Source organism: Microcaecilia unicolor, chromosome 9 (genome assembly GCF_901765095.1).
Source record: "Microcaecilia unicolor chromosome 9, aMicUni1.1, whole genome shotgun sequence".
Taxonomy (NCBI): domain Eukaryota; kingdom Metazoa; phylum Chordata; class Amphibia; order Gymnophiona; family Siphonopidae; genus Microcaecilia; species Microcaecilia unicolor.
The window spans coordinates 16,795,189-17,044,512 of NC_044039.1; the positions used below are offsets into that span (position 1 = coordinate 16,795,189).

Sequence of the window (249,324 nt, forward strand, 5' to 3'; positions counted from 1 at the left end):
GCATATGCAATGCCTACATCACTGGAACAATCCGTAACAATGAACCTTTATGGGTAATTATTTTCTGTGGTTGACCTAATATTTATTCCCTTCTTTTCTCAGACAGAATTGTATAAACATGTCAGACCTGATAGACCTACCACCCAGGAATGCTAAAAAATCATCTCGCACATTCCTTAATCTCCATTTCCCCAACTGTAAAGGTCTAAAATACAAATGAATGCACGCATCAACCTTTTCCTACATGAGCACGCAATTATGGAACGCGTTGACATGCAACCTAAAAGCGATCTATGATCTGACCAACTTCCGCAAACAATTGAAGACCCCTCTCTTTGACAAGATATACCACAAAGATCAACACGTGAAAAAATCCCCACAGATATCCAGAAATGTTTAATAATGCCTTCTGTTATATTACTATCATATATTCCACTACCATGTTACCCAACATTCTTCTGTAATACCAAATGATTATTCTCTTCTTATTTCCACTATCCATGATGTATTGTAAGCCACACTGAGCCTGCAAAGAGGTGGGAAAATGTGGGATACAAATGCAACAAATAAAAAATAAATAAACTATCTTCCCTAACAATATGGTGTTAAACATACCATGGGGGGGGGGGGGGGGGGGGAGGCCTTGGTAATATAAAGAGAGTTTATACAAACTAGTCTCTATTCTAAAGTGGAATTAATACTGATCGTGTTATAACAGTCTGTTGGCTAAGCTTTGAACCAGTGGCGTAGCCAAGGGTGGGCTGGGGTGGGCCCAGGCCCACCCACTTTAGGTTCAGGCCCACCAAGTAGCAGCACACCTATAATGTGGCTGGCAGGGACCCCAAGCCCCACCAGCCCAAAACTCCCAACAACTGTTTGCTGCCGTTGAAAATCTGCTATTTAAAAGGTATATGGGGGAGAGGGGATGTTTGAAAAGCCATATGGCATGCAGGCGAGAGAGGGAGAAACCAAATCACTTGTAGAACAAGGCGGAGTTCTGCCCACCCACCTTGGGTCCAGGCCCACCCAAACTTGGGTGTCTGGCTACGCCCCTGCTTTGAACTTAGTCAGATTCAACAAAAGATTAAAGCATCTCTTTTTTTTTCAAATTTTAACTGCGTGAAGAATAAAAGAGTAGTATAACAGAGAAAATAAGAGGCTAGTGTACCACATAAAAAAAAACCAAGTCAGAATCAAAGAGTGTGCACTGTTTGCCAGTATGGTTTGAAGGGTATTTTTAAAGGAAGTATTCCAGATAATAAGGAGTTTAAAAGCAGGTAATTTGTATTCTATGATTCGCAAAATTGTGTCTCACATTTCCAACACTTACCCCTCGTGCAGCCTGTCGGCGAAACATGTCAGGTCTCTAAGGGGTATGTCTACTAAGATGCTTCTAGTACCGCACAAACTTAGCGCATGCTAACACGCGACTTTCCCATGTGCTAAGTTCAATTCTAGCGCACCAGGATACAGGGCATTTTCAATTATTTTTTTTTTCAGGTCGTACACTAATGCTGGCGTTAGCACACGTAACCTGAAAAATATTGACGGAGGAGTACATACCATTGGCTCCCATTGGCGTGAGGTAATCAAAGGCCGTATCTTGCTAAAGATGTAAAAAGACTGGTAGCGGTGCAGAGAAAAGCTACAAAAATGGTATGAGATTTGCATTGCAAATCGTACGAGGATAGACTTGCTGACCTGAACATGTATACCTTAGAGGAAAGGAGAAACAGGAGTGACATGATACAGACGTTCACATATTTGAAAGGTATTAATCCGCAAACAAACCTTTTCCGGAGACAGGAAAGTGGTAGAACTAGAGGACATGGCTTGAGGTTGAAGGGGGGGCAGACTCAGAAGTAATGTCAGGAAGTATTATTTCACGGAAAGGGTGGTAGATATGTGGAATGCTCTCCCACGGGAGGTGGTGGAAATGAAAACGGTAATGGAATTCAAACGGGCATGGGATAAACACAAAGGAATTCTGTTTAGAAGGAACGGATCTACGGAATCTTAGCGGAGATTGGATGGCGATGCCAGTAATTGGGAAGCGAAACCAGTACCGGGCAGACTTCTACGGTCTACGCCCTGATCGTAACTGAATAGATAGGGATGAGCTTGAGTGTAAATTTTAAGGGGCTTCGACGTTAGCTTCAGAACTTAGTACAAGAACAGTGCTGGGCAGACTTTTACGGTCTGTGCCCTGAGAAAGGCAAGGACAAATCAAACTCGGGTATACATATAAAGTATCACATACCATATAAAATGAGTTTATCTTGTTGGGCAGACTGGATGGGCTGTACAGGTCTTTATCTGCCGTCATTTACTATGATAGAACGCGCCAGCTGGATCACACAGCCACGCCCATTCTCCTCCCCCGACACAATCCTTCCAGCAAATAAATATTTAAAAAAATGAGTTACAGCAAAATGCTTTAATGTGCTTTGTGGTGTTTTCACTTGTGCTACATATAAATTCTCTTTTATAACAAAACAGTATAAATTGCTATATAGAAATGTTTGGCCACAGATGCTTTATCCTGTTGACTTTACAAAATGTTTCATATATTGTAAGAATTGTTTATACTTTTATAGAAACTGTAGTTTTCTTCTTTACAAGTTTCAACAGGAACACAGTAAGTAGAAGCAGAAAAACCTGTAAAAAATTTGAGTTATTTAAAGTTCATTCTTGATTTAGAAGGTTCCTTTCACTTGTACAGTTTTCATAACATGTATTTTATATTAACTTGCACTGTTTATTACTTAGTTAAGCCACACAGAGCTGAATAATTGAATTTGGGTAATGTGGGCTACAAGTATCAAATAAATAAACTAATTGAATAAATTTAACTTTGCAAAAATATGATGTACAGTGCATAAATAACAGTGCATGGATATCTGTGCACTCTTTATAGAATTTGAGGGTTTATGAACAATTTGTTAAAGTGTAATATGCATGTTTTTATGGGCACGTTATACTGTTTACAGCAATCATTTCCACATGTACAATAGGGATAATTTCAACTTAGGTCTAGATCAGTGGTGTTCCTAGGGGGGGGGGGCCCGCCCCGGGTGCACGCCGCTGGGGGGGGGGGTGCCGCGCCCGCCTGTCCTCCGTTGGTCCATGCTTCTTCTCTGCCCCGGAACAGGTTACTTCCTGTTCCGGGGCAGAGAAGAAGCATGGACCAAAGGAGGGCAGGCTCGCACGGCACCCCCCCCCCCAGCGGCGTGCACCCAGCGGGGAGGGGGGGGGTTCCTTCGCGGGGGGGTCCTTTCACACGGGGGGGGGGGGGCGCGCTGCATCGGGGGGGGGGGGGCGCTGCACCCGGGGGCGGGGCGCATCGGCGATCCGCCCCGGGTGCCAGCCCCCCCCAGGAACGCCACTGGTCTACATTTCTATGATACAACAGAATTCATTCAAAAGTTTATACCTTCAATATAAATAGTCCACATTCTATACTGAGCAAAACGTACAAGTTTTTGAAGAACCAGTTTGTAACTACGCCTTCACAACCCTGTGGTAATGTAAAAGACATGGAAAGAAATGCAGCGTTATTTATGGTTCAAAATTTCATACCACAGTTTACCAAATAATAGGGGGTCTTTTACAAAGCCCAACGCGGGCTTACCGAATGCTAAATCAGGACTACCGCCATCTCCCCTGGAAATGGCTTATGTGACGCTAATCCGGTGGTAATCTGGCATTACCACGCACTGCCTGGTTACCACCGGGTTACCGCAGGAGCCCTTATTGCTACCTCAGTGGGTGGCAGTAAGGTTTCCCCGCCGCATGGTCACACAGTAAGAGTTCTCTTACTGCGTGGCCATGTTTGTCTTAGGGCTTTTTACCTGCTGCGGTAAAAAGACCCCTGGCAAGCGGAAAAATGCCCCCCCCGCACAGGGCCCTTTTCCCCGCAGCTTGCTAAAAGACTCCAATAGTTTCTAAAATGACAGAAGTTACATGATACCATGCACACAGTTGGTCTGTGTACAGGATCTTATGAAAACAAAAATATTTGAATGTGATTCTAGCAGTGGCGTTCCTGGGGGAGCTGACACCCAGGGCGGATTGCCGATGCGCCCCGCCCCCCGGGTGCAACGCCCCCCCCCCCCCGGAACAGCGCGAGGCCCCCCCCCCCGGTGAAAGAACCCCCCGGGTGCAGCACGATCCCCCGGTAAAAGAACCCCCTCCCCGGCTGCACACCGCTGGGGGGGGGGGGGGGGCGCGCGCCTGCCGGCTCTTCGTTTTCATGCTCCCTCTGCCCCGGAACAGGTTACTTCCTGTTCTGGGGCAAAGGGAGCATGAAAACGAAGAGCCGACAGGCACGCGGCACCCCCCCAGCGGCGTGCACCCGGGGCGGACTGCCCCCACCTTGGTACGTCACTGGATTCTAGAGCAGTTGAAAGTCAATGATGGCTTGCAAAGGGAGATAATGGTTGCATTTCAGAGACCTACATTGCCGCTTGGTAACTGTATTTTGTATAAACCAGAAGCATTTGACTGGAGAGAGGCACTGCCTAAACTAGTCGACTCTATTAAGGCATGGGGAATCAACTTAAGATCTTTTATTATCCAGCAATAAACGAAGAAGACAGATTTTCAGTACGAAGGATTTCACTGCTAGGCTGGACATGTGTGGTTGAAACTTTGCTGTTAGTAAAAAAAAATGAATGTGAGTGAGATCATGGTCTCCATTGAAGGAAATTCTGGCCTAGGAATCCAAGGGCCACAGTGTGATCAGTTTTCCTCCAGCTGAGCTGTAGAGCTTCTGACTTAGATGGATTAACAGCCTCTTTTATCAAGTCGTGCTAACGGTTCCCAGACGGCAACATAACGCAGCCCATTCAAAGTGAATGGGCTTTGTTGGCATTACCGCACCGGGAGCGTATGCTCAGTTCCACTAAAACCGAGCATGCACTCGAGGCGAGAGGAAGCAGGGCAGGCAATGTGCAGAGAACAGCGCTTGAAAAGGGGGGGGGGGACCCCCACCAGCCAAGGTATGTGGGGCTGTGGCAGGCCAAACTGTGCCCCCCCCCCCCACACACACACTTTGGACTCCAGACCCCCCAAACATTCGGGTCTGGCTACGTCTCTGCCACATGCCAATGCCACTGCGGGCCACCTTTCACTGCTGTTTGGTAAAAGAGCTCCTAAAAGCAGGTGCCATATTTTGTTTCCTTCCCCTAACCTACCCCTGCCTCAGCTTCACTCTTTTAGTACATAAGCATCGCCATGCTGGGACAGACCAAGGGTCCATCGAGCCCAGCACCCTGTCTCTGACAGCAGCTAGAAGAACAAACAATTTGTCCCGCCCATCCCAGAAATAGTGGATTATTCCCACGTCCATTTAATAACATTCTATGGCCTTTTCCTCCAGGAAGCTGTCCAACCCTTTTTTAAAGTCCGCTAAGTCAACCGCATTAACCACTTTTCCCGGCAATGAATTCCAGAGTCTAACTACGCGTTGAGTGAAAAAAAATTTCCTCCGATTCGTTTTACATTTACTACACTGCAGCTTCATTGCATGTCCTTGTCCTAGTATTTTTGGAAAGAGTAAACAGACGCTCCACATCAACCCGTTCCATTCCACTCATTATCTTATAGACCGCTATCATATCATAGAGGCATCATAACTACTACTACTGCTTATCACTTCTATAGCGCTACTCATTATCTTATAGACCTCTATCTCCCCTCAGCCGCCTTTTCTCCAAGCTGAAGAACCCCAGCCTCTTCAGCATTTCCTCATAGAGAAGTCGTCCCATCCTCTGTATCATCTTTGTCGCCCTTCTCTGCACCGTTTCTAATTCCACTATATCTTTTTTGAGGTGCGGCAACCAGAATTGAACACAATACTCGAGGTGCGGTCGCACCATGGAGCGATACAATGGCAGAATAATATCCTCATTTTTGTTTTCCATCCCTTTCCTAATAATACCCAACATTCTATTTGCTTTCCTAGCCGCAGCAGCACACTGAGCAGAAGATTTCAACGTATCATCAACGATGACACCTAGATCCCTTTCTTGTCTCGTGACTCCTAACGCTGAACCCTGTATGACGTAGTTATAGTTTGGTTTCCTCTTTCCCACATGCATCACTTTGCACTTGTTCACATTAAACGTCATCTGCCATTTAGACGCCCAGTCTCGTAAGGTCCTCTTGTAATTTTTCACATGGGAGCTTTTTAACAACAGAGGGGTGTGAGCATGAGTGGGAAAGCGCGGGGTACAAATGTAACAAAAATAAAATAGATACTATTGGAGATTCTACATGGAATGTTGCTACTATTGGAGATTCTACATGGAATGTTGCTATTCCACTAGCAACATTCCATGTAGAAGGCTGCGCAGGCTTCTGCTTCTGTGAGTCTGAGGTCCTCTTGTAATTTTTCACATGGGAGCTTTTTAACAACAGAGGGGTGTGAGCAATTTTACATGGGGAGGTTTACATGATTACCCATGTGAAACCTTTCAAAAATTTCCATCAATATTTTTAGACTAGAATTCTTTTTTTTTTTTTTGCATATTTGTTCTTTCTGACACATTTAAGGGGTTGTGGGCTATATATGTTGGTATTTTTATTTTTATCTTATCTACTCCGCTGTTTACTAAGCCACGCGGCAATGCTGACGTAGCCCATTCAAAATGAATGGGCTGTGTTGGCATCAGCCCACGGCAGCCACTAGTACGGCTTAGTAAACAGGGAGGATGATGTTTCCATCGTGGAGTTTAACTTTTAAAAACAAATGTCCTGCACAGTCATACCATTTTCTTGTGGAAACAGATGACCCACACATAAATCATCCACACTCTGCCCTCTTTACTAACTCCTTTTGAGAGTGGAGGAGTGGCCTAGTGGTTAGGGTGGTGGACTTTGGTCCTGGGGAACTGAGGAGCTGAGTCCGATTCCCACTTCAGGCACAGGCAGCTCCTTGTGACTCTGGGCAAGTCACTTAACCCTCCATTGCCCCATGTAAGCCGCATTGAGCCTGCCATGAGTGGGAAAGCACAGGGTACAAATGTAACAAAAATAAAATAGATACTATTGGAGATTCCACATGGAATGTTGCTACTATTGGAGATTCTACATGGAATGTTGCTATTCCACTAGCAACATTCCATGTAGAAGCCTGCGCGGCCACATTGCTGATCTGCAAGGGCCGACTTCTACATGGAATGTTGCTAGTGGAATAGCAACATTCCATGTAGAATCTCAAATAGTAGCAACAGTGGAGGAGTGGCCTAGTGGTTTGGGTGGTGGACTTTGGTCCTGGGGAACTGAGTTTGATTCCTGGCACAGGCAGCTCCTTGTGACTCTGGACAAGTCACTTAACCCTCCATTGCCCCATGTAAGCCGCATTGAGCCTGCCATGAGTGGGAAAGTGCGGGGTACAAATGTAACAAAAATAAAATAGATACTACATAAGTAGTGCCACACTGGGAAAGACCAAAGGTCCATCTAGCCCAGCATCCTGTCACCGACAGTGGCCAATCCAGGTCAAGGGCACCTGGCACGCTCCCCAAACGTAAAAACATTCCAGACAAGTTATACCTAAAAATGCGGAATTTTTCCAAGTCCATTTAATAGCGGTCTATGGACTTGTCCTTTAGGAATCTATCTAACCCCTTTTTAAACTCCGTCAAGCTAACCGCCCGTACCACGTTCTCCGGCAACGAATTCCAGAGTCTAATTACACGTTGGGTGAAGAAACATTTTCTCCAATTCGTTTTAAATTTACCACACTGTAGCTTCAACTCATGCCCTCTAGTCCTAGTATTTTTGGATAGCGTGAACAGTCGCTTCACATCCACCCGATCCATTCCACTCATTATTTTATACACTTCTATCATATCTCCCCTCAGCCGTCTCTTCTCCAAGCTGAAAAGCCCTAGCCTTCTCAGCCTCTCTTCGTAGGAAAGTCGTCCCATCCCCACTATCATTTTCGTCGCCCTTCGCTGTACCTTTTCCAATTCTACTATATCTTTTTTGAGATACGGAGACCAGTACTGAACACAATACTCCAGGTGCGGTCACACCATGGAGCGATACAACGGCATTATATATCCGCACACCTGGACTCCATACCCTTCCTAATAACACCCAACATTCTATTCGCTTTCCTAGCCGCAGCAGCACACTGAGCAGAAGGTTTCAGCGTATCATCGACGACGACACCCAGATCCCTTTCTTGATCCGTAACTCCTAACGCGGAACCTTGCAAGACGTAGCTATAATTCGGGTTCCTCTTACCCACATGCATCACTTTGCACTTGTCAACATTGAACTTCATCTGCCACTTGCACGCCCATTCTCCCAGTCTCGCAAGGTCCTCCTGTAATCGTTCACATTCCTCCTGCGACTTGACGACCCTGAATAATTTTGTGTCATCGGCGAATTTAATTACCTCACTAGTTATTCCCATCTCTAGGTCATTTATAAATACATTAAAAAGCAACGGACCCAGCACAGACCCCTGCGGGACCCCACTAACTACCCTCCTCCACTGAGAATACTGGCCACGCAATCCTACTCTCTGCTTCCTATCTTTAAACCAGTTCTTAATCCATAATAATACCCTACCTCCGATTCCATGACTCTGCAATTTCTTCAGGAGTCTTTCGTGCGGCACTTTGTCAAACGCCTTCTGAAAATCCAGATATACAATATCAACCGGCTCCCCATTGTCCACATGTTTGCTTACCCCCTCAAAAAAATGCATTAGATTGGTGAGGCAAGACTTTCCTTCACTAAATCCGTGCTGACTTTGTCTCATCAGTCCATGTTTTTGTATATGCTCTGCAATTTTATTCTTAATAATAGCCTCCACCATCTTGCCCGGCACCGGCGTCAGACTCACCGGTCTATAATTTCCCGGATCTCCTCTGGAACCCTTCTTAAAAATCGGAGTAACATTGGCTACCCTCCAGTCTTCCGGTACTACACTCGATTTTAGAGACAGATTGCATATTTCTAACAGTAGATCCGCAAGTTCATTTTTTAGTTCTATTAATACTCTGGGATGAATACCATCAGGTCCCGGTGATTTACTACTCTTCAGCTTGCTGAACTGACCCATTACATCCTCCAAGGTTACAGAGAATTTGTTTAGTTTCTCCGACTCCCCCGCTTCAAATATTCTTTCCGGCACCGGTGTCCCCCCCAAATCCTCCTCGGTGAAGACCGAAGCAAAGAATTCATTTAATTTCTCCGCTACGGCTTTGTCCTCCTTGATCGCCCCTTTAACACCATTTTCGTCCAGCGGCCCAACCGACTCTTTGGCCGGTTTCCTGCTTTTAATGTATCTAAAAAAATTTTTACTATGTATTTTTGCTTCCAACGCTAATTTCTTCTCAAAGTCCTTTTTTGCCCTCCTTATCTCCGCTTTGCATTTGGCTTGGCATTCCTTTTGATCTATCCTGTTACTTTCAGTTGGTTCTCTTCTCCACTTTCTGAAGGATTGTTTTTTGGCTCTAATGATTTCCTTTATCTTACTGTTTAGCCACGCCGGCTGACGTTTAGTCTTTTTTCCCTTTTTTCTAATACGTGGAATATATTTGTCCTGAACCTCCAGGATGGTGTTTTTAAACAGCATCCACGCCTGATGCAAGTTTTTTACTCTGCGAGCTGCTCCTTTCAGTCTTTTTTTCACCATTTTTCTCATTTTGTCGTAATCACCTTTTCTATAGTTAAACGCTAGCGTACTTGATTTCCTAGTTTCACTTCCTTCAATGCCAATATCAAAACCGATCATATTATGATCACTGTTATCAAGCGGCCCTCGTATCGTTACCCCCTGCACTAGATCATGAGCACCACTAAGGACTAAGTCTAGTATTTTTCCTTCTCTTGTCGGCTCCTGAACTAGCTGTTCCATGAAGCTGTCCTTGATTTCATCAAGAAATCTTATGTCCCTTGCGTGTACAGATGTTACATTAACCCAGTCTATATGCGGGTAATTGAAATCCCCCATTATTATTGTGTTGCCCAGTTTGTTTGCGTCCCTGATTTCCTTTAACATTTCCGCATCCGTCTGTTCGTCCTGGCCAGGCGGACGGTAGTACACTCCTATCACTATCCTTTTCCCCTTTGCACATGGAATTTCAATCCACAGTGATTCCAAGGAGTGTTTTGTTTCCTGCAGAATTTTCAATCTATTTGATTCAAGGCTCTCGTTAATATACAATGCTACCCCTCCACCAATCCGATTCACCCTATCACTACGATATAATTTGTACCCCGGTATGACAGTGTCCCACTAGTTATCCTCCTTCCACCAGGTCTCAGAGATGCCTATTATATCTAATTTTTCATTTAGTGCAATATATTCCAACTCCCCCATCTTATTTCTTAGGCTCCTGGCATTCGCATATAGACATTTCAAACTATGTTTGTTGTTCCTAAGTACATCATGCTTAGTACTTGACAGATACTATTGGAGATTCTACGTGGAATGTTGCTACTATTGGAGATTCTACATGGAATGTTGCTATTCCACTAGCAACATTCCATGTAGAAGGCTGCGCAGGACGTCAGACTCACAGAAGCAGAAGCCTGCACGGCCACATTGGTGATCTGCAAGGGCCGACTTCTACATGGAGTGTTGCTAGTGGAATAGCAACATTCCTTGTAGAATCTCCAAAAGTAGCAACATTCCATGTAGAATCTCAAATAGAAGCAACAGTGGAGGAGTGGCCTAGTGGTTAGGGTGGTGGACTTTGGTCCTGAGGAACTGAGTTTCATTCCCAGCACAGGCAGCTCCTTGTGACTCTGGGCAAATCACTTAACCCTCCATTGCCCCATGTAAGCCGCATTCAGCCTTCCATGAGTGGGAAAGCGCGGGGTACAAATGTAACAAAAATAAAATACAGGGCCAACAAATTAGTTGCAGATTAAACTCCTTTATTGTACGTGGCACTCCCAGGCCCTACATGAATTCTTACAGCCTACAAATGAATGCAGCAGTACCTTTTTTTAGTGGTTGATGCTGTTTTGTTACACTTATAAATATATATTATTTGTGCTGACTGTACAGGATACTACAGAAGCCAAGTAGATATCAAGATGTCACTTCTACCTCATTTGACCACAACACAATCTTGTATTTGTTATCAACCAAAATGGCAAACGCCTTTAAGGTACTTTGTAAGCCACATTGAGCCTGCAAATAGGTGGGAAAATGTGGGGTATAAAAGTAACAAATAAATAAATAAATATATTAGTACAGGGAGAAAATGAGGGGCCCTTTTACTAAGCCACGTAGGCAACTACGCGCACCAAACGCTCGCCAAATTGGAGTTACTGCTTGGTTACTGCATGGCCCTTGCGGTAATTTAAATTTTGGCATGTGTCCGCTACGTGCGTCTGAAAGATATTTTTTATTTTCTGACAAAGGGCAGCTATGCGCGTCAAGTGGAATTTGACACGCGTAGACCATTACCGCGTGAGACCTTACCGCTAGGTCAATGGCTTGCAATAAGGTCTCAGACCCATAATGGACACGTGGCAGTTTTCATTTTGCCACCCGTCCATTTTCGGCAAAAAAAGGCATTTTTTGTAGGTGCGTTAAAAAATAATTCTGCGTGCGCCCAAAACCCGCGTCTACACAGGCCATTTTTCAGCGCACCTTAGTAAAAGCACCCCTCATTATTAACATGATGTGCAATGTGGACATGGAGAAAATGAATGATTAACATGTTGTGCAATGTTCTAACACGGGGGGGGGGGGGGTAGTCAATCACGGTCCCTGAGGGCCACAACCCAGTTGGGTTTTTCAAGATTTCCACAATGAATATCTTCCATCTTAAGTAGAGAGGTGTGGTGGCCGTGTTAGTCCACTCTTAAAGGTTATCAATAGAAATCAAACAAAATAAAACACGGAAAAGAAAATAAGATGATACCTTTTTTATTGGACATAACTTAATACATTTCTTGATTAGCTTTCGAAGGTTGCCCTTCTTCCTCAGATCGGAAATAAGCAAATGTGCTAGCTGACAGTGTATATAAGTGAAAACATTCAAGCATTACTATGACAGTAAAATAGATACTATTGGAGATTCTACATGGAATGTTGCTACTATTGGAGATTCTACATGGAATGTTGCTATTCCACTAGCAACATTCCATGTAGAAGCCTGCGCGGCCACATTGGTGATCTGCAAGGGCCGACTTCTACATGGAATGTTGCTAGTGGAATAGCAACATTCCATGTAGAATCTATAGAAATCAAACAAAATAAAACATGGAAAAGAAAATAAGATGATACCTTTTTTATTGGACATAACTTAATACATTTCTTGATTAGCTTTCGAAGGTTGCCCTTCTTCGAAAGCTAATCAAGAAATGCATTATGTCCAATAAAAAAGGTATCATCTTATTTTCTTTTCCATGTTTTATTTTGTTTGATTTTTATTGATAACCACAATGAATATGTATGAGATTGGTCTGCATGTACTGCTTCCATTGTATGCAGATAGATTTTATGCATATTCATTGTGGAAACCTTCTAAACCAATTTGGGTTATGGACCTCGAGGATCATGGTTGCCCAGCCCTGCTCTAACAGATAAGGATGTCCTATCGCTCAATACCTTACAATCCAAGTGGGAAGAAAACAAATCATGCAAGATATATAAGGACTGGGACATTTGCAAATATAATAGTGCTATGGTGAAATAGAGAAGTAATGGTGGGCTTTATGGAGACAAGAATATCTCTGGGAATTTCAGGTAGTGAGAGGAGCAAAATGTCTATTTCAGGGGGGACTGAGGTTCACAGAGAGACAATGCCAAAGGAAAAAGCTGAGGGTGAAACTAAGCTGAAGAAGTAATGGAAGCTGGGTAGATAAAAGACAAGATACAGAGAACTCAATATACAGAAGAAGTTGTAATGAGAATGAGGAATAAAGGGGCAGAAGAATTCAAACCCTTAAAAGGGAGAAGGAGAAGCCTAAAATGAACACGAAAGCGTGAAGAAGCTGGGGGCTGATTTGCAGGTCATTAAAATGATGCCAATTGCTCCATTCAGATTGAACTATACAAAGCCACTATAGGTGATGGATTCGAGTGACTAGATCACAACTACCTTTTAGTTTAACCTGGTTGCTTACCGCAATAAATATTTGATAATATGACGGCTCACAGAACCATGTTGTTAAAGCAGAATCGGTGCACGAACATGGTATCTCCTCGTGTTCTGCAACATACGTATTCTTCTCCCAGTCACTTGAATTGCTTATTCCACAGCATGAATGCTACAGAAAAACAAAAGTCCTCATATTTTTCATCTCTCTGTTGGTGCAACGTATAATACACAGAGCACTATAATTTTCAGGATGATCAAAATAAACCATAGAATTGCTCACGGGACCAGGGTCCATCATTCATGTAATAGTTGTTGTTAATATAATAAAATTGACCTCACCTATGTAAAGGTAATATATCAGGTAGAGAAATAAACATAAGCATCGCCTGATTGGGGCTAACCTGCCTTCCAGGTGCTGTGGAGGACTTGCAGCCCATCTGCATATCCTCCCAGCCTTCTCTGGGGTGACTCCCTGGCGCACTCCGAACCACCCAGGGTCTCTGCTCCAGGTGCCTAGCACTTCCACCAGCTGCCTGCCAGAAATATTTTCTCCCTACAGGTTTTATTTTCTTTCTGCTATTTCCAATGATTCCAGTACAATTTATTTTCTTGACTAGCCGTTGAGCCCGTGAAAACGGGCTACTTTTGGAATGGGGGGGGGGTTCCGAGCCCCCCCCCCCCCGGAGTCGGCGGCGCCGCCGCCCCTCCACCCGGCCCGAGCAGCACTGTAAACTTACATCAGCAGGCACATCAGCAAAGCTGCCGTCGGGGCGGGCTTCCTTCTCTGCCTGTGTGTCCCGCCCTCGTGTGACGTAACGTCGGCGAGGGCGGGACAAAGGCAGAGAAGGAAGCCCCGATGGCAGCTTTGCTGATGTGCCTGCTGCTGCGTGGTGATGTAAGTTCACAGTGCTCGGGCCAGATGGAGGGGCGGCGGCAACTCCGGGGGAGGGGGAGCGGTTCCAACGTCTGCAGCATGCCAGTACAGACTTCCCTCTCTGTCCCGCCCCCGTCACACGTATTGAAGCGGGGCGGGGCAGAGAGGGAAGTCTCTACTGCGCATTTGCGAGTGAGTACGGTCACTCGCCCTTTATATGTTTGATACTGTCCCTTCCCAATCCCTTTCTCCATCTGAAACCACTGTATATTTCAGGACCACATTGCCCATTTTCTTCTTTCATCACCTCTTTTGATTTCTCCCTTCTTCTCAGCTCTAAAGCTTCAACATTTTTTCCCTTTCATTTAACCATCTCCATTCTGTCTGAGTGCATCTCATCTTCGTCACTGCCATTATGCCTTTCCTACTCTTCTCCGTACTCTCTTGCTCCTCCTGCTCTCTGCTGGGGATATCAATCCCAATCCTGGTCCTCCAAATCAACTCTCACCCTATTCATGCAGGTCACACTGCAATATCTCCAATCTCATTTCGGTTCTTCTCCTCTCCTCTTCTGACATTGCTGCCTGAATGTCTCACTGCTATCTGAAACTAAACATGTCCAAGACTGAGCTTATCATCTTTCCCCCCTAAACTCACCTCTGTTTCCCCATTCTCTATCATTGTGGATAACATGTCCATCCTCCCTCGCTCCTCAGTTCGTAACCTTGGGGTCATCTTTGACTCCTCTCTCTCTTTCTTGCACATATCCAACAGACTGCTATATCCTGTTGTTTCTTTCTCTATAACATCACCAAAATTTGTCTCTTCCTTTATGAGCACACTACCAACACCCTTATCCTCACTCTTATCACCTCTTGCTTAGACTAGTGCAACTTGCTTCTCACAGGTCTTTAAGAGGGGCATAAAGGAACATGGGCGGCCATCTCTAAGGGCGAACTAGGGAAGGGCCAAAACTGACCGTATTATCGAAAAAGATGGACGCCCATCTTTCGTTTCGATAATACGGTCCGGCCCGGCCAAATCCCAACATTTAGGTCGACATTAAAGATGGCCGAACTCGGTTTTCGCTGATAATGGAAACCGAGAGCGGCCATCTAAAAAACGGCCAAATCCAAGGACGTCAGTCAGGACTCACAGCATTGATCAGCGAATGCGCCGGAGACCGGCGCTGAAGAAGACTAAGGCTGGCTGGGGTTGGGGATCCCTGCCAGCAAAGGTACCTGGCGGCGGGGTTCAGAAGTGGCGGGGAAGGGTCGGCGGCGGCAGGGGGGTCCAAAAGTGGTGGGGGGTCGGCTGCTGGGGTAGGCGGGCTAAAATGTGCCTCCCACCTTGGGCTCTGGACCCCCCTCCCACCAAGGTCTGGCTACACCCCTGATTTATACATGCCAATTGTGAATCGGGCTTGTAAAATAGCCACTGCAGCTCTATTATCCATGGATTTTCAGGCCTTACAGGTGTAGTATCAGGCTAAAATATTATCACAGAGAACACCACCACACATCAATATATCCTTGACAATAAATGATATTAGATTTTGAAAATAATTCTTACAGTGTTCTGTACAACATTCAGAAGTTCCCAGGTATGCTTTTTTGCTTCATATAGACTGTAATTCCCATACTCGTTGATAAGTATCTTAAAGTTTGATATCATTTTTTTCTTGAACTGTAAATAATAAATCGTATTATGCAAATAAATAATAAACGTTTCTGCTACAATAGTTCTAAGATTGTGCAAAACCTATTTGCATTCTGTACTTCTCTTTTTAATTTCAGTAATTTTAAATAGACTTCGTTGTAATAATTACCAATGATATTGATATAAAAATCCTCCCAAAAGACAAAAAGGCATTTATGAATATAAAAAAACAAACCAAAAAAAGTAGGGTCGGACCAATGGTCATCTACAAAAGGAGCCAAATTCAGAGATCAAGGTGAACAAAATTTAAAGTTGGGAGTCTTTTACTAAGGTTCACTAGCGTTTTTAGCTCATGCTAAAAATCAGCTGGTGCTAAATGCTGAGATGCCCATCGTGGTTGTCTCAGCGTTTAGTGCCAGCTGATTTTTAGCGCACATTAGTAAAAGACCCCCTTATTGACCAGAAAAAAATCAGATATATTCAAACTCATTCCGACTTGACACGGAACTGTTGTTTCAGCAATCCAGTGCCTGCTTTAGGAGTCGGTATATCTGAAAACATACGAAAAAAATGACAAAGAAAAACAAAAAGACACAAAAAGACAATAAAACATCTGAATTATAATTAAAACAATATAAACAGATCGCCTCTAATTTAATATACAATAAAAACAGATATACAGCTGATATGACCAACAAGATAAATATCCCATCTTGTTAAAAGTATGAAAACACATAATCAAGGGAATGAAATAATATACAATAAATGTTAAGATATACGTATATAATCGGGCTAGTCTACACAAAACATTAACCTCCTGATTCTATAAATGTTGCCAAAAATTGCATGCAAAAATTTAGGCACGTTCCCGATTTGCTTGCACAATTTAGTACAATAACTAGCTGTTGAGCCCGTAAAAACGGGCTAGTAAAGGAAGGGGGGGGGGGTTGAAAGGCCCCCCCCCCCAGATAGGTCACCGCCGCCCCTCCCCCCCCGGAGTCCCCTCCGCCACCCGGGCCGGGTACCTGGCTTCACTATTGAAACCGCCGGAATGCAGCACACAGTTCATCTGAGCTGCCGTCGGCCTTCCTTCTTCTCTGCGTGTCTTCCGCCCTCGTGTGACGTAACGTCGGCGAGGGCGGGACACAGGCAGGTAAGGAAGGCCAACGGCAGCTCAGATGAGCTGTGTGCTGCGTTCCGGCGGTTTGAATAGTGAAGCCAGGTACCCGGGCCGGGTGGAGGGTGGGTGGCGGCGGCGACTCCGGGTGGGTGGGGGGAGCGGTAGCGGTAACCCTGGGAGGGGGGAGCGGTGGCGACGGCGGTTCCCTCACTCGCAGGTGCACAGGTTCCCTCTCTGTCACGCCCCCGTCATCATGTATTGACGCGGGGGCGGGACAGAGAGGGTCTCTACTGCGCATTTGCGAGCAAGTACGCCTCTTGCCATTTATATGTTTGATAAGCCAATTAGTGCTAATAATTGACTTTTTAACAAGCAATTATTTATTTATTTATTTTATTTGTATTCCACATTTTCCCACCTATTTGCAGGCTCAATGTGGCTTACATCGTACCAGAGGTGCGTTTGCAGTCTCCGGTGTTTACAAATACAGAGTGATGTTGAGATGAGATATCGTTCATGTGGGACAGCCACATAAGGTCATTGAACAGTGGGAGAGTTGCGTTTTGTGCATTTTGTATTCTAGTGTTATTGTGTTGCAGAGATCAAGCATTTGTTGGGTTGGTAGGATATGCCTTCTCCGGAAGTGTAGGTGGTCATATGAGGTTTTCATGGCTTTTGGTAATGCGTTCCACAATTGGGTGCTTATGCAGGAAAAGTTGGATGCGTAGGTTGATTTCTATTTGAGTCCTTTGCAGCTTGGGTAGTGCAGGTTTAGGTACGTTCGTGATGATTCGGATGTGTTTCTCGTAGGTAGGTCGATCAAGTCTGTCATGTATCCCGGGGTTTCACCGTAGATAATCTTGTGAACCATTGTGCACATTATTGGCACTAATTAGATTTAATTGGGACTTACCCACGTAAAGCTAGGTGCGGGATCGGGGCCTAAAATTTACACATGGCCCAAAAAAGGGGGTATGGAAATGGGAGGGTCTTGGGTTTCGGAGCTAGGTATGTAAATGTAGAATAATGGTGCTCTATGTATAAATTTATGCACGGGCATTTTCACCATGCTTTCATTGGTGCAAGTGGCCATGCCTAAATTTACGCATTCATTTTATAAACTGTGCAGAATTTTAGGTGCCATGGCTTTTTTTGGTGCCAATGTTTTAGGCACCATATAAAGAATCTAGCCCCAAGTAGAAATGGTAAGCCTTAATGGGCAAAACAAATCTATGGATATAAATACCAAGTGAAAGATTTGTGTGTCACATCTATGTTTCACATGTTTCCGGGCATGTACATCTATCTTCATGCAAAGTACAAAACAGGGGAATCCTCCACGACGACAAATCACAGCAGAAAAAAAGTAGAGGCTGACCAATACGATTCACCACTGGAGACTTGAATCCAACAGTCTTTATTGATATAAGTAAAAGAAGGACCCGACACGGGACGTGTTTCGGCACTTACAAGCGCCTACATCAGTGAGTATATCATTTGACCCCCTGATGTATGCGCTTGTAAGCGCCGAAACACGGCCCGTGTCGGGTCCTTCTTTACTTATATCAATAAAGACTGTTGGATTCAAGTCTCCAGTGGTGAATCGTCTTTGGTCAGCCTCATCTATCTTCATGCACATGCCCAGATGAGATGTATTAATCTGTTTTATATGGAACTAGTCGTTGAGCCCGTTAAAACGGGCTAGTGGGTCGCCGGTGCCCCCTCCCCCCGAGGTCGCCGCTGGCCCCTCCCCCCACCCCCAAGGTCGCCGGTGCCCCCCCCCCCCGAGTCGCCACCGCCACCACCCCTCCACCCGGCCCGTCTCTTCGCTATTCAACTTACATCTCCGCAGCAGGCAGATCAGCTGAGCTCCTGTCGGCCTTACTTCTCTGCCTGTGTCCCGCCCTCGTGTGACATAACGTTGGCGAGGGAGGGACACAGGCAGGGAAGGAAGGCCAATGGCAGCTCAGCTGATCTGCCCGCTGCGGAGATGTAAGTTGAATAGCGAAGAGACGGGCCGGGTGGAGGGGTGGCGGCAGCGGCGACTCCGGGGGGGTACTAGTGGCGGCGACCTCGGGGGGGAGGGAGGGGGAGCGGTGGCGACCTCGGCGGTTCCCTCCCCGTCGCGCAGTTTCCCTCTCTGTCCCGCTCCCCGTCATCACGTATTGACGCGGGGGCGGGACAGGGAGGGAAATCTCTACTGCGCATTTGCGAGTCGAGTATGGTCACTCGCCGTTTAAATGTTTGATATTTAAAGCTTTTTCCTTCTAAATCTGACATCAGAATTGCTTACCTGTAACCAATATTCTCTGAGAAGAGCAGAATGTAAGTCCTCACAAATGGACAATGTTATCTTATGAAGTCCAGTGCAATATACAAAGTAACTAGCTTCTAAAACTCTAAAGAGCTACTGTGCGTATACTGGTTCCTGCATTACCACCATCACATGAGACCACATCAGTTCTACACCAAGCTTGAGAACAGGATTTATTGACCTAACCTCCTATGAGAGCATTTCAAGGGAGTGCCATGCAATACTGAGGCCACATGGTCCAACATTGTTAACATGCACCACACTAATATCTGCTAACCTTTAAACGTTTCTTTCAACACGGACAATAAGTTGGTGATCTTTTCCTGTGGAAGGCAAGCTTTTTCTAGAGTCAAATATAACAGAGCTTCTGTAATTCCAACTGAGGTGTTGAACTCAAATGGGAAAATTTATAACAAATCCTAGTGACTTCAAAATTCAGGTAGTTCTGTTCATTGATCCTATATCGCCTTCCTGTATTGTGCTCATTGAGCCAGAGAAGCAACTGCACCCCTGATCTGTGTAAGTATGTCACTACCACGGCTAGGTATATTGGGCCAAATTCTATAAATAGCGCCCTTAAAAAATCGGCGGCGAAAAACCACGTGCTTAGCGGATTCTAAAAACTACACCCAAAGTTAAGTGTAGTTTATAGAATACGCTCATGTGCCGTTCTTGCGACTAAAATTTAGGCCACCTAAAACCAGGCCTAAATACCTGCATCTAACTTAGGTGCAGATCGGGTGTATTCCATAACAGTGCGCATAGTTTTTTAAAATGCTCACGACCCGCCCATTCCATACCCATGTTCACGCCCCCCTTCTCAGCTGCTTGCATAAGAATTTACACGCACCACGTTATAGAATATGACTAGAAAGTTGTGAGTGTATATTCTAATTAAAGCCAATGAGTGCCACTAATTGGTTGTTAAGTATCAATTATTGGTGCTAATAGGCTTCTTCATCAATTAATTTGTGCACACAATTTAGCCATGAGCATTTATAGAATTTGGGGGTTTGTGAAGACTTGTTTTGCTGATGTTAGGCCAAAGAGCAGGATTCAATGATAGGACTGATGTGGCCCAGTAGCATCATGCCACTGTTGCTCCATTTGCATGTTTTACATCTCATTACTATGCACCATGGATTAACCTACATATTATTAGGGCAGCAAAACCAGTGTTAAAGCCCTTTAAGAAATGTTAACGAGCAAGTAACGCAGAATGGTACCCTAACACAAATTGATAACTACTTTCCTTAGATTCATCTTTTAAAAAAATATCTCTTTCACTTCACACCAACCTTAAAAGTAACCCTTTAACTACACAAGCCATAATTTTATTCCACCAGGGTACTTTTATCATGAGGAATAAAGGGTTCTTTGTTGCATATGTATCAATATCTGGCCCCATGCACAAATTATTCCAGCTCTGTCCTAGTGTTCTTCCCACTGAAAATAGAGGCAAAAGTTTCATTATAATGTAAAAAAAAAAAAATGTTTGCACCAGGGCAGAACTTTGGTACATCTTCCTCTTATATATTCACATATACCAGCAGACCCAACTCTTCAGTATACAAAACAATATGAATAATACAATATATAAAGATTTACATACGTTATCTCTTTGTGAGAGCAGCAGAATAATTATTGAAAACTGTAAGATGGACATCAGAGCAATTATGACCATATACTAGAAAAAAGACAAGCAAACAAAAGCAAAAAAGATTAAAGATCAGATGTTTGTTTGAAACATTGCAGGATGAATGTTTCATGAGTTCTAGAAGTGGTATGTGTGGTTATGCATGAGCATAATGAAAAGACCACAAGGCCTTTCTGATGCACGTGCAGGATTTCTTGTGCTAAGGCAGCTTTGCAGTTTTGAAGAATTCCTATTTAACAAAGACATATAGGAATAGATTCTATATATCACACCTAAAAAAATGGCACAAAAAAAAACAACAATGCCTAGGTGTATTCTATAAAATACGCCTAAATTTAGGTGTACTTTATAGAATATGTCCAAATTTCCCCATGGTTTATACAATATGCTGAATGCCCATCTGTGCGGTTAAATTTAGTTGCGAGCAGTTATGCCAACTACACAGATCAGGTGTATTCTATAACAATGCGCATAGATTTTAGAAATGCCCATGACCTGCCCATTCCATACCCATGGCCCCTTTTGAACTATACATCTTAGAATTTATGTGCATCAGAATACGCTTAGCCAGTTGTGCACGTAAATTTTAATTAACGCCAATTATGTCAATAATTGCTTGCTAAGTGGCAATTATCGGCGTTGGTTAGTTAACTAATTAAGTTGCGTGCGCAAAACCGGAATACGATCAGATTTGTGCACGCAACTTAAGCAGCGCTATATACAATCCGGGAGATAGGGGGTAATTCTCAAAAGGTTGCGTTGACCCCCGCAGGCTTCCATCTGCCATGAACTGCCCTGGCTGACGTCATTGCCTGTTTCCTGTCTGGCAGAATGCTGCAGATGGAAGACTGTGGGGCTGGCGCAAGCAGCAAGAATGAATCGCTGCCTGCGCTGAGGATGCCTGTATTAACACTGAGGAGGGAAGGCGTTCAGAGACCAGAGTGCAGATGCCGGGACGCCGCAGAGGACAGGGGGGGAAGAGAGCAGTGTGGCACTGCAGCTGAGTGGGCCTGAGACAAGATTGGGTGGGCCTGTGCCCACCCACAGCTACGCCACTGGTACGCATCACTGTACACATTTTGGACAATATTCAGCCCGCAGGAAGCAGGCCGGCTATGATCGGCACTGAGCCTGGATATTCAATGCTGGGCCGTTTCCAGTGTCCAGCATCGATAGCCGGTTAAGTTTATAGCGACCGAAGATAGGACCGCTATGCACTGAATATTCACTGCTTGCCGGTTATATCACGCGATATAGCTGGTTAGCCGCTAATATTCAGCGGAGATAACCGTCTATCTCGTGTTGAACATTAGCGCTTAACCAGCTGAATGCTATTTAACTGGCCAGGAGCCATTCCTGGACAGTTAAAAGCACTGAATATCGTCCGGATTATATGCGGGTACTATACCTGTCCATAGTGGGCTCACAATACTTTTGTACCTAGGGCAATGAGGATATATGATAAATTCAATATAGCATACTCAAAATAGAGAGACAGGACACCAAACTTACTAGAATAAGTAAACATCTGGAATCCTTCATGACACCGAGGTATCCCACGAGAAAAGGGACAATAATGAAAACTCCATTGTACAGTAAAATGTAAGCTATATCCATTATTTCGTTATTCTTTGTGTCTGCATACACTAAAACAAAATGGCAAATGATTCAGTATAAACATTCTGTTTTGAGAATAGGAAACATGTCTACTAAGATGCTTAAAGAAGCTAATGCGGGTTTTACTGTGCATTAAACATTAGTGCGAACCTGTGCTAATGGTCAGTGCATGTTAAAACAGCCAGGGCGGTAAAAATCCTGCATTAGCTGGTAGGGGTGGAGAGCAGGCAGAACAGAGAAGTGGTCACTGGTGACAGTGCATGGGCCATGGCCAAGCACTAGCTGTCATGACTGCCCATAGTGTGGAGGCAGTAGGTAGGTACAATAGAGCTATTGGCAATTCAATAGTGCCAGCTCCTCTTTGTGGCCAGCCCCATCCATTCCCCACTATAATCTGCCCCCAACCGCATCAAGATCTCTCCAACACAATCCCCTTCCAAAAGTCGTCTCCTCAATCCCATTCCTAAAAGCAATTTCCCCCTCTCGATCCCCTTCCAAAAGTCAAGTTGCCTGATCCCCTTCCAAAAGTCCAGATCCCCAACTGGGCAGGCTTCCTTAATCTAAGCCCACTACCTAATTCCTACCTGACCCTGTCTTCCCTGAGTCTCCTTAGAACCCTTGGAACTTACCTGGGGACCATCCAGGTGTGCTAGTGGGGCTGAATGGGAGCAGTCCCCCTCCTCTCCTGCCCAGTCTGGTTCTGGGTCCAAAATGGTGGCTGTTGTCCCCTAGTGGCAGTCTTGTCGTACTATCCCTAGTCTGAACCCTTAGAAGCAGTGCTGAGAGACTATCACTAGGAGTCAGTGGTCGCCATTTTGAATCCGAAATCAGACTGGATGGGAACAATGGGGAACTGCTCCTGCCCGGCCCCACTGGCCCACCATGGATGGCCCCCTGGAAAGCTTCAAGGGTTCTGAGGGGTTCTGGGGGGGGGGGGGGGGGAATAGGGTCAGATAAGGATCGGGTACTGGGTTTAGCTGTGGGGGTGTGGGGGAGCCTTGCCCAGGTTGGGGAGATCTAGACTTTTAGAAAGAGATCAGGAGGGGGACTTACTTTTTTGGAAGGGGATCCGGGGGGGAGGAAATGCTTGAACCACTTGCTCCGTGGCCATTTCGGGGGGGCACTTACCACCACCCACTGAGGTGGCGGTAAGGGCTCCTGCGCTAACCCGGCAATAACTGGGCAGCGGGTGGAACACTGGCGCTACAAAAATAAAAATATTTTTGTACTGCTGGAAGGGGCGGGCACTGGGGGGTGGGAGCTACCACCGGGCTGATGCGGTAGCCCAGCAGTAGTTCTGGATTATTTATTTATTTATTTGTTGCATTTCTATCCCACATTTTCCCACCTATTTGCAGGCTCAATGTGGCTTACAATATTCCGCCCTGTCTATTGCTGATTAGAGAGCAGTAAGCCTGCACTGTGCTTACCCCCGCTTCGTAAAAGACCCCCAACCCCCCCTACCGTCTTTAGTGATTTGTTGAAAAATTCAGACAGAGGAAATCCTTAACTGAAGTGAATTCTACATAAATTTAACTTTGAAAATACTCAGTTTCACTATCAAAAAGGCTAGAAGTAAAATACTATCTGATAACATTATAATAACATACAAAAGCAAATATGTTTACTGAACTATAACTTGAAGTAGGTGTTCTATCACTGAAAGCTGTTGTAAATATCTGAAAATAAACTATCTGTGACTATTGCTGCTGAAATAAATCTAAGGGCTCCTTTAAAAAAACTGCGCTAGCGATTCCTGCGTGGCCAGTGAGAGGAAGCCCACTCAATTCCTATGGGCTTCCTTTCATTTGCCACGTGGGAATTGCTAGCTCAGCTTTGTAACAGAAGCCCTAAGATATCACAGTAACATAGTAGATGACGGCAGAAAAAGACCTGCACGGTCCATCCAGTCTGCCCAAGAAGATAAATTCATATGTGCTACTTTTTTTATTTGTACTGTCCTCTTCAGTGCACAGACCGTATAAGTCTGGCCAGCCCTATCCCCGCCTCCCAACCACCAACCCCGCCTCCCAACCACCATCTCTGGCACAGACCCTATAAGTCTGCCCAGCACTATCCCTGCCTTCCAACTACCAACCCCGCCTCCCAACCACCATCTCTGGCACAGACCCTATAAGTCTGCCCAGCACTATCCCCGCCTCCCAACTACCAACCCCACCTCCCAACCACCATCTCTGGCACAGACCCTATAAGTCTGCCCAGCACTATCCCTGCCTCCCACCACCAGCTCTGGCACAGACCGTATAAGTCTGCCCAGCACTATCCCCGCCGCCCAACCACCAGCCCCAGCACAGACCGTATAAGTCTGGCCAGCCCTATCCCCGCCTCCCAACCACCAACCCCGCCTCCCAACCACCAGTCTGGCACAGACCGTATAAGTCTGCCCAGCACTATCCCTGCCACCCACCACCGGCTCTGGCACAGACCGTATAAGTCTGCCCAGCACTATCCCCGCCTCCCAACCACCAGCTCTGGCACAGACCGTATAAGTCTGCCCAGCACTATCCCTGCCACCCACCACCGGCTCTGGCACAGACCGTATAAGTCTGCCCAGCACTAGTCCCCCCTCCCAACCACCAGCAAACATATAAACGGCAAGTGACCGTACTCACTTGCAAATGCGCAGTACAGACTTCCCTCTCTGTCCCTCCCTCGCGTCAAGACGTCATGACATCAGAGGGCGGAACAGAGAGGGAAACAGAGTCAAATTGTCGGACGCCGCTGCCTCCTGGAAAGGAACATCGCGCAAAACAACCTCCACCCTCCCCCCCATCTCCACCGTCGCTCCCGCCCCCCTCCGTATCGGGCCCCCTGCACTGACCTGACAGCGCCTCTCATCTCCGTGTGGAAGCGCTGCGCTCTGCTGCTGCCTGCAGCGCTTCCACATGGAGATGAGAGGCGCTTTCAGGTCAGTGCAGGGGGCCCGGCACGGAGGGGGGAGGGAGCGGCGGCGATGAGGGTAGCTGGACACGGGGGGAGGGCAGGGGGGAGAGGCCATGGTTGCTGGACTTGGGGTGAGAGCAGGGCACAGAGGAGGGTTGCTGGACATGGGGGGAGGGAGGAGGCCAAGGGAAAGAGGAGGGTCGCTGGATATGGGGGGGGGGGGGGGGGGATCGGTGGACGGGGTGAGACCAGGGGAGAGAGGAGGGCTGCAATACTCCCCTGTTTTTACGGGCTTAATGGTTAGTATATATATAAAATGAAGAACCATTAAGCACACTAATGCACTTCTATTTAAAAAATATTTGAGAACAGTTGTTTGTCTTGTTTATCCTGAATATTCAGTTTATCTTGCTACACACACTGTAACTTAGATCAGTTCCTTATCTCTTGCCTAACTATACAAAGAACTTGCCTTGAGTTTAGCTAACCATCAAATTATCCCAACTGACTCTGAACCACGCATCTTGTTCCCATCATATACCTGCTCTTGGTCCCTCAGCTATATGGCAAGCCGTATTGGAGAAAAGCTTTAGCATTATATCTATGTCAGTTGAATTTATTTATTTTATTTATTTGTGACATTTATATCCCACATTATCCCAAACAAGGTTGAGTTCAATGTGGCCTACAATAAACAGTATAGGATACATAACAAAGAATAATGCACAAGAAAGTAATTTTTTGTAAGAATCCAATTTTACAATACAGTATCATAAACATACTGGGATAGCCATGGATGTTTAACGTGTAGAAAATCTATTATGAAGGAGAAATTGTACATGAAGCAAAGAGAACGTTAATGGTAAATAGAGTAATAACCAATTCAAGTAATAATTAGTTGTTTGAGATATGGTTGTTCTTTGTGAGGGTTTGTTTGAATAGGAACGATTTGAAGATTTTGCGGAATCTAGTATATTCCTGTATATTTCTTATTTTGGATTATATCTCTGGTATTTGAATTCCAGTGCTGTTAAATGTGTATATTTTTGATACAATTTCATGGTAGTTCTATTATTAGGTTTCAATTTACTGTTTTCAATTTTACCTCATTTAGGAGTTCTTTTACTAAGGTGCGCCGAAAAATGGCCTGCGCTAGTGTAGGCGCATGTTTAGGTCACGCGCAGGTCCATTTTTCGCCGTGCCTACAGAAAAAGCCTTTTTTTGGCTGAAAATGCACATGCGGCAAAATACAAATCGGCGCGCATCCATTCTGGGTCTGAGACCTTACCGCCACCCATTGACTTAGCAGTAAGGTCTCACGCATTAACCGGGCGGTAATCGTCAGTGTGCGTACACTGCTGATTACTGCCCGGTTAGCGCCACGCAGCAGAAAATAACAAATTATTTCCGACGTGCATATTGGACACACGTAAAAATCAGAATTACCGCCCGGGGCACGCGGTAGCTGGGTGGCAGTTCTAATTTGGCGCGTGTTGTACACACTTAGGTGCATATGCGCCTTAGTAAAAGAGCCCCTTATTGTATTTATGTTCATTCTTGGTTATTTTACTATTGTTACGCTGTTAACACTTGAAAGTCAGATACATTCCACTACAAAGAAGATGTTCTGCTCGTTGTGGAAACTCAAACGGATTAAAACATTTTTCCCGAGAGAGGTATTTGGGCGTCTAATCCAGTCCATCGTATTATGTCACTTGGATTACTGCAATGGAGTCTATGCAGGATGTAAAGTACAACTTATTAAGAAACTCCAGACCGCCCAAAACACAGCGGCCAGATCAATCTACGGTAAATCTAAATTTGAAAGTGCTACACCCCTTCGAGAGAAATTGCATTGGTTTCCTGTCAAGGATCGTATCTCCTTTAAAATTTGCTCCCCAGTTCACAAAATTCTTTACGGTGATGTTCCAAGCAACATGATTAATCTAATCACCCTACCACCCAGGAATGCAATAAAACTATCTCGTTCTTACTTAAACCTTCATTGCCCAAGCTGTAACGGTCTCAAGTATAAATCCACATATGCTTCATCCTTCTCCTTCATCAGCTCCCAGCTCTGGAATGCCTTACCAAAAGCATTAAAATCCATCCCAAACCATCTAAATTTCAGGAAATCTCTCAAAACCTTCTTATTTGGAAGAGCCTACCACAAGGACTCAACCTGTGTCTCCACTTCTAGACACGCATCAATCTAATGACAATTCTGGGCTCACTCCTCCTTCCTTCTTTTCCCCTGGTTTTCCAGTTTCTTTTGTTCCTTCCCTGTCCTTTCCGCTATTTCTTATGTAGGTTATATCTTGCATTAGTTTAATTCACTGGATTGGCGTTTGCCATGACGATGTGATGTAAGCCACATTGAGCCTGACGCAGTTGGGAAAATGTGGGATATAAATGTGATAATAAATAATTAAATAAAAACAAATTGTAAGTTTTATGTGTACCTGCTGTACACCGCAATGGGTGAATCTCTTCATAAAGGCGCTTAATAAATTCCTCTAAATATATAAATACATACATACATTGCATACATATCTGCAATTAGCATGTTACTGAATAAACTACATATTTATGAATGAGTGCTATTTATATTTTTACAATCTAAAACTTATATAGATGCTTACCTAAAGCAGTAAAAAAGCTGTTTTTGTCATATAAAATCCATACGCCAAATCCCATTTGTAACAGACCTATGATCTGAAAGAAGGAAAATAACCAGTGTATTGCCGACTAATTACACAGTGTCATCCATCCACAAATCATGTATAGGTTCTTACCATGAAAAAGCCATTGAGGACGTAGAAAAAGTAGGTCAGTATATATATTTGGTCTTTTGTGTTCATTTTGTTTACAGTTGCTTTCCAGTGTTACACTTTTCTGAAAATGTGATTAAGAAAATGTTTATTAGGTCAAATAGTAAAGCTTTTCTTGAAAATCATAGTGCACAGCCATAGTAGATAGATTGGGCCAGGAGAAAGCCTGATTCTTTATGGACTATGATAATTTTTATTGGACTTTCTGTCAGTCAGGACTTTGGTGTAAACGTTCAGGTTCTAGATATTTGGATTATTACATTGGTCCAAGACAAAGTATCATATGCAACAAGAAACCAACTCTGATCTTATCAGCTTTATTCTTGTTTAAAGTTGTAGATAGATATAGATATCTACTATAATAAAACTCACCCTCAATGTTCTGAGGACACTGACGTCAGTGAAGCCAAGCCCTGACTTCCTTCAAAAAGGTTCGAAGGTTCGTGGTGGTGAAGCCACCAAAATCGCTCCGGGCCCCGCCCTCAAGGGCGGAGCAATGGCAGAACAACGAACGGGTTGGCAGGGAGGGAGGCAGGGAGGCGGAGGGGGGTGGGACATCGCTCCGGGTCCCGCCCTCACGTCAAACGTCATGACGTTGGGGGCGGAGCAATGGCAGAACAACGAAGGGGTTGGCCAGGGAGGGAGGGGGTGTTGGGGATGAAAACCTTGCTAGCGCCCGTTTCATTTGCTCTGAAACGGGCCTCTTTTACTAGTATTTCATATTTTAAAATAGAAAATATCCATATATATAACAGAGCACGGGTTCCGGAAATGAAAAGCACTTAACTTTAACTGAATCTCTTCAGGTCATATCCAGTATCTTTCCTTTATTTCATTCATATCCTCCGGTAATGTCAATGCAATCTGTCATTCTATCAACATCATGGACTCAATCGTCCCAATTCTTCATTTCTCTTTCTACTTTTTAATTGAAGAAAATTTGTTGGATTTTGTTTTTTGCACTAAAATAAAATATTTTGTTTTCCCTACCGACCTTTCACCACAGACTTTTCTCTCAGCTTGTTATGAGAGTTTTTCTCTGTGGTTGGTTTGGCTGGTGGTGGGGCCAATGATGATAGCCGTTTAACGGGTGTCCTATTAATATTTGGTACCCTTGGTTTATGAGGCCATTTATTAAAAATTGATAAATATTTTTTTGGTGCTGAGCAAAATATTTCTAACATATTAAGAAATATTATATGTTGAGTTTCTATTTTTATATTTGCTGATGCAGTTTTGAATTTTTGATATTTTAAAATAGCAATACACATTATACTATAAGAGGTATTATTCCATATAAGGAGATTTAAGGATGTCTCCTGGACCACTGCCAGAAACCCACAGGAAAGCCCCAGGAATATCAGGGGGTGGGGCAGGTTCTTGGTGCAGGACTTCTTTTTGAGGGTGGTATTTGTCGAAGTGATTGGAGGACTGGGTTTGTTACAAAGATGGGTTGGATTGGGAGGTGTGTAAGTATCTGATCCGGGGGGGGGGGGGGGGATCAGAAGTGTGGAGGGTGTCAGGCTGTATGTGTGTGTTGGGGGATTGGAAATGTTGAGCTGTGTGGGGAGGATTGGTGATGCCAGGCTGTGACATGGGTGGCGATGGGGATCAAAGGGGTTACACTGTGTTGGGAGGGGGGATAAGAGGTGTCGGGCTGTGTCGGAGGGGAACGGAGTGTTGGGTTGTGTCAGGGGGAATGGATAAGTCTTTGATGGGTAGTTGGGGAGAATCAGAATGCAAGATTATATGGGGTGGAGGACTGGATCCGGGGGCCTGGAGATCATGACTGGAAGATCAAGGGGTTGACTCGGGAGGACTGGAGACAAGTGATGACGCTCCAGGCAGCTGTTATTTTGACAGCACCAGTGCCACATTACATGCAAGGGCAAAAGCGCAGAAGGCCTGCACTATAGATCCAAGCATTTTACCTGGTGTTTGTGCACTCTGTGTGATAACTGCAGGGCAGATTCAAAGAACACCTCCAGCATTTACCACACAAGCTTTGCACTTATTACACATTATTATTGCTGTTAATATACAGTATGTGCAAAACGTACCGCAAAAGCCCCATAATTTTCAATGTTCAGTATTCAATTACAGTACAGAAAATCATAGCAGTTTCAAAAATAAGAAGAGAGAAATCAATGTAGACAAAGGAATAAAAGTAACAAAGGGAAATCATTATTAAAAAAACATAACATCACAGAAGAGTGAACCTGTAGAAGAATAAACATCAATATGTTTCCTAATATAAAGAGGACTAGTACCCCAAATGGCCTTATGAATAGTTATCAAACTGATTGGAATCCAATGCAATTCTATTACCTCCTCATTCTATAATAGTCTCATTAAATTGCCTTTAAAAAAAAAAAAAAAAAAAAAAATATATATATATATATATATATATATATATATATATATATATATATATATATATATATATATTGGAAGGTGAATAGTTACTGTTTTAACTTATTACCCAACTCATATAAATATTTGGCGTAGCCTGCAACACTTAAAAACTTGTGTTTTTTTTTTGTTTTTTTTTACATCATTCTCATACCCTCCAAGTCTTCAACAAGTTGCTTAAATGGCCAGCACGCGCTCACTTTAAAATCGTCCACCTCAAAAGCTTGACGACGAAAGAACAACGGTTCCCTGCGCAGACCTGCTGCAGCCCACATCAAAGATGGCCGCGGAAGCATCGGCTTCCTGCTGCCCTATGGAACGTCCTATTCATTCCCTCCCCTACACACACACTTCAGGCACGCACGCTCACGCACTGCACATGCTCAGGAAGGTCCTTTTGGCTTCAGGTACTCTGGGGTTGCTGCTACCTTACGCGGCGACTGACAGGCTAATGGAGGGCGAGCTGGCTCTTGAGGAAGAGATTGAGCTGGCGTTAGGTCAAGTGAGCGTTAACTCGCTGGAAGGGGAGAGCGAGGAGGAGGAAGGCCGCAGCTCTGCTGAGGCGGTAAGGCACGGCGCTGACAGGGGGGGGGGGGGGGGAGCAGGGAGGGCGCTGGTGCTCTTGCTTGTGCCTGAGAGTGTCTGTGTGTTGACGGTTGCTAGGTTACCACCTGCTATTCAAAGGAGGGAGCACTGCAAAGGCCAAGTAACAGCTTGAGTTGACACTTCCTGGTTGGGGGGGGGGGGGGGGGAGTTCGTTTTTTTTGGAGATGATGCTGCTCTTTGAAGTTTGCAGAGGGGAAAAAAAGAAACTTTTGCAGTTCTTAAAACTGAAGCATGCACTTGTGGGAGAGAAAAAAAATGCACAATTATTCTGCTGCAGAAATGTTGTGAGGATGAGCTCAAACATTGCTCTTCCTGACTTCATTCATTCATGCATTTTTCTTTTCCAAAAGATGCAGAATGGCAACAACATTTGATCAATTAGATTCCTCTATTTTTACTAATTGGATTACTACTAATAAGCTGTACTAGAGGCATTTCAGTTCAAAAATTCATATGTGAATACAATTTATTTATTTATTTGCTACATTTGTATCCCACATTTTCCCACCTATTTGCAGGCGCAATGTGGCTTACATTTTGTTGCAGTAGCAATCACATTAAAGGAATAAGAAGTTCAAAGTATATTACAAGTAAGGTGCATAAGAAAATCAGGTAAAAACTAGAAGTTGATAGATAATTCGTAACATAAATGAGAGTAATTCCTTTTTTTGTGTCTGAGTCTCTATCAGTTTATATACATACATACTGTACATACACACCCACACAAATACAGAAAAGGTGTGTGGGAGTCTGCTGCTTGTGTGCATGGGTATAACACTATGGAGGTTAGACTGTCTTGGGGCAGGCAGGTAGCCTAGGAGTCCTGCAGAATTTACTTGCTCCATGGAATTGAAATTGTGATATGGCTGTACCACTTCCCGCAGTACGACCGTCAGGAGCAGACTGCTGTGTACCTTAAAGGGAATATTATTTTGTGTGGAGAAGTGTTTCTTTATAGTTTGGGCTACATTTGTGGTGCACTTAACATCCTGTGCTTTTTAGGTTCCAGATGAGTTACCTGAATCCATTCTCTGCTGTTTACAACGTATAAAAAGCAGAACTGAACATGTGGAAAAGTTTATTTTGCAAGACTTGGATGATTCAGAAACCTGGTTAAGTAAGAAGTTACCTCTACAGATAAACATATATGTATGGAATTATGTTCCACTTTTTATTTTTGTTTGTTTACCAAGATATAATTTATAAATCATGCTTACCATTAAAGATTATTGCAGCAGAACTTTCACTGCTCACACATTTTGTGGTAATTTAGGATGGCTGACAACAAATTATAAAGATTAAGGAATCCATATTTATATATCATAGGGGCTATCAACAGAAATGATATGTATGTTTACAAATTGACACAAGCTTTTCAGTTGTAAGTGTCAACAGACAGTAATAATCTGATATAATTTTGTCCATTAATTTTAACCTCACAAATAACCGCATAGGAGGGGTAGAGAGGGACAGCACTAAGTCTTCTGAAAGGCATTAATGCAAGAAGATAGAAACAACCTCCTTTAACTGCTGTTATGAAATCTACTCACCATCATTGACAATATTTGTCAGAGAAATAGGGTTCCTATATATGCTGTAAGTTTTTGATGGTACGGAGAGATAGGGTATCCAGTTTGGGGGCAGTTCTCAATAGATTGCCTAAAGTTAGGTGTGGGGATGATGCGCAATAAGCATGCCCAATTACTGATTATAGAATACTTGTGTAACTCTACAGTTATACACCTAACTTTAGGTGTGAGCACTTACACTAGCCAGTTAGTTGTGTAACTGCAAGTATTCTATAGCCCCTGCGCACAACTGCCAGACACACCCATACACTTTCTAGGCTCATGCTCTTTTGCAGTTGTGCACTCTGGAATTTGCATGCTCAGTTTAGAGAATACTGACTAGGGGCAGTTACACACATAAGTTCTAATTACTGTCAATAGTCAGCAATTAACACCAGTTATAGCCAATAATTGGTCGTTAATGCCAACTAGCTTATTAGCTAATTAAGTTACGTGTGAATTTCCCTTATTCTACAACTTGTGTGCCTAACTTTGTGCACTGTAGCATAAAATTGGGCACGTTTACAGAATTAGGGGGTTCCCCCTAATGCTATCAAATTGGGCACCCGACTTTACGTTTAGCGGGCAAAATTGGGCACCCAATTTATAGACTAAGGTCAGTTGCGCGAGCATTGTAATTTAATGGATCCTAAGGAGCTTAGCCGAGATTGGGTGGCAGAGCCAGCCGGTGGTGGGAGGCGAGGATAGTGCTGGGCAGACTTATACGGTCTGTGCCAGAGCCAGTGGTGGGAGGCGGGGCTGGTGGTTGGGAGGCGGGGATAGTGCTGGACAGACTTATACAGTCTGTGCCCTGAAGAGGACAGGTACAAATCAAAGTAGGGTATACACAAAAAGTAGCACATATGAGTTTGTCTTGTTGGGCAGACTGGATGGACCATGCAGGTCTTTTTCTGCTGTCATTTACTATGTTACTATGTTTTACTATGTAATACTTGGTTGTTATTTGGAATTAACAGCCAATTATCGGCTTAAATTATTGTTAATTCTATTAATTGGAACCAATTGGCAGTTGCGCATGCAGCTGACCTTAGTTGCTGTTCTAGAAGCTGCACACTCAATTTCTGTCACACACAACTTCTAGGGGGTGTAGCTGTGGGAGGGGTATGGGCTGGTCAGGGGCATGCTTAGGAGTTAGGTGTGAAACCCTTTATGCCTTTGAGTTTGTTTTGTTAAGAGCATATTTGTCTCTGTTGCAGAGGCATAGCTAGGTGGGGGGCCAGGGGAGCAACCACTCCCTCAAACAGACTTCCGATGGCGCCAGTGCCTATTTTTCAGCAGTTTGTCATACCTAAATAGTGAATGCGCACACATACGCAGTCCACTGTCCGCTCCTCTTGGCGTCACAACTTGGCTACGCTTCTGCTCTGTTGATGAATATTTCAGAGGATGCAGTTCTGAGTTTCCCTGTTTGTGCAATATTGTTGAACCGTGTCATTCGATTCAAAGGGCCCTGTTTACTAAGGCGTGTTTGCGTTTTTAACGCACCTACAATTAGCGCGCGCGCATTGACTGTGTAGACGCCTACAGGGATGTTGTAGGCATGTACACGGTTAACACGCATAGGTGGTTAATGTGTGTTAAAGACGATAACGCGGCTTAGTAAACAGGGCCCAAAGTCAAGTCTCGCAGAGAGCCTTGAATTTGGGGTATATAGTTTTTTTTTCTTTTTTGTTTTTTGGAAAGTAGTTCCTTTGTGACACTGGTACCATTTAGCATGTAAAGAAAGGCCACACATGCGGAAGGAGGAAATAATATTTGTGAAATAAATTGTGGAACCAACTGGAAAACTGAGGCTATACCCATGAAATGAGTAGTATTGTCTTCATTGTTGAGCAGTGCAGTGTTTCCCATCTTTCTTATTTCAGTAATATTAGCTGGTTTACTTTTTGAGGAAGGAAATTCAGGTAGAGCCTTGTATGATATCAAAACCTTCGTGAAGATCTAAGTGTTTCTAATTTGAGTGAGATTAACGAGAGCGGATCCAGAACATCTTTTTTCTCTTACCCAGGTAATAGCTGTGTCAAAGATTCTTACCAAAAAACTGATCCCCTGGATGACCTGGCAGCAGAAAATAATGAAGACCCAGAAATATTCAAGAACAGGGTATGCTAAACTTATTAGTATGCAACTGAACACTGAAATTGTGTTCGATCTTAAAAATAAATTTCCTACATTGCTTCATGAATGTGACATTTCAGTTCAGAAATGAAAATCACATTAGTGAATGTAACAGGAAACATTGCCATTTCATATTAATTATGCTGCTCCAATAGGTTCCGTTGTTGTCATACTCTTGGTTGATGTAATTGAGGTCTGTTCAATAATATTTAGGTTGCCTGGTAAAGCTTAACGTATGGGCTAAAAATAGAGATGCATGCAGGAAAGCCTTATCTTGCATGTTACAGAAGTCAGAAAAAAAATGTTAGTTTGATTAGAAAAAATTTGCATGTTGTGCATGCAGATGAAGGAACATCTTATGCACATGTGGAATTATACTCCAAATATTGTTTAATATTTAATGTCTTGATATACTGCCTTTCAATAGGAATAATCAAAATGATATTCTTATCCTTCATTCTATTTAGTGAATGCTTACTGAACAGAGCTATTTAATATCTGTTAGGACTTGATATTGCACGTTACTTAATGAGGACAATCTAATTAACATGAGCATGCTAAATTGAGCATGCTCGTGACAAGACTCAGTTAAGCAGAAACAGAGACCCTGAAAAATTAAGGTCTTGGACATATGATACTTTACAACTTTACCCAGCAGCCCTGGGAAAGGTGTATATTTGACCACACTTCTGTTTACCAAAACAAAACACAGCTAACACACACTACTTCTAGAGGGAATTTTAACACAAATATATCTTCTCAAACAACTCATAGAGACTGTTCTAAGTATTACCCTCACAGTGTACAAGCTACAGAGGTTTCTTATTTGTAAAGGCTTCAAGATAATTTATTTTTATTTTATTTTATTTACGTCAATTTATATACCGTATCTTATTGCTACTGCAAGACAGAACGGTTTACAATTTATAAAAAGAAGCAATACAATAAGTACAAATTGGACAAACATTAGAACTTCAATCATTACAGGAAAGCACAGCAAACCCACAAACTAGCTACATAAGATGAAAAACAGTATAACTCATGATTAGTATACAGGAGAACACCGCAAATACAAAATTAAATACATAATATAATCTACACAGACAAATAATACAGTTTTGATTTAATATATATTACAGATGCCTATTTATAACCTTTCTTCCATTATTCTAAATTCTGTTCTACATACTCGATAAAGTAGAAGGTTTTCAAAAGTTTCCGAAAATGAAAGTAAGATTTCTCAAGTCTGATCTCTTTTGGAAGGCCATTCCAAAGAGAGGGAGACAAATAGAAAAAAGCCGAATTCCGTGTAGATTCCCATCTAGCCCTAGCGAGAGGAGGAATCACTAACCTGTTGTCTGTCAGGGATCTAAGGGTTCGTGTGGCAGTGTAAGGAATAGTTAGATTTGACAGATAGTCAGGATTTAGTGTATAATGGCATGATATTCATGGTTGTCACTACTGCAGGTGGAGGCATCTTTTTTAAGCACTTAGACTTAAAAAGTTCCACAGTAACCTATGGAACTTTGTAAGTCTGAGTGCTTTGAAAATGAGACCCCTTAGTCTGATGACCAAACATTGCAGGCAGTCAGATTCTTCATCTTGTTTACGAGGGGTCCAGTACTATCCCTTGCTAGAAATGGAGGAGAAAGAGAGAGAATATTATGGAGAGATGGAAGTAACAGAGGAGACACATTTGAACAGTTCAGAAAAAAATGTTGTCCTTTTCACAAGCTCAATCTATTCCCAAACAAAGCAATACCATAGGACAACAGTGTTTGCTGTTGATGTTAGCTCTGGCTAAAGGTGACCACAGTTGTTCAGAGGCTTCACACTGAAGAGCAGTCTTAAGCCTGAAAAGGTTTTTTCAGCTGACCATTTCTTTTGGTTTGTGTTCAGAGCTGGTTTCTGTAAGCTTTAAGGCTGTAGCAGACTGTGTGGTACAGCTATTTGCAGTATTCTACAGGATCATTGCTGACGTGGGGAGGGTCAGATTCCAGTGCATTTCTGAGACTGGGTGGCCAAGTTCCTCCATGGGTCTCTCCCTTACAGGCTCTTTTGTATGTGCAACCATGTCCTCACACCACATTTTGAAAATCTAGATAGAGCCCTGGGCATTCTTACAATAATTGATCTTTATAGATCTTGGGGGTCTTTCTCGTTTTTTCCCCCAAAATAATTTTGTGACTTTCTGAACAGTGCTTACAAGCAGAGCAACAGAGTTAGATTTCTCATGGGCATCCATATAATTGGATGTTATGTATGTAATGAGCTGAATTCTATATCTTTAATTATGTTATAAATGTCACAAATAAATACATGTTTGATGATTAAAGTTGTAATCAAATAAACATATGTGTACATATGTAATCGAGCATTTGTTCAGTCTATACAGCTTATGTTTGCATGTTTGTGTTTTGTTGATAGGCAATTTAGCTAATGCAAGGGTCATGCAATCTTTACTCTTATATGGTGGATTCTACTTGTGAGAAAAACTTACAAGGGATACGGAATATAGACAATAATATAACCCCCCCCCCCCCATAAATTCCTTTCCAATAAAAAGTGTCAAGTACTTTAAGCAATTATGGGGCTCATTTCAAAGCACTTAGACTTACAAAGTTCCATAGGTTGCATAGGGGCTCATTTTCGAAAGAGAAAAACATCCAAAAAGTTTCATAAAGCATCATTTGGATGGATTTCTCCTTGAAATGTCCAAATCAGTATTTTTGAAACCTGTTTTCCAGACGTTTTTCTATGTATTTTGTCTGCAGTATGTCCAAATCACAAGGGGGTGTGTTGGGGGGAGGCATTTCAAAGGCGAAGACGTGCCTATCATATGGATGTTTTACAGCCATAATGGAACAAAACAAAAACGTCTAGGGCAAGAACTTCAACATTTTGGTCTAGGCCTGTTTTCAGAATGAATAAGGCACAAAAGCGTGCCCTAAATGACCAGATGACCACTGAAGGGAATCGGGGATGACCCCTCCCACCCCCCCCAAAAATGTGAATAATAATAGTACTCACTAGCCTCTATGACACTCAGATGTTATAGCCAGGTCCAGTAGAGCAGCATGCAGGTCCCTTGAGGTAGTTTAGTGGTGTGTGCAGTGCACTGCAGAGAGGTGGATCCAGACCCATGCCTCCCCCTTACCTGTTACACTTGTGGTGGAAACTGTGAGCTCTCTAAAACTCACTAAAAATGCACTGTATCCACATAAAAGTGCCCCCTTCACCCTTAAGGGCTATTGTAGTGGTGTACAGTTGGGGGTAGTGGGTTTTGGAGGGCGCAGCAGACAAGATAAGGGAGCAACGGTGAGATGTGTACCTGGGAGCATTTATATGAAGTCCACAGCAGTACCCCCTAGGGTGCCCCATTGGTCTCCTGAGATGACTGGGGACCAGTCTGCTAAAAATGCTGGCCTCTCTTAGATCCCAGTAGCTTGATTTTCTACATTTTTATCTTGTGTAGTTTATTTTTTTTAAATGGCTTGAAAAGATAAACACACAAAGCACAAAATCCTTGTTACAAATGGTATTTTCGGAAAAAAAAGGCGTTTTACAGTTTTGAAAACAGTCATGTTTTCTATTTGGATTTTGGACGTTTAGGGCCAGATTCTATATATGGCACCTGAAAAATCCATGTGGAAAGAAAGTATGTCTAGGCTTATTCTGTAAAGCATGCCTAAATTTTATAGAATAGGCTTAAATTTCTGTGTGGTATGTAGACTACGCTGAGTGCCTCTCCACGCACCAAATTTGGTTGCGTCTATTTAGGCCATGTTTTACTTGGCATAAATCCTGACACCTAAATTAGCCGCAGAACGGGTGTATTCTATAATAATGTGCATAAATATTAGAAACGCCCACACCCGCCCATGGCCACACCCCCTTTTTAACTATGCGACTTAGAATTTACACTCAACTCGTTACAGAATACAATTAGCGAGTTGTGCACGTAAATCTTAATTTCCAATTAGTGCTGATAATTGCTTGTTAACACCCAGTTAACAGCACTGATTGGCTAGTTAACCAATTAAGTTACATTCATTGTTATAGAATGTGCTTCAATTTCCACGTGGAAATTAAGGCGCGATATGTAGAATTTGGGGGTTAGCGCAAAATGTCCAAAGTCCGACTTAGACGTTATATCAAAAATGCCCCTCCACATAACTTTGTAAGTCTAAATGTTTTGAAAATTTGCCTCTATATCTCTACAATTCCTTATAATGGGAGGAAAAAGACTAAGTCCCAGTCAACATGATTCCATCTAAATCAGTGACTTAGAAAGGACAATAACTTCATAGGTCAAAAAACCCCCTTATTTAAATACATACAATTTTCAAATGTCAAACTTTAAATGATTACTTTTATTAATAAGACATTTTAAAGAGCATATGTATTAACTCTGTGCTTCATAGGAGCTATAAAGATGGCTGCGGATCAGCAGGACACCTACCTTTTATATCCTGCAGGACATCACTTCCGTTTAATATGGTGTTCATATTCGCTTAGCTCTTTAAAAAAAATGGAGAACAGTCTAACGATTACTGAAGAAATCATGTTTGATCAGATTTGCTAATAAAAATGCTGCCATTCAGTTCTCAAATTTAAACAATTCATTGCTTCTGTATTTAACTCATATATCCAACGCTGTTCACGGCAGAGCAGACAAACTCTATGGTTGCCTCCCCTATTCAGTGGGGGAATATGGTCCACAGTGCAGCACCTGAAATCAGAAAAACGATGACCTTTCTCTAGACAATGTTGTACAATTAGCTCTTCAATCCTTTCACATTTTAGGTAACTTTTGTATTCACTTGTCCTTGATTTAAATTGCACGCTTGTCTGTCTAACATCCAAAAGTGGACAAGAACAGATAATCATATATACTACAAAATCTGTAGAACATGTAGTCAAATGATGTAGCTTAAATTGGCGCTGATTTATGGGATGGATGAAACATGTATCAATGTCGAAAGTAATGCCACCTGTGCAGCAATTCCCACGTTTCTTATGTGAGCCACTGTTAGATGGTGCAGGAATAACAATCGAGTCAGAAGGAAAAAGTATTTCCTTGAGGTTGTTACTCCTGAGTTGGATTCTTTATATGATGTCTGAAAAATCAGCGTCAAAAATATGACCTCCTAGGCGTATTCTGTAAAGCACATCTAGATTTAGGAGCGGCTTATAGAGTACGCCTAGCAGCCATCCTGCGCATAACTTGAAGCACGTCCATTTACTCCAAGTAAAACTTGATATAAATTCCAGTGCCTAAGTTAGGTGCTGAGCATGTGTGTTGTATAACCCTGCACGTAGTTATGTGGAACACTCATGGCCCTCCCGTTCCATGCCCGTGGCCACGCCCCCTTTTTGACAGCACACATTAGAATTTACATACAACACTTTATTTATTTATTTATTATATTTGTATCCCGCACTTTCCCACTAAAAGCAGGCTCAATGCGGCTTACATAGTAAGAATATTCTTAGCAAGTTGTGCATGTAAATTCTAATTAATTCCAATTAGTGTTAATAATTGCTTGTTAAGTGGCAATTACCAGCACTGATTGGCTTGTTAAGTAAATACATTGCACCACAAATCCAGAATGTGACCGGACTTGCAGGTGCAAATTTGGGTGTGCTGTATAGAATCTACCTCAAAATCCCCACTATCTTCTCTATCCCTGATGAGTATCTTAAAACACATGTTGGGGTCCATTCTTGTGAAGATACAGAACTATCAGTTAATAGAATATCTCTATCATCTACCGGCTCTAAAAAGAAACTTGCCTTATTCACAGTTCTTGAGGTATTGTTGGATTTGCTCGGATCATAATGATTGTAAAATTCAAGCCGGCAATTTACAAGTGCTTTTGTTGAACAGAGGTTATCCTCCTATGATTGCGAAGAATGTATACAAATATGCTAGATACTCTGATAGAGACAGTTTAGTGTTATTTGTGTGTAACTGTAAGCAACATACCCACACTGATTAACCAGTGCATTTTGGGGATTGTACCCAATGTAAAGGATGGTGAAGTGACTTGCCCAAGGTCACAAAGAGCATCCGTTGGAAAATTGTGATTCAGGCTCTGATTTTCCTGCTTCTTAATCCACTTCTTTAACCACTATACCACTAATCTGCTTCAGTCTAGAGATAAATTGTGTGTCAAAGTAAAAAGTTATGCAGTGAAAATATGCTATGATATACAACATGTCTAGCAGGCTTATTTTCGAAAGAGAAGGGCGCCCATCTTTCAACACAAATCGGGAGATGGGCGTCCTTCTCTCAGGGTCGCCCAAATCGGCATAATCGAAAGCCGATTTTGGGCATCCCCAACTGCTTCCCGTCGCGGGGACGACCAAAGTTCCCTGGGGCGTGTCGGAGGCTTAGCGAAGGCGGGACTGGGGTGTGCCTAACAGATGGGCGTCCTCGAGGGATAATGGAAAAATGAAGGGCGTCCCTAACGAGCACTTGGCCGACTTAGTCTATTTTTTTTAACGACCAAGCCTCAGAAAGGTGCCCGTACTGACCAGATGACCACCGGAGGGAATCAGGGATGACCTCCCCTGACTCCCCCAGTGGTGACTAACCCCCTCCCACCCTGAAAAAAACAACTTAAAAAACTTTTTTGCCAGCCTCAGATATCATACTCAGGTCCATCGCAGCAGTATGCAGGTCCCTGGTGGGGGAGGGGGGGGGTGGAGATGTGTGTGTGTGTCAGCGGAGGCATAGCGAAGGCGTGGACGTCCTTCTTTCAAACATTTTGGACATCCTGAACTGCCCCCCCCCCACAGGGGGGGCCATATTTCAAGGGAGTGGCCTAGTGGTTAGAGCACTGGTCTTGCATTCCAGGAGACCTGTTTTTCCATGGTTAGAGCATTATCAATAAACACGCCTAACAATTTAATAACTGTAGAAAAGTCAAAGGTAACTTGGTTAATAGTGATAGATTTTGGAATATCTTCTGGATGCATGAGAGAAATTCATATGTACTATCTCCATTCTATGTAGATCTGTCCCTCGCATATTTACTGTGGATATCCTGAAAACCTCACAAGTTAGGAGTTTCTCGAGGACTGGGTTAAGAACCCCTGTTATAGAACAGCTCGTAGTGAATTTGCATTCGCCAGACGTGTATAACTACATTTTTCCTAGTTATAGAACTGTCCTTTAATAGTCTTGTTATAACATATTGTTATGTTGTCTCATTGAGAGAGTTAAGAAACAGGAATTTAATAATTTTATGATCATCTTACTTCTCATCCTAAATATATCTGAATAGATACTGGCTGAAATAGAAGAACAAGATGGCAAAGATCAAGTTATGCATTTAACTTCTGATGGACACGTTAAGAATTTCCATCCTGATGATCATATCAGGGCAGCGTTTGAGCAAAATTTATCAGGTACTGGTAATAGTTTCATAACTTTTAAAGACGTTGTCAGCCTTATTTTATCCTTAAACACAGAACACGTTGGATTTTCTTATGTCTTGTTAGAATCACCGTCTTTGCTGTTAGCATATGTCTGTCCAGCTTCATCAAAACTAATCAGTTTTCAAAATTACAGTTCTTTGCATCCCTGTTTTAATGTCTGCTGTTAAATTGTTTCTTATCTAGCCTTTTATGGATTTGATTCACCCAAACTGAGCACTTAGAACAATTTCCAGAAGAACAGTGTTTGTGGGTATTTATATTTGAACACAGTTGTATCCTGTGTTAGAAAAATGTGGCACAGAGGCTCCGTTTGTATCATGAAAACTGAGTTAAGCCAGTTTTTGTTTTAGTGTTTCCTACGTTCTCTCCATAGCCCCATTCCAGTGGTTCTCAACCCAGTTCTGGGCACACCCAGCCAGTCAGGTTTTCAGGATATCAATATGCATGAGAGAATTTCAATGCATTGCCTCATTGGTATGTCAGTGTATGTCATGTACAATTATCGATAGTCTGACTGGGTGGGTGTGCCCAAGGACTGGGTTGAGAAGCACTAGACTGTAAATGGTCTCTTGCCTGCTACTTGAAAAGAACTGAATTGTACAGAAAATCTACTCAACTTTTTAAATTTCAATCCCTATTGACCTGGTATGCCAGTTGTAAAAACGCCTTTCCATTACGTAGTTTCCCACCATTCCAGAACCTGTGGAATAGTTTGGTCCATCAACTAGCAGGTGGAGATAGAGAAATGAAAACTGATCTGAGACATATCTCTCTTGGAATCCAATCCATTCCAGCTGCTCAGTGTTTTCTATCTCCTGCTGGTGGATAGTGTCTACTTTCTGTCTTGCCTCTGAGACAGAAGTAACCTTCCGGAGGTTTCCTGGGGGGGGGGGGGGGGGGTGGACCCTCAAGTAAATATTTACTCCCCCAGTCAGAATTCCAGGCAAGAAAAACTCTGGCTACTAAATAAGTATTAGACATAATAAATGTTTATTCAAATTGTCAAAGAAGCCAATCAGAAATTATAGAAATAGTAACAAATAAAACTCCCAAATCAGTATAATATGTAGCAAATAAAAACAGAGTTTTCCCTGGGAGCTGCCAAGATGTGGACACACTGAGGCTCGCCATCCTCACTTCTGTTTCCTCTTAAATACTTTTTTCTTCCTTTCTTCATTATCTTAATTATAATTACCCTTCCTACCTAATGAATGTGCATCGTTCCAGAATATTCTGCTTCCTTTTATGATGAATCATGTTCCAACACGTTCCATCAAATTCTATCATTTATTCTCTTAAATTGACAGGGCCTGTCATGTAAGTTTTCATTAGATAATGTGTAAAATTACCCTGTTACTACCCCCACCCTCTTGCTAAGGCTATAATTTTACTCACACCCACTTACTTCTCCTTTTGATTGTTTATGTGGATACAGCAGATGTCCTTAGTCATAGGAGTCTCTGTCTTAGTTGCCGACCAGCAACTTATCACAAGTTAGCATAGAGCAAGTGTCAAAACCACAACCTTAGAAGGGTAGTTTTCAGAAAAAGCACATTTACAGCTGTCTTGCAACTCTTAAGTGTGCTCCCAGCTCAAGAAAAGCAAAATAGCTAAAATAAAAACTAGAAATATGTATGGTTTGCACCTTTACAATGGCCTCTATGATATACAATAGACACACTTTTCAGCCTCTGGTAAGACCTAATTTCTCCTTAGCTTCATGTATACTTATTTATTTGGATTTAGCCCACACCTTTTCCAGTAGTAGATCAAGGTGAGTTACATTTAGATGCATTAGGTATTTCCATGTCCTCAGAGGGTTTGCAATCAAAAATTTGTACCTGAGTCAACGGCAGGTTAAGTGACTTGCCCAAGATCTCAAGGAGCAGCACTGTGATTTTATCTGAGATTTGCTGGTTTTCAACCCAAGACATTAACAACTAGGCTACTTTTCCACTCCACTCCGTTCCATTACGAATAAGCTGGTGCTCCTCTCAGCTCCAAAGTGAAATCTCATCAAATTTGAGCTATTGCAGCAGCAGTGGTCCTCTTTTTTTTAAAGTTTGCCTTACTGAATACCAGCTGCTACATGATCTTCTCTTCATTCTTTTACTGAATATTATTGTTTGACCAAGATTCAGCACAGAACAGTTCTTTGGTCATGTGGTGCTGGCCAGTTTTCCTGAGTTGACAATTCTTTCAGTTAACTATCGGGGCTGCTTACTTGAACAGTATGAAACTAGAAGAGCTTGACTCAGTTCTGCTTGTCAGCAGAAAGAACATTGTTCCTCACCTGTAACAGATGTTTTGTATGGACTGCAGGATTGATAAGGCACACCATCCCTCCCACCTCCTCAATATGAAGGAAAACTTCCAGAATCCCCTTCCATCATTAAACTTGGACAATCATTCCAAGGAGTAGAAGGAACAGGTGAAAATACATCAGTACCAAAAAGGAAGGAAGCAACAGAATTTGCAAAGAAAGAGAAAAAAAACTCTTCAAGGAATTGGATCAGCAGGGGAGAAACAACATGTGGCAAATGCGTAAGTACAGTGGGAATTACAAATTGTTACTCCAGGAACCATTGTGGATCAACATCGGACACATGAATGGGTAAGGAGAGGTGAATTGAAACCTATGGATGAGCAACTGATAGCTGCAGCCCTGAAAAAACTGGTGCAACAGACATCTGTAGATTCTGTAAGAAAGAACTAGAAATCTCATGGCTGGCTGTGAAGTGCTAATGGCAGAAAATTTTTATACAGAAAGGCACAACAAGGTGTCATGTCTCAGTCATCGGAAACGCATTACAACATCAGTATACTGGAAAAACATCGGGATCATGACCCTAAGAAAATTGTGGAAAATGAAAGAGGTTATGATCACCTGAGACATCCCTATGCCGACTGATAAAAAGCAGGAGTGGAGGAGTGGCCTAGTGGTTAGAGCACTGGTCTTGCAATCCAGAGGTGGCTGGTTCAAATCCCACTGCTGCGTCTTGTGATCTTGGGCAAGTCACTTAACCCTCCATTGCCTCAGGTACAAACTTAGATTATGAGCCCTCCTGGGACAGAGAAATATCCAGAGTACCTGAATGTAACTCACCTTGAGCTACTACTGAAAAAGGTGTGAGCAAAATCTAAATAAATAAGCATGCCAGAAAACCAGAAGTAAAAGAGAAAACACCAGAATGGCATTGATTATAGAGGTGTTGGTCCGAAGTGATTACTCTGTAAATCGCATAGAGAAAAGATCCTTCAAGTACCAAGAAATTCTCTCAGAGACTAAGAAAATGTGGCAGAAAGATACAGGAATATTTCTAATTGCTTTGGGTGCCACAGGCTTGATTAACTTCCAAGCACACTTAGATAATTTGCCTATACATGTTACATCTTATAAACTCCAGAAGGAAGCTCTCTTTGGCACAATGTAAGTAGTATGGTGATTGATAGCAGTAAATTTGAGAGACTGAGATCATACTCCACATGCCCTGGCATAGGAGTGAGAGTCATGAGGTCATGGTGTGCGCAAAACTAACCCACTTGGAGAACTTACCTCTGAGAGTTGCTTGCATTGAGCTTTGACTTCAGCTGAGGAGCTGAGAGATCTGCGGCACATGGGAAGAGCCTCACATGCTTAGAACTTTGCACTAAGTTCCGAGCTGTGGGAAAGCAGTTCCATCTCAGTGCCGTCAGATGACCTTACCCACTCCTGTGCTTTATCAGTCCTGCTGTCTATGGAAAACACTTGTCACGTGAGCAACGTTGCTTTGCCCCATTAGCCATTCAAAATATGTAAAATACTTTTGTTGGTTAAATTTTCTTTAGAAAGAGGTGGTATTACCTTGAACTTGGATTATTTTGAGCTAGAAGAACTATGTCTGCATCAACTTCAGTTATGGGAGGAGAAACAAAAGAAGCTTGATGATGAGGAAAGATCGAAGCTGAAAACTGAGCAGGACAAGCTTGAGAAAGAGCAGGAAAGGAGACAACTTTGGCACACAGAATTTGAGAGCGAACAGAAGAGGCTAGAACTCATTCATTTGGTATAAAAAATGCACAATATTAAAAAACTATCTTTAAGAATTACTTAACTATCAATCTGTTTTATTCAAAGTTCTTTGAAATTATTTTTTCCTTTCTTTTTTTTAGTCTTTTAATTCTTGAAGCCAGCATATCTTTTTTTTCCATGTGGGGAATTATTAGTACATAAGTACATAAGTAATGCCATACTGGGAAAAGACCAAGGGTCCATCGAGCCCAGCATCCTGTCCACGACAGTGGCCAATCCAGGCCAAGGGCACCTGGCAAGCTTCCCAAACGTACAAACATTCTATACATGTTATTCCTGGAATTTTGGATTTTTCCAAGTCCGTTTAGTAGCGGTTTATGGACTTGTCCTTTAGGAAACCGTCCAATCCCTTTTTAAACTCTGCTAAGCTAACCGCCTTCACCATTTTCTCCGGCAACGAATTCCAGAGTTTAATTACACAGTATAGTAGCGTCCTCCTATCATGCTGTTTGCTTACTGGTCATTACTTATGGAAAATATGAAAACTCATCAGAGTGTGGTGAGCTATTGACAGATTATTTGAGGTCTGCCTTTACTGTCAACTCATGTTAAATTCCCAACTTTGAGGATCTTTAAAGAAATGCAGCTGTTATTTTTTTTTATACTTTTCTCAGCAGCTGATAGGAGTGTATACATAGGAGCTGATTTTCAGTGGAACTTAGCCTAACTTAGGGAGTTAGGAGTTTAGATCCTATGAAGGAAAAATATCCCCTCTTTTTTAATTTGGATGACCTTAGGATAGGTGGAGGGGCATTTTCGATATGACATCTCAGTCCGACTTTAGACTTTTTGCAAAAAACATCCAAAATCTGAATAGAAAAATAGTTCAGTTTCATAAAGAAAAACGTCTATCTTTTGTTTTCGAAAATACTGTTTCTAACAAGGTTTTGTGCTTTGAACATTTTGTTCTTTTGGTCCATTAAAAATAAATAAAAGTCCAAGTGAAAAACAGAGAAAATCAAGCTATTGGGATGTAGGAGGGGCAAGCATTTTTAGTAGACTGGTCTCCCAGACATCTCAGGAGATAAATGGGGCACCCTAGGGGGGCACTGCAGTGGACTTCAAAAACATGCTCCCAGGTACACATCTCACCGTTGCTCCCTTGTCTGCTGAGCCCCCCCAAACCCACCTAAAACCCACTGCCCACAACTGTACACCACTACATTAGCCTTTATGGGTGAAGGGGGCACCTATTTGTGGGTACAGTGGGTTTCTGGTGAGTTTTGGAGGGCTCACAGTTTGTCCCACAAATGTGACAGGTAGAGGAAGATAGGGACCAGAATCCCCCACTCCATGGTGCACTGCACTGACCACTACACTACTCCAGGGACCTGCATGCTGCTGTAATAGACCTGGCTCCAACATCTGAGGCTGTCATAGAGGCTGCTAAATCATATTTGTATTCACATTTGTGGAGGGTGGGAGGGGGGTCAGTGACCATTGGGGGATATTTGGGGGTCACCCCTGATTTCCTCCAGTGGGTCATCTGGTCGTTCGTCATAAAAACAGGTCTAGCTGAAAACATCATAGTTTTTACCGCCTATTTCGACTCGTGCTTGAAAGAGGCAGTATATCAAATGAATAGTTATAAACGATTTGATCTATGAAGTACGGAGTGAGTGTGAGTTGGTGCACAGAAAGGAGGGGGGAGATGAAGGAAGATAGAAAACCTGGGCAATCCAGAGCCATCCCTTCCACCTCATTCCCCCACTTCAGTCTGCCTAATCAAGCGAGTCACTGGCCACCAGTGATCACACTATTAATTATTTTTCTACAGCTGTTACTTCACACTTGGGTGTAATACATACCAAATTTCATCAGGCCTCCACTTCCATTTGTTCACCATTTACCTAATTATTAAGAATCTACTTAATTGCTAAAGACATTGAGATACCCACTAACTACTTGACTAAAGGGGGTTAAAGTCCCCACATTATCTTTGTAAACAAAAATTAGCAACAAAAAAATATTCAGCTCTGGGGCTTTTCTGTCTTTGCCCCCAGAGCTCGGGCAACCACCTCCCTTGCAGTGTTCCATAAACATTGCCAACCCACAGTTACCACAGAAAACAAAATGGTACAGTGTGGCTAGCCCTAAGCGCTGCCACCCCCAAAACAATTTAGGGACTTATCTCAGTATCCTTTGGGGTTAAAATATAAAGAGAAGTTTCCTCTTCACTCCGACTCACCGACCTCTGCAAGTTTCATGTGCTAGAGCCACATTCCTTTTTAGAGTGTCCTGGCACAGCCCTTACTTTGGGGTCCTTTCTTGCCCCGGGTTGGGTAGCCCATCTGCTCCTGGCTGGCTTTTCTTTTTGGGAGTCTTCTCCTTCTCTGGACTGGGGCTGTTTTCTTTTCCCTTTGTTAGTCCCCACCCTTCCTCAGGCTCTCTGGCAGCTGTAGTTCTGCAGCCCCTCCCTTCTAGGCTATAATTTTCTTTCATGGACTGCTGGAGATTGAGTGAATCTAGAAACTCCTCCCCTCAGGTAGGATCCTAGTTTCCTACAGAGCCCACACCCCTCCTCTGCTAACCCTTCCAGCAGGCTCTAGAACTCCCAGGTATTGCTGCTGGGAAAGGCAACTCTCTTCCAGTGGACTAGATTCCATTCCGAGTTTCTCTCTCCACCCGAAACTCCAAAACCCTCCTGAAGCTATTTACCAAAACTAAATGGAAGGAAGACCACTTCTGGGGCAGCGTGGTCACTTATACTTCACAATAAGTAATTCTAAAGGTAAAGTGCTCCATAAAAAATCAACTAGATAATGAAGAGAAGAGTTAAATAGCTGCTCAAATCTGATCAATCGAACTGCTGGAAAATGTAATAGCATTCGATCGTGACTTTTTCCGCTAATAGTCGAACTACCAAGCAAGAGCTGCACAATCGCTTATAGATACAATGGTACAACACCATAGATGATCCTAAACACAACTGTAAGTAATTTAAACCTTACCCTGGCCTCAGCTGGTAACCAATGCAACCTAACAAACAGAGGAGCAGCTGACGTAAACCTACCCACCCAGTATATCAGCTGTGCCGCCACAATTTGAATGAGTTGCAATCGTTTTCCAAGCATTTTTGAGCAGCCATTATAAATGATGTTACAATAATCTAATCTAGATAGAATTAGAGCCTGAATATACCTGGTTAGCTCTGGACAAGCAATTTAAATGGTCAGGAACCTCTATTTATTCTTTGCCTTCTTTATTTCTGTTTTCACTCTATTTCTACCACCATTTCTGTAAATCCACATTTCCTTGTACTGCTGAATGTGGTCCCTGGAATGACGTCTTGTTCTCCATCTTCCTTTCCAGTGCAGCAGGTGGAAGGATATTGGTTTCCTAAGTTTGAATTTACTATTCTGGTCTGGTTTGTTATATTATTTAAACATTTTAACATGCCTTGAGTGCCCTAATTTTACTGGAGAAGATGTAAGCATTTTAGTTTTACATATATGATAGACTTTTGTTTTGAACTATTTTGCGACCACTAAAACATATTAAAATGACTTTACAAGTTAATTTAGGTGTTTGTTTTTATAGCAACAGCAGGCCACCCTGGAGGAAGAGCTGAAAAAAGAACAAGAGATGTTTGAAAAAGAATTAAAAGAACATGAGGTAACATATTTTTCTGTGGTGACTGGCTGCTTAGCTGCAGTTTAGAAAATAGCTTATGGTGGTCATTTTAGAAGGCCTATTTGCATTTTGGATTCATAAACTGGCATTTAGGTGTATATATTGCGCACCAATGTCAATCAATTGAAGACCAGACAGTCACCAAAGAGGAAGCTTCACAAAAATTATTGTACCAGAAAACTTAGTATAAGTTAAAGCATAGGGTTGGCACGGAGGAAAAGGTCTTATAAATCACCTAATCAATTATCCATTAGTTTGAGGAGTGTGAGACTTTTGGTGATATATATAATCACTGACCAAAAATCTCCACCATATAAAACATATGCTGTGCACACAATGAGGGGCATTTTCGAACAGGGGCGCCCCCGCGAAGGGACGGGACATCCCGTATTATCGAAACAAGATGGGTGTCCATCTTTTGTTTTGCTAATACGGTCGGGGACGCCCAAATCTCAACATTTAGGGCGATCTTAGAGATAGTCGACCTTAGAGATGGGCGACCTCGGTTTTCGCCGATGGACGCACATCTCAAAAACGACCAGCATTCGTAGTGCACTGGTCCCCCTGACGTGCCAGGACACAAACCGGGCACCCTAGGGGGCACTGCAGTGGATTTCAGAAATCGCTCCCAGGTGCATAGCTCCCTTACCTTGGGTGCTGAGCCCCCCAACCTCCCCCAAAACCCACTCCCACAACTGTACACCACTACCATAGTCCTAAGGGGTGAAGGGGGGCACCTACATGTGGGTACAGTGGGTTTCGTGTGGATTTTGGAGGGCTCACATTTACCACTACAAGTGTAACAGGTAGGGGGGGGATGGGCCTGGGTCCGCCTGCCTGAAGTGCACTGCACCCACTAAAAACTGCTCCAGGGACCTGTATACTGCTGTGATGGAGCTGGGTATGACATTTGAGGCTGACATAGAGGCTGGATAAAATGTTTTTTAATTTTTTTTTTTTGGTAGGAGGGGGTTGGTGATCACTGGGGGAGTATGGGGAGGTCATCCCAGATTCCCTCCAGTGGTTATCTGGTCAGGTCGGGGATGGGCCTGGGTCTGCCTGCCTGAAGTGCACTGCACCCACTAAAAACTGCTCCAGGGACCTGTATACTGCTGTGATGGAGCTGGGTATGACATTTGAGGCTGGCATAGAGGCTGGAAAAATGTTTTTTAATTTGTTTTTTTGGGTGTGAGGGGGTTGGTGATCACTGGGGAGTATGGGGAGGTCATCCCCGATTCCCTCCAGTGGTCATCTGGTCAGGTCAGGCACCTTTTTGAGGCTTGGTCGTGAAAAAAATTGGACCAAGTAAAGTCAGCCAGATGCTCGTCAGGGACGCCCTTCTTTTTTCCATTATTGGCCGAGGACGCCCATCTCTTAAGCACGCCCCCGTCCCGCCTTTGGTACACTGCCGACATGCCCTTGTGAACTTTGGTCGTCCCTGGGACGGAAAGCAGTTGAGGATGCCCAAAATTGGCTTTCGATTATGCCGATTTGGGCGACCCTGAGAGAAGGACGCCCATCTCCCGATTTGTGTTGGAAGATGGACGTCCTTCTCTTTCAATTATGCCCCTGAATGTGAATTTTAACAAATGAAAAACTGTGTAGGAAAACTAGTGGTACTTAAAGATATAAGGCAATGTGGTACTTATCTCCACTAGTTTTCCTACACAGTTTTTCATTTGTTAAAATTCACATTGTGTGCACAGCTTATGGTTTAGGATGGTGGAGGTTTTTGGTCAGTGATTATATGTATCACCAAAACTCTCACAGAGTACTCCTCAAACTAATGGAGAATTGACTGGGTGATTTATGAGATCTTTTCCTCCGTGTCAACCCCATGCTTTAACTTACACTAAGTTTTCTGGAACAAGAATAAGTACATAAGTACATAAGTATTGCCCTACTGGGAAAGACCAAACATCGATCAATCCCAGCATCCTGTTTCCAACAGTGGCCAATCCAGGTCACAGATACCCGGCAAGATCTCAAAAATGTACAAAATATTTTATACTGCTTATCCCAGAAATAGCGGATTTTCCCCTAATCCATTTAATAATGGTCTATGGACTTTTCCTTTAGGAAGCCGTCCAAACCTTTTTTAAACTCCGCTAAGCCAACCACCTTTACCACATTCTCTGGCAACGAATTCCAGAGTTTAGTTACACGTTGAGTGAAGAAATATTTTCTCCGATTCGTTTTAAATTTACTACATTGTAGCTTCATTGGATGCTCCCTAGTCCTAGTATTTTTGGAAAGCGTGAGCAGACGCTTCACATCTACCCATTCAATTCCACTCATTATTTTATAGACCTCTATCATATCTCCCCTCAGCCGCCTTTTTCTCCAAGCTGAAGAGCCCTAGCCGCTTTAGCATTTCCTCATAGGGAAGTCGACCCATCCCCTTTATCATTTTTGTCGCCCTTCTCTGCACCTTTTCTAATTACACTATATCTTTTTTGAGATGTGGCTTTTGTGAAGCTTCCCATTTGGTGACTGATCTTCAATTGATTGACATTGGTTAGCCTTATCCAGACCAGGTTTACAAGTCTTTCAGTTATTTATAATATCAATAAATAAAATATACCCACCCTTCCCTCCACCCATATTACAAATCAGTAAATAAAACTACTGACCCTCCCCCCACCCACATTACAAAACAATAAAGAAAATGTATTCACCCTCCCCTCCAACACATTTCCCAACAGTAACCATCCCAAAGTCCATAACAGCTCCTCTTTACTCATAAATGCCTTACCTTAAAACCATGGATAATACCTCTCAAATTGCAGTTCCATTAGCAACGAATCCCATTACTTGCAGCCGAGTACCACAAACTGCCATGAGCAGGTAGTCTGTAACTTCACTGCTGAGATGAACACAGCCTCCTTGAGGGCTTGTACACCTGCAGTAACTCACGCAGGTGCAAAGGTCCATCCAAAGATAGAGCTTGAAATACCAACAAATCTTAAATTGAAGCCCATACTCTATAGGCAATCAGAGGAGTGTGTTTAAGACAGAAGAAATATGATCTTGGGACTTCTTGTTCATTAATAAACATGCAACTGATAATTCAGAAGCCCACAATTAAAATTACTGCAATAATCCTACTCTGTTGTAATAAACACATCTATAAATGTTGTCAAGTCCCTGTGGTCCAACAAATACACATTAAGCAACTGTAAACTCACAAATGAGGCCCTTACAACAGATGCAATCTGGTTGTTTAAGGACAGCTCTGGGTCCAACAGAACACCTAAACTTTTCACAACCTCTTTCCCACTCATAGAGAAAGCCACTTCTTTCAAGGGTCTTCTTACAAAGGTGTGGGGAAAAGTGGCCTTTGCACAGGGGTGTTTCTTGTGTGCCAAGGGGTCATTCTTCCAACAGCTAGAAAACAGCCAAATTCCCATTTTAGGTATTAATGGCCACACACTAATGTTAACATAAAACTGGGGTGAGAAATGGATGATGGCTCTTCAGAAACAAACCAAGGGACACCCAAATAACAGATAAACACTCTTTATTGATTGTAGCTTTAAACGACTCGACAAGGCACCAGTATTTTGGCTAAACGTGCCTGTCAAAGGAGCCTACTGTAGAAAACTGTATAAAAACACTTGATTGAGAAATTGCCACAACAAAAAAAGACCTATCAAGCACTTCAGAACAAATAAGTCAAATTAACTAAGACATTTCATCGCTTTGGTGACATTTCAACACTGGGTATTTCATTACTCAATGAAATTTCATCACTTGACACTTCATCACCAGGTGACATTCCATCACTGAGACTTTACTGGGATATTTCATCACTTGATGACATTTCATCATGGGGACATTTTATCACTTGGAGTCATGTCATCACTGGGATATTTCACCACTTGAGACACCATCACGGGACATTTCATCACGTGGGACACTTCATCACTGGGACATTTTATCACTTGAGACATATCATCGTTTGTGACATTTCATCACTTGAGACATCACTGGGACACTATCAGTGAGACATTTCATCCCTTGTGACATTTCATCGCTGGGACACATCATCACTTGTGACATTTAATGACTGGGACACTTCATCACTTGTGATGGGTATAACGAAAGAGAAAATGGTAATGCCATTCTCATTGGCCATATGTATAGCAGGAATGGTGGAGAGGCAGACCACAGTTTATATAGATATATGGCAAGAAAACATTTTTTGAACAGACTTGTAAATCACACTGAAATTTGTATCGGATTTAATTAGTATAGACCTACTGTTTGATTGTATAACTGTCTAACTTTCTGCCTCATGTATTCATGCCTTAATGAAAAATTCCTGTCACAATTATATTCTTTATTTTCAATAAGGAGCTGATTAACAGACTGCAGTTAACCATGCAAGAGGAAAGGAAAGCTTTCGAAGAACAAAAGAAAAGGGAAATGGAAATCTTAGAAGAACAGCAATGTAAAGCAGCAACCAAAATCCAAACAAAACTTAGAGCCTTTTTAGTGTTTAGAAAATATGCTCCCATCTTGAAAATGAGGATAGAGGAAATGAAGAAGAAGAGGGAGATACAGCAGAAATTGGAAAGAGAGAGGAAAGAGATGGAAGAAAAAATTAAACGAAAGCTGGCAGAGAATCGCCAAAGAGAAAAGGAGAAAAAGCTTAAAGCTGAGAAGGAAAAAAAGAAACAAGACCAGCAAGAAAGGCAGGAATGTCTAAAGCAAGAGATGAGGCGTATGGATTATGAAAAGAAGAAAGAGGAAGAACGGATGAGACTTGAAAGAGAAAAACAGCTTAAACTGAATGAACTAAAAAAGCAAAAAGAAGAAATGGAGAGGAATTTACAGCAAGACTATCGCCACAAACCAAAAAAAGTATCGGAAGAAAACAACCTCAAGAAAAAGAATGAGGAAGAAGGCAAAGTTGTTAAGGAACAGAAAGTATGTGATAGAAAGAAAAGAGAAGAGGAAACAAATGGTGAGAATGTTCAAAATGAAGGAAAACAACTAGACTTAATCACCCAAGAAACACTTGATATAGAGAATAAAGAAAAGATCAAATGGGCCCAAGCAAGCAATGAAGAGGAAATCAAACTTAATGCAGTACAAAATAAAAAAGTGTGCAGTGGTTCACAATCCACACCAAGAATATATTTGCAAAACATAACCATTAATAGTAAAATCAAAGAGAACGTTCTGAAAAGCAGTGAATCAATCATCAACTTTGGCACTGATAATCAAATACCAAAAAGAGAAGACAGCATAGGCGGCAGTTGTGATATTGTGGATGACCAGCCAAACAATATGGATATTTTGACAGTGAAAATGCAATCGGTAAAGCAAGAAAGTACAGAAGATAAGAGCAGGAATGCAAATCTGTTGCCTTTAAGTCAAACAAATGCTGAGTTTCTAATTAAGAAAGATCAGGAAAAAATTAGCAAGAACTGGGAAAACGTTGATGATGCATTTCAGCTTTCTGCAAGTCGGCTTACGCTTCCAGATCACATTGAAACAAAGAGACTAGCTTGGATGAAAAACTGTAATCCATGGTCTAAAACATTTAAGGAACACCAAAGAAAGAAAGTGATTAACCGAAGCAAGCCAAGGAGAAGCTCAGCAGCTAGCAGGATGCCTCCAATAAGTGCAGAAATCATTCTTCAGACTGGCCATTGGAATACGGTTCAGCAGGTAACTGCTAAAAACTTGTCAATATTGTATGTATGAGAGTGAGTGGCCTGTATATCAGGAGCGCACTTTCAATCGAAGCCCACCCAGAAATAATGCACCCCAGCCACCCATGGTCCAGCAGCCCTCGCTCCCTTCCTTCCTTTCTCCCATGGGTCCAACATTTTTCTCCCTTGCTTCCAGCCCCCTTCCATGGTCTGGCACTTTTCCCTCTTTTTTTCTCCTTCACCCTTGGCATGGTGCTTCCACCTTACATTATCGGTGTCGCCCAACAGCGATTCACACAGGCTGTGTCTTGTCCTCATGTAAACAGGAAGTTGCATCAGAGAGGGAAGGCCTCTGAGCCAGCCTGTGTGAATTATTCTTGGGTGGTGCTCATAATGTAAGGTGGAAGTTATGTGGTTGAGGTCAGGGAGGGAAAAAGATGTAAAAGTGCTGGACCATGGGGGAGTCCTCTGAGTTGGGACTTGATGGAAGGAAGTGCGGAGGAGGAGGAGAGATCTGGGGGGAAGAGAGAGAGATGCTGGACTGGAGGAAGGGAGAAGGGAGGGAGGGAGCTAGAAGGAAGAGGGGGAGGTGCTGGACCTGTGGAAAAGGGAGGGAAGGGAGAGATCCTGGGCCAAGGGGATGAAGGAAGAGGATGTCAAATGCTGAACCTACAGTGGGAAGGAGAAAGGGAGAGAGCATTGGCAAGCTAGACGCTGGAGGGGAGTGAAGGAAGAGAGAGGGAGAGAAGCTGGATGAATGGGGTCAGAGAGAAGAGAGACCACATTGGCATGGGAGAAGAAGAGAGGGGAAAAGATGGACACAGGGAGGTATACTGAAACAGGGGGGATGATGGACGTGGGGGGAGCATAGAGACAGGGTCACAAAGGGAAGATGCTGTATGGTGATGGTATCTGGGCTCAGAGGGGCAATGCCAGGTATGATGGATATGGGAACAGAGAGGCAATGCTGAACATACGGGGTGGTATATGGACACAGAGGGGAGATACTAGACATGGGAGAGAATAGGAGCACAGAAGGGAGATGTTGGACATGGGGGGGGGGGGGGACATAGGAACAGAGGGGTGATGCTAGACACAGGGGGAGGAGATAGAATGGTGATGATTGATTTGGAGATATGAGCACAGTGGGGATGCTGGACAGGGAAATAATAGAGACACACAGAAGGGAGATACTGAACATGAGGGAAGATAGGGACACAGAGATGGTGGAGAAGAAATGCCAAATGGACAGGAGAACCTGGTGGGTGAGTTAAGAGAAAACAGAGGGAAGCAGAAACCAGAGACTGGGACCAACATGATTGAAAAATAAAATAAAAACCAGAACACAGATCATTGAAATCTGTTACAGATACTCATCCAAGCCCAACCAGTGAAGAAAAATATTGCAAGGAGGAAAAAAGATCTCATACAACTGTGGCAGAAGAATTTTTAATTATTTGCCACAGTTGTATGAGATCTTTTTCCTCCTTGCAATATTTTTCTTCACTGGTTGGGCTTGGATGAGTATGTGAAAAAGAAAATAACCAGACAAAAGGTAGATAAAATAAATGTTATATTCTGTATTGTAATTTGTCAGATTTGGAATGTACACGTTGTCAAAACTGCTGTTATACATGGCTGGGGCCTAGAGCAGAAATTTAGGAAGAGACCCCAAAGCCCATTACCAGACTGCACCTTCTTCTGCTTCCTGCAGGCCTGGGTCTCTATTTGGCCAGGGGGCAAGGGCAATTGCCCTTGCCCTTCCCTAACATCATCTCTTTCCAATGCCCTCTTTATATTTCACACAGGAATATAGGTATCTCTTTCTCTTTTTCTGGTATTGTACTACATGCAAGATTTGGCTTCTTGGGGTTTTGTTTTTATTTATGTTTAAAGTTTGTAGTCACTTATTCTGCCCAAGACATTTGTGTTTTGTGTGTGTGACCGAAGTATTCTGTTTGCATTAATTTTTTATGTAGCACTCTGTAGTAATTTGCCTTGTTCAGTGTTCCCAGTAGGTGTATTGATATTTTAGAGCCCCACTGTAATATTTAGGGCATTACCTTTTCGTAGGCAGGATCCTTGTTTTGGAAGTTAGTGCTGGCATGGTAGATTTGCTTTAGGTTCTGAGTGACTTTTTGTTTTATAGATTTTTCTATTACTTTACAATAGGCCTGTTGTTGAGATTACACTAGAAACACAATTTTCTTTGTATAGTGAGTTTTATGGTGAAAATGTTCTAGCTTTGCTCTGAATCCATTGTTGGGTGAGGGCTAGGTTGTTCTATTGATGCAAAATGTATTTTTTACTTCAATATCACATGGAGGTAAGCATGTCTGTTTTAAGGAACTGTGGCTCAATGGACCTGCATAGCTTCAGAAGCCTATGCTGTTGTTACCCTCATTGAAATTATTGGGAGTGGGGCAGGGACAGGGTATGGGTGCATCAGGTGCTGGTTTTTTCTCTTTCAAAAAGTTGCAACCCTAGTGCCCACCCATCCAACCTGGTGGCCCACCCAAAAATTGACTTCTGGCTACACCACTGTTATATGTGTATGAGAGAAATGTAGGTCATATCTTAGTATGTGTATGAGAGAGATGTAGGTCATATTCTTAGTATGTGTATGAGAGAAATGTAGGTCATATTCTTAGTAATGTGTATGAGAGAAATGTAGGTCATATTCTTAGTATGTGTAGAGAGAGATGTAGGTCATATTCTTCGTATGTGTATGAGAGAGATGTAGGTCATATTCTTAGTATGTGTATGAGAGAAATGTAGGTCATATTCTTAGTATGTGTATGAGAGAATGTAGTCATATTCTTAGTATGTGTATGAGAGAAATGTAGGTCCATATTCTTAGTTCAGTCTTATCTTTCTTTACCTAGCTGATGTTGTTACTCCCTGTGCATTAACACTAGTTACAACCTATGTGAGGGTAAACCAATTATTGCTTTATTTGATGTCTAGACTTCAAGGGAAAAACCAAAGGTGGAAGGTAAGTATAGTTTCAAAAGAAGCAGGCAAGCTAGTAGTAAGAGATTCTAAAGTTTATTTGCAAAAAGCAAAAAAAAAATATCCACAATGTCGTAGAGAGGCAACCCAAGTTGACCCTATATGGGCCGAGTTTCGGCATCAACAGCCTTCCTCAGGAGTCGCTTTAGGTTAGATCAATGAACTTCACCTACTTGGGACAATATGGATCAGGGTCTGATAATTCTCTTTCATCACCTCCCTGTAAAGTTCCTTTTGCTCTTCATTATAACGCCACTCCTCTTGAGAGAAAAGAGTCAGCAATTTCCTCAATGTCACCGGTGCCTGAGTAGAAGCATCTTCAGGCATTTTCCTCAGGATTATGAAATGAATTTGGGACTCTCTTCTGGCTACCAGAGAAGAGCGGAGGGTTTGTCTTGTAGTGCAATAGAAGGAGAGAAGGTCAGAAATTGAGATTTGAGGCCAATAAACTTTTAAAAGCTCTTCCTACTAGTTTGCCTTCGTCTTTGGAACTATTCTTCCCTTCCATCTTTGGTTTGTGCTTTGTGTTTTCTGTGGAAGTTGTGCGGACCCTCCTTTGTTCTTGGACTGATGTCAAGACTTCATCCATAAAGTAGCAACGGAAGCACGGTGCTGTCTGTAAAAATACAGTAGAGTCCTACCGTCAGTCCAGTCTTATTCTGCGTGCTTGTTTGCATATTCTCCAAAGCCTCACCTATGGGTTCCACTAGAATCTGCACCTTTTTAGCAATTTGCTGGTGTAACTATTGCAGCTGCATCTTCCTTTCTTGATCGCATTTGACCACTATATTACTTTGCCCATATAGAAAAAAAGAGTATGAAAAATACTTGTACATATGATAACCTTAGCAATGATGCATGTTTTATAAAGAGGAGATTTATAGGTGGTGGTGACACAAACAATAGTGACTCAAAAAAGCGTAGCGCTCAGTGGCAGCACTTTTGAGCCACTGTCGCTGGCCATCGCGGGCATGCTCAGTTGTCACAATGAACTAAGCATATGTGAGAGCACTGACCATGCTGAGGTTCCAGTGTTGGTGACTCAGAATGCTGCTGCTGTCTGGTGCACTTTTCTGACAGGAAGGTGGTGTGCTCTGGGACGTTTCATGTGGCAGGACTTGGGGATCCACGACAACTGTACCAATGTTACGTTGCTGCTGGGTGGCCCTGAGATGAAAATGGATGGGTCTAGGCTGCCCGTGACTGTGCCTCTAGTATTATGTAGTGTCATATGCCAACAACAACACAATATTCCATCAAAACCTTGATGCTGAAGACTTGATAAAGAACTGGCGGGATGTGCAGGGTAGAACCTGCAAGAAGCAAACTATATGTCAATTCAAGAGTCTCAGTAGTGGCCTTACTCTTTATTACTCTGATGGCCATTCAAAGGGAGGTACTGGCCACCTGTGACCAGAATACCAATACCATAAATGCATGGGCACATACACACTACTACTACTACTTATTATTTCTATAGCGCTACAAAGCATACAGAGTGCTGCACACCATACACAAAAAGACAGTCCCTGCTCAAAGAGCTTACAATCTAGATAAGACAGGCAGACAGACAGAACAATTAAGGGTAAGGGAATAAAGAGGTGAGGATAAAAAGGACAGGGCAAGTGAGCAGTGGTTAGGAGTCAAAAGCTGTGGTAAAGAGACTTGGACTTGAAAACGGCCAAAGAGGGGGCTAGACGAACAGGCTCGGGAAGTTTATTCCAGGCGTGAGGTGCAGCAAGATAAAAGGAACAGAGTCTGGAATTAGCAGTAGATGAGAAGGGAACAGATAAGAGAGATTTATCAACAGAACGGACGTAGACCGAGGGGGGCGTAGGGAGAGACAAGAGTGGAGAGGTACTGGGAGCGGCAGAGTGAATGCACTTATAAGTCATAAGAGACACACAACACACAACACGAGTAGCAGAGGGACACACCCAGGTTGGACTAACACAGACACAACACACATACAGATAAAGAATGGCATATATAGATAGGAGCTGAAAGTGTGAGGATGGTTGAAGACAGACCTATGCACTGAGACACCAAATAGGAGCAACAGAAACTCGCCAACCAAAGCTCCATATTGAAAGAGACATCCTCTTTCCATTCTAGTTGGTATATATAGTATACAACATATGAGTGAGCACTTATGGTGATGTATATAGGTCCAACGCTCATGTAATATGTCATACTCAAGTGCTTTAGATCCTGCCAGTGCACACCTGTTCTCTGCCTCAACATGCTTCTTTTGATGTGTTTACTTGTGGTGCCCATAGTGTATTGTATATTCTTCCTTCTTTATATGAATGGTCTTAGTGCGATTCCTGTTGTTAGGTGAGCCTAGCTACTCATTCTAGGCATGTGCTTGGTGCCTGTCTTTTATATAGAAGTACCTCCTCTTTACCCATCTGACACTATCACCAAGGTTATGGCGCTGCACCTGTGCAGGGCTTTGAACATTTGTGCACGTTCAAGAGTCTGCACCAGCCCAGCGCCATAACCTTGGGTGTCGGTGTCAGCTGGAAGAAGAGGTAAGAAAAGTGATTTAGTCATGGCAGGGGGGGGGGGGGGGTGGAGATGTGGAGAGTGGAGAGACAATGCCGGTTACTCTGCGGGGAGGAGCTGGTGGAGGAGCGAAGTTTTCAAACGATGCCTGATGGATGAATTCTGGGGTGTGCAATTATTAGGTGAAACTAGAATTGGAGGATTTAGACTAAATTTATAGTGTTTTTTCGGTCCTGAGTGAGGCGGAGGGAGGTGATTATAAGAGGTGGGCTATTATTAGAAAGAGTAGGGTATTTACATCAAAGACAGAGTGTGGGAGACTAGAACAAAGACTAAAACTGGGGTACTATTAAACTTTAAGTCCATTGTAAGACCATTATGCTTATAAAATAGTTCTTGCCATCTAAATTATTGCATAGTAGAAGAGAAATGGAATCCAGTTGTATCCCCGGTTCAATGGGATACACACAAGAATTTGTTTAACTGTGTAATTGGGTCCTGATGAACAGGGGGAGGCGACGGCCCTGAGGCCTTCACTGTGTGGACTTTGGCAAAATACCTTCAATTCCACTCTGCTGAAAAACAAATGTCCCGTGCAAAGTGCGTTTTAAATAAAAAGTTCACCTTTATTGTGGTGAAATCCCCAATTTAGAGTCCACACACACACAAAAAAAAAAATTAACCATGCAAAAGGAAAGGAAAGCTGTCGAAGAACAGAAGAAAGGAGAAAAAGAAATCTTAGAAGAACAGCGATATGAAGCATTAACCAACATCCAAACAAAACTTAGAGCCTTCTTAGTGCTAAGAAAATATGCCCTTAAATTTAAAATGAGGGTAGAGGAAATGAAGAAGAAGAAGAGGGAGATACAGCAGAAACCGGAAAGAGAGAGGAAAGAGATGGAAGAAAAAAATTAAACGTAAGCTGGTAGAGAAACAGCAAAGAGAAAAGGAGAAAAAACTTAAAACTGAGGAGGAAAAAAAGAGGCGCAAAGAAAGGCAAGAATGTCTAAAGCAAGAGATGAGGCATATGGACCATGAAAAGAAGAAAGGATGAGACTTGGAAGAGAAAAACAACTTAAACTTAATGAACTAAAAAAGCAAAGAAAAGAAATGAAGAGGAATTTACAGGAATAATATTGCAACAAGCCAAAAGAAGTATCAGAAAAAAACAACCTCAAGGAAGAGAATGAGGAAGAAGGCAAAGCTGACAAGGAACCGAAAGAATGGGATTGAAAGAAAAAGCAGAGGAAATAATGGTGAGAATGTTTAAAATGGAGGAAAACAACTAGACATAATCAATCAAGAAACACTTGCTGTAGAGAATGAAGAAAAGATCAAATGGGCACAAGCAAGCAATGAAGAGGAAATCAATCTTAATGCAGTAACGAATTGAAAAGTGTACAGTGGTTCACAATCCACACGAAAAATATGCAAGAGTGGGGAGCTCGTGTTATTTTTTGTTAGTATTGAGGTCTATTGAAAGGGGGGGGGGGGAGAAAATTTGAATTTTGTTACCAGTTAGCTTCTTGGAACATCAGTTTCATTTTGTACAGGAGGGAATGAGAAATGTTACAATATTTGAATTAAGTATGAGTAGTATAAGGAGAGAGAAAATGTAAAAAATGTATGATGGTATATTTGCTATTCTGCTACTTACCAGTCTGTTTGGTTTTGTACTAGTATATTGAGAATGTTGACTGTACCATCAATATAAAAATATATTTGCAAAACATTTAAAGGAATCATTTAGTGGTAACTTAAGGCTCTTTTTTGTAAGTTTCTTTTCATACTTGGAAACCAGCTCGTGTTAGGTAGACCACGTCCTGTACCTCTCTGGGCCATTGGTCCTTCTCTCTTTTTTCCTTGGTGTGTGTTCTGAGCTGGTTCCCCCGATTTTTATTCTTTTTTATGAAAAACACTCATACATACTCTCCAAAAACAGCATCTTTCTGCTATTTGGTTTTTATATAGTGCCAATCTCAACATTCTTAGCGTTTTACAAAAGAAATACCGAGAAGTTACATTAAAATGACAACACAACAAATAAAAAATGGATAGCAACAATCATAAAATGATTCAACTAAAATAACAAGGAAACATTACACAATGCCATAATACAACAGGTCTTCCAAACCTACTGCATAACTTTTTGGGGAAAAAAGAACATTTATGTTTCCGTCTAAATTGTTTGTAGCATACTTATAGTAAGTATACCATTGTCCTGCTGATACATGGTAGATGCTCTAATGTTGAATTCCAGTCATAAGTATTGCCATACTGGGAAAGACCAAAGGTCCATGGAGCCCAGCATCCTGTTTCCAACAGTGGCCAATCCAGGTCACAAATACCTGGCAAGATCCCAAAAATGTACAAAACGTTTTATGCTTCTTATCCCAGAAATAGTGGATTTTCCCCAAGTCCATTTAATAACGGTCTATGGACTTTTCCGTTAGGAAGCCGTCCAAACCTTTTTTAAACTCCGCTAAGCTAATCGCCTTTACCGCATTCTCTGGCAACGAATTCCAGAGTTTAATTACACATTGAGTGAAGAAAAATTTTCTCCGATTCGTTTTAAATTTACTACGTTGTAGCTTCATCACATGCCCCTAGTCCTAGTATTTTTGGAAAGCGTGAACAGAGTGTTTACCCAGAAGGAACCCCTTATCAAGTCCCACCAAAAAAGCCTTCAGCCTGGTTAGTACAGGACTGTTTATAGTTGCCTTAAACTACAGAATGGGACCATCTTTATGCCATGATGGACACCCAGACCACCAACCCACCGTTACATCACCTTATGCATACAAGGGGGCTAGTAGCAATCTTCAGATTTTTTCCTTACAAAAATTTGGGGGGGGGGGGACAAGTTTGTGCCCTACTATACAGAAAAAGTAACCCCCCCCCCCAAAAAAGAAAAAACCTAATCGTGGCTATATAACCCCAATACTTCTTTGCTGTATTTTAAAATTCTACAGTGTGCTGGATTTAATACATTTTGTGCAGTTTACGTGGCAGTGCTTGGTGATATTATATTGCCATGATTACTTTACTTCATTCCTCATGGACGTGGTTGATTCAAATAAATGATTTAAGCAAATTTGAAATGTATTTTTGTAGGATTATTTTCTTGTTGAAAATCTTTATTCAATCATATTTAGTTCAAATTTTAATCCAGTTCTATTTAACTCAGATTTTATGTGGTGAGAGAGAATGCTAAATGTTCATTGTTAAGTCTGACATTAATTTAGAAACCTTAATGTTAACAGTATGCTTTTGTTGTTTGTATACAAAGAAAGAGCAGGAAATTGGATGATTTATGGCTTTTAATAAGTTCTGTAAAATGCATATACCAGTAATTTTTGTAACTTTTTGTAGTAAAAACACATGACATATTATTAAGGTAGAAGACTTCTTACAAGTGGAATGTTGATATTGGTATGGAGGTAGTAGAAAAGGATATGCTTGTAGCAGTTGTGTGTGTGTGTATTTGACTGTGTGACATGTGGGCTCATTTTCACAGGAGAAAAACATCACAAAAGTGGCATAACTCTGCGTTTTTCTCAGTACTACTTTCATTTTTCCTATTGCAGAAGGTTCCCTTTTTTCTGGCAAAAGGACATGATCTTGTTTTGAAAATTATAAAGAAAACTAATAAGCAACTTAAGGAGAGAGGCTCTAGACAGGACAGCAGATTATGAAAAGCTAGTTTTACATTTTTAAATGGGCATATAAGTATAAACTGCAAAATTAAAAAAGCTGCTACTTACACTTATATATGTGTGCAAGATGTATAGATTAGAAGGGGGCAGACTTTAAGTGAATTTTCCCATTTTACAAGGGAAATACACAACTTCAAAAATGTGCCCTGTTGGCATTTACACCTCTTCTAAATCAACCATATCTATCTGCTAACAGATTGGACCAGGAGTTTCAAAGAGTGAGCTTCTTTCTCTGGTTTTATAAACTACCTCCAAAAATTCAAAAATATGAGGTTGAGAACTTGGGACCTCTTTTACAAAGCTGTGCTAGTGATTCCTGTGTGATTTCTCGAAGAATATAGTGGGCTAGCCGGTTATATTGCCCGATATAACCGTCTATCTATGTATTTTTCACTGTGAGTTTGGCAGCCATATTTGGCTCTGTTTTGTGCTACTTGTTAATAAAAAAGATTAAAAAAAAAACTGCCAAAAATAAACCGGATATTTAATGCATGTCACTGGAAATGGCCTGAATACCTCCTGCGGTGTGAATATCGGTCCCATTGTTTTTGACATCCTTTTTCTAGCCTAGTGGGCTCATTTTCGAAAGAGAAGGACGTCCATTTTCGACATAAATCGGAAAATGGACGTCCTTCTCCCAGAGACGTCCAAATCGGTATACTTGAAACCCGAATTTGAACGTCTCCAACTGCAGTCCATCGCAAGGACTTCCAAATTTCAAGGGGGCGGGACTTGGTTGTGCCTAACACTTGGACGTTTTTGACCCATAATTGAAAAAAATAAGGACGTCCCTGACGAACACTTGGACATTTTTACCCGGACGTGTTTTTATCGTTTATTTATTTACTATACCATTTCTAATTGCATTCACAAAACAGAATGGTTTACATCTTAAAATAAAATATTATTTTTAAAAACATATAAGAAATCCATTGATTTGATAGAAAAACACAGCAAAAACTAAAACAACCATTCTAAAAGGTACTAATACCAATAGACATTGGACAACCATTCATAACATACTATATAAGCAAACATTATTTTTACTGCATATTCATTCTGCCTATTTTTCCCCTTTTTTTATCTCAGATTATTATCGAAAGTATTTTGAAACAGATATGTTTTCAAAAGTTTACGAAACTGGACATAGGACTCTTATTACAAATAAGGCACAAAAAGGTGCCTGAAATGACCAGATGACCACCGGAGGGAATCGGGGATGACCTCCCGTTACTCCCCAGTGGTCACTAACCCCTCCCACCCTCAAAAAACATCTTTAGAAACATTTCGTGCCAGCCTCAGATGTCATACTCAGAAGTCATACTCAGGTCCATGACAGCACATGCAGGTCCCAGGAGCAGTTTTAATGGATACTGCAGTGCACTTCAGACAGGCAGGCGGACCCAGGCCCTTACCCTCCTCTACCTGTTACATTTGTGGAGGAAACAACGAGCTCCCCAAACCCCGCTACAAACCCACTATACCCACATCTAGGTGCCTCCCTTCACCCGTAAGGGCTATGGTAGTGGTGTACAGTTTTGGGCAGTGGGGTTTGGGGGGCTCAGCACACAAGGTAAGGGAGCTATGTTCCTGGGAGCATTTTATGAAGTCCACTGCAGTGCCCCTTAGGGTGCCGGTTGGTGTCCTGGCATGTCAGGGGGACCAGTGCAGTACAAATGCTGGCTCCTCCCACGTCCAAATGGCTTGCATTAGGACGTTTTTGACATGGATGTCTTTGGTTTCGAAAATCGCCGAAAGTCAGAAACGTCCATGTCTCTGACGGTATTTTTGAAACGAAAGATGGACGTCCATCTTTTTTCGAAAATACGGGTTTCCCCGCCCATGGATCTTGCTATTTTGCAAGGACGTCCAAATCGCAACTTGGACTTTTCTTTTGAAAATGCCCCTCTAGATGCCTTGTACAAAAGCAGACTTTTAGATGGCAATTCTATAAAAATGCACCTAGTTTTAGGCACCAAGAAGGGGCCTATGCAGATACCATTCTATAAGAGAAAGTAGGTGTCTGTTTTCCTTTCTAGACTGATAGCACAACTACTCAAATAGATGTGTGTAATTTAAGATGCCAAAATTTACATTACCTTTGGAACTGAGCTAAATGCTCACACCTAGATTGCTGAAACATGTTTGTAAATAATAGTATTCTATAATTTAGGTGCATAGCTGTGGGCCTCACCCATTCTATGCAGAAGCAAAAAGTAAGAAGAGTTGGCTCTTCTTAAAAACCGGAGGACACATGATGAAGCTATTTTGACAATCTGGTGTTATTTTCCTGTTTAACTTCGGATTATATTTATACTAGCCGTTAAGCCCGTAAAAACGGGCGGGTATTGGAATGTTTTTTTCCCCAAGGCCCCCCTCCCGTTGCAGCTGCAAAGCCCCTGCCATCCTCCTTCCCTGCCAGCTCCAAGGCCCCCTCTGTCCCTCCCTCCCAGCTCCAAGGCTCCAGTCCTCCCCCCTTCCCAGCTGCAAGGCCCCCTGCCCTCCCTCCCTCCCAGTTCCAAGGCCCCAGGCCCTCCCCCCCAGCTCCCAAGGCCCCCTTCCCTCCCTCCCAGTTCCAAGGCCCCCTGCTCTCCCTCACAACTGTAAGGGGCCCATGCCTCACAACTGTAAGGGGCCCCCCTGCCCTCCCTCCCAGCTCCAGGCTCCAGTCCTCCCCCCTTCCCAGCTGCAAGGCCCCCTGCCTGCCCGCCCTCCCTCCCTCCAGTTTCCAAGGCCCAGGCCCTCCCCCCAGCTCCAAGCCCCCTGCCCTCCCTCCCTCCAGTTCCAAGGCCCCAGGCCCTCCCCCCCAGCTCCCAAGGCCCCTTCCCTCCCGCCCTCCCAGTTCCAAGGCCCCCTGCTCTCCCTCACAACTGTAACAGCCCCCCTGCCCTCCAGCTCCAAGGCTCCAGTCCTCCCCCCTTCCCAACTGCAAGGCCCCAGGCCCCCCCAGCTCCCAAGGCCCCCCCAGCTCCCAAGGCCCCCTTCCCTCCCTCCCTCCCTCCCAGCTCCAAGGCCCCCCTCCTTCTGAGACGTCCCATGTCCCCTCCCCCCCCCAAGGTAGCCGCTACCGCCCGCCCCCCCCACGCCGGAGTCGCCACCACCCCCCCCTTCACCCTGCCCGGGCCCTCTCTTCGTTATTCAACTTACAGCAGCGCCGAAACAGCAGCAAGCAGCAGCTCCCGTTGGCCTTCCTTCACTGCCTGTGCCTCGCCCTCGTGTGAACGTCACGTCGGCGAGGGCGGGGCACAGGCAGGGAAGGAAGCCGACGGGAGCTGAAGCTGAGCTGCTTGCTGCGTTTCGGCGCTGCTGTAAGTTCAATAACGAAGAGAGGCCCGGGGGCCTGGGTGAAGGGGGGTGGTGGCGACTCCGGGGGTGGGGGGGCGGTAGCGGCTACCTTGGGGGGGGGAGCGGTAGCGACGTCAGCGGTTCCTTCCCTCCCCTTCAGCGCAGTTTCCCTCTCTGTCCCGCCCCCCTTCCCCCGTCATCACGTCTTGACGCGGGGGCGGGACAGAGTAGGAAGTCTCTACTGCGCATTTGCAGGTGAGATCTGTCCACTTGCCATTTATAGGTTTGATTTGTGTCTATTGATTTAATAAAGACATCTTTTTTTCATAATCAGCTGTACATCATAAGACTCCTGAGGAAGGCGCTTGGGTGCCGAAACACGGCTGCTGTGTTGAGTTGTTTCTGGTTTTCTTGCAATAAAGATTTGATTTCCATCATCACGTCTCCTCCCATTTTTGAGAAGAGCCTACTCTTCCTACTTTTTGCTTCTGCATCCTTTGACGTAGTTTGGGTGGTTATCTTTGGATTCGCCCATGCTTTGCCCAGACTCCTCCCATGTGTACGCCTACCTCCAAACTACATCACATGACTTAAGCACCATTGTATAGAATTGCATGTAGATAGAATATTACACATATACACACATGCCAGTATTCTGGTCATTTACGTGCATTCTTGGTGCCCCCCTTATAGAATTACCTTCTTTGATGTGTACAGTTTTAGTTCCATATGTACTCATTTGTATGCAGCTAATATGTGCCAATATTGTACTTTGTTTATCTTAATAGATTGACCTCTGAGGGAGCAGGCTTTGGATGTTTGCTATGTAACCTACTTTTGAAGAGAACTTAAGTATTTGGCAGACCACTAGCTTATAATGGAATTGACAACTTTCAATATTCAGCTAGTCAAAAATAATATCTGGATTTTCAGTATCACTATTCAGGTAGCGGCAGGCGCTGAATATCTGGATAAGGTGGTCACTGTCAGAACTTATCCAGGTAATAGCAATATTCAGTCTGTAGTCTGTATAACTTATCCAGATAAATTCTGAGACTGCCATGGCTCCTCTCACCCTGGTACTATCCACATTCCAAAAAGGTCGGCCAAAGATAGACATGAAAGCACCGGGCGTTAAGGGCCAGATTCTATATAAGGTGCCTAAAATTGAATGGTAAACATTTCCCCCTAAGCCTATTGTATAAGTGGTGCCTAGATTTAGGCGCGGTATATAGAATACACTTAGTTGATATCCAGCACCCTCCATTTACACCAACAAAAATGTGGCGTGAATCCCTTCATATAGATTTACCGCGCACGGGGCCATATTCTATAAGTATGCGTGTAAAGTTGAGAATGCCTCCATGAAACACCCATTCTTCCCTGCCTGTAGCCACACCCCTTTTGAACTGTGTGCTTAGAGTATAGGCACAGTTTATAACAATACGCTTAGCAATTGTGTGTGTAAATTCTAATTATTGCTAATTAGTTGTCAGTCGTTAAGTGCTATTAAAAACACTGATTGGCTTGTTAATTCAATTAAGTTACGTGCATTGCAGAGGCGTAGCCAGCCTTGGTTATTTTGGATGGACCCTTCCACACGCTGTGCCTCTGCCGCTGCCTCCTCCCCCCCCCCCCCCCCCCCCCCCACCACAACACACATCTTCCTGGATATATTTTTAAAGCACACATATGTTTTTTCACCTACCCCGCATCTTCTCCCTCTCCTCCGAGGCATCTCGATATCTGCGCTCCTGTCTCTGAACCCCGTCCCTCCCAGTGTCGGTACAGGCGTCCCCAGTACCTGCAGCAATTCATTCTTGCTGCTTGTGCTAGCTCCACAGGCTTCCATCTGCCAGTGTCCCACCCTTGCTGACTTCATTACTTGTTTCCTCTGTGGCGGAATGCGGCAGATGGAATCCTGTGAGGCCGGTGCAAGCAGCGAAAATGAATCACTGTATCAACATCGGGGAGGGAAGGGGTTCAGAGACAGGAGCACAGATGCTGAGATACCATGGAGAAGAGGGGGGAAGACAGCAGTGTGGCGCTGCAAATGGGTGAGCCTGTGCCCACCCAGGCCCACCCGTAGCAACACCATGGGTGCATTATTATAGAATACACCTGGATTTCGGCACGGATCTCAAGGCATGCTATATAGAATTCGGCAGTAAGAGCAAATTTTATATCAGCAATTACACTTGTAATTTCTATTCTAGAATAGTAGCACAAACCCACACCCAGTGATTTTCATGTGTTCAGTTTTACAATGCAAACGTTTTTGAATACATGAAAATTGCTGGGTGGTCATGCTAAAAAAATCTGTAACTTCACCGTATTTAAAGATAATCTCATTCCACTCAGCACATAAACGTAGACAGTAACAACAAATAAAGCTGTAAAACTTCACGTTGCTGAGAAACCAGCCAAAAAACGCAAGGGGATTACTATATATCTGTGTGCCCAATTGCACCCTTAACGTTGGACACTATTTACAGAATTTGGGGAATAGGTCTGTAAAGTTATTCAGAGGCAGTATCTGGATAGTGCTTCTGAATATCCCAGTCTGCAGCAGTTATCTGGATAGCGGGTGCTCTTATCTGGATAAATACCTTTGAATACTGAGCCCTTTTAGTTTAAACTCTTATAGGAGTCAATCTGAGGTATCTAGTTGACCTGCGGGACTATTTCAAGCCCTGACTTATAATGGCATTCACTGATTCTGTGCCCTTGATTTAAAATTAGCCCCTTAGCAATTTTATTTCTTGATTATCCACACCGTGGCAGTATTGCTCCATCAGATGAGAGGAGACCTGGATTGTGATTGAGAAAATGTTGGATACTCCCAGCCAGATGCTGTAGTAAAGACTTTTGTTTAAACTTGTTAATACTTGGCCTAGCCAAGACTTTGTTATATTGTAAATATTAATAAATGCAATATTTTATTTCTTTTTCATTCATCTGCTTGACTAAATATCTTAAGGTTACAACAGTTACTCTTGTGGATCTGCCGGGCTGTAGCCTCTCAACATTATCAGAATGTACAAGACTTCAGTCGCTGAGCCTCAGAAGATGTGGACTGACTGCACTCGAAGGCCTGGGAAACTGCAAAGACCTAAAGTACATTGATGTGCAGGTGCCTACATAGTTTTTTTTTTTTTTTTTAGTGGTTGTTAGGTTTGGCATTTTTGCAATAGATATATTTTTTCAGGATTGAAAATGAACTATTCTGGTTTTAAATATTGTTCATTAATTTTATCTTCCAAGTTAAATTCGAATACAAATTCTGAGTAGCAAATAAACTTTTAACTCATTATCTCAAATCATGGATTCATTGCAGTGAGTTTAATTAGATGCATATTAGGTTACATTTGTACCATATGACCCTACCAAAAGAGATAGACAGGTTTCCCAATTAAATGCTTGTCAAATAGAAATGCTAAATATTGTGTACTCATCTTTGAGGTTATATCTGTGGGACTGTTATTAACACTTTGTAATATAATGGATGTTTTTACACATTTGCTCTGCTTCTGTACTTCAGGAAGCAGGTGAAAGCTTGGCTCTTCAACCAGGCCTTTAATGGAAGAAGCAACTAACTTGTTAGCAGTGGCGTACCAAGGGCGGGGCGGTAGGGGCGGTCTGCCCCAGGTGCATGCTGCTGGAGGGTGCAGAGAGCAGACACGCGCCTGTCGGCTCTCTTGGTTCCCTGCTCCCTCTGCCTCCAGCAGCCAAGAATGCACCCGGGGGGGGGGGGGGGGGCTTGATGCGCTGGGGAGGGGGTGTCATTGCGGCCGGGGGGGGGGGGGGTGTCATGCTGCAACCTGGGAGGACGGACGCCGCTGCACCCGGGGGCCTGCACAGTGGCGATCCGCCCTGGGTGCCAGCCGACCTAGGATCGCCACTGCGTATTAGTCTCACTCACACACGCAAGGATTGACTTGGGCTGCACATACTGCAACAGGACATGTTTATCCACTCCTACCCTAGCTGAGATAATATGTAACCATCTCTCTGACCTCCCGTGCAACTTTCTTCAAATCAATCACCTTACTTTCTAACTCCTTTTACTCTCTTACCTATCTATGGGCCCTGTTTACTAAGGTGCACTGGTGTAATTAGCACACGCTAAATATAAGTGCATACTAACACTAGAGACACCTATATATTGACAATTGGCACTGACACCGATTAGGATTTGTGCTTCCATCTGGTTGCGTGCTGTTCTATAATTTCGGGTGCCTAAATCCCATAGCGCATGACCTAAGAGGAAGCGTAGCCAGGAGGAGATGATGTTACTGTATATTTAAAACCACAATCCCAAGGGAGACCCATGTCACCCAATGCATCTTCCGCTGTTAATTCAATATTGGCTGTTAATTGGAGTTAAATTGCGCACGCAAGTGTCTTTATTCTATAAATGTTGTGCGCAGCTTTCTAGAATTAGGGGTTTTGTTGATGATGATGTTGTTGTTATTGTTTTGAGTGATTTTAATGGGGTGATTTTTTTAACTGCTTACACTGGTGCAATGTTAATGAGTACTTTCTACCTATGGACTTTGCACCTTTATTCACTGTGAAAGTATACCTGTAATTTCACTAATTTGAGTATTTTATTTTTATGGATTTCTTGATAACACCAATTTTTGTTCTATACTCTTTCGTAGAAAAGATGGTGATAGAGCTTTAATGTTTCTTTCTTTCTTTTTTAAAAGGAAAATAACATCCAGGCAGTAAACTGTGAGGATCTAGAAAATCTTTGCATTCTACTACTGGACAGCAATCAATTATCATCTATTCATGGTTTAAACAGCTGCCATAATTTAAGGAATCTGCAATTATCTCACAATAAAATAACTCGAATTGGTAAGAGTTCCATATTTGATGAATATAATATTAATGTCCTTAACATGGCACCACACCTCTTGTGATGCATATATATGGGGAGAGTGTTTCTGATGTCATAGCGGGTGAATGTCTGGAATCTAGTGATCTTCAGATGTATTAGGCCACAAATGGAGATTGTTCATTCAAAGGTAATGGTAGGAGAACTAAGGGGCCCTTTTTCTAAAGGGTGTTAAGCACATAGGACCAGATTCAGTAAATGGCGCCCCGGGATGAGCGCTCTTTCTAGAATAGTGTTGATTGCCAAATTCTATGCCCAACTCTGGGTTCAAGGGTTTATACCAAATGAAACCAGTTGTAAATCCTAGTGTGCAAGTTGGGCACACATCTGTGGTATTCTGTAATAGTGCATGCAATTTTCCAGAATGCCCCTGACTTGCCCATGCCCTTCCCATGGGAATGCCCCCTTTGCGGTTGCGTGCGGATACCTATGCGCTATCCTATAACTGCGTTTCTGCTCCCATCTGCCTTTTCAGCCTTGTTTCATAGCTTTACATTAGAGAATGACACTGTTACTGTTACCGTACAACTGGAGTAATTGTGAAAATATGTATACTGGTGCACCTAAGATTTTTAAAAAAACTTTTTTTTAGAAGTAGTTTATTGAAATCCTGTGTTTACAGACTAAAATAATATTTTTTAGGTGGTTTGGAATCTCTGAAATGTCTTCAGCGGTTAGTTGTGGATCACAATCAGTTAATAACAACCAAAGGGCTTGAGGCTACATCTACTCTCATGTACCTGGACTGCTCTTATAATCATCTGACTGAACTGGAAGGCGTTAGGAATTGTGGCTTGCTTCAGACTCTGAAACTACATGGAAATAACCTGAGTAAGGTGAATACCATCTGGCTATTGTTACTGCATGGCACTTTAGTTTCATTCTTAATGCAACGTGATATGTAGAGGACTCTAAGAGAAGGAAAATTATGCATGACTTTTTATAATTGTATGTCATCTTAAAAGAATGATATGATGCATGCTTATTAGGTGTATCATTAATATTATGCTAACATTGAATTATATCTCTGGTATTTGAATTCCAGTGCTGTCAAATGTGTATATTTTTGATACTGTTTCATGGTAGTTCTATTGTTAGGTTTCAATTTACTGTTTTCAAGTTTACCTCATTTATTGTATTTATATTGGTTATTTTACTATTGTTATGCTGTTAAATTTGTAAGTTTTATGTTAAACTGTACCTGCTGCAAACCACCTTGGGTGAGTCTCTTCATAAAGGCAGTCAAGTAGAGGAGTTTGGTAGCCATGTTAGTCCACTCTTAAGGTTATCAATAGAAATCAAACAAAATAAAACATGGAAAACAAAATAAGATGATACCTTTTTTATTGGACATAACTTAATAGTAGATGACGGCAGAAAAAGACCTACATAATACATTTCTTGATTAGCTTTCGAAGGTTGCCCTTTTTGGCAGATCGGAAATAATCACGTTTCCGATCTGACGAAGAAGGGCAACCTTCGAAAGCTAATCAAGAAATGTATTAAGTTATGTCCAATAAAAAAGGTATCATCTTATTTTCTTTTCCATGTTTTATTTTGTTTGATTTCTATTGATAACCTAAAGGCAGTCAATAAATCCCAGTCAATCAATAAATAAATGATTTCTTTGAGAAAGGAAGTCATATGGAATGCTGTGTTACTAAGCCCACTAATTTAATTTCTGCCGTGCTACTAAAGGAGTTGTTTTAGAAATCTTAATCAAACGTAAATAGTGATTTTACCAAGGGCTTGATTTCCACATGGGTGTTCATAATACATAGAAATTACAAGGTGGCATGTTGGAGATGTAGTTTAAGCATGGCCTAAGCGGGTCAAAAAGTTACATGCGTATTCCCCATTTCATAAAGTGAGTGCATGTGTATGATATAATATTTCCAAATGGAAATTTACAGCTGCTCTCTGGCATGCAGAGGTTTTTAAAGAGTGCTCATTTCAGCCAGACCTTTACAGAAGGGATTAAGGGTATTATCCTCTTTTAATCCCCCACTGTTTATGTCCCATTCCAACTGAAAATAAACAAAGATAGCAGCCTCTGTAGTTAATTAGCAGCATTCTCACACATTTAGGCTTTCAAATGGCTCACATACATGTATAAGTGCTAATAGTTTCACATGCATGTTGCCAAATAGCTACTTACATGTGTAGGTGTTGGCACTCACACATGTAACTTACTGTCTTTCCTCTGTTGCTTTTTCCCATGTATAGGCTTGCAAAGTGGCCGCTTCCCCTGCAAGTGTTGGCAAGCACACGTGTGCCCCTGCGTTAATTTTAGAAAATGCTCTATGTTGGCAAATCCTTTTTTTTTAATTTAAAATTTAAAATAAAGAATAAAACCATACAGTTTAAAAACAACCCCCTGAATCCCCACAACTGCTAAACTAGACATATTGTGTTTCTTCAGTACGTGACCAAATGTGTTTCTTCAGTACGTGACGAAATTATATATCAAATTAAATCCACACACACACACCCCACCTTACTTCCCCCCTATAAATTCTGCATGCTAAAGACAGAAAATAGAAGTTAAACAGTTCTCTACAAGGAGTAAGTCCTTGGGGTATAACTCTGAGGTATCAATGGACCTAAGACGGCATCTCGGAGCAGTCTGCCCAGGCTCTGTAGTCTGCCCATACATGCCGAAACTGAGCCAGCCTGTTCTTTTGCAGGGCAGTAAACTTAGACATTAGGTATATATAGGACACTTTAGCCTGCACCACCAACAGCCCTGGAGTAGCTGGTTGTTTCCATGCAGAAGCCAACACCAGATGTCCTGCTGCAAAGATGTGATGGGTCCATTTCCTCTTGCACACCAACAATTCTGAAGGCCCCAGATGAAGCAAACAGCCGGCTGTAGTCTTAGTGATGTGGCCTTCAGTGATATTCTGGAGCCAACCACCACAGAGTCCTCAAAGCTCTGCGCTCCTGGGCAAGACCACCATAGAAGAAGAAAAGTCCCTTGAGTTGGCAGATCCTTTTTTAAAGTACCACTGCAACTGAGCCTGTCTAGACCCGAAGATTTCTATTCCAACGTCTACCTTCTGTATTGCACATCCATACAACATAATTAGTCTTGTTTGAACAAATGCTAAACTGGCATTTGTCTGAGCCTCTTTTATTGTCCACTTATATAATGCACATAGGGGTCCTTTTACTAAACTGCAGTAAAAAGTGGCCTGTGGTAGTGTAGGTACGTATTTGGGCATGCGCCGGGCCAGTTTTTACTACATCTGCAAAAAAGGGCTTTTTTTAATAGGATGGGAAAAGGGCATGTGCTAAAACTGAAACCAGCGCATGCCTAAAACAGACCAGAGCCCTTAACCGCCACCCATTGATCTAGCGGTAAGGGCTCACGCACTACATGCACGGTGACCAGTTGGCGCACGCCAACTGCTATATACCATAAGTACATACTGTATCTTACTATATAAATGAAGAGTGACTGACGCGGCACGTCACAGATCACTCCCGCGCCGTCTGTCGTTTACAGGAGCTACCCCGATGAGCTGCGAGGGCGCTTCTTAACCCGGCTCCTGCTGTTTCCCCTCCCCTCATCTGGAGGCGGGGGGCTGCCCAGGGGAAACCCATGTCAAGCGGAAGCGGAGGAGTAACGAGGTGTGCGCAGACTGCAGCGTGCCCGGAGAGGCTGTAGGCAGCAGCAGTGGTTCTCTCTCCTTATACTTGCTCCTGTCAGCGCTCCGATTTCTGCCTGCAGCACTAAAGATGAAGTCGGAGGGCTGAGAGGAGCAGGTATAAGAAGAGAGAGAGAACGTGGACTGGGGGGGGGGGGAGGAGTGAGGGCTCAGGAGTTAACAGAGAGAGAGAAAGGGGACCACGGGGATGGGTAAGGGCTTCAGGAGAGCAGGAAAAATTACTGGTAGAAGGCGGGCAGAGAGAGAGATGTTTGAAAGGGACAGATGCTGGGAATAGGGGATGAAAAAAAACAAGGGAGACTGCAGTGCCGTAGCGAGGGTGTCTGACACCCGGGGCGGGTCGCCACTGCGCACCCCCCCCCCCAGGTGTAGGGCATGGCGCCCCCCCCTCCTGAGCGCACCCCCCCGAAACGCACCCTACCTTTCAGCGGGGGGGCAGGCGGGAGGGCCGATCCGCCCACAGTGCACATCACTGGGAGCTGCATCGGCTCTGCTGCTTCCCTGCTTTCTCTGCCCCAGAACAGGAAGTAACCTGTTCTGGGGCAGAAAGAGCAGGGAACCAGCGAGCCAACACCCCCCCAGCGCGTGCACCCGGGGCGGACCGCCCCCCCTTCCTACGCCACTGGGAGACTGTGGTCATGGAGTGGAAGGGAGAAATGGTGATCATGGAGGGCAGGGGATAGCTGGTGCCAATGGAGGGGAAGTAAAGGGAAAAGAGGAGAAAACAGGAGGAGACTGTGATCGGGAAGGGGAGAAATGGTGCCCATGGAGGGGAAGGGACCTGGAGAGAAGAGAGCCAGGAGGAGATGGTCATACACACTCACACTCTCTCTCTCTCTCAACTCACTCTCACACAGACAAAATATTACAACAATAAGGGAATTACATTTCACAAATAAAAAATGCTGCCCATTTTAATGGCTAAATGCTTGTAAGTACATAAGTAATGCCACACTGGGAAAAGACCAAGGGTCCATTGAGCCCAGCATCCTGTCCACGACAGCGGCCAATTCAGGCCAAGGGCACCTTGCAAGCTTCCTATGCCACCAGAAAGGACGCGCGTTTGAGGAAATAAATAATCCAGGCATTATGGGCGCACGGCAAATCTGAAATAACCACCAGGAGGATGTGGTAGCCTGGCGGTAGTCTCATTTTGGCGTGTGCTGCACACGCGTAGAGCCTAACGCACCTTTGTAAAAGGGCCCATTAGTTCTTGTAGTCTGAAGCATTTATGAGACAAGTTTTAGAAAGTTTACTTAACCCCCAAATTCTATAAATGGTGCTAACAATTGCACACACACATTTGTGTACGCACCCAATTTAAATGAAAAATAAGCCCTGACAATCAATTATCGGTGCAAATTGGCATGAATTTAGATAGACACGCACATATATGTGCGCCTGGATCCACGAGTAAATTTTATGCACAGCTGCAAAAAGAGGGCACGGTCATGGGAGGGTCATGGGTGGATCGGGGATGTTTCCTCAGTTCTGAACAGAACTGTTCAGAAGGTCATACCCCACCATACGAGCCAACTTTTCAAAATTATTGGGGGTGCTAAGCCCAATGGAAATCCTTTGAAGACAAAGCCCGTCCAGCTTTGCTGCAGTGTTTACTTTCTGCTGTACGAGTTACAGTGCAAATGAGGTAGGCAAGTTTCTGTTGCTAATTGCCAGCAGCCCTAAGTTCATCTTATTTTATTATTTTAAATTCTCATAGTTTAAGATGTAGACAGCCAGCAGTGGTTAGAATATCATATAAATAGAATGAGTGAACCTACTAAGAGGAAACAAATGAGAACAAACCATGTCTACTCATGTATTTGGAACACTTTCCAGTTTTGACCCTATTGAAAATGACCTTACCCTTTTTGGATCATGATCCATCTTCTTGCTTCTCCCCCTCCCCTCCCAATTGCGCCCCACTTAGTTCACCATCAGGCTAGTCACCATTCCTCTGGATGGATGGATTTAATTGGTCATTAAACTGATTCCAGCTTTTTGTTGAAAATTACTGAAATGAGGAAATTTTGTGGTTCACCAACTTGAAATGCCTCTTTAAGGTCCATAAAACAGCAATGGTTAATATTCTTAATACTATTTGTATGCAGCCCCCCAACTTGGAGAATCAGGTTCTGCTGAGAGAGTTACACCTGGATGATAACAGCGTCTCGTCACTGGAAATACTTTCTTCATGCTGGCTACCTTTATTGCAGATTCTTTCTGCATCTCAGAACAGGTACATTCAAAAATATTTTGCAATTAAGCTTATAAGCGTAGAAATTTATGATTGGGTAAGAACAGACTTTAAATTCATCTCATTTACTTATATCACATAGCTAAGGTTCTGCTTATATTGCAGTGGAACAATAACTAGGCACATAAACCACTTGAATAGTGAAGCGAGTTCACAATCAATCCGAATCCGTTCTCAATATACTCAACTTCACAACGTATACATCCTTATTTATATTATTTGTTGCTTTTTCACAAACATTCTTATCCTTAATCTTCAAGTTAGTACTTAGCTTTTTGGCTACAGTTGACGATACATGATGGAGACCCATTGTCACAAAACTGATGCTTGTAGGACGCAGCTACGCACCTACGCGGCTTAGTAAAAGGGCCCCCCAAATGTCTCTATCATATCTCCCCTTTCCTGCCTTTCTTCCAAAGTATACATATTAAGATTTTAAGTCTGTCTCCAAGACTAGTTTGACACATAACAAACTAGCCTTGGGTACCTTCATCCTAGATTGTGGAGAGGATCTTCTGTTCGCATATTCTTCCATACTCCTCATAGCAGTGGCTTCCCCATGTCTGTCTCAATAGTAGACTATGGACGTTTCCTCCAGGAACTTGTCCAAACCTTTTTTAAACCCAGATATTCTAACCACTGTTACCACATCCTCCAGGAATGAGTTCCAGAGCTGAACTATTCTTTGAGTGAAAAAATATTTCCTTCTATTAGTTTTAAAAATATTTCTATGTAATTTCATTGCGTGTCCCCTGGTCTTTGTACTTTTGAAAGAGTGAGAAATTGATTTACTTTTACCCATTCTACACTACTCAGGACTTTAGAGACCTCAATTATAGCCCCCCTCAGCCATCTCTTTTCCAAAGTGAAGAGCCCTAACCTCTTTAGCCTTTAGTGGAGGGGTAGCCTAGTGGTTAATGCAGATCCTGGGGAACTGAGTTCAATTCCCACTGCAGTTCCTTGTGACTCTGGGCAAGTCACTTAACCCTCCATTGCCCCTGGTACAAAATAAGTACCTGAATATATGTAAACCGCTTTGAGTGTAGTTGCAAAAACCTCAGAAAGGCGGTATATCAAGTCCCATTTCCATTTCCCTTTCTTCATATGGGAGGAGTTTCATTACCTTTATCATTTTGGTTGCTTTTCTTTTTTGAGATATAGTGACTAGAACTGAATGGAATGCTCAAGGTGAGGTCAACCCTGGTGGCCAAATTACACCCAGATATTTTGTGCTGGACCATGTATCCAGGGTAAGCTGGACTTGGAAGTTACGCAGGTGTTGGCCGATATTCAGTATTGATACCTGCATACCTAACCAGGCAAGAATAGGGTTTCTCTCTGTGTGGTCCTGTGTGCCCAGTTAGGTATGTGGACACCAGCACTTAATATGACAAGTGCCCGCTTATTCTGCCAGCTCTGCCCACAGATTGCCATGGTACTAACCGGACAGTGCCGCAGTGGTCAGAGGAGATATTCAGTGACACTGTCTGGTTTAGCACTGCTAAATATCTCTTCTGAGTCCGCTGAACGGGGTTTAAGTTGCAGGAGCCTCTCCAGACTCCTTTGAATATCTATCTACTCCTTGTGTTTTTTTGACATGTATATCCCACTTCCTTCCTCCTTTGAATGAGTAATGAATTAATAATTACAGTAGCCGATAATCCACTTTCTGTTATAACTTTCGCAACTTCTTAGTTTTACTTTGCAGTCGTGCAATATGTTGCCGTATTTACCTATACTGTATTTTTACTTCCAGGCTGACTCAGCTTGCACCCTTATGTGCATTTGTATCTCTGGAAAAAGTGGATATGAGTAACAACTGCTTGTCAGGTGAGGTGTGAAAAAGAAATCTCTGCAGTATGTTGAAACGTGTTTGAAGCACTGCTATTGGTCTCTTTTATTTTTACAGCATGAACAGATCTTAAAATGGAAGTAGAGGCTTGGCCTTATGACTCAGTGATAGCAGGGGCGTAGCTAGGTGGGGCCACGAGGGCATGGGCCCCCACAGATTTAACCCTGGCCCCCTCTACTTTCGACCCACCCCCCTTCCGCCGCCGCTAGGTACCTTTACTGATGGGGGTCCACAACCCCCACCAGCCGAAGTTCTCTTCAGCGCCGGTCTCCGGCGCGTTCGCTGATCTGTTTCTGTGAGTCGACTCCTGACGTCCTGCACGTAGCGTGCAAAGGTACCTGGCAGCGGTGGGGGAGGGTTGGCAGAAGCGGCGGTGGGGGGGGGTCGAAAGTGGCAGGGGGGGGTCGGCGGTGCTGGGGGGGGGGATAAAATGTGCCCCCTCACCTCAGGCTGTGGACCCCATTCCCACCGAGGTCTGCCTACGCCCCTGAGTGATAGTGGCATGCTGAAGGGCACTGGTTTGATCCCTGTGTTGGGTCTTCTGTTCCTTGGTTTGGCTGGAAATTGGGAAGCCGTAAAAGCAGCATTTACATCCCCATCCTATCGCTGCCATTCCCTCACCATCATCACAGTTTTCTTTCCCATCCCGTCCCGTGCACAACCCAAATTTTGAAACATTTGTAAATTCAAGAACATGAAATGTGTCCTAAAACGTGTGAAAGTTTAATACAAAACAATAAATATGCAAGAAATCCATATTCTTCTTATTATCATTGTTTTCTTAAATATCAAAGTTGGTGACATAAAGTAGGGGAAAAGTCCTTGTGGAATAAAGGCTCGTACTTCTAGATCCCAGCACCAATGGAAGAGAATGAACAGGATGAAACTGCTAGGTCCCAAAAAAATGCTGAGCAAATATTTTAGGAAATTCATGCTTTGTTCTATTAATGCTATTGAAATAAATAGTTCATAGTGATCATGCAGTTGTTAGCTATTAGCAGGGAATTCAATTACTGCTTAAATATGTCTATTTCTATGTTACCAGAAAAGGAGTTATCTGATTTATCAGTACATAAACTTACATCTCAGCAGAACTAGTAATAGGTTTTTACGGTTTGGGGTAAAAGTAGTCACATCCTTTGTCTCCAGTGTCCTGCTTGAAAGGCTGACTGGTTTTGGGGTCACTGTAACAAGTCTAGATTTAGGCGCCGATTATAGAATAAGCTTAGATGATATTTCAGTGCCGATAATCTGTGCGCATCCATTTACGCCAGTGAAAACCTGGTGTAAATCTCAGCGCGTAGATTTAGGCGCACTGGGCCATATTCTATAACTAGGCACCTACATTTTGGAATGCCCATGTCCCCACCTATAACCTCGCCCCTTTTTGCCTACACATGTTAGAAGTTCGGCGCACATTGTTACAGAATATGCTTAGCGAGTTGTGCGCATAAATTCTAATCAGTACCAATTAGTGCTCATTATTGCTTGTTAAGTGCTGTTATCAGTGCTCATTAGCTTGTTAAGCCAATTAAGTTCTGCCGATTTCAGCACCTAAATCTAAGCGCACTATCCTGCTTATTTTTGAACGAGAAGGCCGACCATCTTCCGACACAAATTGGGAGATGGCCGGCCATCTCCTGAACCTGGCCAAATCGGTATAATCGAAATCCGATTTTGGCCGGCTTCAACTGCATTCCGTCGTGGAGCCGGCCAAAGTTAAAGGGGGCGTTTCGGCAGGATACGGAAGGCGGGACTGGGGCGTGGTTACGAGATGGCCGGCTTCGGTCGATAATGGAAAAAAGAAGGCTGGCTCTGACGCGCACTTGGCCGGCTTCACTTGGTCCATTTATTTTTAGGACCAAGTCTCAAAAAAGTGCTCCAACTGACCAGATGACCACCGGAGGGAATAGGGGATCACCTCCCCTTACTCCCCCAGTGGTCACCAACCCCCTCCCACACAAAAAAAAACATTTTTTTGCCAGCCTCTATGCCAGCCTCAAATGTCATACCCAGCTCTATGACAGCAGTATGCAGGTCCCTGGAGCAGTTTTTAGTGGATGCAGTTCACTTCAGGCAGGTGGACCCAGGCACATACCCCCCCTACCCAACCCCCCCCCAAACCGACTGTACCCACATGTAGGTGCCCCCTTCATCCCTAAGGGCTATGGTAGTGGTGTAGAGTTGTGGGTAGTGGGTTTTGGGGGGGGGGGGGGTTGGGGGGCTCAGCACCCAAGGTAAGGGAGCTATGCACCTGTGAACAATTAATGACGTCCACTGCAGTGCCCCCTAGGGTGCCCGGTTGGTGTCCTGGCATGTCAGGGGGACCAGTGCACTACAAATGCTGGCCCCTTCCATGACCAAGTGCCTTGGATTTGTCCGGGTTTGAGATGGCGGCATTAGTTTTCATTATTGGCGAAAAACGATGCCGGCTATCTCTGACATTTGGCCGGCCCCAACCGTATTATCAAAACGAAAGATGGCCGGTCATCTTTTTCGATAATACGGTTCGGGACCGTTGTTTGCAGCGCCGGCCATATAGATGGCCGGCGCTGTTCGATTATGCCTCTCTATATAGAATCGTGGGGGTGTATGCCTATGTGAAGTCCTCAGCTGTATATCAAATGCGCTAAATAAAAAATATCTGTTTTTCCTTTAATATTTATCACTATCCAACATAGATCTTAAGAATGCTGCCATGTGTTTTGATGGCTGCTGGAGTCTGAGTGAATTATCACTGACTGGAAATCCATTTCTGCAAGAAGAAGGCTGGCGGTCAGTAATCAGTTTGTAAAGGAAAGCAAAAAAAAAGTGTTAATGATATATTTAAACTGGTTGAGCATGAGAAAATTTGCCACTTTTAAATGTATTTAATATCGTTTTAGTTTGGGTATTTGAATGGTGTTCATACTGATAGGTTACATAGTAACATAGTAACATAGTAGATGACGGCAGAAAAAGACCTGCACGGTCCATCCAGTCTGCCCAACAAGATAACTCATATTTGCTGCTTTTTGTGTATACCCTACTTTGATTTGTACCTATGCTCTTCAGGGCACAAACCGTATAAGTCTGCCCCGCACTATCCCCGCCTCCCAACCACCAGCCCCACCTCCCAACCACAGGCACAGACCGTATAAGTCTGCCCAGCACTATCCTCACCTCCCCAGCCCTGTCTCCCAGCCCCGGCTCTGGCACAGACCATACAAGTCTGTCCAGCACTATCCCCGCCTCCCAACCACCAGTCCCGCTTCCCACCACCGGCTCTGGCACAGACCGTATAAGTCTGCCCAGCCCTATCCCCACCTCCCAACCTCCAGCCCCGCCTCCCGATCTTGACTAAGCTCCTGAGGATCCATTCCTTTGGCACAGGATTCCTTTATGCTTATCCCACGCATGTTTGAATTCCGTTACCGTTTTCATTTCCACCACCTCCCGCGGGAGGGCATTCCAAGCCCAGGTTGTAATTGAAAATCATGTTTATTTATTAGGATTTATTGACTGCCTTTTTGAAAGAATTCACTCAATGCGGTGTACAGTAAGAATAGATCAAACATGAGCAGGAGGCAATTAGAGCAGTAAAAATATTCGAACAACAATACAAAGTATGGCATAGTATACTACTTACAATATCAACACAATACGTAATAGAACATTTTAATTGACAGTGAAGGGTATAAGCAAAGATGGAACTTAGAGATAGGTAAGAGAGTAAGAGGAGTTAGAAAGTAAGGTGACTGATTTAAAGAAAGTTGCACATGAGGTCAGAGAGATGGTTAAATATGATCTCAGCTAGGGTAGGAGTGGATAAACATGTCCTGCTGCAGTATGTGCAGCCCGAGTCACTCCTTATGTGTGCATGTGAGTGAGACTAACAAGTTAGTTACTTCTTTCACCTGCTTCCTGAAATACAGATAGTCTTGTGTTAAGTGGAGCCTTTCAAGCAGCGTATTCCAGAGTGTGGGGGCTACTCCGGAGAAGGCTCGCTTGCGGATATCACATTGTGTTATGTCTTTTAGACAGGGTGTAGTTAGTGTAAGTCCTTGGGAAGACCTTAGTGTGTGTCCTTGGTGGTGTGTGGAGGATCATCCTATTCTTCAGATACTCGGAGCCATTTCCTTTCAGGGCCTTGAAGATCAGACAGAGAATTTTAAATTTAGCCCTGTATTGTACTGGTAGCCAATGAAGTTTTTGCAAAAATGGTGTGATGTGGTCACGACGCCTGCAACCTTCTATGAGTCTTGTTGCTATATTCTGAATCAACTGGAGCTGGTGCAGGCCCTTTGTAGTCAGACCATTGTATAGTGCATTACAGTAATCCAGTAATGTTAAGCTTCAAAACGACTTCAGATGTTTCTAGAACAGAAAACATATGTGGAGATTCTATATATGACGCCTAACGTTACTTGCTACTTCCATTGCGGAAAAGTATTCTAACAGATTCAAGGCACCGAAATGGAGCAGGTACGGCAGACCCATGTGAAAACCCACTTACGCGCCCACACAGTATTCTAGAATAGTGCGGATTTGCGCCCAACTTGAGCGCCAGGATTTACACCTGTTTTCAGAAACATAGAGGGGCATAATCGAATGGGGGCAGCCATCTCTAATGACGGCCCCGTCAAGCGACGTACCCGACTGTATTATCGAAACAAGATAGCCGGCCATTTTTCATTTCGATAATACGGTCGGGGCCGGCCAAATCTCAACATTTGGGCCACCCTTAGAGATCGCCGGCGTTAGAGATGGCCGCCATTGGTTTTCGCCGATAATGGAAACAAATGGCGGCCATCTCAAACCCGGCCAAATCCAAACCATTTAGTCGTGGGAGGAGCCAGCATTTGTAGTGCACTGGTACCCCTGACATGCCAGGACACCAACCGGACACCCTAGGGGGTACTGCAGTGGACTTCACAAATTGCTCCCAGGTGCATAGCTCCTTTACCTTGTGTGCTGAGCCCCCCAAGCCCCCCCCCCCAAGAAAACCCACTACCCACAACTGTACAACACTACCATAGCCCTTAAAGGGTAAAGGGGGGCAGCTAGATGTGGGTACAGTGGGTTTCGGGTGGGTTTTGGAGGGCTCACATTTACCACCACAAGTGTAACAGGTAAGGGGGGATGGGCCTGGGTCCACCTACCTGAAGTCTACTGCACCCACTAAAAACTGCTTCAGGGACCTGCATACTGCTGTGATGGAGCTGGGTATGACATTTGAGGCTGGCAAAAAAAATGATTTTTTTTTTTGGGTGGGAGTGAGTTGGTGACCATTGGGGAGTAAGGGGAGGTGATCTCCAATTCCCTCCGGTGGTCATCTGCTCAGTTGGAGCACTTTTTTGAGGTTTGGGCCTAAAAATAAATGGACCAAGTGAAACCGGTGAAGTGCTCGTCAGAGCTGGCCTTTTTTCCATTATCGGCCGAAGCCGGCCATCTTGTAACCACGCCCCATCCTGCCTTCCATACGCTGCCAAAACGCCCCCTTCAAGTTTGACCAGCCCTGCAACGGAAAGCAGTTGAAGCCGGTGAAAATCGGCTTTCGATTATACCGATTTCACTTGCTTCAGGAGATGGCCGGCCATCTCCCGATTTGTGGCGGAAGATTGCCGGCCTTCTCGTTCGAAAATAAGCTGGAAAGTTTCCTACGTTAACTGAGTAGTAATGGTCTACGCGCGCACAATGCCAATTATCACCCGGTTAGTGCCACGCGCTGGAAAGTTTCCAGCGCGCTTAGTGGATGTACGTAAAAAGTGAAATTACTGCCCGGGTCATGTGGTAGCTGGGCGATAGTTCAAAAGCGATGTGTGTAGGACTAGCATACGCACCTACGCGGCTTATTAAAAGGGCCCCTTATTCACGTGCATGTTTTAACGTTTGAAGGATTTCTGATTTGTGACGGTCATATTTATTCCCCACTGTTGTGTTTTGTTTATTTGTTAAAACAGAAAGGGAACTTCTTGAGCCATTTTTTTGGGGGGGTATTTCATATCCAAAATTTGTCTTCATACGTTGATTAATTTTTTGGTAGTCTAGTAGAAGGTTCAGATGGAATTCCTGTAGAATCCTCTTCTTCTTTATCTGGAGAAGGTGTTTTAACGTCAAAGGGATGCAGGAGGCCTTCTTCATTAGGTGGGAGTGAGTCTGGAGGACGGAGGAAGTGAATGTACAAACTTGTGTTCAGACCCTGAGATGGATAACAGTAAGAAAATGGGATCTGAACAAGTTTCCCTCCTTCTGGGGTAAGGCCAGGAAAAAGGCTTTACGCACAAGAACTGTGGCAATAGGAGCTACCTTCCTATTGAAATTTCCTTGTGTATGCAGAATAGTGTTTCAATCTAAACAGTTTCAATTTTTTGACCCCAAACAGCTAGAGGAATTTCTAATCAGTAGGGAAGAGGTTAATGTAGTGGTTTAATCCCATATGTACACTGTTTAACAGCCTTGGAGTGAATCACTCGGGACGTGACGCTTCATTATTATAATTTACAAAAGTATGTTTATTTCCTTTAGATTATATTATTAATCTTACATCTTGGATTGATTTCTTATTCTTGTGGTCGATAACTATTTGAAACTTAAAAAATATTTGCTTGTCTATATAATTTATTTCTAAGTTGTGTATTATCATTCATAAATGTGAAATTATGTTTGTTAAAAAGCTTAATAAAGATAAAGTAAAAAAAAAAAAAAAAAAAAAGTACTCCAGAAGGCTCGGAGCCTCAGTAGTTGCCACATATGTAGTGGTTTCATTTAATAGATTGTTAAATAAACCAATTACTGCAGGTCAATAAACCATGCACCCATAAGTACACCAAAATGTTTTCCTTGTTTAGCATGATTTATTGTCCTAAGGCCTGGTCTATTTATTACCACAAGAGGGCATGTTGGCAGCATGAAACACAGGATTCCCCTTGTCCTGTGTTTGTCTTAGGCAAATAATTAGGAACCAGTACAGAAAGGGGTGCTGACAGTGTAAAATAGGAATGCTCTGTTTTTAATGGGCCCCATATTCAGAAAATGCTGAGCCCCTAAATTTACTTCTGTATATCCTGCTCTATGGTAGATTGACTGACTCGGAGTCTGTTGCTGTTATATTTTTATTAGGGGAAAGTCTCATAAATGGTCACAGGATGATCTCTTGCTCACTCACTCATGGAGCTTATTCTGTGCCTGTTTATAAACATCGACAAAACCCCCTTCCTCCTTATATCAATATTCGGTCACAAAGCAATGCTTACATTTTTTATCTTTTTATCAAACTTTTTTTTTTTTCTTCTTCTTCTTTTTTTATTGATTTGTCTTGTGCCGACATGTCTGTTACTGTTCACGGCAAGTAAAGTCGGCCAAATGCTCGTCAGGGACGCCCTTCTTTTTTCCATTATCGGCAGAGGCCGGCCATCTGTTAACCACGCCCCCGCCCCGCCTTCGGTACACTGCCAACACGCCCCCTTGAACTTTGGCCGGCCCTGCGACGGAAAGCAGTTGAAGCCGGCCAAAATCGGCTTTCGATTATACCGTTTTGGCCGGCTTTAGGAGAAGGCCGGCCATCTCCCGATTTGTGTCGGAAGATGGCCGGCCTTCTCCTTCGAAAATAAGCAGGATAGGCGCATACGTGACTTAGTGAAAGAGCCCCTTAATAATTATTTGCTAATTGGTTATAATCAGTGCTAATTGGCACTAATTAGCAGTTATGCAAGTAAATGCCCTTAATCGGGATTCTATAAATTGTACTCACAAAAATCAATCGTGTACAACTACAGTGGGAGAGTGATTGTGAGAGGGGCATGGGGGGATCAGGGGCTTGCCCAGCCGTTACGCTGACAATTGCGCGTGCAGTTGCCGTTTATAGAATTTGCACTTACTGTGGATCATCCTGATGTCTAACTTTAGGCAAATTATAGTGAGCAACCCCCTAATCATCATTCCCGCTCAGCTGGGCAAGAGTCCTCCAGCTCTATTGCTCCCAGTGGGAGGTGGTGCTTCAGTATTGTAGTTTCAGTCAGGGGCGTATCTGGACTCGGGCGGTAGGGGGGGCCAGAGCCAGAGGGAGGGGGCACATTTTAGCCCCCCCCCCCCCCCCCGGCGCCACTGATCCCCCCCCCCCCGCCATTTCCGGACCCCCCCCTCGCCACCAATGACACCCTCCCCCGCTGCTGTCACTTAACTTTGCTGGCGGGGGACCCCAACCCCCCGCCAGCCGAGGTCCTCTCTTCCATGCAGGCTGCGCCGCTGCAAGTTGCAATGCTTCCTGTTCTTCTGAGTCTGACGTCCTGCACGTACAACGCGCAGGACGTCAGACTGAATTCCAAATTCTGAGTCTGACGTTCTGCACGTTGTACGTGCAGGACGTCAGACTCAGAAGAACAGGAAGCGTTGCAACTTGCATCCTGCACGGAAGAAAGGACTTCGGCTGGCGGGGGCTTGGGGTCCCCTGCCAGCAAAGATCGGCGACGGGTTGGTGGCGGGCGGGAGGGTCTGTGGTAGGGGGGTCCAGGGCGAAATCTGCGGGGGCCCAGGCCCCTGTGGCCCCACGCAGATACGCCCCTGGTTTCAGTCACTGGGGACCGGCAGGTTCCCTGGAATCCTGCAGAGCTTGCCTGTCCCTCACTATTGAAACTATGATACTGAAACAGCACCACCCACTGGTAGGATTATAGGTGGAGGACTCTCGTTCAGCTTAGAGGGAACAGTGCCCCTAATAGTTAATTTTCTAATTAGCATAAGACAAATGGAAAAAAAAAGCATTGATTAAAAAAAAAATTATTAAAAACTATAGACGCTATACTGTGGAAATACATTGCCACAAGTACATATTTCTCACATTTAAAGCCTGAATCAAGCTCTTTTCTTATAAATGCAGAATGGGTAGAGAAGGCTCAGTGCATTATGCTCTTGTTCCTTCTGGATTCGCTCAGATACAAGAACATTGTATTGGTCATGGTGCTAACTTGAACCATAATGTAAACTATAATTTTATATTTAATGTATGAAAATCCATCTGTTTTGTAGTGCATTTTACTAGTCTCAAATGACCTTCTAATTATGGTTAAGGACCACATGACATTTACAGTCCATGTTCAAATTATTTTCAAGAGACTCTGTCGTCTGTGATTTGTAAACAAGTTCCTACTAATTTATTTGTCACTCTGTAGACTCATACATTAGGACAAATCAAAGCCATTCATGTTGACTTGTTTAGTGTAAACTTCTAAATCTAATCTTCTTACGGCCTTGGTTTGCCACACAAATGAAAACTGTGGCCAAAATAAATAGTTGGGCACCAAAACGTTTCAGTTGAGTATCATGCAGTCTGAAATAAATATATGTCGTCAAAGCAGTTGCTGACTGAAATATATCTCTTTTTAAAGACATTTTCCATACATACTATAAGGCACATTGTGACTGGTGTCTCTTAGTACGTGAAAATGTCAACATTTGATATTTACAGAGAGGAATACAGCGATCATGCAAAATACTGGTGCCAAAATATTGTGGGACTTTGTGCTTGATTTTAAAGTTCTAGTCATTGGTTGAAAATCACATGACAGATTGAGGGTAATTTTATAAGGGGACACTTATGTGAAGCCTATTTTCTCCGAGGACAAGCAGGCTGCTTGTTCTCACTGATGGGTGACGTCCACGGCAGCCCCTCCAATCGGAAACTTCACTAGCAAAGTCCTTTGCTAGCCCTCGCGCGCCCGCGCGCACCGCGCATGCGCGGCCGTCTTCCCGCCCGAAACCGGCTCGAGCCGGCCAGTCTTCTTTTGTCCGCACTCGGTACGGTCGTGTTTTCGCCGTGTCGAGCCCCGGAAAGTCGACCTCGCGCGTCCAATTTGTTTTGAACGTGTTTTTTTTCCTTCGGGAAAGCTTTGTCCTAGTCGGGAAGTGCTCCGGAAACCCCCCGCCGGGTTTCGTGTAAATCCTCCCCGTACTTCCAGCTTTTTTGCCCCGGTAAGTTTTCTTTCGTCGTCGGGGTAGGCCTCTTTTCGGCCTCGGTCGAGATTTTTTCTCCCTCTAAATTTGGTGCTTCAAATTTCGCCATTTCGGCTTTTGATTTCGCCGGCGTGATTTTTCCGCCCATGACATCGAAGCCTTCCAGCGGCTTCAAGAAGTGCACCCAGTGCGCCCGGGTTATCTCGCTCACTGATCGACACTCGTCGTGTCTTCAGTGTCTGGGGGCCGAGCACCGCCCTCAGAACTGCAGTCTGTGTTCCCTGCTTCAAAGGCGGACTCAGGTAGCGAGACTAGCCCAGTGGAACGTGTTGTTCTCGGGCTCTTCGTCGGCATCGGCACCGGGATCTTCGAGTGCATCGACGTCGTCAGCGTCCAGACCATCTTCCTCGGCCGCCCCTGCATCGAGTGCATCGAGGCATCGGGCCTCTGCATCGGCGCCGAGACATCGGATAGCTGCATCGACGTCGGTGGTACCAGGACCTCGTCTGCTGATGTCGTCGGACGGTGGTGCATCGGGTGGAGTGCAGGTGAGGGCTGTCCATTCCCCTGCTGGTGGCGGTGAGCCCTCGGGTGGGTCTCCGCCTACCCTGAGGGCTCCTGCGGTACAGCCCCCCGAGATCGACCTTCTTCAGTCTCGGCCCCGAGGAAGCGACGGATGGATTCGACGTCCTCCTCGTCGGTGCCGGGGAGCTCCGGTGACATGCTTCGGAAGAAATCGAAGAAGCATCGACACCGGTCTCCTCCCCGTGTCGGCACCGAGAGCTCTGGGTTGCCGAGGGATTCGGCACCCAGCAGGCATCGGCACCGAGAGGACCGCTCACCCTCTGTTCAGGAGGTGTCGATGCGCTCCGCTCTGGACAGCCCGGAACAGCCTCCACGCCCGGAACAGGTACTGACGTCGACGCCTGCATCGACCTCTCAGCCTTTCTCTGCAGCCGCTCTTAACGAGAGCCTCCGGGCCGTTCTCCCAGAGATTCTGGGAGAGCTGTTGCGCCCTACCCCTCCGGTACCGGCGGTGCTTGCGCCACCGGTACCGTCGAGCGTGGCGCCGGCTGGCCCATCGCCCAGGTTGAGGTCCCCGACGTCGGTACCGCGGCGGTACCGACCGCGGCCACCTCCCAGGAAGGCTCCCCGACTACGTCGGCGGAGGGAGCTTCGCCGATGCGGGCGAGGGAGTCTACCTCTCGACGCCCCCATCGTGGACGGGGTTCCACGGAGTCGAGCAGGGCGAGGTTGCAGACACAGGTCCGTGAACTTGTGTCTGACACCGAGGGTGAGGCCTCGTGGGAGGAAGAGGAAGATCCCAGATATTTCTCTGACGAGGAGTCTGAGGGTCTTCCGTCTGATCCCACTCCCTCTCCTGAGAGACAGCTTTCTCCTCCCGAGAGTCTGTCTTTTGCCTCCTTTGTCCGGGAGATGTCTACGGCCATCCCCTTCCCGGTGGTTGTGGAGGACGAGCCCAGGGCTGAAATGTTTGAGCTCCTGGACTATCCTTCTCCACCTAAGGAAGCGTCCACTGTTCCCTTGCACCATGTCCTGAAGAAGACATTGCTTGCGAACTGGACCAAGCCATTAACTAATCCCCACATTCCCAAGAAGATCGAGTCCCAGTACCGGATCCATGGGGACCCAGAGCTGATGCGCACTCAGTTGCCTCATGACTCTGGAGTTGTGGATTTGGCCCTAAAGAAGGCTAAGAGTTCTAGGGAACATGCTTCGGCGCCCCCGGGCAAGGACGCTAGAACCTTAGACTCCTTTGGGAGGAAGGCCTACCATTCCTCTATGCTCGTGTCCAAGATCCAGTCTTACCAGCTCTACACGAGCATACACATGCGGAATAATGTGCGGCAGTTGGCGGGCTTGGTTGATGCTCTTCCCCCTGAGCAAGCCAAGCCTTTTCAGGAGGTGGTCAGGCAGCTGAAGGCGTGCAGAAAATTCCTGGCCAGAGGAGTTTATGACACTTTTGATGTTGCGTCCAGGGCCGCTGCTCAAGGTGTGGTGATGCGCAGGCTCTCATGGCTGCGTGCCGCCGACCTGGAGAATAGAATCCAGCAGCGGATTGCGGACTCGCCTTGCCGTGCGGATAACATTTTTGGCGAAAAAGTCGAGCAGGTGGTAGAGTCTCTCCACCAGCGGGACACCGCATTCGACAAGTTCGCCCGCCGGCAGCCTTCAGCTTCTACCTCTACAGGTAGACGATTTTTCGGGGGAAGGAAGACTGTTCCCTATACTTCTGGCAAGCGTAGGTACAATCCTCCTTCCCGACAGCCTGCGGCCCAGGCTAAGCCCCAGCGCGCTCGCTCTCGTCAGCAGCGTGCGAATCAGCAAGGCCCCGCGGCTCCCCAGCAAAAGCAAGGGGCGAGCTTTTGACTGGCTCCAGCAGAGCATAGCCGACATCCAAGTGTCAGTGCCGGGCGACCTGCCTGTCGGAGGGAGGTTGAAAGCTTTTCACCAAAGGTGGCCTCTCATAACCTCCGATCAGTGGGTTCTCCAAATAGTCCGGCAAGGATACACCCTCAATTTGGCCTCACAACCTCCAAATTGTCCACCGGGAGCTCAGTCCTACAGCTTCCAGCACAAGCAGGTACTTGCAGAGGAACTCTCCGCCCTTCTCAGCGCCAATGCGGTCGAGCCCGTGCCATCCGGGCAAGAAGGGCTGGGGTTCTATTCCAGGTACTTCCTTGTGGAAAAGAAAACAGGGGGGATGCGTCCCATCCTAGACCTAAGGGCCCTGAACAAATATCTCGTAAAAGAAAAGTTCAGGATGCTTTCCCTGGGCACCCTTCTCCCCATGATTCAGCAAAACGATTGGCTATGCTCTCTGGACTTGAAGGAGGCCTACACACACATCCCGATACTGCCAGCTCACAGACAGTATCTGCGATTTCAGCTGGGCGCACGCCACTTCCAGTACTGTGTGCTACCCTTTGGGCTCGCCTCTGCGCCCAGGGTGTTCACAAAGTGCCTAGCTGTGGTAGCAGCGGCGCTTCGCAGGCTGGGGGTGCACGTGTTCCCATATCTCGACGATTGGCTGGTGAAGAACACATCCGAGGCAGGAGCCCTGCAGTCCATGCAGATGACTATTCGCCTCCTGGAGCTACTGGGGTTTGTGATAAATTACCCAAAGTCCCATCTTCTCCCAGTGCAGAAACTCGAATTCATCGGAGCCCTGCTGGATTCTCGGACGGCTCGCGCCTATCTCCCAGAGGCGAGGGCCAACAACTTGTTGTCCCTCGTCTCGCGGGTGCGAGCGTCCCAGCAGATCACAGCTCGGCAGATGTTGAGATTGCTGGGCCACATGGCTTCCACAGTTCATGTGACTCCCATGGCCCGCCTTCACATGAGATCTGCTCAATGGACCCTAGCCTCCCAGTGGTATCAGGCCGCCGGGGGTCTAGAGGACGTGATCCACCTGTCCACGAGTTTTCTCGAATCCCTGTATTGGTGGACGATTTGCTCCAATTTGACTCTGGGACGTCCCTTCCAAATTCCTCAGCCTCAAAAAGTGCTGACCACGGATGCGTCTCTCCTGGGATGGGGGAGCTCATGTCGATGGGCTTCACACCCAAGGAAGGTGGTCCCTCCAAGAAAGCGATCTACAGATCAATCTTCTGGAGTTGCGAGCGATCTGGAACGCTCTGAAGGCTTTCAGAGATCGGCTGTCCCACCAAATTATCCAAATTCAGACAGACAATCAGGTTGCCATGTACTATGTCAACAAGCAGGGGGGCACCGGATCTCGCCCCCTGTGTCAGGAAGCCGTCAGCATGTGGCTCTGGGCTCGCCGTCAAGGCATGGTGCTCCAAGCCACATATCTGGCAGGCGTAAACAACAGTCTGGCCGACAGGTTGAGCAGGATTATGCAACCTCACGAGTGGTCGCTCAATTCCCGTGTGGTGCGACAGATCTTCCAGGCGTGGGGCACCCCCCTGGTGGATCTCTTCGCATCTCAAGTGAACCACAAGGTCCCTCAGTTCTGTTCCAGGCTTCAGGCCCACGGCAGACTGGCGTCGGATGCCTTCCTCCTGGATTGGGGGGAAGGTCTGCTGTATGCTTATCCTCCCATTCCTCTGGTGGGGAAGACTTTGTTGAAACTCAAGCAAGACCGAGGCACCATGATTCTGATTGCTCCCTTTTGGCCGCGTCAGATCTGGTTCCCTCTTCTTCTGGAGTTATCCTCCGAAGAACCGTGGAGATTGGAGTGTTTTCCGACCCTCATCACGCAGGACGAAGGGGCTCTTCTGCATCCCAACCTCCAGTCCCTGGCTCTCACGGCCTGGATGTTGAGGGCGTAGACTTTGCCTCTTTGGGTCTGCCAGAGGGTGTCTCCCGCATCTTGCTTGCTTCCAGGAAAGACTCCACTAAGAGAAGTTACTTCTTTCATTGGAGGAGGTTTGCCGTCTGGTGTGACAGCAAGGCCCTAGATCCTCGCTCTTGTCCTACACAGACCCTGCTTGAATACCTTCTCCACTTGTCTGAGTCTGGTCTGAAGACCAACTCCGTAAGGGTTCACCTTAGTGCAATCAGTGCATACCATTACCAAGTGGAAGGTAAGCCGATCTCAGGACAGCCTTTAGTTGTTCGCTTCATGAGAGGTTTGCTTTTGTCAAAGCCCCCTGTCAAGCCTCCTACAGTGTCATGGGATCTCAATGTCGTTCTCACCCAGCTGATGAAACCTCCTTTCGAGCCACTGAATTCCTGCCATCCGAAGTACTTGACCTGGAAGGTCATTTTCTTGGTGGCAGTTACCTCGGCTCGTAGAGTCAGTGAGCTTCAGGCCCTGGTAGCCCAGGCCCCTTACACCAAATTTCATCACAACAGAGTAGTCCTCCGCACTCACCCTAAGTTTCTGCCAAAGGTTGTGTCGGAGTTCCATCTGAACCAGTCAATTGTCTTGCCAACATTCTTTCCCCGTCCTCATTCCTGCCCTGCTGAACGTCAGCTGCACACATTGGACTGCAAGAGAGCATTGGCCTTCTATCTGGAGCGGACACAGCCCCACAGACAGTCCGCCCAATTGTTTGTTTCTTTTGATCCCAACAAGAGGGGAGTGGCTGTAGGGAAACGCACCATATCCAATTGGCTAGCAGATTGCATTTCCTTCACTTACGCCCAGGCTGGGCTGGCTCTTGAGGGTCATGTCACGGCTCATAATGTTAGAGCCATGGCAGCGTCGGTAGCCCACTTGAAGTCAGCCACCATGGAGGAAATTTGCAAAGCTGCGACGTGGTCATCTGTCCACACATTCACATCTCATTACTGCCTGCAGCAGGATACCCGACGTGACAGTCGGTTCGGGCAGTCAGTTCTTCAGAACCTGTTTGGGCTTTAGGATCCAACTCCACCCCCCGAGGGCCCTGTTTGTTCTGTTCCAGGCTACACTCTCAGTTAGTTGGTAAATTTTTTAGGTCAATCTCAGTTATGTCCTCGCCGTTGCGAGGCCCAATTGACCAATGTTGTTGTTTTGAGTGAGCCTGGGGGCTAGGGATACCCCATCAGTGAGAACAAGCAGCCTGCTTGTCCTCGGAGAAAGCGAATGCTACATACCTGTAGAAGGTATTCTCCGAGGACAGCAGGCTGATTGTTCTCACAAACCCGCCCGCCTCCCCTTTGGAGTTGTGTCTTCCCTTGAAGTGTATTGTCTTGCTACATACTGGACTGGCCGGCTCGAGCCGGTTTCGGGCGGGAAGACGGCCGCGCATGCGCGGTGCGCGCGGGCGCGCGAGGGCTAGCAAAGGACTTTGCTAGTGAAGTTTCCGATTGGAGGGGCTGCCGTGGACGTCACCCATCAGTGAGAACAATCAGCCTGCTGTCCTCGGAGAATACCTTCTACAGGTATGTAGCATTCGCTTTACAAAGACAAGTAGACACCTACTTGTCTGTATAAAAAAACTAGCGTAAGCAGCAGGCGTAGACCATTGCGTCAGCCCTAGAGCTAGTGTAAATATGTATGCCAATACGTTCTTCCCGCGAGAAACATTCCGCAACTTGATACAATCAATGATACTAAGTCACGTGGAGGGGCATAATTGAACGCGAACGCCCATCTCCATGGGCCTCTATCTCCGAGAACGGGTACGTGAAGGGGCGGGACAAACCGTATTTTTGAAAAAAATGGGCGTCCGTCGTTTTTCCCGATAATACGGTTTGTGCCAGCCAAATGCATCGGATTTGTGCGGATTTGAGCTGGGCGGTATCGTTTTTCAGTGATAATAGAGAGGTGTGGTAGCCGTGTTAGTCCACTCTTAAAGGTTATCAATAGAAATCAAACATGTTTTATTTTGTTTGATTTCTATTGATAACCTCAGCGATAATAGAAACCGAAGGCGCCCAGCTCAAAAACGAACAAATCCAAGGCATTGGGTCGTGGGAGGGGCCAGGATTCGTAGTGCACTGGCCCCCCTCACATGCCAGGACACCAACTGGGCACCCTAGGGGGCACTTGTAACAATTAAAAAAAAAAGTAAAATACCTCTGAAGTCCATAGCTCCCTTCCCTTGGGTTATGAGCCCCCCAAATCTCCCCAAAACTCACTCCCCACCACTCTACACCATTACCATAGCACTTATGGCTGAAGGGGGGCACCTAGATGTGGGTAGAGTGGGTTTTGGGGGTGCCTTGGGGGGCTCCCAATTACCACGACAAGTGTAACAGGTAGGGGGGGATGGGCCTGGGTCCACCTGGCTGAAGTCCACTGCACCCACTAACAACTGCTCCAGGGACCTGCATACTGCTGTGATGCAGCTGGGTATGACATTTGAGACTGGCATACAGGCTGGAAAAAAAGTTTTTAAAGTTCTTTTTTTTTTTTGGTGGGAGGGGTTAGTGATCACTGGGGGAGTCAGGGCAGGTCATCCCCAATTCCCTCTGGTGGTCATCTGGGCAGTTGGGGCACTTTTTGGGGGACTTGTTCGTGAAAAAAAAGGGTCCAGAAAAAGTGACCCAAATTCTCGCTTCTGGCACCCTTCTTTTTTCCATTATTGGCCGAGTGTGCCCATCTCTCCTTGGCCGATAAACACGCCCCAGTCCCGCCTTCACCATGCCTCCGATACGCCCCCGTCAACTTTGTTCGTTCCCGCGACAGACTGCAGTTGGAGGCGCCCAAAATCGGCTTTCGATTATACCGATTTGGGCGCCCATGAGAGAAAGGCGCCCATCTCCCGATTTGGGTCGAAATATGGGCGTCTTTCTCTTTCAAAATAAGCTGGATAGTGCGTTAGTCACCTTCAATGAAAAACATCTCTGTGGCATACAATATAACAGTTTAACCACTGTTCCACTATATGCATCAACACTGTGTAAGTATTAGACTCAGGAGTATGTGAATTAATCTAGTCATTTTGTTTGATTAAATGATCAATGGTGCTTATTTCCAAAACCCGCTAAGTCCATATTAGTTGCATAGGACTTAGAGCATGGACTTAAGGTGTGGAGGAGTGGCCTAGTGGTTAGAGCATTGGTCTTGCAATCCAGAGGTGGCCAGTTCAAATCACACTGCTTCTCCTTGTGATCTTGGCCAAGTCACTTAACCCTCCATTGCCTCAGGTACAAACTTAGATTGTGAGCCCTCCTGGGACAGACAGAGCAGTGGCGTACCTAGGGTAGTTGACACCCGGGGCCGGTCATTTTTTAACACCCCCCCCCCCCCCAAATCCAGTACTAGGCATACCGAGAATACAAAACACTCAGTACCTATAGAGCAATTCTACCATACCATAAGCAGTAATTTGTACGAGTCACACAAGGAAAAGGAAAGCATCTTAAACACTACAGTGAGCACTAGAACATCAATTCACCTATTGTAAAACGAAAACAGACAGATTAGTACAGATCGTCGATTCTGCACAGTCAATGCCAACTGAAAGCCATGTCTTTTTCACAAACACAGATACACCCTAATTCACTATAGAATAAGTAATCATAAACTTTCTATTTAGACAAAAATTAAACTGAACCCCCGATGCCAGACTGCATACAATGCAACACCACAGAAACAGAAAATGTCCCCTAGTACTGTGCAAAGTATAAAGAGCAGATGTAAATTTGAAAAAACTAACAAATACCAATCACCACTTTACAAATTAACAAATAGAAATAAAACAAATACAGAAAATAAAATAATACCATTTTACTGGACTAATACATTTAGCTTCCAGAGGCCAAAATCTCCTTCCTCAGGTCAGTACAGTATAGTGCTGTTACAGTATCTTATCCTGACCTGAGGAAGGGGGTTTTGTTCTCTGAAAGTTAAGTCAAAATGTATTAAAATTAGTCCAATAAAAAGATTACCTTATTTACATGTTCTATTTATAAACAGCACAGCTACAATACTATATCCTAAAGCAAAATAATAAAAATATATATTTACAGTTTGTTGTCTCTGGTTTCTGCTTTCCTCATCTTCTTTTCACTGTCTTCCTTCCATCCAGGATCTGTCTTTGCTCTCTCTCTGCTATCCAGTGTCTGCCCTCTCTAATGTCCCTTCCATCCACTGTCTGCCCTCTCTCTCTGCCCCTTCCATCCACTGTCTGCCCTCTCTCCCCCTTCCACCCACCATCTGCCCTTTCTCTCTGCCCCTTCAATCTGTCTGCCCTCCCTCTCCCATCCATCCAGGGTCTGCCCTCCCTCACGCTCCCCACTTCCATCCAGGGTCTGTTGTCCCCTCTCTCTCTGTCCCCCCTTTTCAGCCCCCAGTTCCACTTGCCCCTAGTTCCAGCCCCAGCCCACATCTCCCACCTGCCCCCCCTTTTCAGCCCCACTATCCCACCAGTCCCCAGCCCTTTTCTCCCATCAGTCCTGAGCTTCAGCCCCCAGCCACTTCTCCCTGTCCCCTTTTCAGCCCCTAGTTTCAACCCCAGCCCTTTTCTCTCACCAGTCCTGAGCTTCAGCCCCAGCCAGTTTTCCTTGTCCCCTTTAAAGCCCCCAGTTTCAGCCCCTGCCCCCTTTCAGCCCCCAGTTCCAGCACTAGCCCCCTTATCCCAAATACCCTCCTTTTCAGCCCCCAGTTCCAGCCCCTTTCATCCACCACATGCTTTGCATCCCCCCTTTTCAGCCCCAGACCCATTCTCCCACCTGCCCCAGGCATGGACCCATTCTCCCTCCTGCCCCCTTGTCAGACCCCAGTTCCAGCTTCAGACCCCTTCTCCCCTCTGAGCACCCCACCCCTCCCCAATTCCCTTCTCCCCTCTGAGAACCCCTCTGAGCTCCCCCCACCCCTCCCCAGTTCCCTTCTCCCCTCTGAGAACCCCTCTGAGCTCCCCCCACCCCTCCCCAATTCCCTTCTCCCCTCTGAGAACCCCTCTGAGCTCCCCCACCCCTCCCCAGTTCCCTTCTCCCCTCTGAGAACCCCTCTGAGCTCCCCCCACCTCTCCCCAGTTCCCTTCTCCCCTCTGAGAACCCCTCTGAGCTCCCCCTACCCCTCCCCAGTTCCCTTCTCCCCTCTGAGAACCCCTCTGAGCTCCCCCACCCCTCCCCAGTTCCCTTCTCCCCTCTGAGAACCCCTCTGAGCTCCCCCACCCCTCCCCAGTTCCCTTCTCCCTTCTGAGAGCCCCTCCCCAATTCCCTTCTCCCCTCTGAGCTCCCCCACCTCCTTCTCCCATCTGAGCCCCCCCCCCTCCGTGGAGAGCGACAGAGCCCTCTTCTCCTGCCACCACCCTGCGTTTTTTTTTTAATCCATGCAGCGACGCAGGCAGCGCCTCATATCTGCCCTGCTGTGCTGTGTGCTGTGAAAAAAGAAAATCGCTTCGCTGGCGTCGGGCCTTCTCTCACTATGTCCCGCCCTCGAGGAAATAGGAAGTTACCTCAAAAGTGGGCGGGACATAGCGAGAGAAGGCCTGACGCCGAGCGAAGCGATTTTCTTTTTTCACAGCACACAGCAGGGCAGACACGAGGCGCTGCCTGCGTCGCTCGCTGAATGGATTTAAAAAAACGCAGGGTAGTGGCAGGAGACGACGGAGCACTCCCCCACCCGCCGACACCCGGGGCGGACCGCTCCCCCCTTGGTACGCCACTGAGACAGAGAAATATCCAGAGTACCTGAATGTTTAACTCCTAACCCTTATTCACTTGTTCAGAGCCCATATTTTATCATCCTCACTTTAATATTCCCTTATCTCTTATTTGTTCTGTTTGTCTGTCCTAATTAGATTGTAAGCTCTGTCGAGCAGGGACTGTCTCTTCGTGTTCAAGTGTACAGCGCTGCGTACGTCTAGTAGCGCTATAGAAATGATAAGTAGTAGTAGTAGTAGTAATGTAACTCATCTTGAGCTACTACTGAAAAAGGTGTGAGAAAAATCTAATTAAATAAATAAATAGATAGTTTTGGAAGTAAGCTCTTCAAAGATCTCCACTACTCCAGCTGCAAAGGACTAAAATATAAGACAACATATGCATCCAGCTTCTCTTATATAACCACGCAAATATGGAATGCACTTCCAAAAGTCATGAAAACAATGCACAACCTAACAAACTTCTGGAAATTGCTAAAAACCAACCTGTTCACAAAGGCATACCAGAATGATCCAACCTAAACACTTGAACCCTCCAACACAATTGAAACTACTACCAGAACCAGGGGCGTAGCCAGACACTCAAATTTGGGTGGGCCTGGGCCCAAGATGGGTGGGCAGTACTCCGCCTTGTCCCACAAGTGATTTGGTCTCTCCCTCCCTCTCTTGCCTGCATCCATATGGTCTCTCAAACATCCGCCCTTCCCTGAATACCTTTTAAATAGATTTTCACCAACAGCGAGCAGCAACTAATGCATACTGCTCATGCTGGCCCCACAGCCTTTCCTTTGATGCAACTTCCTGTTTCCGCATATGCGGGAATACATCAGAGGGAAGGCTTCGGGGTCTGTGCGAACAGTAGGTATCAGTCGCTGCTTGCTGCAGGCAAAGACCTGCTATTTAAAAGGTATGCAGGAGGGACAGTTGGGAGTTTTCGGCTGGTGGGGCTTGAGAATCCCTGCCAGCCACATTATATGCAGCTATTGGGTGGGCCTGAACCCAAAGTGAATGGGCCTGGGCCCACCCGAGCCCACCCTTGGCTATGCCACTGACCAGAACTGGACAAAATTTAACTCTCTTTCCTTGAATACTTAAGTAGAGGAGTGTGGTAGCTGTGTTAGTCCACTCTTAAGGTTATCAATAGAAATCAAACAAAATAAAACATGGAAAAGAAAATAAGATGCTACCTTTTTTATTGGACATAACTTAATACATTTCTTGATTAGCTTTCGAAGGTTGCCCTTCTTCGTCAGATCGGTGCTAGCTGACAGTGTATATAAGTGAAAACATTCAAGCATTACTATGACAGTCTGACAGGGTGGGATGAGGGGGGTGGGTAGGAAGTATGCATGGGGACATCAAAGCATATCATTGATATTCTAACAGGATGGGTGTGGATAGGTGAGGGGTGGGGTGATCAACAGAGAAATACAGCTTTATGGTTTATAATGGGCTAGGAACCCCAGATCCTTGTTAAGTCCTTTCTGTTGGGTGTTAAAATATTCAATCATTCTGACTTCAAAGGTCTTACGTTCTTGTATGGTTTTAAAGTTACCTTTCAGGATTCTCACTGTGAAGTCACTGGTACAGTGTCCTGGTCCTGTAAAATGTCATCTATGATCATTAAGACTTGACCATTCTGTATTCCTCTTACCGGAATTGGCGATCGCCATCACGGTACTATGTAAGCCACATTGAGCTTGCAAATAGGTGGGAAAATGTGGGATACAAATGCAACAAATAAATAATAATAATAATAATAATAAAATGTAGTGAGATGCCTCATGACCTTTCCGATCAGAAACCCTATGAATGCATATTACACAGGATTCTTGTGGTGAGCCAATCTTGCTTATCAGTGAGCATAAATTTTGGCAGTTCCTGATTGTATAGTGGGTACATTAACCCCCCTGCGGTCACCGTCTGCTAATGCCGAAACAACCCAGGTTGTAAGGGAAAGATTGGCTGAAATGGCATGTCAATAATTTACTTAGATACCTTACCAGTTCATGCCAGCAGATGTCACTGTACTCTTTTTAACAGGGCTAACACACACCCTTGCTTTGAAATTTTTCTGGCAATAGTAATAATTGTCTAATTTAGCTGTATATATAAGTGTTACACTATACTAGTTGTGCCACGTTAATATTTCCTTCTTTGGCTATCGTTAATTGCAATTATCCTATATAATAATTCTCACCTCTAACGTTCTGTTGGTCTTGCTGCCTGTGTTTGTGACTTCTTTGGAGTTGGTCTGCTAGGCTCCGTAACACAGGCTGACGTCACCGTGAAAAAAGGCGCCCATTGGTCACAGTGATGATGGACGAGCTGACATCACCGCGAAAAAAAGCGCCCGTTGGTCACGGTGATGATGGACGAGCAAGGGAAGAAGATGAGCGCAGTCAGCAGCAGCGAGTAGGGAGAAGTAGATGCGGATCACGGCGCCGCTGGGGATGGCGATGGGAAAGAGCAGGGCGGGCAGCAGCAGCCAGGCCGCGGCGATCAAGAGCCTCACACTGCTAATGCTTATCATTTTTCTTCTTCCACTCTTCTAGTTTGTTTACTTTCTAGTATGTATAGTAGATGACGGCAGAAAAAGACCTGCATGGTCCATCCAGTCTGCCCAACAAGATAAACTCACATGTGCTACTTTTTGTGTATACCTTACCTTGATTTGTACCTGTCCTTTTCAGGGCACAGACCATATAAGTCTGCCCAGCACTATCCCCGCCTCCCAACCACCAGCCCCTCCTCCCGCCACCGGCTCTGCCACCCAATCTCGGCTAAGCTCCTTAGGATCCATTCCTTCTGAACAGGATTCCTTTATGTTTATCCCACGCATGTTTGAATTCCGTTACCGTTTTCGTTTCCACCACCTCCCGCGGGAGGTCATTCAAAGCATCCACTACTCTCTCCGTGAAAAAATACTTCCTGACATTTTTCTTGAGTCTGCCCCCCTTCAATCTCAAATGTATACTTTGAATTAAATCTACATCTTGCAAGCACTTCTTTCTAATTGCTCAGACTTTTGCAGCACAGCTCAATTAAGTTGGCTTTAAAAGCTAGGTTAGCTGGAACTGCATTACATTGGAGGTCTAATGTAAAAACTGTTTTAGGGAAATTTAGTGTATTTATTCACGTAAATGGCTGGATAAATGACATAATTACATTTCGACTGTTGAATTCAGCAACTTTTGTTTTTGTATCTGAAAGTGTTATTCATACAAAAACAAATGCTTATGGTGATTTTGAACTATAAAATTTCCAAATCTGAAAACTCAAAGGGTTAAATATAATTTAAAACCAAAACTCTCCCTTGGACTTTTCAAAGCAGATGTGTTTCCTCATAAAGCAATATTTATTTTAATCAAACCTAATATCAAATATCGCCATAACAGGCGATATAATCCCAAACGTTTCTTCTTGTTAATTAACTAAAGACCTTTAGTGGAGGGTTTTTTTTTTTTTTGTGGGAATAAGTACCAAATGGCTTATTTTTCCCCCCAGTCTTCCTGAAGAATCGTCTTCTCTTTCCTTTTTTCTTTTAATGGATTACAAAAATATTCTGCCAGACCATAAATGTAGCTGTGATTCACTGCTTATAGCTCGGGAGTTAAGGCGAAATCCCTAAAGTGGAATGAGGTACAGTTCAGTACAGTAGCTTTTACTGAAAGAGCTTGTTAGGTCTGAGTAAATGTCTTCTTCACCATTCAGTTGTTATAGCTTTGTCTTTTGCCTTTCATCTTCTACCCATCCATAATAATTCATGGCAACTGTCCAACAGCATTTTCATTGCAATTCCTTCTCCAGAAACGCCAGGTTTTCCCATTGGCACCCAATGGAATTAGCAGCTTGCCCCGTAATATGTTTTTGATTTTTGTACTTAAGGCATTCTGACTTCAAAGGTCTTACGTTCTTGTGTGGTTTTAAAGTTACCTTTCAGGATTCTCACTGTGAAGTCACTGGTACAGTGTCCTGGTCCTGTAAAATGCTGACCAACAGGGAGTGGGAGCCCTACTGGCACCAGCATTGTTCATGTGATATCTATGTAAATTGAATCTTGTCTTAAGCATCTGGCCTGTTTCTCCAATATAGCATCCTTCGTTACATTTTTTACACTGAATGATATATACCACATTGGAAGATGAGCAAGTGAAAGATCCCTTTATGTTGAATATCTTTCCTTTGTGGATGACTGTGGGGTCCTGTGAAATGTTTTACCTCCTACCCACCTCCATCCTCCCACCCTGTCAGACTGTCATAGTAATGCTTGAATGTTTTCACTTATATACACTGTCAGCTAGCACATTTGCTTATTTCCAATCTGACGAAGAAGGGCAACCTTCGAAAGCTAATCAAGAAATGTATTAAGTTATGTCCAATAAAAAAGGTATCATCTTATTTTCTTTTCCATGTTTTATTTTGTTTGATTTCTATTGATAACCTTAAGAGTGGACTAACACGGCTACCACACTCCTGTACTTAAGGCAGAAAGCCTTATTAAAAGGGGCTCTTGATCCTCTGTGTTGTCCTCATCAGTGTGCATTGTGTACGTGTGGAGGGACAGAAAGAGAGTAGTAGAAGTAGAACGTGCTTAATGCTTGGTTATGATTCTTATACATGTGCATTGTATGAAATTTCAGTGGCTATATAAAGATGGATGGATAAATGACCATAGTTATTTATGCAAATATTGTGTGACATACCTGTATATCTTGCTGTTGCTAAAATATATGCAGATAAAAAAATATATGGATAACTTAGCAATATATCTCTGTTCCTTCTATTTCTGTGGTTAAGATATCTACTACTACTACTACTATTTCGCATTTCTATAGCGCTACAAGGCATACGCAGTGCTGCACAAACATAGAAGAAAGACAGTCCCTGCTCAAAGAGCTTACAATCTAATAGACAAAAAATAAATAAAGTAAGCAAATCAAATCAATTAATGTGGACGGGAAGGAAGAGAGGAGGGTAGGTGGAGGCGAGTGGTTACGAGTCAAAAGCAATGTTAAAGAGGTGGGCTTTCAGTCTAGATTTAAAGGTGGCCAAGGATGGGGCAAGACGTAGGGGCTCAGGAAGTTTATTCCAGGCGTAGGGTGCAGCAAGACAGAAGGCGCGAAGTATGGAGTTGGCAGTAGCGGAGAAAGGAACAGATAAGAAGGATTTATCCATGGAGCGGAGTGCACGGGAAGGGGTGTATGGAAGGACGAGTGTGGAGAGATACTGGGGAGCAGCAGAGTGAATACATTTATAGGTTACATTAATCTGTATAGCAGCTGAATAGTCTAACTGTACATTGAGGCTTTGCTCCTGGAATGCTCCTGTCCTGTCCTCAAGATATTTAGATTGTTTTTGACTTATATGGCTACAATTTATCCATATATTGGCCTGGTATTTAAAATCACACACACGCTGGACACCTGAGGCTCACTGTATAACTTATTTTCAGTATCAACTAGCCTATGTTTATAAAAAAGCATGTGAGTGCTACACCTAAAGGGATGAAGTCGCAATTTGCTGAGCCTAATTGGCTTCTTTATTAATAAATTGTATCAGAACTACTGTAGTTTAGCCCATGTTCACATTAAACTACAAGATATGAATGTTCTTTTTACGCATATATAATTTGAGGCAGTGGATAACCTATTCAAATGTGGCAAAACCGATTCAGCTGTGTGAACTGTATTGCTAATAGTTGTTTCTGCAAAGACACACCCCAGGGTATCATACGGAAATAACTATCCTGTGCACTCCATTCATTGGACTTGTTTGTGGGAGAATACAAGTGTTTTCATTTCAGAAATGCAATTCTAATTACCATTTAAGTCAGAAAGCTAGAAATGTACCTCCTTCTGGCTCTTAATTGCTTTGAAGACCAGCATTTAGAGAGGGTGTGCAAATTGGAATTGACCGATCAGGGTCAGGGAATGTCAGTTTCTGCTAGTATTTTAGAAAAGGATTGACTGACGGGGAGCCTTTTCATACGTGCAGGAGTGGTCGTGTTATGCTTTGGCCAAGTGCAGTAGCTGCACCCATTCTGCATTTGTCAACATCTAAAATATCAATGGACTGAACCCAGCAACATTCATCTGTATGTACCATAAGTACATAAGTATTGCTATACTGGGAAAGACCAAAGGTCCATCAAGCCCAGCATCCTGTTTCCAACAGTGGCCAATCCAGGTCACAAATACCCGGCAAGATCCCAAAAATGTACAAAACATTTTATACTGCTTATCCCAGAAATAGTGGATTTTCCCCGTCCATTTAATAACGGTCTATGGACTTTTCCTTTAGGAAGCTGTCCAAGCCTTTTTTAAAACTCTGCTAAGCTAACAGCCTTTACCACATTCTCTGCCAACAAATTCCAGAGTTTAATTATACATTGAGTGAAGAAACATTTTCTCCGATTCGTTTTAAATTTACTACTTTGTAGCTTCATCGCATGCCCCCTAGTCCTAGTATTTTTGGAAAGCGTAAACAGATGCTTCACATCTACCCGTTCAACTCCACTCATTATTTTATAGACCTCTATCATATCTCCCCTCAGCATATATACATGTATGTTGGTATTTCAGAACATACATGTATATGTGCTGGAGCATACATATAAAAATATATCTATTTCACCAAGCTGGCACAGAGCCTGATATCAATTGTGCCAGCATCACTTTCAGGGTAAACAAACAACACTGGGGATCAAGGGAAGGGTGCAGCCACCCCTAATTCCCTCAGTAGATCGCTACATAAAATGAGCAACTTTATCGACATCCCTGGGACCAGACATAAATCCCGATGTTGATCTTGGAAATGAGGAATGCACATGCATATTTTAGCTATGCCATGGCCCTGCCCAAAACACACCCCTTGCTATATGCACATATCTATAATTTAGACATACAATGTACATGTCTAAATTATTTATTTATTTATGAGTTTTTATATCCCACATTAGCCCAAACACGTTTGAGTTCAGTGTGGCTTACAATAAACCGTATTGGATACATAACCAAGAATAATGCATAAGAAAGTAATTTGTTGTAAGAATCCAATTTTACAATACAGTATCATAAACATACTGGGATAGCCATGGATGTTTAATGTGTAGAAAATCTATTATGAATGAGAAATTGTACATGAAGCAAAGAGAAAGTTAATGGTAAATAGAGTAATAACCAATTCAGGTAATAATTAATTGTTTGAGATATGGTCGTTCTTTGTGAGGGTTTGTTTGAATAGGAATGATTTGAGGATTTTGCGAAATCTAATATATTCCTGTATATTTCTTGTTTTGGGTGGTAAGGAGTTCCACCATTTGGTTCCTAAGTAAGTGAAGTCTGCAGAGTGGACAGTTTCGTAGATCACTTTTTTGCAATGTGGGAGGTGTAGTCTGAGATAGTTTCTTGCCTCATGTTTAGTGTTTCTTTGAGGTAAGTTTATTAATGGTACCATATAGTCTGGATCTGTGCTATTTAGTATTTAGTTCATAATTTGAAGGTGATTCTTGCTTTGCCAATTTAATCACATCAAAATCGCTAATTGGACAAAACCGAACTCTCTATACTTGACTGCTTCATTTACTTCGTCGCTAATGAACTTTAACGCAATACCACATTGTATTTTTCATTCCGGAAATGGCGATCGCCATTACGGAATAATGTAAGCCACATTGAACCTGCAAATAGGTGGGAAAATGTGGGATACAAATGCAACAAATAATAATAATAACCAGTCAAGTGGGGTAAGGTTGTGCAGTTACTTCTTATTACGTTCCAAACGATAACTGCAAAACCTCTGTTAAGTGTTGGAGGCATTTGCGGTATTTTGGGAAGGTTCGCCATGCAGTTAATCTAGAAAAAAAAGTCACTTATCACATGCTAACTGTTTGGCTGTTATGCATGGTGCAGTTAGCTGTATGTCTCATCGTGGTGGTATGGAGTTAGCACCTGTTAATTCATTGCTGTTAGTGTGCGGCGTTTCCAATTTTAAACAGATAACACAGCTTAGTAAATAGTCCTGGTATCTTTAATTGGAGCATAAATAAAAAACACAACCTAAATACCATGGAAGTTGTTTGAGTTATAATTAGCTTTTTTTGACTGGGCAAAAGATTGATTTATTTAAATGATTTTAAAGTGTTGGAATATTATAAAGTAAGATTTTTTTTTTTGGCTCTAACGTTGACTGTAACTTCAGGCAGTAAGTTCCAATGAACTTTATGTAACCTTTCAATACCAGCGAAAGAATTAGCTGTAAAAGTTCCCCTTCAGCTTCCTACTTTCATGTGCAGCCAGCGATAACACCGTCAAAAGTGAAGTACTAAAGAAATCACTTTTTAAAAAATTAAACCCCAGGATCAGTTTGAGCACTCGCAGGGGAATAATGTATTTCATTGCTGCAATGATTAATAGAGGCTCTTAAATGACGGAATATTCACCAGGAAGTTTTCACTAAATGAAATATTGATTCAGTGCTTCTCCAGGAGAAACCCAGCTGGAAAAACGGCTCTCAGATCACATAACTCCAAGATACTTTTCTTCCAGCATTAATCAACTGGATATGGCACCTTTTTAATTTATTGCTATTCAACACTCACTCTTGTAATTCTTTGCAATCCAGCTATATTGTCTGAACAAAGGTAAAGAGAAGCAGATTGTAATATTTTGAAAAAATTCAGTTAAATACGAATATTGGTTTAAGTTACTAATCAGCCTTTGTGATTGACTTCACCAGTGCACCTGGTTTTTCTTCTTGTCTTAACTCATTAAATTATCTTTTGGGGTTCTTCCTTTTGAAACATGAGTTAGATTATCTGTTATTTATTGTAAAACGGGTAATTGAATTGCTATAGTTCATTTTGTTGCTTCTTCTGAAGTTTGCGGAACTGTAGGCAGCAAAACTATAACCCTCGGGGTTTACTATTTAATACACAATCAAATACAGAAAACAGAATTTTCATTTCATAACTAATTGGAAGAATATAGTAATATACTTTATTGGATCCAAGTAACAACAAAAGATGAACATAATTGCATATCGGTCAGCAAAACCAATTAATCTTAGAGTGGGTTCTCGAGAACAAAAAGCTAGGGCTGAATATTAGTTTGTGAAGAATACTGAGAGAATTTCATGAAATTAGAAATTATTTGATGTATCTTAGAATTAGGCTGTAGTTGGAAAAGAGTAGCACTGATATTAAGGATAATACATTCATGTTCTTATTTATATTGTCTAACACTTAAAAGCATCACCGGTGTTTTCGTTTTTGATTTAATGTTATTACTTTTACAGATTGGTATTGTTCTGTTTGTGCTTATGTATCTGTGTTAAGCTATAAACCACCTTGGGTAGCCCTGGATTAGAAACATAATATAAAAGGCTAGAATTAAATAAAATACATTAACATATGACTGTTAAAAGGTAGGATAGCCTAGTGATGAGAATTCCATCTTTCATGTGTAATAATGAGCATTATAATTAATTTGTTTCTCGTTTTTATGTTAAATGTTCCTAATAGGGACTGTCTTTCTTCTATGTTTGTGCAGCGCTGCGTACACCTTGAAGCGCTATAGAAATGCTAAATAGTAGTAGTAGTAATTACAGAGTAGAGATGAGTGGGGGAGTAGGGAGAAAACGGGAGAGAATGAGATCAGAGTGTAGGGGAAAATGGGGATTGAGTAGACAAAAAGATCAGAAGAAGAGGCAGGGTAATGCTGGACAAAACACATGCAAAAGGAGAAAATTAAGGGGCATGAATAGTAAGGGCAGGAAAGCAGAATCGGAGAACAAAATGGAATTCTCATACTACATATACTGGAAAGATCAGATCACGGGAAAATACAGAAAACTTGCACAAGGTGTCATAAAGAAAGAAAAAAGTGGGAAAGGGAATTAAATGAAGAAGAAGAAAAGGAAAGAAAAGGTATCATAATTTAAAAATGTAAAATAAACAGAACAAAACCAGGTCTCTAGGAACATTCTTATTTTATTTTTGAGTGGATAAGATTATGAAGTTCAACTTGCAATATGTTAATGGAACTCACATATAAAGCACACTCAAACAAATGTGTTTGCATTAAGACCCCTATGTAGTAAAAGGCAGTAAAGCTTTGCATTTATCACATATAAATTTACAAAGTTAATGTGTGAAACAACAAACCTCTGTGTTAAATGTTGGGGGTGTTACCAGTATTTTTGGGAGTCTCCCATGCAGTTGATACAGAGATAAAACTGCTACCACAATGTTAACTATGTGGCAGATAATGCGTAATGTACTTAGCTGTAGCATTAACTGCTTTAACAGTACTATGTTTCTAATGATAACCACTTAAACTGTAAAGCGAGTCCCTGCACATTCTGCACCCAAAAAAATGGCATTTTCCATGTAGGTGCTTAATGGAGTATTTGTTAATGTGGGCCCACACTGTTTGTACAACATTATTCTTATGTAGAATGACTAACGCAACTTATCACATAGGCCCCTTTATTTCACATAATCACTTCCATATCATCAAGCTGATCAATCCATAGACTGGTGGGTTGTGTCCATCTACCAGCAGGTGGAGATAGAGAGCAAACTTTTGCCTCCCTATATGTGGTCATGTGCTGCCGGAAACTCCTCAGTATGTTCTCTATCTCAGCAGGTGGTGGTCACACACAGCAGCAGCTCTGGCTAGGCCTCCAAGCCTAATTTTTAGGTTTTGTTGAGTGCCTGGGGTTGAGGGCTCTTTTGAGCAAGTGCAAACCTGGTGGTGCCAGGTCCCTCCTTTTCTCCCCCCTCCCGCTGGCTCCATTAAAAAAAAAAAAAAAAAAAAAATTTTAAACGTTCTTAAAGGCGTTTATTTAAACGTTCATTGCAGCTACTCACTGGGACACCAGTTCGTTACAGCTCGGAGCGGACAGCAGGTAATTTTTACCTTTTTATAGCGGGCAGGGGGTTCCCCGATTCTTCTCCTCGTGGCATATGGCGTCGGAGGGCGAGGGCGCAAAGGGTCGCTCCCCGGATCGCTTGAGCGCTTCTAGAGGGGATGCGGGGGTCTTACAGCCTGATTCGCCCTTGTTGGGTGACAGTTTCGTGACCGATGAATGTCCCGGTCCTTCCTCCGGCGTGGCGGTTTTTCCCTCCATAAACGCCCGTCCCCCGCTCCTCGCCTCCGCCATCTTGGCCGGCCACGCGGCTCGGACGGCTTCTTCGTGGGCCGCCCTTGAGGTTGGAGACATTAATGCCATGAACGCCCTTAATTTGGGCGACGGCACAAAAGCGGCTAAAGTTAAGCGCCGTTCTTCCCGCGCGGCTCCTTCGCGGAGTGTCGCGCCGGACGCCATTTTGGATGCGCAGCATGTCTCTCCCCCGCTCTTGCGAGCGCCGGTTGAGGGTGCGTCTAGGGCTGTTGCCCAGGCTGCGGAAGTACACATTCTGGGGGGTTTCTCCCCCGAGTTTGTTTTGCTGCTGCATCAGGCTTTCCTCATGCAAAACGCTGCCCCTGCTCCCTCGTCTGGTAAAGAGGTTGAGGTTCCCAGAGGTAAACGCCCTCGGGTTGATTCCCAGGCCTTGGAGGACTTTGTCTCCTCCGATGTAGATGAGGGCAGCGTGTCTGAGGTCTCCCAACGGTCCTTTGCGGATTCCTTGGAGGAGACGGATCCCCGCTCGGATGGAGCGGATGACCCCTCTGCAGCGCGGCTTTTTAGCCCAGAGGATTTGCCCAACCTGTTGTTACAGGCCATGGACACTTTGAAGATTTCCTCTCCGGAGGACGTCTCTCCCTCAGCCCCTGTTGGCTCTGCCATTATGCTGGGGACGAAGCGCCCGCCTAGAACCTTCCACGTGCATGATGCCATGCACACCTTAATTTCGGCTCAATGGGATGTCCCGGAAGCGAGCCTTAAAGTGGCTAGGGCTATGTCCCGCCTCTATCCTTTGGCTGTGAGTGAACGTGAGGCCTATCTGTGGCCTACCGTGGATTCTTTAATCACTGTGGTGACTAAGAAAACGGCGTTGCCGGTGGAAGGTGGCACGGCCCTAAAGGACACCCAAGACAGAAGATTGGAGGCGGCCTTAAGGTCGTCCTTTGAGGCGGCTGCTTTAAGTTTGCAGGCCTCAGTTTGCGGCTCCTATGTGGCCAGGGCGTGCCTGACTATGGTGCAGCGGGCTTCCCCCTCGGATCATTCCTTGAGGGCTGATTGGCCGGCCCTGGAATCGGGCTTAGCCTATTTGGCAGACTTGCTGTATGATGTCTTGAGGGCCTCAGCTAAAGGCATGGCTCAGACAATCTCTGCGCGGCGGTGGCTTTGGCTGAAACATTGGTCTGCTGACCACGCCTCTAAATCCCGCCTGGCTAGATTGCCTTTTAAAGGCAAGCTGCTCTTTGGGGTCGAGCTGGACAAAATCGTGACCGATCTCGGCACGTCTAAGGGCAAGAAATTACCAGAGGTCAGGGCTCGGGCTAGTACTCGTCCCGGTACCTCCAGAGGACGGTTGCAGGAAGCCCGTCGGTACCGCCCGGGCAAGTCGGGTTCCTCTGCCCCCTCTTCCTTCAAGAGGAATTTCTCCCCCAAGCAGCATTCCTTTCGCAGAGACCGCCGTCCCGGAGGTGCTTCCTCCGGTCCTCCCCCAGGGTCTCGTACCCAATGACGGGGCCTTGGTCCACGCCCCAGTACAGATTGGAGGACGGCTGTCCTCGTTTCTGGGCGAGTGGACCACAATAACTTCAGACGCGTGGGTGCTGGAAGTCATCAGAGACGGCTACAAGCTAGAGTTCTGCCGACCCTTAAAAGACGGGTTTGTACTCTCTCCCTGCAAGTCTCCGGTCAAAGCTGTGGCAGGGCAGCAGACCTTGGACAATCTGATCCGCCTGGGCGCGGTCGTTCCTGTGCCAGAAAGTCAGCTTGGCAAGGGACGTTACTCCATTTACTTTGTGGTACCAAAGAAAGGAGGTTCTGTCCGGCCTATCCTCGACCTCAAAGGGGTCAATCGGGCCTTGAAAGTGCGGCACTTTCGCATGGAGACTGTCCGCTCTGTTATAGCGGCAGTGAAGGCAGGAGAGTTCTTGGCTTCCTTGGACATCAAGGAAGCGTACCTGCATATTCCCATCTGGCCTCCTCATCAACGCTTCCTGCGTTTTGCAGTCCTGGGACGACACTTCCAGTTCAGAGCCCTCCCATTCGGGTTGGCTACTGCTCCGCGGACCTTTTCCAAAGTAATGGTGGTCATCGCGGCCTTCCTACGAAAGGAAGGGATACAAGTCCATCCTTATCTGGACGACTGGTTGATCCGAGCCCCCTCTTATGCAGAGTGCGGCAAAGCTGTGGACCGGGTAGTTGCTCTTTTGAGCTCCCTGGGATGGATCATCAACTGGGAGAAGAGCCAGCTGCGCCCGACTCAGTCCCTGGAGTACCTGGGAGTTCGATTCGACACCCAAGTGGGCAGAGTGTTCCTGCCAGACAATCGGATTGTCAAACTTCAGGCTCAGGTGGACCAGTTCCTGGGAGCCTCTCCTCTTCGGGCTTGGGACTATGTGCAGCTGTTGGGCTCTATGACGGCCACGATGGAAGTAGTGCCCTGGGCCAGGGCTCATATGAGACCACTTCAACACTCCTTGCTGCAGCGCTGGACTCCGATGTCGGAGGATTATGCTGTGCGACTTCCCTTGGACCCAGCAGTGCGCAAGGCGCTGAGCTGGTGGATGCAGACAGACAAATTGTCTGCGGGAATGCCTCTGGTGACCCCAGAGTGGATTGTCGTCACGACGGACGCCTCTTTGTCGGGCTGGGGAGCCCACTGCTTGGGAAGGACAGCGCAGGGGCTCTGGTCTCCTGCAGAGGCAAAGTGGTCTATCAACCTCCTGGAACTCAGAGCCATTCGGTTGGCGCTTTTGGAGTTCATCCCGGTACTGGTGTGGAAGCCTGTACGGGTCCTGTCGGACAATGCCAAGGCTGTGGCCTATGTCAACCGCCAGGGAGGTACCAAGAGCGCCCCTCTAGCCAAGGAGGCTATGTATCTTTGCCAGTGGGCGGAAGCGAACCTGGAGCAGCTTTCAGCGGCCCACATTGCCGGAGTCATGAATGTCAAGGCGGACTTTCTCAGTCGCCATACCTTGGAGCCCGGAGAGTGGCAGCTATCTGCTCAGGCGTTCTTGGACATCACGAAGCGCTGGGGCCAGCCGAGCCTAGATCTGATGGCGTCATCGGCCAATTGCCAAGTGCCGCGCTTCTTCAGCAGAGGACGGGACCCTCGATCCCTGGGAGTAGATGCTCTTCTCCAACAGTGGCCGACACAAGAGCTCCTCTATGTGTTGCCGCCCTGGCCCATGTTGGGCAGGGTGCTAGACCGGGTGGCAAAGCATCCCGGCAGGGTAATCCTGGTGGGTCCGGATTGGCCCAGGCGTCCCTGGTATGCGGACTTGATCAGGCTCTCAGTGGACGATCCTCTGCGACTGCCAGTGGATCAGGGCCTGTTGCATCAGGGTCCCGTGGTGATGGAGGATCCCTCCCCCTTTGGTCTTACGGCCTGGCTATTGAGCGGCAGCGTCTGAGGAAGAAGGGCTTCTCAGACAAGGTCATCGCCACTATGCTGAGAGCGAGGAAGCGCTCTACTTCTACTGCTTACGCCAGGGTTTGGCGTATCTTTGCAGCGTGGTGTGAAGCAGGCTCTCTTTCTCCCTTCACTGCTCCAATTTCTTCAGTGTTGGCGTTCCTGCAAGAAGGTCTGGAGAAAGGCCTGTCGCTCAGTTCCCTTAAAGTCCAGGTAGCGGCTCTGGCTTGCTTCAGGGGCCGCCTGAAGGGTGCTTCCCTGGCTTCACAGCCAGATGTGGTGCGCTTTCTCAAGGGAGTTAATCACCTGCGCCCTCCTCTGCACTCAGTGGTGCCTGCATGGAATCTCAACCTGGTGCTAAGAGCATTGCAGAAGCCGCCTTTTGAACCCTTGTCGAGGGCATCTCTGAAAGACCTGACGTTGAAAGCAGTCTTTTTGGTGGCTATCACTTCAGCCAGAAGAGTTTCCGAGCTCCAGGCGCTCTCATGTCGAGAGCCTTTTCTGCAGTTCAGTGAGGCAGGAGTGACTATTCGCACAGTGCCTTCCTTTCTGCCCAAGATTGTTTCTCGCTTCCATGTGAATCAGCAGCTCTGTCTCCCTTCCTTTCGTAGGGAGGACTACCCAGAGGAGTACTCTGCTCTTAAATATCTGGATGTGAGACGAGTCATCATCAGATACTTGGAAGTGACCAATGATTTCCGGAAATCGGATCATCTGTTTGTCCTGTTTGCAGGTCCTCGTAAGGGTCTGCAGGCTGCTAAGCCTACAGTGGCAAGATGGGTCAAGGAAGCCATTGCAGCGGCTTATGTGGCCGCGGGGAAGGTGCCGCCTATCCAGCTGAAGGCTCACTCCACGAGAGCTCAGGCGGCCTCGATGGCAGAGGCCGGATCCGTCTCCTTGGAAGAGATATGCAAGGCGGCAACTTGGGCTTCGGCTCATACATTCTCCAAGCATTACCGGTTGACTGTGGCTGCACGGGCGGAGGCCCGGTTTGGAGCTTCAGTGTTGAGGTCAGGGATTTCTATGTCCCGCCCTGGGTGAGTACTGCTTCGGTACATCCCACCAGTCTATGGATTGATCAGCTTGATGATATGGAAGGTAAAATTATGTATAATCATACCTGATAATTTTCTTTCCATTAATCATAGCTGATCAATCCATAGCCCCTCCCAGATATCTGTACTGTTTTTATTCTGGTTGCATTTCAGGTTCAAGTTTAGTCTTCAGTTACTTCAGAAAGACTTCGTGTTCAAGTTCTTCCTTCACTTGGATTCTTCAAGAGTTGAGACGAGTTTGTGTTACAGTGAGCTGCTGCATTCCTCTCCCCTCCGTTTTACGGGGCTGGATTGAGATTTAAATTCTGCCGGCACTCCCTCCCGCTTCGTGCGGCTGTAGGGCAGCTTTGTACCCCTCCCGCTTCGGCGGTGTTAGGGTCAGTCAGCTCCTCCCGCGGTTGCGGTTGCAGGATAAGCCAGATCCCCCCGCATCGGCGGGTGTGGTGTCCCTCCCCCGCTCCGCGGGGATGAGCTGGACGGATTCCCCTCCCCCACTTGTGTGGGGATGAGCTGGGTTAATTCCCCTCCCCCGTTTCGGCGGTGGTGAGCTGGGCAGAGTGTCCCTTCGTGGGTGTAATTCTCTAAGTGCTGAGTCCTGCGGATGGAGCTTTGATATCGACATACTGAGGAGTTTCCGGCAGCACATGACCACATATAGGGAGGCAAAAGTTTGCTCTCTATCTCCACCTGCTGGTAGATGGACACAACCCACCAGTCTATGGATTGATCAGCTATGATTAATGGAAAGAAAATTATCAGGTATGATTATACATAATTTTACCATTTCTCTGTTTATATTGGATTACAGATGGACATTTTATAATATGTGAGCTAAATGATTTGTAAAAATGCACTTCAAAATAATAATTTTAAAAAGCTGTAGAAAACACTTGTCAAAGGGCCCTGTTTGCTAAGGTGCACTAGCATTTTTAGTGCCTGCTAAAAATTAGTGTGCGCCAGGGGCGTAGCTACGTGGGGCCACGGGGGCCTGGGCCCCTGTAGATTTGGTCCTGGACCCCCCTGCCGACGACCCTCTCAACCCCCCCCAGAAACAGAATGAAGCCTTGCAGATCAAGGCTTTGTTCTGTTTCAGTGAGTCTGACGTCCTGCACTTACAACGTGCAGGACGTCAGAAACAGAACGAAGCGGGAAGCAAGAGGACCTCAGCTGGCGGGGATTGGGGTCCTTCGCCAGCAAAGGTAGGCGACGACGGCGGCAGGGGAGGGTTGGTGGTGGGAGGGGGGGGTCTAGAGGGTCATCGGCAGGGGGGGCAAAGTTGGTGGGGGGGGGGGGTCGGCGGCGCTGGGGGGGCTAAAATATGCCCCCTCACCTGGGCTCTGGACCCCCCTCCCACCGAAGTCTGGCTATGCCCCTGGCGTGCGCTAATGCTAGAGACACCCATGGGAATATATGGGTGTCTCTAGCATTAGAGTGCGCTAAAAACACCAGTGTGCCTACAGCACGACTTAGTAAACAGGGCTCAAAGTTTGTAACTGAAAGTTTAACATTAATTACATTATTTTTTACAAATTTGAGTACAGTACCTACATTTTGATCTGTATTATGTAAAGAAACAGCAGATGCTAAACTATCTCAACTTAGTAGTATGTGAGATAAAATTGTTCAAAAGAACATGTGGAGAAGCATTTTTGATGTCTAAGTCCGACTTTGAACATTTTGCTCAAAACATCCAGAATCCGAATATGTCCATCTTTTTATTTTTTTTTTCCTAAAATGGCCACTTGCTAGATGTTTTTGTGCTCAGTGCATTTATCTTTTTGGTCCATTTTCAAAAAAAAAAAAAAAAGTCCAAGTAATAAATGCACAAAATCAAGGCATTGGGATGTAGGAGGAGCCAGCATTCTTAGTAGACTGGCCACAAAGACATCCCAGCAGAGCAGTGGGGCGCCCTAGGGGACACTGCAGTGGACATCACCTAAAAGCTCCTTGGTACACATCTCCCCGTTGTTCCCTTATTTTGTATATTGAGCCCTCCAAAACTCACTAAAACCCCACTGCACCCAACTGTACACCACTACAATAGCTTTTATGGCTGTAGGTGTCACCTGTATGCGGTACAGTATGCTTTTGGTGGGTTTTGGAGAGCTCACACTTCCCACCACAAGTGTAACAGTTAGAGTGGATTATGGGCCTGGGTTCCCTTCTCCATAGTGCACTGCACCAACCACTAGGCTACTCCAGGGACCTGCTTGCTGCTTTAATAGGACTGGCTATAACATCTGAAGCTGTCATAGAGGCTGGTATGTACTGTTTCTTGTACATCTTTGGGGAGTGGGTGGGTTGGAAGGGGATCAATGACCACTAGGGCAGTAAAGAGGGGGGGGGGGGGGTCATTCCTTTATTCCTCCAGTGGTCATCTGGTCATTTAGGGCACTTTTGTGTGACAGGTGTTATTAAAACAGGTGTGGCTCAAAATGCCTTAGCTTTTGTCCTGGACGTTTTTGTTCCGTGCAGATCTTAAGAATGCCCAAATCTCACCCTTAACATGCCCCCAACACACCACCTTGAGACTTGGATGCACTGCAGACGAACTATGTAGTAAAACGTCTGGAAAATGGATTTTGAAAATACCGATTTGGATGTTTGGGTGAGAAAAAACGTCCAAATGCTGCTTTATGCTACATTTTAGATGCTTTTCTTTTGAAAATGAGCCCCATAGTGGCCCTTTTACTAAGCATCTAACACAGGGTTTACTGCAAAGTAGTTTACTGGCATGCTTTCATAGAAGGAAGTTTCTGCTTATATGGAAGTATGCACCCCAGTGGTAATACTGTGAAACTAACACTAGAAGTCATAGGTGCCATTTTGGGGAAGGTGCTGACCCAGGTGACAGCAGAGGGTGAGTGCTGCCACCTGGGACCCACTGAACTACCAAAGATGCTCCCAGGTAAGTCCAGGGTGGGTGGAGGGGAAAGGTAGGGGTCTGACAGGATGGGCTTTTGCTGTCGGGGGATGGGGCTTATTGTGGATGGGATTGGAGGATAGGAGTGATTGTGTGGATGGCGTCCAGGGACAGTTTGAACGTTGGGGAAGGGATTGGAGGACAGTTTGGATGTTGGGAACGGGGTTGGAGGACAGTCTGGATGTTGGGGATGGGATTGGGGGGCAGAGGTGATGGTGGGGAAGTGACTGTTGGTTGTATTGCAGCTAGGAAAAGGGATGGGGGGGTAAATTGCTGCACCGCGTTTCATGCAGTGCCTGATAGCACAGGTGTTCCTGCATTATCAGGCACTGTATGTGCCATGCATGGTGTCTGTGCTGCGGTAAATGCAGGGAAGATGCAGGACACACCCCCTGCATTTATCACACGTTACTGTTTGCATTAAATGTGAGGTAAATGCAAAATGTACCACAGGTTAGTAAAAGGACCCCTGGCTTTGAAGGGTAGAATTTCATTCACTTCCTCCAGTGTTAATGAAAGCTACAATTTTTATTTGTTTATAAAGCCTGTAACGTAGTATTTATTTAGTAAAATAATTCTCTTTCTTTCTGATACTTTTCCTTTTAGTTGTTCTCTATATAAACTGTTACCCAAATTAAAAATCCTTAATGGTGAAAACTTGAGCTCCGAAGAGTGCTCTAAAGAAAGAATCCAATATAAGGGACCAGAAGATTTCCTGGCTTTCTGTCAAGCTCAGCTTAAAGATCATGACTTGTTACTCAAACGACGCGACAGTGAACTCGAGTAGGTATCTTTATGCATGCTATATACTAGAGAGAGGACTAACATGTTTTTCAAACATAAGCTATTTCATCCTATGCGATTTTATGCAGGTGAAACTGTATTATTTGTGCGAGTGTACAGGATGGTTGAGGGTTGTTTGAGTATGTAGTGTACTTGTGAAAAATATCATAGACACGAATCACTTCTGAGAATAATCTGTCCATATTGGTAGCACCATATTTGGTCTCTACTGGCAGCCTAGAATAAGGGACAATGTTGAGAAAACTTTGACGTTTATGTATTCAATTACAGAGCTTCCCTGTAGGCTCGGTTTTTCATTTTAGTTGCATGCTGCTGTGTAATACAACAAAGGAATTCTGGTGAGTTTAGAGAATGTATATTGCATTAATTAATTTAGATAGATTTATAATTGCATGCACACAATGATGTTCCTAGTGTTTCAAAATTATACTTCTTTTTAGACTTTAGTTGTGCCAGAGGAACCTTTTTCCAGTCTAGTCATGCTTTAATGTTTTTGAAACTTTTGGTGCATTGAATAGATGCATTAATTTGTATTGTCACATTCAACCGAATTTACAATTTTGTTTTTCTATTAATGGCCATGTGCTAATTTCCCCATTAGCAATGTGGCCATTAGCGTGTGAGCCCCTACCGGTAAAAGCTTACACGCTAACCACATGCTAATCAGCACACGGCAAAGTAGCTGCACTAACCGATTAGCATAGAACACACCTACTCTCTGCCCCCAGACCTGCCCCTGGAGCTAAAAAGGACGTCCTTGGTATTTTCAAAACGAAAGATGGACGTCCATCTTTTTTCGAAAATGACCTTCTCCCCACCTCCGAATTTGGACATCTTTGTAAAGTCCAAATTCCGACTTAGACGTTTCTTTCGAAAATGCCCCTCTTTGTGTACTTTTTACCCCTAGGCTTAGCACAGTATGAAAATATGTGTATAATTTCACTATTAAAAATTGCAACTGGAGCAAAGTATGTGTGGCCACTTGGATCCGCTTTTTCTGAAGGCAGAACCTTGCTAGAAATGCAATAAATATATGCATTCTACCTCCTGGGACCTATACCTGTCCCCGCTGAGGGAGGGCAGTCCTTAAAGAGCCACATTTGCAGATAATGTGGTTTTTACCTGCGTAAATCAGACCTAATTGTCATCTCTGTGTTCATCTTTCCAAAAATCTAAGCATCATTTTAAAATTTCATGGCCACACCTGTTAAATTCCTGGAGAATTATCATATTTTGCCAAGGCACTCTTTAGCTTCTAACCTTCACATTTTCAGTGTATCTGCCTTTTTATCTAATGCATTATAGTTTGATGGCTTTTTACTGCTCGTAACATGCATTGCCTCACAGTGTCCAGAAACCTGCTTTTTCCTTCCTTTTTCCTCTAGTGTGGAATGTAGTCGCAGTTCATTGCCTGAATTAGCACAGTTTACAACCATAATAGGGTTGTGACCATACTGACAGGGGATTCTGTAGGAGAGCGACTGTCCTTCCTTAGTCATGCAGTAATGAGAATGGTGTTGTAGAAATAGGAGTATAAAAAACAGAAGAGGGCTAGATGCACTAAACCTTAACAACCCTTTAAGGAAGGAAATTCCTAACCGTTGCATGCATTAAAGGCCTTTTTCCTACGAAGCAAGCAGCTAACGAAAACGGAATGCAAAGGAGAAACTACCATTGAAATGTGGACAATTCGGAATGCACTAACCATACCAATGATTGCAACGAATCATTTACCGTCAGAAATTTTACGTGTGCTCAGACCTGTCGTTAAGGCCTGAGCTATCATCTCCCCGCTGCCCCCTGCACCATAAAAATCCAAGCCAGCATGTTTTAAAAGAAAAGTGAGATACAAACACAAACACGTGGCTCTCCGCTTTCCCCTGCATCATTACAAAACAAAACATACTGCTTCTCCCTGCAGCTTAAAAATCCTGTCTCTCCCCTTCTACTACTACTACTACTTCTACTTAGCATTTCTATAGCTCCAACAGCTTTGAAAATTAACACCCTAAAGCCAATTTTCCCAGTACTGTAAACAAACTGCAAAGAGGTCTTTTGTTTCAAAAGGGGATTTACGAGGGTCGGTTGTTCTTTTTAGAGTTATCTTCAACTGCACTCTTCTGCTAGATCAGACAGCTAAATGGCTTGCAGGTCGGGATCCCCCCCTCGCACGCCCCAGTCTGACGTAAGCAACCTACGTAGGTTTAATACGTTTGTGGCTGCTCTGCGCATGCTTAAGGAGCAAATTAAGGACGGGGATAACGTACGCTTGATACATTGTACTTTTCAATACCGCACCGAACATTTCTGAGCTGTTTTTTTTTTGTGCATTCTTCGTTGTTTCAAATTCGTTAAGCACTTTTACGATTTAGATTTTTTAACGTTTGGTTGATGCATCTAGCCCAAAGGGAACAAAGTACAAACAAAAGTCCAAGCAGCAAAACAAAAAGTACCAGGAGCCTTCAAAAAAAAAAAAGAATAAAAGCTTGAATCAAATGTTTAGATGAAACAATCCTAGAGTGGACCCGACATGGTCCGTGTTTCGGCGCGCAGCGCCTGCGTCAGGGGTCGCAAAGTGTAGCACAGAGCGTTCTGATGTGGACTGGAAGCAATATGCTGTACCATCGTGCTATCCCTTTGTACAATATCAAGCGGAGAAATACTCTCACGAGTGAACTTAATTCTTTACTGATCTCGTGACCGGAATAAGTTCACTCGTGAGAGTATTTCTCCGCTTGATATTGTACAAAGGGATAGCACGATGGTACAGCATATTGCTTCCAGTCCACATCCGAGCGCTCTGTGCTACGCTTCGCGACCCCTGACGCATGCGCTGCGCGCCGAAACACGGACCGTGTCGGGTCCACTCTAGGATTGTTGTAGAAATAGGAACAGAAAGAGAAGCAAACCTTATGAAGAAAAGCAGTCTTTATTGGTTCATCAGTACTCCCAGAATTGACATACAAGTGCTCAACGTGGCCACATTTCACCAAAACTGGCTGCATCAAGGTAAAAAAACCAGCTGGTGTAAAACCTTAAACTTCACCAACACTTAACCTCCTTCTGGGTTAGTTTGAAACCAAGAAAGACTGCTTTTCTTTATGTTTCTCTTTCTGTTCCATGTAGGATCTAGTAGACCGTTTGCCTTTTTGTTTTCTCACTGTTGTACATGACAGTCAAGTGAAAGGCACTAATATTTACTCACCCATTGTGCATGTAAATGTTTAGAAAACTAGTGTATATATGTCAGCATGTTATATAATCAGGCCTATAGGGCTGAAAAAATATACTAAGGATTATGGGTCTCCTCAGGAAGAAGTGGGACCTGTGCAGAGTGCCCCATTCAACTCTGGCCGCCTTGTTGGCCAGATTGGATGGATCGTGCAAGTCTATCTGCCAACATTTACTGTGTTACTATGGGGCTTATTTTCAAAGCACATGAATGTTTCAAAATGGCAAAAAAAAAACCAAAACCAAAGAACTGTCCATCTGCCAAAAATGTCCAGATTGTGATGCAGAATTTGGATGTCTATAGTGTGGGTCATTCAAATAACAAGGAGGTATGTTTTGGGCAGGACTAATAGCAATAATCGAATGGGAAAAAAATGCCCAAGTCTCAAAAGATCCCGGAGATTTATATTTAGTCTTGTTTCAGTCAACTCCAGGGTACAAAAAGGTGCTCTGATTGAACAGTTGACCATTGGAGGGATTAAAGTATGACCCTTCATTAATCCTCCAACGGTTACTGTCCCCTGAAGTGAAACCAAAAAGAGTAGCAGGCATCAGGTATTATAGGCATTCTGGACAAAATAGAAAGCAGGTCTGAGGAATACCCTAGTGGTCAGTGCAGTGGACTGTAAACCAGGGAACCCAGGGTCAATTCCCACTTAAGCTCTCATTTCAAACAGAAAACCTTGATGTATTTCTTTTTTTGAAAATGGCTGTGAGATGGTGATTTTTTTTTTTTTATGTTATGGGCAGGATGTCCCAATTGAGACTTGGATGTTCTTTCAGAATATCTCTGCATGCATGTTGCCTAAGGGAGTCTTTTACATAGGCAAGTTGGCGTTTTTAGCACACTTTAAAAAATAGGCGCCGTCTGAAGATGCCCATAGGAATACATTGATGTCTTTAGCATTTAGCGCACACCTATTTTTAAAGCACGCGAAAAACGCCAGAGCGCCTACATAAAAGACTCCCTAAATGCATTCTGCAGATACCTGCTTAACTTCCATAGTGCGTATTTGCAAGGTGGATGTATACATGGATGGGGCTCCCAATTACATGCATAACAGATCCCTGAGGTACACCATCTGTCAGTTGGTGTACCTCAGGGATCTGTCCTGGGACCTCTTCTTTTCTCCATCTATACTTCTTCCTTTGGTACTCTGATCTCATCCCATGGTTTTCAGTATCATTACGCTGATGACTCCCAGATCTACCTCTCCACACCAGAAATCTCAGCCGAAATCCAGGCCAAAGTATCAGCCTGCCTGTCTGACATTGCTGCCTGGATGTCTCAGCGCCATCTGAAACTAAACATGACCAAGACTGAGCTTCTTATCTTTCCCCATAAACCAACCTCTCCTCCTCCCCCATTCTCTATTTCTGTGGATAACACTCTCATCCTTCCTGTCTCATCAGCTCATAACCTTGGGGTCATCTTCGACTCCTCCCTCTCCTTCTCTGCACATATTCAGCAGACTGCTAAAACCTGTCGTTTCTTTCTCTATAATATCAGCAAAATTCACCCTTTCCTTTCTGAGCACACTACCAGAACCCTCATCCACACTCTTATCACCTCTCGCTTAGACTATTGCAACTTGCTTTTCACAGGTCTCCCACTTAGCTATCTTGCTCCTCTTCAATCTGTTCAAAATTCTGCTGCACGACTAATATTCTGCCAGTGTCATTATGCTCGTATTAGCCCTCTCCTCAAGTCACTTCACTGGCTTCTTATCCGTTTTCGCATACAGTACAAACTCCTCTTATTGACCTATAAGTGCATTCACTCTGCAGCTCCTCAGTACCTCTCCACTCTCATCTCTCCCTACATTTTTCCCCGGGAACTCCGTTCACTGGGTAAATCTCTCTTATCTGCACCCTTCTCCTCCACTGCTAACTCCAGACTCCTTTCCTTTTATCTTGCTGCACCATATGCCTGGAATAGACTTCCTGAGCCGGTACGTCAAGCTCCATCTTTGGCCGTCTTCAAATCTAAGCTAAAACCCCACCTTTTTGATGCGCTTTTAACTCCTGACCCTTACTCACTTGTTCAGAACCCTTATTTTATCATCCTCACTTTAATATTCCCTTATCTCTTGTTTGTCCTGTTTGTCTGTCCTAATTAGATTGTAAGCTCTGTCGAGCAGGGACTGTCCCTTCATGTTCAAATGTACAGCGCTGTATACATCTAGTAGCGCTTTAGAAATGATAAGTAGTAGTATAACTTACAGAATATTGTAAGTTAGATGCGTCCCTGCCACTTCCACCTGATCTATAGCTGGGGTAAGTGCAGGCACCTGAATGTCAGGCACTCTTGATAGCAGATTACACTAGTATCCTATGATGGAACCTAATCACCCAGGTTCTGGTATGGTATAGGCTCCATACATGCACCCTCGGGGTGCCTAAATGGAGACATCCTTCGATACAAACAACTAATTATTACCTGAATTGGTTATTACTCTATGTACCATTAACTTTCTCTTTGTTTCATGTACAATTTCTCATTCATAATAGATTTTCTAAATGTTAAACATCCATAGTTATCCCAGTATGTTTATGATACTATATTGTAAAATTGGATTTTTACAACAAATTACTTTCTTATGCATTATTCTTGGTTATGCATCCTGTACTGTTTATTGTAAGCCACATTGGACTCAAACTTGTTTGGAATAATGTGGGATATAAATGTCACAAATAAATTAATATCATATTTCACCTTGGCCAAATATATTTTTTCCTCAAATCTGCTATGTCAGTTCGCTTACATATGTTGAGCATTTTTATTGTTTGCTGTGTATTTTATTTCATTATGGCAACATGGAATTAGATAATTGAAAACAAATTCAGGTTACTGAAGCATTATGTGTCATAATGCTGCTGAGCGAAGTGGTAGAGTTATTGAGTTCATCTTTATATCCGTGCAATATTAAGTAAATTGTATTTGCATTATTTTCCAAAGAGGCATAAATAGCCAGTTGGCAAACCGTGGCGCCTCGAATCTATGAGCTCATGTTCAAAATGTATGTTACAAACATTCTGCCAAATGTATAAATGCATAATTTCTATTTCCATGATAAGCTAATACTTAATTCTATATTAATATGGACTTTACCCAAACATGCTTTTTCCCTAAGCAGTTCTTACCAGATATTTTGCAGCTAACGGGATAACTAGATTTTCATTTCTTTGCCTTTGTTCTACTAGACCTTATAATATATTTTTTGGCTTGCAGGCTTTCTTCAAACATTTTTATGTATTAAATAATATATTGCCAAAGATAAAAGTCAGACTGCTTTAAAAGATTTTATTAAGATTGTAAAGCCCTCAGGAACTTTTCTATATTAATGTTTTGCTGATTTTTATAGGAACAGACTTGCATGAGTTCTGTTTGGTACATAAGCAGAATATTCCATTTTACAAATAACTGCAGTGCTTATTTTAACCTTTTTCAGTGTTATAAAACCTCCTGTGAAGGTTTACTCTCAGGATACCAAAAAGGGGAGATATTTCTACAGGGAGTAGAGCTTGTACAGAGCAAATAAATGTGACTTAGAGCCCTAAGGCAGCTTAATTACTTCCTCCCCCTAAAAGGCCAAATTTTATCCATAAAGAAGGGGCCCGCAACGGGGGTGCAGCAAAGGTGGAGCAATAGTCAGCTCCTAAACAGTCACAAACCTGTTCAAAAAGGCATACCCCACTGACCCAACATAAAAGCCTGAATACCTGCAACACAACGAAACCAAAGCTCGTAATGGACATAACTTAACTCTTCCTCTCTAAGATCCCCTAATGTGTCTGTCACACATGAACCTTATTCTACCACAGGATCGCCTTGTATTTGTTCATACCGGAATTGGCGAACACCGATACCAACCTGTTCACAAAGGCATACCAGAATGATCCCACCTGAACCCTCCAACACAATCGAAACTGCTACCAGAACTGGACAAAACTTAACTCTCTTTCCTTGAATACTTATATACTGTGTCGCCTATGATCATTAACACTTGACCATTCTGTATTTCTCTTACCGGAACTGGCGATCGCCATCACGGTACTATGTAAGCCACATTGAGCCTGCAAAAAGGTGGGAAAATGTGGGATACAAATGTAATAAACAAGTTAGGGGCATAGGAGCCAGCTCTGTGGCATCAATATTTGAGTAAACTCATTGAGACTGTGTCCAGGGAGGAGTAATTTCCATATGGTTTAGCACCCCCAAACATTTTGAAAAGTTGGCTCCCGTGGTTAGGGGTTTAAAATTAGGACTGTGATCCTAATTTTAAAGAGAGATTAGCAGTCAGAGAGAGATTCACTGGTGCTAGTTAAATGGACAGTGCTGCTGACTGTACGAATAAAGGGAAGTATTGGTTCCAGGCTTCCAGCATATATCTGTATATTATGACCAATGTTCTTATAGCACGTTATTTACCTACGTACTGGCTTCACAAGCTAGGCAGGGCTGCTGCAAAATTACACCTAAGGGGACCTACTCAGCATCTTTATTGAAGCAACCCACGGTGCAGGCAGGTACAGCTCTCAGCATAGTTTAAGCTGCCTCCCCAGTATACCAGCAAAGTCCATAAGAATCTAACAGGCAGAAACTGCAAGGGATGTGGCCAGCAAAGGGTGGAAAATGAAAGGATGCACCAGGTGGCTGTTATTTATTTATTTATGCACTAGTAGAAAAGTACCGTTTCAGACAGAAATGAAACGGACGCTAGCAAGGTCCCCCCCCTCCCCCAGTTCCAGACCCCCCCCCCCCCGTTCCAGACCCCCCTCGGAGTTCCAGACCCCTCCCTCCCGCTCCAAGTTCCAGACCCCCCATGTCGCGACCCTCTGGAGCCCCCCTTCCCGCCGCCAAACCTCCCCAGCCGCCGTCGCGTACCTGTGCTGGCGGGGGACCCCAACCCCCGCCAGCCCGTCTTCCCAAATTCTTTTAAAAAGGAAGCGGGGCACCGCAGGCAGCCATCGGCTGTCAGCTGTGCATCCGCTTCTCTTCTCACCTTTGACGTCACTGCCCCTGGTGAAGAACCCCGGAGGAGCGTACTGCGCAGCGACGTTAGAGAAGGAGTGGATGCACAGCTGACAGCCGATGGCTGCCTGCAGTGCCCCGCTTCCTTTTTAAAAGCATTTTTGCAGGGTTTTTTGTATCGGACAGAGGGGGGGGGGGGGTACCGGCGCTTAGCTGATGTAGGACAGAGGCGGGGGGGGGTTAGCAGCAGTGACCTGTTTGGGGGGGGATGGTGGAGCAGTGGCTGGGGAGGGTGGAGCAGTGGGTGTTGCGGCCTCGGGGTGGGGTGGAGGGGGGAGCGGTGGCAACATGTGGGTGGGGGTGGAGGGTGGTAGTGGTGGTAACTTTGGGGGGTTGGAGGGGTGAGGGGCGTTGACTTTGGGGGGGCATGAGCTGATGTTGGACAGAGGGGGGCTGGCTCTTAGTGGTGTAGATCGATGTCTGCCACGCCCTCGTGTCAAACGTGATGACATCGAGGGCGGAGCGATGCGATTGGTTGAGTGCCATTGCTCCGCCCTCGACGTCATCACGTTTGACGCGAGGGCGGGGCAAACACTCATGGGCAAATTTCGATCTACACCACCATAAATTTAGAACGTTGGGACTTGTGGAGGCTTCATTAGAACGTTGGGGTTGTGAATTATGTCTGGATGGGGTGTGGCTGAGGGCGGGTCTATGAGTGTGAGTGAGTGAGTGTGCTGACAGCCTAGCCTACCAACAGTACAGGGCTTCAGTGTTTCCCTACCACACAGTGAGCTTCAGAACGTTGGAGGTGAGAATTATTTATATAGATTCTTGTATCCCACTGTTATCCAGAAACAAGTTTCGGTTCAAAGTGGCTTACAATTTATATTTTGGTGGAGTTACAATAGTGTTGTGCTATAAGGAGAGGGTATCTATAGTTTGTGTGGTTATTCACAGCGTTTTTGAAGAGATAGATATGAAGTGGAAAAGGTAGTAGTAACTTTCGTGTTCAATTGTAGAGTTGTGTTCATATATAGTTTTTGAAGAGGTAGATTTGAAAGGAAGGCGACGATATCTTTGTGATGAGCTGTAGAATTTTTTTTGAAGCGGTAGGTTTTCATTTTCCCTGGGCGGTCACCAGAATTAACGATCCGTAACTGTCAATGGCAGTTTCTGTCTTACCAGTAGCAGTCTTGCAAGCCTCTGTCTTTTACTGCCCTTCAGTCTTGTTTCCTCACATTCTTCTACCTGCAGATCCCGTCCTTTTCCCTGATGGCTGTTTTTTTTAAATCTTGTAAAGTACTCTCTCCAATTTGGATTTTCTCATTCTGTGCTGAACTAGTTCTCCTATTGCAGATTGACATTCCGGGGGTCTTTTTAATTCTTCCTGTGATAGTTCCCCTCTAACAGTTGCATCTTCTACTATCCTCTATCTACCTCTATGTATTATTGCTTTCCAAATAATATATTCAAGTCTTTTCCTCTCCTTCACCCCCACACATTCTCTTGAGTGTCTTCAGGCCTCTTTTCTGGGTGTGCTTGCACTGCCCCTCCCCAACACATATCAAATGATCATCTTTCCAGGTAGCCTTCAAACTTTTCCTTCTCTGCTAGAATTTGTTTCCTTCTTTACCACTAATTTCTTTGATTATGAAAGGAACCTGGTTGTCGTCATTTTTCTGCAAACCCTGTTTTCTTTGTGCTTAGATTACTGTAACAGACGACTGACTGACTGACTGATTTATCTATTTCCTCTGATCCCATTCAGAATTCATTGTGGCTCCTCTATCAACTCCACTCATGGTTCTCGTACTTCATCTGTCCTCTCTAAATTGTATTGGTTACCAGTTAAATCCTATTGTCTCGTCACAGTTTTCTTCCTGGCCTGTAAAAGTGGTCTCTACATCTGCCAGGATTACTCTGGTTTCACTTCCTTTCCCAGCTCAATAATTAGATCCAGATTTCTTGCATGGCATTGTGTAGCTCTGCCACCGAGCCACCAAGATACTTACTTAGGAGCATTTTTACTAAAGTGCAGTAAAGTTTTGCACTTCCAGTGCACTCAGTGCAACATATTAACACATGGTACGTGCAAAGCCAGTTGTCGATGTTCCAAGCATGTTCTCCTATACAGAAAAGTTCTTTACCATACATTGTAGAAAATGCCACACAGTATTAGCCTATCCTATAATGGCATCAGGGCACCCAAATTCTGTTATAGAATATTAGCATAACCTGATATCAGCTCACCTTACATTTACGTTAACACAGTTAACCCATCCTTAGATCTGGCATAATTGTAGGTACCTAAATGCATCAGGAACAGGTATATCTTACTGTATTCTGTAAGTTGCGTACATAAATGGCAGCATGGCCCATGATCCGCCCATAAGAGCAACAAATGCATTTACAGGCTGTGCCATTGACACGTGCCTTTACAGAATAGTGCTTAGTCGCTTATGTATGGAAGTATACACTTGCCAAAAAAAGTGCAGGAGTTCTTTATATTTCATGGGATTTTACTGCATTGATTTGTTGGGCTTTTATTTTAATTTTATTATGTTACTATATATATTGATGTACCTTGAGTGTTGTTGTTTCTTTCTTATGGTTAGACAGACTCTAATAAACGATGAAGTACCCCTGTTGCCTGCACAAATCCAGTCGTATTCTGGATTTGTGCACATAATTAACTAGCCAATCAGCACCAATAATTGCCACTTAAGCAATTATTAACACTAATTGTCATTAATTCGAATTTACGCATAGGGCTGTCTAAGCATATTCTCTAACATGACTTGTGTACATTCTAAGTCATATAGTTCAAAAGAGGGCATGACCATGGGTGTGGAGTAGGGAGGTCGTGGTCATTTCTAAAATCTATGTGCATGGTTATAGAATAATTTAGGTTTCATCATTTACTCTAAGTTATACTTGGTGTAACTGCCCACGATTAAATTTAGTTACGTGGATGGGTACTTGGCGTTTTCTATAAAATGCACGGATATTTAGGCTTATTCTATAAAGTATGCCTAAATCTAGGCGTATTTCGTTGTGGTGCTGATTTTTTTTATGCGTGATATATAGAATCTAGTCTATAGTGCGTAAATGGCTGGGCTTATTTTCAAAAGAGAAGGGCGCCCATCTTTCAACACAAATCACAAATCGGGAGATGGGTGTCCTTCTCCCAGGGTTGCCCAAATCGGCATAATCGAAAGCCAATTTTGGGCGTCCTCAACTGCTTTCCGTCGCGGGAACGATCAAAGTTCATTGGGGCGTGTTGGAAGCATAGCGAAGGCAGGACTGGGGCGTGCTTAACACATGGGTGTCCTCGGTCGATAATGGAAAAAAGAAGGGCGTCCCTGATGGGCACTTGGCCAACTTTACATGGTCCATTTTTTCTTACGACCAAGCCTCAAAAAGGTGCCCAAACTGACCAGATGACCACCGGAAGGAATCGGGGATGACCTTCCCTTACTCCCCCAGTGATCACTAACCCCCTCCCACCCTAAAAAAAACTTGAAAAATATTTTTTTGCCAGCCTCAAATGTCATACCAAGCTCTCTGACAGCAGTATGCAGGTCCCTGGAGCAGTTTTAGTGGGTGCAGTGCACTTCAGGCAGGCGGACCCAGGCCCATTCCCCCCTACCTGTTACACTTGTGGTGGTTAATGTGAGCCCTTCAAAACCCACCAGAATCCCACTGTACCCACATCTAGGTGCCCCCCTTCACTCCTTAGGGCTATGGTAGTGTTGTACAGTTGTGGGTTTTGGGGGCTCAGCACCCAAGGTAAGGGAGCTATGCACCTGGGAGCAATTTCTGAAGTCCATTGCAGTGCCCCCTAGGGTGCCCAGTTGGTGTCCTGGAATGTGAGTGGGACCAGTACACTACGAACGCTGGCTCCTCCCATGACCTGGCTTGGATTTGGTCGCTTCTGAGATGGGCGTCCTCGGTTTCCATTATGGCCAAAAACCAGGGACGACCATCTCTAAGGTTGACCTAAATGATGAAATTTGGGCATCCCCAACCGTATTATCGAAACGAAAGATGGCCGCCCATCTTGTTTCTATAATACGGGTTTCCTAGCCCCTTCGCTGGGATGTCCTGCGAGGACGTGCTCAGGAAAACGTGGGTGACCCGTTCGATTATTTATTTATTTATTTATTATCTCATTTATACCCCACATTTTCCCAACTGTATCAGGCTCAATGTGGCTTACATTGCACCGCAGAGGCGAACGCCAATGCAGTAAATTAATCTAATACAATAATAAATCTACAATTGAAATTATAGGGAGGAAGGGGAAGGAATGAAAAGAACAGGGGAACCAGCAGGGACGCCCTTCTTTTTTCCATTATGCCCCTCTTGGGATACCCCATCCCTAATTAAGTACAGCCAGGGAGTGCTTTCTCCTAATAACATTAATTGCCATGTCTCTTTTATTAAAAACAAAGTCCCTGTAGTTTCCTGGCAATACCCAACTAACTTACTTTTTTTCTTAGAGATCCTTTTACTAAGGCGCGCTGAAAAATGGTTTGTGGTAGTGTAGGTGTGGGTTTTGGGCACGCACGCTGATCCATTTTTCAGCGCATCTGTAAAAAAGGCCTTTTAAAATTTTTTGACAAAAATGGACGTGCGGCAAAATCAAAATTGCAGCACATCCATTTTGGATCTGCGACCTTACCACCAGCCATTGGCCTAATGGTAAAGTCTCAAGCGGTAACCGAGTGGTAATGACCTACGTACATCAAATGCCACTTGGCGCACGTCCGATACGCGCGTCCGAAAATAAAAATTATTTTTCAGCTGCGCGTATCAGACGCGAGCCAAAAATGAAATTACCGCAAGAGCGACACGGTAACCGGGCGGTAACTCCATTTTGGCATTCGTTGGGCACGCAGAGATGCTTACGCGGCTTAGTAAAAGGGCCCTCTAGTATCTAATAATTATTATATTGCAAGCTGACAAGAGGTTCAATGAAATAACCAGTATATCCCTTCCCGTATCTATCTGCCCTCCCTATGCGCTGCTAGCACTGTCTCCGTCCCAAATCCTGCTTGAAATCCAGATCGGAATGGATGTATATTCCTACAATTGTCTAGTAACAGCTTTTTCTATTACTTTACTTAAAGACACTGGACAAAAGTTCCCCCAGTTTTCAGAATCTTAATTTAGGGATTTTCAACAGCTGCTCTCTTCAATAGTTCTGGTAGCTCAACCGCCTTCGATGAGGTATTTACGTGGTGGGTAATTATTGAATAAGGGCAGGGCTTTTTTTGAGGGGGTACTGAGTACCGGCACCTTTTCCATTGTCTACTAAAATTGACCCATGGTCCCCAAGTTTTAATGAAAGAGCTCAGACCCTACACGCCAATTCTGCCTTCTCATAGATTATATGACTGGTTGCAGGGGGCCTGGCTATTGTGGGGTGGGTTCCTCAGTGATTACCCCACCTCTGAAGGGTGGCCTGGCATTTGAGTACCGACACCTTTTTTGCTAGCAAAAACGCACAGAATAAGGGTATCAGCTGCCAATGTTGCACTTATTTCGTAAAGATAAGATTTGTGCTATTTGCTTTTATAAAATTGTCTCTGTCCACCTTCAAAAACTGCTGAACCAAGTTACACCTGCTCTGAGGCAGGAGTGAATCTATGCAAGTATTTATGATTAGAGATCAGTGCACATGCATGTATTTTATAAAATACATACGTAAGTGCAGATCCCACACTCACCCCACTTAGTCTCTTCCTCTGTCAACACCTATTTTTACCCATATGTACCCACAAGAAAATTTATAAGAGCTCACTTATGCGCATATTCTATGTAGTGTGCAGCTTGGTAGTGCGCATTAAATTGGACGTGCACTCTATTTACACGTGTGCCTTAATTGATGATGAGCCAATTAGTGTTGATAATTGACCGATAGCGACCAGTTATCACAACTAATTAGCAATAACTGGAATTTACATGCACTTTTTTTTAGGTGTATTCTATAAAGAGGCACACAAAAATTCCAAAGTGCGTAACTGAAAAGGGCGCGTGGCCATGGGAGGAGTGTGGACGTGTCAGTGGCATTATTCAAATTTACGTGCATTGTTATAGAATTCAGAAAACACGCCTACATTTAGGCGCAAGTATTTATGCCAGGTTTTCAGTGACGTAAATGACCACCCCTAAATGTTGGCGTCAGCCTAGGGGACGTGGCCATGGGAGGACTGTGGGCATGTCAGTGGCACTACTCAAATTTACGTGCATTGTTATAGAATTTGAATAACACACCTACCTTTAGTGGAGGAGTGGCCTAGTGGTTAGAGCACTGGTCTTGCAATCCAGAGGTGGCCGGTTGAAATCCCACTGCTGCTCCATGTGATCTTGGGCAAGTCAATTAACCCTCCATTGCCTCAGGTACAAACTTAGATTGTGAGCCCTCCAGGGACAGAGAAATATCCAGAGTACCTGAATGTAACTCACCTTGAGCTACTACTGAAAAAGCTGTGAGCAAATCCAAATAAACAATATTATAATACATTTAGGCACAGGTATTTACACCAGGTTTTCAGTGACGTATATGGCCATCCCTAAATATAGGCGTCTTCTCCCAGCCTATGCGCTATTCTATGAATCACATCTTACTGTAGACAGTTTGTAGAATAGGACTACATGCGTTATTCCAAAACGCCTACATTTTAGACACCATTTACTGAATTTGGCTCATAATGTTGCTCAGTGTCCTCGTGCCATTTATAAAAGTACCCCATATCTTCTTAAGCACCCATTTCATTCCTAGTTTCATAGCCCTCACTAAACCTGCTGTTTCTGGGTCCAGTGCTGTAGTTATTGCATTTACCAGAGCCATAACTAATAATATTCTCTTTTTTTTCCCATCCAACTCTCTAAATTACGTTAATGGATCTTCCAGCTGTCCTATAAATACAGCAGTGCATGCATCTATTAACACTTTAGAAAGGACAGGTTGAAATAGTATCAGTACTGCCTGAAGCAATATTTTAACTTTTTTTTTTGTTGCTATTAAATTGTTTATTCCTTTTGCATGGCATGGGACATAGCCGTGCAGTTTCCATCTTATTTTTAAAAACTAAAATAAGCTTTTGCAACCATTGGAGAAAAGGAAGAAAGGAGGAATCCGAAATCAATGCAAGGAAAAAGCATGCTATGCTCCCTCTCATGATATAAAAAATAAAACCATTCTTAAAAATAGTTTGCAGTTATACTCACTCTGCCATTTGTTCTCTCCAGAAGGGCCTGTTCGTTGGTAGATGCTTCACAGATTCACTGTCTGTATTTTGCGGCATCGATGAAACTTGCTCATGAACACAGATACGCACATGAATACGGAGACCTAAGCATCAATGCCAGAGCCGAACCAGAAGCTCAGAGGGATGATTTGAAGCCAGCACTCACCGACAGCCTTCAGCATAATAACTCCTTTATCACTGGTGTAAATGAAAATAAGCAGGATACTTCTGCAAGACAGATTACTGCTGGTCAAACGCAGTCTGTGCTCATTAACTCTTGCATTGATCCCGAAGAAAAGAAGCAACAGTACACAAAAGAGCAGATGGGTGTTAAATACAACATCAGTCACCACAGGGAAACTGAAAATAATATAACATTGAGGAACTGGCAGGAAACCAGAGGTACAACAGAAAACTGTGTTAGTAATGTGGAGCAGAAGTGTCAGCTTACTGAGAACAAATCAGAAAAGTAAGTTCTGAATACACAAATATATATGTGTATATTTTATTCAGTGATTTATTGTGTTTGTGAAGCATTATCATCTGAGAGACAAATTGTTTATTTTTTTTTCCAGAACACTGTGTCAACTTGCCATTGCTCAGGGCTTTTTTTTGAGGGGGTACTTGATGGTACTGAGTAGCGGCACCTTTTCCACATTCTGCTAAACTTGACCCATGGTTCTCGTATTTTAATGAAAGAGCTCAGGTTCTACATACAAATTCTGCCTTGTCATAGATTCTGTGACTGGTTGCAGGGGTCCTGGCTATTGTAGGGTGGGTCCCTCAATAATCACTCCACCCCTGAAGGGTGGTCTGGTATTTGAGTACCGGCACCTTTTTTGCTAGACAAAATGCAGTGCCATTGTTTATCGTACTTGCTGCATTTGTACCCCACAGTTTCCCACCTAGTTGCAGGCTCAATGTGGCTTACATTATGTTGCAAAGGCATCACTATTAACAGAGTAAGAAATTCAGTATAATGTTACAGATTCGTGTATAAGAATTCAGGTAAATAGGGTCAGTAGAATGATAATACATAACATATAATTGAGAGCAGGTTAAGATATAATGATCAATGATGATAATATGATTAAAATAGTCGAATTAGAGGGATCGGTCTTAGTTGGTTCTGGTATAGATTGGAATCAGGTCATTAAGGAGGATTCTTTTTGGAAGTCTCTTCGAACAGGTGCGTCTTCATTAACTTCCGGAAGGTAGTCAAGTCGTGTGCTTTTATTTTCTAGTCCAAACAACAAATAAGCAGTTCTGCACTCAGAGGCCCTTTTTCAAAGGCACCCTCAAAAATGGCCTGCGGTAATGTAGACGTGTGTTTTGGATGTGCGCAAAATCATTTTTAAGCGCACCTGTAAAAAAAAAAAACGTTTAAAAAATTTTTGCCGAAAATGGACGTGCGTCAAAATGAAAATTGAGGTGCATCCATTCTGAGTCTGAGACCTTACCGCCTAGCGGTAAGGTCTCATGCGGTAACCAGGCAGTAATGGTCTAAGCGCGTAAAATGATGATGGCCACCCGCGCGCCAGAAAATAAAAAAATATTTTCCGGCACGCGTAGCAGACGCGCGCCAAAACTGAAATTACCGCAAAGAGCCATGCGGTAGCCGGGCGGTAACTCAAAATTGACGCACATAGGCGCTTGCGTGGCTTAGTAAAAGGGCCCCTCAGTGGAGTAAAGGAAGGGTTTTTTTTGTATTTTTCTGTGTCTGGAGGGCTCACAATTAAAAAAAAAAATTACAGTCAGCTACAGTGGGATTTGAACCTGCAACCTCTGATTCTCTGCTGGTTCTCTAACCATTAAGATTCTGCTCCACATGGGCATCTGGTGGCCATTTTATAATATGGAAATTTCTCTGCTGCCCCAAAGATGTCCATGTCTCTTGTTTTATCCTCTTCCTAGTCTGGACGTTTCAGTTTGCAAAATGGATGTTGATGCTGGATGTAGCCAGCGCTTGGACACCCATTTTTCATGTATTTTAGAAAGGCTGTATGTGAGCAGATCGTGTTCTAAAATACATGAGAAATTGATGTCCATATCTGACTTGCAAACTTGGACTTCCTTTTGAAATTTCTGCTCTGAATCTGAATAACAGTGCATTTTTTTCTAGCAAAAAAGGTGCCGGTACTGAAATTGCAGGTCACCCTTCACACCCCACAATAGCCAGACCCCCTGCAACTAGTCACAGAATCTATGACAAGGAAGAATTGGTGTGTAGGGCCTGAGCTCTTTCATTAAAACTTGGGGATCATGGGTCAATTTTAGCAGACAATGGAAGACGTGCCGGTATTCAGTACCCCCAAGTACCTCTTCAAAAAAAGCCCTGCTTAATAAGCAGTAAGTACATAGCTTTCTCTGAATTAAAACAAGTTCAGCAGTCAGGTGACTATAGCTGACTCCAAACAGGCAAATAATATTCATAGCTTTCTCGTTATGTATGTGGCAGTTCTTACACTGCAGTGGTTCCTCTTAGTTTCCTTTTTCTCCACAGAAATCTCAGTTGTGTCTTTTTTTCTGCAGGAGCTGCATGATGTATGTGAGGAAAAATCCTTTATTTTCTCACTCTGATCAAATTCTTTTTCAGATAATAGTGCTCTTTATTTACATTTCTAAAGGGTTTTCAACATTTTATAAAGTGTCATTATTTTTAATTTACCTCTGCTGTAACAGCCTGTTTGCTTCAGTGTTGTCACACCAGTAGGACACCCTAATTTGTTCTCTCTCTTTTTATTTTTATTTTTTTGTACTTTCTACTGTCAACAGGAACATTTTTATAATTTGATTTTGCTGAAGAGAAGGGTAGCAGCTTTAAATTCTGTTCCAGTTGCATTGTAAAGATGCCTACTATTGACCATCACAAGATTTGATACAAGTATTTCAGACAAGGCCTTGATGACTTTAGCTGCAATATCTGTTCTAAGATGTTGCCCGTAGTGCTTTTGGCCTAGAACAGCGTTTTTCAACCGGTGTGCCACGGTGGAGAGCTGCATGAGAACAGGGTTTACAGGATTCCTTCGGAGTCCACAGGGACCCCGCAGGAATCCCCTCCAGGTCCGCAGGGATCCGGTGGGGATGGACTTAGTTCCTATACCAGGGTTCTCATGGGAGTGAGTGCCCTCTTCTGGCAGTCCGGAGCACAGTAGTCGCCACGGCAAAAGTGCAGTGGAGAAGAATCTAGGAAAGTTTACCTGCAGTTGGAGGTTGCAGTGGTGCAGGAGAAAGTCATTAAGGGAGCAGAAATATGACCAACTGCTGATGTAAGAGCTATGTTGTCGCTGGGGACAGTGGCCGAGTGATTGCCAGCTTAGGTTTTCATTTCTTAATGTCTGAAGTCAGTGTTACTCTTGCTGGTTCTGTTTGGAAAGTGCTGCTGGGTCGGCGGGGATCCCACTCCCTCAGTCTTCCTTCTTTCCTACTGAAGAAACGTGTTTAGTGCAGAGCTGAGGCAGCCCCCGCGAGATCTTGACTTCTAGCCCCTGCTCGCCATCCTTCTTGCCCGGGAGTCTTATATCTCTGCTGCTACGTGTGCAGGTTTCATTGCAGCCATGGAAAACGTTTTTCGGGACCAATATGGGGTGTAACATAAGCATGCAGGCTGTGGCTTAGATACAAGCAGGTACAGATAAGCAAACATCTGAGGCCAATTAGGGAGGTTATTGATGAACTCCAGAAAAGTTGAACTGTTTTATAGGGAGAATACTTTGAAGAGAAAACCAGAGAACTAGAATGCAGTGAGGTTTAGCTCTCATACCCGTGATGGGGATAGGAGCTGGAAAAAAATGCTGCTGTGTTATTATGGAATTATCAGAGTTTTGGGAAGCTGATAAAAGGGCAGTGTGTTTATTGTACAGGTTCTTGAGTAGAAGCCATAGTTTAATATAAATGTCTGGGGACCTAGTCTGTGCTGGAAAAAATAACTACAGTGCTATTAGGAATACACCTGGGTACAAGGTTAAGCTGGAGGACCACATGTGGGATGGAGCATATTACTAACCAGGGGCCTTTGGGAAATAATTTCCTGGTTAGAGTCATGTTGAAGGTTAATAATGTCTGCACCAGGCAGATACGGAGCAGCTATAGCCATAGCTGTGTTTGTATATGGGTGGATTGTAAATGCACTTTGGATGGAGTTGTACATGCAGCAGTAGGGTTGTGACAGATGGTGGCTAGAATTATGCTGGTTAAAGTCCAACCTAGATTGTACTCTACAAGGGAGTTTGACAGGTTGACAGGAGAAAACTCTGTTGACTGAAAAGTGGGGGATCCACTGGATCTACGCTTTGGAGAATTTCTACATATTTGTTCAGTTGTTGGCCAGGCTGCCTCTCTTCCCTTGCTGCAGAGTGGATAAAAAGAAAATGATCCAATGAATCTTAATACTTGTTTGTTAAATAATTTCCTTAATCAACTGATGGTGTGCCTTGACAATTTTTGCACCTTGTAAGTATGCCATGAGATGCAGAAAGGTTGAAAATCATTGGCCTAGAAGGATAAGTTTGAAGCTTTCCTTGCCTTTGAGTTTCAGTTCAGTACTTTAAGGTCTGATACAAGGACCATGGAGTCACACAAACTCCTGCTTACCAAGGCATCCTGAAGACGCTCTCAACTTCTTTGGATTCTTGGTTCTAGAATAAATTCCCCTTCCCAGCTAATATTGCATCCAAAGTGCAGAATGTTTATGCAAAAAGATTAAGAAAAAGGGTCAGCACTGAACCATGAGAAGGACTGGGAAATGGAAGAGAAGGGGAGAGTTTACCATGACTCACCTAGACTATTGCCAGTATCCAATGAGGAGGAGAACAGCACCAGGTCAATCAATACATTACATTACATTACTACTTACACTTTTATACTGCATCTACCTCTAGGTTCTGAGCGGTTTACATACAAAAAGCAAAAAAGACAAGACATATTCTTGGGAAGCTTAGTGAGATACAACTCTGTTAAAAAGAATAGTTTTTAAATTCTTCTTTAAAAGGTTAAAATCCAACTGAAAATTAACGCAAGGGTGCACATCTTTCCATAATTTTGGTGCTTGCACACTAAAAGGCTATTGAATACTCTAAATTTTTTTTTATAACCCTAATGGAGGGCGAAACAAAAACCGAATTACGTGGAGGAGTGGCCTAGTGGTTAGGGTGGTGGACTTTGGTCCTGGGGAACTGAGGAACTGAGTTCGATTCCCGGCACAGGCAGCTCCTTGTGACTGTGGGCAAGTCACTTAACCCTCCATTGCCCACCACATTGAGCCTGCCATGAGTGGGAAAGTGCGGGGTACAAATGTAATAAAAAAAAAAAACTCTATTATTAGACTGAAATTCAAAGTGGGTTATCAGATAAAGGACTCTCCCCATTCAAAATCTTTTTTATTTATTTATGACATTTATGCCCCACATTATCCCAGCAACCTGAGTTCAACGTGGCTAACAATATAATTAATCAAGTCTAAAGTGCACAAAACTAAGCGAATACAACCACATCATACAATATTACAGAGAATAAAAAAGCACTACAATTCCTGGATCAGAGAGGGAAGACAGAAAGGTAAGAGCGATCACATCAGGGACCACTTCCAGAAATCTGCTAAAGAAGAAGGTCTTTAGCATTTTTCGAAATGTTGTGTAATCACATTGACCACAGACAGATTTATTTATTTATTTATTTATTTATTTGTAGCATTTATATCCCACATTTTCCCACCTATGGGCAGGCTTACATCAGTCTGCAAAACATACATTAATTCAGCAAACAATCAAAGTCATTGAAGTAAAGAGATTAGCAAGTAACAGCAAAGGAGAGGAAAAGGAGAAAGAATAATAGAGTTCAATATGTCGTTACGACTGCAGCAGTTCAGAAACTAGAGATGCCAGGCGGGTCTGTAGCTTAAGCTTTCCCAAATAATAGGGTCTTTAGAGATTTTCTGAAGGCCAAATGATCTTGAATAGATTTTACAGATTTTGGTAAACTATTCCACGTGTGAGCGCTAACAAAGGGAAAGGTGGATGCGTAGGTGGTTTTATACTTGATGCCACAACAGGCTGGGTAGTGAAGATTCAAGTACGTGCATGACGATCTAGAAGAGTTCCTAGGTGGTATGCTGATAAGGGCATCCATATATGCTGGAGGTTCACCATAGAGAATTTTATGCACCAGGATGCAAACTTTAAAAGTTATCCGGTCCTTGATAGGAAGCCAATGCAGTTTCTCACTCAGTGGACTTGAACTGTCAAACCTCGATTTACCATAGATTTAGGCAAGGAGTTCCAGTATTTAGCGCCCTGATAAGCAAATCCTGCTTCAAGAACTGACTTATATGCAGTGTTCTTACTGCTTGGATAGTGTAACTGTAAATAATTCCTAGACCCTAGAACAGCATTATGTGGTGGAAGAAGAGGTTGCATATAGTCAGGGGACATACAAAACAATATCTGGTAGATAAGAACACAAAGTTTGAAAGTGATCCTAGCTTTAATTGGGAGCCAGTGCAGCTTAGATAACAACTGTGATGTCCTATCAAAATGAGAAACTTTACAGACAAGCCTAGCTGCAGTGTTTTGGGCAGTTTGGAGTTTCTTCAGCAACTGTTCCTTTACCCAGCAGATCGTATTGCAATGGTCAAACAGAGACAAAACAAACATCTGGACCAGGAGTCTGAAGGCTTCAGTAGAGAAGAAGGGATCATAACCTCCTTAACTGCCAAAGAGGTTTAAAGAGCAGAGCAGAGGAGACCTGTGGCTCAAAAGATAGGTGCCGATTTACCACCACCCCCAGCAGTCTCAATGTTGACTCCAAAGGATAAGATACCTGATTAATAGTAAAACTCTCTAAAGAGGTGTCATCAAAAGGATTAGTGAGAACTAAGAATTTGGTTTTGTCTTTATTCAGCCTTAATTTGAAAGCAGATGCCCAAGATTTCATCAGATGTACGCCAAATTTTAACCAATAGCAGAATATCTTGAAAGTCACGCACAAAAGGGATATAAATCATGATATCATCTGCATAGATAAAGGAATGAAACCCATGGTCCTCTAAAAGACTGCCTAAAGGTGTCATCATAACATTAAGCAAAATTGGAGATGGGGAGAGCCCCGAGGACCTAACAACCAGAAGACTAAGGAGAAGGTATGGAACCAGCTAATTTCACCTGGGAGGATATGGCCTTTAGGAAACCATGGAACCACTTCAGAACATCACCACAAATACCAAAGTGGGCTAGCAAATGAAGTAGTAAAATCAATTAAGAAACTGTACAATAAACATTTTAGTTAAAGGACCCCTAAGGGAGCTAGCAGGACATCATTGAAAGTATTCCCCAGTGAATGGCTTGCACAAAAGTTGCTCAGATCAAATGACCAAATTTGAGGTGGGAAAAGAGGTGTTCATAGCAGCATGGTTATATTATTGTCGGACAATGCTGGTATTCAATGTTGTTCAGCCAAAGTTAAGGGGTCCTTTTACTAAGGCATGCTGAAAATGGCTTGCGGTAGTGTAGGCACCGGTTTTAGGTGCACGCCAATCCATTTTTCAGCACGCTTGTAAAAAAGGCCTTTTTTTTTTTGCTGAAAATGGATGTGCGGCAAAATCAAAATTGCCGTTCGTACATTTAGAGACTGAGACCTCACAGCCAGCCATTGACCTAGTGGTAAAGAATCTGGCCGGTAATGACCTACGCGCGTCAAATGCCACTTGGCGCTCGTCTGTTATGCGCGCCCCAAAATAAAAAAAATATTTTTCAGATGCGTGTATCAGATATGCACCAGAAATGAAATTACCACAAGAGCCATGCAGTAGTCGGGCGTTAACTCCATTTTGGCACGCGTTGGGCGTGCGTAGACGCTTACGCAGTTTAGTAAAAGGGTCCCTAAGTTAATCTGACCAGACTGAAAGCCTATCAAAGTTTTCTGGATAATTTCACTGCTCACCACCTCTTTCAGTCTTTGAGAGAAGAGCAGGATTACAAATGCATATTAGAAAACAGAAATAGAAGATGTAACATTACTTATTATTATTTGGTACATTTGTATCCCACATTTTCCCACCTATTTGCAGGCTCAGTGTGGCTTACATAGTACCCTAGAGGCGATCGCCAATACTGGTTTTAACAGATACAAAGTGAGGTTGTGGTAAAGTGAAGTTCATGTGTGACAGACACATTGGGGAATCGTAAGAAGGAAGAGTTGAGTTATGTCCAGTATGAGCTTTGGTTTTGTTGTGTTGCTGGGTTAAGGCATTTAAGTTGGATCGTTAGGGTATGCCTTTTTGAACAAGTTACTTTTTAGTAATTTCCGGAAGTTCATGTGGTCGTATATTGTTTTCACGGCTTGTGGTATTGCGTTCCATAGTTGTGTGCTTATATAGGAGAAGCTGGATGCATAGGTTGATTTGTATTTCAGTCCTTTGCAGCTTGGGTACAGCTTAGTGCTATCCTTTGGGGGTTTTTTTTAGTTTTTTGAAATGTGTATCCTCTCTTTATGAAAAGCCTCTTGTGACGCTTTTCAAAATGGTTTTAGCACTAGGATTGAAAGCATATTTATAGTTTTGCAGCTACAGTTGTTTTGTCCATACAGATGTTCTTTTCTTTGCCAGACTTCATAAGGCTGCTACAGTGATACAATCAGCTTGGCGAAACCACTGTCTTACTAGGAAACAGATTTCCCCTGCAAAAAAAGCAAAGGATCCATACATTGATAGTCAAGAATGTAAAGAGAAAGCTGCCACCCTCATTCAGGTTAGTATATTGATCAGCGGTTATCAGTTGCTTGATTTATAAAGAGAAAGCAATCCCAGTTTGATATTGTACAGTAGGTTTGTGAGCAAGGTTCATGTTTGGTGTGTTTGTGGAAGTTTTCTGTGTAGGACATTTTTCTTTTTTTTTTTCTTTTATATCATTCTTTTAATAATATGTATCTATGACTATGAGACCACTGAGGGATTTTGGTGATGTAATAATCAGTGGCGTTCCTAGGCTGGCTGAAACCCGGGGCGGATCGCCGATGCGCCCCCCCCCCCCCGGGTGCAGTGCGCCCCCCCCCCCCCGGCGAAATTACCCCCCCCCGGGTGCAGCGCGACCCCCCCCCCCGGGTGCATTTTTACTTGCTTGGGGGGGAGGGTGCCATGCGCCTATCGGCTCCGAGTCCGCTCGCTCCCTGCTGCTCCCTCTGCCCCAGAACAGGAAGTAACCTGTTCCGCGCAAAGGGAGCAGCAGGGAGGGAACGAGCGGACTCGGCCAACAGGCGTGCGGGACCCCCCCAGCGGTGTGCACCCGGGGCGGACCGCCCCCCCTTGGTACGCCACTGGTAATAATGAAAATATAGTTTCTGAACGTCATGCTTCTTGTCCTGGGGATGTGTTTAATTAATACTCAGTTCATTGAGGCCTTGCTCTTAATTCTTTTTCCTCAGAAAAACACCTTTACTTAAATGTATAGATTAGTGTCTGAACATTAGTGGTGTTTAGAAGCAAGAGTAACTGTTTCCCCAGTTTGGAATTAAGGGGGTCTTTTACTAAAGTTTAGCTCGAGTTACCTGCAGCAGGGCCCATAGGAATAAAACAGGCCCTTTCGTAAAAGACCCCTTAAATGTCAAAATATACTGGGTTGCATTTTATGCACACCATTTGAAGAAGATTTAAAGCATATAAGGCAATTTAACTAACAAAAATGTGTCTAATCCCCGTAATCCAATAATTACCAAATCCAGAAACCTTAAAGAAAATTATAATTTTAAAATGTTAATCATGATCATCATTATTGAACCTTCTAATTGCTGTTTAAATGTTCCACTCTTGTAGGCTACTCAAATAGGTTTCCTTTTGATTTCTTAATAGGTAGCAGTATATTTCTAGCAGTGGCGTAGGAAAGGGGGTGGTGGAGCGGTTCGCTCCGGGTGCACGCCGCTGGGGGGATGTCTGCTCCGCTGGTTCCCTGCTCCCTCTGCCACGGAACAGGTTACTTCCTGTTCCGGGGCAGAGAGAACAAGGAACCAACGGAACCGATGCAGCTCCCAGCAACGCGCACTCGGGGGCGGATCAGCCCTCTCGCCCGCCCCTCGCTTCCTAATTGAAGTAAGAATGCGCTCCAGGGGGGAGAGTGCGCGGGGAGGGGGGGCGCCTTGCTGCACTCGGAGGGGGGGTGCACAGCGGCGACCCGCCCCAGGTGTCAGCCACCCTCGCTATGACACTGATTTCTATAACTTTTTAAGATCTTATAGTCACAAAAGAAGGGAGCTTTTACATTTGCTCGCGATGACTCAAAATCTCATACAAGGGATTTTTTTTAATGCTATTGCAATAAACATCTGTTGCATTTAGTTAAAATGGCCACCTGATTATAATTTTCAATATGCAAACTAATTAATGAAAAAAATTGTTATTAAAGATATGTCTTATTATGTTTTCCAATGCAGATAGAGATAAAATTTATGGGACTTTGAAAATAATATTTCAGCAGTAAGTTGAAAATGTTGTTATATATATATATATATATATATATATATTTTTTTTTTTTTTTTTTTTTTTTTTAAATTCTTTTCTTTATTGAATTTTAATTTTTACAAAGAGTAAACTTTGAACAGATCAAACATATAAAAGGCGAGTGGCGTACTCACTCGCAAATGCGCAGTAGAGACTTCCCTCTCTGCCCCGCCCCCGCATCAATATGTGATGACGGGGGCGGGACAGAGCGGGAAGTCTCTACTGGTAAGTTCAATAAAGACAGTGCTCAGGCCGGGTGGAGCGGCGGCGGTGGCGACCCGTGGGGGGGGGGGGCTCGGAACCCCCCCCCATTCCAAAACTAGCCCGCTTGGACGGGCTCAACGGCTAGTATACCAATATTCCACAAATATATTTCAAATAGACAAGATAAACATTGTCCACTAAAGACAGTGTCTTTACATTGGATTATAGTCCACAATATGGAGGAAGGAAGCAAAATTATAAAGATGGCTTATATATAAGAAAAGTCAAATAAGAGTCAAAATGAACCTCTTATCCTATGACTGCTCTTCAATACTTTGCGCATTAAGAAATTCTCGCAACTGTTCAGGCTCATAGAAAATATATTTCTTTTTGTTAAAGAAGAGCAAACATTTGCATGGAAATCTCAGCTGAAAAGTTGCTTTTTTTTCCATGGATTCTTTCTTCATTTCCAAGAACTTTTTCCTTCCAATTTGCGACCATTTAGATATGTCCGGAAATATGGATATTTTTCCCCCTTTAAACTCTGGCTGTATTTTTTTAAAGTATAATTTCAAGAAAGTTTCTTTGTCCTGCAAAAACACAAATGATACCACCGGAGTTGATTGAGTCTCAATATTTTCCAATGATTTTTCCAATAAATCTGTAACATTCATTATGTCTTCGCCTTCACCTTGTTGTTCCACATTTCTTTGTTGTTGCTTCATTTTCTGTCTCAAGTAATATATACTCTGTAATGGGGGAAGGACTTGTTCTGAATAATTATCAATTTCGTGTTGTTATATTTTTAAACAGCAGCAGAATTCTTAGACTGTTCTCTTGTTTTGGAGGGCAGATAATTCTTCCAGCAGCAGTGGGTCTTTCAAGCATTTTTAAAAGTTTAGAACTATACAGAAATAATAAATAATGCAATGTTTGTAAAATGTTAACGTGTCCCAGTGATCTGTATGAATTGAAAAGATGACAATTAGCAAAAAGCAAACAAAAAATGGTATTGTCATATACTGTCAAAAAATCGCAAAAGGACTGTGAAACATGTATAGGGTAAGAGTAAGTTTGTGATGAGATATTTTGGGTGTGTAATAAGAAGCAGACTGTTGAAAGGGGATATGGTAAGAGAATTTGGTATGGTAGAGGTCAAAGGGAAGGGCTGGACAATATTAAGAAGTCTTTGGACCACACAGTAGACTAAAGTTTGTATGACAAACCCCACAAGGTTCTGAATGATTCAGGATTAGATACGAAGGGCATGTGTCCTTATGGATGCAGAAAGCCATAGAAAGTGAATCTCATTTTAAATTATGCAAGAGGGCTTTTTGTATAAAATAAATGCTTAAAAACTTTAAACCACTTCTTGTAAAATAGGTACCTGAGCTTTGTTATCAGTTCATGTTGATCCATTTGCTTGCATTAATATGTCTTTTAACACTTTTTAGGGTATGATTTGGAGATTGTGGTGCATGCACATGCATTGTTTGGATTAAATACAAGATTTAAAAATAGTGTTGGCTATTCAGATTTAGCGAGAGCTATTTTAAAAGCCATTTAACTGTTTGAAAGTTGCCTTCTTCCAATGTTGGCTAAAAGTGTACATAGGACTCCATCACACACATAGCAGCTGGCTGGCAAACAGGGAAGCCCAGTTCAAACCTTGCTGCTGCTCCTTGGGATCTTGGGTAAGTTATTTAACCCTGTGTTGCCTCAAGTACAAAATTAGATTGAAAGCCCTCTGGGGACAAGGAAATGTCTAGAGTACCTGAATATAATTACTCACTTTGAGCTACTACTGAAAAAGTGTAAGTTAAATTCAAATAAATAAAATATATCAATAATGCGCTTTTAACCATATTGAGAGGAGTTGATCCTGAGAGTGTTTCCACATTAGAAAGAATTATTATGCTGCTGTAAAAGCCTACTCCTGGTAAACAAATACTGAAATGCGTAAGACAGGCAAAGTTCAGATATGAGGCCATATTAAAGAGAACGAAACAAACATTATGTACCTATGAAACATATCTTTATTGAGCTAACACGTGTGTTTGCATAGGATTGAATGAGGCAGTAGGGAACAAAATTTACAAAAAACTAAATCTCACTCAGCTGCATTACATCATTAATTGGTGTCCCAGTGTTCCTTTCTCCTTTAGCTTTTAGTTTATATTTGAATATATTTGAGGTAATAATCAGCCAGCGGTGGTCAACATTTTTTTAAGCGTTGACTTGGCTGGACACTGGTACTCAATATCCGGTGCTAATAATGTGCTCTGGCCGCCGGAGCTTATGCAGATCCTGGCCGATATTCAGCTGGGGCTTACATAAGAAGAGGGGTAGGGGCTTGGGAGGGGGAAGGGAGTGGGAGGTTTGGGACGGGGAGGATGTGTGGGTGTGGGGGTGCTTAGTATAGCTGGGGAGGGGGTGGGAGGACTGGGACCAGAGGGGAAGGGGGGTTTGACGTGGCTCAGCAATGTTTTTTTGTTACGCAGGTCCCGGCCGATATTCAGCTGGGGCCTGCATAAGAAGAGGAGTAGGGGCTTGGGAGGGGGTGAGTGGGAGGTTTGGGAGGGAGAGGATGTGTGTGGGGGGGCTTAGTATCGCTGGGGAGGGGGTGGGAGGACTGGGACCAGAGGGGAAGGGGGTGGGTTGACGTGGCTCAGCAATGTTTTTTTGTTATGCAGGTCCAGGCCGATATTCAGCTGGGGCCTGCATAAAAAGATGGGTAGGAGCTTCGGAGGGGGGAGGTTTGGGAGGGGGAGGATGTGTGGGTGTGGGGGTGCTTAGTATAGCTGGGGAGGGGGTGGGAGGACTGGGACCAGAGGGGAAGGGGGGTTTGACGTGGCTCAGCAATGTTTTTTGTTACGCAGGTCCCGGCCGATATTCAGCTGGGGCCTGCATAAGAAGAGGAGTAGGGGCTTGGGAGGGGGGGAGTGGGAGGTTTGGGAGGGGGAGGATGTGTGTGGGGGGGCTTAGTATCGCTGGGGAGGGGGTGGGAGGACTAGGACCAGAGGGGAAGGGGGGGGTTGACGTGGCTCAGCAATGTTTTTTTGTTATGCAGGTCCCGGCCGATATTCAACTGGGGCCGCAAAGCTAAGCACGTGAACTTGGGACAGCTTTTAATTTGACCTAAATTCGCCGCTTACCTGTGTATGTGCCAGCACTGAATATTGCCAACACCCACATACCTGCCAGCTCCTCCACTGCCCCCTGTACTGCCCCTTTCAAGATCAAGTGAAAGATATTCACTGATGCCGGAGAGATGTGGGTGGTTTTGTAAGGACTGTGGCCTTGGCGCAGGTCCTAGTCTATTCCTGAAATTATTTTGAGTTTATTGAAGCTTTTAAGATAAGTAACAAGGTTTTTCTATAAGATATTTAAATTGCTTTGAGACAATAAAAGTTAATATGAGAAACTTTTACATGGATGATGAGAAGTTAGTAGGCGGTTAGTGGTTACGGCGGGAAACGAGTCACTACCGAGGCTTTTCTCACATTAGTTAAAAAACAAGATATTTCATGTGCCATTACTTAATATTCTTTTTGCACTGGGTTGAATATATGTATATAAGGAGAAATGGCAGGATGAACTGTAGCGATATTACCCCAAGATTGCCATTAGGAGTCATAGATGCCATTTTAAATCCAGAGCAACATCAAGGTGGGAGTGGAGGGGGATTCTTCTGCTTGGTCTTCTAGTCTACCAGGGAAACCCCTGGGTAAGTCATGGGGTGTCAAGGGTGGAGGTACTGTGACAGCAGGATGGGACCTGATCTGGTATATTCCCATTGTAGAGGGTCTTATTTGGGGAGGTAATTGTTGGGGAGTCTGGATAGGGGAAACTCATAGGAGGAGAGTTTGTGTTGGGGGCTGCACAGGGGAAGATTGGTCTTAGAGGGGGCTGTCAGGAGGGAGATTGTATGGGGGGGGGGGGGGGGGGTATCTTGTGAAGTGGATGCTCTTCAGGGGAATTCAAGTAGTTCCACAACAGCTTCTTGATTTCATTCCTTTTTTGGGCAAATGTCTGAATTCCATGTCTTGGTAGACAGTGCAAATGCACCCACACTATCTGCCAAGGGATAGAACATGGGCTTGTATGGTAAGTATCTGCCCTGTGTGGTAAATGCAGGACAGATGCTGGATACACCCCCTGTATTTACTATACCTTACATTTTGCACTTAGGTAAGGTAAGTGCAATAACCTATTGTACTTTAGTAAATAGGCCCCTTAAATCTCCAAAAAAGAAAAAAAAATATCAAAATCCATTTAGTGATTTTTATAATAATTTGTCAGCAAACGTTTTGTGCATAAGAATGAGATTTCTCATTTTTTTTACATACAGTTTTGCATTTAACTGACCCCTTTTTCAGTGGTAGCTCAAAACAAGTTATGTTCAGGTTTAGGAGTATTTCCCTGTCCCCAGGGGGCTTGAAGGGCAATGCTGTAACCTGGGTGCTCACATATACACACGTGTTACATGCATAAATGTCTAGACTACCAGTTACACGTACATGGACACACATACCTACTTCAGTGTCAGCGGGGCACCTAGGGGTTTGTCTGCAAATGCTCGCTTAACTTAGGGGTCCTTTTACCAAGCTGCGGGAAAAAGGGCCCTGCGCTAGCGGCAGGGGTCGTTTTTCCCGTGCACCAGGGACCTTTTATTACAGCAGCGGTTAAAAAGCCCCCAGGCCATTTCTGGGGATTTTCTTTTTTCTCACTCGGGGCTGAACTAGCGCCGGTGGCCGTGTTGCACCAGCAGTAGTTCTGATTTAGGGAAAAGGAAAGGGAAATGGGACTTGATATACTGCCTTTCTGAGGTTTTTGCAACTACATTCAAAGTGGTTTACATATATTCAGGTACTTATTTTGTACCAGGGGCAATGGAGGGTTAAGTGACTTGCCCAGAGTCACAAGGAGCTGCAGTGGGAATCAAAGTCCACTGCACTAACCACTAGGCTACTCCTCCACTCATTCCACCAATAAGAGCCAACCTCATCAGTGATGTCACAATGGCTTGATTGTCCGATACTTGGCTCACTTCTGATATTGTGATGTCATAAGGGAAAGAGGGGAAGGGAAATGGGACTTAATATACCGCCTTTCTGAGGTTTTTGCAACTACATTCAAAGTGGTTTATATATATTCAGGTACTTATTTTGTACCAGGGGCAATGGAGGGTTAAATGACTTGCTCGCAGTCACAAGGAGCTGCAGTAGGAATTGAACCCAGTTCCCCAGGATCAAAGTCCACTGCACTAACCACTAGGCTACTCCTCCACTCATTCCACCAATAAGAGCCAACCTCATCAGTGATGTCACAATGGCTTGATTGCCCGACACTTGGCTCACTTCTGATATTGTGATGTCATAAGGGAAAGAGGGGAAGGGAAATGGGACTTGATATACCAACTTTCTGAGGTTTTTGCAACTACATTCAAAGCAGTTTACATATATTCAGGTACTTATTTTGTACCAGGGGCAATGGAGGGTTAAGCGATTTGCCCAGAGTCACAAGGAGCTGCAGTGGGAATCGAACTGCACTAACCACTAGGCTACTCCTCCGCTCCCGTGCGTTGGGCTTACCAACACTTTGTAAAAGACACCCTTACATAGCAAGGGGGTTATACCAGGGGCGTATCTGCGTGGGGCCACAGGGGCTGGATTCAACGAATCAGCACTGCAGCGTTACTTCCTGGAAGCATGGCCACGGAGGAAGACGAAAAACGGAGATTGCGGGTCGGACCTCGGCGCCAGCAAAAGTAAGCAGCGGGGGAGGGTTGACGGCGGGGAGGGGGTGGAGAGAGGCGGCGGCGGGGGGGGGGGGGGAGGGAGGCAAAAATGTGCCCCCCCCTCTCTGGCTGTGGCCCCCCCTACCGCCGGATTCCAGATACGCCCCTGGGTTATACACAGGGACATAGGCATATCTCCCACTTGCGCAGGTAATATACAGAATACTCTAAGCTACAGACGTTCTGCCACATTTAGGTGCCCACACTTATGCCAGCTATGGCTAGTGTAACTGCGAGTGTCTAAATATTAAGTACCAATACTGGTTTACACTAGTATTCTATAGCAGTACCTAGGTACCTGCCGTCAGGCCCCTAAATGAAGGCTCCCAGTTACAGTATTGTCCCCTAACTGCATATTCCAATTTTGTACTTAAGGTAATGGAGGGTTAAGTGACTTGCCCAAGGTCACAAAGAGCAGCAGTGGGATAAGGCTATACCCCCCCTCCCAATTCACTAGCCAAATACTGAATAAGCAGCAGTAGTACATCTGTGTTGAACAGGATTGGCATCATTCTGTTCACCTCTGGTTGTGTGAGGAAAAAAACCCCTACACCATCAAATAATATCTTGAAGTATAAAAGGTCATTAATTTCCACAGCAGTCTCAGGGGGTCTTTTACTAAGGCATACCTCATGTTTTTAGTGGTCGCTAAAAACAGGCACACACTAAACGTTAGAGACGCCGATGTGTTCCTATGGGCATCTCTAACGTATAGCGCTCGCCTATTTTTAGCGCACATTAAAAACGTGAGTACGCCTTAGTAAAAGACCCTCTCAGTTCCTAATAAGCAGTGCGTTTTTCTAGCGAAAAAGGTGCCGGTACTCAAATGCCAGGCCACCCTTCAGGGTGGAGTCATCACTGGGGGGACCCACCCCACAATAGCCAGGCCCCCTGCAACCAGTCACAGAATCTATGACAAAGCAGAATCGGTGTGTAGAGCCTGAGCTCTTTCATCAAAACTTGGGGTCCATGGGTCAATTTTAGCAGACAATGGAAAAGGTGCCAGTACTCAGTACCCCCAAGTACCCCCTCAAAAAAAGCCCTGCTAATAAGTAATACCTACTAAGAATTGAAACCTGCCTCTAGTGTTCTATTTGGATCTATAATTAGATTATATTAACCCTGTCACACATTTTTTTTTTCATATTAACTAACACAACACATTTTCATTTTGTATTCTTATTTCTGTACTGTGGATATTTGCAGGTTATAAAGAGTTAAATAAATAAAGTACATATGCTAAATCATTTCAGGGACTGGGGGTATTTAAAGAGTTCTTTTACCTGAGAATTAACTGAACTGCTGAATAGATCTTCTTGTAAGCACAGGAAATGGTACACAAGTGTTTTCTTGATTCACAGCCTTTTGAATGTTGCTTTCTGTCTGTATCTTCTTTTCCCTCAAGCTGTAATATATTGCCCCTGAAGGAATTGTCAAATAATTAATTAGTTGACCCAGGCTTGTAGTGGAGGGAGTTTCAAGATTCCATTCTGGTTTCTTAAAGAGAGCCTCCTGGGTATTACAAGCTTTAGACACATGCAGGCATTTAATTTGTCTTGTAGTTTTAAATGTCACATAAAGTTCAAAAAACAGATCATTGATCTATTAAACCGGGGTCTAGGATGTTTTATCTTCCTAATGGGATAACATAGAGAATCTGGATTTGGGTTTGATCTATGGCCTTGTATAACATGCTTTACATTTTTTGTTCAGGCAGTATGGAAGGGTTTCCTCTTGCGCCAGAAATTGGCCAGGGCTCTTGCTGCAGTTCAAAAAGATGAATTTGAGGAGGAGTTGGAAGAAGTGGATTTGGAAGATCTTAAATTTGATGAGGTAAGTAAAATTACTAATGCAAAAGCCTAGTCTAAAGCAAAATTTTATTCTAAGTTTCCATACTGTCATTTTTATCCCCTCCATTAATTTTTTACACTCATTTCAATTAAACTGTATAGATAGTATTTCAAATTACAGCATAATATCTGGTAAAAATCAGTTAACATGAGCAGCACTGATAGATCGTGTGATCCACATCATGTGTCACATCAAAGGACAGTTTTAGGGGTCCTTTTACTAAGGTGCGCAGAAAAATGGCCTGCCCTGGTGTAGACGCGTGTATTGGACGCTCGCAGGTCCATTTTTCAGCACATCTTCAAAAAAGCCTTTTTTTTTGGCCAAAAATGAAAGTGCGGCAAAATAAAAATTGGCGTGTGTCCATTTTGGGCCTGAGACCTTACCGCTACCCATTGACCTAGCGGTAAAGTCTCACGCGTTAACCAGGCAGTAATGATCTACACACGTACAATGCTGATTACAGCCCAGTTAGCGCACTTAGTGGATGCGCGTAAAAAAATAAAATTACCGCCTGGGCCACGTGGTAGCCGAACGGTAGTTCAAAACTACGCGTGTACAAGCCTACATAGCTTAGTAAAAGGTCCCCTTAGTGCTTTCCTAGCTAATTTTTGAACATGTGTAGGGATATTCATTTGGGTCAAGGGAAGGATTAACCCTTTAGTGCCCCTTAAGCAAAACAGCAAGTTGGGTCTCCCACTGTAATATAAAATGGGGGCCCCCTGTGTTTCCATCTGAAGACAAAAAGTGGCAGAAGAAGCAGGAGCAAGTAAAAAATGCCAACTGGAGGGCAAGGCACATGGGGTGGGAGAGTTGACAGACCTCTCTGCATGCAGTGATGGCCGTAGTCCCTCCTTCCTGCTCTTCTTTCTGACAGAAGTTGGCTTACCAGTACAAAACTCTGCCTTGGGAGCCATCAAATTAGCACATCTGAGAGGGCCCTTGAAGCCCTAAGCATGTGTCTAGTTTGCCTATCCTTTAGTTTTAAACAATTTTATTGATGACCTATCACAAAAAATTCAATATTCATACGCTATGTTCAAGATACATCAGGAAATGAATATTCGTGCTCTGGATACATTAAAAGAGGGGAATATCTTGATGGATAGCTTTTTCTGCCATTTTAGCCTTATGTTTAAAGCCGTTTATTAACTCGGGAGTCATATTAATAAAGTACATGATAAACGAGTAATACAGCCATAATACATGGACTTCTGTCTCCTTTTCAGCTATCTGAAGACATTTTTCTCATTGATCTTCTGTTGTTTTATTTCTCTTAGTCTCAGTAGTTTTAAGTTTCAGCAGCGCATATGGCTGGTGGCATTTTTTTTCTGTCTGTATTTTTATTTGTTTAAAAAAATGTCACCTTTGACTTTGCTTTGAATATTTTTGGACTGTGGCCAGGAAGCAAACCAGCAGTTTTCATGTGATGTCCAAAGGGTCAAAAGAAGCGCTATGGTTTTTGGGTAAAGGCTGCAATGTCCTGATATGCATTTTTCCGTGCAAGGACGGTGCCATGAACTTGTCAGACCAAGCAGAAGAGACGTGATGCTTTTTACCAAGGCAAAATACCTTTGAAAATCGCCTCATAATGAACCACACAACCTACACATTTCACTATTTAGTCAAAAAAAGGCAGATCTGGCAGTACATGGGAATCCCAGTGCATGCTCAGATTTCCTAGAAAGCTCAGGAAGTGTTCTTCAACTCTGCACTTAACATAGATCATGTGACCCATCAGTGTGGCTTATCATACTTCTGCCATCAGAACACAGTTATGTAGGTGCTTTTATCGAGTACCCTAAAGGTTGTAATGTAGCAGTCTGTTTCCTGTTTTTCATAGATGTGTTATTGTATGTGCACAAACATTTCTGTAGCAGATTTATTTTTTTTATCAAAAAGATATTCTTGCTGGGTTCTGTTTCTGACATGAACTGATAAGCTCCCCTTAATGCAGAAAATCAGTCATGGCTATCTACAAGAAAACCACAATACTGTTCAATTTGCGTTCTTCTTTAATTGTATTAAATACCCAGTGTACCTGATTGTAACTCACCTTGAGCTGCTACTGAAAAAGGTGTGAGCAAAATCTAAATAAATAAGTATAAATAAATAAATATAACTAATACAACAAATAAGAGAAAACATGATCACTGTTTCTTACAGATTTTGGTTTCCTCTTTGTTTTCTCTCTCTCCAGCACCTTTGTTTGTGCCACCAATCTCCTCAGTTCCCTCACCCTGTCCCCAGTAAGCTCTCTCTTTCATCCTCCAACCCTTTTTCCATTCTCAACATCCCCCCTTAACTCCAGCCTGTCTCCCTCTCTCTACCCCGCTTCCCATGCCATGACAGCAGCAGCCTCTTAGTTTCTCCTTTCCACCTTCCCCTCATCAATAGCCTCTCAGCTTCCCCAACCACCCCAGAGCACCAGCCTCTTATCCCACCACTGCACTCTCAACCCTACCTCTACCTCACAGCAAATGTCTTTCCACCCCCTTCCACCCTGCCCTCTCACATTAGCAGCCTCTATTGCTTTGAACTAGATCCCAACTGGGCAGCAGCTGCAGCTGTTCTACTCTGTCAGCTTCTCCTGGTCCATGTGGCCACTTGCAGTGTCTTCTTGGCAGTACCAGATGACATCATCAGCATTGTAGAGTGTCTTCAACTCTAAACTCTTCTTTCCTCTTGACATCTCACTGACTTGCCGCTGATCCTGTTCAACTAGAGCAGGCCTGTTTATTCCGCTTTTTTTCCATCATTGGCCTGCACCAGCTGAAAATCCGTATACAGTACAGCCTGACACAGGCCGTGTTTCGCCCAGCAGGGCTGCTTCAGGGGCTACAAAACAGATAAAATGACGTTTTAAAACACAGTGCAGATATGACAAAAAATAGTAATTATTATACTCACAGTACAGATATATGTATTTGTATATTGTATATCAAATACCTAAAGTAAATGTAACATGAAATAAATGTAACACAAATATCCCACACATATAATAAATGATTATAAATATATAATATCGATGTACATTTGCATTAAATAAATATAACACAAATATATCTCACACATATAATAAATAACTAAAAAGGTGTAATTAATTTATCATAAATAAGAAACCATTCCACAATTATGGCACACATATATAATAAATAATTAAAAATAATTAAAAAGATAATGAAAAGCAATAAAAAATACATACATGTGTCGGACTGTACTTTTTATAATTTTTGATATCTATTAATAAATTACATTTTTTCATAACGATCTGCTTTGTTGATTTTCCATCTTGGAGTTTGCAGAGCGTCTGCCCTTTTGCTTTCTTGGACCCCAGCTGAAAAGCTTCCTTCCTGCCTCATCTTAATCATTGGCCCACACAGAAACTTCCCTACTCTTCAGCTGTGTGAAGTTGTGAACCACTGATGATTTTACTTATCATGAAAAGAACCCCACGTTGTGAATGAAGAGCTATCCCAGTGGACATTGAAGAACATTGGTCTGGTGAAATTTAGCTAGTTAGTCCAATTAGTCTTCAAAGCTTGTGTCTAGTTGGTTTCATTCTTATTTGGCCAGCTGGTTCCCTGTGAATATTATCCTCTACATCCTTTTAGTGATTGTACATTAAACACATAGCAGTCTTGCATATTTAAAACATTTTAGTAAATTGGCTTGTTCGTGAGCACAAACAAGAGCAATTACAAATCTATCTGCAGCCCTGCAGCTCATTTTCAGAAAGAGACCCCTCATGGAATTTCTCTATGAAAATTTGGCCAGCACACATTATGCAGGTGCTAAAGTAAAGTGGAGAAGTAGCCTATTGGTTAGAGCACCGGTCTTGCAATCCAGAGGTGGCCGGTTCAGATCCCACTGCTTCTCCTTGCAATCTTGGGCAAGTCACTTAACTCTCCATTGCCTCAGGTACAAACTTAGATTGTGAGCCCTCCTGGGACAGAGAAGTATCTGGAGTACCTGAATATAATTCACCTTGAGCTACTACTGAAAAAGGTGTGAGCAAAATATAAATAAACTAGTTAAAAAAAGGCCCGTTTCTGACACAAATGAAACGGGCGCTAGCAAGGTTTTCCTCAGAGTGTGTATGTTTGAGAAAGTGTATGTGTGTGTGACTGTGTGTAAGAGAGAGAGTGAATGTTCGAGTGTGTGTGTGAGAGAGAGAGAGAAAGAGTGTGAGTCTGGGTGTGAGTGTGTCTGTGAGAGAGAGAGTGTGTGTGAGAATGAGAATGTGTGCAAGTGCATATGTGAGACACAGTGTGAGAGAGAGTGTGTATGTTTCACACAGATACAGTGTGTGCGAGGGAGAGAGAATGTGTGTGAGAGACTGAGTGTATGAGACCAAGAGAGTGTGTGAGTGACTGTGTGACACATAGAGAGTGAATGTGATACAGTGTGAGACATAGAGTGTGTGAGAGACAGTGTGTGAGAGCGAGAGAGAGAAAGACGTTGACTGTGTGAGAGAGAGAGAGAGTGTGTGTGTGACAGAGATACCTCCCCCCCTCTCTGGTGTCAGGCCCCCCTCCTTCCCTCTCTCTGGTGTCAGGCCCCCCCTCTCTCTCTGGTGTCTGAGCGTTACTGTGCAAGACGCCGAGCTCTGGCTGTGCTTCAAGGAACTGACCAATCCTATTTAATAGAATGCACCTCCCACATTCTGAAGCCGAGAAACCTCGTGTGGTTGGTCACTTCTGCTTGTGACGAACCCAGAAGTACGTGATGTCAATTCAGGAGATGGATACAGAGAGCAGGAATGCCTCAGCCATGCAGTCAGCTTCAGCATGTTGGAGGTGCATTTTATTATATAGGATATTCTTTGGGGTTCTACATGGAATGTTGCTACTCTTTAAGATTCTGAAAGGAATCTTGGGAGTGGAGGAGTGGCCTAGTGGTTAGAGCACTGGTCTTATAATCCAGAGGTGGCCAGTTCAAATCCCACTGCAGCTCCTTGTGATCTTGGGCAAGTCACTTAACCCTCCAGTGCCTCAGGTACAAACGTAGATTGTGAGCCCTCCTGGGATAGAGAAATATCCAGAATGTAATTCACCTTGAGCTACTACTGAAAAAGGTGTGAGCAAAATCTAAATAAATAAGTATATTTTGCACCAGTGCAAAGTGCATGAATAAAAGTATATAAAGCAGTTTCAAAATGAAATCTTCATGTGTAACTTCCCTTCAAGCTGGAATAATTAAAACTGTAGGTAAACAAAGCTTGCATTTACCTGCACAAAACCTTTGATTATTACCCCCTAGGTTTGCAAAATTAGTGTAACATTTGTGAATAGTTATAACAGTATAGTCTAGTTAGATGAGGGGGTTAATTTATGAGGATATCTGCAGTGAGATAAGAGAGATCTACCAGGCTAATATCCTAAGGCTATTCTAACTATATGCTGAACATTTTTTTCTTTTCATCTGATGTCAGTTAATTCCTGAAGGATTTGTTTTACTCCTCATCCATTTTCATTTTAGTCTGCTCTTTTAATGGTATTATGACATTCAAAGTATATTCTTGACATAGAAGGATGTAATGGGGACTCTGGTTAATCATTTCCAGCATATGTCCTGGGGCTTTTGATATCATCTTTATTTAATGAACCAAGAACACTTGATTACTCCGTGCGTCCATGTGCCGGGTCTGTCAACTTGAGCTTCTGTGCACTGCGAAGAGGGGCCATTAGTTTGAGTTGTATGGGAGTATGAATTAATGTAAATATTTTAGGGAACTTTGAGGTTTAACGTTATTTATTAAGGCAGTGTCCTTTGTTTATTTTTCTAGCTTTTTTTTAGCAACTTGAAAGAGTCAGTAAGTTTTTTTTAGGAAAATGGGATAACCATAAGGAAAAGAGGATGCAATCTTAGTAAAATGTGTTAGAAAAAAGAATTTTCATGGTTTCTTATTTATTTTCCATTTTGTATATTCCACTCAATATAACTACAGAGTGGCGGATACATTAAAATTTTGACAGAACTATATCAACGCAATAATAAAATAAGGGCTTGATATTAAAATCTGCTTATTTACAGGTTTTCAGCATTGTTGTCCTTATAATGCCACTGAAAAGCACTACAGACCTCCCAGCACTATCTGAGGGTGAGAGCTGGGAATTATCTGGAGACTGGTGATATTCAGAGCTGATAGCCGGATAACTTAGGACAGGAAAAACGCTGTCTTAAGTCACCTGTATTCGTTTCCAGATAATGATGCCAGATATTGCCATTAAGGGGGGCAGACTCAGAAAAGATGTCAGGAAGTATTTTTTCACGGAGAGGGTGGTGGATGCTTGGAATGCCCTCCCGCGGGAGGTGGTGGCGATGAAAACAGTAACGGAATTCAAACATGCATGGGATGTGCATAAAGGAATCCTGTGCAGAAGGAATGGATCCTCAGAAGCTTAGCTACAATTGCGTGGCAGAGCAGGTGGGGGGAAGAGGGGTTGGTGGTTGGGAGGCGAGGATAGGGGAGGGCAGACTTTTATACGGTCTGTGCCAGAGCCGGTGATGGAAGGCCGAACAGGTGGTTGGGAGGCAGGAAAAACTGCTGGGCAGACTTATACGGTCTGTGCCCTGAGAAAGACAGGTACAAATCAAGGTAAGGTATACACATGAGTTTATCTTGGGCAGACTGGATGGACCGTGCAGGTCTTTTTCTGCCGTCATCTACTATGTTACTATCCAGATATTGGTATCAGCCAGCAGCATACCTAAGATATTCAGCATCGATTTGTGGATATCAGCCGGCGCTAAATATCCAGGTAGAACTTTAAATGCAGCAGCCAATGTTTAAAAGTCACGCTGTCTAGTGAGCCTTATCTTGGTGGTGGAAGAAGTAATAGAGACGTTGCTGAAGGAAACGATAGTCAACGTTCTACAGTCCAATGTTAAAGGATCTGAGCAACGTGGTTTTACAAAAGGCAAATTGTTTCAAAGAATCTGATTGATTTCTTTGACTGGGAGATAAAAAGAACTGGATCAAGGGCCATGCGCTGGATGTGATCTACTTAGATTTCATCAAAGCCTTTGATTCTGTTCCTCATAGCAGGCTCATGCATAAACTGAGTAGACTGAGGATGGGGCCCATATAGTAAACAGGACCACAAATTAGTTGACTGATAGGTGGCATAGGGTGGTAGAAAGTGGAATTTGCTCAAAAGAAGGGAGGTATGGTAGCCGTGTTAGTCCACACTTAAGGTTATCAATAGAAATCAAACAAAATAAAACATGGAAAAGAAAATAAGATGATACCTTTTTTATTGGACATAACTTAATACATTTCTTGATTAGCTTTTGAAGGTTGCCCTTCTTCCTCAGATCGGAAATAAGCAAATGTGCTAGCTGACAGTGTATATAAGTGATCTATAAGTGTCAGCTAGCACATTTGCTTATTTCCGATCTGAGGAAGAAGGGCAACCTTCAAAAGCTAATCAAGAAATGTATTAAGTTATGTCCAATAAAAAAGGTATCATCTTATTTTCTTTTCCATGTTTTATTTTGTTTGATTTCTATTGATAACCTCAAAAGAAGGAAAAGTGAGTAGTGGAGTGCCTTAGGGATCTGTCCCTGGGCTTATTCTGTTCAATATATTTGTGAGCAATGTTTAGAAAGAATGGATCTACAGAATGTTAGCGGAGGTTGGGTGGCAACGCTGATAATTGGAGAGCAAAACCAGTGCTGGACGGACTTCTACGGTCTGCGCCCTGATCGTGGCTGAATAGATATGGATGGGCTAGAGTGTAAATTTTAAGGGGCTTCGACGTTAGCTTCAGAACGTTTAGTACAAGAAGAGTGCTGGGCAGGCTTTTACGGTCTGTGCCCTGAGAAAGGCAGGGACAAATCAAACTTGGGTGTACATATAAAGTATCATGTACTATGTAAAATTTGTTTATCTTGTTGGACAGACTGGATGGACCGTTCAAGTCTTTATCCGCCGTCATTTACTATGCTACTATGTTGAAGCGTTAAAAGGAAAAGTATGCCCTTTTGAGAATGACACGAAGATTGGCAACAGAGTGGACACCCCAGAGGGAGTGAAAAGCATGAAAAGAATCCTACAAAAATTAGAAATTTGGGTGAATGTTTAGCAGTTAAACTTTAATGTGAAGAAATACAGAGTGATACATTTGAAATCCACGAGCACTGTATGTGATAGGAGGTAAGAGGCTGATGTGCATGGACCAGAAAAGAGTGCTCGGGATGATAATGTCTCAGGATCTCAATATGGTGAAACCAGTGGTCAAGGCCAGAAGGATGCTTGGCCGCATTGTGAGGGGCATAACCAGCAAAAAAAAAAAAAAAAAAAAAAAAGAGGTGATAATAAGTACATAAGTAGTGCCATACTGGGAAAGACCAAAGGTCCATCTAGCCCAGCATCCTGTCACCGACAGTGGCCAATCCAGGTCAAGGGCACCTGGCACGCTCCCCAAACGTAAAAACATTTCAGACAAGTTATACCTAAAAATGCGGAATTTTTCCAAGTCCATTTAATAGCGGTCTATGGACTTGTCCTTTAGGAATCTATCTAACCCCTTTTTAAACTCCGTCAAGCTAACCGCCCGTACCACGTTCTCCGGCAACGAATTCCAGAGTCTAATTACACGTTGGGTGAAGAAAAATTTTCTCCGATTCGTTTTAAATTTACCACACTGTAGCTTCAACTCATGCCCTCTAGTCCTAGTATTTTTGGATAGCGTGAACAGTCGCTTCACATCCACCCGATCCATTCCACTCATTATTTTATACACTTCTATCATATCTCCCCTCAGCCGTCTCTTCTCCAAGCTGAAAAGCCCTAGCCTTCTCAGCCTCTCTTCATAGGAAAGTCGTCCCATCCCCACTATCATTTTCGTCGCCCTTCGCTGTACCTTTTCCAATTCTACTATATCTTTTTTGAGATACGGAGACCAGTACTGAACACAATACTCCAGGTGCGGTCGCACCATGGAGCGATACAACGGCATTATAACATCCGCACACCTGGACTCCATACCCTTCCTAATAACACCCAACATTCTATTCGCTTTCCTAGCCGCAGCAGCACACTGAGCAGAAGGTTTCAGCGTATCATCGACGACGACACCCAGATCCCTTTCTTGATCCGTAACTCCTAACGCGGAACCTTGCAAGACGTAGCTATAATTCGGGTTCCTCTTACCCACATGCATCACTTTGCACTTGTCAACATTGAACTTCATCTGCCACTTGCACGCCCATTCTCCCAGTCTCGCAAGGTCCTCCTGTAATCGTTCACATTCCTCCTGCGACTTGACGACCCTGAATAATTTTGTGTCATCGGCGAATTTAATTACCTCACTAGTTATTCCCATCTCTAGGTCATTTATAAATACATTAAAAAGCAACGGACCCAGCACAGACCCCTGCGGGACCCCACTAACTACCCTCCTCCACTGAGAATACTGGCCACGCAATCCTACTCTCTGCTTCCTATCTTTCAACCAGTTCTTAATCCATAATAATACCCTACCTCCGATTCCATGACTCTGCAATTTCTTCAGGAGTCTTTCGTGCGGCACTTTGTCAAACGCCTTCTGAAAATCCAGATATACAATATCAACCGGCTCCCCATTGTCCACATGTTTGCTTACCCCCTCAAAAAAATGCATTAGATTGGTGAGGCTACTGTAAAAGTTGTTGGTGAGACTGCATTTGGAGTATTATGTTCAGTTTTGAATTTCACATCTTGTCAAGCACATAAAAAGATGTAAACCCATTCAGAGGAAAGTGACTAAAATGGTATGTGGTAGATGCAACTACAGATGTGACATTAATCTTTGATTTGACATATTTAAAGCTGTTGTTATACATTATATATATATTTGAGCACAAGCTTGACATGGAGAGGCATAATCGAACGGGACGCCCAAGTTTTCCTGAGAGGACGTCCCGTGAAGGGGAGGAGAAACCCGTATTATCGAAACAAGATGGGCGGCCATCTTTCGTTTCGATAATACAGTCGGGGACGCCCAAATCACCACATTTAGGTCGACCTTAGAGATGGTCATCCCCGATTTTCGGCGATAATGGAACCCGAGGACGCCCATCTCAGAAACGACCAAATCCAAGCCCTTTGGTCATGGGAGGAGCCAGCATTCGTAGTGCACTGGTCCCCTTGACATGCCAGGACACCAAAAGCTCCCAGTTGCATAGCTCCCTTACCTTGTGTGCTGAGCCCCGCAAAACCCACTACCCACAACTGTACACCACTACCATAGCCCTTAGGGATGAAGGAGGGCACCTAGATGTGGGTACAGTGGGTTTCTGGTGGGTTTTGGAGGGCTCACATTTACCACCACAAGTTTACAGGTAGGGAGGGGGATGAGCCTGGGTCCGCCTGCCTGAAGTGCACTGCAGTGCCCACTAGAACTGCTCCAGGGACCTGCATTCTGCTGTCAGGGAGCTGGGTATGATATTTGAGGCTGGCATAGAGGCTGGAAAAAATATTTTAACATTTTTATTTAGGGTGGGAGGATGTTAGTGACCAATGGGGGAGTAGGGGGAGGTCATCCCCGATTCCCTCCGGTGGTCATCTGGTCATTTAGAGCACATTTTTGTTGCTTGGTCATTAAAAAAAAGGACCAAGTAAAGTCGGGCAAGTATTCATCAGGGACGCCCTTCTTTTTTCCATTATCAGCCGAGGACGCCCATGTGTTAAGCACGCCCCAGTCCCACCTTCGCTATGCTTCCATCACTCCCCCATGAACTTTGGTCATCCCCGCGATGGAAAGCAGTTGAGGACGCCCAAAATCAGCTTTCAATTATGCCAATTTGGGCAACCCTGGGAGAAGGACGCCCATCTCCTGATTTGTGTCGAAAGATAGGCACCCTTCTCTTTCGAAAATGAGCCCAATAGTATTCTGGAAGTAACGTGTGTAAGTGGCAGCCCCACCCAAATTACTGAAACATATTCAATTAGAAACTTTGCAATAAAAACGCAAGAACTAGGGAAAGTCAAAACTTTGGCTTAATTTCAGAAGCATGTTTGATTCAGGGCTGCTCCACAGAGCATCTTGTAGTAGAAGTGAACTTTTTATTTTATTCTCTTTTTTCACTTCCTAATTTCATGCATTCTCTTTGAGTTTCATTGACCACCAGTATTTCCCATGTGCCCGTCAGTAACTTGTTAGTTTAAATTGCTGGAAAATCCGTTCTGATGCATTTTGTTTTGCACAAAGAACATATAGAAATTCCTTGAGAAAAGAATGAGCATCAATCATAACCTGGCAGGCTGGTTTTACTGACCATCTCTCCTGGAATAAACACAACACAAAAACCCAAGCAGGCTATGCATGGGAAACAAAGGACACAGTTTTATCTAACCACACTTATTCTTAAACCCGAACCCTAACAAACACAACCACCTCTTAAATAATTTGCTCTTCCACTTGACTCCACTTCCCTCTCCTCTTCCAACACTTACTTGGCCATTTACTCAGTGCTGCATTCCCACAGTAGGTGCCTTCAACTACCCAGGTTTCAAGCACCCTGCCCACTCCTCTCCTTCTTCCCTAAACTGGGTAATCAGCCTTCCCAGCCACAGCCCAGCTGTGAATTCCAATGGCTTAAGCAACTGTCCCTTTCTTAAAGCCAAGAATCTCTTTGCTGTAACCCCTGTTTTCCTTATTTAACCAGTCATCCTTATAAAAACATTTCCAATAAACTAATCTCAGATTTACAGTCTACACATCAAAGAATAATGATACAAGTGCTGGCAAGAAAAAAACAGGAAGGAGGTGGGACTGCACAGAGAAGAAATGATAAGCCTGGGGAGGAATCAGAGGAATATATGCAGGGGGGAGGAACCGTGTGGCCCACCGCTCAACCAGGTGCAAACAGAGCTGCAGGGCTTGAAAAGGGCCAATAGGAGACTCTCATTGGCCATTGCATCTATGGAGATGCTGGAAATGAGGAAGGAGGGGCATGAGCCATAAGTAATATAAGTTGCAAGTCCTCCTCCACCCCTCCCCCATAGAGGACCATAGATGTAGATGAAAGTTGGAGAATGAAGGCAGTGGTGATCGAAATGCACCTTCACTCGCCCCACCCCCCACAGACTGGAAATGACCAACCACATTGTTAACCATTCTGGTATTACTGCAAATAGAGTATCTTGCGTAAAAATGTAATTTTGCAGTCCCAGCCGTGCTTCCTGCTTTTTTTAAGTTACCTAGCACCTGATTTCTGATAGATTGGTCAGGGTTGGAAACATTCAGTTTGTACCAGTATGGCAATGCTTATGTTCTTATGATATATTGCTGGCGTAATCTGAAACGACACAATGTTTGCATTTTAAGTAGTGATTGTGATGTTCGACAAGCCAATATTAGAAGTAGGCTTGTAGACAGTTAGAACGAAACTCGATGAAAGTTAACAGTCCCCTCTTCTTTTGGAATCTGCTCTTCCTTGCAGGCCGCATTAGATCACTGGCTCACTTTGGATTCTTCCAGCTTCCCATCAAAAACATCACTTCTTGCGAACCAGCTGCAGCAGCCAAAGGTAAGACGTCGCAGACACTTCATAGCCCTGAGTCTTTTTCTTGCAGGATACGTTACAGCAATTTGATTAATAATGCCGTTTATTGACTCGAAAAACACAATTACTTTTAGAAGCCTGTGGCTTCCTCCTCATCACCAGCTGTAATTTTTCATATGCATTTGTTTCATATGCTCAAATTTTTGTCTTTTATTTTGGATTTCTTTCAACACTGTACTTTCACAGTAGCAAAGGAAACAAAAAGATGATCTGTCTCAGCTGCAGTTTTGACATTGGATTAAAAATTACTGGTTGCTCCAGTACTTAAAATATTGACGTCTACATCATATGTCAACAGCTGAGGATTCTCAGAACAGCTAAAGGTCACCGAATTGTAATGTGTATTGTCCATTTATAGACTTTGAAGTTTGGGTTTATGTTCCTTATTCCATTTTGAAGCAAATTGTTTTGATATACACATTTACTCCCGATTGGATTATGTGTAGTGTTTACTCCAAAACTTACTAAAATAGTCTTTCATAGTATGGCTGTGATAAATAATACCACAATCCAAAAAAATCGAGTGAGAAAGGTGTTCTCTGTAGCTACCACTTTCTTTTACTGTGTAAAAAAGTTGGGGGGAAAGACCTCAGACGCCTGTGACACTTCGGCGCTGTTCTATTATTCAATTTCAGCGTCTCAGTCACAGTGCTGGCTTCGATCATAGGTCGTAAAACCCCCCAACAATTTATTTTCATAAGTGCAAAAACATTTTCAAAATGTGACAGTAATAAAAAATCGAACTTAGCTTTTAATGGCAGTGTGAATAATACAACAACGCAGGAGGTGTCACAGGCGTCTGAGATCTTTCCCCCCAACTTTATTACACAGTAAATAAAAGTGGTAGCTACAGAGAACACCTTTCTCACTCGATTTTTTTTTTGGATTGTGGTTATTGTTTGTGAGTGAGTTTCCAGTGTGCTTTGATACTGTGATAAATAATACAAATAGGTGAAATAAAATATATTTCCATTCTTTCACCAAACATCCACGTTTGCAGCTCTCTCCTTCTCTGCTCATATCCAGCAGATTGCCAAGACCTGTCGTTTCTTTCTTTACAACATCCGTAAAATCCGCCCCTTTCTTTCCGAGCACTCTACCAAAACCCTCCTCCACACCCTTGTCACCTCTCGTTTAGACTACTGCAATCTGCTTTTTGCTGGCCTCCCACTTAGTCACCTCTCCCCTCTCCAGTCGGTTCAAAACTCTGCTGCCTGTCTCATCTTCCGCCAGGGTCGCTTTACTCATACTACCCCTCTCCTCAAGACCCTTCACTGGCTCCCTATCCGTTTTCGCATTCTGTTCAAACTTCTTCTACTAACCTATAAATGTACTCACTCTGCTGCTCCCCAGTATCTCTCCACACTCGTCCTTCCCTACACCCCTTCCCGTGCACTCCGCTCCATGGATAAATCCTTCTTATCTGTTCCCTTCTCCACTACTGCCAACTCCAGACTTCGCGCCTTCTGTCTCGCTGCACCCTACGCCTGGAATAAACTTCCTGAGCCCCTACGTCTTGCCCCATCCTTGACCATCTTTAAATCTGGATTGAAAGCCCACATCTTTAACATTTGACTTGTAACCACTTGTAACCTCTCGCTTCTACCTACCCTCCTCTCCTCTTTCCTCTACACACTATTTGATTTGCTTGCTTTATTTTTTGTCTATTAGATTGTAAGCTCTTTGAGCAGGGACTGTCTTTCTTCTATGTTTGTGCAGCGCTGCGTATGCCTTGTAGCGCTATAGAAATGCTAAATAGTAGTAGTAGTAGTAGTAGTAGTATTTAGAAAGGTTCAGCTACTGAAACAGAGGTGAGATCTTACTCGTGTCATTTTAAAAATAGTAAACTTAGTGGTAAAATTCCTTCTCATCTCTTTTTGATCAGGATCCAAAGCAAGCTCTGACTTCTGATGTTGAGACCCTTTCTTTACCATGGAATCCACGTCAAGCTTGGCAGTATAGTGAAATTGCAGAAACAGGAAATGCACTCCCCCCTGATAAGGCCCAACCTGGCAGCTGGTATGTCAGAATTAAAGTATATCTTATATGAACACTCTTAAAAATTATTATGAATTCAGGGTCAGTATTTAGGCAGTCCAGTCACTGGCTTAAGTGAAACACCGGCACTTAATCTGTATATACAGTGGTGTTCCTAGGTTGGCTGCCACCCAGGGAGAATCGCCGCTGCCCCCCCCCCCCCCCCCCCGGCGAATCACCCCTCCCCACAAATCACCACTTCCCACACTAGTGCATCATTTATATTATATTATATTATATTATTATGCCTCTGTATCACTCCATGGTTCGACCTCATCTTGAGTATTGCATTCAATTCTGGTCACCATATGTCAAAAAAGATATAGTGGAATTAGAAAAGGTACACAAAAGGGAGATGAAAATGATAAAGGGGATGGGACGACTTCCCTATGAGGAAAGGCTAAAGCGGCTAGGGCTCTTCAGCTTGGAGAAAAGATGGCTGAGGGGAGATATGATAGAAGTCTATAAAATAATGAGTGGAGTTGAACGGGTAGACGTGAATTGCTTGATATCTAGCCGCTTTAGCCTTTCCTCATAGGGAAGTCTTTTTTTTTTTTTTTTTTTACCTAACCTGACGTTCATTTTCTTCATAGGTCTGAAAAAAGAACTCTGTCACGGCTGTCTGACATGAAGCCCATCAGTGAGTGCTCACTTAGATCTGAGAAGGAAGAGCAAATTTCAGTGGAATGGTACGTAGTTAATTTTCTAGCATCGTGTTTTGAATATTAGTTGAAGCTTCTAACAGCAGTGGTTCTCAATCCAGTCCTCGGAGCAACACCTAGCCAGTTGGATTTCCAGGATATCCACAATGAATATGTATGAGAGAGACTTGCATGGAGGCAATGCATGTATATCTATCTCATGCATTTTCAGGGGCCCTTTTACTAAGCCGCATAGGCACCTACACGCCCAACGTGCGTAAGTTTTAAAGTTACCGCCCGGCTACAACGTGGCTCTTGCAGTAATTTAATTTTTGATGCGCGTCTGCTACACGTGCCGGAGAATATTTTTATTTTCTGGCGCACAGGCGGTAATCGTCATTCTACATGCATAGACCATTACCACCCGGTTACCACTAGGTCAATGGCTGGCGGTAAGGTCTCAGATCCAAGATGAATGCGCAGCAATTTTTATTTTGCCGCATGTCCATTTTCGGCAAAAATTTTAAAAAGTCATTTTTTTACAGGTGCGCTGAAAAAGGTTATGGATTTCAGCAAGACAATGTACTATGAAACAAATTAACAGTCATCTTGTAACTTCTTATATCACAAATTTAAAAAAAAAAGTCACTTGTGATATCTATCTGACTTGATGCATCCTCAGGATAACCCAAGGCTGAGAGGAACTAATGCTCTTAGGGGTCTGTTTACTTAAGGGTGTTAAGCCCTTAACACTTGGGGGTCCTTTTACTGAGTACTCCCAGTTTTAAGTAATATACTTTGCTTTAATTATTACAAATATAAACACACAAATTTCTTGAAAACTATAACAGTTTCTGCGGAACTCTTGGAGGGTCTGGACGTTCTAAAACCAAGATGTTGAGCTGATTTGTGCACCTTCTCTGGTAGCCTTCTCTTTGCCGCACGGTGCTTCCTCGTAAGCAAGCAACTATATACCTTGTGATGGGATTTACAAACTTTGATTGCAAATTTTTGCTTGCAAACTAAAACTTGATAACAGCTAATTGACACACTCTGAATAGTGGACATGGGACATTGAAAAAAACTGTCGTTAATCATGTGACATGATTTATAGTCCTCATGAGCCAAGAGACAATACTTAATGGCACTTTGTGTATGAAGACGATAACAATCCCTGTATGATAATCATTTTGATTTGATTACGTGTGAGTGTGCTATCTGAGTGAATGTGTGCGCTTGGCGGAGAGAAGAGAGTTCCGCAGAAACTGTTATAGTTTTCAAGAAATTTGTGTGTTTATATTTGTAATAATTAAAACAAAGTATATTACTTAAAACTGGGAGTACTGTATGTGACTGTACTACTGTAGAATTTGTACTCCGATAATACATTTTTTTGCCCCTGAGTTGCTAAATAGTCCTTTTACTAAGCCGCGTAGGTGCCTACATGTGCCCAACGCGCCAAATTAGAGTTACCACCCGGTTACCATGTGGCCCTTGCAGTAATTTCAATTTTGGCGCGCATCCGCGACACGCGTCCGAAAAAATATTTTTTTATTTTCTGACGCGTGTCAAGTGGTGTTTGACGCGCGTCGGTCATTACCGCCCGATTACCGCGTGAGACATTACCGCTAAGTCAATGGCTGGCAGTATGGTCTCGGACCCAAAATGGAATGTGCAGCAATTTTTAAAAGGCCTTTTTTTTTTTTTACAGGCGCACTGAAAAATGGATCTGCGGTCACCCAAAACCCACGCCTACGCTACTGCAGGCTATTTTTCAGCGCACCTTAGTAAAAAGACCCCTTGGTTAATTTACTATAATAAAACGCAGCCTCAACGTTCTGAGGACACTGACGTCACTGAAGTCACTCACACACCGGTTCGTGGTTTCATGGTGGTGAAGCCACCACAACATCTTCATGCCCCGCCCTTGCGTCACACGTGATGACGTCGAGGGCGGAACATGAAAACAAATTAACACAGTAGCTTCCTTCCAACAAATCCCAGCCGCCGCTGACGTGCACATGAACCCGGCCCCTTTCGCCACATAGCCCCGCACCTTACAACTTACCGCCTCGCCCACGGTAACACACGCTTAACCTCACCAACCTCCCTCCCCCCCTGTCACCTCCCCTCCCCTTACGCGTGTCTACCTGGTGGTCTAGAGGTACCTGTTCCGTCGGCCCAGGAAAGAAAGAGCCCCCCTCTTTCCTCCCGTACCGGTGGCTTCCTTGCTGCATCGTGTGGGAGTCCAGCTCTCGGCATTTGAAAATGGCCGCCGAGAGTTTAAGCTGCCTCGCGAGACTTCAACTCTCGGCGGCCATTTTGAAACGCCGAGAGCCGGACTCCCACACCATGCAGCAAGGAAGCCACCGCTACGGGAGGAAAGAGGGGGCTCTTTCTTTCCTGGGCCGACGGAACAGGTACCGTAAGAGGAGGGGAAGGGAGTCCCGTGCCCGCTAGTGCCCGTTTCATCGGCGCCAGAAACGGGCCATTTTTACTAGTTTTTGTATAAATAGTCAAATATCTAGACGTTTGTTCTGCATTATTCTGTAGTTATTGAAGCTGAGATGGATATTTGGCTCTGTCACAGATTTTCTCCTCTTGGTACATTTTTCATACATCCTGAATTTTAGAGGTAGAGATGCTATAGAGAGGTCATCGTCTGTACTTGTGACGTTGAGGCCACCTGTTCTCATTTTTCCTTTTTGCAGAGCAGCCAAAATAATTATTTTATCTAGCTGTAGTTTGTGTGAGAATGGAGAACTCCACAGCGCTGGTTTTCTTACAAGCACTGTTCCTCTCTAAAACTACTTCGCCAACCCAAGGTTTGAGTGTGCCTGATAACATTCGTGTATCAATATGTGACATATCTATCTATTACCTTTCTTTAGGGGTTTCAAAGATATTTCTACTGCACAACTGATGCTGAAGAGAGCCCATAAAATGAAATCGAAAACAACAAAGAAGAGAATGTTGTTGGGTAAATAATTTGTACTTTAGTAGTATAAGCTAAATAAGGGTCCCTACATATTAAGCAGCTTTATCCCCCAAATTCTATAAAAGTCATTAATTTTTTTTTTTTTTTTTTTGGGGGGGGGGGTTGTGTTTCTGTTCTTTAAAAATTATACTACATGGAAGTTTCTAGGTTGTGTTTGGATAACTGCTGTTGTCAGTGGCGTTCCTGGGGGGACTGACACCCGGGGCGGATCGCCGATGCGCCCTGTCCCCCGGGTGCAGCGCCCCCCCCCAGAACAGCGCGACGCCCCCCCCCCGGCGAAAGAACCGCGTGCAGCGCGATCCCCCGGCGAAAGAACTCCCCCACGGGTGCACGCTGCTGGGGGGGGGGATGCCGCATGCCTGCTGGCTCTTCGTTTTCATGCTAAGGTGAACTGGACTTCAAACGTGTTACTGTAGTGAAATGGTACAGTACTTGAAGAAGGGGCTGGAAGAGTGGGAGGAGAAAGGGAAGTGGGCTAAGGTGGTAGGAGCTATAAAAGTAGCAGTGGATCTGTATGTAAGGGAATAAAAGCAAGGCGGAAAATAAGTCAATATGGTTCTCCAAGAAAACGACTTAAAAAATGAAGGCAAAAAAGGGCAGCGTTCACAGAGTAAAGAGGACCACAAAAAGAAGAACACAGAAAAGATTATCTGGTAAAACTGGGAGACACGAAGAGAGTAATCAGGATGGTAGAAGCTCAAACAGAAGAAAGGATAGCTAAAGATGTAAAGAGGAGACAAAACCTTTTTCAGGTATGTCAGCGAAAGGAGGAAGGCCAGAAGTGCAATAGCTAGACTGAAAGATATAAAGCATTGCTATATGTTGAGTTAAAAATGGAAACACAAAACAAATAGGTTTGTTCACAGAAGAAAACCCTGGAAAAAGACTGCAGTGACTTACAAAGATATGTATAGGAATGATATAGATACTTCACTATTCACAAAAGAGTAAGAATAAATTACAAACCCGAAATGAGATGCATCCCAGGATACTAAAGGAGATCAGAGAAGTTCTGGATGATCTCCTCAAGGATGTCTTTAATAGATCTTTGGAGAAGGGGAGGGACCTTGGATTGGAAAAAGGCGAATATGGTTCCTCTTCTCAGAAATGTGTGAAAGTTAATGTGAGAAATTACAGGCTCCTAAGCCTTGTCTGAGTGGTGGGAAAAATGATAGATTCTACTGGATTTGGATTTAGGATTTAATCACTCTCGTTTTTTAAACTGACCTCAAGGCAAACTACATGTGGTACATAAATTATATCCTGAAAGAAAGGATAGTTAGCGATATACAATTGTTGTAAGATCTATAGCAACATGATTTTACCAGATGCAGCTCAAGCCAACTGAATCTGAATAATTTCTTCAGCTGGGTGACCAGAGAGCTAGAAACCCATGTGGTGTACATGAGTTTCCTCAAAGATATTGTTCGCCATAGAAGGCTCATGAATAAACTGAGCAGTGTGGGAATGATTCCTAAGGTGCTGATCTGGATTAGAAATTGGTTAGGTGACAGATGACAGAGGGAAATGTCAGATAGGAAAGAAAGTTGAGCAATGGAGTTCCTCAGGGATTGGTTCTGGGGCCAGTTTTGTTCAGTATTTTTATGAGTGATATTGCCAATGGTTTAGAAGGCGAAGCTTGTCTTTTTGCAGATTACATGAAGTTCTGCAACTGAATGGACACCCTTGAGGGCGAAGACATAATGAGAAGGGATCTATACAAAGTAGATAGTTGTTCAAAACAGGTTCAGTGGTGTATTTGTGATGCAGAAATCCAAAGGAAATGTATACGAGAGGAGGGTAGAGACTGATGCTCAGTGACCATGAAAAAGACCTCAAAATGATAGTGTCTGAGGATCTCAAGCTTGTAGAACAATTTGATAAACTGGAGATGAAAGCCAGAAGGATGCTGAGCTGCACAGAGAGAAATATAACCAGCAGAAATGAGAAAGTGATAATATTTAAATATTGTCTTAAGTTTTGGACGCCATACCTCAATAAGGTTATAAAGAGAACAAAGGCAGTCCAGAAGAAAGAAACCAGAAGGGTACAGGTTCTGCACCAAAAGATATATAGGAAGAGACTTGTGTACTTATATGGAGCATTAACCATTCTTGGGTTTTTTTTCCTTCTTTGATAATGGAATGGCCTTATTTGTGATGATGATTATAAGGTTGGTATGTTCTGTTTCTCTATCATGTGGGTTTTGCTTGATTGTTATCTGAAGATCAAGAGACTTGAGAACCTAAATATGCATATCTTTGAGAAGAGGTAGGACAGAGGAGATACAACACAGATGTTTTAAATTCTTACGTTATATTAATGAACAAACAGTTTTTTCCCAAAGAGAGGAAGCTGTGAATCTAGGAGATGTAACATGAAGCTGCATTGAGGTAGACTCAAAAACAACATCAAAGAAAGGGTGGCAAGAGCCTAGACTGCCTTCCAAAAAAAGGTAGTGGAAACAAAAGTAGTGATGAAATTCAAAACAGAGTGGCATATACACAGAAGATCCTTAAGTGGCAAGAGGATGGAAACCAAGCATACCTCCACTTAAAGCAACAGTTAAATGAATTGTGCACTTCTAAGAAAAAACTAGGAGGTGACCTGCATTGAGCAGCACATACAATTCTAACAACCTTACTGACAAGGTTGAATGGGCTGTGTTGGTCACCTGCCCAAAATACTTCCTCTAGCCTTGTTATATCCTTATTGAAATTAGGCGTGTTTTTCTAATGTAGGTTGCAAAAACTGTAAGGCTTTTATAACTATTCTGCATGCTGTTTTAGGTTATTCCCCCCTCCCCCGCCCCCGTTTACTGACCCGCGGCAATGACGACACAGCAAATTCAAAGTGAATGGGCAGTGTCAGCATTAGCGCACGGCAGCTGCTAGCACGTCTTGGTAAAGAAGGGGGTTAATTTGTAAGTTTTAAATTTATGTTCTGTATTTTTTATCTTTTCATTCATTTTTATTCTTTAATTTTTTTAAGGCTGCATTTTGATTAAAATTTGTGATTGTGATTAATCTCAAAAAGGTATGTCATTTATTTTTCCCCTCAGTGCAGCTCCTTGTGACTGGGCAATAGAGGGTTAAGTGACTTGCTCAGAGTCACAAGGAGCTTCCATTGGGGGGGGGGGGGGGGGGTAAACAAAATAGCATGCCTTTAATTGTGCGATTAATCAAAGTTAACAATTTTTATCAAAATGCAACCCTGATTGAGATAACAGATAATATAAATACTGCATGCTACAACATGGCTGCTGGCAGTAATTCCGGCTGGAGTGTGCGCTATTTCCAGCGTTCCAGGAAATTTTTTTCCTTAGTGCAGCGCTAAACCGGTGGTAATCGGCCATTGCCGCGCTCTGCCAGGTTACCGCTGGGTTACCTCGGGATCCCTTACCACTACCACCTCAGTAAGTGCTCCCCGCTGCATGGCCACACAGTAAGAGTTATCTTACCACGTGGCCATTTTTTGGGAGGGGGGGGATTTAACCGGCTGCGGTAAAAATTGCCCCTTAATGCCCAATAAAACTGAACGTTTCACAAAGCCTTGGTAGTCTTTCAGCTTAGGATGTAGTACATTGTACACGCCAAAAAGCGCCAGTGACCACGGGATCTATTGCAGCTTCCAAAATGCAGATATGTGAGTTCCCAAAGACCGCCAATATCGACAAATAAAAGAGCAATTCTAAAACGTATGGCCCAGAGTAATCAGCGGTCGATGACATTTCAGACAGCATCCAGTGGTGCTTAGGTGTGCTTGGTGAGCATGATCAGGAGAAGTATAAAGGAACTAGAGAGGGTAATACAGTATACACAGAAAGCATACAAAGAACAAAAGCACAACTGGGCCTTCAAGACTGAAATATAAAGGTTCATCACGAGCTTGTATTGTTGCTCCCAATGCAAAACCTGTTTCGTGAGACTGCGGCAACTCTGCAAACTCTTTATTAAATGGCTGGGTGACATTTGTACTCCAAGATCAGCTGGCCACCGCTGGGCCACTGGCTCTAAATCATAAGAAGGGACAAGTTCCAATAACGTCTTACAGTGATATCGCAATGGAACTTGCAGCTGTGCCTCCAGGCTTAATGTTTCTGAAAGTTGTTCATGTACCTCAGCTGTCAGTGCTGACATATAATGTTGAAATTGCAGATAAGAAAATGCATCTTTGGTGTCCCCAGACTATATTCCACGGATAAGGATGGGCATGACCGCAAGATTTCAGTGTCTGTGATCTTCTGAAAGAGAGAGGTTAAGCCCTGCTGACGCCAAAATTGGAAGCAAGCCACTGACATACCCAGTGAAGGGAAAGGGAAATGGGACTTGATATACCACCTTTCTGTGGTATTTTGCAATTACATTCAAAGCGGTTTACATATATTCAGGTACTTATTTTGTACCAGGGGCAATGGAGGGTTAAGTGACTTGCCCAGAGTCACAAGGAGCTGCAGTGGGAATCGAACTCAGTTCTGCAGGATCAAAGTCCACTGCACTAACCACTAGGCTACTCCTCCACTCCACTCCCATTCCTTCAATGAGCAATAGAAGAGACACCTGATGAGATAATATCATCACTTTGAAAACCCAGCACCAAACAGTACAGAAGAGGAAAAATTACTGATAGGTCCACCAAAAAGGTCTTCCCCGATATTCTATAACAATGTGTGCAAATGCTCACGTCTACATCTCCCATGGCCACACCTCCTTTTGGGTTGTGCACTATAGAATTTAGAATTTTTATTTCTAAACCACCAAACATTGCTATTATTATTATTTATTATTTATTTATTTATTTATTTATTGCATTTGTATCCCACATTTTCCCACCTTTTTGCGGGTTCAGTGTGGCTTACAATATGAGATGAATGATGGAAATACAGTTGTTACAAATTGGTTATGGATTACATTGTGCAAAGTTATGCGAGACAATCGAAGTGTCATTAAGGAAAGTAACAATGGAACACTATAGAATAACACTGATTCAAATTGGTGCCGATTAGTGCCCAATTAATGGCACTAATTGGCTTCTTAACCAATTTAATTGGGTGCACATCTTCAATCGGTGTCGAATTTTGGGCACCATATATAGAATCCGGGGGTGAATATCCAGGTCTAATTCAACCCATGGCTGTCAGTGGCTTTAAAATCGCTAACTGCTGCAGGCAGAATATTGCCCCCACCCCCCCCCCCCCCCCAGGTTACTACAACTATAAAGAAAATCTCGGAATAAATCACAAAGACTCAGATTGATCTGCTCTTTTTGTCATTTGCTCATCAATTTTCTGAGCTGTTTTCCAGATCTACAAACCTTCCGAGATTGTAGTTTCTTCTGTCGGCCAGTCAATAGATTTTTTTTTGTTCTCTTTTTTCGTCCTTCTGTTTTGCATTCTCCGATGGCTGGAACTGTGAACCACACATAATCAGACAGGTGGCCTTAATTACCTGGTTGGATAGATTAGTTCCGGCCCTACTATTTAGGCCTTCTATAAAGTTGGAAGATAAAACAATGAGGCAGACCTGTCTCATTGTTTTGTCTTCCATATTGGATTTGGCCGACCAACTGCATTGTTATTTTTTGACTTCTATGAAGATGGCCTCATGTCTTCATCCAGGCTCCTACATATTTTTGTCATATATGTGTGTGTGTGTATATTTATATATCACAGATGGTTCTTTCAGAGTGTATACATTGCTGCTCCCATCATTTACTCTTGCATATTTTTATTGCCCTTTCCCTTTGTTAGACTTTACTTTCACATTCTAAGGGGCCCTTTTACAAAGGCGCTCTAAAAGGTGACCGGCGGTAGCGGTAGCGCGTGGTTTTCCTGTTCACTCCGGCAACCTCTTAGCACAGCTGCAAAAAAAGCCGATTTTAACATTTATGGCACGGAGCAGGTGAAAGCTTGGCTTTTCAATCAGGCCTTTAATGGAAGAAGTAACTAACTTGTTAGTCTCACTCACATACACAAGGAGTGACTCGGGCTGCACATACTGCAGCTGGACGTGTTTATCCACTCCTATCCTAGCTGAGATAATATTTAACCATCTCTTTGACCTCATATGCAACTTTCTTTAAATCAGTCACCTTACCTTCTAACTCTTCCTATTTTCTTACCAATCTATATGTTACAACTTTGCCTTATCATTCACTATCAATTAAAATATTCTATTACGTATTGTGTTGACATTGTAAGTAGTATACTGTATTGTTATTTGAATATTTTTACTGCTGTAATTGCGTACTGCTCATGTTTCATCTATTCTTACTGCACGCCGCCTTGAGTGAATTCCTTCAAAAAGGCGGTAAATAAATCCTATTAAATAAATAAAATAATGGCCATGTGCTAAGTTCAAAATTAGTGCCTGGCCATTTACCACTTGAGCACTTACCTCCTGCTATTTAGTAAGTGGTAAGGGCTCACGTACTAACCCGACGGTTATCAGGCAACTCACTCCGTGCTGCCAATTACCGCCAGGAACACCCTCGCAGTAGAAAATAGAAAATTATTTTCTACCATGGCAAACGGCGGAACTACCGCCTGGTTGCACCCGGCAGTAGTGTTGTTTTGTCATGCTACCTGCGCAGTAGCCCCACCGCACCTTCATAAAAGGGCCCCTTAGTTTTCTGTTTCCGTAGAGGAAAATATATACAGTAATACCTCGGTTTTCGTTGACTTCAGTTATCGTCGGTTTCGGTTTTCGTAGATTCCTTCCGCGAAAAATTTGTTTCTGATTTTGTCGTCGTGCCCACGTGACCTCGCTGCTAATTTGCGAAAACAAAAGGCGACCCACGTGTTCTCCTGCTCAGTGTGGCATTTCTCGTTGTGTGAGCATCACCCCGCGTGTCTAGCCAAACAATGCCATGTTAAATGTTCATTTATTCTTTACATTAGTCTTTTATATTCATTTTGTATTAATTTCTTATGTATTCTCTATAAAATGTGTTTTTGTATGTATTTTGGAGTGTCTAGAATGAATCAATTGGATTTACATTGATTCATATGGAAATAATTGCCTTGGTTTTCATAGGTTTCGGATTTCGTCAATTGTTTTCGGACAGATTATCGACGAAAACCGAGGTATCACTGTATAATTTTAAAATAATTCCACATACTTGTGTTTCTGTAAAACAGAGCACAGGTAGCAGTTCGTTCTTAGGACAGGAAAAAGTTCTGGTTTTTCATTTAAGTTTCAAGGATAGAGATTTTAAGCTATTTATTTTTCTGCTTTGATTTTAATGCTGAATACTCCACAACGTAGTGCATGCCATAAGAAGAAGCAGTATTTATTGTGGTTAACCAAAACAGAGATTTCCAGATAGGACCATGTTCCCTCTTTACCACAATAATGTCCTTTTTTGCATGCCCGGGAAAAGAAGATATTGTGACTGTACTTCTTTAAATGTAATTGTTTGTGGTTAACTTGCTTTCATGCTTTTTCAGTTCTTCTACAGTCTGAATTCTAAGGAAGTGAAATGCACTTTGGCAAACATAATAAGATTTTGTTTGCATAAATTCACTTGTCATCAGCTGTTGGAAAATAACTGTAACTGAAAAAACTAGAAATGCATGAAGCAGGACTTTTCAATATAAAATATTTTCATAATACTGCAGCAAAATATGTGGAATCTGTTCATCTAAATTCTAGAATATAGTGATTCCTGCAGATAAATATCTTTTTCCGCCCAGAACATGCCCACACCACATCCCTTTGCCATACGGATGTTCTCCAGTTTCGACGTTCATGTTCTGGCTTTCTAAAATCATGATTTAGAAGTCCATACAATATGGGGAGGCAACTACAAACTGCATATTTCAAGAAGATAGTTTGAAAGTTTGCTACCCCTTGTGTATTCTTTCTGATTATTAATTTAGATTTGCTCACACCTTTTTCAGTAGTAGCTCAAGGTGCGTTACATTCAGGTACTCTGGATATTTCTCTGTCCCAGGAGGGCTCACAATCTAAGTTTGTACCTGAGGCAATGGAGGGTTAAGTGACGCCCAAGAACACAAGGAGCAGCAGTGGGATTTGAACTGGCCACCTCTGGATTGCAAGACTGGTGCTCTAACCACTAGGCCACTCCTCCGTTCCAGAATCTTGCTATTCTTTGGGGTTCTACATGGAATGTCACTACTCTTTGAGATTCTGCGTGGAATCTTGTCACTAAGATTTCAGAATCTTATTTATTTAGATTTTGCTTACACCTTTTTCAGTAGTAGCTCAAGCTGAGTTACATTCAGGTACTCTGGATATTTCTCTGTCCCAGGAGGGCTCACAATCTAAGTTTGTACCTGAGGCAATGGAGTGTTAAATGATTTGTCCAAGATCACAAGGAGCAGCAGTGGGATTTGAACTGCCACCTCTGGATTGCAAGACCGGTGCTCCAACCACTAGGCCACTCCTCCACTCCATTATATTGGAGAAACCATGCTGGAGGGGCCTCATCCATTTCTGTATGTTTTGGCAAACAGGTCCTTCCTTTATTGCTGGCTTCTAGATCATTTTTTTGCATTGTATTTTACTTTTCCAGCTAACAACTTTAAAATGTGTACAGTCACTTAACCCTCCATTGCCCCATGTAAGCCGCATTGAGCCTGCCATGAGTGGGAAAACGCGGGGTACAAATGTAACATAAAATAAAAATATGACCTTTTTGCTAACTTCTTCCTCAACGATTTTAGCACTGCTTACCACAGATTCATAATAGTGATCAGCTGTGAGAGCCTGAGGCTCTCCAATTTAAGGGGAGGCATTGTCAGTTCTGAATCACTCAATGAAAAACTGTTGGAATAAGAAATAGAAGATGATTTGCTGGAATAGGACTTTGAGCTTGATCTGCACTTTCTTTTCTTATTCTTATGCTTTTTCTTATGCTCAGTATTGGGTGCTGCATTGAGAACCAAACTCCCTTAACCTTGCCAGTGAACTCTGTGCTAGTAGCAAGTATCTTAAACTCACCATCATTTGGAGGAATGATGCATGGTGGTGCTGGTGAGATTGAAGTAGTAAGCTTTGCATTAGGGGGCTGTGCACAGAGCTTTAGCACGCAGTCCTGACACATAAAAATGAAAAAAAAATTTCTACTTGATGCAATAAACAAATCACATACAAATAATGTGTATATAAAAAATGTACAAGTATAAAAGCTGATGACAATCACCATGGAAACCTATATAAATTTAGCAGTAGGATTAATACTTTTTAGCATGTGCATTTCTGGAATGCCAAATGTATATTCCGCACATTAACCAGTTTTTGCTCAAACATTTATTTACACCCTAGATTTCTAGCCCAATTTTGGATAAAAAACAACAAAGCAGTGGGATTAAATGCATTTATTTGGAATAATACCCGACATGGCCACGTTTCGCCTTCAGGCTGCGTCAGGGGTACAAACTATAAAAACAAAACACAAATATAAAAACATATATAACCATTTAACAGTATCATAAGCATGATTCAACAATCCTTTAAAAGTTTTTAAAAACATGTATAGACCTACTTGATATCATCTATAAAACAAATATTTATAATTATCATTAAAATCATATATCATGTAAAATATTTAATCAAAACATCTACAATTACTCACATCACATTTATACCTCTCAATAAAAAAATGTTAAGATCATACAGTTAGAATCAAAACAATTCAATGAAGAGGGGAAGAAATTTCTTTATACATACCTATCAAAAGTGTGTATAAGTATATCATATACACTAGTAGTGAGATGAGAACAGTTATTCCAAAAATCTAGTTCTACGCAAATACAGAAACAAAAAATGCATTTGATCCCACTGCTTTGTTGTTTTTTATCTACTGTTTTGTAAGCAGTTGTGTGCCTTTTTGTTTTTTTCGTTTAGCCCAATTTTGGAACATTGAGCAAAAATGAGTTGGACCTCTTTCTCTGTTGGCCAAGGGTATTGAAAAGTGGTACTGCTACAGTGTCACAGGGTTAGTGAAGTCATCTCTAGTGTCTTTGTAAAACGTCCAAATTCCAAAAATGCCCCTCTATGTAACTGCATTCATCAACTTCGTTTCTTCCTTGACTGTTGTAACTAATTTTCAGATATTGAATTACTTTGTTTCAATTGCAGAAACTAACGTTTCTTTTACTTAAAATTCCAAAATCTCTTATCTAAAGATGTCTGCTTTGAAGGTGTCGATGAACAAACAATGCCCTTTGATTTTTAACTCACTCTTTTGGTCTAGACCCAGCTGTGCGCTTGGCGTTGTTCAAAAACAATGAAAATAAACATGCCCCTTTGAAGCCTTCAAAGAAGAAAGAGCCAAACAGAGTAGAATACTTTAAAGGTAAGGGCATGAATTGTATTTATTTATTCAAGTTTTACTTGCCTGAAATTTACCTCATATGTATTTTAACAATGTTAAACTTTTCATGGTAGTTCTATTTACTAGATTGAATTAGTGCATTTGCAATGACAGGCATCTACCAGTTTAATATAGTAAGTATGTTTGCAATATAAATTCTGTCTATACTAAAATCATATATGCTTTACAAAAAAAGGGAATGGGGTGCAGATTTCTACCAGTCAGTTCGTTCTCCTTTACATTTTTTTTTCATAAGATTATATATTACATTTCTTTCTCTGCCCTTTCAAAAGCAAAGTCTTGGAATGCTCAGCTTAAGCACTTGTTGCCCAGCATGTGCAGGACCATAACACATCTGTTGCTTTGTCATGACTTCTGCCGATGAGCTCACTATTGCTGCCAGGATTCTAGGCCTCACTGCAGTTCAGAGACGTATAGTTGGGCTAAAGGGGATAGACCTGCACTAGAGAGGGACCAGAAGAAGCAATTACACATGTACATTGCAAAATTGGAGCTTCCGTGTATAGATGTTGGCACTTACATGTGCAATATCTAGGGTGATACCACTCTTTATCTGCACACATGTGTTCTTAAAATGGATGCTCCAGCTATATGTGCTGGCAAATACACATACATTCCCGCACATCTTTATACATATTTTACAAAGTACTGGAGGAAACGTGAGTGCCCTGACCTGGACATCCCATTATCCATGTAGAATCCCAATGCAAAATTGGGCTTTAAATCTAGTACATGTACAGTGCACTCCATTTAAGTGCACGTCGGATAAGAGCATGCTCTGTTTAACTGCATGCCATACTTCGGTCCCGTTTTTGGCACCATCAGTTTCTATGGGGACAAACTTAGTTTTGGCGCACCACTGATAAGTGCAAGATTCGCTTATATGCATAGTTCAAGACCGCTGCTCTGCAGGAAAGACTCCGCATAAGCGCGTGCATGGAATATGGAAGCCGATTGACGCGTGACAACCGAGATTTCAAATTTACCACCTCTTTAACTGCCCCAGGCAGATTAGGGGAAAGAATGTTGTTGGAGCATGCACCGGGGTCGTCGTCGCGGCGGCGGAACTGTAAGACTTTAACACTGGCTAAACGAATAGAAGTTCTTAAAAAATTTGAAAACAAAGAAAGTCAAGCATCTATTGATAAAGAATATAGTGTCAATCCCAGTCAAATTTCACCTGTCTTGAAGCAGAAAGACCAGCTTCTGGAAGACTGGCAAAACAATACAAATCCACAACAGAAACAAAAATGTGCGGGAAAAGCTGAGGAGGTAGAATATGCTCTTCTTCGGTGGTTTTCTCAAGTCAGGAGCAAACAGTTTCCTGTCATTGGTCCACTGCTTATGGAGAAAGCTAACCAGGTAGAAAGTCATGGACTGACTGAATTCAAAGCCACTGTTGGATAGTTGGAAAGATGGAAGGAAAGGAACAGCATAAAATTCAAGAAACAGCATGGTGAGAAACAAGACACTGATGACTTTGGTGCTGAAAATTGGGTTGTTTCAGTTCTTCCTATCATCTTGAACGAGTTTGCACCTCGTGACATTTTCAATGCTGACGAAAATGGTCTCTACTGGCGAGCGATTCCTGATGGAACACTTGCATTCAAACATGCCGAAACTACTGGAGGTAAAACATCGAAGGACCGACTGACAATCCTTCTTTGCTGCAGTATGAATGGGAGTGAGAAGTTGGAACCCCTCGTCATTGGAAAGAGCAAACAGCCCCGTTGCTTCAAGAAAGTTAAGCGACTTCCTGTGTCATACGAGGCTAACGCAAATTTGTGGATGGCTGGGGAAATTTGGAAGCAGTGGCTAAAGAAGTTAGACACTAGAATGCGGGCACAAAAGCATCAGGTTTTGCTGCTTTGTGATAACTGTGCTGCACACAGAGATGATGTCAGACTGTCTAACGTCAAGGTGGTCTTCCTACCACCAAACACTACCTCTCTGATCCAACCTCTGGATCAGGGCATAATAGCCAATTTCAAACAACATTATCGGGCTCTTGTGCTACGTCATCTGATGAGCGTTATGGATGACCAGACTGGGAAGGATAAACGTGCTGTTGAACTGGGTCGTAATCTGTCACTGTTGGATTCCCTACATATGCAGAAAAAAGCCTGGAATCATGTTACACAGGCAACCATTGTGAACTGCTACAAGCAGGCAAGCTTTCTTAAGGATGTGGAGAGGGATGAAACAGGTGCAGCTGTTGCAAACGCGTCAGATGAAGAGGTTATTGACATCCCAGCCAGTTTTACCGAAGAGGAGTTCCATCGCTACGTAGCTGTTGATTACGATCTACAAACAGCTGAAGACTGCACTGATGTTGAGATATGCTCCTACATGCAGGCAACAACGGCTGATGATGGAACAGATGAAGAAATAAGCAGCGAGGCACATGCTGATGAAATTCAACAACCTCCTCCTGTCACTTTTGCAAGAGCGCTGAAGAGTCTCAACACCGTGCAGCCTATCTGGAGGCCAATGGATGTCAGTGCTATGACAGTTTTTACTGTCTGGCAGACGTAGTCTATGGAACTCACAGACCCAAGAGTGTACAGAGGACTATAACTGATTACTTCAAGCCATCGTGATGTCAGTTAACTGAGACTGTATACTGTACATATAATAATAAACAGTACTGTACATATGTCTATCAGATGTCAAGCTTCTTTGGATCACAGCGGTTAAGTGCACGCTCTGGTTAACTGCATGCATTTCTTTGGTCCCAGACCCTTGCACTTAAGTGAATTGCACTGTATATTGGAATGTACTAACTGCTAGACGCTGAAATAGAGAAATACTAGAATCCTTACCAGATATTTTTTCTCAGTCTCAGGCAACTCCATGATTAATCAACTTATGGCAAAGAGATACTAGAACTAGTATTTATTATTATTAATAGCATTGTTATGTCTTCTTGATCCAGTTGGCACATAAGTTAGACAGACACATCTTCCACCCTTGTCGGTCTTATGTTTAATCAACTGCTTCTGACCAATAAATATCCACCTACAGAATCGAGAAACAGCTATCACTCTGTCAATCCTTTCCGTGTCCGGGTCGGGTGAGGTTTCCCATGGTGAGTCAAATTAAGCCCCAGGCTCCACTCCTGGTGGTGCCCTTCCGTCAATTCCTTTATGTTTCAGCTTTGCAACCATACTCCCCCCGGAACCCAAAGACTTTGGTTTACCGGAAGCTGCTCAGCAGGTCATGGGAATAACGCGGCCGGATTGCTAGTCGACATCGTTTATGTTTGGAACTACGACGGTATCTGATCATCTTTGAACCTCCGACTTTCGTTCTTGATATACGCATTTGCAATGTTCCTGAGTGCAACAACATAACATGAAGGGCTCTGTTTACCAAGCTGTTGCAAAAGGGGGCCTGCACTGGCATCAGCGTGTGTTTTTGACGCGCCCTGGGGTCCCCTTTTACCTCAGCTGGTGAAAGGTGGATCTTTTCTGCAGGAAATGGCTGTGGGGAAAGTAAAGCACTTGCCATACGCCATTTGGGGGGGGGGAGCCTTTACCGCCACCCCATTGATGTGGCGGTAAGGGCTCCCACGCTAACCCGGTGGTAATTGGGCAGCTCTCGGCACTACCCAGTTACCGCCGGGTACACCCCAACGCTACAAAAGAAATATTTTTTTGTAGTGCCAGATATGACGGCGTGCCGGGGGTGGGAAGTACCTCCAGGTTGCTGCAGTATCCCGGCGGTACTTCCTGTTTAGAGAGCAGTCAGCCCACATTGAGATTATCATTGCTTTGTAAAAGAGGCCCGAAATTTGCTGCTTGATTCACTAACCTGCAGTACAGGGGGATCACAGGTTACTGCATACGTAAGAAGCCACAATCCTTGAAGGCCACAACCCAGTTGGACTTTCAAGATTTTCACAATGAATATCCATTAGATTGATTTGCACGTACTGCTTCCATTGAACGCAAGTAGGTATCATGCATATTCATTGTGAAAATCCTTATTTATTTTTATTAATACTTTACATTTTTATTAAAGTCTCAACAGTCCAGTCCAGAAAGAAAGAGTATATGTAAGCCGCATTGAGCCTGCCATGAGTGGGAAAGCGCGGGGTACAAATGTAACTAAAATAAAAAACATGAGCAAACCCGACTGGATTGTGGCCCTGCTTGACGGTGGTCGATCACCCCTGGGTTAGTGACTCCTATTGTAAATTTTTCTGTGGTAAGGTGCATTATGTACAACCCTCTCTTTGTTAATTGATGACTTACCTCGCTGATGAAATCCATTTCTATTCTTTATAACTCAGAGGTTTCCAAACTGTGTGTTGTGACTTCAGTACGGTTGCAAAATCATCATGTGCAGCCATAACTAGGCCAGGCAAAAAAAAAAAAAGAAATGGTCATTGGCCTATTCCCCTCTATGTTGATCTGTTTGGGCTCTACAGGACGCGGGGGATGATGGCAGCATCCCAGCTGATACTGTAGGAAGGCTGGGAGCAATGGCATGGATCCAGAGTATAGGTCGGAGGTTGTGGTCTTGTCTATGGCTGTGAAAATGCACTTATAATCACAGAAAGTTCGGTATGCAGTGGTATTTATTTATTTTATTTTTGTTACATTTGTACCCTGCATTTTCCCACTCATGTCAGGCTCAATGCGGCGGGCAATGGAGGATTAAGTGACTTACCCAAGGAGCTGCCTGTGCCAGGAATCGAACTCAGTTCCTCAGTTCCACCCTAACCACTAGGCCACTCCTCCACTGTTGCTACTATTTGAGATTCTACATGGAATGTTGCTATTCCACTAGCAACATTCCATGTAGAAGTCGGCCCTTGCAGATCAGCAATGTGGCCGCGCAGGCTTCTACATGGAATGTTGCTAGTGGAATAGCAACATTCCATGTAGAATCTCCAATAGTAGCAACATTCCATGTAGAAGTCGGCCCTTGCAGATCACCAATGTGGCCGCGCAGGCTTCTGCTTCTGTGAGTCTGACGTCAGACTCACAGAAACAGAAGCCTGCGCAGGCTTCTACATGGAATGTTGCTAGTGGAATAGCAACACGTCAGACTCACAGAAACAGAAGTCTGCGCAGCCTTCTACATGGAATGTTCCTAGTGGAATAGCAACACGTCAGACTCACAGAAACAGAAGCCTGCGCAGCCTTCTACATGGAATGTTGCTAGTGGAATAGCAACATTCCATGTAGAATCTCCAATAGTAGCAACATAACCTCAAATAGTAGCAACATTCCATGTAGAATCTCCAATAGTAGCAACATTAGATTCTCCAATAGTAGCAACATTCCATGTAGAATCTCCAATAGTATCTATTTTATTTTTGTTACATTTGTACCCCGCGCTTTCCCACTCATGGCAGGCTCAATGCAGCTTACATATACAGGTACTTATTTGTACCTGGGGCAATGGAGGGTTAAGTGACTTGCCCAGAGTCACAAGGAGCTGCCTGTGCCTGAAGTGGGAATTGAACTCAGTTCCTCAGGACCAAAGTCCACCACCCTAACCACTAGGCCACTCCTCCACTTGCAGCACCTTTTATCTGCTGATTTTGTTTTTTAACCAGTAGAAGTAAGATCATGTTTATCCTGTGCTCTCGTTCATAAACAGTTGAAATCACATTTGTTTTAAAAAAATTTTGTTATGAGATTATTGGCACTTTTCTGTTTGTTATTATTAATTGTTATCTTCATATATAGATTGTGCTGTTTTCATATGATAATTGATAACCCGCTCTGAACCTAACTTAAGGGAGAGAAACGGACTATAAGTACCCATCATCATCATCAAATACACTTGCCAAATACCATGAGGGTCTTTTACTAAGGCGCGCTCACGTTTTTTGCACACGCTAAAATTGTGGTCGGGCTAAACGTTAGAGACGCCAATGCATTCCTATGGGCATCTAAAACGTTTAGCGCGCCCACAATTTTAGCACGCGCTAAAAACGTGAGCGCGCCTTAGTAAAAGATGTCCTAAGTTCTTAGAAAGGCTGTAAATATATTTGAAATAATTCCATAGTAATAAACGAAGGGGCCCTTTTATGAAAGGGTTGCCGCGCGTCCGCTGGCGGTAGTTCTGACTCGAGTGTGTGCCATTTCTGGCACGCCAGAAAATATTTGTAGAATTTTTACTGCAGCGGTAACCCAGTGCTGCCCGGTTACCGCCGGGTTACCACAGCAGCCCTTACTGTCATCTTTGGGGTGGTAGTAAGTGCACCCTGCCGCATGGCCACGCAGCACCGCATGGTCATTTTTTTTTTGGGGGGGGTGGCTTTTTACTCGCTGCAGTAAAGGGCCCTGGCATTCGGGAAAAATAGCCCTCGCTGCTACCGCAGAGCCCCTTTTGCCACACCTTGGTAAAAGGACTCCTAATTCTAAAAGAATGGATCCATTAGTCCAGGAAGGTACCTGGTCAAAATGACCTCGACAAAAAAACTCCAAATAGAAAAGCTCCCGATGTAATAACCCCTGACATAATAGCCAAAACGGACTTCCCACAATATATAACCCTTGACAAATTAGCCCCCTGACAAAAGGGCCCGAACAGGCTGCCCAGAATATGGCACTGCATTTTTTTTTCCTAATAATGTTACCTTGTCAATCAGGATAAGGTTGGTAAGACTATGAAAATGATGACAATATTGTTGTTGTTTTTTTAATTAGCATGTTGATGGAAGAATAGTTTTCTTAAACAGCAGAACAGATCTTGGTAGTTATAGAATTTTGTTTATTTATATATTTTATTTATTTGTTTGTTTGTTACAGTTGTATCCCACATTTTCCCACCTATTTGCAGGCTCAATGTGGCTTACATAGTGCCGGAAAGGCGTTTTCCGTTATATGCTTTATACAGTGCAATGCTGGTAGAAGCCTTTATCAGTGAAGATTTCAGTTGTAGTTTATCTTTTTTTTTGTGATGTTATTTTTTTTCTAGGAAGCTATTTTGTTAAGGGGGCTATTTTGTCAAGGGTTATTTTGTGGGTGGGCCATTTTGTCAAGGGGTTGATTTGTGAAGGGATATTTTGTTACAAGGCTGTTTTGTCGGGACTTTTTTGTCGGAGCTATTTTGCCAGGGCTATTATGGGTGTGTGTGGGTGGGGGGAAACAATTGTCACTTGTAGAATCAAAAAATATTTCACATCTGAATCTTCTAATACTGTCTTGCATTCCATATGGAAATATACCTCAATGGACATTTCTCCTGTTCTTTCTAATTCATTTGCTATAGGTCTTTATTTTCTTGATCTGAAAAAACATTAATTATTATTAAAATCCCAAGACCCAGAAGAACTTTCCAAAGTAGTATCAAAAATTATTCTTCCATTAATTTTTTTTTTTTTTTTTTGGGGGGGGGGGGGTTGACAGGGTTCATCCATGGATAAAGAAAACTTTTTTTTATAATCATTAATATTTTGTTTCTTTAGTGCAAAAATTAACCATAGTTTTCCTGCTTGTAAACATTTTTTGTGTGTGATTTTTAAGTTGATTTTGAATAGTTTTGGGTGAGGTTGTGTTTGATTTGAATATCTTAATAATCATCACCTATTGTATTGTGTTTTTCCTAAAGTAGAAGCAGACAATAAAAAATAAAGATCTCATTGTCTTCATGCTGTAAATATATGCCTAACCTTCTGAAATCTCAATGTACTCCACAAAGTATTCTCCAAACTAAAATAAACATGTTTACTGTTTAATAAGGGCCATGATCACAGTAAACTGAAGTGGCTATATGTTGGGATGTATAATGACTTGAGTGGTGATAGATGTCAAAGTGCTTCCCTCATCAAGTTTCTGCTGGTATTTGTCTGCGTTTTATTATCCATTGAACTTTTCTTGCAAAGTAAGTGAGCTGTATCCAAAAAAGTTTAATTGCTTGTCAGGGGCACTCTGATATTTAAAGACACTCTAGAAAACTGAAGTCTCCAGGTCCGTGAACCATAACACATGTATAGCTTCTGTTTGACTTCTAGGTTATGCCTGCCTGCTGAGCTTGTTTATTAAAATGTTACTCATTTTTTAAATTCTACATATTCATTTAGATCAGGAGTTTTCAACCCAGTCCTCGAGACACACCTAGATCATCAGATTTTCTGGATATCCACAATGAATATGCATGAGATAAATTTGCATTCACTGCCTCCGTTCTATGAAAATCTCTGTCATGCATATTCATAGTGGGTATCCTGAAAACCTGATTGGTTAGGAGTCTCCCAGGAACTGGGTTTAGAAGCACTGAATTAGATGACAGTAAAATGTCTGAGGAAGTCTGAGATTATTTTCTTTTTCTAGAGCAGAGATGGCATTATCAAGCAGTGTCTAGCCTCTTGTTTGACCATAGAAATCCTGAAATCGTCCTGTTAAAGGTATTTGCCGTAACTGAGGGCCATTGTAAATATGATTATTTACTTTACAATCCATATCTATGGATTGTCGAGAAATTCATCAGCTCTGATGTCCTCAGTTGAATACTTTTTTCCCCAAAATAATTTAGCAACAGGTATCTATGATCCTGTTTTACTTAACCACGCTAGCGGTTCCCGTGCAGCAAATGCAACACAATCCATTCTGCGGTGCATTTGCCGCTCCGGGAATCGCTAGCGTGGTTTAGTAAAAGAGGCCCTATGTGTCCCTTTCAGCACATCTCTGCTCCTTCTGTTTGAGGAGATCACCTCCACGGATGGCTGCTGTCTTGCGTTTCTGTGATTGAGTGCTGGATTTGTAGGTATATATGCATAGAAACAATACAAATTCAGAGAAAAGCAGTGATAATATATTTTGTGGAAATGTCTGTTTGCAAGTAGGAAAATTAGTACTTGGATAATATACTTCAACGCTCCAGAACTGTTTCTAATACAGTATTTTTAATAACGTGGTTTAATCCCAAAATGTAAATATGATAATTCAGGTGTGCAGCTTCGAGGGCATTAATCCTACTGGGGAACCTCCAGTTACTGAATGATTGAAATGCCATCAGTACTCAGTTTTTAAATTGAACATTTTCATCTAAGTTATTTTCTGCTAGGAAATGCCCAATTAGATAGGGGTTATTGCTAAAATATCTTAGCTAATATGGTTTTCATTCTTAATGCACATTTACTAGGTTTTAGAGGTGGTGATACGTATTTATGTTATGAATTGTGAAGGATAGCCATATGGCCCTGGTGAATATATTATGTATTTTATGAAAGGGAATCTGAGCTGCTTAAAGCTGAGCTCTGTAGCTTTGTTTCTTATTATTTAGTGTGAGCTCACACAACAATACATCCCTGCATAGTGAAATATTTTCTCATTTCAAGGAATTAATGGCTCTCCACCAGCCTCTTAACATGTAAAATGAGTAGGTTACTTATGTCCAGTACATCCAAAAGAGAGCCAGGATAAAATAAACACAAGGAGTTGGATATCTTGGAAAAAATCTGTCATAGGTTTGGGTTAATCATCTCCAGAAGAGGTTCGGCTTGATGCCTGAAATGTAAGACTTCTTGGAGAAAGCAGCAGAGCCTGAGGCAGTGTTGATCTGAAGGAGTGCTCTCCATGGGTCAGAGCTGCTCTGCTGGCAAAGTGCAAGCCCAGTTCACAACAGCAGCACGCCGAGAACTTGTAAAAGACTGCAGGGCCCTTCCAGTGCACGCAGTCAAACTTCAGTTGCATTCTTTTAACGGCATGGTTTTGTCCTGAAATAAAAAGTAAAAATTAAACCTGTACCTCATTTCCCTACCTTCTGTCCATCAGCCATGGCACAGCCTTAATCATTTGTGGAGTGAGGCAGCCAGACAATTTCTATATAAAAAAGTATTACCATGAGTCTTGATCGTCACAGCATGCTAAAGGCGATAGTTTTGTATGAATGGTTTTGCCCTTTGTCTTCTTGCAATTAGCCGTTCTCTTTTAAGCAATAACTAGGAAAGCGTTTAACGTCCTTTCTCATCTGACCATGCAGTGACCTGATAAGCGTTTCCTGTCCCAAAGTAAGGTTGTGACCCAGGTCTTGGAGTAACACAAGAGAGATAATTTTAGCAACAGGTTAGGTCAATACGGATTCGGGGGGGGGGGGGGGAGGAGGGAGAAGGCTAGATATAGATGAATTCTGTTTGAAAAAATGCCACAACACTTGGTCTTAATAAGACTTCTTAAAATAAACATGGGCCTTGTTACCATGTGTTTAAATGCCACAAGTACATCATTTTGGGGGTGGGGGGGGGGGGGGGGAGGGGAATTCACTAACATCAAAATGCCACTGTTCTAACTTGTTAAAAAAAAAGTTGATCAGAACAACACAGATCATTGATTTTATTTGTAACTTATTTATTTGTAGCATTTGTATCCCACATTTTTCCACCTATTTGCAGGCTCAATGTGGCTTACATCGTTCCGTAATGGTGATCACCAATTCCGGAAAGAGAAATACATAGTTATAATGGAGGTGACAGAGTGGATTAGGTAATCAGGTACAGAGAGTTCATTTTCGTAATAAGAAATAAAAGGTATTGGGTTAAAATTCAATCGTGATATATTACCTTAAACAATCAGGAATAGAGAGTTCCATTTTGTATAGTTCTGGTATAAATTTTGTTTACTGGTATTTAGGATGGATCTTTGCGGTATGCTTTATTGAATAGGTTGGTTTTCAGTAATTTTCGGAAATTACTTATGTCGTGTGTTGTTTTTATGGATTTTGGTAGTTCATTCCATATTTGCGTGCTGTATTGTGTACTGTTTATATAAATCTTGAAAGTGGAGTTCCTTTATTTTCAAATTCCCATCCTAGGGAACTAGTTACTAAGCTGCATTTAGGATGTACTAACAATTAACGTAGGCGCCACATTACTAGTTTACATTCAGCAAGTGCCACATTAACAACTAACGCTGATCAAGGCAGAGAATGAGCAGGGACAGCACCTTACAGTTAACATATGGAAAAGTACCACCCTTTAACTGTTAACAAGACCAATAATGGGGCACAGTTTCATGCTCAAACAGGTATACCAATTAACATCTGGAAAAGAGCTTTCCTCCTAATTAACTGAATGGTAACATGTTACAAACACTCCCAACAGTTAACACAGAAGCTATGAAGTTACGATGCAATAATTTTGGCTGTTAATCCTTAGTAACTTACAAAATTTTGCCATACTTTAGTAAATGGGGTCCTTAATGGTTCAGATGTTTGTATCAGTTTCATTGAATGTCCTACCTAATCTAGAAATAAGAACAGATAGGTAAAATTTCAGTGATCCTGTGTTTCCTGACTTTTGCCATAATCGAAAGAGAATTTCAATGTTAAGAAGGGTGAATTCTTCAAATAAAATGCAATGGGTATTGGTTCTCTTTAATTTAGTTTTCAAAGGCTTGTCAAATCATTTTTCAATATTAAACATTTTAGCTTTTTATTTCAATTAAAATACTTTTTGGCAGCATCCATTTTGTATTCTTTGCTGCTTCTGAAAGTGTCAAAAAATTAGAATATCAGAAATATAGCATAGCAGTACTGGTGCAAGGAATTGTAAAATATAGGAAAAGAGCAGTGATTATCAGACTCATTTTCAATACATTTGTTACTATGGAGCTCATTTTTGAAAGAGAAAAACGTCTAAAAAGTGGCATAAAACAGCATTTAGACGCTTTTCTCACAAAAACGTCCAAATCAGTATTTACAAAGAGTGGGTGTGTTTGCAGTAATCAGTTAGCCCAGCTACATTGCCACTAAGTGATTAGTGTGGGCTTAGTGCGTGAACCCTACAAAACAGGTGGCAGTAAGGCAAGGGTGTGCTGGTAAATTTTTAACAACAGGCTCTTTCTCCGGACGTAGCCAGCTCTGCAGTTGGAAGGCCCAGGGGTGGCCGGGGTGCGGGTGGGGAGCAACACTTGCCTCTCTCTCTTCCCTCCCTTCGTGCGGGCACGCTAGGCATACCTTTGCTGGCAGCCAATAAATGGACTGCCACCACTCCCAACGTCTTGCTCTGAGCAGCATGCTGGAACTTCTTTCACATGCTCGAGAAGTCCCAGCCTGCTGCCCAGAGCTGGAAACAAGGAGCGGGGAGCAGCAGTAGTCTATTTACTTGGCTGGCAGGGTTCAGCATCTCCACCAGCAAAGTAAAAGAGAATTCAGCAGGGGGCCCAAGCCCACATTTGGAGAGCCAGTTGTTAAAGTAGCCATGGAGGGCCCTACTTTAACAACCGGCTCCCAAAATTCTTAAAAACTTAACAACCGGCTGTTGCGAGCCTGTGAGAACCTGCTCCAGCACACCACTGCAGTAAGGGCTTTTGCACTAATCTTTTTTTAATGGTCATGCGCTAATGAAATATGAAACTGTAGATGTATTAATGTACACTATTCACTATTCATTACTGTATGCTAAAATAAAACAAAACTACACACAAATACTCATCCCTAATAGCAAATGAGAGCTAATCTTGAAAATATATGTGTATCCTTGTAGTGTCATTGCTTTTACAATGTAAATTTGATTTTCTACATTTTGTAATTGAAAAATGAGAAGAATGAGCATTTCAAAAGTTTAATTTGAACATAAATATCTATCGCAACTCTTGAGAATCTACCCACAAAGAGTAAATATGCAGCATGAATCTGTTGCATATATTGGGCACTAAACCAAATGTTATTAATCAAATCTCCTAAAAATGTGTGCATTTATTTAAAAATACATATGGCTTTATATTACAAAGAGCTCTTAGAGATACAGAATATAAATCAGACGTGTATCAAATATAAATGTATTTTTAATGATTTTTGTAGTCTGTTTTTTTCCAATACTGGGTACAAGATTTTACCATGAAGTAGCTGCAGATTTAACATGGTACCCTACTATTTTTTTAGTGCAGGTCGTTGATGATATGTTGAAACCCTCTGCTCAGTGTACGGCAGTGGATAAGAAAGCAAATAGAATGTTAGGTATTATTAGGAAAGGAATGGAAAACAAAAATGAGGATGTTATAATGCCTTTGTATCGCTCCACGGTGTGACTGCACCTCGAATGTTGTGTGCAGTTCTGGTCACCGCATCTCAAAAAATATATAGTGGAATTAGAAAAGGTACAGAGAAGGGCGACGGAAATGATAAAGGGGTTGGGACGACTTCCCTATGAGGAAAGCTAATATGGCGAAGGCTCTTCAGCTTGGAGAAGAGATGGCTGAGGGACGATATGATGGAGGTCTATAAAATAATGAGTGGAGTTGAACAGGTAGATGTGAATTCCTTGTTTACTCTTTCCAAAAGTACTAGTACTAGGGGGCACACAATGAAGCTACAAAGTAGTAAATTTAAAATGAATCGGAGAAAATATGTCTTCACTCAACGTGTAATTAAACTCTGGAATTCATTGCCAGAGAATGTAGTAAAAGCAGTTAACTTTAGTGGGGTTTAAAAAAGGTTTGGATGGCTTCCTAATGGAAAAGTCCATAGACCATTATTAAAATGGACTTGGGGAAAATGCAGTGCTTATTTCTAGGATAAGCAGCATAAAATGTATTGCAGTTTTTTTAGGATCTTGCCAGGTACATGTAACCTGGTTTGACCCCTGCTGGAAACAGGATGCTGGGCTTGATGGACCTTCGGTCTGTCTCAGTATGACAATACTTATGTACTTATATAGCCCGTAAAATTCCATTCTTGTTTTTGTATTTTTTTATAGCAATTTTTAGTAGGTTCATATTCTTAAGATTTTTTTTATTGATGTTTTTTTACATGTTTTTTTTTTTTTTTGCATAGCAAGGGAAAACTATTACAGCCTTTAGTTTGGGGACTGATTTGGTCTAATAAAATGTGATTCAGATAGCTAATCTGAGAGCCATCATTTGTGACAGTTTTGTTAAATTCTGACAGTATTTGTTTTAGAATTAATTAAAAGTTTGCAAAGCCAGTGATTTGTCTTGGTTGTAGCCCCAGTGTGGCAGCTTTAGCCTTAAGGAATAACCATAAACAGCAAGGCAGGGAACAGCACTGAGCATCCACTTTCACATTCATCATGACTTAAGTGGATTGGGTGTAAGGTTAAGTTGTTTAGCGGGGCTTCCAGGAGCAGTTTTAGTAAGGGACTAATTTAGATGGTAGCTGTGTTCAAACATTCCTCTTAATAGAGTCGCACATGTTTTGTGTCAGTTGGCTTCACCGTTTAGTGTGGTGAAAAGAACTCGTATATTTTGATCATTTTGCTCACATTGGTTTCAATTTTGCAAAATTCCTGAGCCAGCTATATCAACGGTATATGAAGTTGTGTCCCACCTGGCATTTTCTGCCCTTCTGCGAAAAGGATGTTTGGATTGAGATGGGAGGAAATTTGAATCTTTGCCACAGAGACTCGCTCATCTGCATAATTGTACAATTTCACATTTTGAGTAGCAGATCATACACTTTGCAACTATCACCCTGATTCTGTAAAGGTCGCCAAAAATTGTGCACGCAAATTTAAACGCGTTACCGATTTGTGCTTGCAAATTAATTGAATAACAAGCCAATTAGAGGCAACAGTTGGCTTTTTAACAAGCAATGATTGGCACTAATTAGATTTAATTGCAACCAACGCATTTAAAGTTAGGCGTAGGATCCGTGCCTAAAATTTACACGCGGCTCAAAAAGGGGGCATAGAAATGGGATGATCATGGGTGTTTCAGGGCAGAATGAGGATGTGGCTTTGAGTTACTTGTGTAATTACAGAATAATGGTGCTTTACGTGTAAATTTAGGCATGGGCATTTGCACCTATATTTACACGCAGCTCTCTTAATCATGTATTCTATTCGCCATATATAGAATCTAGCCCTATATATTTAACCAAGTAATCATTTTGAAATCGACTGTTACAGATGGCAGTAGATTTTTAAGTAGCAATTCAGTTTTTCTTCAGCCTAATACAGTGATTCCCAAACCTGGTCCTGGAGGCACCCCCAGCCAGTCAGGTTTTCAGGATATCCACAATGAATATTCAACATGCGCCAATTCAGAACTAACACCCGGCTACCGCGTAGCCCGGGCAGTAAATAATTTAATTTTTTATGCGCACCTGAGATCTTACCACTAAGTGAATGGGAGGCGGTAAGGTCTCAGGCCCAAAATGGACATGCACCAATTTCCATTTTGCCGCTCGTCCATTTTCAGCCACAAAAGAGGCCTTTTTTGCAGGTGCACTGAAAAATGGAGCTGTGTGCGCCCAATACACGCGTCTACACTAGCGCAGGCCACTTTTCGGCACATCTTAGTAAAAGGACCCCTTATTAAATATACCCCCAAATAATGTATCCTTCCTTTATATCAATTTTAGGTCTTGAACATGGCAATCATTCTGGGGGATATTAATAGAATTTTACTATCAAAGTAAGAGAGGATCCATATAAATAACATCTAACCTTTAATATCAAATCACAAAGATAGAAAATAGCAAATTACATATTTCCACTTTCACATTTAAAAATATGTGAAGTGCAACTTAAATGCCCACATTTTCATATATGTTGCAGGGATAAATGCTTACAATATTAGCACTTAGCGAGTATGTGTGCATATACCTACGTCAGTGCTAGCAGGATGCCTAAGCGCTATTCTCTATTTCCCTGAATAACTTACATAGCACGTATTTGCAAAGGGGCGTACCCAAGGGAGGAGCATAGGTGGGACTTACGCTGCAATTTAAAGAGTTCTGGAAGTTACCCGTCTTCTTGCTGCATTTAGGCAGCTGCTCTTATGCCAGCTTTAAGAATGGTATAACTGTGGGTGCCTAAATGTTAGGCGTGCCGATAACCGAGTTACGTTAATATTCTAAAATGGAACCTAGGTACCTAGGTGGAGTGGAGGAGTAGCCTAGTGGTTAGTGCAGTGGACTTGATCCTGGGGAAGTCACTTAACCCTCCATTGCCCCTGGTACAAAATAAGTACCTGAATATATATGTAAACCACTTTGGACGTAGTTGCATAAACCTCAGAAAGGCAGTATATCAAGTCCCATTTCCCCCTTTCCCTATTTGAAATTCTACATGGAATGTTGCTGTTGCTACTATTTGAGATTCTGGAATGTTCCTACTATTTGAAGATTCTACATGGACTGTTGCTAGTGGAGGAATAGCCTAGAGATTAGTGCAGTGGACTTTGATCCTGGGGGACTGAGTTCAATTCCCATTGCAGCTCCTTGTGACAGTGGGCAAGTCATTTAACCCTCCGTTGCCCCTGGTACAAAATAAGTACCTAAATATATATGTAAACCACTTCAGATGTAGTTGTAAAAACCTCAGAAAGGCGGTATATCAAGTCCCATTTCCCCCTTTCCCCCCTTTTCTAGAAGAGGCTCTTACTGTGTGTAGCCTTGGGGCACCTAAATGGAGGTGCCCAGTTCTAGAATTGCCTCCATAATGCAGAATGAATTAGTCCTCAATAACTGAAGAATCTTAAGATTATAAATCACACCATAGAGGCAACCTGTTTCTATGCTTTTAACATAGTAAATGACAGCAGATAAAGGCCAGCACAGTCCATCCAGACTGCCCAACAGAGTGGCCAGAGTTGTATCTGTTGCCTGTGATTGTAGACATTGGACATTTTACATGCAGTGGCGTTCCTGGGGGGGCTGACACCCGGGGCGGATCGCCGATGCGCCCCGCCCCCCGGGTGCAGCGCCCCCCCGGAACAGCGCGACGCCCCCCCCCTGGCGGTTTCTTGTTGTTTCGCGGGGCGTGCTGCAGGTGGACTCGCAGTGCTGGGCGGTTTGACAGCTTTGGGTTTTTTGCGGCTGCCGCTTTTGACTTGCAGCGGATGGGCGGGCGATCTGGCGGTTTATTTGGGTTTGGTTTTTTGGGGGGGGCGGGCTGCAGCTTGTCTCACACTCCTGGGTGGGCGAGCTGGCGTTTGCGTGCGCATTCCTGGGCGGGCTGGCGTTGGCGGGCTGTATCGCGCTGCCTAGAGGGAGACGTGGGTGCCAAGCCGGGGACCCTGGGCTGCACGTTGTAAGACGCGTGGGGCAGTAGCAGTGGCGACGGCCATTGGCGCGTGAAGGGTTCGAGGCGGCACAGGAGAGAGCAGCTCGTGAGCCAGAGAGTCCTCCTTCTTGTTTTTGCCCTTTCTTTTTCTTTGCTTTTATTTTCCCTATACGCTCGATGAAGCTGCCTGGGCCCGCACTGCTGTTGCTTGGGCTCTCTGGATGACGCCATTCGAGGCTTCAGTCCCAGGCACAGCCAATCAGAATGGAGGCCCGGACCCAGGCAGCTTCATGGAACATTCATGGTGCAAATTATTATATAGGACTAGTGTATGCATCAGAGAATGTGCTTTGAATGTAGGCTTGACCATCTATACCTGCTTGCAAGCTGATGTAGACGAATGCAGGTACACATGTAGATTAAAGTATTTTATTCCCACACTCCACCCAAATTCCACCCCTGTACACCTCTACTGGCAAAATATGCACCATCATGTCAAAGCATGTACTTTTATGCCAGTTGGTCAGGCATGAAATGACTTCATAAAATTACCTCTATAGAGTACACACACACAGTTCATCTTTTTGAGGCAGGTGTAAATTTGTGTGTAAGCATTTGTACACTATTAAAAATATTCCTGGGAGCCAGTAACTGCACTGGCTTCCAATCAAAGAGCGCATTGCCTTCAAAATCTGCACCCTGGTCCACAAAATTATCTACGGCCAAGTCCCAGGATACATGACAGACCTCATAGACCTACCACTCAAAAACATAACCAGATCATCTCAAACATACCTAAGCCTCCACTACCCAAACTGCAAAGGACTTAAATACAAAGCAGTCTATGCATCCAGCTTCTCCTACATAAGCACACAACTATGGAACGTATTGCCAAAAGCTGTGAAAACAACCTACGACCATCTAAACTTCAGGAAATCATTAAAAACCAACCTGTTCAAAAAGGCATACCCTACCGAACCAACATAACCACCTACACACTGCAACACAGCAAAACCAAGATCGTAATGCACACTATACAACCTTCCTCTCCTCGATCCCCATTGTACCTTAAACACATGTACCTATATTTGACGCACATCACCTTGTATTTGTTTCTCTACCGGACTTGGCGAATGCCTTTACAGTATTATGTAAGCCACACTGAGCCTGCAAATAGGTGGGAAAATATGGGATACAAATAAATAAGTAAAATATTCATTAGGGGGTGCTTTTACTAAGCCGCGGTAAAAACGGACCTGCAGTAGGTCAAGCGCGTCTTTTGGGTGCTTGCTGGGCCATTTTTTTACTGTGTCTAGGAAAACGGGCCTTTTTTTTAAGGGGCTGGATAAAGGACATGCACTAAAATTGAAATCAGCGAGTATCCATTTTCAGTCTGAGGCCTTACCAACACCCATTGACTTAGCGGTAAAGGTCTCACATGCTACCCACGGGGTAAGCATGCAGCATGTGCTAACTGCTGCTTACCACTAGGTAAGCGGCCTGCAGTAGAAAATAGAAAATTATTTTCTACCGTGGGATTTGGTGCATGCCAAATTCGGAATTATCGCCAATTTGGTGTGCGTTGTCCGTGCCTAGGCCCTCCTGCACCTTTGTAAATGGGCCTCAAGATTTTGTTGTGTTGAAGGTGTTTTAATATTTGCTACTGTCTAATGTTTATTTGTACTCCATCAAGGGTTTTCATTAAGCAGGCAAATTAGAAGCATTTGTAAATCATTAAAAAGAAACTGAAACACATAATTAAAATCTTGTATAAAAATACTTCAGGACTTTGTGAAAATCAGAAAGCATTTTTAGATCTTTTCTTTTTATGGGAGTAATATTTTCAAAGACAAATAGATGCTCATCTCTATGTATCAGTAAGAAACCGTTCACAAATAAGGGCTTCTTGGATCTGATTTAACCTGCAGATGACCTTGCCTTGTTTTTTCAGATGATAGTGTGCATAGAGTGTTCCTTTATAATACAATTATGTGCCACTAGCCCTGACCTCACTGACTGTCCGGGAGCATTTCTGAATTGACCTATTCTCTGATACTGTGACGTTGCTTCTGTTGCCTCGATTGTGACCTCTGATTACATGGTCCCCTTGAGAGATGCAGATAATGAGCGTAACTCCTGGTTCATAGCTAGGCTTGCTGCCTGTTTAGCTATTGTCAAATTAGCTTTCCTCTTGCTATATATTCAATAACTTTGCAAAATCTGTTCTTCATCCATGCCATGATTATTGAAACAAAAATTTTGAATCCTATTTGTCTTTTCATTAATAAGAAAATTTCTAAAACTTCTTTCGAATGAATGGCAAAATTAATTCATATCATAGCGTATGTTTGCAATTGTACATGTGGATGTTTATAGATTAAATGATTTATGTAATCTGGCATATTGGCAAACAATGGAAGGAGTAATGCAGCAGATTTCCAAAAATGTTTCATAAAACAAAATCATGGGTAGATCCCTTGTATAATGGGTGTGTTTCAATAGAAAGCAATTCATTACAGCTGCGTGCTAAAGCTCAGCATACTGGTTCCTAACACACATGTAAAAATAACTGTGCTCCCAATGCAATAACCAAATAATATGCAAATAATTTGTGTGCAAAAATGAGAGAGCACACCAGAAGCTTGTGCAGTTGGGTCCGTTTATTTATTTATTACATTTGTACCCCGCGCTTTCCCATACATGGCAGGCTCACTGCGGCTTACATAGTAACAATATAAATAATTACAAAGTCGTAAGAAGAATATACAGTTTGTGGTAAACGCAAAACTAATGGGGTTAACGGAAAGTAAGTTAAACATAGGAGGAATTGGGTTCAGAAGGAAAAGAGCGTTGGGAGGTAGGCGTAGAAAGATGGAAAGGAATGGATATGGGGTAGCAAAAGGATAACGGGGAACATGGTCAGAATATAACTATTGTCAATAAGAATCGTATGGGCAAGTTTTGGTTAGGTTGGATCGTTAGGGTAGGCTATCTTGAACAGATGGGTCTTCAGTGCTTTTCTGAAGGGCAGAAGGCCGTTAATGGTACGGATAGATCTTGGTAGAGCATTCCAAAGCTGGCTACCTAAAAAGGAAAAATTGGATGCGTGGAAGGATTTGTACTTAATACCTTTGCAGTTGGGGAGGTGTAGATTGAATATGGGAAGACGTCAAGCTGTTCCTGGTTGGGAGGTCAATGAGGTGATTCATGTAGGTGGGGGCTTCTCCGTGTAATATCCTGGAAATCATTGTGTGGACGTTAAAGTTAATTCTTTCTCTGTTCTATATTTCGCATACATTAAAAACAAATTGTTTCAGTACTCGGAGTTGCATTTCCATATTTAGTCACATGTGATGGAATGCTGTTACGTGCACAAATATTATTGGTGTCAGGAACATTGTAGCTTTTCATAGGGTTTTAATATGCACGTGTTGGAATGCTATTTCACACCATAAACACCAACATCTGTGCAGAACTTTTACTGTATTGTGTGTATAATGTCAGCAGTCCTGTACTGTTTGTTCTAGCACACCTTCTCCTCAGCTCCTCATCCCCTGCCATTTTGTTTTAACCCATACCCTTTAACAAATCCAGAAAAAAGTTGCAAGCCCTTCATGCTTGCAGGAAAGAGAAGAAGCAAGCATGTAAACCTCACTAATGCTGTCTGCAGAAGTACAAGCTGACATTTTCCTCCTCCTCAGATCTGGCATTAATGTTCCAGCATTAACAACAACAACAAAAAAAACCCTTGCACTCGGTCTTCGGGTCTTTTGCACACTTCTTTGCATCTGGGTTTAATAGCGAATACCATGGCATTTAAATAAGCTATGCCCTAATGTCAACATGAGTCTGTACACAGCTTATCTGCAAAAGTTGTTTGAGTGCCCACGGTTGCACACAAATGTGTGCACAGAAGGTTCGCTAAGCTGTGCACAAAGCCTTAGCACGTCCAAAATGTGGATGTTTCTGTGAGAAGGATGTCCATGCCTTTGTTATACCTCTGACACCCCTTTATTTATTTGGATTTTGGATCACAAGTAGCAGTAGTGGGATTTGAACTAGCCACCTCTGGATTGCAAGACTAGTGCTCTAACCACTAGGCCACTCCTCCACTCCACTCCCTTGAAATTTGGCCTTTCCCTGTGGAGGGGGGGCAGTTCAGGACGTCCAAAATGTTTGAAAGAAGGACGTCCACGCCTTCGCTATGCCTCCGCTGACACACACACACCTCCCCCCCCCCCTAGGGACTTGTATACTGATGCGATGGACCTGAGTATGATATTTGAGGCTGGCAAAAACATTTTTAAAGTTGTTTTTTTTCAGGGTGGGAGGGGGTTAGTCACCACTGGGGGAGTCAGGGGAGGTCATCCCCGATTCCCTCTGGTGGTCATCTTTTCAGTTCGGGCACCTTTTTGAGGCTTGGTTGTAAGAAAAAATGGACCAAGTAAAGTCGGCCAAGTGCTTGTCAGGGACGCCCTTCTTCTTTCCATTATCGCTCGAGGACGCCCATCTGTTAGGCACGCCCCAGTTCCGCCTTCTCTATGCCTCCGACATGCCCCCCGGGAACTTTGGTCATCCCCGTGATGGGAAGCAATTGGGGACGCCCAAAATTGGCTTTCAATTATGCCGATTTAGGCGACCCTGACAGAAGGACGCCCATCTCCTGATTTGTGTCAAAAGATGGGTGATAGTCTACCACTATGTCATCTATCATCTTAGGTCCATTTCACACTACCCTACCTGTCTTTTTCTCCACAACGTGTTCATGATATGATGCACACTTCTTCTAGAACACCATCCAGTGCCGTGGCCACATTGGCCAGTTCAGGTAGTTGCAGTGGGTAGGTTTTGGGATGGGGCAGTTTGTGTGCAGTTGTAAAGGAAATAGTTGGGGTTATGGCAGTTTGTGAGATGGTGGGCTAGTCACAGAGGGGGTAGGGGATAGATTGCAAAGTAGTGGGTTGTGAAATTTGTTGGGCAATGGGGTAGCTGTGAGCGGGTGTTTCTTGGGAGTTGGGCAGTTTGCAGGGTGATGAGTCAGTTGGGGCTAATTTTTAGGGGTAGGACAATTTGCAAGGGTAGTTTTAGGGGGTAAGGCACTTTAGGGGTGTTGTGGCAGTTGCATGGGTTATTTTATAAATGTGGGGGCAATATGCAGCTTGGTGTGGCAGTGGCAGGGGGTAGTTTCTGGGAATGCAGCAGTTTATTGGGTGGTGGGCAGTTGAGGGGTAGTTTTTGAGATTTGGGGGCAGTTTGGAGATGGTGGATTAGTTGTGGATGTATAGCTTTTGGAGTTTGGGAGAGTAGAGAATGGGACAAGGAGGTTTGAAATGTGGAATTCCCTAACTGCTGTATTTCTGTATGTAAGTTCTTATTATACAGAAGCTAGAACTTCTTTGCATTCGATCTTTTTTTTTTCAGCGGGAAGTGGGGGGACTTATTTCTGTGAAACTCCCGGTCTGCTTTAGCCCATTTTCAAATTAGATATGTCCTTTTACTGGTTTGTCCTTCCAACTATCGCCCCATCTCCCTCCTCCCATTCCTATCCAAGATATTTCAACGTGCTGTTCACCGCCGTTGCCTTGACTTTCTGTCATCTCAAGCTATTCTTGATCCACTTCAATCTGGCTTTCGTCCCCTTCATTCAACTGAAACAGCGCTAGCTAAAGTTTCCAATGATCTGTTCCTGGCCAGATCCAAAGGCCTCTATTCTATCCTCATCCTTCTCAATCTATCTGCTGCTTTTGACACTGTTGATCACAGCCTACTCCTTTATACACTGTCCTCACTTGGATTTCAGGGCTCTGTTCTTTCCTGGTTTTCTTCTTATCTCTCTCAGTGTACCTTTAGTGTATACTCTAGTGGATCCTCCTTTACTTCTATCCCACTGTCAGTTGGTGTACCTCAGGGATCTGTCCTGGGACCTCTTCTTTTCTCCATCTATACTTCTTCCTTTGGTACTCTGATCTCATCCCATGGTTTTCAGTATCATCTTTACGCTGATGACTCCCAGAACTACCTCTCCACACCAGAAATCTCAGCCGAAATCCAGGCCAAAGTATCAGCCTGCCTGTCTGGCATTGCTGCCTGGATGTCTCAGCGCCATCTGAAACTAAACATGACCAAGACTGAGCTTCTTATCTTTCCCCCTAAACCAACCTCTCCTCCTCCCCCATTCTCTATTTCTGTGGATAACACTGTCATCCTTCCTGTCTCATCAGCTTGTAACCTTGGGGTCATCTTTGATTCCTCTCTCTCCTTCTCTGCACATATTTAGCAGACTGTTAAAACCTGTCATTTCTTTCTCTATAATATCACCAAAATTTGCCCTTTCCTTTCTGAGCACACTACCAGAACCCTTATCCACACTCTTATCACCTCTCGCTTAGACTATTTCAACTTGCTTCTTACAGGTCTCCCACTTAGCCATCTCTCTCCTCTTCAATCTGTTCAAAATTCTGCTGCATGACTAATATTCTGCCAGTGTTGTTATGCTCGTATTAGCCCTCTCCTCAAGTCACTTCACTGGCTTCCTATCCATTTCCGCATACAGTTCAAACTCCTCTTATTGACCTATAAGTGCATTCACTCTGCAGCTCCTCAGTACCTCTCCACTCTCATCTCTCCCTACATTCCTCCCCGGGAACTCCATTCACTGGGTAAATCTCTCTTATCTGCACCCTTCTCCTCCACTGCTAACTCCAGACTCCGATCCTTTTATCTTGCTGCACCATATGCCTGGAATAGACTTCCTGAGCTGGTACGTCAAACCATAGGAGCCAACTTTTCAAAATTATTGGGGGTGCTAAGCCCAGTGGAAATAACCCCTCCCTGGACACATACAAGGAATTTTCTCAATATTGGGGGTGGTCAAGCACCCACAGAGTCGGCTCCTATGCTTCAAACTCCATCTCTGGCCGTCTTCAAATCTAAGCTAAAAGCCCACCTTTTTGATGCTGCTTTTAACTCCTCCTTATTCACTTGTTCAAAACCCTTATTTTATCATCCTCACTTTAATATTCCCCTTATCTCTTATTTGCCCTGTTTGTCTGTCCTAATTAGATTGTAAGCTCTGTCGAGCAGGGACTGTCTCTTCATGTTCAAGTGTACAGCGCTGTGTACGTCTAATAGCGCTATAGAAATGATAAGTAGTAGTAGTAGTAGTTGTCCCACATGCCAAATTCCAGCCCATTTCGTTACATTTTGTATTCTTCAGAGGCAGGAACCGTTTCTCCCATAGGAATGCATTAGGCCACAGGGGAAGGGGCCTTATTTCACTGAAACTCCAAGTCTGATTTAGCCCACTTTTGAAATAGATGTTTCTTTTTACCAGTTTTTCCCATATGCCATATTTTAGCCTATTTTGTAAGATTTTCTGTGATACAGAAGCAGAAACAACTACTCCCATAGAAATACATTGGACCATTTGGGGGGGGGGGGGGAACTTATTTTTCTAGAACCCCTAATTCAATTTAGTCCATTTTCAAACTTTATATATCTTTTTAACAGTTTTTGCTTTAGGCAAAGTTTCATCCCATTCTATTCAAGTTTTGAGAGTTATTTTGCCTCCAGACAGACTGATAGACAGACATTTCATCCTCTTTTGTGTAATTCTTTCCAACATTCATTGGGTTGGAAAGAATAAAAAAAACATCATCTGAAATGGTGGTGTCCTCCTGGCCCTTCTGTGTGCCATGTGTGCCTGCCTCAGTATAACCTGTACTGCCCAACTATTGAAGTCTGTCATTTTGACTCTGTTCCATCACCAGTACCTTGTGTGACCCTCTACCAATATCCAGGTGTGCTCCACAGTGGCAGCCCACACAGCCACAGACAGAGACCTGTCTGCAAGGTGCCAAACAGAGAAAGTTTGAAGGGAGCCTATTGGGTGGAAAAGGATAGACACGGGAGGGTTGAATGAGGAGACTACAAGGATGATAAAAAGGGCTGGAAACAACAGAGAAATGTAATTTAGCTAAAGACACACCTAGGTAGATTCAGACTACTGTCAGGCAATCAAAAACTCTGAGCTCTCCTCCAGCAGCCACCAATGCATGTACCAGATCCAAAAGACAAGTAGGTTGGCATTTGTGCATAATTTATAGCAGGTACAGATGCCAATTGTATTTCTATCACTCACAACTTATTGTAAGCCACACTGAACCCGCAAAGAGGTGGGAAAATGCGGGATACAAATGCAATAAATAATAATAATAACAATGTGTAGATTGTCTGCCTTTTAACAGGCAGTTAGCTTAGCAGAGTTTAAAAAAGGTTTGGATGGCTTCCTAAAGGAAAAGTCAATAGACCATTATTAAATTGGACTTGGGGAAAAATCCACTCTTTCTGGGATAAGCAGCATAAAATGTTTTGTACTTTTTTGGGATCTTGCCAGGTATTTGTGACCTGGATTGGCCACTGTTGGAAACAGGATGCTAGGCTTGATGGACCTTTGGTCTGTCCCAGTTTGGCAATACTTATGTACTCATGTAACATCCATGGGCTTTGCGAAAAAGGTCATAGAAATATACACTTTAGTGTCACCCATGCCACACCCCAACACCACTCTTTCTAAACATGGATATCGCGACATGTCCAGCACATCCTTGTATGGATCACAGCTGTCCACACTGAAAAATAGAATACTGCTTCGATTTGGGTTTTAAGAGATTCCTGAGTCATGGAGAAAAGAGGCACAGGTTGTGGTAACATTCATTCTTTATGTTGAGATAAATAAACTAGGGAAGATTGTGCTGTTAGGCAGTGTTTGTATCCACTTTGCCAGCGGAAATGCTAATTGGGCACTTGCCTCTGGAGTTGTTTTACAGTTAATCTTTTGATGGAATACATTTATACTGGAATTTATATTGAGCTTGACACATCAAAGCAAGTTCTGTTAGTTTTCCCTCTCAGAAAAAGAAAACCATGTCCAATGAAAGCTTTCTTTTTAAATTACATTTCAATTTTATGCAAGTCATCAACTTAACAGTGCAAAGGGAGTATATATTCAATATAACATCACAAACAGCAAAAACCTAACTAAAAAGGGAAAAAGCTATATAGTCCTCTATCAAATCCGCTTCTGAAGGGAAAAATGGATGAGACCAAGAAAAGGAACTGCCTTTGAAACAAGAGTGCGCATTCTTGAGTTTTTAGTTTGGGGAGAAATCCAGCAACACTACGATCGAGGCACATCCCTGCCATAGTTTCTATGAAGATCGTCAAGCAGGGATACATGAACTATCTCCAGATCTGAAACCAGGTCGGCATGGGTCTAGCCCAGGTTATGTGTAATGGTGGGCCATTACAGTAGCCACACATTTATCGATGGGCTGCACTAAAATATTCGTTCTCCATGCTATTCTCCCCATTACAATTACTTAGGAGCTGACAGGCCACAGTAAAATATTTGTCTTCTCTATTAACCCTATTAAAATTACAAAGGAGCCAAATTGAACACTATGTAATTAATCAGACGTTAAATTTAGAATGAGCATTAGGTACTGCAACGTGGGCTGTAAAGTAGGCCTGGAGGAAGTAGTTACTTTGTGCTTTCATTTCATAACCTACATATCTACTCTGCAACTCTACCCATGCTCTGTCCAAACTTATTCCCCAAGGGAATGTCACATAAAAGTATAAAACCTTCTTGTTAACCATGTGTAATTTTATGTGCCTAATACCTTGCACTTATTTATAAAAGTCATTTTTCATGGGTAAAACAGGGGTTACCCACTGAAAAACTGTAGAATTATCTCTAGCGTGTGTTAAGTAGCTGTAAAATGTATTAATGCATTAACATAGGATAGTAAGTCCAGACCTCAGATTTTAAGCTCTCTAGATCATGAAAATAGGTTACTGTAACTAAAATGTAACTCAAGCTCAGATTTACAAAGGCCAGCAAATCTAAAGCCTCTGAAATAGTGTTTGATTTTCTTTGCTTATACACCATCTTGCACCAAGGAGAGGATATACCCATTTTTTTTATAAATAACCAAGGAGCCCTTTCACCAAACAGTGGTAAAAGATGGTCTTCGTGCACCCCTTATGTGAGTCATTCCCACATACCAAAACTATTTTTACCACTGGAGTAAAATGGCATGAGCCCCATATCACCACCCATTTTGTAGGAGGTAGGGACTCTCAGGCTAAATCTGCACTAATCAGCATGTAGCAATGTAGCCTCACTAACCAATACACGTCCAGTCACCACCCTCGCCACGCCCCACAAACACATAACAAAATTACCATGGGATGCCTCAACACACCCCATGGTAGACCATTTTTTGTTGCAGTAAGCATGCGTTAGTGCTTACCATAGTATGGTAAAAGGGCCCCTATATAAATAACAGATATGTATAGAGGTAACACATGTCCGCTGCTTCTTTTTTGGTTTTCCAAAATGTTCTACTAGTCTACTAGTTCTTGCTTGTACTTAATGACAAGTTTCACTAGCTATTTCAGCGTCTTGTCATCTTAATGCTTTCTAAAGCACATAGGAGGCAATTCTATAAAGGCTTTTTCATGTGTATGTAGCCACATATGTAATTAGTTTCTTATGTAGAACTGACTGGGGTAAAAGTACATGCAATTAAATTTGCTGATGACACAAAGTTATTCAAAGTCGTGAACTCGCGAGAGGATTGTGAAAAATTACAGAAGGACCTTACGAGACTGGGAGACCGGGCGGCTAAATGGCAGATGACGTTTAATGTGAACAAGTGCAAGGTGATGCATGTGGGAAAAAAGAACCCGAATTATAGCTATGTCATGCAAGGTTCCACGTTAGGAGTTACGGACCAAGAAAGGGATCTGGGTGTCATCGTTGATAATACACTGAAACCTTCTGCTCAGTGTGCTGCTGTGGCTAGGAAAACGAATAGAATGTTGGGTATTATTAGGAAAGATATGGAAAACAGGTGTGAGGATGTTATAATGCCATTGTATCGCTCCATGGTGCGACCGCACCTTGAGTATTGTGTTCAATTCTGGTCGCCGCATCTCAAGAAAGATATAGTAGAACTGGAAAAGGTGCAGCGAAGGGCGACTAAAATGATAGCAGGGATGAGACGACTTCCCTATGAAGAAAGACTAAGGAGGCTAGGGCTTTTCAGCTTGGAGAAGAGACGGCTGAGGGGAGACATGATACAGGTATATAAAATAATGAGTGGAGTGGAACAGGTGGATGTGAAGCGTCTGTTCAAGCTTTCCAAAAATACTAGGACTAGGGGGCATGCGATGAAACTACAGTGTAGTAAATTTAAAACAAATAGGAAAAAATATTTCTTCACCCAACGCGTAATTAAACTCTGGAATTCGTTGCCAGAGAATGTAGTGAAGGCGGTTACTTTGGCAGAGTTTAAAAAGGGGTTGCACGGTTTCCTAAAGGACAAGTCCATAGACCGCTACTAAATAGGTGGGAAAATGTGGGATACAAATGCTACAAATAAATAAATAAATGGACTTGAGAAAAATCCACAATTTCGGGAATAACTTGTATAAAATGTTTGTACGTTTGCGTAGCTTGCCAAGTGCCCTTGACCCGGATTGGCCGCTGTTGGGGACAGGATGCTGGGCTCGATGGACCTTTGATCTTTTTCCAGTATGGCATTACTTATGTATGTACTTATGATATGATGGCATGTAGGAAGTCTTTTACTAAGGTGCGCTAGCGTTTTTAGCTCACGCTAAAAACGCTAGCACATCTTAATAAAATACCCCCTAAGGTAGGTGCTGTCTTATCTCAAGAATTCCCCAGCAGCTTCCAAATTTTACAGACGAAAGGGAAATCTGTTATGTAACCATTATATTTAGATGGACTGAGATGGATCTGCCGAGGGAGCAGTGCTCTCCTCTGTTCTTGTTCTGTACTCTTCCAAGCACTTATACATGTTAGAGATACCTTCCCCTCCAACCCCCCCCCCCTTCCCCGTGGAAAGACTGAGGACTGAGACTTTCCTACCTGCAGCCGTTGCAGATTTATTCCTCCAGGCCGTTCCCTCCATTCTTGGTTCTTCTTGGGAGGGAATAAGAAGGGGAATGGAGGAGCAAAAGGAAGCAAAACTGCTAAAGCCTAACCTATGGATAGAAATCCTGAGCCAGACTCCTGCTGCAGACCACATTAGGAGAAGTCTTCTATCCCAGCAACCCCTATCCAGATATTGGGTAACCTTCTGCCTGGTTAAGAATGCTAGTTCCCAGGCTGGCTACAAGGCTTACTGGGAGCAGCAAGAGGAAAAAACAACCCTTTCAGGGATTCAGGGACCAAAGGGGTAGGTAAACTTATTCTCTCCCCCTGAATCCCTGCAGGCCCTGCCTCTAATCCTTAGCTGGCTAATACCAGCCCTGCTGGCTGGCCACACTATCAAGCTGTGTTGAGGCCTGCATAACATGCCCGGTCAAATGAAGAATTTGCAGGTTGGACCATGTGGCCTCAGCCTCCCCAGAATAGATGTTCTTATATGTGGTCACACCAAGAGACATCTCAGTAGTCCTGTCTCTCCAACCTCCACCACTACCAGCAAGGGTTGAAAGGATAAGGGGTGGTTGTGCACCCTACTAAGGGTCTTTGAAGGGTTTCATCAAGCCATCCATTTTATTTTCACTATTTCTAGTTATTTTACTTTCCTTTTCATTGAATGATTATCCGTTTTTTCAATTACTGTATCTTACATGAAAATTGTCAAATTCCAGGATCAGCACCAGACTACCTTGATAATACAAATCAGACTGTGCATACATAAGCATTGCCATACTGGGATAGACCAAAGGTCCATCAACCCCAGCATCCTTTTTCCAACAGTGGCCAATCCAGTTTACAAGTACCTGGCAAGATCCCAAAACAGTATAATACATTTTATGCTGCTTATCGTAGAAATACGCAGTGGACTTTCCCCAAGTCCATCTTAATAATCTCTTATGGACTTTTCTTTTAGGAAGGTATCCAAACCTTTTTAAACCCCACTAAGCTAACATATTTTATCACATTCTTTGACAACGAATTCCAGAGTTTAATTACTCATTGAGTGAAGAAGTATTTTCTTCGATTTGTTTTAAATTTACCACTTAGTAGCTTCATTGCAAGCCACCTAGTCCTGATATTTTGGGAAAGAGTAAGGAAGCAATTCATGTCTACCCATTCCACTCTACTTATTTTTTTCCTGTACATTGTATTTTGTCACCATACCAGAAGCATGTTTATGACTGTGTATCACTGATGAATTGTTCTCTACATATGAGTGCCTTATTTCTTATTCTATAAGTATAGAAATATCCTCTGGTGTATATAGATAGTGAAGGTTATATTCTTTAATCAAATATTGTACTGACTAGGTTATGAATTAAATTTTGTCCTTGAGTATTGTGTATATGTAGTACTGCTTATCATTGGGTTATGTATTTCTATCACTTTTAAAATATTTGAATATCAGATTATATGTGCTGATCTGTAATTGAAACGATTAGAAAAGGTCAGTCCCTTTCATAGTGCAAACAGAAAGTTAGAGAACTGATGTGGTCAGTGTGTTTGAAATGTTTTGAAGTGTGTAACTAGCTTAAGAAAACATATATTACTGCTTTAGTGTTTTGTTTTGTTTATTGTTTTTCCTTAAAATTAAACTTCATTATTGAACTGAGGAATATCAATTTCTCTCTCTCTCTCTCTCTCATTATCTCGGGATTAATCTGTAAACAATCTCCTATTTCCTACCCTGGACAAGAGTACTTATCATGTGGTTTTGAGTAGCTAATTGCCCAATGAGATAAGCACATTTGCATTAGTCTAAAAGCTAACGTTTTATACAGCTAAGGATTGAGGAGTGCATTTATAGTTTTCTTTTGTGTTTAGTAACGTTATGTCAATTTTCAGAGCAATTTGGGAGCTTAATTTTCAAATGTCTAACTTTGGGGCCCTTTTACTAAGCTGCGTTAGGCACTAACCTGCAGTGGCGGCCGAAGGCAATTTGTCACCCGAGGCAATGATAAGATGCCGCCTTCACCCACACCTGTTCTAGCATCTCCCTCCTTCCTTCCTCAACCCTATTCCTCATGTTTACCTTATTTTATTCTTTTCCAAAAGGCGGCATCAGCAGCTAATCCCATAAGCTGCCCTGCCGCGGTGCCGCCAGCACCGGCCTCTTCGCTCTACTGCGTCCTGCCTCTGAGGAAACAGGAAGTTACATCAAGAGGCGGGCCGTAGTAGGGAGAAGAGGCTGCTGCCACTGTTAGAGCAGCCTATGGGAATCGCTGCCACTGTCGCCTTTTGGAAAAGAAAAAAATAAGGTAAGCGAGGGGAAGAGGTTTGAGAAGGGAAAGAGAGAGCGCCGCTCCTGGAGAGTGCCGCCCGAGGCCCCCGCCTTAGTTGCTTAACTGTTAACATGTACTTAATGCAGCTAAAATGTCATGCTGCGGGATGCTCACAGGCGTCCTGCGGTAACTGCCAAATATGCATATGCTAACTGTGAGCTAAAAAATATATTTTTGAGTGGGCATGTCAGGACTTCTTCATCATTGGCAAAATAACCTCCCTGATAAGTTTGATTGCATATTGTATAGTTAAATAGACACAAACTTGCCAAAAATAACAGCTTGAAATACTTAGCTGTGAAATCTCTTTCTTCCAATGATATTAAAAACAGACCGTGACCTACGGTGGCCAGCGTAGTTTTAGGTGCTAAGATATCAACTAAGCATATCCTATATAATAATTTGCACCTCCGACGTTCCATCACTGTCTGTCTGCCTGGGTTCGTAACATCTCATGACGTCAGTCAGCCTCCAGCGTTCCATTCCCCCCTCACTGCCCCGCCCTCGCATCAAAACGTAACCACTCGCCCCACCTACCCTCCTGTCCTCTTTCCTCTACACATTATTTGATTTGCTTGCTTTATTTTTTGTCTATTAGATTGTAAGCTCTTTGAGCAGGGACTGTCTTTCTTCTATGTTTGTGTAGCGCTATAGAAATGCTAAGTAGTAGTAGTAGTAGTAATAGGATGTTACCAACGGAAGGGAAGCCAGCCAGACCAGCCAGAAAACGATGAGGTACAAAGGAAGAGAGAATCACGGCACATCGAGGGGAGGGCAGAGCAGAGCAGAATCGATGGACATGGATGGGATGGGAGGAAAGGAGAGGAGAGAATCGCAGGACATGGATGGGAGGGCAGGGAAGAAGAGAATTGCTGGACATGGAGGGGAGGGAAGGGAAGAATCGCTGGACATGGAGGAGAGGGCAGGGGAGAGACAAAAAATCGCTTACAAGAGAGCCTTTCTGGGGCCCATTTCATTGTTGAGGAAAAGGACTGGGTTCCACTAGTTCTATATACTATACCTAAATCTAGGTGCCGCTTATAGAATACGCTTAGGTGGAAATGTTTTCCGCGCGGATTTTCTAGGCGCCTTGTATAGAATTTTCCTTATGAGGTGTTCCTGAGGATGGAGTTGCAAATTACATGTATACTTTATAAAATATGCATATGCACCTGTGAAGGGCAATTCTATTGACTGTGTGGAAATATTTACACGCCCATTGCGCACATAAAGGTTTAGGTTACTAGTGTGCATGTGCGCATATACTACTACTACTACTTATCATATCTATAGTGCTACTAGACATACGCAGCGCTGTATACTCAATGTGTAAGACACAGTCTCTGCTCGACAGAGCTTACAATCTAATCAAGACAGACAAACAGGACAAATAAGGAATAAGGACAAAGAGTAGCAACATTCCGGAATCCCAAAGATTAGCAAGATTCTGTGCAGAATCTCAAAGGGTACTACGACTACTATTATCATTTCTATAGCACTACTAGATGTACGCAACGCTGTACACTGGACATGAAAAGGCAGTCCCTGCTCAACACAGTTTACAATCTAATTAGGACAGACAAACAGGATAAATAAGGGATAAGGACAAAGAATAGCAAAATTCTGTGCAGAATCCCAAAGAAGAGCAACATTCTGGAATCCCAAAGACTACAGCTTATCATTTCTATAGTTCTACTAGACGTACTCAACACTGGACACGAAGAGACAGTTCCTTCTTGACAGAGCTTACAATCTAATCAGGACAGACAAACAGGACAAATAAAGGAATACCTGTTTAAGTGCTAGCAGGGCACCTAAGCACTATTCTGCAAAAACCCACCCAACTTACAGAAAGGGATATTGGAAGAGGGACATATGTATGGGTGAAGTATGGACGGGTAATAGGAAGGGCTCCTACTTGCATGCATCACTTACATAATACTAGAAATTATGTGCATCCCTACCAAATTTATAAACCTGCCTATTGTACCATCTCTTTGACTGATGCAAGTGCAGTAGCCTAAATGTTAGACTTACCAATACTAAGTTACATTTGTATTCTATAGTGGAACTTAGGCGCCTAGATTCCATTATTTCTGATCTGACGAAGAAGGGCAACCTTCGAAAGCTAATCAAGAAATGTATTAAGTTATCTCCAATAAAAAAGGTATCATCGTATTTTCTTTTATTTCTATTGATTACCATTATAGAAAAGGCAGCTACCACACAGTCTGGGTGGGGGGGGCTAATTGGAGGCACCCAGTTACAAAGGGCAAAATTCTATAAATGGTGCCTTCAAAATCGTCGCCGAAACAACATACGATTAGTTTGAATCTACAAACTACGCCTAAAGTTGGGCATAGTTTATAGAATATGCTCGTGCACCGTTCTGCAAACTAAAATTTAGGCACACCCATTTAGGCCACCTAAAACCAAGCCTAAATCCCCGCACCTAAGTTAGGCGCTGATCATGTGTATTCCATAATAGTGCGCATAGTTTTTTGAAATGCCCACAGCCCATCTATACCACACCCATGGCCATGCCCCCTTTTCAACTGCGCACATTAGAATTTACATGCACCACATTATATAATATGCCTAGAAAGTTTTGCATATAAATTCTAATTAAAGCCAATTAGTGCAGCTAATTGCTTATTAACTCCCAATTATCGGCGCTGATTGACTTGTTAATCTATTAAGTTGTGTGTGTAATTTGGTCATGCGGCGAAATTAATGCCCACAACTTAAGGTGCCATATGTAAAATTTGGGGGGAAATGTCTTACATGCATGCATTATATAGTAAATTAAATTTTAGGGAAGAGAAAAGAATAATACTCACACCAATACGCTTCTCTGTACAATTATTTCACTGGCAAATTTAAACTACTTAATTCATAGAAACCTTGCATAAAGACCGACAGTAAAAATTTAAATGGGAGGAAAAAGCCTCAGAACCCCAACTGTATCTGTTAATCATAGGATTTAACTGGTAGTGACCTCACGGGCATAAAAAAAATTCCCATAACAAACTTTTCAGGCTCTGTTCAATGCATCTCATTACTGGCATGGGAGCCAACTTTTCAGAATTATTGGGGGTACTAAGCCCAGTGGAAATAACCCTTCCCTGAACATATACAAGGAATTTTCTCAATATTGGGGTGCTCAAGCACCCACAGAGCCAGCTCCTGTGATTATTGGTAACCTTAAAAGTGACTTATTTTTATTCAGCGTGCTCAAATTGTAAGAATCCCACCAACTAGTTTTGGTATAAGGCTGCTAACAGGATCATAACTCTGACAAAGGAAAAAAATATATACCCTGATCCAAAGTGTAGTGCTCACTCATATCCCAGGGGCGTAGCCAGTCACCCAATTTTGGGTGGGCTGAAGAACCCCGCCCTGTCCCACAGGTGATTTGATCTCTCCTTCTCTTGCCTGCATGTCATATGGCAGTGGCGTACCAAAGGGGGGGCGGTGGGGGCGGTCCGCCCCGGGTGCACGCCGCTGGGGGGTGCCGCGGCGCGCGCCTGCTCTGAGTTTGCTGACTTTGCGCGTTCGTTGACTTTGCACGTTCGCTGCAGCTCCCTCTGCCCTGGAACAGGTTGCTTCCTGTTCCGGGTCAGAGGGAGCTCCAGCGAACGCGCGAAGTCAGGGAACTCTAAGCGGGCGCACGCTGCGGCACCCCCCCTCAGTGGTGTGCACCGGGGGGGGGGTTCCGCGCTGCATCGGGGGGGGGGTGCTGCACCTGGGGGGGTCCGCGTGCATTGGGGGGGGGTGCTGCACCCGGGGGGGCGGGGCGCCGCCCCGGGTGTCCGCCCCCTAGGAATGCCACTGCCACATGGTCTCCCAAACATCCCCCCTCCCCCGCATACCTTTTAAATAGCAGATTTTCACCGGCAGCAAGCAGCAACTAATTCATACTGCTCACGTTGGCCCCACAGCCTTCCTACTGATGCAACTTCCTGTTTCCGCATAGGCGGGGATACGTCAGAGGTAAGGCTGTGGGGCTAGTGCGAGTACTATGTATCAGTCGCTGCTTGCTGCAGGCGAAGATCTGCTATTTACAAGGTATGCAGGAGGGACAGTTGTTGGGAGTTTTCAGCTGATGGGGCGTGGGAATCCCTGCCAGCCACATCATAGGTGTGCTGCTACTGGGTGGGCCTGGCCCATCCTTGGCTACGCCACTGTCATATCCAACATGAAAACAGTGCAATAAAAACCAGTAAAAAGGTAACATGAAACTAGCTTTAAAAGGTTTAAATAGAACCTCTCCAGAGGAAACTGGAGAGTCATGGGATCGGAGGTAGGGTATTACTATGGATTAAGAGCTGGTTGAAAGATAGGAAGCAAAGAGTAGGGTTGAATGGTCAGTATTCTCAGTGGAGAAGGGTAGTTAGTGGGGTCCCGCAGGGGTCTGTGTTGAGACCGCTGCTTTTTAACATATTTATAAATGACCTAGAGATAGGAGTAACTAGTGAGGTAATTAAATTCGCAGATGACACAAAATTATTCAGGGTCGTCAAGTCGCAGGAGGAGTGTGAAAGATTACAGGAGGACCTCGCGAGACTGGGGGATTGGGCGTGCAAGTGGCAGATGAAGTTCAATGTTGACAAGTGCAAAGTGATGCATGTGGGTAAGAGGAACCCGAATTACAGCGATGTCATGAAAGGTTCCGCACTAGGAGTCACGGACCTAGAAAGGGATCTAGGAGTCATCGTTGATAAGACGTTAAAAACTTCTCAGTGTGCTGCGGCGGCTAAGAAAGCACACAGAATGTTGAGTATTATTAGGAAAGGGTTGGAAAACAAACACAAGGATGTTATAATGCCATTGTATCGCTTCATGGTGCGACCGCACCTCGAGTATTGTGTCCAATTCTGGTCGCCGCATCTCAAAAAAGATATAACGGAATTAGAAAAGGTGCAGAGAAGGGCGATGAAAATGATAAAGGGAATGGAACAACTTCCCTATGAGGAAAGGCTGAGAAGGTTAGGGCTCTTCAGCTTGGAGAAAAGGTGGCTGAGAGGTGATATGATAGAAGTCTACAAGATAATGAGTGGAGTAGAGCGGACAGATGTGAAGCAATTGTTTACACTTTCAAACAACAATAGAACCAGGGAACACAAGATGAGGCTAGAATATGGTAGATTTAAAACAAATAGGAGAAAGTTTTTCTTTACTCAGCGAGTAATTAGACTCTGGAACTCGTTGCCGGAGAATGTAGTGACAGCAGCTGGCCTTACGGAATTTAAAGGGGGTTTGGACAGATTCCTGAGGGAAAAGGCCATTGAACATTATTCATTTTTTTTTTTTTGGGGGGGGGGGGGGGGTTGCCGGGTTCTTGAAGCCTGGATTGGCCACTGTCGGAGACAAGATGCTGGGCTTTTCCCACTATGGCGGTGCTTATGTACTAGTAGTACTCGCCAATAGACTGCAGCCCTTGTGTTATATGGTGGAAAATAACTTACTTTTTGTCTGTTCTGGTCCATAAGCCTCTGTGACTTCTATCTGAATAATCCTGACGTACTTACTGCCCCAGTGATCCAGAAGCGCTTTTGCCATTTTCAGAATTTAAGCATAATTTATGACATTTTGAAATCATGTCATTCTAATGTGAAAGCATCAGTTGTTTGTAGCATTTTGAAGCAGGTCAGGTCATGGGTACCGTGCTGTCCTTCTCATACCTCTAGGAACTGTAGCCAGGCCTTCCCTTCCATCTCAAATGTGCTTCATATTGAGTACTTCTGACCCATGATTGTTTATTTATTTATTTGTTACATTTGTACCCCGCGCTTTCCCACACATGGCAGGCTCAATGCGGCTTACATAATAACAATAAAAATAATTACAAAGTCGTAAGAAGGATATACAGTTTGTGGTAAGTGCAAAACTAATGGGGTTTGTAAAATATTTAAGTTATTTAAATGAAAAGCGCAGTGTAAATCCTGAAAATTATTATGTCAGTGATAGTGATAAGTGTGAATAATTAATGGAGAACCAAGGTTGATATATTGTGATAGAAATGACTAGTGTTTCTGTTTTAAAACCATCTCCATGTCTGCAGCTGAATCTTTGCAGCTTCCACCAAGATTTTAAATGGTTAACTTTAAGTACATAAGTACATAAGTACATAAGTAGTGCCATACTGGGAAAGACCAAAGGTCCATCTAGCCCAGCATCCTGTCACCGACAGTGGCCAATCCAGGTCAAGGGCACCTGGCACGCTCCCCAAACGTAAAAACATTCCAGACAAGTTGTACCTAAAAATGAGGAATTTTTCCAGTCCATTTAATAGCGGTCTATGGACTTGTCCTTTAGGAATCTATCTAACCCCTTTTTAAACTCCGTCAAGCTAACCGCCCGTACCACGTTCTCCGGCAATGAATTCCAGAGTCTAATTACACGTTGGGTGAAGAAAAATTTTCTCCGATTCGTTTTAAATTTACCACACTGTAGCTTCAACTCATGCCCTCTAGTCCTAGTATTTTTGGATAGCGTGAACAGTCGCTTCACATCCACCCGATCCATTCCACTCATTATTTTATACACTTCTATCATATCTCCCCTCAGCCGTCTCTTCTCCAAGCTGAAAAGCCCTAGCCTTCTCAGCCTCTCTTCATAGGAAAGTCGTCCCATCCCCACTATCATTTTCGTCGCCCTTCGCTGTACCTTTTCCAATTCTACTATATCTTTTTTGAGATACGGAGACCAGTACTGAACACAATACTCCAGGTGCGGTCGCACCATGGAGCGATACAACGGCATTATAACATCCGCACACCTGGACTCCATACCCTTCTTAATAACACCCAACATTCTATTCGCTTTCCTAGCCGCAGCAGCACACTGAGCAGAAGGTTTCAGCGTATCATCGACGACGACACCCAGATCCCTTTCTTGATCCGTAACTCCTAACGCGGAACCTTGCAAGACGTAGCTATAATTCGGGTTCCTCTTACCCACATGCATCACTTTGCACTTGTCAACATTGAACTTCATCTGCCACTTGCACGCCCATTCTCCCAGTCTCGCAAGGTCCTCCTGTAATCGTTCACATTCCTCCTGCGACTTGACGACCCTGAATAATTTTGTGTCATCGGCGAATTTAATTACCTCACTAGTTATTCCCATCTCTAGGTCATTTATAAATACATTAAAAAGCAACGGACCCAGCACAGACCCCTGCGGGACCCCACTAACTACCCTCCTCCACTGAGAATACTGGCCACGCAATCCTACTCTCTGCTTCCTATCTTTCAACCAGTTCTTAATCCATAATAATACCCTACCTCCGATACATATGCAACATATGTAGTCAAAGTGTAGCCATCTGCAAGCATCATAACTCCCCCTATTTTAGTGCTTTTGCATATCGAACCATAAATATGTATTGTTTTATTATGATTGGTGTGTGCTTTATTCATTATTTGGAATGTACCTTTAGGCAGCTTTGGATTTTTCAATAGGCAGGATAGGCAATTGCCTCGGGGCAGCCTCCCTACCACCAGCAGTCCATCCCTGTCACCTTAGATAGTGGTTCTGTAGGTTATCATCCTTAATTTAGGTCAATCAACCAGTGGGCAGACTGGATGGGCCATTTTGGTCTTTCTTTGCAGTTACTATAGACCTGCTGCAGGACAGTATTTTGGAGGCTCCTTCATTTGAAGGGGGAGCAGCCTGCTGCCCCAATGCCTAGGGGCAACCAGAGAGTTAAGTTCACCCCTGCCTTTACTCACGCATTATATTACTTTTCAATGTCATTATAATATGAGACTTCATATTTAATGTCAGGTAAAGAAGAAGAATTTTCACGCTTCGATAATGCTCAAGAGGAGAAATTAGAAAGGAGCAGAGAACTCACATACCAATGGCTTCACACGCAGGTTGGCGATTACGAAACCTCCAGCTCCAGAGTCATGAAATGGTGAGGTCATTGCCTTTAAATTAGATTTTTAAATTGTAAGTAAGTCTTGTAAAATGATACCTGTTTAAATGTACTATGAAAACATGGCTTCAGAGATGTCAGCCAGCAGACGGCGTTGTTAGGTTCTAATCAAACCCCCACAGAGATCTGATTTAATAAATGCCATACATATCAATCTTCTGTCAGTCGTCAACATTGTATTGTTTCTCAAATAATTGAAAGTGCAGCGGTAATGCATGCAATGAACTCTGTTTGGAAACACTCAAGACTGTGAGAGATATAAAGAGCTTAAATTTCTTCTGTCTTTTAATCAAATCTGCCTATACTAGCCGTTGAGCCCGTAAAAACGGGCTGGTATTGGGGTTTTCCTTCCTTCCCCCTCCCTCCCTCCCCGTGAGGTCGCCACCGCTACCGTTCCCCCCCCCCCCCCCGGAGTCGCCGCCGCCATCCCTCCACCCAGCCGGGGCCCTCTCTCTCTAGTCCGCAACTAAACTTACACATCCATTCGCCGGAACGCAGCATGCACATCAGCTGAGCTGCCGTCGGCCCTTCCTTCTCTGCCTGTGTCCCGCCCTCCTGTGACATAACGTCAGCGAGGGCGGGACACAGGCAGGGAAGGAAGGGCCGACGGCAGCTCAGCTGATGTGCGTGCTGCGTTCCGGCGAATGGATGTGTAAGTTTAGTAGCGGAGAGAGGGCCCGGGCCGGGTGTGGGGGGGGGTTACGGTAGCGGCGACCTCGGGTGGGCGGGTGGGGGGGGGAGCGGTATCAACCTCGGTGGCGCAGTTTCCCTCTCTGTCCCGCCCTCGTCATCACGTATTGACGTGGGGGCGGGACAGAGAGGGAAGTCTCTATTGCGCATTTGCGAGTGAGTCGGTCACTCGCCGTTTATATGTTTGATATTTCCCTCAGATAACGAGCAGAAATAAATGGTCTGTATTGATAAAAAATTAATTGTAAAAAGATCAGAAAAGTATATGCAGATAGTCAAACACAGACTGAAATTAGAAATTACATTATTTTCGCAAGCTACCTATTGATCAGTATTTGGAGACAGACATACTTATTTGTTTATTTATTTATTTATTACATTTGTATCCCACATTTTCCCACCTATTTGCAGGCTCAATGTGGCTTGCATAGTACCGGAGATGCCTTTGCAGACTCCGGTGTAAACAAATACAGAGTGATGTTGAGATAAGATAAAGTTCATGTGGTACAGCCACATAAGGAAATCGTACAATGGCAAAATTGTGTTATGTCCATTCCGTATTTTAGTTTTGTTATGTTTAACCGCTATGGGGCCCTTTTACTAAACCGCGTTAAGTTCTAAACCGCATGCTTAACGTGAGAAAAAAGGCTTACTGCAAACCACATTTGAAGCATTTTACGGTCATTTGCCTGTCAGTACACGCAAACCGTGCACCATTTGTTTTGGTTATTTTTTTGTAGGAGCGGGTGGGAAATGGGCCTTGAAGCATTATCCAGATAACGCATTCGCATTAGCATGCTAATATAACGCGGGAGCACTTAGTACCTTTTAAATAAGAGGCAGTAAGCACTCCCTCATTTAGGGGCCCTTTTACCAAGCTGCAGGAAAGAGGGCCGTTTTTACCGCAGCGGGTAAAAAGACCCCAGGCACACATAGCCATGCGGTAAGAGAACTTTTACCGCATGGCCATGTGACGGGGAGCCCTTACCGCCACCCACTGAGGTGGCGATAAGGGCTCCCGCGCTAACCCAGCGATAACTGGGCAGCATGCGGTAATCGGGCAATGCCGTATGATGCCCAGTTACTGCCGGGTTAGCATGGGAACCCTTATGGACTCCTCCCCAAAATGGCCACACAGCAAGTGCTTTACTTGCCACACGGCCATTTCCTGCAAGAAGTAGAGACTTCCCTTTTAACCGCTGCGGTAAAAGGGGGCCTCGGTGTATATGAAAAACGCGTTCTGACACCAGAGCAGGCCCCTTTTGCTGCAGCTTGGTAAAAGGAGCCCTTAGTGCAGAAATCCTCTCGCCTAAATTTATACCTGCTGCATGTGCATTGATAGTTTGTTTTATAAGTGTGATATTTGTTTTACTCTGAATTATGTTTTTGTTTTATTGTACTGCATTGCACTGCTCTCTGTATTTTTCCTCTGATTGAAAGGGTGGATTATAAATGCTGAAACTAAATTAAGTTCAATTAAATTACATATGCATTTTATAAAATGCACACACCAAGAGCAAATCTATTCACTAGGCACCCGCACTTGCATGCGCATTATCCCCTGGATTCTATAAATGGTACGCAAATTTCTGTGTGCAACTAAATTGGCTAATTAGCCAATTAGTGCCAATAACTGGGTGCTACCAATCAATTATTGGTGTTAATTGGCAACAATTTGGATTTGAGTGTGTATCTTACTAAGCGCTATGCTATAAAGATCCATGCACACATCTTATAGGGGTAAATTGTATATATGGCGCCCAAAAAAAGCGCTATTCTAAGCCGTGCTTATAGTTAAGTGCGGTTTATAGAATATAACTTATGCCCAGAACTGGCGCCTAACTTTAAACGTGACTATTTGCACCAGTGAAACATGGTGCAAATGTATACACCTAAATTAGGCACATATCCCCCCCCCCCCCTTATTCTATAACAACGTGTGTAAATTTTTATTTATTTATTTGGATTTATTTACCGCCTTTTTGAAGGAATTCACTCAAGGCGATGTACAGTAAGTGTAAATTAAACATGAGCTAATGCTAGAAACACCTCCATTCCACCCCATGACCTTCCGAATTGTGCCCCCTTTTTTTTTTTTACTTACGTGTAAAATTTAAGCTTGGATCCCATGCCTAAATGTATGTACTGAAATTCCAATTAAACCTAATTAGTGCCAATAATTGCTTGTGAAAAAAAGCCATTTGGCATTAGTTAACTCATTATTCAATTTAATTGCGTGCTCAAATTTACACGCAGTATTTGGCAACTTTTGTAGAATTAGGGGGATAGCCGTAGGAGAGGGGCGTTCACTAAAGATGTGTACAGTATTTCTGAATACCAAGGATCCCTGCCTAACTTACGTGCCAGGATTTACACCAGGTTTCAGTTGTTGCAAATCCTCTTGCCCAAAGTTTGGCTCAGAAATTGTCTCTAAGCGCTATTCTATAGACCACACCCAATTCGGAGCACCGTTTATAGAATAGCGCTCTGCGTGGATTTTTTTCCAGTGCCATTTTTTGAGCACCACTTACTGAATCTAGTCCTCTGTGTGTATAAATGTTATATACACTCACATGCCTGCATTAAGCACTCCCTCGTTAAGGGGCCCTTTTACCAAGCTCCAGAACACTTAAATGCTTAACTTAGGGGGTCTTTTACTAAAGGTCAGGTCCAGTTATCTGCAGCAGGGCCAATTGGAATACTGTTGCAGATAACTGGAGCTAATCTTTACTAAAAGACCCTCTTACAGAGTATGTATTTGCAAGCTCCAGGACTGGTGTAACTATTAGGTATGCTGATACTGGGTTAAGCTTGTATTTTAAAACAGAACCTAAGTGCCCAGATTCCGTTATTGAATGAGCACCTACCCCACAGCCTCTTTTCGAATTGCTCCCATATTGCAAAGCATGCCACCTGCAACTTGTATGGGTTTATTTTATGAGAGCCCCTTTCGGTGTTTGCACATATAAAGTCTCACCTCCCCCTTATACTTTGCTGAATTCCAGGTTACTAGCACCAGTCTATAAATAAATGTCTTCTCTTATCTAAAGCAGCCATTTTTTGCCTGAATTGGATCCTGACGTACTGAATGGAGGACGAGTTCAGCTGGTGGTAAGAAATCGGTTGTAATTAATCTTGAAAGATAACTGTCAGTAGAAACCAGGCAGTACCCGTGTGACCTACAAATCGTTCATAACTTATGGTTTATGGTCCGTTAGACGTGATATACCACTCGTCCTGTGAACTTAACAGAGCGGTTTACAAATAAAACAGTAAAGACAAAGAGACACCTTTGCTCTGAATAGAACAGAGGGATAGAAGCAGTGGCGTAGCAGGGGGGGCTGCCCCCCGGGGCGGGGCGGTTCACCATTGCACCCCCCCCCCCAGGTGCAGCACAATGACACCCCCCTCCCCCCCCAACTAGCTCCCGCACCCTACCTTTAAAAAGAATATCGGGAGGCGAGCCTTCTCTCGCTCTGTCTGTCCCGCCCTTGCGGAAATAGGAAGTTGCGTCAGCGGAGGGTGGGACAGATAGAGCGAGGGAAGACCCGACGGTCCACATTTCTTTTACGTGCAGGGCAGGCTCGCCTCCCGATATTCTTTTTAAAGGTAGGGTGCGGGAGCTGGTCGGGGGGGGGGAGGTGTCGATTCGCCGAGGAGGGGGAGCTGGCAGGGAGCGCCCCCCCCTTGCTACGCCACTGGATAGAAGACAGTGTCAGTCTGCTCCAAAACCATTTGCTTGGGCTCATGTTGACCTAAAAAAAAAATGTTTAAGTTGCAACAGTTTTTGTTGATGACACACAAAAATAGTAAAACAAACATGCAGGTACAGAAATCGTCTACAGTAATGTTCAACAAGAAAGAAGCAAGCTGCAAACTGTCATCAAAGTTCCCCCCCTCCCAAAAAAAAAAAAAACTTCCTCTCCTTCACCTCCTGCTTCTCTCTTTCCCATGCCCTACCCTCCCAAAGTCCATCAAATCGACATCCCGATGAATACCACTGATAAGAGGGAGCGCCAAGTAGTACAATCAGCAAACTAAAGACATTATCAACACTGAAACTTCATGTAAAAAAAAGATACATCTAGCAATGTCGTTGTGAGTACCCAGTATTCTCGCCTTTGACCTCCGCAAGCCTACTGCTCCCCTAACCTGACAAAACGAAAAAAAAAAAAAAACACCTTGTATAGTACTTTGGGTTATAGGTGGGACCACTGCCCTTGGGTCCCTCTGCCTATGTACAGCGGCCATTTTGTTCAAACTTATGCAGGAGCATGTTTGGTCTGTAGCTGGAACCTCTTCCCTGAGGAAGAAAATGAACCTTGGCCATGTTAGCAGGGTTTCTCCTGTGGATAAAGTGTTGCCGTTGAGAAAGATAATTGCAGATATATACTTTTAAGAAAATCGTCAAAAAGCGTAAAAAATACTCAAAGAAAAAGAAATAATAGGAATTCTAATATAAATGATAGGTGAATAAGGGTTGATCTATGAGGATTTGCACCTCAACCACTGTCCAGGAAGGATAAAAGAACATTGAAAACTATGTTCATATGGTGAGAGCAGCATTAGTATCTGAAGATCCCCGAAAAAAATGAAAAAGAGAAATGGATTGTTACAGAGTGATATACTGATGCAATAATTATATAAAATATTAACTAAGATGATGTAAAGACTATGGTGGTTTGGGACAAGGACTGTAATATATGTACAGCAAGAGTATGATCCCCTACCCAGCCATCCCTTATCCTTGGTTGTGATGCCTGACTCACCTCCGCTCAGCCACCCCTATTGTAAAAAAAAGTTTTTTAAATAGAAAGTGAATTACTCTAAGCCCTATCAAAAAAAATCTAAGCTTTTTTTTTTTTTTTTACAATATATAGAAGGCGATTTTCAAAGTCATCCCTGCTGATAAAACATTGTTTTATCTGTGAAAACGGGCTTCTGGAACGTTGCCCAGCCTATCGGTGGGGGATTATTCTGCAATAGTGGAGGCATTCCTGGTGGTAGGATTAGGGCAAGGACTGGAACAATGAACCTACTTTTGTAATTTCCTAAAGGCACATGCTCTTTTGATTGGAAAAGTTGCCAGCAGAAGAATGAAGCGGAAGTGTGTGCGAGTACATTTTTCTTTGTCAATTTTCAAAGTGAAAATATGTCCTAACCTCTCCCGCAGGAACACCTCTGCTGAATACTGGCAAAAGTGTGCGTGCTGTGGAATGACACTATTTTTAGATAGCTCTTTTGCCTGTGAAAATAGTCAATTACTGAGGTAAATGGCTTTTGAAAGTAGTGTTTTCTATCAACAGGATGGATTGGGTGGCACTGCACATTGCAGGTATGGAACAGTTCTTCCAGAGCTCAGAAGGAAGTTTACATAAATCTCGAATCAATATTATTAGACTATTAAAATCCCATTTGGGTGTTAGATGCTTAGACAGGACATGTAGATACATAAATACTTGATGCTTGACAGATGCTCCTGTGCCATTCTGTATATTGGCACCTTTCTTCTGAGATTTACCTGGTATGAGGGATAATTACAAATACACATTCTCCATAATATTCAAATGATTTAACCAATTCCAGTTGGACCAGAGCTTTTTCTATGCAGGTAAATGCTTTGAATCTGTGAATATATTGTAGAAAAGTATGTAACCCCTGACAAAGATTTTTCCGAAACTTGGCCAGGTGAGGCCCTGTTTCCATTAAAGTTAACATTTGGATAAACTCTTGCTGTGTTTGTCCTTCCTTGGTTCATTGCTGCTGTTTGGTTCTCTGTTCTACTTCTGCAGTAGACTATCTCCTGTTTGTTTCTGCTCCACCAATGCATGGACCAATGCCCCCGGGAACCTCTTAAAAAGAAAATTAAATCCTACTCCCTACCACATGAAACCCTGTAGAGGGCAAACTTCCCACCACCTCCTTCTTGACACTCCATGATCCCCCCCTTAGCTCCTATCAGAGGTTTCACTGGTAGTTGGGGGAGGGTACCCTCTGTGAGATATTAAGGAATGGGGGAGGGTGATCATGAGTTCCAGGTGAGATAGAGGGGGGGGGGGTCACCTTGCACTGCACATTGTTGCACTTCCTTCTGTGATTTACTAAACACTTCTCCCATAGATATATCAAACATGAAATAAAGCTTAGTAATTCATTCTCATTTCGTTAGACAAAAAGGTTTTGGAGATAGATATCCAAAGTGATTTAAGCAGCCAGGAGAGGTTCCTGGCTGTTGTCAGCAGGTCTTCCTTCCACTCTTCAGCCCCGGTTGACCCTGCTTAGCAGGAATGCTTCAATGCAGGCTCCTGTTTCCTCTGGTACCTGCTGCTTCTCAGCTCCTGCCTCACACATCCATGTCTCCCTCAGTTTAGATGCTCCCTGAGGTTGCACTTAAGTGGTATTCCAACAAATGACCAGCAACTCCCATCAATTCATAAAAAAGGATTTTTCTTTATTTTCTACAGCTCAGTTATCACCATTTCCACAGCACTTGATACTGCCTCATCTCAAGTCATTGACATTTGTTCACATTCACAATGCCCAATCGAGGTTCACCTCAAACCTTGCTGAAGATAGTTCAGTACACTTTAAAGCCACCTTATCCCTCTTCAGGTAGCTACCAGTTGTCCTGCTGAGCAAAAGTTTCATTCCAACATACAGTTTTACTTTCCTGCTCCCTTAATGCTCTGGGTTACTCGCTGCCACAACTTTCCCAGCTGCCTCAATTCTCTCCTTCCAATTTTACTCAGTTGGGGAAATACAGCAGCCAATAAACCCCTCACCTTAGCACCGGCAGCCTGGGCGAATGCAGACATCTCCATCCTCTCCTCCACCCAGGGCTCCCTCAGCTGCTCCTCATCCCCCTGATTGGAAACCATCTCCCAATGCTGCCCCTCCCCTTCCACTTCCTGTGAGTCCTGTATTGGGTCAGGTGCATTGTGGGGATGGTAGTCCCTGGCCTTACTCCTCATTCTAATCAATCTCTTTCCCACCAGGGGGCGAGCTTCCTGCCTATAAGGGATGTGTGCCTGCCTCTTTAGCTCCTTCCTGGGCTGCTCTTGCTTTCCTTGAGGTCGTCCTCTCAGCAACCCCTTACACCGTCTAAAATGTCTGTCCAGGGCACTTAACCAGATGGTGCCACTGATAATCCCCTCTTACCACTTGTGCTGAAACTGGCTACTTTGCGGGCCAGGGCAGTGTAGAAAGCTAGCTAGTTAGCAGACATTTTCAATATCTGCGTACATATTACTGTTAATTTTACATTACTCAATACTGATCATTTGAAAGCATATCTCAGTATATGAAAACTTTAAACTATTTAACAAATATGCTGATATTACTTAAACATTGGTTAAAACTATAGCACGGATGCTTTTTTTTTTTTCTTTTTCTTTCTTTTTTTTAAATTACCTGTTTAGTAACAAGTCACATTGGAAAGTTAAAAATCACTTTTTTTTTTTGGTATTTGGCAGAACTCATACTGGATGACGTTAAAATTCTACCAAAAGTAATGCGATATGACATTTCTGGCTCTTAACTAGGACTTACAGTATATTCTGGTTCATAAATGCGCTTAAGCTGTTTAGGTAGTCATTTTAGAAAGGCTATTCATGTTTGAAATAATTCTAAACTGGCTAAGAAAAACGTGTATACAACATAGGTGTGTATACGGCAGCACATTCACGTTTATTTGCTAGTTTTCTACCTGTCGATCGACTTTTTTTTTTTTTTTTTTGTAAAATGGATGTTCATGCTGCAAACCTTCGGTGCATAAATGTCCATTTCTCCTGTAGTTTAGAATAGCCTCTACATCAGCAGATTCTGTTCAAAAATACTTGTGAAATTTGAGACGTCCTGATCTTGATGTCTGAATTCCAGTTTCGACATCATTTCTAAAATGGGGATGTTAATATTTCATCAGCTACTAGCAAGATGTATTTTCTTCCAAATTACATTACTAAAAGGTTTGCTTTTGTTGCAGCACCGACTGAAATCACAAACCACTATTTTTAAATCCATTCCAGTGTACAGAACTGCTTTGACATAGTGCATTAGAGTAATTCAGGCTGGCTACAATACCGTTACGTGATATTATGTTGAAGGAGCGTGTTTGACAGACCCTGTTTGTTTATGTGAGGTAGCATGAGCTGTATGCAAAAGATGCCATATTTTGTTTCATGATTGTGTATATTTCTCTCCTGACAATCTCAGACAAGCCTTATTGGCAAAGACGCAATGGATGTTGAACTTGTTTCCTTGGTCAGTGGTAGTTCTTCAACTCAGGGCAGAGAAAAAGTTGAGGTACACAAGAACTCAGCAGGATCGTCACGTAAGTTGTGGTTTCATTCAATATTTCTAAAAGAAAATAATTCACCAAATGCTTGTAGATGTATAATATCAACTTAAAAATCTGTTCTTTAACGCACAAGATCATATTCGGAGAGGCTCCAAAGTACATGCTCAACCTAGTCGATCTACCACCTAGAAATGCTCTGTCGTCATCGCGCAACTTTCTCTGTCTGCATTATCCCAGCAGTAGGAAAGTCAGATACAAGCGAATGTTTGCTTCGACTTTCCCGTATATCAGTGCAAAAACTTGGAATGAACTGCAGAAGCAATTAAAAGGGATACCCGACCATCAACTGTTCAAAAAGTTCTTAAAGACATTCCTATTTGCAACAGCTTACTCCCTACCGAGCCCGGCTATTTGACTCTCCTGTTGTCGGTTAACGGGTGACTCTGGCCCACTGGCTCAAGCTGAACAGTTTACCCTTTCCATGCTTTCTCTGTCAATTCTGTCTTCCTATGTTTTACTTTCCTGTTGTATTGTTTCATGCACTACTGTAAGCCACATTGTGCCTGCGCTTGTGGGAAAATGTGGGATAGAAATGCACTAAAATAAAATAAATAAAAAGAGAGCCAGATTTATGTGTAAGCTAGATAAGCTACATCTTAGGGCAGAGGTAGGCAGCCATGGTCCTCGAGGGCCACAGCCTAGTAGGGTTTTCAAGATTGCCACAATGAATATGCATGAGATCTATTTGCATATACTGGAAACAGTACGTGCAAATCTATTTCTGAATTCAAGAGAGCTTGGGACAAGTACTTAGGGAGTGATAGGTAGAATAGATGGGCAGATTGGATAGGCCATATGGTCTTTATCTGCCTACATGTTTATATGTTTCTGTTTCTATGATCTCATGCATATTGATTTTAGAAATCTTGAAAACCCAGCTGGTTTGTGGCCCTCGAGCACTGTGGTTGCCTACCCCTGGCTTAGGGTCTCACATTACAAGGGACTTCATGCTTCGCTAGCATGGAAAACTATGAAATTAAAGTTTGCTTCCTGCTTTATTTGGGTGCGAGGATTTACAGCAACTGAAACCTGGTATAAATCTTGGTGTGTAATTTAAACACAGATCCCCGGTATTCGGTAATACTGCACACATAGTGAACGCCTCTGACCCTCCCATGCCCCCCATGGTCATGCCCCCTTTTGAGTTGTGCACTTTAAGATTTGTGCACTGATCTTTATAGAATAGCTGTTAGCAAGATGTGTATGCAAATCCAAATTGTTGCCATTTAATGCCAATAATTGATAGCACCCAATTATGGACGCTAATTGGTGCATCTTAGGGTGGTGTGCAGTTTTGTGCATGGAAATTTGCGCGCCATTTGTAGAATCCGGGGATAAAATGTACAAGTGACAGCATGCGGTAAGTACGTACAGGCGCTAACCATCCAAGTTCTCACCCCATAATACAGTATACAGTTAGAGGACAATTCTCTAAACGATTTAAATATTAGGCAACCAACATCTGTGTGCTAAGATAATATTCTATAAAGGCATCTAAATTCTGTTATAGAATAGCACCTGGGTTAGCATTTTGGCACCAACTCTTACACCATGTAAAAGGCAGGTGTAAATGTTAATGCCTAAACGTTGCCATCTAGAAACATAGCTTATGGTGTTCTATAAGTTAGGTGCCTGACAGGGGCATAATCAAAAGAGAAGGACGCCCATCTTTCGACACAAATCGGGAGATGGGCGTCCTTCTCTCATGGTCGCCCAAATCGGCATAATCGAAAGCCGATTTTGGGCATCCTCAACTGCTTTCCGTCATGGGGATGACCAAAGTTCACGGGGGGGTGTCGGCAGCGTAGTGAAGGCGGGGCGGGGGGCGTGGTTAAGAGATGGGCGTCCTCGGTCGATAATGGAAAAAAGAAGGGCGTCCCTAACGAGCATTTGGCCGACTTTACTTGGTCTCTTTTTTTTCACGACCAAGCCTTGAGAAGGTGCCCGAACTGACCAGATGACCACTGGAGGGAATCGGGGATGACCTCCCCTTACTCCCCCAGTGGTCACCAACCCCCTCCCACCCAAAAAAAAAAATTAAAAACATTTTTTGCCAGCCTCAAATGTCATACCCAGCTCCATCACAGCAGTATGCAGGTCCCTGGAGCAGTTTTTAGTGGGTGCAGCGCACTTCAGGCAGGCGGACCCAGGCCCATCCTCCACCTACCTGTTACACTTGTGGTGGTAAATTTGAGCCACCTGAAACCCACTGTACCCACATGTAGGTGCCTCCCTTCATCCCTAAGGTCTATGGTAGTGGTGTACAGTTATGGAGAGTGGGTTTTGGGGGGGGCTCAGCACCAAAGAAATTATCCCAACTGACTCTGAACTACGCATCTTTTTCCCCATCATATATCTGCTCTTGATCCCTCAGCTATATGGTAAAACCGTATTATAGAAAATCTTTAGCATCATGTCTTTAGTTCAGTGTTCTAATTGCATACTTATTAGGTGTATCATTAGTATTATGCCAACATTGTATTATATCTCTGTTATTTGAATTCCAGTGAACAAAAAGAATTTTCTAATATTTCAATCTTATAATGAGTGAACAAGCCATCTGTAATTGCCGAGATGTTATTTGACTGCATAATGAATAGCTGAGATTCCATTTCTTTGACTCGCTTCTCTTGTTGGAACCATTAAGTTCCAACTTTTCAAATATGACAACTGCCTGATGGGTAAAGTTGCAAAGCTGATTTTCAGTCCCTTCTAAGATAGTGTATCTTCTTTTCACCACTTTCTAAATATCCAAAAGAGAAACCTCCTGAGATTCTGGATCCAGATCACAAACCAATTCAGCAGAAGAGGAAAAAAAGAAAGCCTTGCCAATATCTCACTTAAGTAGCAGCATTACCCAAAGAAGAAATTTTAGAAGAAAAGGAGACACCAGGTGGAGGGGGAGGAGACCTTTTATGTGAAGACCAGATGTTCCTTCTAGAAGAGAGGATAATGGAGTTCTTCAACCTGGAGCAGCCAATACAGTTGCATATCTACCCTTAGGCCCTCTAGATAACAGAGTGGAAACAAAAGCTTTCTTAAATTTGATTTTCCTCTTATGTATGTTCACCAGAGGAATACACATCCCATTGCCCATTGGTGTACTGGATTTCAGCACCACACAATTCCCTTGCAGTCTGGATCAATGCCTCCTTATACTCTCCTTAAATTCTCCTCTTTGAAAGGACTCCATAGGGGCATTTCCATTTTGTCACACAACTATGGCTGGGCACTGAAAGGTGACTTTCACTTTAAAGAGTTCTTCTGGTGCACAAATGTTGTCACCTTGGACATCCCTCACACCTCCACACTGAATCCACAGGCAAGATGGCAACTCCGTCACCCTTCAGCTCTCCTCATGCTAAAACCACTAGCCTTGCTTCCTGTCCCTCCACAATCCTTAACTTATAACCCAGAACATCTGTTTGATCTAATTTAAAAAGAAACTTTATATGCATTTTATTTCACATTTTAATTAAAAACTGCTCATGCTGTCTGCAGTAGTGCTAACTGTATTAAGAGCTCTGTTGTTTAAGCCTAGAACTTTTGAATGGATAACTTTGACCCTGTAAATTCCTAAATAGCCAGATTTATCTGTTGAAAAAAATTGGTATGACTTAGAGGTGTTCTGGTGCTTGTCAGAAAGTTATTCATCGGGGTGTTATCAAGGTGGGCGACCATTAAGACAGGTTATTTTACCACAAATTGTGCTATTTTAGCACACCCTGTTCTAAAATCGTATGACTTGTAGTAAAATAATCGATTTCCAGGTAGTCCACATTGATAACTTCCTTCTTAAATGGTGATAGTCTCTGGACAGATAACTTATTTATTCAAATGGTGCTACATGAATAGAGTTCATTACTAAACTGCCGTAAGCATGCATTAACACAACACTGGACCCATGCAGCTTAATAGCACAGAAGGCAGTAATGAGGGAAGAATGGGTGGGGACTGTGCCTTAGCAATAACGTCTTCAAGCTTCTCAATCCAAGTCTATTTTTTTGAAAATAGAAGTAAGTCGCCAATCATATATGAGTTTAATCCATGGAAACATTTATAGATCAAACATGCAACTTTGAAATAAATGCGAGATTCAATTCTCAGCCAATGTAATTCTTTAAGGAGCGAAGTAACTTCATTATATTTGTTCATTTTAAAAATCAACCTGGCAGTTGTATTTTGTAAAAGTTGTAATCTTCTCTGTGTTGTTGCTTATTTTTAGCCCAACGTAATGAGTTACAGTAATCCAAAAAAGGTAAAAGAACTGCCTGAGCAAGGCAGCAAAAGAGGTGCTCAAGGATGACAAGGCCATAGCAGAAAGACTCAATGAACTCTTTGCTTCGGTCTTTACAGAAGAAGATATAAGAGATCTACCTGTACCAGAAATGGTTTTCAAAGCCGATGATGTGGAGGAACATTGTTCCATTGTTCTTTTCCATTGTTCTATTCCCTTAACGATACTCTGACTTTGTCTTCGCATAACTCCTCACAATGTAATCCATAACCGAGTTGTAACAAATTGTATTTCCATCATTCACAATTTATTGTAAGCCACACTGAACCCGCAAATAGGTGGGAAAATGTGGGATACAAATGCAATAAATAAACTGATAGAAATTTCAGTGAATCTGGAAGATGTACTGAGCCAAATTGACAAATTAAAGAGTAGTAAATCACCTGGACCAGATGGTATGCATCCTAGGATACTAAAAGAATTCAAACATGAAATTTCTGATCTGCTGTTAGTGATCTGCAACCTGTTGTTAAAATCATCCATAGTACCTGAAGATTGGAGGGTGGCCAATGTAACACTGATTTTTTAAAAGGGTTCCAGCGGTGATCTGGGAATTTACAAACTGGTAAACCTCACTTTTGTAACGGGCAGAATGGTGGAAACTATTATAAAGAATAAAATTACAGAACACATAGACGAATATAGTTTAATGGGACAGAGTCGACATGGATTCAGCCAAGGGAAGTCATGCCTCACCAACTTGCTTAATTTATTTGAAGGCATGAATAAACGTGGATAAAAGTGAGCTGGTTGATCTAGTGTATCTAGATTTTCAGAAAGCTTTTCACAGAGTTCCTCGTGAGAGACTCCTGAGAAAATTAAAAAGTCATGGGCTAGGAGTGGAGGAGTGGCCTAGGGGTTAGAACACCAGTCTTGCAATCCCTGAGGTGGCCACTTCAAATCCCACCGCTGCTCCTTGTGATCTTGGGCAAGTCACTTAATCCTCCATTGCCTCAGGTACAAACTTAGATTGTGAGCCCTCCTGGGACAGAGAAATATTCAGTGTACCTGAATGTAACACCTTGAGCTACTAATGAAAAAGGTGTGAGCAAAATCCAAATAAATAAATGAATGTTCTGTTGTGGATTTGGAATTGGTTATTAGATAGAAAAAAACAGAGAGTAGTGTTAAATGGCCATTTTTCTCAATGGAGGAGGGTGAATAGTGGAGTGCCACAGGGATCTGTACTAGGACCGGTGCTGTTTAACGTATTTTTTAAATGATCTGGAAATCAGAACGACGAGTGAGGTAAATTTGCAGATGACACAAAACTATTCAAAGTTGTTAAAACACATGCGGATTGTGAAAAATTGCACGGAGACTTTAGGAAATTGGAAGACTTGGCATCCAAATGGCAGATGAAATTGAATGCGGACAAATGGAAAGTGATGCACATTAGGAAGAATAATCCAAATCACAGTTACCTGATGCTAGGGTCCACCTTAGGAGTCAGCACCCAAGAAAAAGGTCTAGGTGTCGTTGTAGACAATATGCTTAAATCTTCTGCCTAGTGTGTGGTGGTGGCCGAAACAGCAAACAGGATGCTAGGAATTATTAGGTAAGGGATGGAAAATAAGATCAAGAATATTATAATGCCTCTGTGTCTCTCCATGGTGCGACCTCACCTTAAGTATTGTGTTCAGTTTTGGTCGACGTATCTCAAAAAAGATATAGCAGAATTAGAAAAGGTTCAAAGAAGAGCAACCATCACGATAAAGGGGATGGAATTCCTTTCATATGAGGAAAGGCTAGGGTTCTTCAGCTTGAGGAGGGATATGATTGAGGTCTGAAAAATCCTGAGTGATGTAAAACAGGTAAAAGTGAATCGATTTTTTAAACTCTTTCAAAAAGTACAAAGTCTAGGGGACACTCAATGAAGTTAAGTGGGAAATACATTTAAAACAAATAAGAGGATATATTTTTTCATTCAACAAATAGTTAAGCTCTGGAACTCATTGCCAGAGGATGTAGTAACAGCGGTTGGGATATCTGGATTTAAAAAAGGTTTGGAAAATTCCTGGAGGAAAAGTCCTTAGTCTGTTATTGAGATAGACATGGGGGAAGCCACTGCTTGCTCTGAGATCGGTAGTATGGCATGTTGCTACTATTTGGGTTTCAGCCATGTACTTGTGAACTGGATTGGCCACTGTTGGAAGCAGAATACTGGGCTTGATAGATCATTGGTCTGACCCAGTATGGCTGTTCGTATGTTCTAACTGTATTGTGTTATCTGCAATGCAGTTAATACATGTTTTGACATTTCCTCTGCATTAACTGTATGGCAAGATGTTGGGAATACCCCAACAGTTAAAACAGATGTTTTGCAGTTACTATCACCTCGATATACCCCCCCCCCCCCAAGTCCCCGTGTACTGCAGTTCAGATGGCAGGAATTCCCCTCATTCATTCTGTGCAGGTTTTAGGTGTCACCTTGAATAGTACACTGTTACTTCGGTCGCACATTTCTCTTGTCTTTACATCATATTTTTTACAAGCTATGACTTATGTATTTGGTTCATCATTTATTTTCCAGTTCGGCTCTACCTGTTTTAACTCATTCCTTGGTGCTTTCAAATTTAGATTATTGCAATGCATTGTTTCTAGTTGTGAGACAGACGGATATCAGTAGGCTCCAGTTGGTCTAGAATGCTGCAATTCATTTACTCGCTGGCAAAAGGCGTTATTACCCCTTTCCTCCATTCTGAACACTAGTTGTCAGTATCTTTTTGCATCATTTATAAGATTCTCTTTCTGGTGAACAAAACTGGACTTTCTTCTTATCTGTCACAGTCTCTCGTGACCTATGTGCCTATTCAGTCTTTATGCTCCTCATAACATCATCTTCTTCAAATTCCGTCACATTGCGACATTCATCTTGATACTGTCCGCCACAACCTTTTACTGTGATGGGTCCTACTTTGTGGAATTATATACCATTGGACCTTTGCTAAGTTCAATTGTTGACGAGGTTCAAATCCCAACTTAAAATGTATTTGTTTCATCGGGCCTATCCACCTTGATTTTGCTGTCTGTCTTTTGTTCAGGGCACTTATTATATGTGGGTACCAGAATTGGTCTCTCCCCATTCCCCTCCCTCTCTCTTTCCTTCTTTCCGTTCCTCTTTGTCTTTCCTTTTATTTTTCTTGGTTTTTCCCATTCCTATTTATTATTGTACTTCCTTTCTTTTAACCATTGTTTTACCAATCCTATATAATAATTCTCACCTCCAACGTTCTATGCTTGGGACCGTGGCTCCCTGGCTGCAAGTGGTGTGCGAGGCAGACACGCACGGACGTCACTGACGTCAACACAGCTGATTCCAAGGCAAGGGGAGGAGTAGGGAAACACGCGCAGTGTGTTTCCCTACTCCTCTTACTGCCTCGGAATCAGCTGTCACACCCCCCCCCCCCCCCCGCGCTACGGCCCCCTCGAAACCCACCCCCTCCCGCGAACCTGTCGATCCCCCCCCGGAACGCCGAAAACTGCACCCCCCCCCTCCCGCCGCTGTTGTGCACTACCTTCGGGTGGGTTCCTCAATCATCTTCTCAGAAAGTTTAACTCCGTGCGTCTGACGTCAGACGCACGCAGAGGAACTTCCAAACAAGATGATTGAAGAACCTACGGGAAGGGAAGAACAACACGGCGGCGGTGGCGGCAGTTTTCGCTCGCACGGGGGGGGGAACGACAGGTTCGCGGAAGGGGGGGGTTCGAGGGGGCCATAGCACAGGGGGGGGGGGGAGGGAATTGCCTGCCTAAGGCCCGTTTCCTTGCCTACAGAAACGGGCCTTTTTTACTAGTTAATTGTAAACCGCTTTGACAGTATTCTCTAAGGTGGCATATGAAATATTTTAATAAACTTGAAACTATGCATGATTTTGGCAATTAATGTGCGGTAATTAATAAACTTTACTGAGTTTTAGCAAATAAATCCCATTAATAAATAGTTTTCATAGGGATTTAAGGAGCCATAGAGGGTCATAATTGACAGGGACGTCCAAGTTTTGTTGAGGACGTCCTTGCAAAACATCCCGATGGAGGGGCAGAGAAACTCATATTATCGAAACAAGATGGATGTCCAAATCTTGAAATTTAGGTCGTCCCTAGACTTGGTCATTTCAGACTTTCGGCGATAATGGAAACCAAGGACGTCCATCTCAGAAATGACCAAATGCAAGCCCTTTGATCGTGGGAGGAGCCAGGATTTGTAGTGCACTGGTCCCCCTGTCATGCAAGGACACCAACCGGGCACCCTAGGGGGCACTGCAGTGAACTTCATAAATTGCTCCCAGGTACATAGCTCCCTTACCTTGTGTGCTGAGCCCCCCCAAACCCACTTCCCACAACTGTACAACACTAACATAGCCTTACAGGGCACCTAGATGTGGGTACAGTGGGTTTGTGGTGGGTTTTGGAGAGCTCTCTGTTTCCACCACAAAGGTAACAGATAGGGGGGGATGGGCCTTGGTACGCCTCTCCGAAGTGCACTGCACCCACTAAAACTACTCCAGGGACCTGCATACTGCTGTCACAGACCTGAGTATGACATCTGAGGCTGGCAAAACATATTTTGAAAGATATTTTTTGAGGGGGAGGGGGTTAGTGACCACTGGGGGAGTAAGGGGAGGTCATCCCCGATTCTCTCCGGTAGTCATCTGGTCATTTCGGGCACCATTTTGTGTCTTGGTCGTAAGAAAAACACGACCAGGTAAAGGTGTCCAAGTGCTCATCAGGGATGCCCTTTTTTTTTTCCATTATGGGTCGAGGACGTCCATGTGTTAGGCACGCCCAAGTCCTGCCTTCGCTATGCCCCCTTGATCTATGGCCGTCCCTGCAACGGAAAGCAGTTGGGGACATCCAAAATCGGCTTTCGATTATACCGATTTGACGACCCTGTGTGAAGGACGCCCATCTTCCGATTTGTGTCCATTTCTTTCGAAAATGAGCCCACAAGTTATCCATATAATTGATCCATATTTTTTATAATAAAAAGCACTTGCACGGTTGATGTTACTCCAAGGTCTCAAGGGCCACCAGTGGGTCAGGTTTTCAGGATATGCCTACTACCTCTGTTGCATGCAAATCTTCTCATACATATTCATTAGGGATATCCAGAAAACCTGACCCACTGGCAGCCGTTGAGAACTGGGTGTAGACTAAGGGCATCAGGGCTTTTAAATATTGACCTCACAGTTTTAAAATTACGCTTATAGTGCAATTAAATTTTCAAGTTAGAGGTTTCAAATTAGATCTTATTATCATACAGTATATTTAATTTAGAACTTTAATGCAATACCACTCATTCTGATAATGGCGATCGCCACTACGGCATAATGTAAGCCACACCGAGCCTGCAAATAGGTGGGAAAATGTGGGAGACAAATGCAACAAATAAATAAATAAATAGATACCATTTTAATATTTTCCATAGTAAGGTATAAATACAGTACCGTGATTCTTCATTAAAGTTTACACTGAAAGTATTATGCATGAAATTTAGAACCAGTCGTTAATACTTGGCAACATTTGTTTGTAGAACACTGCTCTAACTTATAAATATTGGGGAGTTTGTTTTTAAGGCTAGCTTTGAACACTTATTTATTTATTTATGTTTGCTTGTTTAGATAAGGATACGCCAGTCCCAATGAGAACGAGTTCAAAACCTTTACAAAAGGAACGCATATCGTTTCGTGACAATCCTGTGCGATTCAGTGGTGGATGGGGAGGTGGCAAGAAGAGAACAAAGTCTTTCAAATAGTGCTTCCAGTTTTTGCTTTGAAAGTGTCGAAAGAATAGTTGTAAAAAAGTCGATGTATGATGAACCATTGTCTGAAAACTCTGTGTTTCTTGTTTATTAGCAGTTCCATAGAATAAGGGTGCTCAGTGTCGGCCCTTGAGGTCCGTAGCCCAGTCGACTTTTCAGGATTTCCCCAATGAATATGCATGAGATCTGTTTGCATGCACTACTTCCATTCTATGCAAAATAGATCTCATGCATATTCATTGGGGAAAGCTTGAAAACCTGACTGAGTTGCGGCCCTTGGGAACTGACATTGAGCACCTCTGCTGTAGAATATTTAAGAGAACTGCTTAATTTAATTTCTGTGTTTAAAAAAATCCCATTGTGGTGATGAGCTTGTATCCTTGTTCACTGTGTTCAGATACAATGTACATTACTGTTCTGAGGCATTAAATCAGTTGTTAATCTGAGGAGATTTATTGTAGAAGATATGTACTGCTTTTATACATATAAATAGCATTTACACAGATAAATGACCAATGCATGTAAATAGCTATTTTAGAAAAACACTATGTACTTATGTAAATCTACAGCATGCACGGTTTCCAAGGTGTGTTTTGAAAAGTATGCATTCATATCTGATTTTAGATTAGATATTTGGATTTACACCTTTTCAAGGCAGGTTATATTCAGGTACATTATTTCCTCTTTCGTGGAGGTCTTACAATGTAAGTTTGAACCTGAAACAGTGGAGAGTTAAATGTCTTACCCAATGGTACAAGAAGTGTCCTGCTGTTCTAACCAATGTCTTTTGTAGATTTAGCTCACACCTTATCAATGGTAGCTCAAGGTGAGTTAAATTGAGGTACAATGGGCTTACAGTCTAAGGGGCTAATCCTATAACACATTGCCTATGATCTCTAATATGAAGGTAGGGACTGATGAGAAGGGAGGGAAGTGGAAGAGTCTCAAGGAGTTGGCCATGGACGCAGTCTTCCTTGATCATGAATGTGAAGGGAGTTGGGGGCACGGGGGAAACTCTTACCATCTGAGGGGGCTGGAAAAAGGCAGATTGTCAGAGGGGACCTCTTAAGTGGGAGAAGCATACTGGGGGGGGGCATCATTTAGGTGGTATTTTAAGTTTATTAAGTAATCTGATATACTAGATATTAAATAAAATTAATGTGTAGTAAGTGTAAAGCCTGTGCTGAAAATGCTGGAAGTATACATTTACCACACAAAGCAGACACCTACCACAAAGCACTGCTTGTCCTCAGCAGGAATTACCTTCCTGTCAGTTTGAGACTCCCAAAGCATCCATACTATCTCTTTCTAAAGACCAGCTTTATTTTGATTTTATAAGACGTATTACCAAGGATAGATATGATTGTCAAGTATTACGCATCAAGATTTGTACAGACTCCTAAGGCAGGCACGTACGTGCCGAAACACGGCACCGTGCCGAGTCATTTTAAATAAACAGCTTTAATTTCACATTAAGAGTCCTGAGTCTGTTTCAGAAGAGCCTGGTCCACTTCCCTCTCCTTGTGTTTTTGCTTTGCTTATTTTGTGGGACTTTTGTGGGGGGTTTTCCACTTTTTGTCTTGCTGGCTGCAGTATACTGATGTCAAAAGGCATAATAAGGTGTCATTAAACGTATAATATTACTGTATCAGAAAAACACTGGAATCACGATGTTGACAGAATTGTACAGAATGAAAAAGGGCATTCTCTTACCAACAGATAAAAAGTGGTAAAAGAAGAAAAACACAAGGACAGCATTGCTAATAATGTGTCAGTACCAAGCAAATATTCTGTACAATGTATGGAGAAAGGGAGGATCATCATTTACCAAGAGATGCAAAGAACAAGAAAATATGGCAAAAAAAAAAAAGATACAGAAATAGGCCTAAGACTGTGAAGAGGCATTTTCGATATGACGTCCACATTTGGCAAAAAAAAAAAAAAAAAATTTTAAATCCATCGCCAAATATGGTCATTTTTGACCCAGAAAAAGGTCTAATTTTTTGATTTGAAAATTGCCTTATTTTGGTGTTTTTATGCATAATTATAATATACTGCCTTGGTGCCAGCAATTTGTACCAGTTTTCAGTAGGCGTAAGTCTTGCACCTAAAGCTGGGCGTGGAAATTGTCACTACATCCTATTCTATAAAGGGTGCACGCCATGGTGTACCATTTTGTGGTGATTAAAAAATGATTATAGGATGGGGTTCTCAATCCAGCCCTTGGACACGCCAAGCCAGTCAGGTTTTCAGGATACCCACAATGAATATGCATGAGATAGGTTTACATACAGTGCAGGCAGTGCATGTAAATTGACCTCTTATTTGTCATGGATATCTTGAAAACCAGATTGGCTAAACTCTTCAGCTCATGGCAGTAAGCGGCTTCTAAGCCACTCCCAGCTGCAGACTGAACAGATATTCCATGCCGGGGTATGTCTCTTGGTGCTGATATCTGGGTCTGCGCCCTGACCTGGAAGGTAACTGAGCACTGGCTACTATTCAGAAGGGTGCATAAAGTTAGGGCAACCTATTTTCCGACCTAACTTTGGGGCCCTTTTTCGAAGGCACGGTAGGGCGTGGTAAACCAGCACTCCCAGGTGCCCTGTGGCAGTTCTGAGTTTACCGTGCACCATTTCCCATAGTAAAAAAATAATTTTCTATTTTCTACTGCAGGGGGCGTTCCCAGGGGTAATCGGCAGTGTTCTTACATTGGTGAGCACTGCCCAATTCCCAGCAGGTTAGCGCGTGCGTCCTTACCACCTACGAAATAGGAAGCGGTAAGGGCTGACACGGGAAATGGCCAGGTGCTAATTTAGGACTTAGTGCCTGACCAGTAATTCTGTACATTGAAAAGCAGCATTTGTGTAGACACACAAAGAGGTGGCCAGAGCGTGTGGGAAACCCACGTGCCCACTCTACCACCAGCCACCTTTTAGCATATTTATTTACTTATTTATTACGTTTGTATCCCACATTTTCCCACCTATTTGCAGACTCAATGTAGCTTACATGGTACCGTAAAGGCGTTCGCCCAGTTCGGTATCTTAGTAAAAGTGTTTGCTTGGCTGGTTACTGGACTGAATATGGCTGCTGGCAGGCTAAATGGTGGCTCCACCCAAGCTCTATCCCCAGCCCACCCCTAGGGCAGGGGCAGACTGACCATTAAGGCAACCAGGCAGTGAACGAGGGCCCAGAGGCTCTGCCTGGATGATCACTGCACACTACAGCTCTCCCCGGTCCTACCTTTGCAGGCGCGCTGCTGGTGACCTAGCGGCCTCTGCGGGGGAGAACATGTTCTTTCCTGCCCTTTGTGCTTCTATTCCCCCTGACCAGCACCGCCATACTTTAAAAATGGTGGCCTAGATTCCCTTCGGAAGTCTCGCGAGACCTGAGAGACTACAGCGGGAAGTCTCAGCCGCCATTATGAAAACACTGCGGCACCAGCAGGCAAGGGAATAGTGGCAGCGCAGCAAGCAGGAAAGAACATGCTCTCCCCCCTCCCCCCGCAGAGACTACTAGACCATCAGGGCCCTTCAGGTAGGACCAGGGCAGTGGGGGCGTCAGCTGGGCGGTGGGGGGGGGGGGGCAGCAGCTCAGCAGAAGGGAGTGTGTTGGGCAGTGGCTGGACGGAGGGCCCAGACCACCTTCAGTGCCCGGGAGCCCAGACCACTCTCAGTCTGCCCCTAGTTATTAGAGATATTCATCAGCACTGCCCAGTTAGGAACTGCTGAACATCTGCAGCCGGCCAGCTCAGCGAGATTTAATTGGGCAGGAACCTCTCGTGCCCAGTTAAACCCTTTGGAATATCGACCCCCACCTTTCTTAAATAAACTCTCTAAATCTAGCCTTCAGATTGTAGATATTCATAACTTCTTTTGAATGCCACTTGGTATTTAATATTTGCCAGGTACAGAGACACATATGTGTGCAGTGGGATCTGTTACAGCATGCGTAATGCACTGTATCACATAAAAACACGAGTTATTACAATTCCTACAGTACATGAAGAAAAGACCCTTGTTATAAAAGAATACATATCCATTCCAAACTAGGTAGTTTTGGGCAGTGTGTAATTCGATGGAATAATTTTGATTGCCAGCGTTTAATACAAAAAGAACAGTCTTTAGCCAAGGCCATTTAGATTGCTTTATTTTGCCAACAGCAATATTTGTGTGGAAAGGTTAAAATATTTTGTTTTTCTAAGAGTTAGCATTTAAAAGCAAAGAAAGCACTGTGGATGAAATATTAGCAGCAAAATGGTTAACCGCTAAGCTCCTTTTATGTAGAGTTGGGGGTACAACTTCTGTTCATGTGTTACAAAAGAAACTTGATTTTTGTGCTACTGTGACTGCTAATAGATATTTAAATAACCTTTCATAAAGTAAAACACACATGACAGTAGAAATGTCTGATAGAGGAAGTCAATATTTCTCCTGCAAACTTGAATTCTAGAGAAGTCCATCAGATGTGCATGCTTCTAGGGGCATTTATCAATAAATACATTGTATCAGTGGCGTAGCTATGGAGGGGGCCAAGGGGGCCTGTGCCCCCCCCCCAAATTGGCTCTGGGCCTCCAGTTTGTTTGGTAGGGGTCCCCAACCCCCACCAGCTGAAGCGTTTGTCCCGCGCTGGTCTTGCTGCTTGGCCTACCCTGCTCTTCTCAGTCGCGCCGTGCACACTCGTTATAATGAAACTGAGCACGCGTGATTGAAAACAGGACAGGCAATGTGAGACCAGCGCAGGACAAACACTGCAGCTGGCGGGGGTTGGGGACCCCACCAGCCAAGGTACCTTTGCAGTGGCAGCGTGGAGGGGCAGTGGTGGTGGGGGTAGCGGCAGAAGCAGCAGCGGGGCAAAAATGTGCCTCCCCCACTTCTCCATTCGAGGTTTGGCTACGCCCCTGCATTGTAAAGTAACTAATGCATATGCAATAAATGGAAAATACCAAGAAAAAGTCGAACCACTACTAATATGTCACAAAAAACGTTAGCACTTGGATTTGTTAAATGTTTCTTACAAATTAGTTCTGGAAGATACTAAAAAGCTAATTTCATAGTGTTTTTCCATTGCAAGAGGTTTTATGTTTTTGGAAAAGTTCAGTTTTTTTTCTTTCTTTTCTGCATTAGCAAAACAGAATTTATATAGTTTATTTTATTGGTTGTATTAATGCTTACATTTGCTATTCTTACTATTGTTATGCTGTTAATGAAATTGTAAGTTTTATGTTAAACTTTACCTTCTCTACACCATATTGGGTGATTCTCTTCATGAAGGTGGTTAATAAATCTCAATCCTATATAATAATTCTCACCACCAACGTTCTGACTTGCCTGGGACCGTGGCTCATTCCGAGTTGGTCTGCTAGGCTCCGTAGATCAGGCTGACATCACCGTAGCCATTATGATGTCAACTTCAGAACCCGGGGGGGAAACATGCCTCAGCTGATCCATGTCCAGAGGAGGGTCGCTGGACATGGGTGGCTGGAGGGGGGGCAGGGGAGAGAGGAGGGTTGGTGGACATGGGTGGCTGGAGGGAGGCAGGGGAGAGAGGAGGGTCGCTGGACATGGGTGGCTGCAGGGGGGGCAGGGAAGAGAGGAGAGTCGCTGGACATGGGTGGCTGCAGTGGGCGCAGGGGGAGAGGAGGGTCACTGGACATGGGTGGCTGCAGGGCAGCCGAGGAAAACCTTGTTAGCGCCCATTTTATTTGTGTCAGAAACGGGCCTTTTTTACTAGTGAATAAATAATTCATAAAGTTGGCATAGATGTGACGCTACCATAGACACCGATGTTATGCATACGTTCTATTCCAGGGAATTAGCTTCAAAGAAACACAGGATTCTACAATGTCAATTGAACCAATGTAAATAGTCATGAAAATGATGGTTTACTGCTTATTACTTCCTAGACATATTTTTACATCTCCTACAAATTTAGTGGCACTTTTACTAAGCCACGTATGCATCTACACACACCCAACACACGCCAAAATGGAGTTACCACCCAACTACTGCGTGGCTGTTGCGGTAATTTCATTTTTGGCACGTGTCTGATACGCGCGGCTGAAAAAGAAATTTTATTTTCAGACGCGCGCCTTGTGGCATTTGACGTGCGTAGGTCATTACCGCCCGGTTAACGTGTGAGACTTTACCGCTAGGTCAATGGCTGGTGGTAAAGTCGCAGACCCAAAATGGACACGTGGCAATTTCGATTTTGACGCACATCCATTTTCTGTAAAAATTGAAAAAAAGACCTTTTCTACAGGCGCGCCGAAAAATGGATCAGCGCGCATCCAAAACCTGCGCCTACACTACTGCGATCCATTTTTTTCAGCGCACTTTAGTAAAAGGACCCCTTTTTGGCTTAGCCCACGGTCATAAACTACAGATAGATCCAGTGAAAAGAATGTACTTTAGCTAGGGCTTCTATAGAGTGTTCGTGCATATGGATGGTATTTATTGTGCTCAGATATGTACATATATATGGTTTATTGCTTAAAAAGTTTATACATCCTTTAAAAAGGTAAACACATTCTATTTTTGATAGTTATTGAGCAGTGGCTTTGAAAGTATACTGAACTGTCAAATTTTTTTAAGCTAAAAATAAAGCAGACCTTTATAACACCGTGCTGGGAGCCTTCCAGTGTTTGAAGTCAGTAAACTTTTTAAATGAAGAGCCTTAGTTAATCATATTCTCATATCACTTCCATAATGAAGGGTTGTGTTTACAGCTTCATTACGCTGTAATACTGTAAGGGCTTGGGGATAGAAAGACACACATAAGAGGTCAATCAATTCCGTTGGAAATTTTGAAGAACAAATGATGTATCAAAGGTTAATCTCCAGCTCAGTAGACCAAGATTGTTTACTCGTGTTTGGTTGAATTGTGGGACGTGAATAATCCTTTGATGTGAAAGAATGTATCTGTTTCTTTTTTATCTATATATTTAATTTATTTGACAGTACTGCAAATGGGTCGTGCTCACTTCAGGGCCAAATCTTCAGCTGTTACAGAGAAGATTTCCTAAACGAATAACTCTTGGCAGTCCATTTGTTCATCAAGCCGAATGCACTGTGTATTCCACACACTAGTTAACACATATTTTCAACGAAGACCAAGAGGCAGCTTGCCAGTGTTAAGGTATCTTAAACTAATCTGTCATGTTTAATATTTGAGAAAGTATCTATTTAGATGAGTTTAGCAGCAACATGATTTGAAATTGTGTGCACTGTGGGTCGAATTTACAAAGTACTCTGGGAGAAATTTAATTGCCTGTTGTGTTACCAGTGTGTGTTGGCACAATGAGTGCTGCAAAAGTGTAGGCACTTTGAAAATTCTCTACAATATAGGTATCCTAAAAGTAACTGGCTGATCAAGAGCAGAACAGTACGTGAAGTAAAATCTTTGATGACTGTTAAACTGCTCCAGAATACATGCCAAGAATGCCTTATTTTGCTGCATACAGTTAGATGGGGAGACGTTTCCAGCAAGGTCAGTCAGCCTGCCTTTTTTTTTGGGGGGGGGGGGGGGTTGTTTTTTTTGTTACATTTGTACCCCGCGCTTTCCCACTCATGGCAGGCTCAATGCGGCTTCTGTTCGGCTTGATGGCATCAAGGTTCAAAAACAAAAGCGGATGCTACTGTGCAATCTGAAAGAACTGTATGTAGCATATCGAAACAAATATGGTGCTGAAATTGGGTTTTCCAAATTCTGTGAGCTCAGACCAAAGTGGTGTGTTACTGTCGGTCCCTCAGGCACACATTCCGTCTGTGTCTGCACCACCCATCAGAATGTTAAGCTTATGCAACAAGGTGTCAACATTAAAGAAGACTACAAGATGCTCATGGGAAAGGCAGTTTGCGATCTGGATGCCTAAGATTGTATGTTGCAGCAATGCCAAAACTGTCCTGGTGAAGAGGCACTGATAGCATATTTGGAAGAAATATTTGAGGACTGGGATTCAGAAGAATCAATAGAATTCAAACTATGCTTGTCAAATACCTTTAAAAATTGTACTTTATATGTCTATGCATAAAATCATAGCATATCAGGTCCTCAATAGGGGTGTGCAGGCAGAAAATGTTTGATTCTGATTAGGGTTTTTTTTAATTTGTATAATAACCTTTTTTTGTTTTGTAATAGTGCATACTATTAACAAATACCATGTTATTACTACATAGTGCATGCCATTCGGGAGTAGCATGCACGATTTAGGTGCATAGTTATCAGCGTGATCATAAAGATGTGTTATTTTATCAGTAACTAGTGCTGTTTTACCAGTAAGACCTAGTCACTAATGACTGGGTTAACATTAAAATAGCACATCTTAACAACAGCCTACAATGATAACTTTTCCCCTTAGTGTGAAGAGTTTATCTTTGTTACCAGAGTTGGTACTGTGATGTCATAATGCCTCTTTCCACCAGTGCCAAAGAGCCAACCTCATCAGTGATGTCACAATGGCTTGATTGTCCTATACTTGGTTCACTTGTATTACATATAGCAGTGATTTCAATTCTACAGACATTTCTTTTTTACTTTAAGGGCCTCCCAGTTAGCCATCTATCCCCCCTT

At 43.3% G+C, this 249,324-nt stretch overlaps 2 protein-coding genes across 5 annotated transcripts; one reads left to right on the forward strand and one right to left on the reverse strand.

Moving 5' to 3' along the window:
* Window positions 1-2,583: 2,583 nt before the first annotated feature.
* Window positions 2,584-30,748, reverse strand: TSPAN19 (tetraspanin 19). Its single transcript, XM_030214852.1, has 9 exons — window positions 30,628-30,748; window positions 28,026-28,105; window positions 27,873-27,945; window positions 22,222-22,355; window positions 20,665-20,739; window positions 15,532-15,645; window positions 13,111-13,254; window positions 3,434-3,517; window positions 2,584-2,658 (listed from the first exon to the last, which is right to left on the reverse strand). The coding sequence occupies exons 1-9, from the start codon at window positions 30,746-30,748 to the stop codon at window positions 2,584-2,586; spliced, it is 900 nt and encodes a 299-aa protein (XP_030070712.1).
* A 118-nt stretch (window positions 30,749-30,866) lies between these two features.
* LRRIQ1 (leucine rich repeats and IQ motif containing 1) lies at window positions 30,867-242,201 on the forward strand. Of its 4 annotated transcripts, none has more exons than XM_030214743.1 (26): window positions 30,867-31,038; window positions 32,082-32,196; window positions 34,677-34,771; window positions 42,079-42,202; window positions 46,061-46,278; window positions 49,845-49,919; window positions 54,294-55,616; window positions 71,102-71,254; window positions 72,834-72,984; window positions 73,667-73,860; window positions 78,807-78,934; window positions 80,709-80,782; window positions 83,486-83,579; window positions 119,883-120,059; window positions 135,547-136,014; window positions 144,145-144,286; window positions 153,746-153,865; window positions 166,313-166,399; window positions 168,321-168,454; window positions 169,066-169,161; window positions 172,005-172,093; window positions 182,330-182,431; window positions 221,493-221,625; window positions 225,387-225,447; window positions 230,548-230,665; window positions 240,611-242,201. In XM_030214743.1, exons 1-26 carry the CDS (start codon window positions 30,925-30,927, stop codon window positions 240,742-240,744), a joined length of 4,719 nt encoding a protein of 1,572 aa, XP_030070603.1. In that variant the 5' UTR covers window positions 30,867-30,924; the 3' UTR covers window positions 240,745-242,201. The 4 variants fall into 4 exon arrangements, with proteins under 4 accessions (XP_030070603.1, XP_030070605.1, XP_030070604.1 ...); XM_030214745.1 differs by having other exon boundaries at window positions 225,390-225,447; XM_030214744.1 differs by having other exon boundaries at window positions 135,550-136,014.
* The last annotated feature ends 7,123 nt before the right edge of the window (window positions 242,202-249,324 follow it).

Bases quoted from the DNA above. Each gene is read 5' to 3' on its own strand.
- TSPAN19 (XM_030214852.1), bottom strand. From the start codon at position 30,748: ATGTGGGCTGCAGCAGGTCTGCGCAGGGAACCGTTGTTCTTTCGTCGT. The intron at 27,946-28,025 runs GTAAGAACCTAT...TCCTTCTTTCAG, and splicing joins TCCTCAATGGCTTTTTCATG to ATCATAGGTCTGTTACAAAT. The intron at 20,740-22,221 runs GTAAGTTTGGTG...TCTTTTTTCTAG, and splicing joins CCAGATGTTTACTTATTCTA to TATATGGTCATAATTGCTCT.
- LRRIQ1 (XM_030214743.1), top strand. From the start codon at position 30,925: ATGGAGGGCGAGCTGGCTCTTGAGGAAGAGATTGAGCTGGCGTTAGGT. The intron at 71,255-72,833 runs GTGCCTACATAG...CTTTTTTAAAAG, and splicing joins TAAAGTACATTGATGTGCAG to GAAAATAACATCCAGGCAGT. The intron at 78,935-80,708 runs GTACATTCAAAA...TTTTACTTCCAG, and splicing joins CTTTCTGCATCTCAGAACAG to GCTGACTCAGCTTGCACCCT.